The sequence below is a fragment of the Phyllostomus discolor genome, chromosome 4 (assembly GCF_004126475.2).
Source record: "Phyllostomus discolor isolate MPI-MPIP mPhyDis1 chromosome 4, mPhyDis1.pri.v3, whole genome shotgun sequence".
NCBI lineage: Eukaryota > Metazoa > Chordata > Mammalia > Chiroptera > Phyllostomidae > Phyllostomus > Phyllostomus discolor.
Genome location: NC_040906.2, coordinates 9,653,713 through 9,942,070, shown reverse-complemented (window position 1 = coordinate 9,942,070; position 288,358 = coordinate 9,653,713). Strand labels below are relative to the sequence as shown.

The window sequence follows — 288,358 nt, the reverse complement described above, 5'->3', positions numbered from 1 at the left end:
ATCAGCATAAAGCCTGGAGTGGAGCAGCCTACGCACTATGGAAACAAAGCTTCAAGATAAATCTTGCCTGCCACCGCTGTCCTTTCTTTTCAAATGGGGGGCTCCCCTGGCTTCCCATACAGAAATGGGGGGATTGCCCTGCTAAATATGGTGCAAAAGGTTAGTCCACTATCTTTGGAGGAAAGTTCAACTTAAAATGAGATTTGAAGGCCACATGAAGATTTCTCAGGCAAAAGTTTGAAGCCACAACATCATCAATTGTAGCCATGAGCCTTGATCATTTCCTTCTCTCCTGTTTCTTTTCCTACAAAAGAGAAGCAATCATTTATTAAATACAATTCTGCACAGATTACATGGTTGGAAAATTAAGTGGGCTCAATAAATGCTAATTGTGACATTATCTCCTGTGCTGAAAAAAAGTCACATGCAAACTTATGTGAGCAAGGAAAGAAAGGGTGTGCTGAGCATACATTGGGACCACCTGGATTGGTGGACAAGGCAGGTGTCATAGGAGCAGCTGAAGAATGAGGGAGGGTGGTGGGGATGGCATCCCTACTGTACACTAGAAGCAAGTCACAAAAGACTTTTATGGCACGGTAAGGAGTTTGCATTTATTCCAGTGGTACATGGGATCCATGGAGATTTTATCTATTTGTTTATTTTTAAAGCAGAACAATTGAATAGTCAGATTTGAAAACTTGGAAAAGTCATCCTGACAGCAGAGTAGAGAATAAATAGAACCTGGGCAGATGAAACAGGGAGAAAAATTGAAGTCCCCTGCACCAACTTAGGACAGAGAATCAGTTAATGGGGATCAGTTAATAAGGCAGTGGGAGAAAAAAGAGAAGAAAATGTGGAAATCTTGTATGATGGGTAAATTGATGGGGTTATGATCAGATGACAATGGGAATGGCAGTGAAACAAGAGAAACAGAGGCCCTTGGGAACCATGGTAGAGGGCTGGGTTGATGGTAAAGCCAAAACCTTCCTTTTATATGTTGTTATCAAAAGCTCTATTGAATGGAGGTCTGCAATTCCTTGGCCTGCAGCTCTCATGCAGACAGAATGGGGGGCGGGGTGGTGGGTAGAGAGTGCAGGAGTGAAATGGGTTAAGGATGTTCCATGTCCTATTTCTGCCCCCCACCCTGACTGCTCACTGATTTATTCCCCTGCTGCCTGGGGTCAGGATTGGGGGACGCTGAGCTGCAACAGTGAGGACACTCTGTCTTCGGGGGCTACTGACTACTGGGTAGTGATGGCCTATTTGTGACAGAGAGGAAATGATTCTTTAGTTGTCTCAGGAATGTGTCCGAGATTTCGAGGAGTCAGTGCCCTGCAAAAAGAAGAACTGTGCCTATGGTTTTCCTACTTACTTAATATTTCTGTCTTGAAATTTGGGAAAAAGATGATTGCCAAAGGGTTTATTTCAAGTGGATGAGTTACTTACATATTAGCTTAGGCTGGATTTTGAAGTTACTTTAGAGTTCAGGATAACTTATAAATACATTTTGAACATCTGTCATTTTGAGGACACCTAAATATTTTACTCATCTGAGAATCTTTGTTTATTGGTTTTCATAGTGAAATCTACACGTGATTATAATTATTTCTGACACTCTTTGCCCAGACTGAGCTATTCAATGCTACTTTAGTCTGCAGGAATTTAAAACTGTTTCCTGATTCTCAAATATAAAAACTCAGAAAGGAAACTCTGACAAAGGTCTAACTACCCAGTTAATTAACTAACTACAGAATTAACCTAAGAATAAAAATATGGGTAACTTTTTAGACTTTTTGAAAATTATGAGAGATGCTATAACCTCTGTATGTACAAACATACAAAAAAGTGTAGGCAACTTGAACAAATAAAGAGCATTTTATTCTTAAAAAAAACAACAAAAATAAGTTGCAAAACTAAACTGGAGAAAATAAAGGGAAGATAACAGCAAAATATTAAATAGTAACTTAAATTTGAATGGAAGAATATGGATGACAATTTTTCCCTCTTTTTACAATTTTGGTTCTCCTAATAACTGTTATTACTTCTAAAATGGAAATAGAATATAAAAATATATGAATTAAATCAATATATTTAAAGAAAAATAAGTATTTTAGTGATTAAATAACCTTGAGTATCATGTAATGTTAATCAATCATGATGAGAAAGGAGGGAGGAGAAGGAAGGGGAGATGTATAATGTTTACTGAGCTCTTCCCTGTGCTAAACATGGTGTCTGTGCTTTCATGGATTATCGCCCCACACAACGCTAAATATAAGAATTATTGTTGTCTCTAGACATAAGGCAGTTGAGACGTAGAGAAGTGAAAATTCTCTTCAAAGTTCACATGGAATTCAAATTTATCCATAAACAACTGCTTCTAGAACCCATGCAGTCTCTAGATCACAACTTCTTCATGGTGATGGCAAAGACATTGTATTGTATCCTCATCATCTTTCATGGCCATGGAGTCATCTCATCCAGGGTTTGTAGGCTGTCCTATGACAACTGAAGAAAGCATGATTCTTTTTCTTGTGAATTATTTTTTAGGTAATAGAGAGGCTAAATAAAAAAAATAAACCTCTAAAATACCCTTACTTATTTATTATTTTGCTTTCTAAAATGATATTCCATCCCTCCTTTGTCTTCAATAGGTGGTGTTATAGTCTACACTTCATTAAGTAAGGTGTGCTGGTATTGACTGATTCTGTATTGATTCCCACTTTTCCTAACATATCCTGTAGCCCTGAGTCACTACAAAAGATCATTTCTGCCCTAAGGATAATAAAAAAGCCAGCCATGGCTATGGTGTACTTGGGACTTTCCTGTGTTTATCAGTCACTCATCCATGATAGAAACTCACCTTTATTGCAGTGGGTCAGTCACCCTTTACTGGACATTTTTGTCTGTATGTTCTTTGGAAGCCCTATATGGATATTCTTGGTATAAGGAGGAACAACATGAATTTTGGCAGAAATTATCTGCCTCTGATTTCACTCAGTATGTTTTAGATAGAGCTTTATTCCAGACTCCAGAGAAAGACCATGAAACACAGGTCTAATTGTGAACCCCATGTACCCTTATCTATCATAATTGGTTCAGGGGGGTGGGTTCAGGAATACAGGATCAAAGTTAGCCAACTGAAATAATTGTCAGAGGTAATACATGACCTGCCTAAGGAGACATATTCTGCTTTGTAGCTTGTACTCAGGATAATGTGTCCCTGGAATTGAAAGGGGCCCAAAATATAGGCCCTGAGGATGAAGCCAGCACAACAGAAGACAGAGCCAAGTGATGGAGAAAAACCAAGTCTTGATTACATCATCAAGCCAGTCCTTGACATAGCCTTACCTCCAGAAAATTTCAGTCACTAAGTTTGCTATAGTCTTTCTTTAGTTCATGTTGGTGCTTTTAACACTTTCAACAGAAAGTACAGTGACAGCCCATGGGGCTAAGTTTATCCTATGATGGGTTTAAAGAATTAAAAGTTTGCTGTTGTCTATCAACACATTTAAAAAAATAATAAATATCATTTATTCAACAAAATCTTACAAACTCTTCCCATAGATAAAACAGATCAGCATGGAGCTGTCCTAGAGAACCCACCTTCCTTGTCCACCCGGGCACCTTCAGAGATGTTGATCTTTAACCCAAAACCTGTTGAAAACCCCTTCCCACGGCATCAAGTTTGAATGCGTTGAAGTCAGGGGCTAACAAATCCTGCCAGTTCAGTTTTTCTAACTATACTCCTTGCTCTCCTCTTGGCTAGTCATGCTGCTGTCTGTAATTACCCAGCATGTTCTTGCCCACCTGTCTGCTTTCTCCAAGTTATCACTCTTACCTGAAATCATGTTTCATACCCAAGTCCTTTTGTGCAAGATCTATTTATCCCTTAAAGTTGCATTAACTCCCATCTCCTTTATGGAAACTCCCAGGATTTACTTGTATCCCCGGAGTTTTCATCTTATAGTACATGTATTTACTGATCATGTTCTGCCTCTGATATCAATTATTGCTTCACAGGTATTGCTCTTAGACATGAAAAGTCTTTGTTTCTTCAGGGTAGGGATTCTGTTTTGTTTTATGCTTGTCTTCCCCATAAGGCCTGGGAAAATGCCTAAACTTCATAGGTCCTGGATCATAACTTGATTGGATAATTAGGGTTGTAATGTAAACAAGGAAAACAGCTAAAATTGTTCAAGTCTATTGAATATAATACTAAACATATTGATCATAATGTGATATATATTTAATTATTTAATAGCTTCCACAAAATATTCATTAATCATTTGGTCCAAATGATTTGCTATTTTCAAACCAAATATGTATGTGTGTGTGTATATATATATATATGTATATTTATGTATATATGTATATGTACATATATATAAAGTGCTCTACTGTCATAGTCAATGATGATTAAATAAATAAACACTTTGGGTATAAAACTTGGAAAACGTACACTGCTCTGGTGCAAAATACTTTGAATTTTATCTTAATGATATAGTGTCAATTCATTAATTATAAATGCACAGCCATTTGTTGGTACCAAGGAAACAAGATGTCAAGGGCAAACAAAGAACTCATTGGCGAAGCACTGTCTTGGACAGGAACTTCTATTTGCTAATGCCCTACGTAACTTTAATAACACTCAGCAGCTGGTGGTCTACAGTGGTTCAGGCAACGAGTGGATTGCCTTTTCTTTATTTACTTTGCAATGGAAGGATGCTTGCAATATTAAAAAGCACACACGTTCATGTCCACCACCATAACAAAAACCCTGCCCCAAGGATACCATATGGCAAGGGCTCTGCCCCTAAACCCAAACAAAGCCAACAGCAACAGATTCAGTGTTTGTCTTTTGGCTGGGAATTTGGGCTGACATCAATTATACTTTTGAGCTTGGACTGAGTTCAACATAAGCTTGTCAGTTGGCACTTTAGAAGAATGAATTAAACTAAGCCTGTGTTTCCTTATCACTGACTGTAGCAGCCAAACTGTTTTCTGCACGTCTTTGACGTTTTAATTGGTGAGACTGGGAGGGCTTTTCTCAAAGCTCATAGGTAAGCAAAATGCATATGATTTCCTGGGTATACGATTTGGATAATTCAAACATTTTTTCCAAGAGATCAATGTTACAGAATGGAAGATCAGATAATAAAAAATGTGTATTTCTATAAATGTCAGTTAATCATTTTAATTACAGATATTTTTTATTGCTGATTTGTTGTATTTTGTTTTGTATTAAGCCAGCTCTAAAAGTATTTTAAGAAACAGGTGGAGGAGTTATTTTGACAAGTTTAGGATAGGCACAGGCTTACAGACATTTTTTAATGAAATTAAATTTTAGAATTAAATTCGTTCTCAAATATATACTCATTTAGCTTTATAAGATGATTTTAGATAAATTTATAAATATTAAGCAACTTTTCCAGAAACATATATTTTTTAAAACTAATAATAAAAAGTAAGCAGCTACATTGGTTATTTTAATGGATCTTGAACAAGTAAGATTTCTTTCAAATATTTATTTCTTTACCACCCTAATTATACTTGTTTCTACTATTTATTCTCTTCCTTTAGCTAAGTATTCATCTATACCTGACATTCTTGTTGTGACAAATAGTGAGACTCTGTGCTGAAAAATATAGGTTCCTTCCTTAAATGGTGCAGTGAACACACATTTCAAAGTATTGAATTTTAATAAACACTACAAAATCACAGGGTCATCGGAACCCACTTTGTGAACTCAAACAACTTTACTTGACACTTCAATACATGCTCTTTCTAAACCTTAACTGAGGTTTCCAGAGTAAGTTTTTGTAGAAAACATTTATTTTCTATATTTATTTAAAATATCAGATTAGCAGAGTTGTAAGACTGAACATGTTTTAGATAAGAGGGAAAACGGTACTGGAAACTGTGAACACATCAGCTTCCAGGGAGAGCCTATAGAATTTCTTTCTATTTTTGCCACTGATAGTGAAAAACAGTTTTTAAAATTCATGAACAGGTTTTGTTTTCAAAATGCCACGTTTGTTCCTACAGGGGACAGGATGGTCGGCCAGGTGCTGATTTTGCTGGAGCTGCACCTCCGATGCAGGAACTACTAGCCCTACATGGCCATTTCAATGTAGATTTAATTTAATTTATCTAGGTGACAATGGAGTGTTGGAAAGTTGTCTGGCTCAACTGAGAAACTGAATTTTCAGCCAGACAGTGTAGGTGTAGACCATTTCCATCAGTGCAGAAAGTTCTGTTTGACTGTGTTGTTTTAGAGTTCGAGGTGGTATTGGAATGCGCTCACAACTCAAAACATCCTTACTGTTCACGTTTCTTAGTGATACCCTTCTGAGAAGAGTGTAAAATAATGTGCCCACATGACAAGTGAACTGTGAGGTAATAAATGGTTGAGTGAGTCACCACAAAGCCTCGCAGAAGTTCAAGGGGCAGGATAAATGTTCAGACACATGAGTACAAGACACATGAATGTCCTGTGTCAGGTGTATGGGAACACCATGTCATGCTGAATAGTTTCTGATTTATCCAAAGTGGCCGGCATTGCTATGCGTATGGTAGCTGCTTTCCACTGCTGGTCACAGACCAGCTTTCCCCACCAGAAAAAGCCTCTGGGTACCTATCATGACTCATGTTCCACCAGGTAGCCCTAGGCCACCTAGGAACGTAGATTAATATATTTTCTCAAACGTACTGGAAAACATGGGTGATTCTGACTTGGAAAAATGGTCTTAAGAAAACTGCACCTGAAATTTAACTTCTTTTCTGATTCTCTTTAGCCACTTCCCCTCACAACTGTGAATCAGGAATATAGCTCCTCCCTTAAACTCTACAGCTCACCATCCACCCCCCACTCAGTTCCACTCGGTTAGACATAACAAGGTGAAGGAGGGTAAAACACTTGGAATTGGTGTGTTGAGGCCTTTACTGTTTCAGGAGAGCCGATTGTCAACACACCCTCCCAAATCTTCATTTTGCGACACATTGGAAACCATGCACCCTGGCAGTATTCACACCGTGGGAATTGGAAAATGCTACAAGCCACAGTGGCTACACTTTGAGCTCTGTTTGTTAGGCACTACCAGTGTATCACTGACTTGGAAGAGGCAGAGAGGCCCTGTCTACAAGCAACAGCTTTCTCTACTCTGTCTACCAACGGTTAAGCATGCAGTGGTTTTGGCAGAAAGCCCGAGTGGAAAAAAAACCCCATAAAGACAACAGTTAGGAAATATTGATTCATCAAAATCACAGCTCGGTCTCTGTTAGCAAGTAGTTTGATCAATGGAAATACACAATTCCATTCCTTTTAATCCAGCAATTGAGGGGCTGAAAGTTTATGTGGACTTTCATGATCAAGATTGTAGCATAATACAGCAGATAAGGACACTCTATCAAATACAAATATTTATTTTGATCTATGCAGCCACTTTTTGTGTGTATACCACATGACCGGCATAAACCTGAAGTCGCTCATTTGTGTCTGCCAAGCATTAATGAAAACTTTGGGACAGACTTTACCACTGTACTTGCTGAAAACAGGTTTGTGAGTGCTAGAGGCAAAACTAAAATTGAGATATGCATACTTTTTCTGAAAGGTTAACGTAGAGATTTACTTCTTTAAATAGAATCCTGCAATTTCCTTAAAATATGTCTTTCTCTAATTTGGAAGAGTCAGACAGGAAAGAAATACTTCTTTTTGCAATAAATGAGAGGATGCAGAATATGTTTTCATAATTTCAGGCTTCCATCGTCTCAGCTTTTCTGACTTATACAGACCAGCGCGTCAGAAATGAGAAAAGAGAAAATTAGAACAAAGCTCAACTTCCATATTTCTCATTATTGTAAAACTTGCACCACTGGATGTTGATAATCAGGAGAACGACCATTGTATTAATGAATCAGGTCTCCTTTATGCTGAAGCACACAGAAGTGCATCTGGAAGAATCAGCAATCAGAGGGCCTTAGACATTCATTCCTACACGGCAGCTGATTGAGAAGGTGCAGGATGTGATGAGGGTTGATAAAGAGAAGAGCCGTGGAACTTGGTGGCCCTGATACTTCCCAGGGATATTTATAAGCCCCGAATCCACTAAAATAACTTGGAAATGCTGATCACTATTTAAGGAGAATGCATTACATGCTGGTATGTTACAGCCCACAGGCCCGTAATAACCATAAAACTCAAAATAATTCCCATAATGATGGGAAACTAAAAACAGACCTAACGTTTATGTGATAACATTGTTCTGATTTGAAAGAAATTGAATCCATTTAGTATTTTATATTAACATTTTATGTGTTTAAAATGTTCATATTTCCCCCTACTGTCTCAATGCAAAGTTTTACGTGTTCTTTTTTTGGATTCCGTGACAAATTTTCTAGTAAAAAATAATCACAGGAATAAATAAGAGCTGCTCTAGATGTAGCACTTTCCATACACAGGAAGTACAGGGACCAGGCAAATGTGCTTACAAAGCTGTTCCAGCCAACAGTTGGATAATAGCTTTCTGAATCCCACTGGATTCAACATTATCAGCAGCTTCTCCACATACTGGTTGAAATTTTTAAACTGGTCAAAACCTTTTCAAGTGTAAACATAAATTACAATGATCTATTTTGAGCCCCTGGCCTTGTTTGAAAATAGTGTATAAATGTACTTGAAACTCAAAGATATTAAAAGTAGAAATTAAAGGACAAGAGAAAAAAACTTCATAGAATTTATCCTATAGAATGTATTTGTAAAGATCTCTCTATTAAAACGTGTTTGAAGTAGCCAAACCTGGAAGTAAGCTGAATGCTTATCAATAAAGAAAGTTTGATTGGATTTTTAATGCCTCCATTTTATAAAATATCATTCAGTGATTGAAAAGAATGAGTTAGATTTAAGTTGCTGTTCTGGAAAGAAAACAATTCTGTGTCATTAAGTGAGAAAAGCAAGTCACTTATAAATACATATTGGATAATTTTATTTACCTAAAACAAATGGCCAAAAACATACATAAAGTAGGTCCTTCAACTATTTTCCTCTTAACTGGTACACCCAGTTCATCTGTGTCAACCATTCTCTCTATAAAACATGCTAAAGGTACACGAATCGCTCGCAGAAGATTGTTTCCTATGTGGTCATCTGACCATTCAACATTCACACACAAAGGGTTAATTGTATTTGTTACCAAACCTCTTTGTACCAAGTGTTGTTATAGCAATTTTCACATTTCATACAGTGTTATACAAAGTGTTTATAAATAAATGTGATAAAAAATTGTTGTTTCATGAGAATGACATTAAAAACTTTGGAAGGACCCCTTAAATGAAAGCCACTGAAAACATATACTGAGAATTTAGACACAGGCAAAACCACTGTGAGTCCAGGGGAAAATGTGTTAAAATATAGAAGAATTGTACACTAAATTGCTTAGTAAATGCCTTAAAAGGCTTGATGATTCGAAAGATGCGAAAGTGCCCTATAAAATCTTGTCAAAACAGTGAGCATCTAACGGTGAACCAGCCGAAGCAGGGTCCCCGCTATTAGAGAACTGACAAGGGAATTGATTCCTGCCAAGAGCCTCTGTGAGCTTTCCTTATGTAGCATTTCTGCTGCTCTCTGAGTTCCAGCATCCCAGACTTCCTTCTCCCGTGACTTGGTTCACCGCCCCTACTTCAGACAGATTAGGTCTCGGTGCAGCAAACTCGTGTGGGAAATACGTCCAGTTCTCCAGTTTCTATGACACCATCTCCGCTTCACCCATGCTAGCATCCTCAGCCCCTGTGACTGGAGATAATAAATGGCTTGAGACGTTGTATCCTATCTTTAGCCTCAGACAGAAAAATGAGCTCTGAACAGATGACCGATTCCCTTTCTCTAGGCAGTATGTTCTGCCTTCATGGCTGATGCTGAAGAAAGTCTTCAGTACAAAGTGAAATGGGCTGCGGCTGCCTCTCTGTCTCGCCTTCCGAGGACCCTCCCACTCGGATCCAGATTTGATCCCTGGACCCAGTCTTCAGATTAGACACTCACCCTTGCTGCTCTCCTGTCCTGGCCCAGGAAGTGGAAGAAAGAAAGTAGGTTCTGTATGTCTGACACGTCTGAACTGATTGTAGATGAACTCTCCTAACTGAAACAATGTGGGACGTGTGGGCTGGTGGGTTAGCCTCCACAGTCAGAGCTGCTCACTTCCCGCTGCACGGGGAAGAGAGGGAAGGAAAGAATCTGGGGATGCAGGGTGGGGCAAAAGTAGGTTTATAGGTGTGAGTACAGGAAACACAGGATTTATTTTGTATTATTATTTTTAAACATTGTATTATTTTCCATATGAAAACTGTAAACCTACTTTTGCCCCACCCTGTATACAGAGAATATCCATCTTCTTAGTGCCTTTCCCATAAAAAGCTGCTCCTTGCATAGGAAGGATTTAATCCACCAAACTGCCACACCCTTCTTCTGCTTCCGGGCCACCACCATCTTCCTGATGATCTCCCACCTCCAGCCCCTGGATCCCACTCCCTGGTCCGCAAAGCCCAAATCTCAAACTCCAGTCTCACAGGGATACGCTGTGGATCTTCAGCTTCCCTGTGTAATCACTACTATTTCTTTTTCTCCACTCTTTATTCTACTTCTAGAAGCTGTCAAATTAACTGAAGGAACTTCCTTGACCACTGCTTGACAGAACCTACTTCCTAGAAGCCCCTTTTCTGCTTGTTACTGCTTCTCACAACCTCACATTGGCTGTATCCCTTATCCTCACAGATTTAGCTCCTGCCATCTCCTTGGAAGACACTTTTCCCTAAGCCCTCCCACCCCTGCCAGCCAGCCTTGGATCACTGTTCTCTTCCACGAGTTACCAGCTTCTGCTCCAACAATAGCTGTGCCGAATTCCTGTGAGTGACTTGTGGAAATCAGTGTCGCTATCCTTAATCCACCATTATAATTATCATTAAAGCACAAAGGGCTTAATCCCTACACCCAAGAACCTCAACTGACTCTCAGGAAAAAGTATTCACAAAGCAAAGCTTTACATAATTAACTGATAATTTATGTTACATAAACAAACTCTATGTTTTGTAGTGATTCTGAGAAAAGGGAGATTGTGGAAGTTTTTTAAACTTTTTATTTTTTTATTGTTCAAGTACGGTTGTCTCCATTTTCAGCCCACCATGCATCCCTGCTCCACATTTCCCCACCTCCCACCCTTGAGCCTACCGCGTTTGGCTTTGTCCACATGTCCTTTACACATGATGCTTGATGGCCCTTCCCCTATTATCCTTCTGCCCCCTCCTTTCTGGTAACTGTCAGTTTGTTCTTTATTTCAATGTGTCTGATTGTATCTTGTTTGCTTATTTGTTCTGTTGATTAGGTTCCACTTACAGGTGAGATCACATGGTATTTCTCTTTTACCAGCTGGCTTATTTCACTTAGTATAATGCTCTCCAGTTCCATCCATGCTGTCACGAAGAGTAGGAGCTCCTTCTTTCTTTCCTGCTGTGTAATATTCCATTGTGTAAATGTACCATAGTTTTTTAACCCACTTATTTATTGATGGGCACTTAGGTTGCTTCCAGCACTTGGCTATTATAAATTGTGTTGCTATGAACATTGTGGTACATAAGTTCTTTTGAATTTATGTTTCAGGATCCTTAGGGTATAATCCCAACAGTGGTATTAAAAGTTTTAATTTGTCAGAGAAGAGTATATGGAGAAATTGAGATTGTTAAAGGACTCCCCCAATAAATGTTTCAATTTGCGAACATAGAGAGGCATCAGATGAATGGCCACCAGCAGCAAGGCTTTTGCACCCAGGACTGTCATGCACAGGGGAGATTATCAGAAACTGGGAAGAAGGGGGCTGTCAGCCAGGAGGAATCCAGCTGTTTCAGGAATCCAGGGGAAAGTCTATTAAGATGTTATTCTTTGAAAATGACAGGGTAAGTATAAAGAATTATGTGACTATGCAACAATTTTTTAAAAAATCAATAAGCCTTAGTGCCTGGATGATATAAGAAATGAGGAAAAATGATGATTCAAAATAACACCTAGCATTTACAGCTCTGGAAACTGAGAAAGTGGTCCCAGTCTGTGGCCAACAGTGGTTAGGATGGGAGGGTCTTCAGGGGATGAACAAGTGTGGAGACTCTGGTTGTGGACATGATGCTTTTAAGAAATCGAGGAAGTGTCTGGCATTTCGAGTCCTGCCACTTGAGTAAGAAGACTAGCTTGGAGATAAGGATGTGGTATTCATAACTGTGTTAGGTGAATCCGTGAGGAGGGGATCTGTCTCAACAAAGAAAATTCAGAGATTAGCAGAGGCTACTGAGTGTCAGAGAATACTTAGACTTAGAGTGGAGAGGAGAAAGAGGAGCTAGGAAAGAAATGAGAGACTTGCTGATTCCAGTAGCTACCACTAATGCACCAATATATTATCAATTGCCAGTCATTTTTGTGTATGGTGACAGATGCTAATTAGACTTATTGTGGTGTGCATTTTACAATATATATAAATATTGAATCATGTTGTACCCTGGGAACTTATGTTATATGCTAACTGTACCTTCATTTAAAAAAATTCCCTGCTGAGGTCAGACAAAGATTAGACCTAAGCGTGAAAGACTGGGCTATCATGACCCAGGGGCACTGGTTTCTAGCACGAAGGTCTACACTGGGGAACCCCTTGGAGGTCCTTGTTTTCTCTGTTGAATGCTTTTATAATCTGGGTTAATTTCAGAGCCTCAAATTGGTCTTGAAGTTGACCTCAACTTCAGAATTTCTTTACGCTAGGAATGGCACTAGAAGTTGAAAATGAACTTAAAGAACCAGTTTCACATTTTCATTCATATCTTGGGGATTGCATTAGAACCAAGCCAACCGCAGAAGAAACCCTGGGACAGGGAGCTGGGCAGGGGAAACGGAGGCTGTGATTCCGCTTACATGCAGCTCAGTCCTGCAGCTGTGAGACCCAGGCAGCCATATGTACCTGGCATTTCGCACCAGCATTTCTCCCTGCTCTAATTCCTCATTTCCTTCTCTCGAGCTATTATGCACTTTGAGGGTATTTTGATGTGTTTTTGCTTTATTTTAGTTTTCCATGTGCTGCTTTGACAACCTAATATTTTTTCACCATTTGGGAAAGGATGAAAGCAAGCAAATCACAAAATGTGTGCATTTTCTATGACTTAGGACTAATATAACCCATTTTAAAGTTCCTTTTATGTACTTATAATGGACTAACAAGAAAAAAGGAACTGTGGCAAAGTGACTCCTTGGAAACTCAGTGGCTCTCTCCAACCTCACACTTGAGGAACAGTACAGTCTGTTTAACAACTGTTTGGGGAAGAGAGAACCCGCCCTAGCCAGTGTGCAGACTAGAGCTGAAGCATGAGAAGAGGAACCCCTCCAAGGCAGACAACGATGGGAACACTGGAATGTTCTGTCTGCATGTTGGATAATTGAACGCAGCTGGGTAATTAAAAAGGTTGTGTCGCATTAAAGCGTGTGTGTTAGGTAACATCTGACTCAGACACTTAAAAGCTCAGCTTTAAAGCCACTTTTACAGTTTGTTGACTAAGGGAAATAAGTAACTGAATCTTGTAAACAGTTAACTACAATCAATCCAGAAAGGAGTTAGAAGGCTCACCGTAGTTATTTTCTGACAAGAAGCCCACAGATGCACTTAGAGAAACTTTTTTATAAGCATTATTGAGATATAATTCACATATAATTTATCCATTTAAAGGGTATAATTTGATGGCTCTTAGTATAGCATAGAGTGGTATCACCACAACCCGTCTTACCACATTTCCATCGCCCTAAAAGGAAATCCCATGCTCCCAGTCCTGATCCATCCTAATCTGGACCCTCTTTTCCCACGTGGGAATGCCACATACCCGGGTAACAAATATTTCTCTTATAAGTATGTCCAAATGATGCAACAGAGTTAACTGCTGAAAGACAAAACAGGTCTCAAGTATACAATATTGTTAACCGAAATGAAGTTGCCCATATCAAAAGAATACTATACTGTTCTTCTTGAGTATAGGGTGATATTTTTCACACCAAGACGAATGGTTTTCAGCATTCTCTCCCTAGAATGTTGACTTCTTTGGGCCGGAGTGAATCTGAGAAGCTGCATCGCAATTATGTCATAGGCAATCTCATCAGTACTGCAGTGCAAGCTCGGGGGTTGAAGAGTCAAGTTCACTTAAAACTTTTTAGCAGGGATGGATCCTCTTTATATTGTCATAGATTCATCCTGGAATTGATTACTGTCTTTTCCTCGAAGAGCCCTTGATGGTCGGGGCTTCTGCAGAAACTTCAGTGCCTTTGCGATGTCCCAGAGCTATCAGAGCCATGCCCTGCACGCACAGGGGGCTCAATAAACGTTATCAGCTGACTGACAGTGTGCACATCCCTGGGTGCCCAGACTGAGGTCTGCAAAGTGTTTTAGTTTGTAGCTGCCACGGTGATCAAAGAATAGCAGGAGGGAAGTTTGTTTCTTTGAGGTCAGCTTTCAGCTGCTGTAAATTAATCATGGACCACAGTAGGAAAAGGAAAGAAGAGAGTTATATGTAATGAAAAAGAGGGAATCTCTGTATTCCTCATGACTGTATTTTAGTCAAATGTTTTATGAACCAGGTGAAAGCACTGGACAGCGACAATGACCTGGACAACACTACCATCTGTTCGTGTGGATCGTCTGGGACTAGACTCCTAGTCATAATTAAGGGGGGCATTTAGATGGAACTTTTGTGGCCAACATTGGGAAATTAAATATCCTTTGTAGTGTGTAATCATTTTGTTCTCCACATTATTCTGGGTAAGTATAATTAAACCATTGTTAAGTATAAGAAACACACGAGGAGAAAGGAACTGATAATGTGGTTGGATAATGACATAAGGCAGATGAACAATGAAGCCTAGCAGATAAGAGGCAGTAATGTCACCTTCATTTTTTATTAGTATTTTGCATTGACTGAAAACTCACTTCACCCCTCATTCATATCCTCTCTGCGTTATAATGGTGATCAAAATTCTGATTGATAAAAGAGCCACGTGAACTTTTTTCCTTAGATTTCTTTAAAACTAATGGACCATTATACATTTCATTTCCAAACTGGTTTGACTGTTGAAATACTGTATATAAACCTGGGTGTGGAAAAGTTAACAGGAGTGACACATGGAAAATGTAATAAAAAGATAATCATTCAGATTTCTAATGTTTTGACTCCTTTTTTTTTAGATGTAAGTCTTTTCTATTAATTCTTGAGTATAGTTTTAATTAAACATGCTATATCACCCATTATCTATGATTACATTAATAGCAATGCCAATTTTAAAAATAGTTTAGAATGTTTGCTTAACAATCTGATGTCACTTTGAAATGCTCCTTTCATTTCTCAGGTATGTTACTCTTGATTTTATCAGCTCTAATATTCTTGAACGAGACTCCTGTCTCTCATCACTATAATCTTTACTGCACTTCAAAGCTTGAAATTTATAATTCAAAATAATAAGCTATTTCTAGAGGGTAGCAGTGTACAAGCTCCTTACTTAAATCTGTCCCATCCAATGGCTCTATAATAAATGGAATATTTCCAAATTACTTGAATGAGAAAAGCTATGATAGACTTGGCTGTAAAACTGATTAACTTTGATGGAAGGAACAAATAAATGCACCAATCTCAACACTAAGAAATAAAAACAAATAGGTAACTAGGGCAAAACTAAATAAACTACAAGTAATGAGATGTTTGCTTCCCAAATTAACCTAGTGCCTGAATTATGGAATTTCATGACTCTTTTATTTTTCTAATTTTCTCAACAATTATGACATTTTTAATTATCTGTTAATGCCTCCCTTGGCTGGTAGAATATGATAGGCTATACATTTCATGGAGGTAGAGAACATATTTATGCATATCTTATTTAAATATCCTTTGCTATATCTACATATCTTTTTAATATATTTTATTGATTATGCTGTTACATTTGTCACAATTTTCCCCTTTGCACCCCTCCACCTGATACCTCCATTCCTTCCAGCAATCCCTTCCTTAGTTCATGACCATGGGTCATGCATATAAGTTCTTTGGCTAGTCCATTTCTTTTTTAAAAAATATTTTATTTATTCATTTTTAGGGAGAGGGGAAGGGAAGCAGAAAGAGAGGGAGAAAAACAGCAATGTATGATTGCCTCTCCTACATCCCCTACTGGGGACTTGGCCTGCAATCCAGGCATGTGCCCTGACTGGGAATCAAACCAGTGACTCTTTGGTTCGTAGGCCTGCTCTCATCCATTGAGCTACACCAGCCAGGGCAGCTACACTATTTCTTAGACTGTTCTTAATATCCCCCTGTCTGTTTTGTACCTACTAAGTTGTGCTTCTTAATCCCTGCACCTTTTCCACCATTCTCCCCCTCCCCCTCCCAACAAATAACCCTCCAAATGATCTCCAAATCTATGATTCTGTTCCTGTTCTGCTTATTTGCTTAGTTTGTTATTTAGATTCAATTACTGATAGCTGTGAATTTATTGCCTTTTTAGTGTTCATCATTTTGATCTTCTTCATTTTCTTATATAATTCCCTTTGGCATTTCATATAATAATGGCTTAGTGATGATGAACTCCTTTAGTTTTACCTTATCTGGGAAGCACTTTATCTGCCCTTCCATCTAAATGATAGCTTTGCTGGATAGAGTAATCTAGGTTGTGGGTCCTTGCTTTTCATCACTTTGAATACTTCTTGCCAGTCCCTTCTAGCCTGCAAAGTTTCTTTTGAGAAATCAGCTGACAGCCTTATAAGAACTCCTTTGTAGGCAATGCTCTGCTTTTCTCTTGCAGCTTTTAAGATTCTCTCTTTATCTTTGGCTTTTTGCATTTTAATTATGATGCACCTTGATGTGGTCCCCTTTGGGTCCATCTTTTTTTGGGGGATTCTCTGTGCTTCCTGGACTTGTATGTCTATATCCTTCATGAAATTAGGGAAGTATTCTTTCATTTTTTTTTTCAAATAGGTCTTCAATTTCTTACTTTTCCTTTTCTCCTTCTGGCACCCCTATGATTCAGATGTTGGTATGTTAAAGATGTCCCAGCAGGTCCTTATACTATTCTTGTTTTTAAATTCCTTTTTCTTCCTGCTGTTCTGATTGAATGCTTTTTTCCCCCTTGTGCTCCAAATCATCGATTTGATTCTTGGCCTCATCCTCTCCACTGTTGGTTCCCTGAAGATTTTTCCTTATTTCACTTAGTGTAGCTTTCATTTCTTCCTGGGTCTTTTTTATGCTGTTGGAGTGCCCAGTGAGTTCCCAGAGCATCCTGGTAACCAGTGTTTTGAACTCTGCATCTGGTAGGTTGCTTATCTCCATTTCATTTAGTTTTTTTTCTGGAGTTCTGTTCCGTTCTTTCATTTGGGCCATATTTCTTTGTCTCCTCATTTTGGCTGCCTCCTTGCATTTGTTTCTGTGTGTTAGGTAGAGCTGCTTTGACTCCCTGTTTAAGTAGCATGGCCTATTATAGAAAAACACACCTGTAAGTTGTATGGGGCGGACCCTTAGGTATGTCAGAGTTAGATGACCCACTTCACAGCTCTGTGGCTGTGTGTCTGGGGGAGCTCAAAGAGGGGACAGTGCTGCTGCCTGGCCTCTATAGTTTTGCCTGGGAGGAAGCTGTCTCCCAGCACTCGCCCTGTTCCAGCCACTTCAATTTCTCCCCCTATGCTACTGGTGCCCTTCTGGCTGTTGTCCTGATGCTGAATCCCAGAGTGGGTGGGTCTGTGTAAGTCCTAATTTGGTTACAAGGCCCTTAGGGGGAGTCTCTGGAGAATCCCACAGTTTCTCTTGCTACTCCAAACCCCACTGGTTTTTACAGCTGGAATTATGGGGACTTATCTTCCTGGCACTGGAACCCTGGTATGGATGGTCTGTTCCAGGGCTGGGACCCCTCCCTCCCAATGTATTCCCCTCAGTGTTTATCCACCACAGGTGGACGTGGAACTGCCCAATCCACATCTCCATACCTCCCCACCACTCCACGCCTCTCAGCATATCTCTGCCTCCCTGTTCCTCCTACCCATCCGGGTGAATGTGGCTTCTCTAAATCCTTGGCTGTTGGACATCCATACAGCTTGATTTCCTGAAAATTCTGGGTGTTATTTGCCTTATAGTCTAGTTGTAATTTTTGCTGTAGCTGTGCAGAGAGGTGAGGAGTGTTTACCCACGCCTCCATCTTGACCAGAAGTCTGAATACACACCTGAGGCATCCGGCATAGTACTGGGCACACAAAAAGCATTGAAGAATATGGGTTGAATGAATATTTCAGTGGAACTGCTCTTGTATTCTGCTATGACATGTTTAATGTATGTAAAGGCAAGGTGATGTCCAACCAGAAGGTACTCTCTTTGGGGCAGGGCAACAGAATGAACTGGGTGTGTTCAGTGCCTAAATCGTTGTGAGTGCTCAATAAATATTGACAACAGAAGGGTTGCAAGCCTCAGGGGAACAGCGAACAGCTGCCAGTAAAATGGATAATGGTCATATATTTAATCAATTTGCATTACAAGTGGTTTAAGTGAATTTCCATTTCTTCATTGAGCAAACAAACCTCTGAATTTACTGTATGGATGGTGTCATGCTCAGCACGATTAGTTTAAAGCCTTATTAACTAACTTTTTCATGTTCTATTTAGCAGGAAAGCAGCCAAACATGTTTTTCTTACATATTAATTTAAAACATTTTATAGCTGTTTATAATTTCTATTTTATAATTCTATTTTTACATCATTTGCAATCAGATGACATAAAAAAGAATTGTTAGTCAGGTTTTAACCCTAATTCACTGCAAACTCATATGTCATCAGCACTAATATTATGTTAATTACATTTTCTAAATGATTTAGAAATATTTTTAATAGAAAATCTTAGTTATTTCTCAAATAACTACAAACACTGAATAAATATGTTAGATACATATACATATATAATTTGAGCCTTGGCTGGTGTGCCTCAGTGGACTGAGCACCAGACTGTGTGGCAAAGAGTCACTGGTTCCATTCCCAGTCAGGAAACAGGCCTGGGATGCAGGCCAGGTCCCCAGTAGGGGGTGCAAAAGAGGCAACCACACATTGATGTTTCCCTCTCTTTTTCCCTCCTTTCCCCTCTCTCTAAAAAAAAAAAAATATATATATATATATATATATATATATATATATATATAATATGACATGTTTTCAAAAGCAAGTCTTAAGAAATCCTTTTTTTCTTTTTTTATTATATTTTAATCATTGTTCAAATACAGTTTTCTCCTTTTTAATCCCAATCCATTCCCCCCTCCCACCCTCCCCACTTCCCTCCCATTACCACCCTCCCCTTAGTTTATGACCATGTGCCCTTTAAGTTTGTTCCTGTGAGCCCTTTTTAATTAATATGACATAACTAGAAAATAAGAGAACAATAGGTAATATCCTATAAATTTTAATGCTGTTTTCACCCATGCATTTTATGTGATCTTATTTTAAAGAAGAGTGAACTGTATTTTAATGACTATCAATTCCATCTCATGGATAGAGGAAAAAGTTAATAGTAAAACTCTACTATCCACCCATATTTTGTGGAATTTCTACTTGAATATCTATTTATCACAACTCAAGGAAATAGCTTCTATTGGAAAAGTTGGAAGGATCTAGATCCATGTTTCTCAGTATCATTGTTGATGTAAATTAATCATTTTAGTTCCCAACTTCAAATTCTGTGCTGCTCCCAACCTTACCCAGTTGCCTACAGGGTAAACATCAAACCATTTACAAGGCATTTAAGATCTTCTGTTTTTAAGCTTATATCGTCCACATTTCCACCCGCCCTGACCACCAGTACACTTCATTCCAACCACACTAGCCTGCTTGCCATTTCACAGCATAATAAAGGGCCTCTCTCTCAGTTATCTTTGCATGTACATGTGTCCCTTTGACAAACTTCCCATTCTCCATTGATCAAATTCTTTTTTAACAATTCAGTGAAAATGTCATTCCTTCTTTGAGTTTCTCCCACGTCACCCAGTTGGTTCCGTCCTCTGTGCTGCACGGCTCATTTGACATTTCTCATTTTGGCTGAAAATTAATTATGTTTCTGGGTCCCCAGCACAGTGTGGGCTTCCTAAAATCAGGGTTCATGTCTTAGAGATGTTCTAAGTGCTCCAGTACCAAGTACAATGCCCATTATTCCTTCAGTCCATGCTAGATATTATAATAGTTATTCTAATACCATCTAGTCATCCCTAAAAAGAAGAGACTCTGAGTGTTTCCCTCGACTAATACAGCATCACATTCCTGATAATGACCTCAGGAAACAAGCAAACAAAATTATTGTATTTAGCTACCCTACTGATTCTGATAGTCTGACTAAATTTCTTGGTCACTACCAAGAAATATAATAGCAAACATGTTGTATCCCATTTCCCCCCGATTTGTCCCATTCTCTGTTGCACCTTTTGTAGCAGAGAAAGCCACATCTGCTCTTTTGTATCAACAGTTGTTTTGAAGAGAGGCCTGGGTTTGATGCCATTATAGTGACACGTAAGGTTTGCTTGTAACATCATTACTAATTGTCTGAAAGAAATATGTTCATTAGACTTACTAATGATTCTACTTTGGGTGGTTTGGAGTTATAAGAGAGGGTGAAAAGATAACCTAAAACTAATCTAAAGAGGTTAGGAATGTGGCCAGGAAAAACAAACACAGCCTGATATTGGAAACAGGGAAATTGATATCTGTGTACCTGTGGGGAGAAATTAAGCCAAAACTCAGCTTCTCTGTGTGGATTGAAATGATCAGTTTCTAACTCTTAGAGGTGCTAGGTAAATGTCAAGACATTATTAATTTTTAACAAAAGTAATGCTTTTTTTCTGTCCATGTAGAATTTTTTTTTACAGGAGAATCTGAGAATACATAATATATACCAGGGCATATTTTTCTGAGATCAGTAAATGAGAAATGGTATTAACCTTGGTTTACAGACTGGAAAAACTTTTAGCTTAAAGAAGGACTGTTCAATTTGTTCAAGGTCCCCGGAAGAGCTATTGACTCCTGTTCTTAATAGATAATTACTAAGATTGTGTTTAAATATATCCACTAATTGCAACTACACATTTGCCTAGTTTACTTGCTCCATTTACTAAAACTACTCAGATAATAGGGATATCTTTTCTAAGGGATAGCCTAATCACTACAGCTTAACCTAACTCTTCCACCTTGTGGCTGGACATTGCTAAGCTGGCAATCTATTTCACGCAGACTCGGAGACAAAGGGATTGGAAGTGTCATGGCCTTGTTCGGAAACAGTGCTGGCCACTCTTTCTGCGGGAACAGCTCCCTGTCAGTTAATGTTATTTAACGCCCTTGGACTATCTGGAAATGCTAAGAAATATGGGCCTGAGTTACCTCACACACACACACACACACACACACTCACACCCCTTCCTGGTATATAACTGGCATCCCTGGTGAAGACTGTCTCTGAGCAGAGAATATGGGACATGCATCCCTGGGGGGCTGGGTCAAGCCAAATGACACCAGGAATAGCCCATGAATGAACTAAGCCAAAAGAAAGGAAGAGGCAGCCCTGGCTGGCATAGCTCAGTGGATTGAGCGTGGGCTGCGAACCAAAGTGTCACAGGTTCGATTCCCAGTCAGGGCACATGCCTGGGTTGCAGGCAATGACCCCCAGCAACCGTACATTGATGTTTCTCTCTCTCTCTCTCTCTCTTTCTCCCTCCCTTCCCTCTCTAAAAATAAATAAATAAAATCTTAAAAAAATAAAAAGAAAGAAAGGAAGAGGCCAGAGCTCAGCTATGAGCAGACCCTGGGACTGGAAAGTGGGAAGGACAGGATCCTTCCTCCAGAGGAGGGGGCAGAAGATGAATAGACTGTGGAGTTGTCAAAGCAGAGAGAGCAGAGAGGACTGAATGACGCAGAGAGAGCTGAGCCTTGCAGAAGCGCAGCCCCCAGGCCTTTGCGATGTGCCCGGGCAGCAGAGGCCTGGTGGAGACAACAGAACGCAGTTCTCTCTGCGACACTTTTCAGAGTTAGTGTAATTTCTACAAGGAAGGGATTCTGTGTGTTAAATATGATATGAAGAAAGGCATTCAATTAAATCATGGGCAATGATGTTCTATGTCCAGAATTTTAGAGCCATCATGGAGGTGCGCCCTTTGATTGCTCCTGATCTCACAAGACAAAACACCCCACCATTCTCTCATTATTTTTAGTACACTTTTCATAGAGCTTTATTTTCTTCTTAGTACTTACCAAAATCTGTCATTTATTTTTGCCTTTCCCAATTAAAATAGCATGTAATTCCTACAAAATAAGAGGACTTAGCCATTTGGTCCACTGCTGGGTGTAGGGCACAGCTATTTTCTGCTAAATGTGCTCTATCTATCTATCAATCAATCAATCAATTATATATTATATGATATATATATGATATAATGATATATAACATTTATTCACAAATTCCTTATATATTCTTTACATACATATAAAGAATTAGTGAATAAATATTATGTGTAATTATATTTTATACCTCAAAATAAGTGAAATATTGTGCTTTTCTTTCTTTCTCTTCTGAGTGTGTAGAATACTAGGGTGAAAAAACCTTGTGGCCCCTATAATCAACTCACCAAATGGTTCAGTCTTATTCTCTCTCTCTCACCCCCCCCGAGTGATAATATCCTTTTTTTACATGCACAAATGTTTCAGTAGCTGAGAGAAGTATTGTATTTCCGTAAGTTTTAATTATTTCACGTCAAGAAAACATGAGGGCAGCTCTACTGATGATGCCAAGGCTGTGGACTGTGAGGCAGAATGAAGGGAGATCCCAGGTGCCCGTTTAGCTGCCAGCCGTGTTAGAGAATGTTGAGAAACCCCCACAGCCTTTGCAGGGCGGGGCAGCAGGCAGAGCTTGGGAAGACCTCCTGGAGATGCCCGGATCCCTCCACACACTCCCCCCACCCGGGCCTGCTGGCTTTCTTCCTCCCTTCCCGTCACCAGCAAGGGAGCTGCCAACACATCCACAAGGGCCCACTTACCTGGGCAGGCTTACCTGGCATACCTGGGGCAGGAGAAATCGCTCCACTTGTTTATAGTATTTCTTGCCTTTTTCCCAGGAGTGTGGTTTTTTTTTTTAGAGAGACATGAAATTCCAAATTACTTTAAAATACAAATGGGGCAAAAGTAGGTTTACAATTGTGAGGACGTGAAACACAGTTTATTCTTGTACAATTATATATCAACTATTGCAGTATTTTCCATGTGAACAACTATAAACCTACTTTTGCTCAGCCATGTATTTATTGGTCATGAGCACCTTTGTCTTGTATTGGTTTTGGATCCCTCCGCAATGTGGGGTTAAATTAAGATGATTTAACCATTCATTCATTTAACATCTGTTGCTTTCTAAGTTTCAGGCTCTGTTCCAGACATTGGAGATACAGTCAGCTTATGTTGCTGGAATGAAACAGGTTTCAGGATGAAAGGAAAACCACTAAAATACGGGAGGCCTCCCTGAAGAAGTGATATGTAAAGTTAGATAGACAGTTAGTTCAAGACCTATGGGCAGGGCATTCCAAATGGATGAGCCAAGAGTAGAATGAGTACAAAGCCTAGAAAAAAACCAGTGTGGTTAGAACCCATTTGCTCCTGAGGAAGCAGTATGAGCTGCTGGGTACCGAGATTTCTAAGATATCTGTGACTTTATAGCATAGCTAGTAAATGATGATTGAGTTCCAATTTGTCCTGTTTTTGATACAGAGGTAGTTGATAATACGCCTAGCTAACACACTATTCAGAGCATTTAGCCTAAGAGATACACATGGTATCACAATGAATTACTTAAGGAGACTACTTAGTCCCTGTACTTTATGCTTTTAATATTACCCAAATCCTTTCAGATGCCTTTTTTAAAAATTAAGTCTTCTCCTTTACTTCCTGCTAACAATGTGATGATGTATGTATAATAGTTATTTATGGGAGTACTATTAACAAGTAATACAGTGTAGGTTCCAAGGCAATGAAAACTTTATTAATAAAATAAGAGATTTTATAATATCATCAAACCAAATTTCCTTTTTATATGTCTCACCAACCATTATAACAATACCCTTGAGTCCGTTAATTCTTTGAATCTCTGTGGGGACTCACACGCAGACACCGCCTTCTGTGGGGTAGAGATTCACAAGCAATATTTTTCCATTAGAAGAAAAGAGGGTCTGCATAATATAAGGATAATAACTTACGTGTGCATATGCTGCTTCCTTCCAAACACCGCAGAAGGGCAAGTCCTTCCATCTGCATGTGGTGGAAGCTGACAGCCCACAGGAAGCTGTGTTAAACAGCTAAGTGCTTCCAAATCCACGCATCCTGCTGTGCCCACCTCACGTCAGGAGTTGTCTTTACTTCCCCGACTCTGCTTAATGTGTCTTCACATTGTCGTGTGGGTGGTTTAAACTAAAAACACGAAGCTCAGGTAATTCTTCTATACGAGGTGGGTATGGTGGGTAGAACACAACACTGAATAGTGACGGTATGCTCTGGAAAAACCATGGTGGTTTTGCAAAGGAGGAATCAAGTTCAGGGTGATGACTCGTTCAAGGTCACTCAGCTATGGAATCCTAGAGTCAAGGCCGCAGTCAACTATTATTCACCCCCACAATACAGTCTCTCTGCTAAGTGTATTGCCATTTCGAGTCTACAGTGGGAAACAATTTGCAAATTATGTTATTGAAAAATTTAACATGAAAAAGTTACTCTTAAAAACTCCACTTTATAGACAGTTCTAGTCATGGCCCTCTGAGGGCTGGTTTGGGGGGAACTTGAATCTTCACCCTCTTTACAGAGTTCTCATCCCCCTTACTTAGCCTATTCTGCTTATTCCTTCCTCTGTCCAGCTTGGAAAGAAGCTGATGGTAGCAGCTTATGCATATCCATGTCGCTCTGGTCTTCCTCACATCGATATTTGTGCTTCACTCTTGTCTTTAAGGAAAACTAAAAGACTTTGCCTATTTCAGAGAAGTTCCAGATGACCTCGGAACTGGTAGAACATCTACTTGGCTGAGTTTGAGGCCCTTTTTCACTCTTAATATTATGCTATGCGGCAATTACAAAATGGCCCGGCGATGTAAAGTACAGCATAGAGGACATGGTCAATAATATTGTAATAACTACGTGTGCTGTCAGGTGGATACTAGATTTATTGGAGGGATCACGTGGTAAGGAATATAAATGTCTAATCACTGTGCTGCACACTTGAAGCTAATATAATATTGAATGTCAACTGTAATTGAAAAAATTGTTAAATCTTTAAGTATTCTGCCATACAGTAATTATAATAATATTTTAATTGATCTGTATACAATAAAATAACTTCATAATTATTCCATCATCAAAATACTCAGTGATATCATAACACCTGGCTTTTGAAAACACTAAAGCATAGATGAAGATAATTATTGGATATTTTTAAAAAATTTATTTTTAGAGAGGGGGTACAGGAAGGAGAAAGAGAAGGAGAGACACATCAAGGTGTGAGAAAAACATTGATGGGTTGTCTCTCACAAGTGTTCTGGGGACCGGACCTGCAAACCAGGCATGTGCCCTAACCAGAAATCAAGCTGCCAAACTTTCACCTTGTGGACGATGCTCAACCAACTGAGCCACACCAGCCAAGGCTGGAAATCATTATTTAAATTTAAAAAAAACCAGATCAATATGCTTTAAATCCAGAAGTATTCTTGGATCTTCATCCATTCATTCACATTAATTGCACAGACATTCACAGAGCACGCACCACGTCCAAAGTCCTGGGGGTTTAAAGAGACAGGCTTCTAGCACCAGCAGAGCTAACCATCCGGAGGAAGATCTCATTGTTCCAACAGTATTATGCAGTGTGTTAAGAACAGTATTATAAGTATTCACCAATAGTATATGTATATCCATATATTTTTTTTTTACATTTAGGGTCTCCAGACATTGTATTTTGTCTAGGGAATTGTCAGTAACATTGTTATCAGAGATTTTAGAACTTGGGTATTTTAGAAAGCCAGAATCACCATGTCTCCAATATCCAAGTAGATGTTATTAAAGATTTTATCAATGTTTAGGTAGACCTAAGATGATATTTTTTAAAAAGACTGTTTTGGTTCATTAGATGTGAGTGAGAAAGGGTTGGAGACAGAGAGAAAGACATTGAATCTATTATCCAGACAATATCAAGGACTAAAATTGGTCTAGCTTGAAGAACAAGCTCTTATAAGAAGATCTGTATTAGTAGATTTTTATTCCACCTTTCATTGGCAACCAATGAATTAAAGCTCACCACTTGTTTTGAATGTATGGCCATTCTGGTTATTGTTAGTTGGCTAAAATCACTCAGAAAAATCTGTTTGATTGTTCTGGGATTCACAGGTTTGCTGAGATAATTGCTGCACTGATAAATTGCTTTATAATAAGAATTTTAAGTTGAACCTAATAGTTTGATTATATGTCTTCTTACTAAAAGGTAATTGAAATATGACCTTGATGGTCGCAGAATTCATATATCCAAAGGATATCAAGGCCATTCAATTCATGCAATTTTACATACTTCTCTTTAAATTTGAAAAGGAACTTCAAAAACATGTCATCCAGCCTCTTCAATTTTCATATCAGAGCGCTGAACCCTAATGAATCAACATGAATTGCCACAGACACTGGTGACAAGTCCAGAAATATCACTCATTGTGCTTCAGCTCAATATTCTTTTTGCAACAAGCACTGCCCCACTTTTAGCTCTGCAAGGGTAATTTTGAATTATTTGCTTATGTTTTGAATTTCTGGATTCATTGTCTGAAGTAATGTGTGAAATAAAAGCCCCACCAAATCGTCCATAATAAAGCAGTACATGTATTTTGAGACGCCTTTCCGTTAAGCCAAGTTTCAAAGGGGTTTCAAGACTATCACATTCCAAGATATTTTTAGATGAGAAGAGAATAGAATCCTGGAAACACGGACTTTCTTGTTAAACAACTTGATACTGGTCTCCTAAGAAACCGATTTAGATTGTTGAGTTGATTCTCCAAGGACGAATTAAGACTGCTGGTTTTGCCTTTCCTATGACCTTTAGAATTATCTTTGCCTTCTATTCACCCCCCAATACTAGATGGACACTCAGTCTTCTATCTGGAAATTTTTGAAGAGGAAATAAAAATAAAAATGAGATTTCTAGACTCTGAATACAAATCTCAAAGGGAACATTCAATGTCACTCTTATTTCCTTCAAATTTCATTATAACATTTCATAAATATTTGATCTTGTTACCATCAGTATTTAGCTATTTATTGATGGGAAGTGGGATCAAAAAGAATTAGACATTGAGCTTTATAACATGGGGAGCATAACCTGATTGGTTAGTTAGGATCTGGGAGTCATCTCTTAGAGATGTAATCATCAAGAACGATAATGCCTTGTCTCCTTCTTTGTGGGAGAGCAGGAACCTAACTTTCATAAGCACTGATTGGCAAACACAGATAACCTTCAGTGCTCATATTGACCTTCACATTGGCCAGTGCCCTGCCCCTGCCTCAGATGTCCTCCAGCACGTTTTCACTACCTCATTCCAGGGCTTAACAACTGCCCCACCTTTTGTTTCAATAGGCTTGAGTTCAGTCACTCTCTCCCACTGCAACAGACTTGAATGAAGTTTTCCTTTGTCTGTTTAACTCCATCCAGTGCAATTTTCTCATATATACATTTTTTATTTTTTCACTTTAGCATTTAGGCACCTAATTACATTGGTAAGAATGTGCTGATGCCATTTTCATGGGATTGTTATCAAGTTATTAGGTCTCTACTATTATTGTTGTAGAATTTGGGACATTTTGAATTTTATATTGTGTTTTCTAATCCAGGTTTATAATATAGAAATTATATTTTCTTTTAAGTGGTTAAGAAATTTTACCTATAAATACGCCTACGCTCAGATTCTCAATCAAAACCAAAAATTGTGAATAAAGGTTTATACGGTAATTTAAAAAAATAAGCAATTTTCTTTAACAACACCCAAAAAATTGAGTTGATGGTTGCAGATCTCTTTGTCACAGGTGGGCACAGCTAACCAGGTTCTTAGTGATCGGGTAAAAGAATTGAACCGAACACCCAGAGTTCATAGAAGAGAACATGAGAGCAGGCCAGCTCCAAGCAGAGACTGACCTCACGGGCTGGAGGGACTCTATTCTTATAGGGCAGATCCTTCCTGGCTAGTTTTGGTGCGCTTTTACTGAGTATGTACAAGTAGTTGTCTTACTTTAAACCTATTGCGCATGTGGTCTCCCATGATCCTCCCCGACTGGCCACCAGGGAAGAGGGTCCCACAATGCTACTGAATTGACCCCCATTTCTCCTGGGGTCGCCCTGTACTAGGTTCACTTTTCCCTTTGCCAGAGAATTGTATCTCTCCATGTTAGAGAATGGTGAAAAAGAAAGGAGTTATTTATTCAAGTTATACAGACTAAAAGTAATGACTTAATGTCTTCATCAAAATCCCAAAGTCCCTTAAAACACCCACAAACACACACAGTCCTCCCTTCCCCCCTTTGCCCAGTCTGGGGAACCATATCTCAGGAAAAGAAATAGAAGTCCATGGCTCAGGCAGCCCCCGGTTTTTCCCAGTAATCCGTGCTGGGCTGGTAGGCCCTCCTTGGTTCTCAGCACCATCAGCTGTGTTGCCAGGATCTCCAGCTAAAGCCCCGTGGTGGTTCTCTGCTGAAGTTGCATGATGATTCTTTGCTAAAGCCGCATTGTGATTCTTCTCATGGCTGCGGGGTGGAGGGCGGGGTGATGCAGTCCCCCTGTGCGAAAAATGCATGGTCCTCTTTACATGGCTGCAGCCGCGTGCTTCTCTCTTCAATGGCTGCAGAGTCTGGGTTTAAATATCCTTCCAGCTTTACTGGGCTCCATCATGAGTCTGTGCAGGGGTGGTCCCATGTCGTGGAGCCAATCATCTCCAAGCCCTCATGCAGGCGCTGTAACTAGGGGGAGTTGCCTCCCAGTTGCATTTTGGGGGAAAGTTCCTTCCATCCCCCTGGCTTGGAGTGTGGCCACAGCTATTTAACATATCTATGAAACCAGTTAAAGGTTATAGATATGTTAAACGACCAGGCCAGAGGTTAGCTGCAAAGCTGTTGCTGTGCACAACAGCTCTCAATGGCCCTGCTCCATGTGTCCCTTCCCCCAACTCACACCTGTGGTGGAGTGTGAGGACATCCTATATATCTTTCTAATATTTCCTGGACACCTTGAGTTCTGGACCCCACTACAAGTCCTTCTTTCGGGGGCCTCCTGGCTGCACTCTCCTTCATCTTGATGTTGTTCTTACTACTTGATAATGAGTCAACTTTATAAATGAAAATATCACAATGCTAGTGTACTTTATATATAATGGTAATTATTATTTGCTGACTTTAAAATGCTGGTGACTTAAAAAGTTTCCTTTTATTTTTAGAAAAGTATTGTGTATATGTAATTTCTTGCAAATGTATTAAACTTGCCCTGTGTTTATTAAGTTTGATTCTGTGTATTCATTAGTTCTGTCCTCCCTAGCAAAGAACCAGAACTTATTTTTCCTAATGCATGACTTTTTGCATATCTGCTTTGTTTCTCCATTCCTTACTCTTAATTTATTTTCGTAGAGCATTCTAAAATTGTCAATATTTGAGTACATTTTTAAAAACATCAGATCTATGTGGCTTTTCCTGGGATGCAGCGATGACTCACAGAGATTTACAAGATGTGCTTTTAATCAATTGACACTAAGAATGCTATTTCCCCTTCATATTAAATCTCCCAACTCCAAGGGAAAGTTGATACTAGCCTTTTTCTTCAAATGTTACTATTATCTATAGAATTACTATGATAGCCTTATATATTTAATGGAAACTATATACTTTGTTTTTCAATATGTAGATTCAATGTGTAGCCTATGTTTCTTTATACTGAAAAATGCATGTGTAAACACCGTGCATTCTAAAATGTATTAATTCGACAACAGCTGTCTGGATTTTTAAACTTCATTAGATTGCACCTAAAGCTGAAATAAATGTTGTTAAAACCTATAGTGAAGCAACAGGAAATACTGCGCTTGTTTCGGCTAATGTTTGAAAGACTATATTTGCTAATAACCAATGCCCCAACTGGGAGAAATGTTGTTTCCCTTGATTTTCACGCATTTTTTCTACTTCAGTGTAACTGGTCTTTAACTTTAGGCTACTAGAGTAATTAGGGGCAATAAGAAAGTGAATATCTTCCTTAATGAGAGGGAGTACATTTGCAGGAAAACTTCATTATGCAGTCTATTTTCTGTGCCCCATTGAAGATAATATCCATGTTCTAGTACTCAAAGAATAGGCTTCCTTGTGGCACGAACACTTCCATTCTTGGGTTCAAATGCACTTGACCTTATTCTTAGTGGATCAAGAATGTTACTGAAATCCCAGGAAGGAGCACAGTTTGTACATATTGACTCTTTATTATTTGCTTAATTCATATGATTTGGTTTAGAAAAATATGTTTTGTACATCATTATCTTTTATGATGTTAACAAGTCAGGATTCTCCAGAGAAACAGAACCACTAGGATGTGTGTGAAAATGCACACACTCAGAGATTTATTGTTAAAGTGTTGGCTCATGTGACTATGGAGGCTGAGAAGTCCCCAGATCTGCAGGCAGCAAACTAGAGCATCAGAAGGACTGACATGTGTAGCTCCACTGTGAGTCCCAAGGCCTGAGAACCGGAGAGCTGATGGTGTGAGTTCGAGGTGGCTGGAGATCCAACAGCTGAGGCTTCAGTGGGAATCTGAAACCCGGAAAAGACCTTAGTTCCAGCTAGACTCTCAGGCAGAAGGAATTACTGAGTGTTTTTGTTCTAGTCCTGTTTTCAACGGACTGGGACTGAAGGAGGCCCACTGGTAGGAGGTAGGGAAGTTTGCTTTGCTCATTCTATTGATTCAAATGTTGATTTCACCTAAAAACACCCTGGCAGACACGCCCAGGGTAATGCTTGACCAAATGTCCGGGCACCCTGCAGCCCAATCGAGTGGATGTGTGACCTTACCCTCTGCTTGAATCTTACAGAGACAATTACCTCGGGAAACAGACAACAGTCAAGACAGTAAGATAACACCTTTTTGGAAGTTCCTGTGTGGGAGGGTACAGCCAGGGGACCCCCCAAAAGAAGGATTCAGAATGGGGTTCAGAACTCATGGTGTCCAGGAAATATTAGAAAGATATATAGGATGTCTTCACCCCCCCACCCCCCACAGGTGTGGGTTGGGGGAAGGGACACAAGGAGCAGGGCCATTGAGAGCTGTTTTGCACAGCAACAGCTTTGCAGCTAACCTCTGGTGTGGTCATTTACCACATCTATAACCTTTAACTGGTTGCATAGATATGTTAAATGGCTGTGGCCAGGGAGAAGGGAGTGACTTCCACCCAGGATGTAACTGGGAGGCAACTCCCCCTGGTTACAGCTCCTGCCTGAGAGCTTGGAGGTGGTTGGCTCCATGACATGGGGCCACACCTGCCCAGACCCACTAGGGCAGCCCAGAAAAGCCGGAAGGATATGGGAGTGCTGGCAAGTGTAGCCAACTGTGGGAGGAGTCGGAAATGGGGCTGCAGAGGAAGATTAGTGCAGGGATTTGAACCCAGACTCGGCAACCATGGCGAAGGAGAACCACACACCTTTGGCAGAGTGGGGACCCCACCCCCACCCCAGCAGCCATGAGAAGAATCATCACACGGCTTTAGCAGAGATCCCGGTGACACAGGTGATGGTGCTGGGAACCGAGGGAGGCCTACCAGCCCAGCACAGGTTACTGGGAAAAACCGGGGCCTGCCTGAGCCACGGACTTCTATTTCTTTTCCTGAGATACGGTTCCCCAGACTGGGCAAAGGGGGAAGGAAGGACTGTGTGTGTTTGTGGGTGTTTTAAGGGACTTTGGGATTTTGATGAAGACATTAAGTCATTACTCTTAAGTCTGTATAACTTGAATAAATAACTCCTTTCCTTTTCACCCATCTCTAACATGGAGAGCTATAATTCTCTGGCAAAGGGAAAGGTGAACCTAGTACAGAGGGACCCCAGAAGAAGGGGGGGTCAATTCAGTAACATTGTGGAATCCTCTTCCCTGGTGGCCAATCAGGGAAAATCATGGGAGACCACATGGGCAGTAGCTTTAAAGTAACACAACGACTTGCACATGCTCAGTAAAAGCCCGCCAAAACTAGCCAGGAAGGATCTGCCCTATAAGAATAGAGTCCCTCCAGCCCACGAGGTCAGTCTCTGCTTGGAGCTGCCCTGCTCCCTTGTTCTCTGCTATAAACTCTGGGTGTTCAGTTCAGTTCTTTGTCCCGATCACCAAGGACCTGGTTACCTGTGCCCACCTGTGACACCAGGGCCTGTAAATGGGAAGGAGGCTGGGAAAGCATGCGTAGGCCGGCTATGTTTTCTAACATCCCAGAAGTTTTCTGGTCTTTCACCTCTTTTTTTTTTTAACCTTTCACCCATCCCCCACCCCCGTTGTGTTGTTGTGGAAAATTATCTCAGTCCTTCAACATGTGTCCCACTTGGAAACAAAATATTATCCCAGGGATGTTATTACTTGTAATTATGTAATTTTCTGGAGATTTGTTTTTGCCCACTTTCCCATTTCAACAAAGCATCAATTAAACATTACTCTAACATTCCGCGCAGCCCACTCTGCACGGGAAATGGTAGCTCAAAAAACCCTACACTAGTCATCGAACACAACAGCGGTTTATGTTTAGTGTCTGCACACTACTGAGTGTGAGGAGAGGGAAAGGAAGATGCATCTCTTTTTTTTTTCCTCTCATCCTCACCTGAGGACATTTTTTTATTGCTTGTAGAGGAAGCAATGAAGGGACAGAGACTATGTGTGTGTGTGAGAGAGAGAGAGAGAGAGAGAGATTGATTGGTTGCCTTTCCTATGCGCCTCGACAGGGGATCAAACCTACAACCTGGGTATGTGCCGTGACTGGGAATTGAACCTGTGACCTGTTGGTCTAGGGGACTGTTTTGGTGAGGAGAGAGAGACTCAAGTCAAGGGACTCTCTCTCCTGCCTTGGTTCTTGTCCCGCCCACAAGACAGGAATTCAAGTGAGAGATAAACACATGCAGTGGAAATGAGATATAGCAAGTTTATTTATGAAACACACACAAGCACAAAGCTATAGGCAGGCACCTGGCCAGTCTACAAGCCCCATATATAGAGAAAAGAAAGTTGTTAGTAAGTTTGTTGTATACAATTGAACTGAGGCTACAAGTGAATACTTACCTAATCTAAGTACACAGACTACTGGGGTTCAGGGGTTACATACATTAGCTAGCTCCTAGAGGTACCCCTCCTCCCCCTTCTAAATCTTGGGAGCAATGTGCAACTACAAAGGCTCTCTTTCTCAGTTAGTAAAGGCTCTTTGTCCTAGTTAATGAAATTGTTAGAGAGGCCCCCTTTCCCAGCATAGGCACCCCCTCTTCCTATTGTGCAATTTCTGCTTGTGACATCCAGGACACCCAGAAATCTTAGATTGTTACAGAAGCCGCTTTCTCAGCACAGGTTCAAGGACTGTCCCCTCCTCTTGCCCTCTTTTGCTTGTAATGTATGGGACACCTGACCATCTTGTTAAACCGAGCTCAAGACTGCTGGGTTATTGGTGACACATGTCTTCCTTTTGCTTCTAGCCTCCTGTATTCAGTTCTTCATTAGATTGTCAGGTGAGGGCCCTGCCCTTATTTCTCCTCTGGCCTCTCATTCCTAGCTGCTACCTAACAGGATGATGCTCTAACCAGTGGAAGCACGTGGGTCAGGCTGAGAGATTCATTCTTAATTTGTGGTGAACTGTCTTCCAAACCCACAATGTTCATCTCCACCACTTTCAATACCCACGTGGAATATAGTTGATCCTCATAAAACTCTGTCTTCCCTTTTCCCAAACCCCTACACAGACCCCCCTCGCCCCCCCGCCCCAGACAAACTCAGTTCATATTCCTTTGTTTTCTCCCTCTGTCTTCGACATAGTTTATAGGAATGAGCATGTGACCCCCAGGGCTGGCCAAGGAGCTGCCTCCATGCTGGTGAAGTCCTTTGCTGACCGCTCAGGGCACACTCTAGCAAAAGGGGGCATGTACCATTGTGAGAGCCACTTGCTTCTGAGTGTTGCTGAAGGTCATTTAGAGGCCATGAGTGCAGTGGACCTGCCAGCTGGACCAGGGCCATCCGAGGTTCCTCACCCCTTTCCCTGGCCTTGGGATGTGTGTTTCACCCACCATTCCCGTCCTACGAGCTGTGTTCAAGGACGTGATCACTGAGACCATCTGGACTGGATACATGAACACAGTTAAGGCCTCTGCATAAAGTTTTAAGATTCTGGAGGCCAGATGCAGACATTTCATTTTGCAATCCACTAAGATAAGCCTTGTTTTCTTGGGTATCACACCCGCCTCCCATCTGCATGGTTTGGTCTGCCTCCTTCTGCAGTGGATCTCTGCTTGCCCTCCATGTGCAAGGCCAGTTTGCAAACACTTCTGCAGCCATCTATGGACGAGAGCAATGCACAGGAGTGAGCAGAACAAAAAGAATCACAGAGGAGCTGTACTGGAGCCCCGAGGCACACCTGGGGTCTACTCTGTCTTTAGGCTTCTGGTGATGAGATGGTCAAGGCCTGTGAACACCTGGATGTGTACCTTTCTGGCAAGTCAGCAAGGTAGCCTGACACAGTGCTGTGGATGCTGACAGGAGGCCTGAGACTCCTGAGTAAGTAACAAAGGATGGTTTGCTTCTTCGAGCAGCAGGGGCAGCCAGAGTATCAGCATGTGCACTGGCCCTCTGGGGCTGCCATTCTCTTAGGATGGTGTGAAGAGGGCCAGGTGATGCCTGCTCTCACAGAAGGTTTTATTATAGGAGAGAAACCCTGAACTTAGGGAACCTTAGCTGAGCAATCTTCACAAGAAGCAGTAAGCATGCTGGTTCTTTGCCCAAGAAGGAGACATTATTATTTTTAAAGATGTTATTTATTTACTTGTAGAGAGAGGGACACAGAGAGAGAAAGAGAGGGAGAGAAATATGGTTGTGCAAGAAAAACATTGATCAGCTGATGTTCACCCACCCCGACCTGGGGACCTGGCCCGCAACCACAATCCAGGCATGTGCCCTGACAGGGAATTGAGCCAGTGACCTCTAAGTTTGTGGGAGCCACACCAGTCAGGGTGAGACACTATTTTTTATACTTTTATTTCTAATATAAATAACCCTGCTGTTGATGTTGAAGGGAGACAATGTCTCTGTCTTCCAAAACTACCGACCATGCAAACATCCTTTAAAAGATAGACCAGAGGAGCCCTGGCTGGCATAACTCAGTGGATTGAGTGCAGGCTGGGAACCAAAGTGTCCCAGGTTCGATTCCCAGCCAGGGTACATTCCTGGCTTGCAGGCCATAACCCCCAGCAGCCGCACATTGATGTTTCTCTCCGTCTCTCTCTCTCTCTCTCTCTCTCTCCCCCTAAAATAAATGAAATTAAAAAAAAAAAGAAATCACATTTAAAAAAAAATAGACCAGAGGAAAGACAGGCCATGCTCACATCCTGCTCACAGGATGTGCAGAGACAGCCGAGAAGCATCAAGAATAATCTCCCAACAATATTTTCCTTGGGTTGATATTTTCTATTCCAGGCTAGTTACCAAAGTCACCTCTCCTGCTTCATATCAGCACACAAAGCAGTATCACGGAGTGCCTGCTCCAACACAACGGGGTGCTGTGTGTGTGAGACCCATGTGCCTGCCTCACTCTCTAAGAGTGGAAAGGAGGCCTTTTCTTGTCCTGATCTATCAATTTCGCATTGACCGCTGGCTGAAATTCGGCATTGTTCTTCTCAAATCCGATCTTGGGCTCCTGGGTGAGAAGAGGACGGAGAAGGAAACAGAAAGGGGGTTGATTTCTTCCACTCCTCCAGGGTGGCCCTGGGGTCTTTGGGGCTGAAGGGGTGGAGATGGGAATGAATACATCACAAGAGAGTAAAGTAGAAGCTGTTTTCAGTTCAGTTGCTAAAATGGGCATTTGCTGCCTGGAATGTCTATAATCAATAGAGGGTGTGTATATCCCTGGAGTTGCCTTTTCAAACCGGTTTTTCCTTGGAGTTGGAGCTATATTTTCCATAGGAAATTAACCAAAGTTTTAAACAGTCTAATTCCTTTGTAAATTTCTTTTGTAAATATTGTGATACTACATAGGTAGTCAAGGGATTTTAGCTAGGAATCAAGATCAAATTATTATCCTGGGAAAATATATTATGAAAACTGCAGCTATAGCATTCAAAATAGTTCTGTTTTTTTTCTTGGTTAAGAAAAAAAGGACCTTGTGGATTTCATTACAGATAATGGGTTATTTCCTTTTAGTGGGTAGAAAAATGTGAAGTATGATGAACACGTTAATTTTCCATGATGCTCACACACCATTTGAGGAAAAGAATGTTGGGGTTTGAAGAACAAAGAGCCAGGCCCATCTGTGTGATGATTTGCATGTCTCTGGGAAGGAGGAGAGCTTGCACTTGGTTGGCTAAAAAAATGAAAATGGGGAAAATAAAAGTAATATCCAAGCTACGATCTTTAAATTGACCCCAAAGTTGTCAGCTATTTCTAAGTCAAAGTTAAATGTGTGTGTCGGGGTGGGTCTTTCGGCTTACTTGTATCAACTCACTGCTACTTTTAGACTTTTTAAAGCAACTGACACTCCTTATGTCCTTGCAGTGAACCAAACAATGAAAGCCCTGCTTTCGTGGAACTTACATTCTGTAGATAAATATTCGACCATTCAAATCCAAACTGTCAATCAAAGTTATTCTTTTGATGTACTCATTTAAAAGGGCACCAAACTCTCAATTACCTGATGAGTAACTTCTAATCTTCTTTTCTGCACCCCAAAATTTAGCATCTCTTTCTCCACTTCCCAGATTCACACCAAGTTGCAAATAAAGAAATTTGATTTTTTTTTTTTAATCTTTGCCTTGGCAGCGAGGAAATTACTCTCTTGTTCATTAACCCAGTTGGACTGCTTCTTATCTAAATGGCCTGCCTCCAACGGCAAAGAGCAACATTCCACTCGGGGAGATCTGGAAACGCTGGAGAGCTGAGGTTGAGACTCTCCTAAGGGCTCTGCGGTGGGAGCAGGGAAGGACCAGCAAGCGGCAGGCTTAGGCAGGAGTGAGTCAAGACCACTCTCCATTTCTGGAGGTGTTCTCAGGTTCTCTGATGGCTTAGAGATATACCATAGATGTTATTGGGGAGCATTTCATGTTTTGTTATCTCTCCAGAGAGGCTGATGAGGCTGTGAGCTAGACTTAGGGTAAGTGGGTGGGCCTCCCCAGTCTCGGCCACCTAAGAATGCTATGCAGAAGCCTGTTTGAACACCCAAGGCCATCTTGCCTGTGAAGACGTAGAAATAACAATATCAGAGGTGATGAGAGAACCGCTACCAGGACATAATTAGCTAGAGACCATGCAGCATCACAGACCACAGCCATAACTCTGGTGGTGGACACAGATAAAGCAGAGCTCTAGGGAATCAAATATGAATGCTGTCCACCCAGAGATGCAGACAGGCATGCAAACAGATGGTCTGGTCCCTTCTTGACCTGCTGGCTGAGGGTCCCACTCAAGTTACATGAAATTATAAGATGCATCAGAGGAACAGGAAGAGAAAATCTTCGCCAGTAGAGTGCACATGCTGAAGTGGGAATTTTGTGCTTGTTCAAGACAGAGAAACATAACTGAAGTTGACCCTTAAAACGACTCAGTTGTAGAGTGTGTCCAAGTGGTCTAGAGTGAATTGTCGTTAGCCATGCATGAAGGGGGAGTGAGGTGGCATGTGAAGCTACATGGTTCTGCCAACAAACCGTTATTCTTCTCTCCCATGGGTCTGTGGGCCGCCTGGACAGGTTCAGTTTCAGAAAGCTACAAGTCAGCTGGGCTTGTCTGGGTTGGTTCTGCAGTGACTACCTGAGTATGCATTGCTCAAGTTTGTCCTGAGAGTGCCCGAAGATGAGCCAGACCACAGGCGCTCCTTTCAATTTCCACTCTCCGAAGTTCAGAGTAGGTCCCATGGTCAAACCCAGAGTCACTGATATAGGGAAAGACTCCACCTCAAAAGAAGTGTGAGGGACACATAATCGATAAACAATAATCTAATCTATAAGGGAAACCACCGAGAATCAAGAAAACCATACTTAAGTATTAAATACAAATATATTTCTCTGTGACTGGTGCATACCTGTTTCATGTCTTCCATCCTGATACTTACGAGGATTTATTATACCTTGCTTTACTGGGTAGTCTGGCGCTTCTCTATGTTCAGGTTTTTTTGGAGAGGGGGCTGGCTTGCTGTGTGGCGCATATTCGGTGGAGGATTGCTTTGCTGAGTGAGGAGGAATGGAGCTGTGCAAGGGGGCTGGGGAGAACGCTGATGAAAACACTGGTGGACCGTTAACTGTAGAACCGCTGATGAGTAGATTCATAAAGGAGTTTATTTTTTTTTTTAATTTTAAAAGTAAGTCAGTACCACAAATCTTTGCCATGGTGTGTGACCGTTTTAGAATTGTACTGATTTATAAATAATGTCAGAAGTGATTTGAAAATTTACTGTATTTTCTCATGCTCTCTCCAAAACAGTAACCAACACTTTAACAATTGTATTATTCATTCGATGGTGTCATTCCTTTTCCTTTTTCCTTTAAAAGATGTCGGTGTGCTCCTCATCAGATGCATTCAACTGATGAAGACATTCGGGTTAGACCTGGTTGCTAACTGCACTTCCCCGCCCCGGGCAGGTCAGAGTTCTTTCGTACACACTTTTAGTAATGTTTCAGTAGGCCAGCTGTCCGAAACCTCTGAGGACGGGGTCATTGGCACACAGCGTTCCCGACTACATCCACCTTGGCTGGGTCAGGTCCCAGAGGTTGTCAGCACGCAGCATGAGAAGGGTTAGTCTGTGTCTCGTCTCCACCTGGGCTAGCAGCCAAGGCAGGCATCCGTGATGCTTGCAATGTAGCTTCAAAAGTGAGTTTCTTGGGATGTGAACATTAACATCTTTGGGTATCATGTCACAAATCAAAGCACAACATGTTTTAGAAATAATTTGTTAAACTTTTTTTTTTAAATAGGTAAGACCGTAGACCTCAGCTTATCTCTATCTGGATGCCCATCCTGCTGTTCCATTCACGTGATGGTGTGACCCTGTACCGTGGAGCCCTCTGTGTCTGAAACTGGGGCAGCTCACGGCGGCTCTGCAGAGCTGTTTGGGATTTCAGCAGATGCACATACATTCCACACAGGTCTTGGCACATTATAAATGCTCGATCTATTATAACCGTTGCTGGTAGATGAACATTTCCCCCATTAATTTGCTAAATAAATCTCTCTCCAAACTCTGATCCATTAGCATTGCAATTTTAAGATCAGGCACGTGGGGGCTTTTGATGGGCGAGGCTCATGAAAATGTATCATGAAGCATTTTTATGGCACGTTTGAATTGTAACAGAGCCAACTCTACCCTTGAGTAGAGACAACCTTGCTTTCCCCTTGAAGGTAGTTTTTGGCACGCGTGTTCATTTAAGTTCCGCCCAGTCTACAGGGCTCTGCTCCTTTCATAGAAGACGGGACGGAAGTCACGTGGGCTTTTGTTCGGTGCGCTGAATCAGAGCTGCTCAGGCTGCAAGCTCATTGTCGCACCTAAAGTTTCTGGCAGCTACTCGCATCCCTGGTCTATAAGGCAAGGATGTGGGCCACGTGAGTAAAAATATAGTTCTTACTTCTACCCGTCATTTCTCCCCAAGTTCCCAGAAAGGAAGACTAGGAAGCATATATGCATTGTCTTTTTAAAAAATCTGTATTATATTTTTTATATTACCTTTTAGTCTCCTTATACCCTATTTCCCTCAGTACTCGCCACACTGCTGTCAATATCCATGAGTCCTTTTTCACTTTTGCTTAAACCCTGCACCCCCTAACCGACCCCCCACCCCTACTAGCTGTCATCTGCGCTGCATCTGTGAGCATGGATGGACCCGGAGAACATTACGCTAAGTGAGATAAGCCAGTCAGAGAAAGACAAGTAGCATATGATTTCACTCATATGTGGAATCTAATAATCAAACTGAACTAACAAGGAACATGGGGACAGACACATTGCCTTTTAAAGAAAACTGGATTGATCGGAAATGGTTTAAAGAAAGTTTATTGGCCCTGGCTGGTGTAGCTCAGTGGATTGAGCGTGGGCTGTGAACCAAAGTGTCACAGGTTTGATTCCCAGTCAGGATACATGCCTGGGTTGCAGGCCATGATCCCCAGCAATCGCTGGAGACAAACATTGATGTTTCTCTCCCTCTCTCTCTCTCCCTCTCTCTCTCTCTCTTCCCTCTCTAAAAACAAATAAATAAAATCTTTTAAAAAAAAGAAAGTTTATCACTATAGGCAAGCGAGAATCTGAGGCTCCCTCTTGCCTACAGGAGCAGGTCTCAAGAGAGCTGTATATCTAAGGAAATAAACACTGGATTAGCCAAAAGCCTTTTTGTTTGTTCTTTCAATCAGCAGGCATTCTCAAAGCTTTTGTAATACTTATTTCATTTTGAAACTTTGAGAGGGGATCACAGGATCCCTTCACTAAGATGCATATTTTCAGCATCAAATGTCAGTCTTTGGGATATAGGAAATTACTGGGTGTATTCCCAGAAAATGCTGATAATCTGACCCCTCCTTCCCTCCTCGAATACATATCTGGATAATGTCCTGTTCCTCTTGCTTCCTTCATTCCCTGTGCCTGCCTTTCCCCAGATGGACTAACACCTTTCTCCGTTTTGTTCTTTTGTGTCCCTCACTGCTTCTGCTGGAGATGGAATTTTAGGAACCTTAACGTGATGGGACTTTGATGCCTTTTATTACCTAATGTCTCCTCAAGGTTTAGATCCTCTGCAAAGTTCTTCTGGTCATCCCATGTGGTTTTGTTTCTCCCTCGTGTACCCTAACATAATTCTGTGACAGTGTTGTCGATGGAAATCAGGCTCTTCTACGGGATCGTGAAGAAAGCACGCCAAGGACCCACGCACAGGGCACGGTGGTGTGGCTGGGTGGTTTCTTCAGGTGGAAACAGAAGCTGAGCTTGGGCTCCCATGCCCACCTCCCCTGCCTCAGCATGGAAAACCAGAGCCACAAATAGAATTCATGTCCAGAGATCTTCTGCCACATTTCAGCTCAGTTCTCGGCTAGTTTAGCTCGTGTTCCTGGCTGTCGTCTGTTGCTGTGCTGGAGCCCAAGCGTGGAGACCACACAGCCATTGGCCACACAGCTTCTCAGGCCACAGGGCTGTGAAGAGAGCATGGGGCGAGTGTAAGAGAGTGAGAGAGAGACCGAGAGCTTCTTTGTTCCTCTGCTTGGGTTTGGGGTGGACCGGGTGTTTCTCAGAATAACGAATGAACTTCCCAAGCTTTCATGGGCTTTTCGTAGAGTCTGCTTCCTAGTCAGACTGACAGATCTCTGTGGTTGCACATCTCTGCCTGTGCCATCTTGACTTCCACTGCCCACATGCCTGCTCCCCCTCCCCCCACCCCGAAGATCTGGTACCAGGGGGGGAAGGGAGGAGTGTCAGTCCCCTGGGTGGAGCAGTGCTGTAATCCCCTGAAGGATGTGAAGCTGTGGCTTCCTAGGGAAGCAAACAGGCTGTGCTCCCCAGTTTATTCAACTCAATGTCTAGTTCCTTTTGCTCCTGTTTCTTATTAATCATTGGCTAACGACCTACAGTAACAAAAGCGCCTGCAGTCACTTTGTTGTTTTGTTTTGACCCGTTCAGGTTTTTGAGCTCTGCCTCACTCTGGATTTCCCGCCCTGAGATCAGCAGTGAACACAATGCTAGTGTATATTAAGGGCAAAATCAAGGAATGAAGTTAACAAAATGATGTACGTTATAAATATTTTTTCCTTGGTTTATTCACTAGAAATTGCAGTTTTATGACAGAGACTCAAGATCCTTGATTCGAATCTCTGTTTTCCCCTCTGCCATCCAAAACTTTATACAAGTCACTAAACCAAAAAGTTGGTTTTTCTCATTTTTAAAACCCCATTCATTGAAGTCTGTATGTTCATACAATTTTTGTATGAATAACATGAGAAAAGACTTGGAAATGGGATAGGGCTCTGGGTCCCCAACAGGGCACCAAGGTGCCCCTGAGGACTGGCACAAATTCACAGGAGAAATTCATGTTTGAGTTTTCAAGGGAAAACAGTTATTTTTGGCTTCACAGCTTCCTCATCCCTTTAGACGGTGCCGTGTCTTTGTGAAGCCGGGCGTCGGTGGCGTCTTTCGCTGAAGGCAGGTCTCCTGCGACATCATCCTGGGACGAGGAGGAAGGTGGCGGTGCCCAAAATGGTGTTACATTTTAAGAAATGGTGTGGTGCTCAATGTTTGCACAGGACCTTTTGGAAAATAATCGTGGATAGTTTAGAGTGAAATAAAAATATTCTGTTCAATGTATGTGCATCATTTTTTTTTTCAAATAGCTACTAAGTGTTCCAATATAAATAGTTACTTGGATGTTTGGGCTTCACTATTAAAAGATGGAAATGACAGGTATTGGTTCTGACCAATAAGTGACATGACCAGAGGAAGACACTGAAGAATTCCGTGAACTCAGAAAGCGTGTGGGCCTCTGACCTAGCACAGTGCTTGTTGCGAATATTAGTGTTTTGTGGGGACACTAGATTGAAATCTTAGTTTGTGTTTGGTCATTTCTGTGTATTTTCCTTTTATTTAATGCCCAAGAGTAGATCCCAGTACCTGGTGTGTGTTGTGACTCCAGGGAAACCACAGGGCAGAGCATCAGGCTTTTGTGTCGGGGACTTCCCTGCATGGCTCTGAAGGCCCAAGCTTAGTATGCCAGTTTCGTCACGGAGAGGTGTGTGCTCTGAGGGTACCAGCCAGGGGGAGGAGTACCCCAGTCCTAGAACAGAGTTGGAAACCTACAGGTCTCTTCAATAGGGATGGCTACACCATCTTCTTACACAGCTCCAGGGAGGTTGGTACATGAGAAATCTTTCTGAACCAATTAAAGCCCAATTAGTGTTCGTCAGGTTAAGGGAAACGCAAGGACCATTGGCCCGGGAGAGTGGACTGAGTGACTGAACCACCCTTTCAAGGCTTGTTCTCTGCATACATGAATATCATTGTCATTTCTGACACAGACCTCTGCAGATCTTTAATAAGTACAACGTACTGAACACATCTTTCATTCCAGGGACTTGGGTCTGATGTGCACTCTCTCACATAATGCTAACAAGACTGTGAGTGTCGGCACCACTATTGTGCACATTTCAAAAGCAGAGAAAGGGGAGCTCAGAGAGGGTGTGCAACTCGCCCCAGGTCACACAGCTAGCAAGTCCCAAGCTGGTGCTTGTGATAAACACTGGTAGGGAAGCTTCTCATGCCAAGCGGCAGTTTAAATTTAAACTTAAACGTTCCAAGTGGCGCCTAATTTAAACAAGTTTAAATTTAAAACACACACAAAATTGCCCATTGACAAAATGTAGATATAGTACGTTTGTTCCAGCTGGACCCAGTTGTTCCAATGCTGCAGTTGGTACTCTGAGTCCTGTATTTTGTGGCTCTGCTTTCCTCTGTGCTGGCTTCACCCCGAGAAACGTGTATCTGCAGGAGGCGAGGCAGCCATCGAGGAGCAGACTGGCCGGCGGACTAAGACAGCCCTGCAGAAAGAGAGCTCCTCTCTCTCAGAAGTTGCAGAAGAAGTCCAAGAATGAGTCTCATTGCCCTGGCTTTGTCACAGGCTAAGTCCTGAGCCAACCTCAGGGGAATGGACTATCCTAATTGGCTAGTTCTGTAGGACCTCCCTGTCCTCTGCAGCAAGTGGGATTTGGCCCCGCCTGAACCACATGGATTGAGAGGGAGGGAGGAAAAGTTTCTCAGAAGATCAACGTTCATTGATTGCAAAAAGAGAGAAAAGCTGCAGGCCAACCATGACATTTACCAAATAAAAAGTATCTGCATTTTATTTTTTAATTAGAGAAGACCTTGAGCTAGTATACCTATTTTAGAGGTTAGGCCCATCTGTTTACATTTCCATAATCACCAGAATCTCGCACAAGCTGCTCTGTGGATTTCCCCTTGTTGTGGACACCCGAGGACCCGTGTGCTTTTCCCCTCTCTCACAATGAAGAAAGGTGCTCGATTGTCCAACAGTACACCCTTTCCTGGTGTCCAGGCTCAGCACAGGGAAGCAAAATCCCTCTCTTCGGCTCCAATTCCATGCAATCACCCAGATGGAGGAGAAGCCGTCCTGAGGCAACAGGTGGGTGCTTACCTGCTTGTGGCCCGGGTGCCGTCCTGGCGGGGCTGCTTCGAAACACACGTAGCAACTCCTCTGCGTGGTAACGCGCTCCACCAGGATTCAGTTGCCACGCAACTGCATGGTATTTCTCCATAATACTGCCTTTCCTATGATTACAGAGCGAGGAGCTTTTATAGTCATAATAATACCTTACACTCGTGCCAGGCCTTTTACATAAGAGGATCCCAAAAGGGTGAATAGAAGAGCTCTTTATGTAAGTCCTTTCACCGAGCACTAAAAATATCCGCGCTTCCAATTTAGCTGCGTGGCAGCCGTCCTCTCCCAGTTAAAACATACAATAGCTATTTTGGCAGGAGGCGATACAGAGGATTACGCATCAGATTTGAAAAACGGAAGATATTTAGGTGGACACAATAGAGATGTCTCTGCAGAGCACACGCTGGGTGACGCGTCAGGATGCTCATGTGCTGACAGTTACATTTCGGGCTGCCTCTCATTTAGTTACCTGATAGGCGTCTGAGCGTGTCTGCCTTTTGAATGGAACGAGGGGAGCAATGGAAAGTGCACGGGGTCAGGGTCTACCGAGTCCCTGCTGCTCCCGGGTCTCAAACGGGTGCTTCGTGCGAGCGGAGCAGTTTCCCTGGAGTGTCTGTCGTGTACCCTTTGCCGGTAAAAATTACTCTGTGTCTCTAATGTCCCCCTTTTCACCCAGTGAGTGATTGATTACTCACCTGGGAGGACACAGTACATTTTTTTTAAATCCCTTAATAAGAGGCTTTTAGAAAATCGGGTGCTTGTATGAAAGAAACCCCAATAATTTCCCTGAAAGCAAGCAAGTCGTTGGGTTCCCTGACAACCATTCCTATTCATCTTTTACTTACTTATGTTTTATTAAAAAATAAAGCTACCATAACACAGTGGATGAACCCCAAACTAAACCAGCTTGGCCTTAATTTTAATTAGCTTGCTAATTTTTTTTTAACTCGAAAGTAAAAGCCTTCTTTGCTGTAGCAAAGCAATTTTTTTTGATGTTTTAAAAAAATCCCCTCTCCTTTCTGGGGCAATCACCTGCTTTTGGTCAATCGCAGTGTCTGCTCCAGTTACACGGACCCAACAGTGCTGGGGTGTTCTGCCTCATCTTCCTCGCCGCGCTGGTTCCACGCGAGCTCCCCTCTAATGGCCACGCCCCTCTTCTTCCTTTAGTCGCTTTTTACAACATGTCTGTGGACACAGAGCTGCCCCGGCTAAGACATGGTCTCCAGTCTTCCCTGCGGCTAGTTTGACTGCGAGTCTACATCCCCAGCTGTGCGATGTGAGTACATGTGACTTATGTGTCATCCTTCTGGTCGAGACCTGAAAGGGAGCAGGTCTGTTCTCTCCCCCGGCCCCCCCGCCCACCCCTTCTGCCCTCAAACCTTAACAATGAGTAATTCCTCTCAGGGACGGGCACTGTGAACTATGGGTGGTGGGAACTGTTGGCAGTCATGTTTCCTGCTCTGTGGATAAAGCTAGTCTAGAGAGGAAGAAACCCAAGCCACCATGCGGTAGAAAGGGAGGGAAGGAGAGAGAGAGAGAGAGATGAGCCGCGTTGCCTCCAAGTTTCCTTTCTATGATGTTATCAGTCTGGCTGTCTGGGTAAATGCACAAGCCTCGGCCAATATATTCAGAGGACAATAAACACAAATTTTGCTTTTGTTGTTAGAGGCTTATCTATAATGAGAAAAAATATTAAGGTAAGTTGATGCTTCAAACTTTGAAAATTGTGTAACCCCCTGGTAAAGTCAGAGCTTCAGTGAAGAAATGAATTGAATCTCAGAAACTACTGTTTCATTTGGGAGCGTTATTGGAGAAGGGATGCTTCTCAGTGCTCACAGGTCCCTCCTGCCGACACAGAATCGGGGACCTGTCCACAGGGGTCCCCTATGCCCTTCACCACCCTCTGACTGACACCCGAGTCGCCTTCCATCAGCAGAGAGGTTCATCAGCGGCTAGCAACGAGACTGAGAGGGAAGGGGCCCGAGAACACACTGCAGTTCCCTGGAACGTGAATGATGACCAGGTATTTAACATGTGATTCTCAAGGGGCTTTTCTTGGCCAAGAAGTTTTCTGAGTACTTGGGATATAAGACTAAAAGGGAAATCAATTCCCCTACTCTCTTAGAATTTCACTACAACAGTAGAGACAAGCAATAAATAAATGAATAAGTGAGTATATAAGTATATTAAGATAATAACATATAACAAAATGTATAAAACAATAAAATCGGCTAATAGCAATTACTGTTTTGCATTTGCAAATAATAGTGTATTTAATTATCACCGCTCTATGAAGTATGTCCTATTGTATTTTTTTCTGATGAGAAAGTTGAACCACAGGGAAGTTTAAATAATTGTGTGAGATTACAAACCCAGGTGACGTGGCTCCAAAGCCCAGTGGGTACCATGATGATAACTGAGTGCAGACACTCGGGAGACAGGTAGGAGGGCGTGCCTAGGATGGCCATGCAGACGTGCAGGGAGAGAGCTTTTCAAACAGAGGGCAGCATGAGCATAAACTGGAGACAGCTGCTTCTCTCTCGAGTGTGGTGTCTAGGAGTCAGGGCGAGAGCAGTAGGCAGTTGGCCGAGGGTGTACACTGGACTCAAGGTGAGGAAAATAAAAAGGGGTGCCTGAAATTTCCCGGAAACCATTTCACAATTGTTTCCCAAGGTGTGGCTAATACTTCTCAGATCTCAATGTATATTTCATTGGTGACTTCACCTTTGTACAAAGCCCAATTTATTCCCCGATTACATTAGAAATGGTCTGCTTCATTCTTCTGTTACAGAGCACAAGGCGGGGCAAAGGCAATATACTATTACTGAAAGGAACCCCCCCAGGTTCGTTATGTCCGCTTCCTTATAGGAGAGCAATCTCTCAATGCCAGAGATTTGTGAAAAGGAAGAAAAGTGTTTATTTAATGCTGTACAGACTTAAAGTAGTGACCTAATGTCTTCATCAAAATCCCAAAGTCCCTTAAAACACCCACAAACACACACAGTCCTTCCTTCCCCCCTTTGCCCAGTCTGGGGTACCGTATCACAGGAAAAGAAATAGAAGTCCGTGGCTCAGGCAGCCCCCAGTTCTTCCCAGTAATTTGTCTTGCCTGGTAGGCTGCCCTCAGTTCCCAGCACCATCAGCTGTGTCGCTGGGATCCCTGCTAAAGCTGGGTGGTGGTTCTCCCTTCTAAAGCTGTGGGGGTCCCCACTGTAGCAAAGCCACATGGCTCTCTTACATGTCCACAGCCACATGGTTCTCCTTTCTGTTGCCACAGATGAATGATCCTCTCTGCACAATGGCTGCGGGAATTGCTACTCTGGCAAAGCCACGTGGTTCTCTCCCCAATGGCTGCCATGTCTGGGTTTAAATCCCTGCGCCAATCTTCCTCTACAGCCCCATTTCCGACTCCTCCCACAATTGGCTACACTTGCCAGCACTCTGATATCCTTCCAGCTTTACTGGGTGGCCATTATGAGTCTGGGCAGGCGTGGCCCCATATCATGGAGCCAATCATCTCCAAGCTTTCACACAGGTGCTATAACTCAAGGGAGTTGCCCCCCAGTTATATCTTGGGGGGAAGTCACTTCCATCCCCGTGACTCAGAGCCTGGCCACAGCTATTTAACATATCTATGAAACCAGTTAAAGGTTATAGATATGGTAAATGACCACTCCAGAAGTTAACTGCAAAGCTGTTGCTGTGCAAAACAGCTCTCAACAGCCCTGCTCCTGTGTCCCTTCCCCCAAACCACACCTGTGGGGTGGGGGGGGGCGTGAGGACATCCTAATATTTCCTGAACACCTTGTGTTCTGGGCCCCATTTCAAATCCCTATTTGCCCCCCCCCCCCCCCCCCCCCCTTGGCTACACCCTGTTACACTTCCAAACTTCCTGGGAAAAGAGCAAAAAAAAAATCGTGAACAAAAATAAAATGTAATAAACTAGAAAGCTGTCTAACTAATTCTGGACAGCTGCCCCCCTCCCCCCACAAAAAACTGTGTTCTTTGGCAAGCTGTTTAATGACCTATCTTCAATCTTCTGATCTGTTCAACGAAGGGGTTATCTTGGATTATTTTTAAGGTCCTGTTTCTGTCTTTAAATTTGACCTCAGAGTAAATGGCCAGCTACCCAGAGAGAGAAGGACAGCCCAGTTAAGTTGAAACTGCATCAGTGAGCACCTAAAATTTAGTTGAGAGTCAACCTAGAGTTAGAAGATCAGATGTTTAGGAAAGATAATCTTGGATTTACTGCTTTAATTATTATGTCCCGATGCAGTGTTGGTACCTCAGGCCTTACTTGAATGATACATTTCTTATAACCTCCTTCATCTTCCTTAACATTTCCTTAAATAACTGTGTCTGGGTTAACTGAACGAGGTAAGGACACGGGCTTGGAGAAGCAGCCTCACGTAGGCCGCTGCTTGCTTCTTCCACTGTCCTCTCTAATTACTGGTAGGTAAACACTTACCAACACTGTCTGAGCTTCAGTGAGACTGTAGTATCTCCGTTCAGGCAAGACGGGTCACAGCACCTTGTGTGGCAGAGACGGGCAGACTGGGCCAGAGCTGGCTCAGGATCATTGCAAGCAGGAGCTGAAAACCGACCTGCCTCGGTCCTGGAAGATGCCGCCTCCCAAACACCGTTTTACACATTCTCATCAGACAACTCGTCTTTCCACCTGCAACCCCTTCTCTCCGTGTAACTTGTCCCCAAATCCTATCTGGCCATGACACTACTCACTCCGACTTTTGAATTTTTATCTCCTTGCCGCAGATACTGCCGGCTTAGTAAGGCACTGGCGACATTTCCATTTCGCACATCCTCCTGCCCCAGACTTCTCGGACTTCTCATTTGGAGCATGAATGGAAACCCACAACCTTCTTTGCCCTGGGAGGGTGGGGGCGTTATGAAGGTAGAATTTTACATTTTCCCCTATGTTACCATTAACATTATTATAAATATGCTTATTTGAGAAACCTAAACAGCACCTACACCCATTTTTTTAAGTAAGAAAAAAAGACCACCACCCAGGTGTAAACACCATTATGCTATATTTTCTGTACTAGAAATTTCCCTCTGCATGTAATAGTCATGAAAACTTAGACACATTGCTTAAACTCTACCCGAATATTCTTATTTGTAAATTTGTAAAATGAGGAGAATTAGAGTACCTGTCTCATAAGATCTGTGTGGTGATAGAATGGTTAATTTAAGTAAAGCACATAATAAACACTTTGTGTTTGCTATTATGAATATGATGTTTATGCGTGCATATTTTTATATACATGCATACAACACACTGCATTATGTTATTTCCTGGGTAAGACAGTTATTCAGTATATCTTAGTTCAACACCTCCTATATGTCAGCCCCTGCTCTGTTATATCAGTGTGCTGGGATGCGGAGAGGAGCAAGCCAATGAAGATACCTGGTCTCATGAAGCAGGTGTCCTGAGAAGAATAATCTGATACAAAGAAAACAGTAGTAAAACTATATCTGATGTACACGTGTGTGTCTCTGCGTGTGTGTGCGTGTGAAGATAATATCAAATGGTGATAAGTATTTGCAGAAAAAGAAATCCGGTTGATGTGACATCGAGTGACTGGCTGGTTTTCTCTTTAAGCTTGGGGAATGAGGAAGAAAATGAGCAGGATGAGGCAGTGGCTGGGCCTGGGGTCTGGGGCATTCCAACATTTAGACCTTAAGCAGAAGAGAGAGCCAACCTAGGGGCCAGGGAAGAAGAAGTCACTGAAATAAGAGGAAAACAGAAGAATACAGCATCATGGTAGGTAAGATGGAACAGGCTTCAAGTGGCATGATAAAGGATGAGAAATAGCCATTGGATTTCAAAACAGACACAGAGGGCTTCTGGGCAAAGTATTGGTTACCTTTCCAAGTACTGCTTACGATTACTGTGATTACTACATCTATGAAGAGCAGCTAGCATTTACTGGTGACACGAAATGTTAGAGACTTTTTATATAACCTTTTACACAGATTAACTAATTCAATATTCATACGCATGATGACTTTGAGCTAATATTATTGTCATTTTCAGATCAATAAACTGAGGCAGAAAGCTCACCCATTGTCGCTCAGTCAGGACACAGGGTGGAGCAGCACCCCAGCCTCACTGTCCCTCTCCAGAGCCAGGGCCTTGCCCTTCTCACCATACCCTCCTTCACGTAAGTGAGTGTAGACCTAGATCCTAATTTGAATACTTTCATGATTGTTTATTTTTCAGTCTTTTATTGTTGAATATGTAAAGAGTTTTCAGATTCCTGCTCTTATAAACGATGAATGGCCCCAAACATATACTTGTGCACCATGATCAAATCTTTAAAGTAGAATTATTATTTCAAAGATTGCGTTCATTAGAACAATTAAACACTTAGCAGATTTTGCTTCATTTTGGTTGCATGCATTTATGTAACTATCTGTCTCTCTGCATGTTTACCAGCATGGGAAATTATGAAAACTAAGACCCATTTGTGATTTAATTTGCATTTTATTATTAAACATCTCTTTCTGTATTGATGTGCCATTTCAGATTTTTGTTTTGTGAATGCCTTATTCCTATTCTTTGTCCTTGTTTAGTATTGCATTGTTTATTTCTTGCTTATTTGCAAGTTTTTCTTTATTTTTTACTAATACGGGAGAAATGTGTAACTGCTTAGTGCTCATATTGTTGCAAATAATTTTCCAATTTTGCACCTAAATGATAACTTGAGTCTCTTCCCATTGAAACATTTTGCATTTTTATGTATTCAGTTCTCTTGGTTGTCATTTGTTTTCAACTTTGATGTCATCTTCAGATGGGTCATCTCCCCACTCAAGTTCATATCCAAGTTTCTTTCAGTAAATCAGTGTTTTTAATGTGCATGTTTCAAGGGGAGATCTCGAGCTCCCTTGTCCAATATGGTAGCCCCTATCTGCATGGAGGCTTTAAATTGAAATTAATTAAAACAAAGTAAAATTTAAACTCATTCCCTCAGTTGTACTAACCACAGGGCAAGTGCTCAATGGCTGTGTGCAGTGGTGGAGGTCATTTCCAGTGGTACGGCTGTAGACCATTTCCATCACCACAGGCATTTCGATTAGACAGTGCTTCCCAGGCATCAGTACGGACACTGATCTACTCGACAGAAGTTCAAGTTCAGCCCCTGACTTAGATGGTCTGGGGAGAGACCTGAGCTCCATCTCTATAACAAGCCCCAGGTGATGCTGACACTGCAGATTTTTGGATCAGCCTTAGAAGGGCAAGTATCTAGATTTCTTATTATGCAAAAGATTATAAAAATTCCTTATATGCGCATGCATACATTTCTCTGTTTATTTAATTGTATAACTTCCTGATATGCAGTGGCATATTTATCATGTGCTAAGTACCCATGCGTGCTTTTCCTGGACTCTCTGACCTCCGCTATTGATTCACAGTCAGCTCTGTTGTGAATTGCAATAAAATCAATGTCCTTGTGCAGAATGTTTTAATATTTAGTGTAGAAAATATCTACATTAGCCATAGTTCTTCAAATTTCACCAAACATCACATATTGTTTCAAGTAAAATTGCATTCACTTTGAAATGAATATAGTAAGAAATAATTATTTACAAAATTGGTTCTTACTAGTCAAGAGGAAGGAAGGTCTCTATTCCCCACATCTTCTGTGTATCTCTTACAGATTGAATGTTTTGCCACCCTCCACCCCAAATTTGTATGTTGCAACTCTAACCTCCAATGTGTTGGAGGTATTTGGGGGTGGAGCCTTTGGGAAGTAATTCAGTTTAGATGAGGCCTTCAGGGCAGCACCCTATGATGGGTATAGAGTCCTTATAAGAAAAGGAACTCTCACTCCCTCTGCCCTGTGAGAAAATAGCAAGAAGGTGGATGACTTCAAACCAGAGGAAGGGCCCTCAGCTGAAAGTGAATCTACCAGCAACTTGAACTTGGGCTTCCCATCTTCTGGAACTGTGAGAAAGAATTGTGTATTGGGTAAAGCCCCAGACTGTGGATTTTGTTCCAGCGGCCTGTGGTGACAAAGGTAGTCTGTCAGGAAAACAATGATTCCCTCTAAATAAAATCCTCATGTTTTAATATTTAACTGGCTTTTCTATAGTTCTGTCTCATTATTTCCAGTCAATCTTAGAGTGATAATTATCCTCTATTTCAGGTAGAAAATTATGAAGTCCCTTTGGAAATAGTTTCCCTCCCCAAATATTTGAGTTTTAATGTGGCTATGTCTATTTTTTTAATTTTTATTTTTTTAGTTTATTTTTCAAAAAGAGAATTTCATGTTCCATACATGGGTACTTTGGAAAGTTCTACTTGTGCAGGCCATGCCATAGGCTCAGATCTGGAGGAGGGCATTTATCCACCAAATCCCTGCCCTCCGCCAGGGGCAGCCAGCCTGCTGGGGCCCTCGGAATGGACAGAAAGGGTCCTGCCCTTTCAGGAACCTCAGGCTAGCACACTTGGGGAAAGTACAAGGTCTTATTTGGCAAGAATATGAAAAAAACCCACATGACTTTGTATTTTATTTATGGGGTATTGCATAACACAGAAAAAAAACATCAAGTTTGATTACAGTAAGTCTGCACTGTGGTGCATAGGACTGCTGGGGCAAGATAAACCTTCTTTTTGAGACTTGAGTAGAATTTATCCATTCGAAGACGAGATGGTTGGTTGGGGTGGGCAGGTTTGATTTGCAAGACCATAGAGACTGTTTTTAAAGAATTTTTAAAACAGCCCCTGTAGGTCTGGCTCAGTGCATTGAGCACAGGACTGGGAACCAAAGGGTCACCAGTTTGATTCCCAGTCGGGTCACGTGTCTGGGTTGCCCTGGTCCCCAGTAGAGGGCACTCAAGAGGCAACTACACATTGATGTTTCTCTCCCTCTCTTTCTCCCTCCATTCCCCCTCTCTAAAAACAAATAAATAAAATCTTAAAAAGTTGTTTTTGAGTATGGTAATAAATACATGTATTATCATGCATGTAAAATCTTCTGAAACCTTTACCAGAAAACATCAGCTGATAAAATAAAGGGGGAATCCCTGCGTCAATTCATATGTTTCTTGTCATGGGAATATTCCGTTTATTACCAGTTTGTTTCCTTGACAGTATAAATGCAGTTTTTATGTACATTGCTAGACAATACATTTTTTCCCCAGTTACTCGGTGTTGTGGATCCTGGAGCACTGTATCGTTATCTGGTGCTCTATGATGCCCAAATTGTGTGTGCGACTTCTGCTGACTTTGCTGTTGTTGTATGGGCAAAGATCATGAGGAACATATGGTTCTCCGTCTACCAAGACTTTCATGTGATGCTGTTACCAGAATGCTCAGACGTCCTGATTGGATGGGAAGGAGATTAGCTTTTTCCCTGGTGGAATAATTTCATTATAACAGAGGTGTCATCATCTCCTTAAGCTAAATGCGGAAAGAATAATAGGAAGATTGCAGATCACGGAAAGAAATAGAAGACAGTATACTGAATTATGACATGACTTACAGAGCACATCGTGATATATTTAAATGAACCCCTTAAATTTAGGTGACTAGATTGATCAGTTTGAATTCTCACTTTTCTCATTTGCATCACTTTTATACGGAAAGCACTCCCCACCATCTGGCTGATTTATAGACGAAACAGCACGTTCAGGGCTCTGACTCCCCTTGTCTGTCTGAGTTTGTGGAAGTGACACATTTAACCCCAATATCATCCCTCTGTTAGTCAGTACAGTATAACAGAAAGAGTCAACTCTCTCCTTACTTAAGGACTTCAAAAAAAAATAAGTCATGAAGCGTTTCAGTGACTGGTTTTCTACTGCCATAAGAAACATCTATATATTTTAGGAACATAAATACATCCACACATGACTACAATTGGAGCTTTGTTGGTCTCTCTATGCTTTTATTCTTAATGTAAGAATTTTCAACTTATTTTTGTCCAATGCATTTTTCTCTGAATATTATTGAAATAAGGAGAAATGAATTTTAAATTTGGTTCTATGATTAGTTAAAAGCATAGATCCCTTTCTGTTTCACTCAGTGAGACCTAAAAATGTAGTTCTAGGGACCTTCTTGACACTAACCCTCAAAGGAGTTATAAATACTTGCACACTAATGCATCTCTGGAGAAGAAATGACCTGGAGAATGGGTATTGTGGCCTGGAATGAGGAGAGAGTGGGTTTGAGAAAATGGGCTTGAAATCATGGTTCCCAAGCCTTATTGTGTAAAAAAGAAAAAAGCACTCTAATCATCAATTATCCAAAACCTGAAAATGTTAAACTTAAAGGACTGAATATTGTTATAAATATACTCTCCCTACTGTTTGGGGATAAAAAACCTATTTTGGGGTTTTTGTAGTAACACAGCAGTTTCACTGTATAGTTAGTGACCATAAGTCAATCTCTTCTCGCTTTAGTATTTGTAATTATTGTGATGCATGAAATCAAGGTGACTGAGAAACTCTGTGTTGGCCAAAGGTGACAGTGCACAGCCAACCGAATGACCTTGGCTTCTAATTCCAGTGAGCCAATGAGTGTGTGTCCTAGAGCAAATCAATATACTTATCTTGGTGTCAATGTTCTTATATGTAGAAATGGGCTTTACATTAGTGTCTATTCAAGTGCTCTGCAGTTCAAAAATATGCCCCCCTCAAGTCGGATAGAATTATCAGTCATGATAAAGTATTTCTACATCTCAAATGGTCTGTCATGGAATTTCTTTGTAAAGAATCTTCCCTGCTTTCAGTCATGTGCTCAAACACAACTTCTATGAGAACACTTCACTACCAAAAATAATGATACATTATTCAACCTCTTGTTCACAGTGTGGAGGCCTCTATGAGTTTCTAAGTGGCACTTGAGGCACTTTGCTTTTCTACAATGTGCTAAGTTTTCAGAATCATTATGAGATAGAGGAGAGAGAGAAGAGGCAAGGGGGAGAAGAAAGGAAGGGAGGGAGGGAGAGAAGGAGGGAAGGAAGGAAGAGGAAGGGAGGGAAGGAGAGAGGTAGAGAGAGAGAGGTAGCTTTTGGTCTTTCCCAATTACACTTCCCTTTCTTCTCATCTATCTAATCTTCCTGAGTGCATTACTTAGATGTCCTGTTTCTACCTAAAGTAGATGCACAAGGATCAGGAATTAAGTGACACATGTGACTCACTTTAGGAATGCACTTTAGGACATGTGGAAACTGAAAGTATTACAGTAATGTCAGTTATTGATTTTATTTTCCCCAGATAATGACAACTTCAGAAAACAACATTTGCAAAATCATAGTACAGCATTTAAGAATCAAGAAAGTAAACTTAAGTTTATGGGGGTTTTTAACTGTTCTGTTGGTGCATAAAAAATTACTTTACATTTAGAACATATTTTTTTTCTGAGAAATAAGTTATGAATTTAGGTGTTTAGGGTAACCCTTGGGAAAATCAGCTTGCAAATGAAGGTAATTTACAATAAGAATTATTGGGGGAAATGTGACAGAAAAATATCTACAGGTCACTATTGAATAATGAACTTAATTTTTAAAAAATTGATAACTTAGTCTATATTAAGCAGACACTTACTGCTTATTGTTATTTTACCATAGTACCAACTTATACACTAAAATATCTACAATATATTTTATAATATATTTTACTTTGGGCAAAAGCAGGTTAGGACTTGACATATGTGTGTGTCAACATACACGCTTATTTTGCATATATACACATATATGGGTTGCATTTCATAACATGATATATATGTATATATGTGTATACCCACACACACACATATTCAGTAGGATATTAAGGACAAAATGAGGAGAGTCCTCAGGAGACGTAGGAGATAGGATGTGACTTTAAATAATTTCCACGATGAGTTTATAGGAGTTAATGACCCATGTGTCATAGTTAAATCACATCTCATTTTTGCTTTTAAAAAAAAATCACACTTTCCAAGTGAGACCTTTATTCGCCATACGTGTGCGCTGTGCATGCTCTTCCTAAGTGGGCTAGTTTTGTTCTCATGCCATGGGAGCAGGTGGCATGAAGCTGTTTTGATGAGGTTAAAAGGCTCCTCCCCTCTCTCCCCAAGCAGCAGCCTGAAGTACGTCAGCAGTAATTGTGTGCCTGGCTCGGCTGCACAGGGAGGGTGGAGGCAAAATTGATATCAAATAAGGGTATCAAACTGAGGTCTGGATGTTCCATTTAAGTTGTTACCCATTTTTATTAGACATGCCAGGGGTTAGAAGCTTATAAACATCCTGCGTAGTAAAAAAAATATCTATTTTTGATCGATTTATACTTTTCTTCTCCATAAAGACTGAATTAGTGTTGCAGTGGATATAAATGAAGGGGTTTCTTTATCCTCTTTTCATGTTATTATTTACTCATCAGACTTCGGCTCAGATAGATAAAAGGGAGAGGTTCTGCTGCCTTGATGTGAGGCCTTTAATGAGGAGGGGAGGCCCCGGGGAGCCGAAACCCGAAGTAGAAAGATGCTGCTTGCAGGTTTCTTGTCCTTTCTTCAGTCGCTTCTTCCTTTTCCAATGGGCCTAGTGAGCAGGAACTATCCAAGGTGCTAGAATGCTGGCAGCTTTGCCGTTCAATGCAGACGGATTGCAGAAACAGAAGAAAGATTACTGCTTATTTCAGAAGGTAGGTTCTTTGTTTCAGAATCCCTGATTAATCAGCAGCAGCATCAACAGACTAAGGCAGCTGGAGAGGAGAGAGGGAGAAGCAGAAAGGGAGGGAGTCAGAGCAGGGAGGGAGGGAGGGGAGAGAGAGAGAATGAGAAGAGAGAGAGAGAGAGAGCTGGTTGTCACGGGGGAGGGACCATGCCACAAGCTAGGCTGCTCCAAACCTTCTGTATGTAAGTGGCAATGTGAAAGAGCATCTTTTTGGCTGAGAGGAGACATTTAGAGAGAATGTGGCTGATTTTTTGTTTTCATTTATTTTTGTCTTCACAGCATATAATCAAACGAGGCACCTTAGCCCGCCTGGGTGATCGCTTTGAGTCCTGTAATCATCTGTATAGCAAAGTGGGTAAAATCACTGAATTTCTTCCCAGCTGGACCTGGAAGGAGAGGGGCTGCGTGTTCATCCCCACCCATTAGCGATGCCCTCTTTTCTCTGAATGTCGACTCAAGGAAGCAAACACCTGTCTTCTGCCACCGTATCCTCCTAGAAAACTTTAAAGGCCATTTTATCTGATAGGAAGAACATCAAGAATGCTCTGATCTCTAGTGATGAAGATTCTGGGAGTGGACACTTTTCCCATGCAGATACAATGCACTTTAATTGAAGAAAAACTGAGCTAACTACAGGTCTCTTTCTTATGGTGCTGGATTACTCCTACAGAGCTGCCCTGGGATCCACCGTGAGAGAGGGCTCTGCCAGACACAAGTCACCTCCTGATTATTGCACTTTGCTCTCCCTGGGGACTTAAATTTTGGTACGTATCTCATTTTTCAGATTCTCTAAGCATGCTAATTGAATCCAGCACTAAAGACACCAAGCAATCTGCTTATGAAATGGAATGGGCTTTAGCTGGGGATACTTGATGCTGAAGTTTGCATGCCTTATTACGTGGAGCAGAAATAAAGCCACAGTGAAGGCATCTAGAGCTTTAATGAGCCTCAGGCTATGCTGTAGAGTCTTGCCCACTTAGTTCCAGTACTGCAGAAATGGTTAAACTGCATTTTCATCGGTAAAATAAGCCATGTTGAATTATTAAAATCATGATAAATATTTCCCAGTGTATTAATTGGCATTCACATTGTGCATGCTAGCTATTTATCAGCTATTCTATACCATAAATATTTTACATTCTCAGGAAAAAAGATACTGTCCCCCCCCCCACAAATTAGACAAACTATTAGACATACACTAAAGCTGAAATTGCTTTTTTCCTAACTCATAAGTCATAAACATCTTTAAGAAACACATATTTTAATACCAATTAATATCAGGAAGATTTCATTCGTCTCAGCACAATAGATATTTTCTATAGAACTTTAGGTGGACTTGTTTTACTTGGGACACACACTTATTTTGTTGGGGTGTCCTTATGGTAATTTTTCCAACTGCCAGCAATATTTTAAATATAAGAAATGTAGCCATTCCCTACCTGGAAGAAATATTACTTGAAATAACACTATCCATTTTCATTAGAAAATCCTACAATTTTCTAATTAAAATGTTTTGGCATCACATAACTGGACCTTTTCTAAATATAGTCCAAAAATAAGGATATCCAAATGAGGAGTGTCTGTGATGTAGTTTTGGTCACTTTAACATGTAAGAATTTATAATCAAGTGTGTGGAATAATAACTGTAAAACGAGAGTGAAAATTAACTCCTCTCCTCATTCTTCACATTTTAAACAGTGCCCACCTTGTTGTCCGTATTGGCAAGTGGCTTAGCAAATTGGTATGAGAAGATGTGAGCTACACATGCCGAAATTATTTTTATGTGGAAAGTGCAACATATGTTTGCCAACTCAGCAAAGAAGGGAACTCTGAGAAGGAAATCGACACTTTAGAAAATTAATGAAAACAGACATGAGGAAAATATTACAACTTCCCAGGGAACTCTAGAGAAGCTCAAGGACTCAGAGCACCTGCAAAGTTTAGAGGGAGAAGTGCAGGAATCTTATACCCAGAAGACTGGCTATTGTTTGAAACAACAAATGAGTCATAGACTCCCGATTCAATTAGATGGTGTGCATTGTAGGTCCGGTCGGCAATTTATTATACTGACTGCATTTACTCTGCAAATACTGCCTTGCAAGCATCTGAAAACACTTGGCCAAAGGCTCAGAAAAGTATCTCGGCCATTGACATTTTGCATGAATCCCTAATATTAGTGGAAATGTGCAGTCTCTTTAGGTCATGGGCAAATAGCACCATGACAACCTGGAAATTGGGGACAAATTTCTGATTTATCATGCTACAACATTAACATGATCTAAGCCCATTTTACCCATTTTGGGGAAGGGAGAGGGTAGAGAAAAACTCACTGCAAAGTAATATGCTTTCTGAGAAAAAAGCAATCAGTGTCTTTGTAGTCACTTCCACAGGCTCTCTTGGTTTTAATGCTAACATTTCACATTTTGGGCAGAACAGCTGCATTTTGATGACAGTGAGAATGAGAAAATGAGCATGACAGTTTGTGGGGTTGAGGGTAGGGTTTCAAGCATAGTCAAAGTGAAATTACAGGACTCAATTTTGACAGATTATGAGATTTTTATCAGAAAAGCAATTTTGACATAGTTTACATGGGTTATAGATTATAACCAGGCAATCTAGTCTGTTGATTTGGTCCTATGTGAAGTAAGCAAATTTTAGAAATTAATTTGCATGCATATTTTACATATGTATATGAATCTTGATTATTTAAATACTTATATTTTTCACAATGTGTTTTTAAATTGGTCTGAGTACATGCAAAAAATGTAAAGGATCTTTATCTCCTGATGGACAAAAAATATAGTCAACAATTGCCTTGGAAAACTTTTATTTGAATGAATTTGCACTATTGGGCAAAATACAGTTCTTTATCTCAAAGAAGATGCAGTGACTAGAATGGAGGTAGATCAAATTTTAATAACTTAAATTGTAATAACTTCCTCAAAACATGGAGACAGGTGTGGTTTGAAAACTTCAGAAATAGCTAAGAGGTGGAGACCAGAAAACCTTACCTTGTGCAAATAAAATACAATACATAAACGTGAAGTAAAGGTGCATGTCCAGGTTTTCCACCAGCACATTTGTTCATTGTCTATTTTTTGATTTTCCCAGATAATGCAAATAACATTATAATAACAGCACAAAATAAACTTGAGCTGCCTCATTAACTTCCAGGATTAACTGTACGCTAAAATTTAAGAAGCTTTTTAAGGGACTGGGGAGGAGTTCTCTCTCTAACAAGTGGTTTTGTGCTTCTACCACTTAGTGGATATTGAAAATAATTGGATTCATGGAGATTTCCTAACTTATCGTCTTAGATGACCAAAGTTTTAGATGGAGAACAGCTCCATTTCCGAAATTCCAAGTAAACATTTGAAGAATAAAGAAAAGAGCCAGCACCCGTGAGGGCCAGTGGACTAATTCACAGACAGTATAGGTGCATGAGGAACCTGCTTTTGGTAAACGGTGGGGAGTGGCCCGTAGGAAGGCTCTGCCTGAGAAGTGAGAGCACAGAGTGCTGACAGAGCCTGTCCTTACGGAGCCTCAGTGGTTGATGTCACAATGCATGGACTACATTGAAGAAGGAATTTGTTCTGAATTTTGGAAGGAAAAAGAGAAGTACGTTAAAATGCATCTTAGTATTTACCTAACTTCTTTTTTGTTGCCTCTTCAACAATGCCTACACTTAATAAAAAATCTTCTATATTGTAGGGAAGCCAATCTTGATATCAGTTAGTGCCACATTGAATATGCTCCGGTAAAGTGAGGCTACACAAAATTGATTCCTTGATTTACAAAGGAAATAACCCATGTAAAGGTATGATCTTTAAGTTTTTACAAGCACTTATTTCTCAAAAATGTGCCCCAATTTTGGGGGGGTGGGGCTTTAACACTAAAAATCATGCAGTATCTCAGCTTCTCGAGTTCCTTGGGTACAAGTAGTGGCTACAGAAACAAGAATAAAATAAGCGAATTTTTTTGTGTGTTTCCATGGGTTCCACTTGGATATCCTTATGCATATTTTAGGTTCCACATATACATGTTCTAGATAGTTTGATTTCAGTGGAAACATTTTAAAGAGATGGCATGCTACTTTCAGCTCTAGGCTCAGCCTTGGAAGGTATAGTGATGCTTTTCAACAAAAGAAAATTAATAATGGTCAGTTTAATAAAAAGTTAAATGTTTAGGTTTTTAATATAACCCTAATCCCACCAGTAGGAATTGATGTATGTTAGCTGAGTAGAGTAAAATTTCAAATTTTGGCAAGTGTCACTGTTTTGTTTAGGAGTGTTATTGAGGAAGGGTGTGGTCAATAGGGATATAATAAAAAAGTGAAAAAGATAAAATAAAATAGAGGTATAGTTTGTATTAGAATGACGGTGATTCTCAATACAGTGACCCAGGAATTCAAGAAAAGCAAATTCTTACAAATGCAGAATATAGCAATTAAAAAAAAAGAGTCAAACAATTTGTATGGGAATTTTGATCTTGGTCATTTTAGGTGCTTTCCCTGGAGAGTCCCTGACACAAACTGTAAATATTGACCAGAACCTCCAAGCAAAAGGACACAGTCACGGAGGCCTTGCACTAGTTGCATCAGTGCTGTGCATTCCAGGGAAACCCTATCTGCCCTGTGGGTACCAGCTTTCAACCAGCGCTCTAGGTGGGACTAAAATGTCTAATTTGTTGTGAGCAAAATTGGCTGCAGAGAGCAACTAGTTCAAATAAAAGGGCTAAAGGTACAAATGCAAGATATTTCCCTCCATCTCACCCACTCTGCTGTCACAAATATCCCATGAAATAATTTGAGGTCTAGTATGGTGGATTGATTGATTGATTGATTGATCAGTATCTAAAGATGCTACCTGAAACAAGGAGCCCATTTGCTCCCGAACCATGGTCTTTTAAAATGCAACTTCAGGAATTAGGTGCCCAAGTCAAGTCTTCATAAAATGCTTTGTTTATAGGATTTTTTCATTCAAAGGCCAGAAATGAACTTGATTTAATATCCAACATTCAAAATGCAGCCAAGTTTTTAGTGGTAAAAAAAGCCACTTTATTTAGTATCTATCTTTGCCATAAATATAACCGTTTGAAAGATAAACAGATTTATGATCCTACTTGGCTGTGGGTTCTCACTGCAGGAAAATGGTAGCAACTGTAGCGAGGCAGACACTTAACATACGGTTCGCTTTTCGTTAGTGAGGCCAAGAATGTCCTCATTCAGAGTTCAGGGGCCTGAGAGACGCCTTTGGATTGGGAAGGATGGAGTCGGAACGTTTTGAGAGACGGGATGGAATCTGTGGGACATACGCCCCCAAACCCTTCTCTTCTGGTTGTGGACATGGGGCAGCACAGATGAGTGGCCATGCGCCTGGCTAGTGCAAATCAGTTAACTCCTTCACGGGCCTTCATTTGCATATCTGTAACGAAGAACGTTGAACTGCACTAAACGTTCTACTGACTTACGTTTCAAGGTGAAAATGTGTTTTTTGAGAAGTTATAACTAAGCATCACAATGTTGGTTAAGAATTGTGAAAACTACCCGATAATTATGGTCCTGTTCACTGACCACTTCATGCCTTTTCTAACAACAGAAAAAGCAAGTCCTGTTCCAACCGCCATTTGGAACATGGGGAAACTAAAGCTGAAAGAGGCGAATTCACGTGCACAGAGTCGGAGGTCTAGGGGTGGTGTGGGTGGGGTTTGCAGGCCATGCCGCTCGACTCTCCAGCTCTGCCCTTCACGGGACGGCCTCACTGCCCACCCCACCCTGGCGTTACCACGAGGTTTTCCATGTAGACAAGGAAGCAGAGACGGGTGACGCTTAAACATTAGTATGGTCCAAATCTATTTTTAATTTTAGTTTTTGAAGACTAGATATAATCGTTGAAAAGGTTTTTTCTGTTCATTCTCTAAAATGGGGACCATAAACCTTGACGAGCTAGTAAATGCCAGCACTGTCACCTGAACCAGAGCTCCTGTCATACTGGATTGAAGTTGTTGACTCCTTGTGCTCTCACGCTGCAGTGTGACGGCCTAGAGGGAGTCACTTCTGCCTTTGTCAGTGCCTGGTGTGTACGAGGTGCTCAAGACGTACTTGAATACATGAATGATTGTAGAATCAAATACTCCAATAGAACTAGATGACATAAGTGTGTTCACAAACTCTGATTCACTTTTCACTACTCTGAAGTTTTACTAGATTTTATGGTTGATTTTCACCTCCCAAATTTTCATCTCCATTAACAAAATCTAACAATACAACTGTTCATAGTATAAATATTTTATGATGCCATTATGTAGGTTTTTTTTTTTCAGAATAAACATACTTTAAACTCCAGCCAATGTGAAAGACTACTTAAGAAGATAATTAATTTTCAGAGGCACACAATTAACCTTGTCAGAGTTAGGAATATATAAACTGTATAAAGAATCGCTAGTGCCATTTGGATGGTGAGGAAAATGTAAGGGAAGAAATAAAAACCTATGAGTAATGCCTTACACAATGGAAAATATACAATTTCGCTGGAGGGCAGAGTGGGAGTGATAATCTTTCACCCTGGAGCATCACCTCTAGATTCCTTGTAATACTGACTGGGCTTGCTTAACTGTGGTGGAATTAATTGCCATAAAGTTATGCGGATCTTTTTTTATCCAGGCTTGCTTAGTGCTGAAGTCCTTGGTGGAAGTGAATTTTCAATAATGGCAATGCTTTCGCTGCCGGAGAATCATGTTCTTGCATTTTTTTTTCCCCAAAATTGCAATCATTTGTAGCAGTAATTTTCTATTCCTCTGTATGTCCACCACTTAAGCATCTAATCTGATGGACCAATATTAAAATACAATTCAATTAGGTTAGATAGTTAAAATTAAAGACCATTTCATTTGCCAGCCCGCTGTGGCTGAGAGTCAAATCAAACATAATACAACTTAACATAACAAAAAAAAATCATGAGTCAACAAATAGCTCTTCTATCCTCTAGATTCAACAATTTCACCCAAGTTGGGGGATATATCCTTAAATTCAGTGTGAGTTTCAAATAACATATGGATTGACTGGCAGCTAAAATGCTAATAAACTGTGGTAAGAAGTGAAGTTTCCATAGCTACAATCCAGGTTATGGAACACGATTATACTTGTAAAAAAATCAGAATAAAAATGATTTGCAATGGCAGAAATGAAAGTCTAGGACTTCAACAGTAAATAGTTGGGCTGATATTTTAAAAATATTTTGGAGCCTTTTGAAGAAAGCAAAAGAGATACAAAGGTAATATGTATATATATATATATTTAAAGATTTTATTTATTAATTTTTAGAGAGGGAAGGGAAGGAGAAAGAGAGAGAGAGAGAGAGAAACATCAATGTGCAGTTGCTGGGGGTCATGGCCTACAACCCATGCATGTGCCCTGACTGGGAATCGAACCTGCGACACTTTGGTTCGCAGCCTGTGCTCAATCCACTGAGCTACCCCAGCCAGGACCAAAGGTAATATATATTTTTAAATGGCCAACTTGTCCCCTTGTTGAGTGTGCTTTACATTTTTCAATCTGACTCAATTATGCCAATTTCCTATAATACGGTGAACATGCAGGTGAAGACAGTAAGACTTATTAAGCTAGAGAGGTAAAATACTTACCTCATGTGTAATTAATTAAACTTCAGTTCTATTTTTGATTGACGGAAGCACATTCCTTATTCCCTGGTTGTACTGATTTCTGTGATTCGCTGGCTCCATAATGCTTTTCATAGCATGCTGGCCATCCAACCACTCACTCATCTACACCCATAAATACATTTGAAACTGTTATTGCTACCAATCTTCCTCCTATACTTTTACTAGAATATTCGCTAACATTATTATATGCTTACTATTGTTGAACTCTGTGCTAAATCCTTTACAGTCATTACCTCTCTTGGTCTTCACAGTAGCAAGCGGTGGGAGAAAGTATGCCCGTCATTTAGTAAGTGAGCGTATTATGTGTTGGTTCAAAGTCCTGTGTTGTTGTTGTTGTTTAGATCTGATTTTGGTTTTCAGGAATCCTTTCTGTGGCTGAGGTTTTGAAACCTTCATGTAGCAATGATGATCACAGTTGTCCCTGCTTGAATTACGAGACGAGTAAGGATTAATGTGGTCCTGGTGATCTATGGTATTTGAGTTAAAGTGGCCAGGCCATTGGAGAGGGCCATTTTGAAAAATAAGGGAGGGTCCAAAGGGATTACTGCCAAAACAAATGGTATTAAAAATGTGTATTTGCTTGATGACCACTGTATTTTGCATGGAGAGTTCAGATTCATACACTGAATTTAACATTGAAAGAAAACACATATGATGTGAATGTTTCTTCCAAGTAATTATTATATCATTTTATTTAAAATTGAACAGAAAAGTTTGTATGGTAATTAGAAATACATGAGGCTGGGATCCTATATGTCTTGTTGGCATTAAGAATACATTTGTGAGGAGCCAAATCAGGACTCTGCACAAACCAAATGCTTTTCTTCATGTACTACACAATCTGATGTCATCTTTTCATGTGAAATCTTCGCCTTTTTTTCCCCTCATAGTTGGTTACTTTGAGGAACTGTTTGCTACTCAGGCAACATTCATTTAATATTTATTTCAAATATTCTGCTCGTTTATAATTTCCGAATTGATTCTGCCATAGTCATTGGAGTTTGGGGCTCACAAGACATTAGGAAGAATCAACGGAACCCTTTCACCTCCGTTTGTTCTCGTCCTGCAGGAAGTGTTCCTTCTCACATGAGATCCTCCAAGATGATGAACTCGAATCCGGAGGAAGACCCTTTGGACACGTTTCTCCAGTATATCGAGGACATGGGAATGAAGGCCTACGACGGCCTGGTTATCCAGAACGCCTCGGACATCGCTCGCGAGAACGACCGCTTAAGGAATGAAACAAACCTGGCCTACTTGAAGGAGAAGAACGAAAAACGCCGAAGGCAAGAAGAAGCAATAAAACGGTAAATATAAATCAAAGTGTTTTGAGTTTTGCACTCCTCAGAGAATCTGTGAGTGGTGCCAAGGCAGTGATGCTGTCGCCTGGTGTAGACTCAGTGAGACGGAGTGAAAATGGCACCTCGGCTGTCACAGAAACACACCCACCCTGTTGACTAGATCCTCACCTCAGTTACCAAAAATTATTAACTCGAGTGTTGTGCTGTGGAGGTGCCGATGGGATGGAGAAAGACTCCAGTGTCCTCTAAATAAACATCCATAATGAGCAGTCTCTTGATAAAAGCCCAGAGGAACCCACAAACACTTTAAGAGCTAATGCTTGATGAAAACTCCCACCTTTCGTGGTCTTTGTTTATGGTTCTGACATGATGACAGGCTTCATCCTCTCCCTAGGTTGCAAAGAGACTCCTCATTAATTAGAATTGTGTGAAGACAAGTGAGGCTCCGTGTGTGCATTCTGTACAGAGTTGTATGACCATGACAGCTCTTGTCTGGTACCAAGTGCCCCAGGTTTGCTCGAGTGATGTGACTTGTGCTGCAAAACCCGCTGGCAGCAAGGCAGGGCACCCCCCATTGCAGCTTCCAAACTGAAGCTAAGTCTCCTAGGGCCCTGAGATCAAAAAGAAAGCAGACATCTTTTCACTTTTCGAAAGAATATTTCTGTGTTCCCAGTGTGTGTGTTTGGGTGTTTAAGGGGTGTGGGTGGAGACAAGTGTTTGATGGAGTCATATTTCTTCAATGGAGTTACTAAGTGCAAAGGTACAGAATTTAGAGAATTAATACAACTCTATTATCTGGATAATTGAATAATAACAGTTAAGCCATTTTGATAATTAGGTGGTGGATTTTTCATCCAAATCAGGCATTAATACTTTTGTTTACTCTCTGTGAATATGATGATGTTGAGGGAAAATATTATTTTAAGACGAACTATTCATGGTTATAGAGAAGCTAGGTAAGGATGCACTACTTTGATCATTTCATTACAAATAAAATCACATAGAAGTACACTTCTAGGCGAAGTGTACCGCCAGAGATGTGAGCCATGTAGCTTACCTGTTGCAAGAGAATTCTAAGCAGAAACAACAGCAAGTTCCATAAAGAAGCATCATGTAGTGGCCAAGCCAAGGACTGGAAGGATGTAAGTGCAGACTGGGCGTGGGCCACCATGCGATGTAGAGACTTATAAACTCTTATGTCTTATTCAGAGGGAGAAAAACATTCATAGGAGATTTTTGACCAATGGTGTGGCATGCCCTAACTGAATATTTTACATGAGTGGCTGTATTCTTTGTATTAAATAGATAGGTGGGTAGTAACTGGATGCAAGAAGTTCAAAGGGAAAGATTTTAGTATAATCTGGGTGAGAAATGATGGTGATTTGGACTAGGATGGTAGCAGTCAAGGTGGCATAAAATAATCAAATTATGGGCATCAGGATTTTCTAATTGATGAGATACAGAAGCTGAGGAAAAGAAAAGAATTAAAGATGGTTCTCAAGATTTTTTTTTGATGTTGCTACATTGTGTTTTTTTTCCTAAACAACTAGAAGAATGGTGTTTCCACTTAAGGAAATGATCTAAACTAGAAGAGGAGTAAGTTTAGGTTAAATGGTGTCATAGGGACACGGCTTTGACAAACCAATTCTGTAAGCCTTTCAAGACATCCAAGTGGAGAATTCTGGAATCCTGTTGCATCCAGGATTCGTGGTGGAGATCAAAGGCGGTCTCAATCTGTAGCATCTCAGTGTGTAGATTTCACAGTCAGTAGCCTTGCTGAGAATACGCAGGGCCAAAACTCAGATACAGATGGCGAGAACAATCAGGACCTTCCTTGGGGCCACCTGATTGGTTACTTGAAAGGAGCAGTAGAAGAATCCAGCAAGAACAGCCAGGGAGAGAGTCAAAGAACTACAAAAAGGGTGACACTTCTGAGTAAAGTGACAGAAGTGAACAAAGTAGAGAGAGTGTGTGTGATTTAACACACAGATTACTATGTCAAAGCCTGGGAATTGACCGACACCTTTTAGCACATTGGTGTTGTCCACAAGACTGCTTTCTGTGGATGGTTGAGGAAGAGACCCCACTGGGATGGAGTTCAGGAAGGAGTGGGAAAGAGGCATTGCAACACAATATAGAGAACTACTTTGAAGATTGAGGTTAAAAACTATTTGAAGAATATAAAGGGTGGTTAAAGGGGGAGGGGTTTTTGGTAAAGGTTTGTTTTTCCATTGTTTTTCCTTTAAGAAGAGAGAAAAGCAGCTTATTTAAAATACTAATGTGGAGATAGAAAGGGAAACGTGAAGGACTTAGAAGGAGGGAAATCTACCGTGGTCACACCTTTGCGCGGGGGCGAAAGGGTGGGACCTGAAGTGTCTCAGATGGGCGTGCAGACGGGAGTGCAGCCGCTCCGCCATCTGGGAGGAGGAAAGCCACAGCGCACGGAGGACTGGATGCTGAGTAAATGAGTGAGTGCGCCTGCATAACAGGCCCCAGGCCTGGGTCCTCACACACCAAACACCGTTTCGTAATGGTGCTCCTCGTTGTTGCAAGCGCTAGGGATTGAAAGGTGCAGTCTGTGTCTTTTCTATCGACAATTCTTCCCACGGTTTCCTACACCCTTCCCCCCAAATATTTTTCTGGAACCCTAATGTAAAATGCAAATACCTTTGGAAGGGAAAAAAAAATACTAGTCCTAAATTGTTGACACTTCTTAAATGTCTTCCACTTTCCAAAGCAGGGCCCTGAGCAGCAGGAGGACACCACGGCCTCCGGAGTGGTTGGGGGAGGGGCTGGAAGGAGGAAAAATGGGAGGAGCCAAAGGGCTGGTGATTGGACAGGAGGCGGGGACTGACTTGCCTGGCTTAGTGCCGGCGACTGGCTGCGCCACAGATGTCAGGGTACCCCATGGGGTATCCATTGAGAGGTCCAAATTCGATCTCATTCCGTTCGTATGGCGATCAGTATCCTGGGGTTCTGACAGTTAAAATGTAATAATTTTCTATATTATAGAAATCCTCATGGTATATATTTAGAGTTGCTTAAACATTCATAATAGGCGCGGGCTGTGAACCAAAGTGTCGCAGGTTCAATTCCCAGTCAGGGTACATGCCTGGGTTGCAGGCAATGACCCCCAGCAACCGCACATTGATGTTTCTCTCTCTCTCTTTCTCCCTCCCTTCCCTCTCTAAAAATAAATAAATAAAATCTTTAAAAAAACATTCATAATAGGAAACGTATTTTTAATATTTTTTTAAAACTCCATAGCACTACCCTGGTCCCATAGGCATTTGGGGGTGGGGGGTGGGGGCCTCAGGGATGGCCACAGGAGCAGAATACCATTGTCTAAATTCCACATATATTTTAATACTTTTAACACACAATTTATGTCCAAGTGGGAGGGAAAACTCCATGTGATGTTAATGAATACAGCCTAATCAATTAAAATTCTCTCTCATGTCCACAGAATGTCTTCTTTAGTACACAGTATGATTTAATGTATAGGATGCAAATGCTCCAAATCGAAGGATGGGCATGTTTGACCTTGAAAAGGCATGGATGCTAATTCTCTGTGAAATATGCCAGTTGCAATTTCAGAAATGTGCAGACTGGCAAGGATTGCTTAAAAAATGGAAATAGGATTTCATATGATTGACCTTCTGGATCACATATGTGCTGAAATGCCTTTTGTGCTGAAGCCGAGAAGCTTAAAACACTGAGCTCTTAGAGAGAAAAAAATCCTCATCACTTGCTCAGTGTTCTAAGTCACTTAGGCTTTCTGAACCCAGTTCCTTATTTTTCAACCTAACTTGAGCCACATGTCACCACGAACTTTCTTATTCCTTCCCTTCCATTTCTCAGATAGGATTTTACCAAAAAGTCTTGTGGTGGAAAACTCTAAATAAATAAGAAGATGCTATTTGTGCTTTTTTCTTAACTGCTCCAAATAATATTTGGTGAGAAAGAGAAAGACCTAAGACAGAGAAAAGCTAATGGAGAATAAAAACTTACTTCAGTAGCTCATCATTTCTGCTATTTTAAATCCTAATGGCTTTGTGCAGGCACTGTTAAATGACATTTACTTTTTGTTAAGAAGCCTAGAAGAAAACAAACGCACAAAACCTACAGCTTCAAATAAATGCACTCCCCTGAGATGCGTCACAAAACCCTGGCTTGTCACACCTGTGTAGGTGAAAAGGGACATTTAAGGAAGAGGGACGATGGGTATATTGACTGAAATGTTGACTCAGCACAGGCACCAGCCATTAGGAAGGAGACACCCGGACAATGAGCGCAGAGTCTGGCCACAAACAACCTGTAATAAGGCAGTACCTGTGTGTTCCTGTGAGCATGAGGCTTGATCAGGAGCCTCACCATCTATAGGTAGCATCTTGTACAGAATACCAAGTGAGGTCATTTGTGGAGGGGGATGGGCAATCAAAAGATCATCTGGTATGCCAACGGCATGCTTAAGTTTGAGGCTTCCTTTCAAGTGAAGGTTTTCTTTCTGGATTCTGGAACTAGTCCCCACACTATCTCATTTTGCCATTCACCACAGTATTTTAAAAACTACAGCGTGGCTGTCAGAGGGAAAGAGGGGTGGAGGGAGGTTGAGAAGCGTAAAGGGGTTCAAATGTACGGTGACAAAAAAGACGACTTTGGATGGTAAACAAAGAATGCAATCAACAGATGATATATTGTAGAGTTCTACAGTTGAAGTATATATAATTTTATTAACCAATATTACCCCAATAAATTGAATAAAACTTTACAAATATGGGAAATAGTCCTAAATAAAAGCAACCCGAAAATTTGTTCCTAGTACATGTGTTTCTGAGTATGTTTTTTATTATAGGGAAGGGCTGCATTTTTTTTTCTAATGAAACAAATGTTACATTAGTGAAATTCTCCCAAACATTGCAAATCTGGAAGACAGCGCTTGACTTTAGCAAAGTGGTTCTGACACAAAGGACTACTTAGGCTGATTAGGAATGTCTCTATTCCCTTCGGATGCCCTCAAGGGATCTATATGAGGTTATATTTCCTCTTTAAAAATGACAGTCAGAAATGAAATTAGATTACTTACAGCTCCTTAAATATACATGCAATTGTATATTAGCATGGATACTTTGAAGCTCTCTCTATTTGAAGGTTTCAGTATTTCCTTTATTCAAAGAGAAACAAAGGATGCCTAGAGTCCATTCATTAGACCAACTTCATTAGAGAGAAAGAAGTAAAACTAAAAATAAACATTTACTCTTCCTTTATTAAAACATGGCTACCTAAAACATAAAAGGTTCTGATGCCAAAGTTTTGAATTGGTTGACATTTTAAATGATTACCCAAAGACATAATGCCACAGACACCTCTTATCAGAGACATGTGAACAGGAACCTGAATCCTCTTTAGATAGTGATGGCTTCTGGAATCATACTCATGATTTGTGGCAGAGCCTCCATAGAAAGAAAGAACATTTATTCGAGTGCATTTCACTGAATGATGTATGCCTTTCAGTGAATGATGTATCCATTCAGCACAGCATGAATAGCTCCTTAAGTCACAAATAGATAATATTATTGGGTTCATTTTAACTGGAAGCACGTAGAAAAATGAAATACCCTATTTGTATATTAAAAGAAATGGTGAAACACCATTCTCAGGTTAAGTGAGGACAGTTATCGGTAAACGAACCAGCTTTCAGAAACAGAACGGTGCCACTGTTTGGAAATACCCTACAGCTAGCGTTAGAACATTTAGAAATACCAGTTAGCTCTAGCTCCTATGCTCAGAGCATAGGAAACAAACCCCCAAAGCCCTCAGCCATGCATCCGTGTAGAATTAAACTCAAACCTGCGGCATGTCAGGGTCTTACTGGAATGGATCAGCTGATCTGATCTGATGTGAATTTCTGACCTAATTTTGCTGTAGGACTCAGCGCTCAGGCAGAGAAAACAAAGCTAATGTGTTGATAAGGGGCGAGATTACACAGCAGACAGTATCTTAATAACCCTCTCTAATTTCAGCTTCCTCTTGTGTTTGTGATTAATTCCAATCACTTCTCTATTAGTCATTTCGGAGGACCACAAGCTGCTTTGCTTGTTTTTATGCTAAAAGTGTTCATCTGAATTGTCTTTTCTCACAACTCAACGAGATAACCAGATAGTGGTTGCAATACCAAATGCATGGGGAGACTTTTATTCATGGAGCCATATGATTAGGGGAGAAATTTCAATACCTCATCTTGCCCATCCCTTGCTGACTGCACTTTATTAAGTCAGAAGCCAAATCTACAAGGCTGATCCTAAATGAATCGATTTATTAAGAGTGTTCTAATTTTTTTCCAGTGCTGGTGGGGAAAGTTAATATTAATGAGCACATATCTAAGGACCACACTTACGCTCATAAATATTAACTTTCTCCACTTCGCTTAAGGACACGACATTTGTCCATTTTGGCTGTTGTACCATTTCACTTTGTAAGTCAAAAATGAAGCATGTCCTCTGGCCCACGGTGTTCAGTGAGGGTCACCCCAATCCTAAGGTAGTTCATACAAACTTTAGCATTCGGCTGTTTGCAATTTGCATACCATTTGCATTTGTAATAGGGATGATTTTGGGTTTTTCATTCAGTCACCTGCCAGGACCGATTAGAGGCCACCTACAGAGGGACCTTGAATGACTCATGTTAAGTCAAGGCTCCTTCTTCCTTTCATGTAGCTTTCTGAGAGCTGTTTCTACTCTCGGTTGTTTCCATTGTTTCAACTTTAATTACATCCCCGACCTAGCATTGACTTTTCATTTAAGGAGCTCAGTGTCTGTTCTGTAGCTGAAACAGACAGATGTTGGCAAGAGGAGGGGCTTTTTAGAACGTGACCCCATTCGGGCTGTCCATCAACATGAGAATTAAAAGCTCTGTTTACACTGAGGAAATTGCAGTGAAGAGTGGACCTTCCGAACATGCAAACCTACGAGAACGTGAATGATTGACAAGAAGCCCACTGGAAAATGTAAGGTAATGTTTCCTTTAGAAGTAGTGTTAAATATTTAGAGATGATTGTAAGTTCATTGAGCAAAAGTTTTCAATCCAGGGCTGTTTCTTAAACCTTTCAGGCTATCAGAGGGACATTCTCAATTTTTAACTAATTAAGGCCTTTGTAAATTGTTCAAAAACCAAGGCGAGGGAAAGGAATTGTTATGGAGCAAGGCTGTGAGTCAGGGGATTTTTTTTTAACTACTAAAAATGCAGTATGGCTTAGAGAACATGTCTAATGTAACAAATGAAGCTACTGGAGTGGGGACTGAGCATGCCAATGAACTAGCTCCAAGGTTTCCGTCCAACTCGGAGGCAGCCTGAAGAAAACATCTTCATTATACATGTATGGGTCACCTTGAAATTAATTTTCATTCATGAACTGATAAAAGGAAAATCAAGCCCCCTCCCCAAATGAATCTCTGCTCAAAACACATGCCTCTAGTTAAAAGTTATTCTCAATAACATTCATATTTGGAATGCACGATGGAATATTCATGTTCATGCTAGAATTTGAATATAACCAGCCTGCCAGGAAGCAAAGGAAAAAAAAACCTATTTTTTGAAAAGCGCTTTCAATAACATGTACGAGGAAGACGCTTTAAAAAATAAAAAGACCAGCATTTAAAATCCATTACTTTAATTAGTAAATTGCATTTTAGTCTTTGATTTGGGGCTAAGTGTACCACTCAGCATACCCTGATGTTTGAATAAGAAATGAAGTGGTTCAGCCATGAAGATGAACATTACCAAGGAGACTTCTTAATTTTCTATCAGGCTGAGGTTTATGCGTGTTGCAAAGCTGTGTCGCTTCTGTACGAAGTTGTTCATTAAGCATTCATTGACCATCTATTATACATCAGACGTTGCTGTAGGTGGTCGGGATAAAGCAGTGAACACAGGAGTAAGTAGTGTTTGCTTGCTTTCAGAGGATTTACAATGTGGTGAGGATGGGGCAAGGGAGATAGACAATAAATAAAGAAGTAAAATGTAAAGGAAATTAAAAATATGATGAGTTCTATGAAGAAAGCCGGACTAAGGAATGGGAGTCTGGGGTGTGGGAAGAATGCCATTTCATACAGGTGGGTGAAGCATAGGCTCAGGAAGGGTGTGACATTGGAGTGAAGTAAATGATGGAAGGACCTGGCATATCTCCAGGGGACAGAGTTCCAGGAAGAAGGGACACCCAGGGAGGAGCTCCTGGGTGGGAGCACCCCGGGCAAGTTGGAGAAACTGCAGGGAGGTCAGGTGGCTGGAGATGGAAAAGGGGAGGGAGTGGACTGGAAGATCAGGTCAGAAGTAATGGGGTCAGACCTTGTCAGGTCATGGAGGTCATGGACTTTCAGTCAACTGAGATGAGATGAGAAGTCACTGTACTGTTTGGAGAGAAAGAATGCCACAATGTGACTTCTGTAAGTGAAAGGAGGGTCGCTCTGGCCACTATGTGCAGCAGCTAGGGCAGAGGCAAATAGCTGTCGTGAGGTGGTAGAAGCAGTCGTGCAGAGGGGCGATGCTGGCGTGGATCACAGCAGCCGCTCTGCATGGGGAGGTGTGCGGGGCCATTGGAGCCACGTTGGGAAGGTACAGCTGACCGAATTTGGTGATGGACTGGTGTGAGGTGTGAGAGCAAGGTAAAAATCATGGTGTTCTCGGTAGCGGAGGGGAAAGACAGCAGGAGGAGGCCTTTGCTGAGAAAGGTTTTGCACATCTCAAGTCTGAGGTGTCCACTAGACTTCCAGTGTTCTGCGATTTGCAAGAATGTCATGCTTTGCATTTGATAATTTGTAGGTATGAGATTGAATAATTTTATAGACATGTGAAACACTTTTATAAGACCCTAAAAGTTACACACACACACACACATTTAAGATTGAAAGAAAGATTTCTTTCTCTTATATGAATGTTTATACAGAAGAGGGCAAGGTGTAGGTGTAGGCTAACCACAGCAAGCAGACCATCGCCTGGAGGTCTCTCCTGTGTGCCGAGCTGGTGGAGTGGGTGATGTTGAGTGTGAGAGCTACAGGACCCACACTCGCAGGCACTCACCAGTCGAGGCCCGAAATAACGGTCTTAGTCCTGATAATCCAGGAAGCAAGATAAAAGCCAGACATAGGCCTGCAGAACACCTGCCATTTTGAAAAATACTCCAACAATGGGTAGATTCCGTTATTAGCATTGGTGATGTTCGCTTTCGGCCTTTTTGCAGGGATGGAGACATCATTTTCTCATCGATGCGTGTTAGATACCTTTTCTGTTCTTGGGTATTCCAAAACCCCGGTAGATTATGACCGAACTATGAAACGGAAACCAGGAATAACAGTGTGTGTACGTGTGTGCGGGTACAGGGGTGTGTGACCGAGGAGAGGGAGAATCCTAGTGTCTGGACAAAACGTCACATCTGTTTCTCTCACTTCCTAGCTTCAGTGAGACACGTAAAATGTCTCTTCATTCTTCACATTAAGTTTGCTAGTTTGTCCATTAGAAATAATACTCATTTTGTTGCATTAAGGAAAAAAATTATGTACCACAGATGGGGCAACTAGTGGAATAGCCAACACATTGTTGCTGTTTAGAATTGATAGCCACTGTTATTATTTTTACTATTATTGCTTTTATTGTCATTGTTATTATTTTCTTCATCACACAGAGCGATTACATTCATAACAACATAGAGTGCTATGTCCAAAAAGTCTCTACCTTTATTCAGGGTAGAAACCACCACAGGGAAAGAAATGGGATTATTTGCTTGGAACATTTGCAAATGACGTGTGTAGCCGGCCCCCAAGTGTGTATTTCTTACTTTATCATCTTGTTTAATTTTTCTCCATGTACACATATTTTTGTTCTTTCTGCTAAAAGAGTTGAAATTACATGAGTGCTGAGAGAATTTTGGCACATGAATAGATTTTTTTAACATGCAATAATTGGTCGTTTTTGCCTTAATTATTGAACTGGCTTCCAAGAGCAGAGAAACTATCTCCTGTGCATGGTAGGTTTTGAAACATTTGTCAGATGAGATTGCATCAACTGGCTCTGTGCACTGATACTGGGTTTCCCAAGGGAGAAGGAAATCAGCTGGCCTAGATGTGGTATTTCAAATGCAATTCACTAATGAATTTCCGGATATTTTCAGGGAACTACCCTGAAAGTTTTCCCTGTTGACCTATGAGCTGCTAAGTTTTTACTCTTTCCATGGAAATGCCTACCTTCTGTGAATGTGCTATAACATGTAAGCTAAAACTAAACAGAGAAGGAAATAATGAATCGCGGAGATAAAAGTGACTACCACATATCTGTAAGAGCTAATGATCTGTAATGACTTTTAAAAGAAAGACGCTGTGTGGTTTGACTTTTCTCCTGGAGAGCAGTAGGTTTCCAACGCTGCAGTGTAAATGCTACTTAAGTGTGTTTTCAACACTGCAATGTAAATGCTGCTTCAGTTTCAGCTTTGTTATCCTGGGGGGGGGGGGCTGGGCCCACAGAGGCTCCAACTGCCCTTTGCACATGAGCGAGTTCTTCTTCCTTACTCACGACTTCATCTGGTAGTTGTAACTGACCTATCCAGCTCCAGAATCACATGGAGACATTTGAGCCTTTCAGAATTTTCCCACAGTGATCCTTAACCGCCTAGGATGCTTGATGTTAGATCGTCACATAAAGTTTAAAAATTGTTTGAATGCCTTTCATAATATACCATTGCGGTAGTGCTTGTTCGGAGATAAATGACAGAATGGGACTGGGAATCACTTGTCAAGCTACTGGGAAGTTACTGTATAGATCATTTTAAAGAAACCATCTCTGCAGAAGCTAATATTTTATTTCAGTTGGGAGAGGGATGATATTTTGTGATTTACCGTAAAATGAAGAGTGATGGAGAAATTAAAAACAAGATGATGAGGAAATAGCTTTACAGGAAAAGGTGATGGGAAAAGGAGGTGACTGCCTTCCATCCCCTCTCCTCTCACCAGCTATGAAATTAAAGAGTTGGCATGTTTGATCAGGGTAAGACTGGAATCTGAAATAATTTGCCCTTATGTTACTTTTAAAGAGCTTTATAAAAAAACTCATTATAATTAGTGTCCCTTATTCTCTTCTGCCTACTGGCCTCTGGCTAATGAAACAAAGGGGGAAAAGGTGGGTAGCTTGTGACTTTTCTCTGGAGTTTTACTGATCCCAGCTTGAAAACCCCCAAACCTCAGCAACTCCCAATTCCCAGCAGATCAATACAAATAATATACCTCATTTAGAAAAAAATCCCATGTGCTTTTGAATCCCTGTTAAGGCATAGTCATTCATTTCTAGAAATTAGTTCTTTCAAATATCAAATTTATTCTTAGGTTTTTCTTTTTCATACAATTTTATGTTTACCTTTTTTTAAAAAAGATTTTATTTATTCATTTTTAGAGAGAGGGGAATGGAAGGAGAAAGAGGGAGAGAAACATCAATGTGTGGTTGCCTCTCACATGCCCCTTGCCGGGGACCTGGCCTGCAGCCCAGGCACGTACCCTGACTAGGAATTGAACTGGCGACACTTTAGTTCACAATTGTATGCTCAATCCACTGAGCTGTACCAGCCAGGGCAACTTTTACTTCTTAATAATTTAGGATTTTAATTTCTTTTCTTACTTCCTGTTTTTTATGATGCTCTTCAATTCCAATCTGATATGTGGGTATGTATTATGTGTGTATGCGCTCAGTTTGTGCGCAATTATCTAAAAAGCCCAGGTATTTAGAATAAAAATAGAGGAGAGAAACACATTTCCAAAACATGGTACGTGGTTCAACAGATTAAATGGGATAAAGAGAGGTGGGGGAGGGGAACAGAAAAGGACTGCCCACTAAAAGCCTTTTTAGCAAATCATACTGAATCTCATTAATAAAGAATTCGTCCACTAAAGCTGCATCATCAATCTGCCATGTGCATTAGCGATGTCTAGTCTAATTCCAGTAGATAGATTGTTCCCTGAGTGTTGGTTGGCTGCCGCTCAAGTCACAATACCAATAACACATGCCATGCTGCATTTCCCTAACTCACGACGAGTGTTTGTGCACAGGGTTAGACTGGACTAAACAGGTGAAGGGGGGGAATGATGTCTGTCTGAATGAAAACCGCCCCCAAAACAAAAAGGTAGATCATTGGAGAGATAAGCAATAGACAAGGACACTGGGAACCAATCGACCAAAAATAAAGTGGCAGGGAGTAATCCAACTAAGCTCACTGCCTAAAGCCTCAGCTAAAAATATACCTGGAAAAGGTAGTCCGCGCAGCTCGCCAAGTCAGACGAGAGCATTACTGGAGGGTGGAGGTCCCCATCCTGGGAAAACAGCCGCAGGCCAAGGAAGATGAAAGGGAGCAGGAAACAGAGTAACTCCATGTTTCCCTGGATGTTTTAATTAACAGCGTTTTCGTTTGGTTTCTACCCATGAACGATGCTGCTCAGTGATGGATAACATGACTAAATTCTTCCCCGTGGTGAGCTGTGAGAAACATTCATTGTTGTAAACAGATCCTTTCTAGAGTCGCCATAAAATGTGTCCTGGTAGAACTCTTGGGTTTGAGTGGACATCAAGTGATTTTTCTAAAGAAGCCCATCAGTTTCACAGATGACCTTCAAACAAAAGCACCTGCTTTTGAACCTGTAGTAAAAGGGAAAGTGTTCGAACACTTATTTCAAGGTTAGGTCTCCAAGGAGACACTGCACGTCAGAGAGCATTTTGAAATGAGGTGGAGACGCTAAGCCTGTGTTGTTCTATGACTGTGTTAAAGCGGAGGGATGGGAGATTAGGATGGCATTGGGTTTTAGGAAGGAATGCTGCTTGGGGATTTATCATTAATACAGTGACCCTGTCTGCCCAAGCCTTTCCATTTCAGTGTGACTTGGGATTCTAAAAAGAAGTCAGCTTAAAGGTGTCAACACAATCCCCAGGGTAAGTTGCCTTCAGCTATAACCTCTATCTTTAATTTAGTACAATTGGCAATCTTGGTGTGAGGCAGACTGTGATTTAGTTAACGTGAAAAGAGAATGACCTCTTGTCACCCGGAGTTGAATGAGAGCTCAGCTCAGGCTGGATGACATGTATGAACTATGGTAGGAACAATAACCTGGGAACAACATGAAATGGCCTGGGTGAACTCGTGGGCGAACGGACAGATCCTTTATCTTGTGGCCTGATGTGCTCCTGGCGCACGTTTATTTGTCAAAGATGTGCTTTACTAACTTTATGCATGTAATGTTACCCTGGTCAAACAGATGAAACCCAGTTTTAATGGACAGGCTCAGAACAATCAACCTGACGGAATAAAACTGTCTCCCTGTGCACACGAGGAGCTCTTGTTAGTTCCTGATGAGCACGCAACGTACTCTGGCAAACAAGGAGCCGTGTGTATGGAAACCCTCACTGCTTTCAATTTGATGAGCAGTCGGGTGAGTTACCAAAATCCTCGCCCTTTGGCTGCATGAGCTGTGGGGATATCACCAGTGATGGAAATGAGTGTTCATTCCCTACGGTTGTGCCGGGTGAACATTGGGAAACACGTTTCTAAGATTCAGGATGAAACGCAATGTCACGCATTTCAGGTCAGGCCTGATATGTGTCCAAGTCAACATTTTGTTTACTTTTTGTTTACACTTATGTCTGAACTTCGGAGCAAAGGGGAGTTCCCCTCACTTCTTTAAAAATTGTTAAGAAGGATTGGAAAAAAATGAACATAGAAAAAATGTTATTTTGTAATAAAAATGATAGTGGGACAATAAATTAAAGTTTCCATTAAATTATTTTTTTCAGGTATAAGTACTTTATTTTAATCAAACATCCCTCTTGCACACTTTCTGTAAATGCTCTCCAGCCTCAGTTTGTATTATTCATAGCCTGATTATTATCTATGAATAAAGCGTACAGCTGCTTAAATAATACATCCCACCTTAAATGTACTGTGGGAAAAGTCTTCCATCATACAGGGCTTATAAATTAACACAGAATTTTTAAAAACTTTTTAATAACGTCTTTTGAGATCTAGGGCTTCATAGTTATGCTTTGCCGTTATTTTGTTGGAGTCATAGAATAAATATAAAATAAGGCCCCCAAAGAGGACATTATAGTTTGAAGGAATTCCAAAGCCCTTGGGCTTGACTTCCATATTTTAGACAGGTAAATATAAGTAATGACATTGATTACCAACGCACTCACGGAATTTCTATGGCAGCTATTTCGATGTGGTGAGGACACACAGTCTTCCTAAAACCCAAGCATTAAATGGACATAAATTAGGCAGAAGGTAGGGAGAGAAGTGGAGAGGGAGAGCAGAGATCAAAAACATTCTAGCCAGGTCACTAAAATACCACCCTTTGTTCCTTTGTTACCCAGTCTGCAAATTTACGTTAGTCCGCAAATGCTCGTTAGGAGTACTCCTGAAAGCACCATTGCTGCTTTACAGAGCGGGCCAAAGGAGGCAGGCGCCTGGCACACGCGAGTCTTCTCCCACTGTGGAGTCAATGAGGACGAGCTCTGATGCTGCGAGCGGATAAGGGCGCACGGGCACGCGTACAAAAGGTGCAGCCGGCTGCCCTTTTTCTGTGTGAATGTGTGTGAGAGAGAGAGAGAGTGAGAGAGAGAGAGAGTGTGTGTGTGTGTGTGTGTTTGACCCATCGATAGATCGCACACAGAGCCTTTCTCACCAGGAATTTACCCAACACGGAAGGGCACTTTGGTTATTAAATTGAGGTCTCATGTTAGAGGCCATTAAGCAAATTATTTAGTGCATTCTGCTTTAGAAGGCAAGGGCACAAGTACAGTATTTTATAACCGGTTAATTTCGTGCTGCAATTAAATTCTTGACACACACTTGGAATGGGGAACTTAATGTTAAGGGGGAGATTAAAGAGGCCGTTCCATTGTTGAGTTTCCATTTGAGAATGGACTTTTGAACAGAAGTCTACCTAATTTAAGAATTTATATCTTCTGCCCTGCAGCGGGATGGAAATTACCAGTTGTGTAAAGAATAATCCAAGCAGAAATAAATGTTTGGGCTTTTATGCTTGTTTTATGTTTAGATTTTGAGGAACAAGTAAGAGTTGTACTATAATAGGTTTTAGCAGACATTTTAATGACGATAATTTTGTAGCAAATCTTTTTTAATAATGAAATCGGGCTAGTTATATACAGGTTATATATAAATGTTTAATTTTTAGTGTGATGACTGGTTGAGGAGAAAATGGAATAATTAGTATGTGCATATGTGTGTGTGTGAGAGAGACGGAGAGGAATATTGAAGTATAAACTCAAGTTTAAATTCATGAAGGTGGTTAACATTCAGATAAAGAAAAAAATAAAAGATAGAAGTAGGTTATTAGGAATAAATTTTTATGAACTGAAATCAAAAGAGAACAGTAATGTTCTTTGGAAAATTAGTTTCTTGGATACTTATCTCTTGTTTCTTATTTTATTTTTTTCCCACATTTTCATTTTGGACCTGTGGGAGAATATAGCAAGTCTGATCTACAGCATCAGGCTTCCTTCCAGGACCTATTTGGTCCTTAACTCCTTCTGGCTGTGCAACCGTGAACAAATTATTCAGACTCTCTGGACTGTGGTTTTCTCCGTGATGAAGTGGTGGTGATAAGAATAGCACCTATAGCTCATGATGGATGTTAAAAGAAATTGATGAGGGCCTAACACAGAACTCATAGTGAGTGCTGAGTGAGCATTAACTTATATGCACTGAAATATGCCCACCAGGAGGGCAGGAGCTTTGCTTTGCTCACTGCTGTATCCTAAACACCTAGAATAATAAGTATATTTGCTTAGTGTATTGAATCACTGACTGATATCATGAGACCTTATTTATGAATTAATAGGAAGTTAGTAATATAGTGTGGTTATAATGTGGGATGCTAATTTAAGCCCCACCCTGTGAAAATATCTCCTTTGATATAACCAATGTCATACATTTCAAATGTGTAAAAATATTCCATTGGCTTGCATATTGCTTCCCTCCTTAGAGGGCAAAAGAAGAGATAACAATTAGTATTAGTCAGTTTTGCCTTACTGCGAATGATTTATTAAACCGTTCCTATTCATAGGTTGGAGAGCAGTATTTTTTAGGGGACACATCAGCGGCAAAGAGACTGTGAATTGAAAAGAGTGGGGAAGGGCTGGTAACAAACCCCCATTTTGTAATTTTTCTTAGATTTAGATTAAAGTGTAATCTCTGCCAATAGGAAGTGAATTCTCGGAAGTCATATAGCAAATTGTTGCTGAATTTAGAAAAAGAAGCAAGACTAGTTTCCTGGTTTAACTGACCTAAATTATCTCATTTCATTTAGATTTTTGTTGGACATAGTTAACAGTTGGGCAATAAAATAGGGAATCTTTGCATAGTTAACAGTTGGGCAATAAAATAGGGAAAAGAAATGGAAAGTTGAAAAACCTACTCAAGATCCTCGGGGGAAAAATCGCCTCCACAAAACTCCAAATAGATGGGTGAATGTTAAGGAACATCCAGGTAGGCTAAGTTTTCAGTGTTACCCAATAATCACCATTTCTTATTTAATATTTGTGGAACTGTTGACAAACAGGTCTGTTACTTTTGTACCATACTAGGTGAGCTACAAATAATGACACTGCATCAAACTGTGCATTTTAATAAAATTTATTTATCTTCAAATTATCTCAGTTTCCTTACTTATGAAAATCTCCCACATAGGTGCACTTTGCTAGATGGTGGGGAAGGGTACGTGGAATGTTAATATTGCTAAGTGAACCCCTGCTCTCCAGCCAGAGAACACATGTGGTTTCTCCATAAGTTCAGCATCTACTCATCCTTGTGTACTTCCCACCCTTTGTGACCTTGCGTTTTGGATAAGTCTCTATGGTTCCTTCAAGAACCAGCTCAGACAGTATCTGTCTGAAACCTTCTCTGGACTTCACAGACATTATTGATTGTTCTATCTTACTCTCATAGTATTCTTTATAATTCCGCTCTAACATTGAGTGCATCTTCTGTAATTATCTCCCTATGTAAAATTAAAACTGAACCAAATGCTGGCCATACTCTGGCAGAGAATCTGATTCAAAAGAATGAGAGTTTAACATCTTGAATGTTTTGTAAAGTGATTTAGATCCTTACTGGACTCTCTTCAAGGATAGCCAAGGGGTCATTTCATCTCATTAGAAAACCCAACACAGTGACTCTCCCGTTTATAAACTTGTAATAGTCCTGCACCAGGCAACTCAGGCTCTCTTGGATGGGGGAAGTTGAGGGGAGGCAAGAGAGGTTCGTTTTTCCTTTTTCTGTTTTTGCACAATTCTTGATCTCTGCACAAGAGAGCAGCTCCCTGGGCTGGCCTAGTAACATAACATTCTTCTTCCTTGGGCAGTGAAGAAGAGAACAAAATTCATAATCACTATAGTTTAAAATATTCATTTTTGTCCTAATCATAGCTGACTATTGCTCCCTCTTTCCTGTTGAATTGAGTTCCTTCACAGTATAGGAATGAAGCTGCAGATTGGAATGATGAAATTGGAGTTTGGAACATTATTTCACAACTCTGCTTTTAAAGAGCCATCTCTTTCTACCTGAACTTACCTATTCAAGTACACTTCAGTCCATGGGTCAGCCAACATTTGCAAGTAGTGATTATTTCAGGCTCTGCAGACCCTGACGTCTCTGTGGCAACTACCTGACCCTGTTGTCACAGTGTGAAAGCATGCTGGACAGTACCTGAACCGATGAGTGTGACAATGTTCCAATGAACTTCATTTCCAGAAGCAGGGGGAGGGCCAGGTTTGGCCTACCAGGCCACAGTTGTCCACACCCCATTAGTCTGTCTATTGGTTTTGTTGACCTAACTGTCACCATCCAGGCCACTTCTTCTAAAGGGAATTTTACTGGTAACCTGCCCTCCCTAACCTTGTAATTTGAGAAAGCATCATGAAGTTGAGCATTAGAACTGTACTTACTGTTGAGTTCTCCAGCTGGATTATTGATTCAGACGTAAAATAAAACTTCAAAGAACTTTGGGGAAATTTTTGAAACCCTAGGATAGTTAGCTTTCGAGAATACACACGATGTAAGAAGAAAGATGTAAGTAATCACACCGAGATCACAGAGCAGCTATCATTGATTGACGGCTTATCCCACACCGGATACATCTTTCACATGCTACGTCTGTTTGATCCAGATGACATTTCCATGAGGAAGATTGTATCCTTGGCTCCATTTCACAGATGGAGAACCGGAGTCTTAAAGACGTTGAGGAGTTTGCCAAGATCTCCTAGCGAGTGGCAGAGCTGTGCCAGAGCTCAGGTGTATCTGACTCCAAAGAACGATCCTGAAAGAGAGGAGAATAAGGAGAGAGAAACGAGGCCTTACTTTGGGGGTGGGGTTTGGGGATGAGAAATGCCCATCAGTTGATTCTACTTGCATGAAGAAGTTCTGGCCGGTCACTTGAGCAGGTCTGGCAGGATTTTAAATGAATAATCCAAATGCTAAGCTTCCCTTCCAGAGCGATACTGCAGAGACCCATAGGACCTTCTGAGCACCTGGAAAGTGACCTACAGGTTGCAAACCCATGATCTAGTTCTCAGGGCAGCTTTCATATTAAATCCATACTGATGTATGCAAATTTTCATAGCATTTCAACCCACCTGGGATTTCTTGCAATGTTTGTGACAATTTCAAGAACAACAACAATGATCTTTTTCTTTAAAATAAAAAAAATTCAGGTAACTAAAAACATGTTTGTAAGATAAACCTCAAGGTGGTGAATGACAAAACAATGGCATTATGGTTAACATTTTTAAATTGTAGGCTCATAATCCTTTGACTATTCTAACATAAATTCTATGTTTGAGAAAAACAAAACAATAAATGGATGTAGCACATTTGCTTAAAGACCCTAACATAAGTGCTGAATGTTCAACCAAAACCCACAAAGCTTCTTCCTCCAGTGATTTTCTTACGGTGTTCATTTGAATTCTGGTGAGTCTATGCTAGAGCAGCGTATATGGAGGAAGAAAACCCCTCAGTTGCACACTATGTACTTGCCATGGCAACCCCAGCATCACATGGTGCACATGCTAGTCTGGAGGCAAAGAGCTTCACGGGCTCGTAAGCACACACACACCCGCCGCCCAGCCATGTGACTTTGCCCACAGTCAGCAGCCTTTGCCAAGGGAATGTGTCAGCGTCAACTGATAAACTCCGCATTACTCTGACTCCTGCGAGTCTCCGCTTCCTTTTGATCTCCTCGCTCGCCTTTTCTTGCTCTTTCTCTCCCTTCCACCTTTCCATTTTCTAAAGAGTTGAAGATTTATCATCTTAGAGGGGCTCCAAATAACCTTTTCTATTGAAATCTCCATGACCATCAAAAAAATGTTTTGCAATATTCAGTATCTTATTAACTTCCCTTTCAGTGTCTTAGAATGTGAGTAGCAAACAGCCTTTCCAAAGGCTGACAAAGGATCATAAATGTCTATAGCATAAATGATTGATTAGCACAAATTATTTAGTAGTTTCTCTTTTTCATTTTAATTATTTGCTTAACCCTTATTTTAATAGGATCAAAGTTATCCAATAAGTGAAAAGTGGTTAGTTTATCCATTTGACTAAAACAAAACAAAACAAAACAAAATAAAACAAAAGATAAATGCAGGCACAAATAGGAAAACAAAGCAAACAAAAGAAAACAAAACAAAATTTTAGACCATGTTATGCATATCAATTCTATCTCTTAAAAACCGTGGTGAAAAATACAATGGCGCCATGTTTTTCACAAGTTATTTCAAATCCTAGAGCGGCGTTCAGTCCCCTTGGATTAAACACATTGCCGTTGAATATTTTCCATATGCTACTGGTCATAAAGAATTAAACCACATCAGCAAACGGTAGTCTCTCGACTCTGCCCCTCTAATTTAGCCTCAAGATTTTACAAACAGGCAACTCCCGAGATCCTTTGTACAGTAATTAATGAATCTCGTGATTTGTGGGAAAGCTTCTGAATTTGAAGGGATTCCATTTTCAATTTCCAATGCCCGTCAATCAGACTCCAATGCTGTTTCCCGAGTAATCACGTTTATGTGCAAATGTTTTTAATTAACAGCCATTGGATAATTGCCTACCTCTAAACTCTCTCTCTCTGTCTCTCTCCCATCCCTTCCCCCATTAAGTGAGCTTGTTTGCTTGCAACCATTTTGGAAATGATCCAGAACAAAATATCATTAGCATGTTCCAGGAACTCATTTGCAAATGCATTTATGCATTAAGAAGCCCACATATAAGGGAAGCAGGACCATGAGGCATCAATATCTACTGTTTAAAACAGGAAGGCTGAGTTGCTGAGTGTAGGAAGGGTTGACCAAAAGTTCCCATAGTGAGCAGAGCCTGATGTTTATAAAAAATAGAGTCAAATGTGAGACAACAATAAACAGTGTTTCTAAGATATATATTGTAAATGTGTATGTGAAGGCACAGAACTTATACCAATGATAATTTTAAAGGTCTCCACTGCAGAAGCTGATCATTGACCTTGCATACACATTTGTATGCGATGTACCTATAACGCGTACGCTCAGATTTGGTTATTAGAAAAAAGTTAACACAGCCATCTGGGTACCTGTGTTAAAATAGCTCCACCTCTCTGTCTGTGTCTTTATCTATATATCTTCTCTGCGAGATCATTTCTTTTCAGAGCTGAAGCCAGCTCTGATTCAGCCCCGCATCTTATAGAATCCTACTTTAGGATACCAGTTCAACTTTTGCTACCAGGACAAAATAACCTTGATGTAAGCCAGATGATAGACTCTTTCCCTTGCTGACCTCCTCTGTGATGGTCCAAGCAGAAATGGTCCAGGGCTCATAGGGCATCTCCCCCATGGTTTGGATCCAGACGCCTTGGTGGCTTCATGTTTTTTCTCATCTATCTCCTCCATGAATATTCCCTCTTGTGACCTAAGACCCACCTCTGCTCTGGCTCCTCCAGCCATATCTGTATGTTAGCACCAGAGAAGGAGAACAGGAGCCAGGTTCCTGCATTTCAAGGCATGATCCTAAAGTGCATATTTTGTTTCTACTCATAACTCGTGAGCAGTGACCTAGTCATGTGACCACACAGAGCTGCAAGGGACATTGGAAACTGGAGATCTGAGCTGGGCAGGAAAGTGGATTTTGACTGAGCATCTTGCTGTCTCGGCTACTGCCGTTTCCCAGAAAAGGCACTGTATACACAGTGCGTAGGCTCCAAAACACTGAAATGCAAAACGTAATTTACTGAATCTCTAATAACATACCTGTGATCTATATAATTTGACCAAATTCATTCATTTCCTAAAAAGCTACTTCTTTTTGAAAACATTATTTATATTGTATTTCTTCTCATTGCCAAAATCTTAGAATATGCAAACTTGCTGAAAAATTATAGTGCATCATAAATTAAGAAATATATAGCTGAATAATTTTTAAGAGCCAATTTTAACCTATTTTAAAAAATTCACAACAAATATTATATTAAATGACATTATATGCATACCTTTTCATTTATTCCTTCATTTTATTCCTTTCACTTTATACCTTCATTTCACAAAGTCAAGTAATGAAGTCCCATACTGAGTGATTTAATAGTCTTCAAATGTTTTTTTTCAAGTGGTCCTGAATAAATGATTTTAAAAATTGTTGTAATCAAGCAGTTTAAGTGATAAAATGTCAGCTGTTTCATTAAGCTGTATTTGGCTAAGATCAGTGTTTATGGGATGTAGAACTGAATAGGAATAGAATGAATGAATGGGAATAACATGTATCCTCATAATTATCAAACATGGGCCAATGTATTTTAATAAAAAAATGACTGGCATCCGACTGCCTACGAGTTTCTCCTGCTGAGTGATAAAGGGTGGGTCTGTATGACTACGGCAGGAAGCGCTCTTCGTGTTACCTTTAGAACAGTTGGGAAGAACAGGCAAGGGCTTCCTTCTGTGATGTGAAGGGTGCTGCATAAAGACAACTGTGTACCTAGAGAGGACGGACGCAGCTTGAGTGGCCTTGGGGCCAGCTGCCACCCGCCCTCTGCTACAACAGCTTCCGAAGGGCCTGAAATCTGCTTTGGAATTTCTATCAGCCAGCAGCCATGGTAGCACCAGTCTTTCAGGGCAAAAATGACTGAAACAAACCTATTTCTTTCCAGAATCCTGGCAGAACTTTGAGCATTTGGGAGCAAGGAGGGGCTGTTCTTTGAGTCAGAAAGTGTGATACTTAAGCAAATAATAGGAGAAATTTGAGAAAAAAATGCTTTAGGTTGCCATGATGGGGGAAGCAAGTTCCTTTATTTTGAAAAGGTTCATGAATTCAACTGATACTGATTGATTGTCTTTTCTGTGCCTGCATTAGAAACAGGCATCACAATATATGTCATGAACTTGGAGGTGCTCTAGTGAGCCAGCTGGTATTTTCTGATAATAAATTCTCTCTGCAAACTTTCTGCTCTGAGTACACCATGTTATTTTATAAGAGAGAACTCCAAGGACAGTGACATAGTTATAGATAATACAAGGTTATGTATTATAATTTAATATATCTGATGTGTTCCTTTAAATAAATCAGAACACTTTTATGTGTGTGTGTGACACATATATATATAGGAAACTGACACTGGTGTGCTTAAAAAGCAACTTGAGACCCTTCAGATATGATCAGACTTGCTTATCTGTGCCAGACATCAACGCTGCATCGATTCCTTCGTTGGGCAGAACACTATTGTTCTCCCGAGCTATTGTACAGCTGACTGCAGGGCTCCCGGAGACAAGCCTGAAAAGTGTCCTGGGATGTGAAAAGGTTAGTTTAGCTCATGATACTGCTCTTTGCGCATCTTGTCCCCATAGCTGGCGACTTCTTTACTAGCCTTTTGTATATATGCTATTTTTTCTTTGTTTTGTTCTTCCTGCTGACATTTCTCCTCTGAATTTACAGCCCAGAGAGCTGTTATGCACCATCAAAGACCTTCAGTAATCAAATGAGCATTGAAGGAAACTAAGCAAAGGCATAGCTGAATAAATGTATCTTTGTATTGTATTCAATCCCTATAGCCATAAAGGATGAGGTCAGAACGGGAAGGTAACCTATGTGAAGAGATGAAAAACCTGAGTTGACTGAGATTCAACTATACTTGCATTATAAATACAAATGAGGGTGAATTCAAATAGAGAACTCCTGAAAGTCAAATACTATGTTACATATTAGTTAAAGTCTTCAAAAACAGTAGTCAATATGGAGGTTAATAGCCTTAGTATTTTTTTTAATTTGACTTGACTGTTCAAATACTCCAATCTCCTTATGCCCATAGATATAACCCGCCTCCTGATTTAGTTTGCTTTCAGCAGCGTAAGTTGTATATCATTACTACTAATAAAAATACTTATGAATTTTCGGCACGTTGATATTCCTTCTAGTAATTAATTTCCTTGTTATGTATACACTTCAGTAACTTAAAGGGATGATTGGTATTATAGCAGCTACCCTTCTTGGTTTTGTTTCTGTGATACTTAAGCACATGCATACCAACACAGGCATGTACAGATACGCATTTGGTGATGAAACATATATTTGTTATAAGACCATATGCCCTAGTGATAAAGAGCCTGGAACTTAGAAGCAGATCTGGATTTGACGTTTGGTCCCATGACTCACTCTACTGGACCATCAGCAGGCATATTGTAGAAGAGAGATAACCACACTACCTCCCTCAGAGAATGGTTACAAGAACTCAGTCAGGGGATGCATGTAATGTGCCAGATATTAAGAACTAAGAGATGTAAGATATAATGATTTATTGACCACCAGCTAGGTCCCAGCCACGGTGCCTTGAAATTGCATTGGGAGCTTCTTTCTCGCCTCCTTGCCTCCAGCTCCCGCACCCCATGTTTAGTCAATCTGACACGCTACGGCCAAATCAGTTGGTCAGAGCAGGTCTCTCCCTGCACATTTTCTGTGCCTTCATAGCCTGCAAAATAAAGAACAAACAACTCGTAGTCCAACATTCAAGACATACCAGTTTGTCAGAGCCGCCATGACAGAGTACAGCAAGCTGAGGACAGCTTCAATGACAGAAATTTCTTTTCTCACAGCTCTGGAGTCTGGAATTCTGAGACCAGGGCATGAGAAGGGTTGGTCCTCTGTGAGGGCCGTGAGGAAGAGCCTGAGGCTTGCTGGCCATCTTTGTCGTTTCGGAACTTGTCCAGGACTTGCAGTCCTCTGTGTTCACGTGGTGCCCTCCTTGTGTGCGTCTGGGTCCCAATTCCCCCTGTTTGTAAGGACTCCAGTCGTACCAGATGAGGGCCCACCCTACTGCAGCGTGAACTCGTCTTGACTAATTGCATCTGCAATGACTTTATTTCCAAGCCAGGCCCTGTTCTAGGGCACTGGGAGTTAAAACTACAACACATGACTTTTCATTTTTTGCTGGTGTTGGAGGGAGACACAATTTAACTCGTAGCACAAAATATGTCATCACCTGGCCCAAACCCACCTTTCTAAGTTAGTCTTGATTGTTTCCCTCAAAAAACCACTTTAAAAAAAGATTCCTGACCTTTACACATGCCACTCTCGCCTGCCTGCCTGCCTTTTAGAAGTGTAGAAACTTCTTTTCCCAGTTTGCAGTTCTCAGATCGAATTCTGCCCTCTTTGTATACATCCTTTCCGCCATTGCCACTGTCTTCCCCCATCTTACTCCTGCTGAAAGGCCTCTCCTTCTCCCACCTGCTGCCATATCACAGCCTTACTCCTCCAACAGGGGTCTGGCGGTGGGGCTGAGACAGCGGAGACCCACGGGGCAGCAGATGGCTCGGGTAACCATAGAAACCCCCCCAAAGAATTAGGGTGGGCTCCTCAAAGGAAAATGAGAGCTGAACTATGAAGTAGAAAATATAATTCAGCAAGCTATATTGCACCCCAGAGATATAAATTAGAATACTCTTGTCTTTTGGGGTCCAGCTTCTCAAAGCAAGCACCTGTGACTTCTGAAAAGGTGTAGGCTAGGGCTGAAGCCTGGGCACTTCCCATGTCCTCCAACAAAGCCACCTGGAATGGCTTAATGACAATGAAAAAACATTTGTCTATGGAGGACTCCGCATGTGACAGATGTAAAGGAAATTTTCTTCTCCTTCATGTTCTAATCATCTGAAGCTAGAGCTGGTATGACACATCAGTATGACTATATTTTGAGACAGGTTTATGCGCTAACTAGCAGCCGGGTCATCTCTGTCTACTAGTGAAACCATTCTACCTGCCTCCAGCACCTGGTAATGCCTGCTTCTCTGCTCTGAGAGTATGCTGCACTTAGGTCACACTTGTTTTTGGTCATCTCACTAAACAGATACAAGTGATACTGCATGGGGTTTTTTTGGACTTCCCTCAGAAAAGAAGGGACATTTTCCACCGTGCTAAATGAGCTCAAATCAACATATTTGCAAGTCTAAATAGGGTCATGAGGTCTTTTTTCACTGGACTTGGTGCTTCATACACATCCTCAGATTTAATCACCTCTCAGATGGAGCTTAGGAGTTTAAGTAAGGTAGCTAATACCCATGAGCTGATATGTTTCAGAAATCACATTAAACCTAGACCTGCTGTATCCCCAAAATATGCTTTTAACCATTGCATCATCTCAGCACTCTTTTTATAATAATTTATGGATGAAGATATTAATTCAAATAGTCACAGATGAAATGATGGTATTGATCTCTCTCTCTCTCTCTCTCTCTGCACTGGTATGGACCATACATATGGTTGAAATACAGCAGTTTAGAACATGATTTCTCTTTGCTATTTTCATGTGTACCTGTTTAGATCATGAGTATGTTCTTGATAAGAAATCTATCTTGTATCTTAGTTTATGTCTCCTGAACCCTTTACTCTGCCCAGCCCAGTACAGAATACTTACTAGATATATTAAAATTCTATTAGTTGGTTCCAAATATTTAACCTTCCTGGGTATAAGTGAGTTTTATCAGGTACAAGTGAGTTCGCATGAAGTTAAGTAACACATTAAGTAGCACCATGGATAAATGTAGGTATGTCTACAGTGCTATTGCAGTGGTTTTAAGAGCCTGCCGTAGTAGAATAAAAGATTCTGGCCAGAGCCTCAGCTTTATCAAAGATACATGCATGCTCCCCGTCCTTCACAGTGTGCTGCCTCTGCTATGGCTTTATAGCTGCAGGTTCAGCCGCCGAGCTGTGGAAGGGGAATTCAAAGACCTTTTTCAGCAAGTATGGCAAAATCATTGACAAATGCCCAATGCTCTCATATCGGCCTTTGCCCTGACTTAATTTCTAGAGATAAACATATCAAAATGTTCCAATAGATAATAACTCCTGTCTCACAGAACTCCTTTCCCCATTTCTAAATAAAGGAATTAAGCATTAAGGGCGGTGGTTCTCTTTAAAATAATGCCGTGACAAGTCCCAAGATGAAACAGGAAGACAATCTAAATATTTGTTCATCTATGTACTCATTCAGTTACTACACATTTCACACTGACCATTTCTTTGTGGCACTAGGATTTATAATGCAAAGATGTACACACCTTGAAAGGACGTAGGTAGAGTACCCAAACCAGAATTCAAACGTCAAGTAAGTCTTCCTGGGGAAAGCAGCAGGTCAGTGCAGACCAATGCAATGAATACAAGTTATCCAGGAAAACACCATCCCAGGACAAAAGGACAAAGATGCTCAGAGACCCCAAGTACAGTGGGTTCACGAAACTTAAAGAGGTTCCGTCGTGCGGCTGAGCAAAAAGGTACTGGCTGGGTGAGTTGTGCCAGAGAAGGAAGCAGGGGCCAGACAATATGTGTGTTTGTGTGTGAATCCGAGTGAGTCGATAAGACATGTTTGAGGGGTGGGGGGTGACAGTTGAAGGTCCGAGGGTCGTAGAGAAAGCCTGGCATTGCTGATGTGCTGACGAGGTGAGAGAGCCAGGTGAGGAAACCAGGGGAAGGCCAGCATCACCGGGCCTGCGTTCAGGTTGGAGACCGTGAGTGTACAAAAGACCCCATGGGTAGCGGGTTTTCTAGTAATTCCAAGAATCTTGGACTAGGCTGTTTAAAGAAGGCAAATCTACCCTCCTATAAATGTATGCTTTACATGCCTCAAATTTACATGAGTTAAGTTTTTAGAGGTTATATTTAAAGGATGTACTTGAGGGAAAAGTTGAGGACATAGGAAAGAGTATATTTAAAGAGATGGATCACGGAATCCAAGCCGAATAAAGAATAGCATTAAGCCAAAAATGGCCTCAGAAGTAACGAGAAAAGCAGAAAGTCCAAAGTTTGGGGTTTTAGTGAGGTTAAAGTAGAAGGCAGTAGAACGTGAGTAGGAGAAAGAGTGGTGAGAGCTGGAAGGGTAGAAAGTTATCACAGGATAATATCTAGACTCACCACTTCAGTGGTGAGAAGTTCCAGGTTACTGCAGATTTCAGACTGTAACCACAGAGGTGAGTCACTGAAGTTAAGCAGAATTTAAAGTCGTTGCAAATGAGGACGGCAAGAAAAGAAATAACAATGAGTCAATGTTTATCGAACAGAGGACACCAAGAATGATGGCAAGATGTGGGGTGGATGGGGTCACAGTGACCCACGTGCCCCGTCATCCATGAGGAATTGTGAAAAAGAAGCGAACAAGAAAATGCTAAGAACATGAAGAGGTCGCCCATGTTTTTTACATGAGACTGGCAGGCTAAATTCCTGGTGGCAGCTTTGTGCACGCAGGAGGATGATAATGCCACATCGGGGTCATGAGTCCCATTGGGAGAGTACTTGAAGGGGTTCCATTGGACACTAAGTTCATGAGAGAATGACACCATGTAAATCTTAGCGGATAATTTCAAGCGATGCTGCAAAATACAGTTTTGACCACGCGATGGAGAGGGAAGCATGCGGACACAGGAGTAGAATGGTGTGGGTTCCCATCTCAGCAGAGAGCCAACCAAGCCAAACCAAGGAAAACAAACAAAGAACAGCTTCCTACGAAAAGAGCTGTGGTTCTTGTCAGCTAAGGAGCCATAAGAAACACTTAGGAAAGACTTCTGAATGCTCAGAGATTTTTTATTATTGGAACATGCTTTACAGAGTACAGGGTAGAATGATGTAAGGGCCGGGAATGGTGCAAAGTTAAAATGAGGTCAAGGAAAGTGTGGGAAAATTGAGGTGCCCGATGCAAGGCACGGGGGTGGCGGGGAAAGACTGAACATTCGGGGGAACAGAAGATGGTAGAGGATTACTGAGGGCAGCATTACATCTGGGACAGAGTGTGAGGTAACTGAGCCGTGAGACCTGCTGGTTTAAGGTTGTACAATCTCCGATTTGCCAAAAGATTTAGCCCTCCTGACGGATGAAGGCAAGTTTGTCCAGAATTTTAAGAATCTCGATCAGCTTGAGGGAACTGTATTTGAGATGAACGGGAGATCCTTGATATACAAAACAGTGGGATTCCCACATTCCATTGTTTTATGCACCAGTCTGCAGGGATTTGGTTAACCTGATGCCATCCCTGAGGGACAGACCCACTCCTTGTGCACACACAGATCAGGGGGTGGACATAAGGTGCCAAATGAGGGCCCTGTCTGGTGTTCAGACGGACAGAGATTCCTGTGCACATCAGTATGTGCTGCTGGAACAGAACCAATGCCGGGGCTGGTGCAAAATGATGGTTCTGATGCATAAATGATTGCATGGCAAGAAAAAGAAAAGGAAATGTATATTCATGTTAAAAATAGAACCACAGTTTACAAGAAACTTCCTGTAAACTGATAAGAAGGCTCTGTTCATCCCTAGACCAACTGTATTTTCTTAGAATCATACACAAACATTCCACACAAGGTTTTGAGGTTTCTTTTGAGGCACAGCAGTATCGTCATGGTTCCACAGAATTTCAACTCCCTCCCCTTTGGACTGGTGAAGTGCCTTTATGAGTTGCTTGCTCAGGCTTAAAGACAATAATCACTGGCCCAGTGAATTAACAAACTTTTGCAGAGTCACATTCTCTGTCTTGTGTGACCCGCCAGCCCTCAAGAACTTGGACACATTCTTTTGCATGGTCTCACGTCAAGTCGAGCAGGTACCTGCCGGGTGGAGTCAAGTTATTTCAGCAGGTAGCTCCATATTGAATGAGTTAAACACTTAGTGGTAATCATCTGTTTAGGTCACACTTTTTGATAATCTCTTTTGGACTTCTGTTAAAAGACTGAAACTGTATATATTCAAATGGCAGCCGACCACCAGAACCACTGTGCAAGCCATCGATTCCTTGAGAGATTCGTTTCCTCTCTTCATTATGGCATTGACACTTCCTATGGAAACTCATCGTGTGTGGTCCACTGTGTTCTATACCCACATAGCCAGAATCAATATGAGTTCAATTATGGGTACGAGCAACTACGCTCATCCTGAGCTCACTGCTTCCTTCTCTTAGCCCACACGCCCTCTGGGTGCCACACCATCTGTGGTATTTTAGAGTGATATGAGCAAACAGGAACTTAAAGTTGTGATCTAGACTGAAGTGCTTCTACGAGGTAAAAAAAACCTTTCTACAAAGATTTGCATAGAAATCTTTATACATCTGAATTATGTGATTTATTTGTTTAAGACTCACATACACAGAGATGATGTGGTAATATAAAATGTAGGTATCAAAATTTAGAGAATAATATATGTTAATGTAAAGTAAACTTCTTAAGGATGCAGTTCTTCATTGGGATCATAAAGGATCGCTATAATTTGTATTGTGGTAAGGAAGGCAAAGTGGATTTCTGAGTTTAATCCAGCCGTCATTGGTCTGATGTTACTGGAAAAGTGTCGCCTCCCCACCTTTGTTTGATGACTTCTGATGTCATGGTAAAATGGCATGGAACTACAGAGATGCAGATATTTCTCCGACCTAGATAAGTAATGCTCATAATATATGTGATGACGTGTTAAAAACTGATACCACTTATTTATGTTATTCATCAGCTTCTTCCACAAAGTTGCAGAAAGAAATACTGAGAATGTGGGAGAATTTTCTCCTCTGTCTTTACTAACATAAAACACATGGGATGGAAAAAGGCATTTCCCCTTCTGTGTTTTTGAGCTAGCTATGAAGTATGTGGCAGTGAACTTTAATTATGTTCGCATGACTTAATCCATAGAAGTCCATCTTGCCAAAAATATTGCGGAGCAGGGGTGTCCGGCCCCCTGGGCCACAAACTAGTAACAGTCTGAGGCCTGTTAGGAGCTGGGCTGCTCAGCAGGAGGTGAACGGCGCCCTTGAGCAAAGCTTCATCTGTATTTACAGCCCTTTTCGCATTACCACTTGCGCTCCGCCTCCTGTCAGATGCGAGGGGGGCATGAGATTCCCAGGGGAGCACGGACCCCACGTAACCTGCATGTGTGAGGGACCCAGGTTGTGCTGCTCCTCAAGAGACTGTGATGCCTGGTGGTCCGAGGTGGAGCTGAGGCCGGGATGCTAGCACTGGGAAGGGGCTGCAAATACAGGTCGTCACTGGCAGCGAGGTTTGACTGCACAGAGACTGTGATAAATCGGTTGCTTCCAGACTCATATCAATACCGTCTCAGTCAGCGGAAAGCGACAGTTAAGCGGGTGGCAGGCCGTAAAGTCATCCCCCCACCTCTGGTCCATGGAGAAACTGTCTTCCACAAAACCAGTTTCTGGGGCCAAAAAGGGTTGGGGACCAGTGTTATAGAAGTATGTAACTGACATTTTCTGGAGCAAAACATTAAACACATGTTTGAGCTACTCATAATATCTGAAGATGCTTCTACAGCTCTAACTATAAATGTTGACTTGAGTTCCATGCCAGTTTTGCCAAAACATTACCTTCACCCAGTTGCTAAAATGTATCAAAAATATGGTTCTTTCGGTATTTTAAAACATATCAAAAATTGTGTCAATTGAGTATGAAAGTTGCTCTCATTCACTAATATTTTTGATGCTTAATTTGAGCTTGAATTTTCTCTGAGTACGCAGATCTTGGAACTATAGAGTAACAAAGGTTTCAGGGCACCGTCTGGAAAAGACAGCGCTTCTCTCTTACTCCACTTTGGACGCTGGGTGTGTATATGTTTATACAGTTTACCATGTCATTTGGGATTTCCATGAACTGAATTCCACTGTGAATGAACAACATGTGATTTATGTGACCTGCGATACCTTTCAAAATGGCACTTAAAAGATACATATAGATGACTTAGAATCTGGACAGTTTAAATTTATATTGGTCTAAAATAAAAATGAATTGGAGTAAGAGTACCCTATAAAATATTGGAAAGTGGATGTTAGGGATAAAGAGTTTTAATGAAAGAGGTATATAGACATATAAATGCAAGTCAAATACTTTTTTTAGTAGTTTTCCACAAAAGAATATTCAGTCTTACTTTGGGCTATGTAACCTTTCTTTGTCTAAATATCCCAATCTATAAAATTAGTACCAAATTTATGGCATTATTGTGATAATTAAGTAATTAAATCACTTGGATGGTTTATGGGACTTAGGAAACATCCAAAGAGTATTATTAACTTCTATCATTCGTTCATTCCTCCCTTCATTCCTTGTATTAATTACCTTCTGCCGACTCTGGGATAGAGAAACAAATAATTCTCTCCAGTGTGAGTAACTAATTTCACTGGGTAAAGGGAGATGTAAAGAAACCATTACATTGCCGATTAAATTTAAAATGAGGAAATGTGAAGCAGAAGAAGGGAAGGGCCAGAAGGAGAAAGCCTAATACCATGGTACCTACATATGTTAACTGTATTTAGTGGTTAGAAATTCACTGGAAGATGTCCAGTTATGTAATATTGATTCATTAAAAACAGCACATACTTCCAGGCAGTTGAAATTTCCCTGTTAAAGGGTAGAGCAGTCTGTACACAGCAGCGGGGGGATTAGCAGGGCCACGAGGATTCCGGCTGCAGCTGTTACATTTGGCTGGTAAGGAGACAATGAGCCCGCATGGAGTGAGCCCGCATGGGGTGAGCCCGGATGGAGTGGGAAAGTGTCTTGCTACACAGCCAACCAGGGCAGGATCAGCAGGGTGTCTGCTCCCCACCGGGACTGCTCTGACCCCGCGAGGCCCTGTGAGAGACGGTGCGAACAGCCTCCTCCACTGTGAAGCCAACACTAAGCTACAGCCAAGCATGTTTGCAGACTAACGGGGAATCCTGCAGCTATCGCCGGAAGTGGGGTGAGGAGGGTGCAAGACTGACTGACGCCGGCAGCTCCTCACCAGACTGTGTACCCCACTGGCTGCGGCAGGAATTGCAGGCTGTTGTGCGGAGCAGCCGGTGAGACTGGGGCCCAGCCCGGCCCGCATGCTCTGCACATAGAGGCAAGCTAGGTTGTCAGGGTGCCTGTTAACCTGGCCGCTTTCATCCCTAGATTCCACCCCATTGTTCTTTGAATTCCATAACAGATCATTTAACCTCCCTCTTGTTTTGTTAAACACATTTTTTACTACTTATAAGATTGTTTACACATTAAACTTGTTCATCTTAAAATAATGTATTTGATACCCCCATCAACTAAGTGCCAACTCTATTACATAGACCTAGAGAAGTTCGATATTTAAGACAACCTAAATTGTCTGCGGGTAATGTCACGTGAGTTGCAAACCCTAAACCTGCTGCAGAATGCTAGCCCTGAAAACCAACTGCACATAGGAAAATACAAATAAGAATCATGCTGCATACATTCCCAATGGAGGTTGGAACCTCAACTCCACTGTCACATCTTTAATGTAGAATGGGCGAAAGAATCAGACAAAATGACTAGATAGAAGAGGCTGAGAGATCAAATACAATAAATCTATAGAGCACTAATCTAGGAGGCACTTGGAAATGGCCAGGGAATGGGAAAATCGATGTTATCTACATTCTACTGCATCAGTTTTGCTGAATTCAATATAAGCCACTTGAACTTGTAGCTCCCTGACCAACAAATTATAAAAGAAGTTTCCGAGCACAGGGAGAGCAGGTCCAAACAGCTGTTCAAACAAATGTAACTTCTGTGACTGTTCTTGGCTGTTCTTGGGCCTGATCTGTAGTTTAAAAGGAACTCAGGTAGGGATTCCATTTAAAGGAGAATTTAGGAAAATGGAACCTGTGATGGAAAAGCAAATGAAGCTGGGAAGCGGTCCCAGTTTGTGGTCACCTGAGATTGTCCTTTTCAGCTTTGCTGGCAAAATCCGAGTGCACAGCCAGGGCGGGTTGGGGAGAAATCCAGCTCTATGAAAGCAGAGTAAAGAAAGCATTTTGGTAGGGGGGAAAAATTTTGGCCAAGTGGAGGAGTTGGAATCTTTTCAGCCAATTAATACACCACCTCCTGGTTTTGGAGACACGAGCTGTAGGCCAGAGACAGTCATCAATAAGTGTGGAAGGTCAGGAGCAAGAGCACGGCTGTGACTGTGGAGGCTCACACTGCAAGAGTCCGGAGGAATCGCAGGAAACAGGGAGGTTTATTCAAATCAACACATTCAGGGGAAAGGGGGTGGTGAAGGATGCTACATGGTTTAAGTAGACCCCTCTCTTTTAATGAAATTCCTGCATGACTATGGTCATTCTTTACTTATGGATTTTGAAAGAAGCAAGTGAATAAATTAGTTCTTTTTTTAAGCAACAATATATTTTTTAAAGATTTTATTTATTTATTTTTAGAGAGGGAAGGGAGAGAGAGAGAGAGAGAGAGAGAGAGAAACATCAATGTGCGGTTGCTGGGGGTCATGGCCTGCAACCCAGGCATGTACCCTGACTGGGAATTGAACCTGCAACATTTTGGTTTGCAGCCCACGCTCAATCCACTGAGCTACGCCAGCCAGGGTAATAAATTAGTTCTTAGAGAAACCTCTTGTCCTTCTGTTATGGGATGCTTCCGAAGTGTTGATTTCTGGAACTCAAATAATCTACGTGTTTACATGTCTGTGGATTCACATAGATGCAGCCAGCCCTGACTAGGCCGAGCCCTGCTGCTTCTCCTCTCCTCCCAGAAAGCTCCCAATGAAGCTACACCTTCCAAACTTTCAAATCATTATCACTGTTTAGAAGCACTGAATGGTGACAAGCCATTGTCTTTGTCATGCTCCAGAATCAAATTGAGCCAGCAGGGATTCAATGAGCAAATTCTAAGTTGAACCGGTTGTTAATTTTCAAATTGGTTTGCAAACTGTGAGCTCCGTTTCTGTTCATTGCCCCCCTGGCTGGTGTAACACTCAGGTCTGAGTCAGTTCTGGTGAGTGGGAAGGACACGTGTGCTTCTGATAGAGCCTTTCTGTACAGCCTGCATGGCGAACTCCTTGGGGGCTCACAAATGTCTGTTCATGACAATACCTCATGGTAGCTTGTAGTATCCACTGGAACACACTAAAAACATATACACATATGTTCATATATGCACACGTATGTACATGTACATTATAGTTTAAAATGGTTTTAGTGTAAATAGATGTTTAAACTAAATGTAAACTCATTTACATAAGTAAACATATTTGCACAAAACCATCCACACTTCTTGAAGTGGTCAGCCAACAGTAGAGAAAATGTGCCAGTGGGATCTTATTCTTGCTAACTAACCCTTCTTATTGCAGAGGGTACCTGCCGTCCAACAAATGGCGTCACTGTTAAAAAGTTTCTCAAATGTCACTTTTCCAAATCCTCTACCCCTGTTTGTACTCCTTAACCAGTCAAGAGTACCTTCTGAGAGCATCAAAGAAACGCTTTTTTGTCCAATAAAGATCAACCCAGATACATTTTTTTGGTCCACTGCTAATGGATCTAAACCAGCATTGCCTTATCTAGTTGTTGTAATATAATTTTAAGTGCTTTTTGCCATTTTGTTTCCTTTTTTCCTCTTCATTTTTTTAGTATCATGTTTTCCCCATTACTGTCGAGTCCCCATACCCCTCCCCCCACAATCACCACACTGTTGTCCATGTTCATGAGTCCTTTGTCCCCTTCTTGCTCAGTCCTTCCACCGCCTAACCTCCCCCGCCCCACTCCTTAGCTATCATCCTGCTCTCGATGAGTCTGTCTCTGTTTTACTTATTAGTTCAACTTGTTCATCAGATTCCACATATGACTGAAGTCTTATGGTACTTGTCTTCCTCTGACTGGCTTACTTCACTTAGCACAATGTTCTCTAGGTTCATTCATACTGTCACAAAGGGTAAAGTGTCCTTTTTTATGGCCGAGTAGTATTCCATCGTGTAAATGTCCCACAGTTGTTTTAGCCACTTATCTACTGATGGGCACTCGGGCCACTTCCATGTCTTGGTGATCGTAAATAACACTTTAGTAAACATAGGGGTGCTTATGATCTTTCCAGTTGTGTTTTGGGTTCTTTTGGATAATTTCTCAGAAAAAAATAGTTTTCAATTACTGTTGACATACTATTGTCAGTGGACATTCGGCTCCTCCATGGGAGAGTGAGGAAAGCTTTCTAAGGACCCGTGCACGGGAGACTGCGGTGTGGGAAAATTTACTCAATTGGAAATGGGAGCCGCTGCCCCGGTTTCCGGTGCCCCATCTCTAGTCATCCTGCCATGGGAAAGTCCAACGGTGTCTTCAGCAAGGCCATCAGAAAGGCCAGTGTTCGGACCTTCTGCTTCATATTAAAACTTAGTCCTTTGGGGGCCCCCACAGTCTGCTGTGGGCCCTGTTGGCCGCTAGCCCCACATGGTCACGTGCTCCCGAGTGAGAGAGACTGTGTGAGTGCCCAGGACTAGTGTGTTACCTGGTGCGGGGTGCGGAGAGCGCTCCTTTGTTCCGCTGGGGTTATTATATTAGCTTGGGTTTGAGGTGGGTCAGGTGCCTGTTTCAAAGCAACCAATCAACTTCCCGAGTTTCCATGGGCTTTTGAACGGATCCACCCCTTAGTTAGAGTGACAGGCCTCTGCGCTCCAGTACCTCTCCCTGAACCCCCAGCAGTCCGGTATCAGAGGGGGGAGGGGGAGTGTTAATCTCCGTAGCAGAGCAATGCTCTGATCCCTCGGGGTGTGAAGCCGTAGCTTCCTGGTGAAGGAAACAGGCTTATGATCCCCAGTTTATTAAGCTCAGTGTCTAGTTCTCTTTTCTTCCCTTAATTAATATCTAGCTGAATACCTGTGGTAACAATACAACATTATATTAGTTTCAGGTATACAACATAGTGATTTGATATTTATATATCTTGGGGTGTCAAACTTATTTTCACTGGGGGCCACATTAGCCCCTCAGTTGCCTTAAAGGGCTGAATGTAATGTTAGGACTGTATAAATGTAACTACTCCTTAACTAGGGGCAAGGAGCTCGGCACTACCACCGGATAGAAAGAAGGTGCCGGGCCGGATAAAACAAGGTGGAGGGCCGGATTCAGCGCGTAGGCCTTGTGATTGCATACAAAGTGATCACCTTGTTAAGTCCACTACTCACCTGACACCATACATAAATCTTACTATATTATAAGTCCCTACGCCGTACTATAATAGGGACTATTATAAAGTCCCTATGCCGTACTTTACGTTCTTGTAACTATTTTTATAACTAGCAATTTGTACCCTTTCACTTTTCTCACCCATTCTCCCAAACATTCTCCTATCTGGCAACCACCAATTTGTTTTAGAATCTATGAGTTTGTTTTGGTTTTGTTTGTTCACTTGTTTTGTGTTTTAGATTGCACATATAAGTGAAATGCTATGGTATTTATCTTTCTCTGTCTGAATTATCTCCATTAGCATAACACCCTGTAGGTCCATCAGTGTTGTTGCAAATGGCAACATTTCTTTCATTTTTTATGGCTGAGTAATATTTCATTGTATATAAAAAAGAAAATTATAGGTCAGCATTCCTGATAAGCATAGGTGAATATATTTTTACTTATAAAGGCAAGAGTCAGTCAAATAAATACATATTTGCTGAGCATCTGCTATGTGACAGAGACTCTATTGGCCACAGAATAATGAAATAGGTGTAGGTGAGGTGGTGAGGTGAAATAAATAAAATGGGTGAATGAGGTGAGGTGTAGGTGTTAAAGTTTGCACTACTCACTCACTAATAGTCATTTTTCCTTAAATCTAGTTTCCATGGCTATATAAGAGAAGCAATAGTCCTGACCTCATGAGTTTGTTGTGAGGGTCACATGAAACAAGGTGTATTCTGTAAACTCTGAAATGCTATGAGAATATGGAGAAATCTCACAGTGCAGAGATGAGGCATGGTGCAAACAAAGGAAAGTTTTATTATGTGTTTGAGTTCATGAGAGCTGTTTCTTGATACAGTGAAATCTATGCAGCCATGAAAAATATTATAAAATAATTAAATGTGTGTAAATAGCACAACTGCAAAATAAACCTAGACTATTTTTATAAAATGCATTTTTATTTCAAAATACCCTTTTCTACCTTGTACCCAAGGAAATAACATAGGCCTCAATACATAGCACCTAAGCCACATCCCAAAATTTTCTATGTGCCATAAGTAGTTCTGAAAATCTGACAATTAATATTTATTAGGTAATAATTTTACAAGAGGTGACCTGCAGAATCAGAGAAAGATAATACATGGCCTTGCCCTTCACCTCCTTAAGAACTTATATTGCACTTGGGAAAAGATGGCAGATACTAGAATTAACAAAGAAATCAACACTGTCGATGTGCCGTGCTACATGACCTCCCGCAGGGCAGGTCTGGTAGCGGTAGAGCGGGAGCAGCCCTGGAGACGGGAGTGGGTGGGGAAGGCTTCACGCTGGAAATACGACTTCGGTAGGAAACTCTCAGCTGGGAGAGCAGACCCAGTGCAGTATTTCTAAAGTTGGTGAGTGTAAGAATGAAACGCAGGTACAAGCTTTGTTTCTGAGGGCCTGGTCTGATTTTCAGCGGTCATGGAAAACCCAACTCATAGTGTCTAGTGGGATATTTTAGTTTAATACAATGAAATGTACACCAATATCACTGGCATTATCTCAAAGGATGGCATGGGAAGGGGCAAAGAAGATAGTGGTTAAGGTCATACTTCCTGGAGCTATACTTCTCAGGTTCAAATCCCCATCCTGCCCTTTGATAAGTGTGTATCCTTTGCCATGCTTTACAAATGATGTGCCTCAGTTTTCTCAATTGCAAAACAGGAATATGAGTGTTGCAATTAAACAATGCATTTACACATGTATAATGCCCCAAACAGTGCCTAATATCACGTGGTCAGTGACCCACAAGTGCCAGTCTTGTCATTGCTAGGACCCAGTCTCCTGGATCTCTTTCATCTTCCCCCACCTCTCCAGGATCCACAGGGTGCCTGACACCTCCCAGCCGAGGACGAGTAAAAAGAGTATATCCTCCTTCATGTCATGGATCTTAATAGGTCATCCCAAAACCAGTCACTATGGCTGGAACCCCGCCTCCCATATTCTGATCAAGTCTAAATGCTCCGTGTTAATGAAAATACCACATAGAAGAGGAGAGGAGAGGTGTCCAAAAAGCAAAATGGGGCACCATGGCTACATACAGGAGAACTTAATATCTCCTTGTTTTAATAATTATGTACACAGAAACACAAAATGTGCCTGTTTTTATACAGAGAATTATTTCATTGCAGGTAAATGCAACCAAAGAGGTTTTGTGTTATACTTAGATGATTTAGACTTGGCGAAATTCCATCATTATCTGCAAATGTAATTTACAGGCTGGAAATTATTACTCATCTAGGTGTAATAGATGATGTACACTTCACGGAAACCATTACAAAGACAGTAATTTAAAGTAACAGGTGGACCACTTTAGAACAGATAAAAACTGCTGGCTAATTCTAGCTTGAATTGAATTGCTCAGCCCACATTTCTCATTTTATGCAGGTACAAATTTCTGTGACATTTAATAAATGTAAGAGAAAAATAATGGGCCAAATAATCTTTTTTTTAGCTTCAGCGATATATGATGTATTAATAAGAATGGAAAGTTCACTCATTTGTACATTCATTCAACCAACATTTCTTGAATTCCTCCTAAACCACATGTTTTTGACTGGGTTGCATTACAATAACTTAAATTTCTCAATAACTGCAGTAGGTAGGTAAACTCTCACGTTCTCCTCTCTTTGTCCATATCTGTAGATCTCTTTCTTGATAGACACACATACATTAATTTATTGGGAAATATTAAATGGCTTACCCATGTCAAATATGTTGAAAGCAATAAGATGTAAAGCACCATTCTTAAAAGGTGGGGTCATCCGATTCCTCTTAGCACTACTTACCAGAAATCATTGATTAGGTGAAGTGAATGGTGAGGGTGCACTTCTATCCTGCTTTATTCAAAGTGTCCTGTGACTCTGTAATCTGATTGGTTTCGATTCCCGTTGTGCCACTGTCACTCACTACTTGCACAACTTGGCTTATGTTCTTTAACTTCTTCAAGCCTCTGTGTAACATGTAGAAACCGGTCCCATCATCTTACGGAGGTGTCCTGAGTAAAGGGTTAAGGTTCTGAGTGTATCAGCCTGCACAGCGGCAGCACACTCTCAGGAAGGGCTCCACAAGTGTCACCTGTCATTGTTAATCCTGCAAACGAGCCTGAAAATCCCTTTGCGGTGCTCATGTCAAGTGGCCATTCCACCTAAAGCTAACCACCCAAGTCAGAAAATAATTTATTCACACCCAAGGCCACCCATTTCATCTTTGGGCAGCTGTCTTAGGTGTTTGAAAAATTATTCCTTATGAGGAATAAAACCATCCTTCTTATAATTTCTTCACATTGGTCTCAGGTGTAACCCTGGGGATTTCATTGTAGTATTTCTCATTTCTCTTTCATCTGACAGCCTCTCAGATATGTAAAGACAACTTTAAAGTTTCCTAATGAATTTGATTTGTTCTAAGATATGCAGCCAAAGACTGCCTGGGGTATTATGTTGATCGGTCTTTGGTTATAGTTTAGTTCATTTTTAAAATTTACATATTTTATTGTTTATGCTATTACAGTTGCCCCACATTTTCCCTCTTTGTCCCCCTCTACCCAGCCTGCCCCCCACTCCCACCATTGGTCCTCACCCCCTTGTCCATGTCTGTGGCTCATGCATATGAATTCTTTGACTAATCCCTTCACTTGCTTTCAACCAGTCCCTACTTCCCCCTCCCTTCTTATAGCTGTCAGTCTGTTCTATGTTTCTGGGCCTCTGGTTATAATTTATTTTTGTCTTATTTTTAAGACAATGCAATGGACAATAAAATCTACTAATAGACACACACAGAGTTCAGGGATTTTTAATAGGTTTTATTTATTTTAGAGAGAAGAGAGGTAGAAAGAGAGGGAGAGAAACATCAGTGTGTGAAAGAAACATAGATTGGTTGCCTCTCCCACATGCCCTAGCTGGGTCCAGGCCTGCAACCCAGGCCTGTGCCCTGACTGGGAATCGAACCGACAACATTTGGCTTTGTGGAATGATGTTCAACCAACTGAGCCACGCTGGCCAGGGCACACACAGAGTTCAGTTTCAGCCTTGGTGTTATGGCACCATCTACTCTTTAGCTTTGGCTTTATCCTTGGTCTTTGGAAGATGAGTAACCAAAATGCCTATTTCAATGTAATTCACAGAATTCCTAAATTTGTGTAAGCAACTATTTTGAGGTTAAGATACTTTCAAATCCCGTCAACATACACATCTCAGTAATAAAACAGAGCGGGTCACTCAGCTTTGCAGTGCAACTACCTTTGAATACTCACTTTCAAATATAGGTGAGTGTTCTAGGTATAACTCACAGTGTTTTTTCTTTATAAGTTACAGAGTTTATCAATGATGTGAAGTATGACTGTTCATGTATTATTGTACAAATAAAACCATAATGATGAAAGCTTTTAATTTTATGTACAAAACATTAATGAAAGACTTTTAAATGGTTACATAAACAGGGAAACATGCTGACAGCTAATATAAATGTTTATATTAAGAGACTGCTGTATCAGTGTCTCATACCTCAATCTGCTCACAAATCAGCCAGGGATCTTATAAAAATTCAGATTCTGATTCAGCGGGGTTGGCCTTAAGATTCTGTTTTTCTTTATTTTTCCTAGCAAGCTTCTTGGTGATTTCTATCTTGAAGAATATCAATCCTTGCTTGAAACAATTAACAATTATAAAGACATGCATAACAGAAAAACAGAACAAGTTATCATAATTCTAAGAGAATTATCTTTACATTAACATTACATGATATTATGTCCGATAAAATAGCTTTTAATTACTTTTTTAAAATGCCAGGGATGTAAAATGGTTAAAACCACATAGGACACTTCCCAGAAAAAGTGCCAATCTATTAATATTTTACATAAAGACATTAGTGGTTTTGATTTGCAATAGAAGACTTTTAAAATTTGACTAATAGATTTTTTTGCAACCATTCCCAACAAGAATTATCTCTGATACAGTGACAGATTTATTTTTGTGTCCCAGGGGTTCTGTTTGGTTGGTGATAGTGGCTTGAGCTTTAATTTGGTGGGCAGAACAATGACTCCCCAAGGACATCCGCATCCTCACGCCTGGAGCCTGTGGATATGTTACATTGTGTTATGTAAGAAAGTGGAATTGAGGTTACAGAGGAAATAAGGTTGCTACGAGCTCACGACAAAATAAGGAGTCCATTCCACATGATATGAGTGGGCACGATGTAATTGCCAGGGCCCTCCCATGGAGGAGAGAGAGGCAGGAGAGTCAGAGGGATGGGGGTGAGGAAGGGTCCGCCTGTCCCTTGCAGGCTTTGCACACTGAGGACCGGTCCCTAGCCCAGAGAGTCCCAGCAACCCCTAGAAGGTGGAAAACGTGAGAAAACAGATTCTTCCCTAGAGCCTCTAAAAAGGCCTGCAGACACTTTCATTTTAACCAGGGAGGCCCATTTCGTACTTCTTCACTCTGGAAGTGTCAGGAAATAAATGTGGATTGTTACAGCCACTTCCATCCACGGTCATCTGTTACAGCAGCGACGGGAGGCTTACCAGCTTGTGTTTGGCTGGGTGATTATTTTAGCACTGGGCCGTGCAGTGCCCGTCCCAAACATGGACTCATCTCCATGCCCACATTTATATTCTCAGCTACACGTGATCGGTGCAGGACACCATTTCGTGCCTGAGAAACAATGACTTGCATATCCCCTTCAATATAGAGTCCAACGAAACTTTCCTCATAGTTCACCACGTGATTTTATCAGCAATGGGCCAGATAGAAAACAGCCAATGGCCAGTGTTCGTGACGTGAGCGTAAACATGGTATATCATCCTAGGCATCTCATTATTTTCCTCTTTTAAGTGGCTATGTCATGAAGAAGATAAAATATTACTGTAGATTTTAAAGGAAACATTGGTAGGTATTGGGGTCTTCTCACACACCTCTTCCTTTCCCTAGGAATATATTTGCACACTTTTCCAGTTTTACAAGTACGTAGTGGAAACATTTGAGAAGCTTGTTGCTCGTGAAGGACTACAGAGCATGCCATCACAAAATACGCTTCTTTGACACGCTGAGTATTTTAAGTGTAGGGCACGCAAAAAACATCAGGTACGAGAAGGGCACTCCGACCTTCCTTTTTCTTTCTAAAATCAACAGACGCAAATTCCATGGGCAGGGCCCCCTTCTGTACTGGGAGGAAAAGTGACATTTGTAACATCAAGGATAAGAAATTGAGACTGAAAGGGGTTTATACAAACAGGGCTTGTGAATAATTTTCATCTCCTTTCTGTCACTTTCCTACACCTCTGTTTTTTCAACCTTATGTGAAAGCAAGCAGGTTTTCTTATTTCTTTAGGTCTTCATTTCCTTACGCGGGCTCCCATGTCACGTAAAACTTACATTAAATAACTCTGCCTGCTTTTTCCCTAGGAATCTGTCTCTGTCAGTTAAATTTTCAGAAGCAGTCAGGAGCCCTAAGAAGATCAAAAGACACTTTTCCACTCCTCTACAGTTTGGTTAGAGGCTCACTAAACTTATTTAAAATTATCAACAGATTCTTCAAATTTCAGTGTTGATGAAGTGATACATAGACTTATTATTAGAAAATAGTTTTAAGCCCTGGCTGGTGTAGCTCAGTGGATTGAGCACGGGCTGCAAACCAAAGTGTCTCAGGTTCAATTCCCAGTCAGGGTACATGCCTGAGTTGCAGGCCATGGCCCCCAGCAACTGCACATTGATGTTTCTCTCTCTCTCTTTCTCCCTCCCTTCCCTCTCTAAAAATAAATAAATAAAACCTTTTAAAAAAGAGAGAATAAATTTTAAAGAGTCTTGCAATAGGTCCACTCTCTTAATCAGGAATTCCAGAGTGTCCTTGTGTGTGAGGATCAGTGTATCCCTTTACCAGGCAGGCGGGCCTCCTGGAGACCAAGTGTACAAAAAGCAGCCACAGTATTTACTTTGCTGGTGGAGTTCTCAGAGGAAAGGCATTTGCCACACATTACATTTGCATAAAAATCTACCCTTTTGTTAGCAAAGCACTTGGCCTTCTCCTTTCAAAACAAACGAACTCGAAGTCAATCAGATAGGACCCGTGGATTTGTGTTGGCCTTGCCCAGACTTCCTTCAGGAGAGCACATCTCCTGATGAAACACTTGTCACTGGCAGTTTCTCGTATCGGCTCCGATCCAGAGCCCAAGATCTGATATGTATCTGATTTCCATCCCGACACCTACTTTTAGACTGAGAACCTGAGTCTGGCTTGGAGTTCTGCTCTGCCATTGCCTTCCTTTCTCTCTCTCTTCCTTTACTGACATGGTGTTATGTGGCAGGCCCTGGTCCGGGGCTGTTCCAGAACGAATGCAGTGTGCACCCTTGGCTCTTCCTGTTCTTCCAATCACTGCCACGTGCCTTATGTCGGTCTCTACTCATTTCCAAAATTAACGCAAGGCAGTCTCTCATTACACAGAGTTAGTGCCAGTTCTTCACATCCTTTTAAGCAGGCTCCCTGATTTATTGCTAGATGACATACTAATATTTATTCGTACAGAAAAGTGTGCTTTTCTATATTATACTAATATACTACTCGTTCTTCTTCAATAACATACCCCTTTATGGATAAAATAAAGAGGTTAACTTGGAACTAATTCTATTTTCATTCCTATTGCGGTTATCTTTGAGTATGAAATGAAGGAATAAAAACTCTAACCTAATATACTTCAGCTTCTATACTACAGAAGCTGCTGGTGTATATGCTATAAGAATAGGAAAAATGAAAAGTAATGTAATTAAACTTAAAACAAGTTTAAGAGCAACATTTTAACCCTTGGGTCTGAAAACAGGATAGACTCATCAACTTCCACCAGGCAGATTGTATTTAGCTATTCATAATTATGATTGAACAGATGACTCAATTATCCCTTATGCCATTTTATTGTCCCCAAGAGTATCTTGTGAATACACAGAGATGAATGTGATTCATTATTATGTTAATCAAGACCAAAGGTCATGGGGCAGGCAGGTAGGAAAAAGACTGTGCCTAATGAAACGTTTGCTTTTCTGTGGTAGACGTCACGGAAGAAGTGTTCATGCCTAAACGAGTGCACAGTGGCAGCACCCGTGCTCATATGTGAGGTTTTGCTAGAGAGAAAGTGTTTGATCAGGTAGAAATAACGTGGAACTACTTATAAAATGTTTTTCGGGCAACTCATTTGTTGGGTTTTCATTCTCTCTCCTTTTTCTTTAGTTACTTGATTTGGTGTAAAACTGACTAGTTTTCATTGCTACTTAAGAAAAAATAAGCAGTATGCAGAATACCAAGGGGGGTCCGCCTACGGGATTGTTTTTTGAAAATGTACCTCGATGAAGGCATTCTCTTCAGCTGTGTTTAAGATTTCAACATTCAAGTTGGGGCCTCTAGATAAAATCTGACTGTAATTTCTTTTTTCAAAAGATTTATTTATTTATTTTTAGAGAGGGAAGGGAGGGAGAAAGAGAGAGAGAGAGAGAGAGAGAGATCAATGTGCAGTTGCTGGGGGCCGTGGCCTGCAACCCAGGCATGTACCCTGACTGGGAATTGAACCTGCGACACTTTGGTTCTCAGCCTGCGCTCAATCCACTGAGCTACGTACGCCAGCCAGGGCTGATTGTAATTTCTGATCAAATGCAATGTTAGCATAATTTTAATTCTTTCATTTAGAAAAGAAGTTCGTTTTAGTGTTTTTCTTTCAATAGAATATAACAGAGACTAAGATTTGTCTTAGATTTGAACAAAGTAACGCTGTTTTGTGCTGGAGAAACAGAATTCTGACCTTTGATTCTTACTAAACAAGAAAATTCTTCTAGATTTTCTGTTACCCCAGAGCAGGAGCCTCTGCTTCATTTCACACCTTATCACACATCTCTGCCACCGCTCTGGTGAGCGGCTGCTCACTTAAATGCTGTGACTTGTCATGGCCTGCCTTCAGTAACTGTAGCTCAAATTTGCAAATATTCGGTTGTTTTGAAACATAAATGTTTAATTTCTTCTTACGGTTAGTCAGGAAGTTATAAGCTAGTTCTACTTATTTTTTGTTAATTTCTCTGCAGACCCATAAGGAAATGGTGAATAGCAGTTCCTTTCTTAGATATAGATCACACGCTTTATTTGAATTCCATTTAAAATTTTTTCATCGGTCATCTCTATGGCCAGTTTCATAACCTTACATTTACTCTCTGTACAGTTTCTCTTTATCCTTTCAGAGGCAGAAAGACCCATGGTCACTCACACTTTCAGAAAGTGAGTTGACAAGTGGAGAGTGAGAAGTACTCATAGCTGCTTTCTGAGCTATTGCAGCCTACCCACTACACAAGAAAGATTCACTATACAGCCGAACAATTTAGCTTGTTGATATAAATGACTTTACATTCTGTATATTTTAATATTTCTTTAATTTTCTATTGTGCTACTTTTATTTGTTATCTTCCCCACAAAAATTTGCATACAACATAGTGTCGATATTACGGTCTGGGTTACGGTAGGGATGGAGTGTCTTGTTCCTCTTCGAATTCCCCAATGACTCATGGGTATGCACCCCGCCACCAGATGCTCACATAGTGCTCTTTTAAAAAGCTATATCGGATATCTCTTTAGCTAAAAGGAGTGTCTCTTTCTACCAATGGATGACCTATGTCTGCTGGCTAAGATAAACTTTTATTCAACTATTTTAATATATTGAAATTTGAATTAAATAACTCAACACATATGCATTTGAAAGTAAAAAGCACATGCTCTAATTAGTTAGTGGATTAGGGGTAAATCCAAGTTTGTACTCTGGTGCCCTGGAAATTCACTCGGAGGTAGGTGATTACAATTAGAGGGTATTAGCAGTGCAGGTGGGTGAAAAGATCCGGGATGGCGTTATTTCTCAGTCAAACCTCTTTGGTGGTGGAGTGAATGCTAACCAACTGATGAATTAGCCAATCAATTGACAGTACTTTTGTAGAGGTATCATTTGTCACCCACTATATTAGCTGTTAATAGATTCTTAAAAGATACCAATTTCCCTTACAAATAAGACAACAATGTCTTATCCATCAATTTAGTATGTTTTAGATGCTAGCAGCTACTTGCATCTGCCGATGCTAATTTCTACTAGTGTTGTTAGTGGTGAGTTATTTTCATTGGTGACTTACTTTGACCAAAAACTATCAAAAACCTCACCTAAGATATGGTAAGAATGGGTCAGTAGAGAAAAATTGGTTCCTCCAATAAACCGTGGCAGGAAGAAGCCTGAGTGAATTTGAAAAATAAATTAGTCTCTGTCTGTGCTTTCAGAGATGGAAGTCCTTTCAGTTTCCACCTTTCACCTTTTATCACTGGTCTTCAGGTGTTTTTGTCCTGCTTTTTGTTTCTAGCTTCTACCATATTTTTATTTAGGAGAATCTCACAGGATAGGAGAGTAATCTAAGGATCCTTCTGTCTACCAATAATTCTTCTAAAATTCCTTTATTCTACATGGATTAAAGATGGGAGAAAGTTCATTGATAAAAGCAAACAAGTCATCCAATTATCTGTTGATAACTAATAATAAATAGATATTTTAGGGATAATTCACAAGTTTCTGAATTACTGGTGATAATAATAATTATTATAGACTTTATAAAAATTTTAAGCTTAAGCATGTTGCTGTAACATTTAGAAAAGACAATAATTTATGTATCTTTGTTGTATTATTCATTTGAGTCAAAACATGTATCTTCTTTGTCACAGATTACAGTATAATTAGGCGTGGGTGTCTCGACATCAGCACTGATCAGTTATAATGTAAATATCCAAAATGCTTGATCCTAATTAGGAAGTGATTCCTCCCCTTGATTTCTGTATGTATGTCATGTGAAAATGAACTTGAACATATAAATGTGTATTGTGTGAGTGTATATATATATATATATGCACATATATATACTGTACATTTGCATAGGTTTATTTACTACATAGGTTTAGTTCATTATATTTGCCATTCTACATATATGAGTATTTCTCTAGAGATTTCTAAATAAATGTACATGGCAGTGATCATTATCAAGCTTGAAAAAGGAAGTCTGAAGTTCCAAGTCATAAACACTACTAAAATTTGGATTCAAAGAATAAAATGAAAAATGCATTTCTTTTCTTTGTTTAATAACCATTCTTTTGCCACGCGGTCTCTTCCTGTCCTTTGTCTGCATTGTTGCCCCGATCATTCCATCAAGACCTGATTTCACCTTTCTTTTGTAGCTGGATACATTTTCACCTGTTCTCCTGACCAAATGGACCTGCCCAGACTAGAAAACCGCAGTGCCCATTCTCCCCTCCCAGTGCATGGCTTTATAACTCTGATGACGTTATATATGGCTCAGAGGAGGAACACGTCTGCTATTCATCTTCTTGATCTCATTAGATCACATATTTCCAGGCCAGCACCGCAGAAATGTGATTCCCCTACACCGCACTGAAATCCCTGACTTTGTAAACGTGGCTGACCTGAATCGGAATGTGAGACAATAGAAGTATATTGAGCCACGCTGAGTTGTAGTAAGACCAGAATATTGTTTAGTACCGCTTTCCACCGTAGCTGGATAGCGGTGCATTAAAAAAATGACCTATTTCATGTTCTAGTGGCGTGTGACTATACATCAAGAGCATTTAAAAATGTTGGTTTAAAATTTTAATCCAGGACATTTTAGTGATGTATACATGTGTAAGTGATTGTGATTGACCGATTCCTGTTCACTAGTGATCCACAGCAGAAGATGCAAACTCAAATAAGAATAACCTACCGGGACCAGATGTTAACTCAGATCATGAAGCAGACCAGGTAGGACATGAGTAGGGCAAGACTGGTCATGTAGAGAGGATGGCTTTGTTCTGTCTGTCAGCTTTCTCTCGACCCCAGCTGTATACAGTACATGTTAGCACTGTGAATTCCAATTAAGCATTGCTAAGGGCAGTCTTGAACCTGTACCTCACCAACCCTGAGCTTGAATTTAGCTGCCATCACAAGGCCAGAACCTTAGACAGCCCTGCTGTCAATGCCAGGGTGGGGGATGAAGACAGGCCTGGTTCCTCCTCAGGCTCTGCAATCATTTCACAATAGATAATGGAGTGGTAAGCTAATTTGCAGAAATAATTTTGCCAAACTGAATACATCATCAATCAATCGATCGTGCTTCTTTTTATGTATTTGTAACTTTGACATACCTTTGCTGAGCATGTTACTTGTGAATAATTTGGTCTATTATTCAGAATTCTTCTTACTTTGGAAATGGTGTTCTTTAGCTTTGTTTGTAATAGTAAACATGTCGGGGCAGGAGAACTTGCCTCCAGTGTATTCTAAAGTGTATGCCAGCACGTAATTAGACCAATGTTTCATTGCGCAGTTTGGACAAATTGTGCCATTTGGACAAATTGTTTTCAATCACGTAATTTGGAGTTGTTTCTTCCACATACCACTTTGTCTTTTCCTTTACACCTGTGTAGGAGATACCTCTGCTGGTCTCTCACAGGAGACTCAGAAAGCAGTCAGATGGAGAGTGCTAGGCAGCAGCAGGTCAGCACAGCGTTTTATCTGGCTCCAGATTATAAGCCATGTGCACTGCAGGGATTCTGGAGGACCGTTCTTACGTGGAGAGGCAGCTAGATACGCCGTTCTGATGACTTTCCAAGCTAAAGAAGCTTGAGCCCTCAGAAAAGCTCTCCTAACACAGCTGGTGTGCAGCAAAGGTCAGGCAGCGACTCTAAGTGCTGGTTCAGAGGGGAGGGCTGGGGACGCGGAGGAGGGAGCAAAGGGACTTCTCAGGTGTTATGGATTTGACCTGAATCTCAGAGCCCTTTCATGGAAAACTTGTCTTCCCAGCGGTTGGGGGGTGTGCTCAGCCAGGGACAACCAACTTCCAGAAACTAGTAGAGGCAGGGGCGCAAAATACAAACTCTAGACAAACCTGACAGCCCCTTGACCTCCAGAGCTTCCCTGAGGTCAAGGTTGCCTTCAGGACTGCATCGTAGCTGGTCCTCTCCCTCCGGCCGGTTCTGCAGCTCTCACCCCTTCCACTTCTCTTCTGCCAGTGCTGGCCTGGAGGGAGGAGGTGCAGGGAAACAGGTAGATATTTCCTGCATTGGAAAGAACACACAACAAAACAGAAAACAACTTGAGGGGCCAGGAAAATCGCATGAGTGATGGACACATTCCAATTCTAATCCAGTAGGGAAGGGGGCCATCTGCAGTCAACCGTGGGAGCACAAGCTCCCAGAAGGGGCACACCCAGGCTCTCATCCAGACCATAAACCATGGGATCCATTGCTGCCAGGTCTTCCATACAAAGGAGAAGCCAAAATTTCATTAGTATGAAGTGCTCTAATTCTTTTAAGTATGCAGGCTATGAGAAAGTGATCGGTTGTAGTCCTCTAGCATTCTTCCATCCTGCAGATGGTTTGGGGGTATGGTGGTAGCCTGGGCAGGGAGGCACCCATGTGTCCTGATTCTGCGAAGGGGAAGAGGTGAGCACGTACCGGAATTCATTCAGCCTGACTTGCACCGCACACTTCCTTCCCTCTTTGCTGCTTGCTGTCAGAAGTGCTCCCAGCTCATTTTGGGATGCTATTTGTACAGTAAACTCAGCATGAGATGAGCTATTTAAAGACTTTTGATCCAGTTTCTGGCAAAATTTATGAGTTTTCGTTTCTATCTCACCGTTGGATAGGGTATAAATTTAGGAATCCAATATGTAGAAGCAACGACATATACCATTTTAAGTACATAAAGATCTGTTCCAAGAGGAATAACAAATTTCCTCAGATCCCCAGAAAATCAAGAGCTAAAGGAGGAGAGGTTAAAGAGTGGACTGACCTTCTGGGCCTTATTTTCTTCAGCAGTGGGAGAAAAGGGGTCCCCTGTGCTTGAACTCCACAATAGCTGTTAGAGAGTAGATTTCTACATCATGTGTGTGAACCTGGTTCTCATGCACCTAGGCCCATGTGTGCAATGCCAACCTCTGGGCCTTACATGTGTGCTGGGATTACACCTCTGGGTCAGACTCATGAAGGCACTTATATATTATTGGCTGTTTCCTAGACTGATATGCATTCTAAAACTACACTCTGGGTCTTTGAGGGCTTTGTTGAAAGCATGTCTGATGTTCCGTGGACCAATTTCAGCAGACAAAAATCTGCACTCTTTCCTGAACGACAATCACTGTGCGTACTCTTCTTACACTCAACCACTTCCGCCCACTGTGGGTTTTGTGTGTGTGTGTGTGTGTGTGTGTGTGTGTGTGACATAAATGCTCAGTTCCCCAACTATTCGGTTACTTCTTCAGCACAAAATAACTGTGCTCTCCAGAAGAAATCAGCAGGCTCATTAAGGCTCACCTACAATTGAAAGCACCATGTTGTTTGCTCATTTGCATTGCAAATAAGAAACTGGTGGCCTTCACCAGCCACTTTAATAGCATGAGTGCCTGTGACACGGTGGTGCGTGGAGGAGCCTGCCCTACTTGTGTGCTATCATCACACAACGTTGCACTGAACAAAATCATACATACACCGTGTTTTTGGAATATACCGTTCACCCAAAACATTTCTCCTCCGAGCATTTGCAGAAGATTTATGGCCTCTTGGCAAACCCTGTTTTCCCTCTCCCCATCTGTGACTTACGGGAATTTGTTCAGTTTCTTTTTGTTTGCTTATTATCTGTGGGTGGCCTGGATGCCTGTTAAATTTGCAGATATTTTATCTTCAGGGTGATAAGTGAGCATCTGGGCTTCCTTTGGGAATAAATGGACTACATAGGTAAAGACATTAATAGAAAGATGAAAATCATTTTAATTCTCTCATTGCAAGTGTTCTTTGCCATATTTAAGACCCCAGGTGGGAGCCTTGCTCGGCTCCCTGTTGTGAAACTGATTAGGAGTTATGCAAAGTTAACAGTTGGGGCTGCAGGAGTTGCTCTTATGATTTTGCAATGTAAAATGTTATTTAGCAGTAAAGTGGGTTTATAAACAGATATCTGTCATTTCTCTAATAAAACATACATATGGAGAGAGACACATATGACCAAAGTATCAAAACTTGAAGTCTGAAAGATATGTCCACATGATGTGTTAACTATTTCTGATCAGCTAGATACCTGGAATCTTTTATAACATTCAGACAATTTGTGGTTGGTGTAAACAAAACATTATTCACCAATCTATTTGGCTTTGCTTTAATCTCAGTAGCCTTTTTCCTGCCTGAAATAGCTTTCACTTTTTTTAAAATGCCTCTGAACAGACTATTGATGGCTCACTGCCTTTCAATCAGATTTTTTTTTCAAAACCAATTAATTAGCAAAGCATTTATCAGATTATCATCATGTGGGAATTCCATGCTGGACTCTGTGGCTCTGGGACACAACTCAGGGATGAAATAGTATTCTTCACACTCTTTCAAAGGAACGATTAATTTAAAGGAAGCAAAATAACAATGCCATTGCACACAAAAATAACTGAATTGTACGGTGTAAATTCATGTACTTGTTGAATACAGTGATTCGCTCAACAAATACTGAGGTCTTACTACATACCGGCTGCTACGCCAGGTCCTGAAATGCAGGAATGAACAAAGCAACCATAGTAGTTAGTGCCTCAGTGAATCATTCACTTCCTGAAGGTTTGCAAAAGTATGAGCTGAAGAAATGAGAAGAGCCTTCTTCATGAAGTAGGGGTATATGTTGAGCATTGAGAGATGAGTATGTTGTTATGGGTTGAATTGTGTCCCCTCAAAAGATACATTGAAGGCCTGACTCCTTGGCACCTGTGAATGTGGCCTCACTGGAACGGGGCTGGTGCAGAGATAATCAAGTTAAGATAAGGTCGTGCTGAATAAGGTTGGTTCAAATCCAGTATGACTAATGTTCCGGTAAGAAGAGGAGAAAAGACACAGAAAGACACAGAAGAAAGATAGCTATGTGGTGACACAGGCAAAGATCGGAGTGATGTGTCTACAAGCCAAGGACTGCTGAGGACCTCCAGACACACCAGAAGCTAAGAGAAAGGCATGGAACATACTCAGGTGTACACCCTCAGAGAGAACCTGGCCAATCCTTGATTTCAGACTTCTGGCTCCCAGAATTGAGAGAGGCTACATTTCTGTTATTTAAGTTCCCTCGTTTGCGATGTTTTGTTATGGCAGCCCTGGGACAGTAATACAGGAAACAAGCCCTGGGACAGTAATACAGGAAACACAGATCGGACAGTGAGAAACGAAGGGTGAACAATGACACGGAAACAGCAGGTGGGAAAAGAAAATAAGTTCATTCAAACCCCAGGTTCAATTCAAGTGGGCAGTCTATTCTCAAAATTATTGGCATTCAGATTAAGGAAGTGACTGAATAAGTCATGGAGTAATGTAGATCTAAACAATAGAAAATCATTGAGAGAAAAAAATGGAGGTGATAAAGAAACAATCTAGCAGCAATATACAAGCCGATTGACTTCTGTAGTCCAGTCATTCTAGCAAACTCCCGGACGGCACCCTCCAGCCTGTGACAGGGGGAGACTAAGCCACTGAGGACATGAAGATTTTTAAAAAGACAAATGAGGAGGCTCCTCCTAGTTGCAATAATGAATAATTCTATGCAACCCATACATTTAACACATTTTGTTGTACATTTGAATTTTAGCTTTGATATTCAGCTTTAACTTTGTCACCTGGACAGGAGGTACTGCACAAATGATTTCGGTTGGCCAGAATAAGGGGGGAAATCACTAACTAACAGCTAGTAGGCTATTCCGAAGATTTCACAGTGAAATAGAGTGCAGCTTGCTCCTCTATCAGGCAAGTGGTATGTGATTGCATCGCACATTTTCCCTTTAGAACTCAGTTTTAAAAATTAGCATGCTTTCCTAATGTTACCTGTGACCCACTTTTTCCGTGGTTAAAGGAATAGACCTGGTAACAGCCTTGCCCTGAACTATTACTATAGAAAATGTTTGCAGTTCCCTGTTTTCTCCACATCTGCTCCTTGCTATATAACACGCAGGCATATGCATATCCATCCCCCCGATTACCAGATGTGAAAGTACAATCCCATGAGGGTTCACTCTGACCTCTTCATTGGCACAATTTGAAACGCCAGCTTTCAGGAGAGAAGCGCAATCTGGCAGGCGTGGGACAGGCTCTTCCGAGCCTCTGCTGGGTCTTGCTAAAACGGATGATGCTCTGGGTGAGGAGAGGTTCGCTCAGTGTTTCTGGCGGGTACAAAACAATTGAATAGAAACATCTCCTGGGTGGCGGGTGCCTGCCGAGAAGTTCTCCTTTCCCACGGAGCACAGGGCGGTGCGTGTCTGTCCCGCTTACACTCTAAAGTATTACGAACCAACTCTTCCCGACTAGAACTTAAATAGAAAACAAAAGCAAAAACTCTAGCACGTGTGATAGCATTGGCCTGTCAGAACTGTACAAAATAGTTTCTATTATGTAAGACTTTACATATATATTTATATATGTATGCGCACACATGCATATATATCATCTAGCACACAGCTTACACGAAACATGATTTCGTTTTAGATGACAAGAAAGATGCTGAATCTTATTATTATGTATCCGTATATTTGAAAATTTGCCCACAATATATGTTGAAGCAATGCTGAGGATCAGCCATTAATTTACTCTAAAGGGATGTAAACAAATCTCCATTTGTGGAAATTCAACAGATTCCAGCCAGTCTGTAGAAAACGCCTGCCAGAAAGCACGCCCGTAGTTTTGAACGTGCTGTAACGTGGACGTCCTGGAACCACGTAGCTGCTGGCCTAAACACCAGGCCCCGCGCACTCTCCTTGCCCTGACATGCGTGCGCGTCCACGTGCGCGAATGAATGGGAGGCAGAGCAGTGGGGATGAATTGTGAAGTTCTGGCTGCTTAGAAAACCTATTTCTGTGATCTTGATTTGATTGTATGTTTTCCATGACCATATCCCCCTCATCCTCCTCTGCCCACCCTGCAGTCGCCACGCTGCGGTCCGAGACCATGAGTGCTTTCTCCGTCTTCCTCGATCCCTCCACCTCCTGGCAAACACCTCCCACGGCTAATTCCCTGCAGTTTTTTCACCCTCTAGGGACAACAAAGTATGAGGCATAGCTGTATGTAAATACATTTTTAAATGATTTATCTTACTCTAATTTGGAGCGGGTCTCTGAACTATACAGTCACACATTAGTAGAGCTATGTCTGTCAACCACTCCATCAAAATACCTGCACGGCTGCAGCTGATTTTAGCGAACACATGTAGCCAGTTTTTCTGAGGTTCCAGCATTTGGGTGGAGGGGTTACATAGGCATTAATTATCTTGTTTAATCATCGAGCGGGCCCTGTGAAACATGTTGTCTCACTTGACGAGAGAAAACCAGGTGGGACGCTAGCGGTCAGGCCCAGCAAACAGCGAGGCCGGGAACGCACCAGGCCATGTTAACCTTCAAAGCCAGACTCAGCTAGCCCCCTGCGACCGGGAAAAGGCTTCAGGAAACCCGCTGAAATGCAGCTGGCACCCAGGCATCACTCAGTTGCTAATTTTATCATACAGAACTTCACCGAGAGGTCCAAAACAGTGATAAGGAAATGCCATTTAACAAGTGTTTATTCTTCTCTTTGCTGGGTATGTATGATCGGATTCAATCTACCTACCTCCCCTGGAGATCCATACTAATTTCATCCTCATTTTATGAGTGGATTAAGGAGGTGAACGGACTTGCCCAAAGTCACGTGTCTAGCAGAGCCAGGATTTAAACTCAGAGAAACTGACTCAGGAGTCATAGTGCCTCCCAGGAAGAAGGAACCTCCTCAGAACCAGCCAAACTCGATGCCATGCCTCTGAGATTCTTACAGTCTGCTCAGCTGGCTGTTCAGGCTCTCACTTTGTTGCTCTTTAATTTCATTTGGAGAAAATCATCACATCGTTGGTTGTGCATTTTCAACGGACAGCAAATAAGGAGTAGATGATGAGAGGGGTGTCAGGGAGAGGGCAGCAGTGGAGTAATCTGGTGTGGGGGTCCAGCTGACTGCAGCAGTCGGAGGCAGATTGTGAGGGATAGGCATGCATTGCAATCGGAGAGCATTGGTACATAGGAAAGAGGCTTTTAAAATTCAAGAGTCCCTTCTGGAATACAAACTCATTTTATACTGAAAGGAAAAGAAGCATAGCGAGGTTAGGTGATTTTCCAGTACATATGTGGGGTCAGAGCCTGGGTGATGGAATGACTTACGATTTGGTGGTGCTAGAGAGCTCCATGCAGAATCAGAGGAAATTGTGAGTGAAGTCTAGAGGAACTGAAGAAAACCCAAAGGGTAGGTTACCTTGGTTTCAGTAGATGTCTGAAAACATTTTTACTCAGAAGATATGCCTTTGCCCAGTGATGTGCTGCTGGTGAATACTTGACAGGCTCTTTAGAAAAACAAAATGTATGTGACTGTATATTTTACAGACTTTTAAGTTTAACCTGCATTATTACTATTTTCTCCCTTGCTTTCCTAAATCTAGTCAATCGAAACAATAAACCGAGTCCCAATTTGTAGCATTTGCAGATTTCCATGGTGTACACACTCCCGACGTGACTGGTTTCTAGTTGCCAACCACAGGCCACTCAACTCAGAGTTGAAAAGAGACATATAAACATCATGATAAAGCATTGCACTACCCTCAGAGGGAAGATATAACAGGCCTAAGTAACTTCAAATTATAAATAGTAGTAACATAATTGGGAAGTAATGGGTTTTTACTATCTTACTTTCATTCCTAATATGATTTGTGTACTTATATAATGTAATGTTTAAAATGGTTCTATTTAACGACTGTCCCAGAAAGTTCCTATAGTCTTAAAGATTGGGTTTTGCTGTCATGTATGAACCGGCTTCGGTCATCACTGCCTGCGTTTCCGGAGGAAAGTGGCCGTGAGAAACGTACCCAGGGCGTTATGTAGCGTATGTCATGCGCATCACAGTCGGCCTGTGTGAGCCGTGGGTATCGTGCGGGCGCCTGTAGAAGCATACCTTTGAAACAGTGCTTACCCAACTTTAATGTGCATATAAATCACTTGAAGATCTCCCTCGTCTGTATTTCTGAGATGTTGCTGGTGCTTCTGGTCCGTGAACCATACTTTGAATAGCAAAGCCCAAGACTAATTTCCTTAAAATATATATACAAGACAAGTTTGCTAGAACCAAACTCAATAATGATTACAACTTTAGCCTGGAGGTGGGAAATATTTATTTCTAATCATTTCATTGTTTATATTGGCTTTATTCTTTGCAACCTAACCTTAAGTTTTTTTTTTTCAGGAGTAATCTGGGTATAAAAATAGATTATCATAAATTTTCAGGAAAGCAGTGGTTCTGAAAGCTAGGTTTAGGACGAGGAGACTAGAAGCTAGAGTAATTCATGAAAAGACAACCAAGGACCATATGGGACGGTAGAGGGAAAAAAGTATATTTTAAACCTTAATACAGAAAGTAGTTTTTAAACAATGTTATAGGAAATCTCAAAATATCTATTTTGCCACATATTAGCACAGAAACAGTATCTGCAAATTGCAGATGGAGGGAAGATGACTTTTTATGGACAGTTCACAGAAAAAGTGTTTCAACAGGGAAACTAAAGAGGAAAGGATGTTAACTTGTTGAATTTAAGATTCTGTTAGAGAATCCAGTCAGCATGAAGAAATTTGAGATGTGGCATTGGGGTGCCAATAGGTTTTACCCTTATGATAGCAGATGTGAGGGAACAGTCAGGGGGAGAAGTGTCTCCCACAGGTAATTTGGGCTACAGTCTATGAGTGGGAGCCAAAGCGGAAAACACAGAGAAGAAGGAAGAACTAACGAGAGAGACACGGAGGGAGGAGCAAGGCTTTCCAGCGGGAGAGCTTCTCTCGACCCTCTGGCCAGCGGAGGAATTCAGTTAAATAAAGCCACTGTCATCAAATCCATCCATTTGACTTTAGAATAATTTGCAGGGGAATTTCTAATTCTTGAAAAATCAGGTCATTTATTCTTAATTTAAAATACAAGTCGTCCTAAATTAATACTCTGCTTCGGAGCATTGGTGTATGCCAACTTGATCTACTTATGCAGTGAATCTGAGAGAATACTTAATGAAAAACTCCAGACAATGTGAACCACCCTTAACGATCCACGGTGATAGTTAAAAGGCACCGTTCCCAATGCATAGCTAACGTCCCTCAATAAAACAGCCTGGCATGCCCAAGTTCCCACTTTCCATGGATTCCGGTCACCCAGCCCAGCTAATCATCTCTAACAGCTTTTTTGGATCTGTTACAATGCATTAGGAAAACGCTTAGAATTCCAAAGAGCCATTCTTTTCTTTTTTAAAAAAAAACCCACCAGCAATGAGCAATGCTTACTTGCTTATGCAGTCACCTTATGTGTCTTGTAGTATGACTGGCATTTCCTTAAAGGTAAACTTTAAAAGATTCAAAAGGCAAATTTAGCTGGGTTGTTAGCATATGAAAGGCATCTTAAATTTTCAGAATATGTTATGGACTTTCATTAAATTTTCCCCAATGTGATTTCCTTGCCTCAGTCCTGTTTGCTACAAATATCTTCTTAATGCAAACATTATTCCACCTCCAGGCTTCTCTCTGCAATTTCCAGCCAATCCCAGAGGTCAATCTGTATTAAGAAATTCTAGTTCTTTAACTGTCTACTGAACTTCACCAGCCATGCAACCTTGGTAAAAGTTAAAGCAATCAAAATATGTATTACTTTCTCAGGAATCCATGTTGCTATAAAGATGTAAATTCCTACCTTAGACAATAATCTCTGAGAGCTGGAGATATTTTGAAATTTTAGAAAATTATTTTCTGAAAGATATGTTCTTGTTAAAACTATTTTTTTTATTTTTTGTTCAAAACTATTTTTTAATTCAACAGACATTATTGAATGTCTACTGTGTAACAACAATTATGGTAGTTTTTGTGAAGTGTGAGTGCAGAGAAATTCTAGAAATAAAGAATATGTGGTCTCTTCCTCTAAGATGCATAAAACATTTACATGTTTTACAAACAAAACATGTAATATTTTGGGAATACAAAACAAAAATGGGCTGTTAAAAATTGAGGACATAGTGAGAAATGGAGAGGATAGAAAATGGCTGTCAACTAGATGAGTTTAAGGGAATATTTCTTAGATAAAAGGGCATTTGAATTACACCATAAAGAAATGCATATTTTAGCCCTGGCTGGCATAGCTCAGTGGATTGAGCTCAGGCTTCGAACCAAAGCATCGCAGGTTCAATTCCCAGTCAGGGCACATGCCTGGGTTGCAGGCCACGGCCTCCAGCAACTGCACATTGATGTTTCTCTCTCTCTTTCTTTCCCTCTCCCTCCCCTCTCTAAAAATAAATAAATAAAATCTTACAAAAAAAGAAATGCATATTTCCAGTAGGTTAGGTACACATCAATCAAGGTAAACTTGCAAAAAAGGAAATAGTGCAAAGGAATATTGAGTACAAGAATGCAGGCCTTGTGGAAGGGGAAGTAGTTTGTGTGATGGCTGCGTGGGATGTGCTGTGAGGCTATGCATGGCAAGGATGGCAGAGAAAACTTTAAGGATCTTCTTGAATGCAAAACTAAAAAGAATGGCAAAATAGACCCACTGAAGATATTTAAACAAGAGAATTGCATACATAATGATGTGTCTGAGGTGACTTAAAGCTTGTTGGATGCAATTAGAACAATGAAAAGACAATATGGTTTTCTTACTCCTATAATGTATTGATTTCTTAATTATAAAAAGTTTTAAAAAGAGTTGCTATAATTTAGCTCAATAACATGGTCCAGGTATGAAGTTTCAGATTCAACTATTTTAAATTTAGAACAAATAACGCTCTTGCTTACTTACAACTTCTTTGGTGTAAGGACTTTGAATTCAACAGGAGTCTCCCACACAGTAATTTATCTTTTTTTTTCCATTTCTGCCTTCAGTTGGCATCTCTTTGAAATTTAAATTAAGATAAGAATCATTTTAAATTCATGTACAATGAAATCAAAGGACGAAATCAGGGGAAAATTGGATGATGGCTATTGATCTCTAGTTTTTCTTTCTTTAAGAATATTTTTACTTAAGAATATTTGTGAATTAAAAGTATTGCCTTATATAATTAATCTTCTCTCAAGAAGCAATTAGATTTTCTATGTACCTCTTGTTACTTTGTTTTTACCTATCATCCAGCTGTCTTCACTAAATTGGCAGTTATTACTTTTCTCCATTTTATTGTCAATTCATCTGATGACCACTATTCATTAGCAAATGCTTTAAATGACATTCAATGTTAACCCATGTGAAATTAATACATTTTGCTGTATTTATGTTTTTGTTCTAAACTTCAATGCTAATTTTTGAACACCAAGTTTTGTGATGTCCTAAAAAGGAATCGAATTGTTTCAGAATTAAGAACATGGAGAACAAGGTTTGGAGCTAGTTTCTAATTTATTTCTTTTCAACCTCATCTGACAGATTTAAATTAACAGCGTTTACTCGTGAGCCACCTCCCTTCAGCAACGATATAAAACAATATTTCTCGAAATTTAAAAAATCACTAAATACTCTATAAAATAAAATATAAAAACAGGTAAAGTATGTGATGTGGTTCAGGGTGGGTCTTTGGGAGGCAAGGAGCCACTCTTAAGCATTCGTTTATTATTTCCTCAATAAATATTTTGGATTCTGGGCTTGGCTGAACGTTGTGCTAAGTGCCGGAGATGAGAACGAGGCAATCACAGAGCCCCCGCAGCCTGTAATTTGGTTGTCAGAGGGAGACATCAAAACAGTAACAACAAATACACAGGCACACAAACACACGATGACAGCTCTAGTAACTGACAAAAAGCAATGATTCACAGAAGCATGAGGCAGGGTAATGAGAACAAAATTAAAGAGAGCAACAGTATACACACAAATTTCTCGCCCTGACACAGAAAGCATAGTCATAATTCCTATGCCATTGCATTCTGTCCCTTTGAAAGGTCATTCTGGAAGTGACCTACCAAGTGGATCATAAGATCTTTTAAGTGTCACTGGGTATGATTTGACAAAGATCCATTAGAGACTTTGTCTTTATGAAAACATATTTCTATCTGCTTTTACATATAAGAATTTGGGGCAGTTTGCTGGATGCCCTTAAACAATTTGTATGGATGGCACAGCGGCTGGTCTGAGGAAGAAGAGGTTGACATACAGAAGAAGGCTGTCAGCTAGCTCAGTACACAGTCGTCCATTCTGACCGTTGGCTGGCTCTTCCGGTGTTCTTCCCCATCCTGCCCTTTGCTCCTGTGATGAGGTATCATAGCAACTATAGACTATTTAAAATCTTTTTTGCTGCTTCATTTTGTCTGCAATAGTTTACAGGAATAGTAATGGACAAAGGCAGTCCCTAGTGATGGATAAGTGAGTCATTTCAAAAAAAAAGAAGCTATGGAGAATGCACCCATATGCCCCTTCTGCATTCCCTTTTTTTAAAAAAAAACTTTATTGAAAAGTGCTTTGTAAAAAATATAACTTTATTAAGAAATAATTTACACATCGTAAGTATCTATTTTACGAGTGCAATATGATGATTTAAGTAAATGTAAGGAGTTGAGCAACCATCAGCAAATTTAAACACAAATTTTTTAGAATACTTCCAATGCTTGGAAAGTATCTTCCTCCTGTTTGCTGCCAATCTCTACTTGCCTTTTCTGTTTCAAGTAAATGGAATCCGATTCTATGTAGTCTCGCATCTGACAAGTAGCAAAATGATTCTGAGGTTCATCCACGTTGGAACATGCATCAGTAGTCCTTGTCTGTTTCATTGGTGTTCTTTTCTCATTCACTCATTCCCTCTTTACTCAGCGGCAGCAGAAAACCAAATGTTCCGAATCCGGAGTGTTATTTTATCTTCTTTGGGCTTCATTCACTGCCACCCGGCCTGTTCTCCCCGTTGCCAGGTCCCTCCTCCCCTCCAGGGATCATCACTTCTTTAAAACTCAAGTTCCCTCTGCCAGGTCTGTAAGCCAAATCCCTAAGGTGGCTCTTTTCCCCAGCCAGCCCTACCCAGAGAGCAAAAAGACTTAGGTAAACAAATGTGCAGTCTTGCTGCAAATGGGAAGAACAATAGGGCAAGACAAATGGATGAAATGGTGTGGAGAGGCAGGAAGAAGCCGGTGGACTCATTATTTCAGGGATTCGATGCACTGTTCAGGACTTCTTCCGACAGCTGGTAAATATTGCATCTTTTTGTTGAGAAGAGACTAGCTTATGTTTTCCTAACAAAGGCGCTGCTGCGGTGCACCTGCGTGAGCTTGCCACATTGGTAATTCACAAGCAGGTGACGGCTAATGGGGAAATCTGTTATTTATTTTTAATTGTTTAAAAAGTAAGCGAACCCATTATCCAAAATTCCGGCCCTGCTTTGAGCAGAGACTTTAGAAACCATTGGTTTTCTGCTTAGTTCCAGAGCTGTTTATGAAACTGGTAAGCACTGGGGAGGCATATTGGTTAAAATACCTCCTTTGTAACTGTTTGTAACTTGGACTCGCAGAAAGAATATGAAGTGGACATAAACCACAGACATATACACACACTATTTAAAATAGTAAGAGTATAGTGAAGGACAGAATTGTCTCTAAATAAATGTTTAACTTAGTGCTCAAAATATTTGTTAATTTTAAGTTTACATGGAGAATTAAAACCATTTTCTTTATATTTGAGTCCTTAAATGGCTTATATGGAAATAATATAATAATATAATTGCTAAATGATGAAAAATGTTACCGTCATTTCTCTATTTCAGGCACAGGAAAATAACTGTCATAATCAGCGTGCTTCAAATTGTTTCAAATGCTATCAAGAAGTAAACTCTTTTGCTTAAGGAATCAGATAAACTATAAATACATATAGGAAATTTGGCTTCCAGTTTTAAATGAATGCAATTTTTAAAATGAAAGGACTCACACCTGCCAAGGTGTGTTTTGGGGTTGCAGCTGGGAGGAAAGCTTGAGGGTCCCGGGAATGCCCAGCGTAAGAGGCAGGGAGGTTTCCCCCATGCCCACAGTGAGCGTTCCCAGAGTATTTCCAGAGGCCAGCTTCTCATCACCGTGCTTTCCGAGTGCAGGTAGTGCACGTTGCTGTGGGAGGCCCCAGGGGCCCACATTTTCAAAGAAGCTCCGCCACAGTTTATAAAAAACAAACAGCAACTCTATGTCTTTGTCCACATTGTTCTTTTATCTTAGCTCTGAAAGAAGCACACGTTCTGTAGAATCATAGAAAGGATGCCGTTCCAGCAGGTATTTTTCTAGTTTGTACACTCCAGCTGAGCAACGCTCTGGGCCAGCAGCAGAGCCATTCCCCAGGGCCTGGCCACTCGCTTCTGTGCCGTCAGACTAGCTGCCCAACAATAAGCATCCTTACATCCATTTGCATCTAATGTCATTTAGCATTTTATAAAATCTCATTTCTTTCTCTCCACAACTCTATGAAGTAGGTGAAGCCAGCCTTTTGTATTACCAATGAGGGCCGAAGATCAGAAATGAAAAGATTTCCTAAAAACTACTTAGCTCAATTTGCCCAAAGGCTAAAGGGTCTTATGCCTAGAATCCAGGTGTTCTGATACAACACCCTTTATCCTTTCTACTCAACCATGAGGCTCCTGCTTACTATTGACTAGCTTAAGGTTGAATTTCCTTTTTTTAAAGATTTTATTTATTTATTTTTTTAGAGAGGGAAGGGAAGGAGAAAAAGAGAGAGCGAGAAACATTGATGTGCGGTTGCTGGGGGCCGTGGCCTGCAACCCAGGCATGCACCCTCACTGGGAATCGAACCTGCGACACTTTGGTTCACAACCCGTGCTCAATCCACTGAGCTACGCCAGCCAGGGCTAAGGTTGAATTTCCTTATTGTAGGAGGACGAGGTAGAGTTATCGCTAAGGTTAATTCCTGCTCTAAACTCTATCTGTGAATCTTACCACTTGAACGTGAGCTTTGGAATCCCACTTGGTGAACAGTTCTCAGTGTGAGGTCCCCAATCAGCCACATCAGCGTCAGCTGGAAACTGTCTAGAAATGGAGGATTGTGCCAAACAGACCAAATCAGAAGCCCGAAAGGTAGGCCCCATTAGTGTGTGTTCTAATAGGCCCTTCTGGTGGTTCTGAGGCCCTCCAAAGGTTCCGATCACCAGCGGTCCTACTCAGACATGCACTGACGTGCTTACAGCCGTGGGTCATTGACGCTCCGTCTGGGTCAGTAATGTCTCTCCTACATTAGGTTTGTGTTTGCACTGACCTGGGGGCTTTATCTGGAAGGGTTACTGGAGAGGGGAGCTGGGTGAGATGTTTCTAAGATAAACTCACTCTCTTTAGCCTCTCGATTTGCATTTTCCAGAGGACTGTTTAAAAAGAGACACAATATTAGAAAGAAGTGGTGTGTCCGTTTATGTGATATTTGTTTGGTTGGGAAAAGTACATAGAGTTGCATTCAAACCTTGCTCCCAGTCATTGAATTCCACAATGCTGCACTCCGGGCAACACTGGAAACCAGGTGGGTATTTTGCAAACTGCTGAAATGGGAAAATGGTGAGCCTACGTGGAGAGTGAGAAGTCATCTGGCAAAGTTTCAGAAGCCTCTAGACCAGGGTTTTCCAGCAATGCCACCAGTGCCATTCCGGACTGGGTGCCTCACTGCGGAGGCAGCTGTCCTATGTACTATAGGATGTTAGCAGCATCTGTGGCGTCTACTCACTAGACGCCAGAAGCCATTCAGGTGGAGTAGTGGCAGGCAGCAATGTCTGCAGACATCGGTAAATGCCCCTGGGGAGCAAAACTGCCCCCACTTTGAGAACTAGAGCCCGAGGCTAACTTTGAGCAACGTGCATAGCGCTCTGGTTAGAATAACCATCATCTCCTGAGCCTTCCTTCTCCTGGCTGTTATTTCGGGATGAAGGTCAACAGAGGAGACTCAGAATCTTGACAATCTTCCTTGCTGTGAGTGGAAAACAAATCAGAAGCGAGAGGTAGACGGTACAGGCAAGGAGGCGTTCACGGCTCTTAGGCTCCCGGCACCAGCAGACTTGGGACAGAAGAGCCAAGGGTGGGAGCTATAGAAGGAGATGAGCTGAGAAGAAAACTGCCAGCTATTAGCGTTTCTGTAGGAGGTAAATGTTCCAAGCTTTGGTGCTACAGAGAATTCTCGGAAGGCCTGCGCGAGCAGCACCATGTGTAAGCCCTAGGAGTGAGCGGGCGTAGGCACTGAACCTTGCCTGCTGCTGAGCAGGGCTGATGGTATTAGGTAGACATGATTTCTGCTTCCAAATGCCACCGATTTCCTCCACAGAGACATTTGCTGCTTCTCATAAATAACCTTTGGAAAAAAAAAAAAAAACCTCTGGGTTTATTTCGGGGCACTCTCCATATAAATTCATTGTCAGTATAAATAGTTGTGGCTGTTGTTAAATACAGAAGAAGAAACTCCATCAAGGCCCACATTGGATGACCCTATGCAAGGCCCTTGGAGCGCCCTCCAGCGGGCTGGAGAGCTCGCTACTCCCGCCCTCCTTCCCCTCTCCTCCTCTCTTCAGGGTTCCATCCCTCTGGGCCCTTCCCTTTGGGAAAATGACCCGATTTCAGCCATTCCCTCCTCTTCCACACACATCTGAGTTCCAGCTCTCATCCGGAGAGACATACATTTAAAAATTTTAGATAGGAAGAGCCTTACCAGTTCATGGAATGTTCGCCAACAGTGTGGGAGACAAATAACATGAGAGTCAGAAATATATGACCAGCTCTTCTGAAAGCACACATAGACAAAAATCACCTGTTACCATCCGGCAACGAAGGCCAGCCTCTCGCTTGTATCTATCTCCTCTGGTTTCTGTCTTCTTGGATACTCTGGGGACTGAGCGGCCATTGTCTGGCTCAACTTCCTTCAGGAAGAATTTTGGCATCTTCTCGGCCACAGCAAGCTTTGTCTCGGCCCTGGCCGCACACGTGCACTTGGGCCGGAAGTGGTGGGCGGGGACAGCACGCACACATGGGCTCGCTCAGAGGCGCTGGCCACTGGGTCCACGATGGTCCTCACGGCTCACCTTGATCTCCGCCTTATTCTACTGCCTCTTCTCTATTTTTTCATAGATGGCTTTCACCTTGACAGGATACACATTCTGCATTAGCTTTACTAGACCAGCTTAACCTACACCACGAAGTCACCTACAATATTTCTGGGGGTGCTGTCTATGAGCAGGCATTGACAGATACGCTAGCGATCATTGTCTGTTACTTCCCATCGCCATCCCGTGCACACACTGCCCCTGCGCCAGCTCACAACTGGGGCAACTGCACAGGCGGTATCTCTCATACATCTTTCACCGTCATTTTCCGTGTTTTGTGGCACACCTGCTGGGGGCACTGGCGTCCCGACAGTTCCAGGGTACCTGGGATAAGGGGAAAGGCAAAAGTCTCATGAGGAACAAAAAGGAAATTTGGACTCAGCATTCACAAGACTCTTTGTTCTCTTAAGAACTTCCTTCTGACCCATATCGATGGATCATCGTAGGATTTCAATCACAATGTATGTATTCCATTGCATAACGGTGCTGCTGCTTAGAAGCAAAAATGTCAGAGAAAAATCTTCATTGTCCTCCCGCGGAGCTTGAAGGAGAACAGATACGCCTGGCAGTGTCAGCCTGATGAAGTTGTAAGTGCCAGGAAAAGAATGATGATCCTTGGCCTTGAAAAATATGATAAACAGATTTTGTTTGCTTAGCGGAAGCAACATTGGGCTGCTCATTTTGTAAGCCAATCATGTGGACTTGAAGGAATTTCTGTTTCGCCTCTTTGATAGGACTTTTATTTTCCAAACTACTGAGAAGGCCATTTGATCTTCTCCCTTTGATCTTCTCATAAGGGACCCTCTTTCAGACCAGATTTTAGCCAGTTTCCAGGAAGGTCTGCATAGCCCTGGGAGACATTTGTCACGAAATGAATTTCGCTCTGATGGTGGCTGAGGGTGAGTTTGTCAGTAGTATTGAAACAGGGACTTCCCTTACAACCAGCCCACTGAAAACCACTGAGTAAATGGGGAAGTGGGCCACCAGGTAAGGAAACGAATCCCTTCCGGCAAAGCTTTGCTAAGAATCCAGGGGGAAGAGTATCCCTACTTCATCTACAAAACTCTTTGATGACTGGTGACGTCACCTCCCCATTGAAATAGAAGGTCTCAGTCATCCAACTGCTCACTTACTCCAATGTCCACATCGTGGTTACTTTTGCAGTTGTTTTCCTCAGAGATTAGAGGTTCCCTTTTTTTCTTTCAAACATGAGTTGCCCCATTCACCAAAAGCTGGTGATTAATGATAAAACAAGACATTCGTTTCCCTTCCTTATTAAAAGTAGAATAAATAATGTCTTGCCCTCTTCAGAGATAAAACAAGTAGCAGTGCTTGCCACACCTGAAATCCCCAGCTCTTTTGGGGGGTCATGGAAGCAATATGGGGCCATCCATCCAGGATCTGCATGTGTAAGTAAGTGGGGTTCTGTCATGTCCAGAGCATTGGGGTTGAACTCACACGCAGTATAAGGCTTCCCAACCCTGGCTGCCTATTGTGAGACCATGGGGAGCTTCTCAAACACTGGTGCCTGGGCCCTTGACCCAGACTAAATAATAGATCTCTCTGGGAAGGGATCCAGCACCAGCATTTTTTAAAGCTCCCCAGGTGGATCTAATGTGCAGCAGGGTTGAAAACCACTAACTGCAAGTCCATTCCCAAAAGGGCGCTCACAGCTTTCTGAGATTCCCAGCAAAACACTTGGGGAACATTGCAAACTGTGAAAGCTTCTTGGGTAGTCGCAGAGCACATTTGCATCACGTTCATCCTTGTGACTTGAAGCTGAGAAACCTGCTGAACTGTCCTTAATGCGGCTGCTTTTAATAACTTGACCATGAAACTTTTTAAATTCACGTTCCATCCACTAGAGTAGCTTCTATTTGTCGGAGTACTTGAGGAAACACTGAACTAAATGCTCTGGGGACTCAGAGTAGCTTCTAGCTCTGAGATTCAATTTCCATTTTATTTTGTTCTGTTCTATACCGTTCAACATGGAATGTTGTCCCAAAGGTATTCCCTTGATTACTTACAACATAAAGACGCTCAGCAACACGCGAGACCCATAATCATTATCTTCTGCAGAGAAATTTTCAAGTCATTTCCAAGAACAATGCTTTGGAGTAGTGATCTAGGACACTTGCTGCTAAATGAAGGGGGAGTTCTGAGGAAGGAGGGAAGGCTCCCTGACTTTCTTTGTAAATTAAGTTTTACAAGTAGTACCTCCTGTTCTCCAGCGAAGTCTCTGGGGCTACGGAGACGTCAAGGAGACTGAGAAAGGCATGTTGCTTCAGCGGGTTCAATAATCCCAGACCAGGTTTAGCAATCCGGAGGCTAAAGGGGAGGTTTATTCAGGGCTGACTCTAAGAGGACTGCGTGGGTCCTGGTAAAACAGAGATAACTGATTATGTGAAATAAAATTTCCCTATACTTTTGTCTTTTCTTAAATGTGGACTTGCTGACTATTTCCCTGAAGTTTGCTATTAGCCAAGACAATCACAATTATGTCTAGATATGTGTGCAGAGTTGCATGACAAGTTTCTTTGGAGTTACGTTGATTTTTAGACGTGTCCACCTGGAGCACCGCACTCTTGCCTGCTTCTATGGAATGACTTGTTTGGTTTGTTATGCCAGTACTTCTTGAAGGTGTTCTTGTTCTGTGTAATGGATTAGATTCTGGGGACAGAATAAGGATCAAGATGGACCAGTCTCAGAGTCTTCTGAATGTGATCTAGTCCATCCAGTATCCCTTGCTAATGGTGCTCAAAGAGTTCTTAACATGGGACTTAAAGAAACAAAACAAAACAAAACAAAAAAGTTTAAATAAAATTGCCGCATTATAGAAGGTGTATCACATATAGTTCATCACTTGTAGCATGACTATGTAAGCAATAACATTCTATGAAATACAATGTAAGAACTAAATTCTGATCAGCTTGCTCTTGAAAGAGTGAGTGAATTCCTCAGCCAGACTGTGCTTAAAAGAAATGCCCCATTGATGGTTAAAACCACATCTCCTCCTTTAGGCATCTCAGACCTATCATCCTTTATTACACACAAACCATATTTTGTGTTGAAGGCTATCACCCCACCTGTTCAAATGTTTTCTTTCATTATTTACTCTAAATCAGAGAATTTAAATGTCTGTGAATTTGCAGTCTTCCAACAACTTCTTAAAATGCAGACTTGACTATAGAATCTTCATCACATGTATTTCTATAGTTTTATTATGATTATTTGTCTTTGGAAAGAACTTAGTAAGTTTCCTCTTCCTTAATATGTGTGCAAAGCCATCTACTAAAAATAACTTCTCTCTAGTGGGTTGACCTGGGGGTGGGGGTCTTTACTCCATCTGAAGTTAGTAGCATTTCAAGTGATAAGACATGCTTACAAGCATGGGTATTGGTAGGAGACATTTTCAGATTGGGTATGATCTCAGAAACGCTCATCTTCTCCAGAAAAGTCATTGATTCTATGACACTTCCTTAAAGCAAGAAAACCTTTTCCAGCCTGTGAGAGCTCATGATTTAACCATTTACTTACTTTATTTTTGTTAGTTTCTTTCATTTATATTTGCTGCACATTCTCAGGTGGTAAGATTGGAAGCCTACATTCTCTCTGGTTGTGAAACAGGAGATGATGAACAGAAATAGTGCAGGAGGTGGTGGTATGGACCAACAGATGTGGGTTGAGTCCAGGGTCCATGTGGATTGAGTCCAGGGTCAAGGGCAAAGATGTGTCCATGAGAGGCAAAGGCCAGGAGAAGGTTTATGTGCTCCCTCACATATTGGAGACTCTGTGGCCCATGAGGCTGGTGCATGATAGGAAGAGTAAAGGCCTTATATGTCCACAGGTCACAGGGCCTTCCCTTTTGCCTGTTGATTGACAGAAGCATCTCTGTCAAGGACATCGGAAGCAACACTGTTTTAACCAAGCCATCTTCTCAAGCATTATATTTATATTCTAAGACTCTATGCTTAGGATTTTTTTCTTTAAAAAGCAATCCTGTATTCCATGAGTCATAAGATTGTGCACAGGCTCTAAGGGGATAAGCAGACCTGGTTCAAAACCAACTTAGTCTCAACCTGTGAGATGAAACCATGGACAAGCTACCTAGGGTTCTAACATCCATCTTTCCTTCTGCAAACAGGGGCAATACTAACCCTGAATTACAGGGCTGTTGAGAGGTGATTCACATATAGGATAGTACCTTAAACATAGTTGATTAAAGGCATATCCTCATTTTATTGCTCTTTGCTTTATTGTGCTTTGCAGATATTGCAATTTTGTTTTTACAAATTGAAGGTTTGTGGCATTGTCTATCAGTGCCATTTTCCAACAGCATTTGAGTACTTTGTGTCTCTTTGTTACATTTCAATAGCGTCATATTTCAATTTCTTGTTGATACTAGATTTTTTATTGTGATCTGTGGTCAGTGAGCAGCCATCAGCATTGAGGCAAGACCCTTCAGCAGCAAGAAAAATGTGACTCACTGAAAAGGCAGATGGTGTTTAGCATTTTTTAGCAATAAATTGTTTTTTAATTAAGATATGTACGTTTTTTGACATAATGTGAGTTCACACTTGATAGACTACAGGGCAGTGTAAACATAACTTTTATGTGCCCTGGGAAACCAAAAACTGGTTTGACTCACTTAAGTTTGATATCTGTTTTCTTGTGGTGATCTGGAACTGAACCTGCAATACCCCCAAGGTATGCATAGTTGTATTATCACTGTCATTATTATTATGACTAATTTAATCCATACATTGTGCCAACTCATTAAAGGTAGTATCTGAGGTCATCAATCCTCAGTTTAAATGTAAGCACGGTGCAAACTGGCAGATTGCTGTAGAGGTGAAACATTTGGAATTGACTCTACCAGTCAATTTACCTATCAGGTTGCATTTCTTCATTCATAAAATAGGTATAATCAGACTATACTGCATATTAAAATGAACACTGTGACAAATGTATTACTGGAGGAATAAGTGTATTTTGCATGAATGAAAAAGACTGATAATTTAGATGTTACTTCCATGATGGATTCTGATAGTTTGTTTGGTGCATAGTAGAGTCTGCTGAAGTAATAACACTTTTAAAGCAACTTTTATATTTTTAAAATGGTATGTTTAAAATGAATTCTCCAAACACTTACTGGTAAAGAGTGACGTCATCACACCGCGTCTCCAGATGAAGGTCGGGCTGGTGCAGGCCACGCACTGGGGGCTGCAGCATGAAATCTGCTTCTAGCCATGTTTATCTAACACGTACTAGGTGGCCAACGTAAAAACAATGGGAGATTTCGCACAAACGTGTAGATTGTTATACTTTCCCAAAACAACTGGTAGAGTTGCTCTGCTTTGCCTGACGACAGATTGACAAGGACATTGTTCTCGCTATCTCCATGGTTACCACCCAAGTCCCAGTCACTGGGCTCTCATCTGCAGTAGCGCAATAGCCTTCTCATTGATCCTTACCCCTGTGTTTTCAGCTCCCAGCTCCCATCATTAACTGGAAACTTAGCTCATACCAAGCACTCTTTTTGTTCAAAACAGCAGACGGAAAGTTTAACGATCACTTTTATATGAAAAAAAAAGAAAAGCCCCGATTTGTGGCATGTGCTGATTCCCCCATGTAAACATTTCCACTGTGGCCAATTTCAAGCTACCCAGGTGAAGTCACTGGGGAGGTGGGAAGACGTGTGCGTGAGGCTCTGCCACGCCGTCGGCCCCGGCTCCAGCACGTAAACTAGAAGACTCTCACGCGGCTTCTCCAGCCACTCCAAGTCCTGGCAGAGACCAGGGCCTATGCCCATATTTCTCTTTAATCTCATTTTCAACTCTACTCTCTTCCTGGTAGATTCATTCTTTTATTACTCAGTTACTTAATTTGTATAATATGGATGTGTTTGTAGCAACACATCACATGAAATGTATGACAGCATTCAGCACCCCGCAGAAGGAAAATATTTCGTTACTGCAAGTGGTGGGAACGCTGGCAGTTCCCCAGCGCGAGGGCACGTGACACGCACATCACCGAGTTTCACTGAGCTAGACAAATTACTCAATGGCTGTGTCTCACCACAAAGCTGAATGTGAACCGAAGTTTCTGTCACCTGACTTACTATGTCCATACGGGGAAATGGGAAGTATTTGCCCGAATCTGAGGATGACTTTAAAAGGCGAGAATGAATCAGCTGCCATGATGCATTTAGTCACATCAAACCCTGCCCCTGGCGTGGGTTCAGTCACTGATGCTTTCCTCTGAGGTGACCAGCGCTGCTGGCTTCACCTTCTTGTTCCCAATGAGCATTCGTCTCTGCTGCTTAGCCTGCTCGTGGCTTTTGAAAGAAGATACGAGATACCGACATACTGAACTCCATTCCTTTCAGAAAACTGGATCCTACAGAGGGTGAAAGAGGTTGGGAAGAAATGAGGTGCAAATAAGTGTCCCGCATGTATTTGTCAAGGTATGATTTGTTCTGTTGTGTATTTCACTGAACTTGGTGTGACTGTCCAGGGGAATGTTATTTATGGCTCCTGTCAGGGGTGTTTTGGGGACTGGGGTGGAGTGGGGAAGAAGAGGTGGGCCGGGTTGGCATCCGCTCATAGAGCTTGTGTATGTAATGCAGTCGCATTCTGACCCTCATCCTTCTGAGAGGGTCTTGTCTGCCTGGATTCCACAAATATGTGCAATGTAAAACAAGAGAAAATCATGGAACTCGCTTATGTTCATGTTTCTTCTACTAGTATTAGTAAAAACCAATAATGCCAGCCAAAAACAATGCATTAACTTTATCTAAACTCTTTAAATTTAGCCAAAATAATTCAAAATACTTTATTTGCTGATTATGCAGAATGAATTAATAGTACTCATGTAACTCCTCCACTGCATACACTTTACACATGTGCTTATTTTGATATTTTGTAAAGAAATATTAATAGGTCAGTTTTGTTGTTGTTAGAACAATCTTCTAAATGTTTGGGACTCTACAAGGGCCTCTGGTAGTTAGAAACAAATAAGAAACAACATTCCCTTCCTTGTTCAGAAACTTTAACTTTATCTGGGAACAAAAAAATGAAGATCATGAAATAAATCAGAAAAAAATATTTTCTATTTGCATGTCTGTGGGTTTAGGAAGTAGACAAGTTTAGAGAAATCAACCATCAGTGAGAATAGACTGATTTCTCTTGGAGGGTGAATTGATACTGGAGTTCAAAGTGTAGGAACAATTTGAAGAAATAAAGACCATAACTTCTGCAGAAAAATGAATTATTCATTTATCCCCTCATCTGAAAGGATCCTCCCCATTTTTCTCTTTCATATCAGCATATTTCCTTCATTTTAACAGTCTAAAATGTGTCTCCACTTCTCAACTCTAAGTTTTGGGAAGATCAATACCTTGTTCTCTGTTGAATGACTGGACTTAGTACCTTATCTAGCACAGATGGGTCTTTAATAATTACAGATTTAGTTAAGTTGATTGGATAGGTATTAATTAATCAGTATCTGTGTTTTTGATGGAGGTCAGCAGGGGAGCATGGATATGCGTGAATTTAGTGGCAGGAAATACAATTAAATATGTGTGGTGTTGTCACATTGTAAAATATTTTAAAATCAAATGCTATTGTGGGCATTTTCACGAGGGAGTGCTCAGTAAGTGGATCCTTAGTAGACCCACCTAGTAACGCTATGGCAGAAAGACGAGAGGAGAAGGCTTCAGGCCAAATCTGGTTTGTTGCTTCAGGTCACCTGTGCATGTGATGATGACAGCCTCTCCTGCTATTACCCTGAACTTCCTGATCATGACCTTGCATCTGACACTGCCATGCTCACACATGAACACTGTCTATAAGGACAGAGTGTTGAAGTGGTATTTGAAGGAAGTGATAACAAATATTGATCATAAAACTTAAGCTGCGTGCAGAAAGACAAGATTTACACTAACAGAGGTAGAACACAGAGAAGACTGCAATACCAATGGACAAGATGTTCCAAACAAGTGTCAGAGGAGATTTAATGTTAGTAATCAATGATATAAACGCTTAAGATAAAGATTATGGAGAGGGTACGGCTATTGGTAATCAAAAGGTTCAAGTTCTGACCTTGAGAGTGGTGGCTGAGATAGGTAAAAAAAAAAGATCTCTTAGCAGAGACTTCAAGAAAGAGAGTCATCAGGAAATGTGTATATATTTAACACTGTATCATATGTAGTATTCCTAAATTAACCTAAAACATATACCTTTGCATGTCCCATTTTTTAAGCTCCATGAGTTGTAATTCAGATCTCTTTAGGTGACTCCAATCTGGATTCAAATCCTGTATTTTTCAAGGCTTGCCAACTCTGTAAGGAAAAATCGAAACACATCCCCACAAATGACCGCTATAAATGGGAAGAAACCCAATTTTTGCCAAAGAATCATTGAGTCAATTGTCCTCCTTAAGTTGAACCATTCTTCAGCAAGTAAGAAACTGCCTTTTCAGTGAGGCAGCCATGAAGGCACACTTCCCCAGTCCCCTTACATGTGCGATAATAGAATGGTTTCTTTTCATAGGGTAGACTTTGGATTGAAATGTGGTCTCCATTAAACTGTGTACCCTGAGGGGTGTGTATCTTTCACTATTGTACTGCATATGCTCACTGGGCTGTCACGAGCAACAAATAACAGATGATAAATATTATAATGAGGCCAATGAAGATCCTGCATTCATTATAATAGCAGAATTGTTGCCTTTTATTTTAAGAGGCACTGTGTGCGTTAAAAGTGTTGCTAATCTGTTGCGATAATAGTGTCTAATTTGTTATGAATAAAGATGCGTAAGAGAGGGTGAGGTTTGATCAAAGGCAAATTTTAACAACGGACTCTGAAACCCCTAAGGGCTCCCCCATGAAGCCATAAAACAAATAATCCAAGTGCTTGCATTGACACAGAGCATTAGATTCAATTATTTTGTCTGAAGGAAACCAATCAGGGAAAGTGAGTTGTTCCAGGAAAGTCATTCTAGAAAATCAGGGAGCCAGGCTTCTGGCCTCTGCGTAGGCAGTCAATGGCGTCTATAATTCAATCTATCATGTTATTACATTTGGGTGCATTAAGCTGATGTGCAACCTGTTGCGCGTAAAGACGGCACATTGGCCATCCCATTTAGAGTAACTAATGCATCTGTGAACGAGCATTTGGTTCTTAAGTAGTATCTCTAGCGATTCACATTTACATGTCACTCGGATCATATGGATGAGGGAGGGAAGGCTGGCTTTGAGAATCGCGGGCTGTTTCTTTGTATTGTTCCTTTAAAAATAGATTTTTAACATGCCAAGGAGCATGACCAGTTCTCAGCTATACCAGTTTGCCAAGGTAGTGTGTTCAATAGAAAAATGTATGAATAGTTTTGTTTTGTTCCTTAAAAAAATGCTTCATGGATCCAACCTTGCTTTACACTCTTAATTTAACCCACAAATATCCTTAGGGACCATTGGATTACGTATTACTGCTCCGTTTGATACTTAAATGAATCTGTTTGGAAATGAATTCTCTAGTGGTCACATGATGATTTAGGAAGAGAGAGCTAGACACCGAATCTCCTAAGTAGGGTGGATAAAAAGCGTGGCTGCAGAGTGTGTGTGTGTGGGGGGGGGGCGGTAAGATTTATAGTGTCTTTTTATGGGGATGCACAGACCATGGATTTTTTCCACTTTGCAGGTGCTTCCTGGAAAAAGTAGTGGCTTGACTATTTAATTGTGGATCTTGAACTCAGTTCTCTCTAGACATTGGGGATTTCTGGATGACATAGGTACTTATTCTCTATATTTGACTTGATTTCTTCACTTCCTTCCAAACCAAACTTCTATTTCAGAACAAATTTCATCTGTCAGATTTATCTTAGTGAAGCAAAACTTTCCAAACAGCTATAACCCTTTAATGTAATACATTCCTGGAAATAATATGTTAGAATAATTAACTATATATTCCTTTTAATGAATGTCTAAACTTAATTTAAATTCCTAAACACTTATATGTTACTTTTCATGCTCAAAGAAATACACCAGATGCATTGGAAATAAGGAAATGTACAAAATGTAACACCTATCCCTCAACAACTCTAAATCTTATGTTTGCACATAATAGTTATAATATGAGGCAGAAAGAAAAATTTATACAAAAGAAATTCAAGCTAGAGAAGAGAGGCTGTATTGATGAAAGATTCAGGGAGGAAGTGGCATTCAAATTAGGCCCTGCTGAGCTTGGAATTTTTTTTTTTGGTATGGAGGCCTATTTTGAAGAGGAAGTCCGTCTCAGTGGGACAGAATTATGAGTGGTTAACATGACAAGACGGGAAACGAGGCTGGTCACATCATGCAAAGCCTCAGTTGTCTTACAGAGGAAGTGGACTCTATTTTGAGGTCATCCTGAAGATTCTAAAGAAGGAAAATGAAGTCATCCTATTTCCTTTTTTAGAACCTTTTTTTTTCAGGTTTATAATTAGTGCAAGGGAAAATTGAAATAGAGAATCTAAGCAAGGTATCACTTAGTAGCCAAGACCAAAAAGTTAATAGAAGCTTTGTGTATGGTTTGGAAGATAGAAGACCGGTGTGAGGTCCAGGGAGAACAGGGAGGATTGGCTGACTTGTTGAATATGTGCCCATAGAAGGAATATACGTGCCAAAATGACCTGGAAGCACTGGTCTCGATGGAGGAGACAGTGATGATGCTACTGAAGACAGAGTTTCATTAGCAGGAGCAGGGAGATGATGCTGGGTTTGTTTGGAAACATCCTGACCTTGAGTGTCAAAGGAATATCCATTTGGAAATATGCAGCATTTTGTTGGGAGGGCAAATATATGTCTCAGAATGCAGAAACAGTTGAATATTGGATTGAGAAATTATGTAACTAATATATAGCCGTGAAGTCTTAAAATCTGGTATTTGTCTAGGACGAGTACAGAGAAAGGAGAATAATGGAAACAGCACCCTGGTCTACACTGCAGCATGGAGGGCAAGACGATAACTCAGGGAAGATGCCAAGTAGGAACCATCAGAAAGATGAGGGATGGAAGAGGGTGATGTCAGGGAAGATGAGGGAAATGGGACATCTCAGAAAGAAGCTGTGGTCTAGATGAGAGAAAACAGCTCTAAAGAGACCAAGAAGAACCCAGAGAGAGAAGTAAGCAAACATCTCACATTATGGAATCAGCAAGGAAAAGTGACTTAAAAAAGAAAACATTCCAGTCGACTCTTTGGTGGCAGAAATCCGAACACAGCAGATAACAGAGAGGGTGTGATTTGCGGATTTGTCACAAGGAGACAAGCCTTTTGAGAATCTGATCCCTTGTGTAAAGGTGAATCTCAAGCAGCTAACAATGTTTTGACCACGAAAGAGGTACTCAGCAAGTATTTGTGAATTAGAGATGAATGAGTGATTTAATAAATGAATGAGAGAGAAGGAAGAAAGGAAAGAGGGAAGAATAAAAGGGAAGAAGGAAGACAGGGAGAGCGGAAGGAAGGGAGACAGAAAGAATGAGAGAGATGGGGCAGGAACTCACAACTGTGTGAGAGAAAGTGTTTCTAAAGAAAAGGGAGCTTGCCCTGGCTGGCATAGCTCAGTGGATTGAGCTCGGGCTGTGAACCAAAGCATCACAGATTCGATTTCCAGTTGGGGCACATGCCTGGGTTGTGCGGGCCACGTGAGAGGCAACCGTACATTAATGTTTAAATTAAAAAAAAAAAGAAAAGGGAGCTTGAAATGTTTTGCAGTGTTTCTGATTGCTGTTAAGAATAAGCCAATAGATGAGCAAGAGGAATAATAAATGTGTCCAAAAATCCTGGTGGGAAGACTGAGTCAGAAGACCTTTGAAAGATTGTGTAGATAAAGGTGTGTAAAAATTCAAAGCTGGAGAGGAGAAAAAAGACGAAAGGACCTCTCCTTGGAGGGCAACAGTATTCTCAGAGAAAAAGACCATAAGGTGCTCTGCTGAAGAACTTAGATTTACCACGACAGGGGTCTTAAAGCTTCAAAACAGGTATTATGGGGCTTGCACTACTTGCAAATGTGGCATTATGTTAACTTTTAAGAAGGGTAACCTTAAGTTGCTTCCAGATAACTTGAAAACATTATTTAGAAAGCCACTGAATAATTTATGTTTTAATATAGAAGATGAAACTGCCCAGTATTTTAATCAACTGACAGCTCATTTTTACAGTGATTCCATAAAAGGCTAGAGTTTTCTGACCTTTCTTCAGTGTATTTTTTCACTCACCCTCATGACTCTTTAAACTGCAACATAATGCTGGGACCTGACTCATAGAGGAGATCAATTCATAGGTGGCCATTGTTATGCCCTAAAGGAGGTGGTCTAACATGGGGAAGCACAGAATCTTCCAGCAGCCCAGCAGACTGGCCCTGGGTTCAGCCTCGAGAAAACCTTGCTGACCATGGGAGTCTTCCTCACAGGAAGCACATCTGAATTAAGTCCTAGAAGACATTTGAGCTGAAAGAATGATTTAGCTCCAGCAGAGAGAGCAGCATGACGACTGGCTGAGGTCATGATTTATCCTTTCTGTGTCCTTGAGACTCGCCGCCATTCACGGCACAGGGTCAGTTTGGAACTCTGTCTTAGATCTGGAACATGGCTAAGGGGGAGCGTGCTGTACTAGAGCAATCTCAACGTCAGGAGGAAACGTGCTGCAGGTGAGACAGGGCAGAGAACTCCAACCTCCGACCACTTCCAGTGTCACATAAAAGTTTGCATTTTTGGTCTGAAGAGCTGGAGAAGCTACCAAAGTGTCTGCACTTAGAGAGTGACAGGAGCAAATCTGTGTTTACAAGGGTAAATCTGGCAGCATTGCAGGAAAAGATCGGCTAAGAGGCAATTGCATTAGTTTAGTGAAGACATGATAAACACCCCAACCAAAGCAGGCCAGGGGAGACGGAGAGGACGGGATTAAGCTGATCCCTGCATTCAGATGACTAACTCTTACCACGGGGAATTCAGAAAATGGCAGCTGAAGGAAAGGGGGAAACAGATCACAGTGTTTTTAAATGTCACAACCATTCATCTGGTCCTTAAGAAACATGGGAGTTGTTTCTGAACTATTTCCAATCATATATTTCTTCATTTATTGGATGAATATGTACTTATTGCGTGCTCGCTTGAGCCAAACGTCGTTCCAGCCATTCTAAAACCAAGGCAAACGAGCTCCCATTGAGTTCTGTGCAGATGTCTCTGCAGTTTCTCGGCTTTTCTAGATCTCAACCGTCAGCACACAAATGCTCTTCTCCCTTCTCTCCTTTATCTGATTAAGGCTTACTCATGTTCTGCATCAGATGGAAAAGCCACTTCCTCCCGAGGGACTTCCCAGACCTCCAGTCTGGTTAGGGCCTCATTGCACCTGCCCGAAACTTCCTTTGGGTGAGCATCTGACCACATGGTGCTGAGGTCATGCTGGTTGAGTAGCCTGTGATCCTGAGGACAAGGACCGCTCTGCTTTGGTCACTGACGGGCAAAGGGTAGGCACTCAGATATTGGTGAATAAATAGTAAAAGAATTAAATGACTCGGTACAGAGAGTTGTTTCTTCCCCCATGAACATTATACCTTTTAAGAAGGAAACCAGTCATTATACTTTAAATTGGAGTTAAGGTAGCCCCTTCTGTTGAGGAAGTTCAAGGCCGCTATATGTTAATGTTCTGAATTTCTAGTTCTTTTAGGTTGAGAAAAGGAACCACATATGGTTAACCAAACTCATTTCTAAAGCCTTGGCATGTTCTCAAAACATATTCAAAGCTTATGTCAGTTTTAAAGACACAAATAAAATATACTTTCCAGAACCTCCCCTTCTTTGGTTGAATTTTTGGAAAACATCTCCCACGGTGTTAACTTCTGTAAACTATATTCTAAGTTGGATCTGAATATTATGATTTGATTTGAATTTTTCATGTATCCTCTCTTCCTGAAGCCATGACACTTCAAGGGGTAGAGGAGTCTTATCTTATTTATGTATAGAAATAAGAACGCTTTAATTTTAGATTCCCAAGTGCCATATATAATAACATATGTTAATCTTAAAAACACTTGTCATGCTTCAAGTAAAAATAAGTCTCTGAAAGTCGTTCCATAAAATTTGTTCCGAGCTTAATAGCATTATCTTCCTGTCCTGCCTCTTTAGAATCTTAGCAGTGAATAAAAGCGCTTTCGATAAAGGTTAAAGGAATACCTCTCCACTCCTCAATCTAATATCCTCATTTTATTGTTATGACTAAGCATCAAATTGATGGACAGCAACATGCACCTCAAGCTCTGGGTGAGAAGTAAATACTTTGTGATAAGCAATGGCATATTTGTTTTTCAAGCAGAACTCCCCAGCTGTGATTACCGTGAGCCCTAATGTTCTTGAAAATCTTGAATTGTCATGAGATTTTGACAGTAATAACCATAGAATATATGCAATCAGTTTGCCTAGTTCTACATCATACCCAATGGTTATGACAGAAAAAAGGAATTATTTATTTTTGTTCCTTTCCCTTCACCTTTCAGAAGATCTCCCCCCCCCCACCACCCCCCTACCAGCTTGGACTTGGAAGCATATTACCTGATTATTATGGTCAAAGCCACCTTACAGAAATAAGCAACATTCATTTATATTGTTGGAGTATTAGGGTAGAAACATTAAAATGCCTCTTTTATTGCCGGAAACAGAAAGATGAAAATTGATAGAGTTTCCTGGCAAATCAGCAAGGTAGGGGTAGGTGAATTAATATGTAAATAGCTTTTACTTTTCCTGGCCACTTTGCCAGGTGCTTTTGAATTTTTTTTTAACTTATTTTAATTTCTTATAAGCACCCTGAGACGTATGCCCCCCATTATAAAAGTAATTGAGACTCAGAAATGATGGGCCTTTTACCTAAAACTAGATAGCTAGTGAATGGTTGATTAGAAATCTCAGATTATTTCTGAGATACCCCATTTTGGGCAGAGTTGAAATATCCTAGCAAGAAAAACAATAACATTTTTGATGCTTAAGAGTATCGATTTTAAGTATGACATGTGGAACTAATGGAATCTGGGTTTCCTATCTTTGGGACAGTGACTTTATGGTATCGTTTTATTTTCTTTACTTTTTCAATAATAGTTTATCCCAGCAGTTTATAAAAAGGTATATAAAGCTGACATTTTTAGCACTTGACCTCCAGATATCAGAAACATCAACAAACTGCCAGACGCAGGAAATTCATGTCTGAAAAGAAATCTCGGAGTCTTAAGATATTAGGAGCACAAAAGTAGGAAATAGATATCACCGAGGATACAAAGTGGTGAAAACAAATGTTTGGGCCTAAGGCAAACACATCCACATATCATGGCTTTGAATGAGCAATTGGGGCTCAGGGAAGCTATTAAGGGTAATGGTGAGTGAACAATTTGGAAGAAAATAGGAACACAGCTTAATTTTACTGGAGCCGAGTTTCCACATCAAAGTATACTGCATGATTAAAATTATATATATGGGGCAAGCATACAAAGCAGTTAGTTGTTTTAATTTATGGTGTTAAACAGGAAACATATTTTCGAGCGATAATTAGTCTGATGCATTCACTTCCTGCTCTGCACCATTCCTAGTCCTTACCTGGCCTCGAGTGCACGTTCTGACATAAACTAGCCAAAATGTTTGCTTAGTAACTGCTGCATTATATTGGTTTCTTCAAGACTTTTCCCAAAGCAAGTGTCAGAAAATCTAACTACATTTGGCTTCAACAAAATAGGATTTAGAAGTTGACATAACTGAAGGGTCCTGGATTGTCCTAGCTGCAGCCATAAGGACATCCAGGTCTTCTACAATGCCACCGACCTGGTCTCTGTAGTGTCCCTTCTTGGTGGCAAGAAGAATGAGGTGGATCATGGTGTGCACTGTGGTCGGACCAACCTGAGGCATTCGCCAGTCCCTGCGGTGGTCATGGTGGCCAGAGGGATCTAGTGGTTGACTGGCTGGGTCCGAGTAACAGATCCGACTGAGAGGAAGAAGGTTGGTCTCCACATAGGAATTTCCATTACCAAGAACAGGGAGAATGAATTTTTAAGAAGCACAAATGACGAATGTGCACGAAATTCTGTAGCTGAGCCTTCTATCTGGCTATCTCCAAAGTGAACTTCTCCTTTTCTTTTTTTTTTTCCATTTATTTTCCCCTCATAAAACAAATATGTCTGAGCATGTAGAATGTGCTAGTGACTGCTTTGGTGAGCACGAAGACAGGAGACCTGCCCTCCGGAAGGTCAAGGTGAATGGACGAACAGTCACTTGCACTCACAAAGGCCCCATGGGGCTGGGATGAGTGTGAATGTGATGAATTACACGATGAGTTCCATCTGCCCAAAACTGTTGCGGATATAACCGATTATGACCCTCCTGCAAGTCTGACTTTGGGTTGAGGCATATTGCCTGTCAACACAGGAAAAGGTGTAATACATTAATCTCTTGGCTCTTACTCTGCACCACTTTCCAAGAGCATAGATTGCTTTAGCTGGAAATGACACCTGGAAGTGGCTGGTGTTGAAGGAGAAAGGGGGCAGGTTCTAGAGAAGGTGGCCTGGAGGGGACACCCCGGGCAGAGCAGGGTCACTGGCATTTGGTCTTTTGTGTCCAAGGAGAAGGAAAGAAGGAGGCAACATCAAATATGAACTCTTAAAGTCATAATTTTAATGATAAACTCTAAATAGTGATTTCCTTTCATTCATTTAGAGCAAAATACCTAACATGAAAGATTTGAATGGCTAGTGGATGGGAGCCATCCACTTGCCCATGGGGGGATTTCATTATCTCCTTTACAGCTAAAGCCTCCATTTTCCTTTCAGATTCCCCCCAATTTACTTTATAGTCAAATGGGCCCCTTCACTGATACCAGATAAATACTTTTGCTTGAAAAATTCAACATAAAAAATTCCAGGTGGCTCAGAAGTTTGCACAAGGAGAAATAGACTGAATTATGCATTAGTTTCACAGATGGATTTTTGAACTCAGCTTCACAGAGTTGTCCCAGAAAAAGAAATATTCAAGCCACCAACTCCCAGGTAGCCCTTTAGTGAGTATTCCGACTCCCTAGCCGTGCTGGAAGGAAGGAGGTATACGTGGCCTGGGATGCTATTTTTCTCCAGCGGCTCTCAAGGAAGACTCTCCTGTGAAACAGTGGCATGTTTGCTTCTGAAGTACACCCAGAAGGCACAGCCCTGTCACTTTCAGAGGTGACATCTCACCTTGGCAGCCCACCCTGCTCAGAGGTCGTGTTTTTGATCTCTGAAAGGAAATGGTTCTGAGGAAGAGACACACGGCATTAATGCGGATAGATTTTCAAGATGACGGCCAGACAAATAACAACTCCTGTCGAATGGCAGCGTCAAAGCGGCTTTGAAATCCTGGTTGTGTGGCTTTCCTTGTCAGCCCCGATCAAAAGGCGCTTTGAGAAACTGAAGCACATGTTGAAGAAAGTTGAGAGCATGGAAAGTATAGTTGCCTAGATAATCTTGATAGTTTGAGTTAAATGTAGGATTTTGTTTTGACTCCGTGTGCATTTTTGAGGTCACAGGGTACCACCTACCACAAGTGAGAAACATGGCCTTACAATGCAAATGACAATTCCCTAAATGAGATTTGGGAGGCCTGGATTTAAAAGCAGGAATCTGAAAGCTAAAAGTACTGACTACATATTATATATCGGGCTCTGTGTTCAGTGCTTCATGTACAGTTACCCCAGGTAAACTGGGTGACAAGTTCATGAGGCCACTTCTACCTAGTAGGTAGAAGGCTAAGAAGACTACCTAATGCTGTGCAGCTGCTTAATGAGGAAACTGAGGGTGCAGCCCAGAGCTCAGTGATTCCAGCCACAGTTACCCAGGTCTGTCCATTAGGCAATAAGTTGTTTGGGTGAGAAGTTTACCAATATGTTATCAGTTACCTCTGGGTAAACAACCTCCCTCAACTTAAGCAATTCATTATTTGTGTGTGTGTGTGTTTTATAAGGGAAAAACGAACCAACACGATTAGATCTTGCAACATTGCCTACACAGTGTGAGGAAAAAAGTATACTTGTTTAAATTCAGGATTATGAAACTTATTTTTATTTTTATAACATGAGATGTGTCAGGCTTAATCTATCTTGAGTGTGAGAGCCTTCTTGCAAAAAGACTGCTTTCCGCAGCCCCCATAAAACTTCCTTTCCAGCCAAGCGTCCCTCCAGGGGAGCTGGTTGCTCCCTCACCAGCCACCCTTTCCATGCCCAGCCTGAAGCCAGAGAAGGTCCTGTTTTCTCAGGCATTTCTTATTTCTGTGGTCTTAGGTTGGCTTTTAAGCTTTCACTTCCCTCTTCTTCTTTGGTTTCTGAATGTCGTAAGCCGTATGGTCGTTCCCACGTATGTCAGGTCACGCCCTCTAGCAAGCAGACTCCAAGCCGGATGGGGTTAAAATGGTAAGGGACTGATGGAGGAGGATGTCTGGGAGAGGGAGGCAGCAGGAACGGGCAGGACAAGCCCCGGGCCAGGATGCAGGCTTGACAGCTGGGAAAGGAGAAGGAGATGGGGAAATGATTGGATAGGAAGAGCCTTCCACCAGACTGTGGCATAGCGACAGGCACGTCGCAGCCAGCCTCGCAGTGGAACTCAGATGCAGGGATTGCCCCATAAAGGACTCCCACACCGGCCAGAAGCCACCAGGTCCCATACCACAACACGCTCAGCCATTGGCTAGAAGCTTTCCAGGAACAGAGCGCCTCAACTAAAGTGTTGCCCCGGATTTGAGGACCGTAGCTGGTGGCTGCCAGAGGACTTCTGTTCTTAGAGGAGTTTCTCTCCCGACAGAGATCTGAGCCACCTACCCGTGCCTGGTGGGTCACCACAATTTGTCTCAAGTTCAGCAGATGCTTCTCTCTTGTAGGGCTGGGGACATTATTTTTTATATATAGTTTTCAAGAGACTCTCCCTGAGGGGAACTTTATAAAAGGATGGTTAGTGCGATGACCTTCAGCTCTCATCGTTGCCATTCCTATGGGGGCTGTGGCTGATACTCACTTTCACCCTCGGCTAACAGCTCTCCTGGTTTCAGCGGCTTATTGCGTGGTGAGACGAATCCCTCTTCCATGAGAGGCTGGAACCCCTAGCCACCGAAACTTTCCCAGGCCAGAGTTACTGCACGTGATGTTGCAAAATCACAATTGGGCAAGAGAGTATCAAGAGGGGCCTCCCACATGTTTCTCTCTCCCCCATCATGTGACAGCAGCCCTGCCCCCCCGCCCCCGCTGATGGGGGCCCACGATCTCTTCCGCAGTGGAGACTCATTCTGTCGCCCGCTGACCGCTCCGTGGAGGAAGTTCAAATCGCTCAGGAGGCAGCTAGGGCTTGTTGTTCCATGGGCCCCTTGCTGTGTCTCCTAGAAAGAGAAGGAGGGTCAGAGGTCCATGTGCAAACAAGGATCTTGGACCCTGTAAAGCTCAGAATGATGGTGGCAAGAAGTACAAAATCCCCCCAGTGCCTCATTGGTTGTCAGCTAACTTCACTCCTCATGGCAAGTTCTCTCTTGGAGGGACATCTCAGCAGCATACACCACAACTGCTGTACCGGTGCTTGGTCCCCTCCCTGTAAGAAGATTCTGCACCCCACACATTCTCCTGTAACCTTCAGTGCTTTGCTGTTGGAGGAGAACCCTTCCCCACCCCATTCACATCAAGATTGGGCGTAAGACTGGTGTTAGCCAATGAAATACGAGTGAAAAATTAGATGCCTCATCTGAGCAGAAGCTTTCTCCCTCTGTCCACCCGGGGACATATCCCATGGGAGCTAGACCCTAGAATAAAGACATCGGGAGTGTAGTTACAGCTGATACATGGCAACTCAACTGTTACAAACAAGGAATGAACCATTGCTGTTGTGAATCAGTAAGAATTGGCAATTGTTTGTTACTACAGCGCAACCTAACAAAATCTAATACACTCTACCTTTCATTTATTTATGTTTGTTTTTCTTCTTACCTATGATATGTCACCAGGTCTCTGACAAGGCTCCTGGGTCCCACTTTTGGGTAATTGTGTCTCCTGGCTGTTTCTAACTTATACCTAACACATGTCCGCTCATCAGCAGATCTTACTATTGTTCTTCATGTTGCTGGGGGGTGGGTATGTGGATTAGCTACAGAAGAAACATCTGGATATAGTTTTTAAAAATACAAACCCATTGGCTACACCTATACAGATTCTGATTCAACTGATAGGATTCAACAGTTGTGCTTAGAATAGGTCCAGGAATCTGCATATTATTTTAAAACCCCTATGAGTTTCTATAGGAAATTCAGGAATTAATTGTATGGTATGTTCCACAATCTTCAATTTGCTTTCAACTAATTGGCTTCACTGGCCTCTTGAACCTAATGTACCATAACCTTTATTGCTTGCACCCTTATCTGTGACATGGACAATGGCCTTTGTATCCAACTTATCTTACCCACCTTTCTTCAGCCTGCATTCCCAGCCCAGTCCAATTAACCCTGCACATGAGAGCGGCTATTGTTCGATGCATACACTGAACTACCCTTTGCAAGAAGTGTTAGTGTCTCTGTCTGTGTGTGTACATGTATGTGTATGAACTAAAACACAGAGAGTCAATGAAAGTGTTTTATGCTGGGAAAAAAAGGTAGTTTTGAAATTGAATTATCTATTTGGGGAAAGGTACAGGCCCTATTTAGGTCAGAAGTAACAGAGAAATTGCTGATGCAATTATTCCTCGTAACTGTCTCCCAAACGCCTGTGTGCATCAGTAACATGCGTTAATGCCCACATGTGTCTGTCTTACAGGGACTAAGATAAGTGTCTCAAAAAATCCCTAAAGTACCTAGCACCTTTTGCTCAGTGATATAGCAACGAAAATAAGGAAAGGGCATGAGGAAGTGAAATGATGGAAGTCAAAGTTATAGGAAATCAAGTATCTCACCCTCTGTGAGAAAGATCAAGGCCACAATCATCACAAAGCAAAGGCAGACCCTCCCATTGCCCCATGCCCACCCCCAACCTCACCACCGCTCTTCTGTATGAGATTCCCAATGAGTTTTGGCAAACCATTGCATTTGAGCAAGCTTCTAGTTATTTTCTGATAGATGTTCTTGAAAGCACAGAAAGTAAGAGGCATGAAAACACCGCGCCAACGTAGGATGCATATCACCATGTGTGACAACCTCTACTGTGCGGTCCTTGGATTGAGTTTGCACTTCGTGGCGGCCACCGTGCTAATTAGTGCACCGAGCTCCCAGCCACGTCCACTCTGTTTACAAAGGTGGAGTGCCTAGAATCCGAATGTCAACTCAAGACATTCTGAAAAAAAAAAAGAAATAAAAATAAAAACTATTTTTGACTGAGTGGCAAGTTGTTACCAGAATTGTATGCCCGAAACAGAGTCTCATGTTCTTGCTGAACCCTTGCTGGCTGAGCCCACCATGTTCATCTCACTGTCAGAAGTCCTCAGGTGAGGAGGGGAAAACCTCATGCTGTTTTGCCAGAATGATAGGTTTATGACAAGTGCAGCAATGATGTGAAAGACAGGTAAAGAGAAATGCAAGGCCTTACTTAGCATTTCTTGAGTTTTAAAGGCAGAGTCGACTAAAATTAAGATTTAAAAAAAACTAAATAAACTTCTAGGAAGGTAGACTCAACAGGATTCCAAAATTCATACACTTAAAGATACTTTTTAGCATTCATATGCTTGTCTAAAAACTCAGCCAAATGTTTCTAATAATGTTTTTTGTTTCCTCTAATGACAAATGAAAATGTGAGGAAAATGCTAGAAAAATCTCTTAAAAATTCATATTAATATTCATGTACTTTTTCTTTATAAAAGAGTCTCCATTACTTATTGTCATAGAGAAGGTCCCAAGAGCCAAATGATTCAACCTGAGAGTTTTTTGTTTTTACGTTTTTGTTCAAACTTTTCTATATAAAACTTAAGAACCTTACATTTGGAAACTTTGTGTATTCTGATTATTTATTAGGTGTACAGAACTACCCTAGGATCAGATGCTATTTTAACTACGCCTCTTTACTAGATGATGTTATTTTTATCCTGTGATGCCAGCTTATAGTAGAACTAAGGCTGCAGTATAACTGAGGTTCTTGGAGAACCAGAGGATGTTGACAAGTCCGTCAGTGACGTAAACAAGTATCCTCCCTCCCTCCCTCCCTCCCTCCCTTCCTTCCTTCCTTCCTTCCTTCCTTCCTTCCTTCCTTCCTTCCTTCCTTCCCTCCCTCCCTCCCTCCCTCCCTCTTTCCTCCCTCTTTCCTTCCTTTCCTCCTTCCTTCTTTCCTTCCTTTCCTCCTTCCCTTCCTTTCCTCCTTCCTTCCTTCCTCTCCCTTCCCCTCTCCCTTCCTCTTTCTCCTTTCTCTCTCCTCCTTGTGCCTGGTAACAGAAACCCCCAGCTTTGTTGTTTGTTTCATCTTTCCCACTATATCAACCAAGTAAAAGTGGGGGTGACTCTGATGAAATGAAGAAGAGTCTCAGGGCTGTCCACTTGACCTCAACCATGTGCCAAAAGACAGTCTACAACTCCTTGTCATGAATTCTTGTTTACTTATTCAGCCACCGACACAATTTACCTCAAAGGAAAGACAAACAATCCAGGATGAAATGTGCTTTGCGCTTTTTTCTTTGGAGTACAATTTCAAGAGTATCTGGATACCAGGGTACCAGGAAGTGTGTTAGGATTTCAGATCGCAGTAAAGTTACGTTTGCTGTGCTGTCATGTTTAGTGCGAGGTGTGGCCTCTTTTGTTGCTAATGGGCATGTCTGGGCATCGGTGTGGAGCTAAAATTTGAACTAGCACCTCTGATCAAAGTGGCTGCGCCCCTGACCTTGCATGCCCTGGCTCGGTTTCTCTCCATGGATTGCGCTCTGCTTTCTCTTACAGCATAGATGGAGAAGGAGGGCGAGGCCACGAAGCAAGTTACGTGGGCAAACATTTCCGCATGGGATTCATGACGATGCCTGCACCTCAGGACCGACTTCCCCATCCTTGCTCCAGTGGCTTTTCCGTGAGGTCACAGTCCCTGCACTCGGTGGGGGGCACAGATGATGATCGCAGCTGTGGCATCCGGAAACAACCACCCCCCAAGCCCAAGCGGGACCCCAGTACCAAGCTGAGCACGTCGTCGGAGACGGTCAACAGCACAGCTGCCAGCAAGGGTGGCAAAGCCCCCGAGCGCACGGAAGGTAAACCGCCCCAGGCCCCCTTCCCCTAGAAGAGGGTTTCAGGCCCCACGTTACTCATGAGCATCTGCTGTCCTCCCTGGGTCCCAGAGGCCTCCATGTTTCTGAGGTCTCACAAATGCAGGATTTAAGGCGAAGGGAAGCTAACCTTTGAGTGCTGTCAAAAGACACAGAGAAAAATGTATTGGATTTCTCTGAATGGGAAGGTAATATGGGTTTCTCACCCCCTGAAAGCTTCAAATTATTAGGAAATTATTTTGCCTAGAAATGTATGTTATCTTGCTTTTCATAGGTATTGTTTATATAACTAAAGAAGAAGTATTACATGATCATTTGGGGAAACATAATGCAGGGAAATATAAAGAAGAAAAAATTGTATTCATTCCTTAAAATAATCAGTTTTACATTTTGGTATACTTCCTTCGTGTGTGTGAATGTGTGTGTGTGTGTGTGTGTGTGTGAAGGAAGTACATATATATATATTTCAGTGTCTATTTTCCCTCAGCTGTGAAATATATATATATCAAATATATCTCGGTTTCCTGGCTGGTGTCTATGACTATAAATTAGGTCAGGCTAATCCCGGATCTCATCAGCTCTTTAGTCCTTACGTGGATCAGTAAGTCTCAGCTTTCCGGAGTTTTTCCTGAGACTCCTGTGGCAGGAGAGTAGTCTCGAACCTGGTTTGATTAGAAGCCCATTAAGATTTCTGTGAGCCCTGGCTGGCGTAGCTCAGTGGATTGAGCTCAGGCTTCAAACCAAGCATCGCAGGTTCGATTCCCAGTCAGGGCACATGGCTGGGTTGCAGGCCACGGCCCCCAGCAACCACACATTGATGTATCTCTCCCTCTCTCTCCCTCTCTCTCTCTCTCTCTCTCTCTCTCTCTCTCCCTCCCTTCCCTCTCTAAAAATAAATAAATGAAATCTTTTAAAAAAAGATTTTTGTGTATAAGCTGTGGAAAACACATTACGGTTCCCAGTGCTGCCAGTGGCCAGCATGAGGGCATGGCTGTACCAGGTCCCCTGGCCTTTCTCCCACCCTGTTTGCCCCTGACACTCTCCACAGCAGCCCCCAGCACAGCGGGCATCACAGCAGTTCGCATTCGAGTGGAAGCCAGATAGGTGGTCCTTTCCTCAGCGGGGCAGGTTTCTTTGTCACCTGGGCTCCCCGGACCCCATGGAATCTTCAGTCTTTTCCTGGTCTGATCTTTCCACAGAGGCTCAAACCTAGTCTGTAGGACGGGCTGGCCATGAGGTATGTCTTGTATTTTCCATTACCCTCATCTCTCATTTTTCCCACATTAGTGCCCAAGTGCCTATTTACCCAAAGAATAGGAACTTCAGTAAATACTGAAAAATATAAATAAATGCTTGGAGATGAAGCTATCCAGACATTCTATATGGAAAAGTGTCCACTTAGGTTCAGTTTTTCCTATTACCCATTTATGCAAAAATGGAACATGAGTGTATACATATGTGTGTGTGTGAGAGAGAGAGAATACAAATGTAAATGACATGTATGTGTACACAAATTTACAAAGTTGAAATCATTGTGCATAGAATTGTGTGCTATGTATTATCACTTAATTTCTTATGACTATTCCCCATGGCATTCAATTTGTTTAAAAAACACCATTTTTAAGGAGGGAAGCGTACATCACAGTACTTTCATCGTTACCTCCTTGATGGATACTTGCATTGGTCCCAGTCTGGTTTGCTGTGATGAACAGCACAATAGAGGTGGTGTGTGTTATATCTGTGTCTATTCATGTAACTATTTTTTTCTGCTGCCTTAGCATATTTGACTCTCTTTTTTTCTCATGATTCAAGGTCATCAGTATGTCCTTCAACCTGTAACACATATATGCTTTTAGAAACAATTTAGCTATTTGGTTTACTTGTTAGTACACTAAGGGGCTCGAGAGATCTGCCTTTTGAGCATTTTCAATATTGTTCTCAGATTTCCTCTGATACTGACACATGGTGCCTTTCATTTCTTTTTGTTTTCTGCGATCTTGTTTCCAGAGGTTCCCTCTCTCCTGCTTTTGTACCAGGAAACTATATAATCAATTACATCAGATTGTTAGCAGAAGAACTTTACTGATTTAGAAGAGCAGTGTCTGAAGGAAGAAGGTCTGAACTAGTTTAGAGTGATCCGAGAATAGAAGAGAATAAAGAACCAGCCAAGGGGGAGGGGAGAGATGGAAGAGACAAGGAAAGCAGTCAGTAAGGAGGGGCTTATCAATCAAGTACTATAATGCTTCTAGAAACAGTCCTGGAAGCAGTGTCAAATACATACTTCAGAGTAGCCCCCCTTGGGGCATGGGGACCTGGGGTGTTCCCAGTGAACACCAGCTGAAAGCCATGATGATTTCCCCCTGAAGGAAACGTTTGGGTGGCAATTCAACGTTCTTAAAAACAGAACCGATGGCCATTCATTTGAGATGCTTTAGGTAGCTAATTCCTGAAATACAAAAGCTCCTAATTCTTTCAGATCCCTTCAGCATCTAAAGATCTAGGGTTCTCAGTAGCTCGTTATCAAACAGCAGAGGTTCTGGTTTCTTTATTTCTTCTAAGGATACAATTATAGCAGCAGCAAAGACTTAAGGTAGACTTGGAAGACTGCTCGATGGATGGGGGGCGAAGTTTATTAAAACTAGGTCCAGCTTCAACACCAAGAGGAGCTCCGAAGGTGCGTTAAGGAGCTTTCAGCTGTCATGTGTCTTTGAGGAGGGTCCGTGGACCAGAGGGACTGTTAGGACCTGGTGCAGAAACGGTCAACTTCTGTAGAAGAATGATTCTCCATGCAAATGTTGCCTTCTCAAAACACTTAATGAAAAGGCAATTGTAAAACTGGATACATTCAAATCTCTCCTTTCACGTTACGACTTCTGTAACAACAGGACTCAGTTCAGAGACGGGGAATAAGCCTCCCATCCCAATGAATGCATTCATTCGTGTGTGTGTGTACTCAAAGCCAAACCTGTACAAATATGTAGATCTTCCTTTTACAAATTCTCAGTTCTTTATAATTGTGAGTGAACTGGAGTTTATTATGGAGCATATGTTTTCTTCACAATTTTTCTTCTTATCAAAATTACAACAAAAACGAAAACTGACTTTTATTAAGTCTTAGTCTTTCTTTTTATATTAAATGTCAGCAAAATCAAAATATTGATTCAGTGGCATTAGAACGATTTCCATGGTAACCAGCTTCTCTTTAAGTAAGGGATTATGACTTCCCTGTGGATAAAAGTTAAAAAGAAATGGACTTGTAGCAAAACAGTTTCCCAGAGTAGAAAAAAAAAATGGTGTAATGATGAACACAAACAGAATAAAATCACACACCAAGAAACATAAAATTTAGTTTTTAAAAATTATCTTGCCTCATTAAAAATATATATTTACTATGCTATTTTAGAAATGTCTACAATAATATCTTTTAAACATATACAGTACAGAAGACAAACTGGCAATAATTGCCTTCTTTATTGCTTCTGTGTAGTCACTGCTTAGCTGAGGAAATATTAGATAAAGTAAAGGAAGATAAATACGAAGGATGAGGGTCCCTTCAATCTCTGTCTCACGTGCAATCCAGACAAAGCAGAACCTCGAAACCTCACAACCACCATTCCCATTGCTCAAGAACACACACGCCCATTCTTCAAGAGCATCATTAGTAGAGACAGCACAGCCTATGGCATAGGCAAAGGACACTATACTTAGAATTGACACGTGAATATTGACTTCGGACAAATGACCCAGTGAGAGAGTTCCTTTACCTTTACCATGGGTATAAAGAAGTGAACACGGACTGCACCCTGCCTCCTCACAGCTTTATGCCAGCCCCGTGAGCTAAGGTCTGCAAGGGTGCGTGGGTGACAGAAATTGTTATACAAATATAAGTGAATGCTATTTTAAATGTGGAATTATCACCTGGGCTAATAGGTACTATAGCCCTGGATACATACCATGGTACTTTGCTTTGGTGAAGCACATATATTAAAAACAAATAGGAGAGGAAAAGAAAAGCCACACATATACACACTTTATGTGCTAGAGGCTTAAACATTTTACATAATCACCCAAATATGCAAGGAAGTCTCTTCCAGGTTAACTAATCTTTTCACAATATGATGACATTAATTTAATATTTAGTATAATGAGGAAAGCAAACTTTTATTGCACTTCAAGTACCTGTACACTTTAGAATTTTTAAAAAAGAAATACGTTTAGTTAAGTTTTTCTTATGCTTTTATTACAAGTCTATACTATTAGTGGGCAAACCACCAAATATTTTAACTTTCATTTGTTATGAACGCTTCCTTCAAGTCATTCCCAGTCCTTAACTTACAGTTTTATTTCATGATTGTCTCTTGGCAAGTCACGAGGAGATGTTCTTGAATTGGGATAGTGTACCTGGTTTCTGATTTTTGGCTTCTAGAAATGTTTAGCTGAGTCATGTGTGTGCATCCAAGTTGGAACTCCCGCAGGAATATTTGGAATCATGATTGCCCTTAGAAACGTGAATTGTGTGGTTGAGCCAGAACCAAGGGAGGAAGGCCAAGGTCACTATAGGGTAGCAGCTTTAAAAACAGAAACACATTTCTCCTTCAAGGTGACAAGAAAAGGTAAATCACAGCCTCTAGGAATGTTGTTTCTCAGGCCTCAATTTTTTTCAGCCGATACGTGCAGCACCTGCCTTGCAGGCCTGGGGCTCCCGTGGCGAAAGGAACAGAATCGGTCCTTTCCCTCGTCTCCCTATCAGTTTTGTTCCCAACTCTCCATCTCAGGCTGTGTTTCCCTCTACACATCACGAAGCAAGCCCTGACTCAAAGAAATTATTTCTAGAAACCAGAAAGTCTGGCATGACAACCAGGAGAGCTTCCTCCCTGTAATTAGTTGTTTAGCTCTGGAAGAAACAGTTTAGCCAGCTTAATAATGTGACTTTTCCTGCAAGGATATGTGTTGCGCTTTTGCTGTTCAGTGTTGACGTTGGAAAGATGCCTGACTCTGATTTTCTGCTAATGTAAAGCTTCTGAAGCGACCTGTGGCTGTTGGAGGAGAGAGTGCGTGAACAGGTTGAGTGTGCTTACGGCCTCGGGCCCTCCCAGGTTTCCCGGGTTGTAATCCCTGGGATGTAGTTTGGGAACCTACATTAGCACCAGGCAGAGCCAGCCCCAAATCGACATCCCTTCCTCAGTGACTGACCCAGATCTCTGATGCTTTATCAAGTGATCTTAATTGTTTCTTTTATAACTCAGCATGACGTGTTAAGAAAACATGGCGGTGGAGGCAAACGGACTTTGGTTTCTGGTCGGCACTGCCAGCACGCATACATCTCTCTCAGCCTCAGTTTCCTCTCTGCAAAGTGGGAATGGGAATGCTGATCTTATGTGGTAACCACCTACCCACATGGGTAGTAGCATTCAGGATGCTATCCAAGATTCTCCACTCCTTGGGATGCCCACCCCTTATATATTCCCAAGAAATGCCATCTATCCCTTGAGGATGCAGGGAACCATGCGGCAAGGAATGTGGGTGGCCTTTAAAGATTGAGAATAACCCACCTAAAAGCCAGTAAGAACACAGGGGCCTCAGTCCTGTAACTGTAAGGAACTGACATCTGCCAACAATAGTAACGACCTTAGAAGTGGATTCTCCCCACAGGACTCACTGTGGATGCCGCCTTGACCTCAGCCTGTGATACCCTGCACAGGAACCCAGCCTTCTGGGTTCTGGCTGTGTGCCTAGACTTCCGATCTATAGACCTGTGACCCAGTGAGGGGTATTCATGTTTAAGCTGCTGTGTCTGTGAAAACTTGTTATGTAGCAGTGGGAAAGTGATCCATCTTATCGAGTGGTCAGGCGGAATATGTGCGGTGAAATACATGAGCAAAACATGTAGCTTAGAATAGATTCTCAGGAACGTTGCTGTGCTTCTGCTCTGAGCGCCAGGCTGTAGCCTCAGACAGTGGAGGGTGGTTAGGACAGTCCCCGTGGCTTTCCAGACTTTCCTGCTGAGACCTCCAAAGCCAATGGGATGATGGACGCTCAGAAAATGCTGGCAAATTACGCCTTTTGAGTCTCTGCTCAGCTCTTTCTGAATTTGTTTGGATCTTTTCCTGAGAAGGTCCTTTCTTTCTCACCAACAGTTTTTTGTCTCTCAAAGGGCCCAGAACTGGCTTTTCAAGTAGCGTTTGAATGGCTCACGTCAATCCCTGCAGCAGGTCTGCTTTGGGCCCTTTTCCAAATCCCAAGTGGCACTCGTACATCCTGAGGTGTGCCCAAGAAGTGCTCAACGCCCCTCGTGGCGCTGCAGTAATAAAACACCAAGGAAGTGAAAAGCAGGCTCTCCAGATCTTCATCATTTTGGCATTTGGTGGAGAGATGGAGGCGATTATCAGCGAAGGCCCACATTCCTGGATTTCTCTTTCCAGGCTGACAGTCAGAAGCTGCGAGGCTTCCTAGTGTCACAGCCATCTGTCAAACCAGGCACTGCTCAGATGGAGATGGAGTTGTACATCTCCAGTGTGTGATCTTTTTCTCAGCCTACCCTGAGGCCCATGAATGAAACAGTTTGTACATCAAATCACTATGCCACACATCTCTCAGGCCTTCCCACGATGGCTGATTCTAGTTGAAAACCACCCCGCCTCGTTAATGGTTTCACCCATCACGTTTCTCTTAAGCAGCTAGATTTGACTTCATTTATCTCAGTGTCTCAGCATCATAATTGGATCTGGGTCCATGTTGTTGGCTCCAATGGATTATGTAATAATAAACCAATGAACTCGAATTTCTTGAGTGTTTGTTGTGATCAGGGCATTGATTTGGAGGGTGTTTGACTGCTATGCCAAAAATTGACACACATAAGCCCCTTAAAATACCACATCTTCATTGTCTCACAGTTTCTCAGGGTCAAGAGTCTTCCAGGGTTGCCCAAGACTGGAATCCAGGTGCCACTGGAGCTGGATCAGGGTTCTTGCCATGCTCATCGAGCTGTTGGCAGAATTCTTGTCCCTGGGGCTGTGGAACGCATGATAGCTTCCTGCTTTAAGGATAGAAAGAGAGAGACTCTCTCCCTTGGATTCTGTCCCTCCAGGGAAGGCCTGGATCTTTAAATAGCTGGACCAGCTTGCCTTGTGATGAACTCAGAGTCAACAAACTGGGAAACTTGATTATAACTGGAAACTCCCTTCACCTCTCTTTCCATATCCTGTAACTTAATCACAGGAAAAAAAAATGCCATCACATTTGCAGTCTCATTTGCACTCAAGGACAGAGAATTATAAAAGTCCCAGAGGGCAGGACTCTCATGGGCCGGCCTAAAAATCTGCCGACTCAGATACAAAGAAGATGCATATGCTGTTTTCTTAGAAACTATCCAACTGTGTGGTTGGATGCTTCAGAAATCAGCTTGTGGGAAGTGAATTAGCAGGGCAAGAAGGAGACTATAATTCAGTAGAATAATATAAATATCACAGGACAGTCTCAATGATCAGTAGATGGATAGGGCCACCGACAACTCCCCTCCCCACTTCTCTCTTTGACTGTTCTTTTTCCCGTCTGAAGGGAGTGAGCCCTGCTGCAAAATGCCTGCATTATTCCATTGAGTTAAAACCGGGAAAAAAAATTTTTTTTTGGCTTCAGCCTCTTTTGGGAGACATGAGAAAATACGTTCCTTAGCTTAGCAGCCCCCACACCCAAGAACTTCTAGAAAACCCAAGTAAAATATTGACAAAAATGGTGCAGATATTAACAATTATAGTGTATATAAATAAGTGTCTCTTTGATCCTCCCTGCCAGTCTTCCTAGTGTGTGAGTCTCTTGTGGACCTAGTGGGCTAGATTGACCCAGCACTGTCACTGTCCCCTAAAACACCAGGTGGGTGTGGCCTAGACAATGCCCAGTGGCCTTAATATGATACTCCCTGGTGCTTTAGCCTGTGGATTTCTCCAGAACCCCAGGATTGTAGGGATTGGTGATTATAATTTATACTAAACACCTCCACTTGCCTGTTAAGTAGCATTTTAATGGCAAATGAAGATGAGACTGCATGTTCTCAAGTTACGCAGCTTGTGAATTGCAGCACTGCATCCATTTCCAATTATGGATGAATGGGCCTCAGAAAGCATGCATCCTTGAATGACGCGGGGGTCACTAATGCAGCCCTCATTGCAACTTTTCCATACTCTCTGTTTTTGGCTGGCCTCACGCTTAGATAGAGATTTATCCATGCAATTATACTACAGCACTATGGAGTCATGTAGTAAATCATTAAATCACTGAGATTTTGTAAGGAACATGGAGGACATGAGTTGATAGCCTGTCTTTCTTACAGGTCTTCTTTCTCACTTACTTCTCTACAAAGCCTTTCCTCTTTCCTTTGACTTCAGTCTGGCCCTTAAATGTGCTATTTGACGAACGAGTCTTCCAGGGTACTAATTGATACAAAGAGTTAATGCACTTTCAGGCATCTTTAATGTAAAAAGAAGTTCAGGCATTTGGAGACTTGAGAGGAAAAGCAGTGATTCATAATCCTCAGAGAGCCAGGGCTTTGGACACTGTCTACCCATCGCCTTGGTCCCAGCTTTGTTGCCAACACAGCAACCGCTCTGGATGGTTTAAAACATGAGATTGTTGTCTGCTCTTCTTAGGTGTGCAAAATGCTGTATTTCCTCCATTGTTTTGCATCTCCACATCTTAGTGTGCACAGAAATTAGTTATGCATGGTGGCAAATACACTTGACACCATGTAAATTTTAGTTTATCCTCATTTTATAAATTAAAGAATGTTCAGCTTCTGCCTTTTAGATCAGGTTCAACAACCCAAGTTTCTCAATTGAGACATAATAAAGAGCTGGGATTTCTCTCCCTTAAGTGCCTTGTGGAAGTTGGTGTTCATCTTGCTTACTCTTCTCCATGCCCGAGTTTCTCTGAGCCATTCCTGTGGCAGTCTTGCAGGCCAGGCATATTCGCCCAGATTAATTCTGTTTTGCCAACCTACAGAAATCCAGCTTCTGAGAAGATTTACACTCTCCCTTCCAGAAGACTGTGTAAAGCCACTACTTAAGGCAGGATGGCTGCATGTGTACATAAATCTTGCCTTTCATTGACCTCCACGTCACATTCACTGATTGCAGACAAACTGCTTTTATCGTGTGGCCCTATGTCTGTTACTCAGAGTTTTCATGAGATGTGTTGCTTTCTGTGATCTTTTTCTTAAGTGGGAAGACAGTGATTTAAGGCAAGCTCTTCTTAAATTATTTTTGCTACTAAGATGTATTAAACTAAGTTGATTATGTGGAGAAGAACATGGGAACACATCACCCTTTGGAAATCTCTGCTTTCTGACAACTTCATCTAATGAGAACAGCTGAAAATGAAGAAGAATCAAAAAGAGCTTAGGGGAGCCCAAATCCTTCTTGTACTGAGTCTCAGTGAATTTTACAGAATGTCAATTTCAGGATTTTTTTTCTTTTAACTTGCTTGAAAACATCATCTAGGGCGCTGGGGAAAAGTGTTCACAGTAGTTTCCCATCAGAGGTGCTGCACTGTAAGGCCATCCTGGGTTGGGGGTGGGGGTCGGAGGGGTTGCTGCAGTCCGCTGATGACCTTGGGGTGTTTTAGGAGCCAAGTGCCAAAGAAGCTCCATTCTCCGCAGGAGCTGGACATGAGGAAGGCCCCTGCTCGCAGGAACTTGGCTTTTGAGCCACTGGAGCCAGGAAGGAAAACCCTTCTCCACCTCTTCAGTATCCTCTGCTGACAAAGCGTGACATTGTGCCAGCTGTCCCAGGAGAAGATATTTAAAGGGCCTAATCCTTTGTTATGAGCAGGACGAGAGGATACATTCAGAAGTGAGACATAGTCTATGGATAATGTGCACAGACAGTAAGGAGGTGAAGGTGTGGCTTAGGTGGATAGCTTGATGGAGAGTGTTCCACGTAGAGAAAATAGTTGCTTCGAAGTCCCGAAAGCAGGAGGTATATAGCAAGGAGATCAGGGTAGGGGAAGCACTGTGGGTAAAAAGGACAAGAGCAGGAAGTGAGGTCAGAGAGGGTAAGAGCCTGGAGGATCTTCCTTGGAGTCCTAGGGCTTTGCATCCTAGGAAGCCATGGAGAGGAGCATGAAAGAAGGGAGAACAGCACCATGTATTAGAGAGAATCACTGTGGTGAGGACAGACTTGGGGGTCAGATGCAGAGTCAGGGAGACCATTTGGGGGCGAGGGCAGTGACGCAAATGAGAGGTGGTGAGTGCTTGCACCAGGCTACTCAGTGAGAAATGGGAAAGGGCTACCTTTTCAGTTGGAGCAGGTACTCATATTCACACTTTTATTCCTTTCTTACTCGAGATACAGCTATAGATACATAGGTAGAGACAGAGACATATATAGATGTAGATATATTTAGCATATACACATCCTATCTGGGAGAACTTATCCGTGAGGAAAAGATCCTAAATGAGTTTATAGGTTCAAACTCATTAAATGTGTGCTGTTGATTACATTTACATTTTTTATTATAATCTGGGAGGTTATAAGCCAAGATTGAGTTTCAGTAAAGGAGCTATCGATCCGTAAATGATAAATATAGCAGCCACAGCTATTCCAGCAAGTAAATAAATGCAAAAGGTTCTATTGAACTGTCATGTTTCCAAAACCTCGAGTCTAGTAAAGGACATATTTAACACTAAGGCTGCCTTCCAGAGCACCCCGAACACCCGGCTTGCCCTGGAGACCTGGACCTGCCCAGACCTGATCTCCGTCTCAGCCCAGGCTCCGCCCATCCCCTGGGGCTCGGTGTCCCTCCAACTCTCCAAACACATCATCCCCCCTCGCCCCTTGCCCATGGCTCACAGCCTTGCCTGTGTTGAAATGCTGCTCTTGGAAAATTTCTCACATTCTTCTTGTTCCTGCCCCAAACCTCCTTGAGTGAAGATGTATCTAATTTCTCTTGATTGTTTTTTCCAGAATTAAGTATTTTTTTCCCTATGAGCTCTCTTCTAGAACGGATTGCCACACTTGGTGTTGCTGTTTTACTGTCTTTCTTTCTTTCTTTCTTTCTTTCTTTCTTTCTTTCTTTCTTTCCTTCCTTCCTTCCTTCCTTCCTTCCTTCCTTCCTTCCTTCCTTCCTTCCTTCCTTCTTTTGGTAAGACTTCTTCTTTAAGCTGTGTGTTCTTAAAGGTCTTACTCTTCTTTACATCCTTACTACTTACTAATTTCCCGAAGGATGCTATGTTTAATAAATATTGACTGTAAGTTGACCTTTATTTGTTTGCAGGTAAAGTTGCAGAGATTAATATTACATTTACTCATCAGAGATACATTATCTGATAGTCGTTAGAAAGATTAGGAAGGAACTGAGACCATTCTTACAGACTGTTTTTCACCATTACATACCAACTTAAGTCTGTTACCAGTAGTTATTTATTCTACTGGAGTGTTTATTGAATTGGAGAGAAACTCTTTGCAATACTCAAGACTACCTGTGGCATTTCCAAGCCCAACAGGTACAATAAAAGACACACTTCATGAACACTTCTTAATACTTTTTCAAATGAAGCACAATTATTTTCCTTTGAATATCTCTTGCAAATCCAAAGACTGCCACACTAGATAGGTGAAACTATCTGTGATTCTTAACCTTTTCCTAGAATTTACTCGGTGAAATAGGATGTGTGGAAGACGCATATAGTTTTTAAATACTTGGTTGTCACCAAACATAAGTGCTTAACACAAAAATGTCTGTGTACGAAGCAGTGTACCTCGCTACTCAATCACATAATGCTCGCGCGTCTCTGAAGAGTAGGGAGTTTCCTGGGAATGCCAAGTTCCCTGCAATTCTAAAATTGTGCTGAAGAGGAGCAAAACAAGAATGCGGAGAGAGAGAAATAAACTGGGTTTTATAACCATGCTCCGTGGGAACGCTGAGGGGAAAATAACGTGAAGATGTCTGGTGAGAAAGGGAAATGTCCAAACCCACGGCCCAACAAGATTTCCCCATGAGCAAGTGCCTTTGAGAACATTTACGTAAAACCCGAGCACTCTTCTTCCTGAAGGACAATTGTGAGTTGGCTTGTTTGGTTAGCTTCAAGTAATGCGGCAGATGAAATTCTGAACGTTTCTTGCAATTAAAGCAAAATTTCTCAGAACATTGCCATTAGAAACAATTTTTTTTCCATTTCTTCAAATGTTCCTTAACCTTTATCTGTTCTTTCATGGGCATGTTTTATCTGGTCTCTACTAAAACATGTTTCCAGCTGTATTGTACTTAACCATTCATATGTCTATTTTTTAATTATAAGCACTGAACTCATGTAGGACAAGACTCATGTTAATCCAATGCATGTTTGGTGCTAGGAAGTAATCAAGTAAATGTTTATTTAAGGAACAACGTAGAGAATCAAGCACAGATCCTATGATTCTAGATTGAGCACGTGACTATCTGGTGGAGTCATGTGGTGGGAAAGATTGGAAAAGGACTGAGTTTCAGATTGCTGTGCTGGAGGTGTTTGGCCAATGTTTAAAAAGACATAAAAGGTAAACAATGGTATACAGTCCTCTGGAGAATGAGTTGGTGCTATAGATTTGGTGGTCAGTAGGGTAAATGTGATATTTAGCCACTGAATTAGATATTTAGAATTGCCTTTGGAGAGGAAGCAGAAGACCAGAGGCCTGTAAATAACCCTCTAGCTGACCCTGACAAAACATGCACTTACTGCAGAAAGAGGAACTCGGCTTCAGTCAAGTGTAAGTGAAGATAGGGAACAGAAAAAGGAGCTAGTGAGTTAGGAAGCAAACATGAGATACTTCTAAATCCAAGAGAAAAAGATGTAGTGATGAATGATGGGAAGTCACGGAGAGTCTAACTAGGTTGAGGGCAGAAATGTGTCTATTTGATCTGGCGACATAGAGGTCACTGGTGATCAGGACGATAATTTGGGGACTGGTGGAAGCAGAAGCCGAATTGAGGAGGGACTGAAGAAAAAATGGACTATAAGCAAAGCGAGAAATGGCAAATGTAATGTATTGTGAAATTTGGCCAAAAAGGAAACAGCATTGGCGGTAACTGGGAGGAGGTGAGGGACCAGAGTAAGGTGTATATGTACATACTTGTGTGGGCTGTGAGAGGAACAAGAGTATCATAGTACTGTGGTGAGAACAATCTAGAAGAGAAGGACAGATGGCTGATAACGAGACAGGAGATGACCGAAGGAGGAAAGTCCCTGACGAACTGACAAAGGAAGAGATTTAAAGTTCATCTTGGCCTTGGATGGGATTAGGGCTTTTTTCCTCTGGGCTCATGGAAGAGTAAATCAAGAAATGGGTATGAAATCTGGTTTCTATCCTAATTTGGCCATGAGCATAAGAAGAAACTTGTCTCTAGTCCTGTCCCGGTTATCTGTGGCCATGGAACAAACCACCTGATAACCTGGTGGGGTGAATAATGACTCGTTATTTCTCAGTGTTGTGCAGTTTGATGGGACTCAGGTGGGTAGTTCTGCTCCATGTAGTGTAGCTGAAGTCCCTCATGCTACTGTGTTCAGCTGGGAGCTTGCCTGGAAGATGGCCTTTCAACCTTCAGGGTCTGTGTTCATGTGAGTTCTCATGATTCAGTAGTCTCTCTCTGCACCATGGCAGCTGGCTTCCAAGACCATGCATTTCCTAAGAAGACACACCTTACATTCAAGTATCCATTAATCATATGCTTGTATCATCCTTGCTAATATCCCTATTGGCCAAGCAAGTCACATTATAAAGATCAGAGCCAATGTGAGAGAGGTTGTACAAAGTCTTACATGCCAGGAGGTCAAGTTCATGGGGTCAGGGTGCGGGGCACTAAAGTAACTATCATAGGTTGCTTTTATTTTCTTAAACAAAGCAATGTTATCTCTTTAAAGTTGGTTGGAACAGAAATACGAGAAGTAAGGCTGTCATTATGGGAATTGGAAAGACAATAGTATTTTGTGGCAGTGTTGAGTACCTGTGCGAGCTGTAGAGTTGTATTCGTGAACGTAATAGAAAATAACAAAAATCTCCTATTAGTATGATTTTGTGTGGTTTTCTTTAGCAGTTCTTCAATGCATGCAAGAGGCAAACAGATTGGAAAGATCATTTCCAAATGTCTAACTCTGGGAGGAAGTAGGTAGGCAGCAAAAAAGTGACACTGTATGTAATATTTGTCCTTTTGTCTTTTATAGACTTTCTTGCTCTTCTCCTCTAAGAATTAATCGGTCCATCACAATAATTGCAAGACAAAATATGTTAAACCCTTGGAGGTTAAAAAAACAAAGGTATAAGCCCTGGCTGGTGTAGCTCAGTGGACTGAGCATGGGCTGCGAACCAAAGTGTCGCAGGTTCAACTCCCAGTCAGGCCACACACCTGGGTTGCAGGCCACAGCCCCCAGCAACCACACATTGATGTTTCTCTCTCTCTCTTTCTCTCTCTCTTCCCTCTCTAAAAATAAATAAATAAAGTAAAATAAAATAAAATAAAGAAATATTTGCTTAAAAAGGTATTAGACATTGTCCTTGGCATCCACGAATTTATTTTCGTGGCTGAGAAATGTATAAAGTAGCTGGAACCCTACCTTCTATTCCATAGGCACTTGTTGCTTCTCTTCTTTTCATTCACTTCCCACACAAGTTCCCCCCATTTTCCCCTTTCAGTGAAAAATTCTCCAAAATTCCTTCATACTTTCAAACTTTCATTGTATTAGTGTCCAGAAACAAATTTAGAAATTGCATTTGCTCTTTAAGCCCAGAGAATGTCATGTGAGGAACAGAGCCAACAGATCCAGATGCACTGAAAAGGCCAACAGGACACAGACATATGTAACCCAGAAGTAGCAACTGCCAGGGCCCATCACTGTCCTTTGTGAGCAAAGGGAGGAGGACGTTAGACCCCGGAAGCTTGGAGGAAGGATGCTCAAGTGGAAGGTGACTTTATATGTCTTGATCTTTTGCCCTTGAAATACGTTATTCCGTCAGCTTCAAAAGAGGAATGGACAAGTCCTCTCCACTTTTCATTCTCATAAACATAACCATTGTTTTCAAGAGTCCAGAGTCAGAAAAATGTACATGTCTTCCATTTTGGGCTTTGTAGTAAGGTGAAAAGTGGATCAAATTTTATGGAGGATTAAAAAAAATTCCAAACAATGAAAAAAGCAGACATTTAATTACCCTGTCATAATCTTGTCCCTTAGCCTCCATTGCTAATCCTTTCTTTGTACCAAATTTTTCATTTTCCAGTGGCAATAAAAACACTAAGCTAAGTAAGACATACTCTGAAGTAGTCCAAGCCTTTTTTTTCTCTTTGTGGCTTTAATATAAACTATTTGTAGTACAGAAAAAATTTTCAGTACAAAATCACCTATAAAACTGTCACCAAAAATATTTATCTTGATAACAGCTAATGTGCATATCATGGGAAGTTTGAACAGCATTTGTGAAGCAATAACAGCTTTCTAAATGCAATGCTATAGCAGCTTCCAGAAACTGTGAGCATTTTCCAGTTTTCCTTCACTTTCCTTTTTTATCTTTATTTATTTTCTATACAAGATATGTTCATGCTTTTGGAGTGGTTTTTAGAGGATAATATGTAGACTGAAATAATCCTGCTTTATTCCAGAAGGGTGCATGTTTGGACCAGGCATTTGGAAGGAGGTGTGAGAAGCCAAAATAGATACAGGCCAGGGTGGGAGGGGAAAACCAGCCCTTGTTCCTTCTGTTTTAAAAATACGTGTTGTGCACCTGAGTTGGACTTTTACTGTATTGCCGTTTCCTTCCCTTCTTTGGAATTCTATGCAGAACAAAGTAAGGTCAAGTTTGAGCTAATCCACACACAACCCCCTTTTGTTTCATTTCTTATGCCTGAAATTTTTTTACTGTTGCCATCACAACCCAAATTCTTTGTTGTTAAAGTCTTTTAGTCAGGTCTCAGGTTCATACTAACATACATGATCTTTAAAGGTCATTAAAACTCCCAGACTGAAGGCCCATCCATCTCATTATCAATGGTGCGTGGTGTAACTAACAGGTCTGGTATGTGTGCCCATGGTGGCCACCACTGGCTTCCCCAATAGGAAACTGTCCCCCATTCTGTCCACAGGGGACCCCTGTCACACAAACCAGTCTAGGCCTGATGAATTCCTTCTTCTTCCTTTGCCTAATAATCGTCTATCAGTCAGAATCATTTAGAGATGGGAGGGGGACAATTGGACCCTAGCATTTCTAGAATCACCAAGGGAGCTGGCGAGGAACACGGATGGAAGAGATCAGGTGTGTGTCTTCTTCTCTCCCACCATTCCCATTCCTCTTAGCCAGGGGTCCTCTAAATATTATGTAGGTCTCTCCCCTACCACACAAACACGCATGCACATGTACACATGTGCACACACATGCACATCCTGACAGTACACCCCAGCAGTCCTTATCCTGCTCTTTGTTTCTATCAACAGCATTACCTCCTAACGGAGCATGTCATTTGCTAATTTAATGTGATTATTTGTTGTCTGACTCCTACCAGTATATGAACTCTCTGAAAACAGGGATCTTTTCACCCATCTTTTTCTCAGCAGCTGGAACACTGAAAGATTTCTTGTTTACTCATTAAAATACATTAAAAATGTTACTATATTGGAAAGCTAGCTTTCAAAAAAGTGAACATTCTCCTTTGAGGAACATTATCGTCAGTGAACATAAACTTTTTCTGAGTCTGAAATAATCCTATGAATACATTATAATAATTAGAGTACATATAATTTTACTGCATGCAAATACATCATACAGACTAATAACAGCTACAGCAAACTACATTTTGGTGGTTTAATGAAACAGAAGTTTTGTTCCTGCTCACGTAACTGTCCAAAGGTGGGTGTTTATGGTGTGGAGTGGCCTTCCGCCTTGTGATAATTCAGACACTTCCTCACTTCATGGTGGCTCTTCTGTTGGTGGGGCTGCTCAGTCACCACTGTCTCGCTGGCCGAATGGGAAAGAGACAGTTTCTTAATCATCTGGGTCTTGAGGAGACAGACGTGACTTCCATTGAGTCCATTTCTTTGATCAGAACTGCCACATGGCTCCACCTGGGTGCAATACAATACTGTCTCTGGTTGAACAGCCACTTCTTAAAAACAGCTCTACGCTATAGCAGGGGGAGAATGCATTCTGATGAGTTGTTTACTGTATCTGTCACATGTGATGACCAAGTTCAGCTGTGACATGCATTCCCATGGGCGGGCTGTAGTAATGAGGCAGGCTTTCCCCTTGAGCATGACTGAAAGAGGCCAACTCAAACCATGCATATCCAAATTCTCTTCTGAGATATACAAGAGATGAGGTCGACACTCATTTCATTGGCCAGTACGAGTCATGTGGCTAAGCTCAACAAAGTGAGGAAGGCCATTCCCTCCTCACATAGGCGCGGTGTGATGGGGGAGTGCATATCTTACAATTGACAGCCCTCACGGGCTTATGTTGAACAGAGTCAAACATAGAGCTGAGTTCAATATGGTATTTCACATGGTTTCACCTGAGAATAGAGGAGCCACTGACGTGTGGGATGCGCGATATTCAGAGTTCACAGGTAAAGAGATGTTATTTTCAAATACTAGTCTCCAGAGCCATCTTTTTATTTTCCTTTCTTTAGTGTGTTCCCACTTACTAGACAAAGCTGTTGGTCCCCCCTTAATATTCAACAGTCCCAACTTCCCTCTGTCCAACATGGCCTTTTTGCTCCTCTGTTTCTAGGCTAGTTCCTGTGCTCTTCTCACACCACAGTTGTTCTCCTGTCTGGATTTTGGTTAGTGTTACCGTCTGCCTGGGGGATGTCACCTGGAATCCTTGCTCCTCTCCATCTCTCTAATTAATACCCCCCACTTGAGGTGTATGAGCTTTCACTATTTCTTGGAAGATTTCTTTGCGTTCTGGGCATTGGCTACCTTCTTTCTCCTCTGCTCTATCCACTCATCCCTCCTTTCAACACTATTTAATCATCGCCTAGTATATGTCAAACAACTCTTCCACAAAAGGAGGGTGTACCATGAAAGAAGATAAAGAAACTCTCCACTTTTGTGGAAGTTATATGTGAGTGGAAAACGCAGATACATGAGCCACAATGTAAATATGATTTCGGAGAGTGCTAATACTGTGGACAAATGGAAACCTGGACAATATGCCCATGTGAGGGGAATGAGCAGGAAATGCACGGTCAGAGATGGCCCCCTCAGTATTTGCGCTGAGAACAAAATGATGAAAACAAAGCAGCCCGTGCACCTGTAATCAAATATACGTTTCTAACCAGAGTCCCTGTAACAAAAGGACTTGTAAAGCTTTTCTTTTTCCTTTTCCTGGATCCATTTATCATATTTAAGTTGTTGGAAGAATACAAAAAGGGCCAAGTAAAATAGGCTAGGCTGATTGCCAGGGTCTATAATTTGTTCAGTTATTTTAAGATTAGGTGGAATTATATTGTTTGAAGGGCTCTTATTTTTTTTTAACAAAGACCCAATTGAGCAAATATGAAGGAATAATGTTGCCTAATGCATTATGGTGTTAACTTGAAAGATCCAGAGAAAATTGACCAAGAGCTTTGGAAATATGACTTTCTTATCTATAGTTTACATCTGTGCCTCTGTATTGCTTTAGGAACTGGCTGGTTTGAGCCCCTGGTGGTGCTCTCCGAGGGGGTGATCCAAGGAGGGAGGACTAACTTCGTCACACCAACAGTCAAGCTGTTTTGAAGTACGAGGAAGAACCATTGATGTAGATAAATCAATAAGATGTGGATTTGAGATTTCCACCCTTGGTTTCATACTAGCTTCCAGTTGCTGCTGTGACGAGGTCCCGCAGACTCAGTGGTTGAAACCACGCAAAGGTGTTATCTGCCAATTTGTTCTCATCTCACACCAGGCTCCCGGGGCTGAAACCAAGGTGCCAGCAGGGCAGTTCTCCTTTCGGGATGCTCTGGGCGAGAATCCCTTTCCTTGGTTTCTCCAGCTCCTAAAAGTCACATGATGTTTTCAGTTTATGCCCACCCCCCTGCAGGCTCCCAAACTAGCAGTACCTGGTTGAGTCCTCAGGCCACATCCCTCTGCCCCTGATTCTGTGGTCACATCTCTCCTTCTCACTACAGCCCGAGGACAGGTCCTCTGTTTTAAAGATTCATAAGGTAAGATGGGACGCATCTGGGTAGTCCAGGCTGATTTTTCCATCTCAGAGTCCCTAGACTCAATCTCATTTACAAAGTTCCCTTTGCCACGGAGGGTCCTTTAAGTCACAGGTTGCAGGTTAGGACTTGAGCATCTTTGGTTCTGCCCGTGCTCTCCCTCCCACAGTTTCTCTTTAAATTGATGACTGTGACTTCCAAGAATGGGGGAAGTGTCACCCGCCACACAGAGTCACTTCTGGGAATGGCTAAGGAGAACCAGAGTGTTTCTCAGTACTGTGTCACCAATCAGCTTCTGACCAAGGACTTGCTACATCTGGGGACTGAGCATTCTTCATGATGTGTTCCTGGATTACTCAGCCTATTTCGTTTTTATAATGGGATTTGAGTCACCTCTTGAAGTTGCTCTATGACAACCTGTAGAAAAAAAAAAGTTTATTATAGTGGGAGGTTGGAGGCTGTATTTTTTTTTCTTCTTATTGTTGATATTCTAGCATCGTCCCCTTCTGTCCTTTTGATGGATTACAAATTGTTCCTGGAAGGAAACTGGTGATCATTCTAATTTCAGTGGCTCAGCTCTGGGGACTGACCTGGGCCTCGTCTTTGATATTGTGCTTCTCTCATCATAATCCTGACTTCGGAAACATGAGTGTCAGTAGAGAGAAGGCTTGCCAGCTCCGGCCCTCATTTATCATGGAGAGCATGCTTTTAAGGAAGGTCTTAAATGAAGGCATTGTACAAATGCCAAAAAAGAAAGAAAAAAAAAGTGCTATGTCTGGGGATTAGTGAAAGCTTCCCATTGTCTGACCTCAATTAGAAAAAGCAGAAATATGGCTAAGGATTGCTTTTGAGGTGCCTGAAGTGGCTTATTGGATGCTGCCATGAACTCCTACATGGAAGCTCTTTGCCATCAGTGATCTAGTAACCTCATTCCTCTGCTTTCTATCCAAAGCTCCTCATAAATTCGCATAGGGCCCTCTCTCCGCATTCACGGTTGGGTCTAACTCTGTACTTAACTGGGAGTAGGGGAGAGTAATTATGTGCAACATAAATGGAAGAAACTATAACATCTCCAAAAAGATACATAAGCATAACATTAAAATGTCTGACTTGGAATGAAGTACCATTTTTCATCATTTCCTCCATAAGGAATCTTTTTAGATGTACTTTTCCTGATCACCCCCCTATGACATTTTAATATCGCTGATAGACTGTATAGCTATTGATTTCTACAGATCTACATCTCTGTGTAGATATCTAAAGATATCTGGGTTTCATTCACAAAAAGAGTAAGCTACTTTGCCTCTGCTCCAAGAACAAATGTTCACCCCCTAGAGGAAGATACTGCCCTATTGTGAATGCATGTTGTGAATCAAAGGAATACATTTTATTTCATCCTCTTACCATTTTCATAATATTAAAAGTCCATACTTTAAAAATGAAAACTGATTACGACATGAAAATCCTAATATATACATATGCAAAAACAATGATAGGGAGCAGTTATACTACCCTAAGTCATGGGAACGTAAATATGTAATATACAATATGCACAAAAATACAAGGTTGGGCGACAGTAGGTCTACTGTTGTTGATATGGAAAAGAATACAATAATTAATGAATAATAAGATAAGAATGAACTGTGTTTCACATACTCAAAACCATGTAATTCTGTAGGCGTGACTATCCCTCCGTGTAAATAGGTATGTTATTACACCATTATCTTTATGTTTGCAGAGTACTTTATCGTATAGTTATAATGTCTCATAATTTACGTACACATGCTTTGGCGGATATTGATGTTGTTTCTGACTTATTTGGAGAGAAGCAGCACTGTGATACAGATGCTTGCTCGTATCTTTTCACACGTGACTGACTCTCTCCTCCTCTCCTCAGGACGCGTGCCTAGAAGTGCGGTCTTCCAGGCAAAGGAGGAGCCTCTTGCGGGGCATTTGGGACATGATGCTGAATTGCCACCAAAGCAGCACGATTCCTTTTGAAGAGCCACACTCGTAGCGAAATCTGAATGAGATCTGAGTAATTGAGTGGTATCTGTCCTACCAACAAAATATTGCATTTGCATCCAGATGATCGGGCATATTTTTAGAGGGTGTAATTGTTCAATTGGAACAGAAACTCTCTGGTGCAAGCGGGAGCTGGAGAGAGAATTGTGATGTGTTCAGAATTTTCTGCGTGTGACTTGGCTCAGCAGAACGGCAGGGGTGTTCGCGCAAGGGCCGGAAAGATGATTATCATCCAAGCTGTTTTTGTTTGAGCCATTTGAATTCTCATTCTTTTTATTATTTTAAGACTGACCGTATATTTCATCCCAGCTCCTATGAATGGATTTGTTCTAGAAGTCTGTGATGACAGAGACATGGGCAACGAAAGAAATACTTTCCAAAAATTGTTGTTTGATGGCTTCTCGACATAAAACCACAAAATATGTATTTATTGAGCAAGTACTAAATGGCAGGCACTGGGACAGGCCTAGGGCATGTATAACAGTGGCTAAAAACGAATCCCTTCTCTTGTGAAGTGTGCGCTCCAGTGTGAGCAGGCAGGTAGCAAGCCAGGTAGACATAAATATATAATAGGACGGCCGTTAGCGATGAGTGCTCTGGAGATACGAGAGTGAGTGGTTGAGGGGCGGGGCCGGGGGAGAAGCAGAGGAATGACTCTTTTCGATGAAGCGGCAAAGGGACCCTCTGAGCAGAATGGAAATAAAGTGCTGAAGCAAGTCATGCAGCAACCTGGGGGCAGAACATTCTAGACACAAGGAAGAGTGAGTACAAAGGCCCTGAGATGGGAACACGTTTGGCGATGAGGACGGGGGAGGGGGAGGCCCGTGTGGCTGGAGCAGAGTGAGCGAGGGGGACCAGGGTAGGAAAAGCCGTTGGAAAGACGGACAGGGGTTAGTTAACGCACGGCGCTGGGGGACACGTAGGACTGTACACTGCCTCCCATTCCGAATCACTGCAGCTAACCGTGAAGCTCATGTCCTACAGCTCCTAGTGTGTCCCTGAACCCTGGCAAGACACTAGGTGTATAAGGGGATGGAGACAGGCAGGGTCTCATGGAACAAGCGTTCCCGGGAGAACACAGAGAACACAGACAAGCACAGGGGCAAAGACGGTTGACTGTGCTTGTCTCATCACAGGGGAGGTAGTGGCCATGAGCTTGGGCACAGTGACAGTTCTTTCACCTAGATGGCTGCAATACAGGAACCAGGGTTTTGCGATAAAACGTATTTTTCTTTTAGTAGCCCGCACATGTCACTCTATTGTTACGTGCATTACATAATTTGAAATTAAATGGCAAGTCACCTGCTCACCCCAATGGGTTGGGTCTTGCAATGAGGGGCCACAGTTTTGCATCAGCTTCATTCAGTGAAGCCCTGTGTCAGGACCAGGCTTTCACCAGATTCGTGGCAGTGAACTGACGATGCCAAAGACATCCTTGAACTGAGGTCTGGCTTCCTGTCTTGGAAGAGCTCTGGACCTAACAAACAGGACCTTAGTTCAAGAATTAGAGTGTGATGAAAAGCTCGCTAGAAATCTGGAAGGCGGGGTGGGGGGAGGAGTTGGGGCAGCGATGTGGGTTACTGGTGCCGCTTCCTACTTGTTTTGTCAGTTGTGAGTCTCACTTGCTGGTAAATAGTTGGAAATTATATGTGTTTTGTTTCCCCTTTCAATGGTAAATTCTCTGGGGGAAGGAACAGTCGCTGCTTGCTTTGTGTGGGTGTCTAGCACATGATCCATGAATGAGGAAAACAATTCTTCCCGTTGGAATCTGTGCGCAGAAACGCAGAGAAAACAATCACGAATTCTGGGTCGCGTGGCTTCCTGCTCAGTCTAAGGGTATTCACCATATGCATCCAAAGTCTCAATTACTTCTGTGACTCAGGAATCTGGGGTTTTGTTTCAGGCAGCTTGCTGGTGTAAACCATTGGGAAGCTCTTATTTTTGGGTCTAAGCGCTGTGTACTTTCTCAGGTAATTATCTGATGTTTTTAGGACATGGGTTGGGTTGTCAAGTGTCCTCATCTCCAAGGTAACGTGGACATTCCCGTTGGCAGAGAACAGTTGGCCTGCCCTGTCTGGGTCATTCTGCTATTTGAAAAGCATTGCAGGGGCAAATGGACTTGAGAACATTCTGAGGTGAGGACGTGCAAGAGGCAGCCCCGTCCCCAGTTACGTGGGGTGCTTGTGCCGCATAGTTGGTTGCCTGCAGAGGAACTCGGGGCACCACCCCAGACCTCACTCCTGTTAAGATTAACGTCCTGCCCTGTGGCCTCCCTCCTTGTACGTTTCCAGCACCAAGATCCTTTGCGGTTACTTTCTCTGCCCAAACCGCCAGCTTGGGTTGGGCGAACGGGGACTACATCTTAATCTCCTATTTTAGTTGGGACAAGCTCTTCCTCCTTCTCACACTACAGTGAGTTTTTTTTCTCTACACAGATCACAGATAAGATGTCTGATGATAAGACAGGCTCAACCATTTACTCCTTTATTGCAAAATATTTCTGAGATGAAATGAATCCAAGGTGTTCCGAATGGATGAGCAATATGGAAGTTTACCTCTCTTTATTTGTAACTGCAAAATTCTCAGCGTATCCTAAAATAAGCACCGTGCTGGCATCGAGGCTTCAGAAGTGAGGAGGACAAACGTGATTTGCCAGTCTGGGCGGGGGAGACGAGGGCATTAAACCGTCCGTCATATACATGAACAGGCCCCTGGAAAAGGTGGCGCCCACATGGGGAGGGTTCCCGGGGAGAACAGTTTTAGACTGAGTTTCCAGGAAAGGCATCCCTGAGTGAGAAAACTGAACCGAGGCCTGAGTTCAGTAGGAGGGCCAAGGGGAGTGAGGGGGCTGGGAAAGGCGTCCCCGGTGTGGGGACCACTTAGCAGGAGAGTCTGAGGGGGACAATCACTTTGTTGGTCTGAATCAATGAAAGAGACCAAGCTGCAATGAAAGAGGGGCTTCTGGAACCAGGGGGTTATCAAAGGGATGAGCACTGTAAGATGTGGCTGAAGAAAAGAGATCTGAGTGACATGCCAGAAGACCATATTTTTTCTAATCATTATGAGGAGGCATTGCCAGGTTTTGAGCAGAGGTGGAGGAGTGAGTGTGTGATCTGGTCAGAGCTAACTGATTATAGTAATTACAACTTCACGTGTAAAGGGTCTGATCAAGCATACTAACCATTTTTATTATCGCAAAGCTGGGCATTTCTGGGTGTGTAGGAAATAGACATATAAATGTATCTACATACATATATTACATGTTTATGTTTGTATATGCATATGCATGGGCATGTACATACACCTTCATCTGTGTATGCATACACCCATAGAAGTAAAAATTTAAATCTGAAAATATACTTTGCGATTTGGTTGAGCGCATTTGCTTAATCCCATAATGGTTACTCAAAACGCCTACAAGTTGAAGTTTAACTCTTAGGCTAAGATTCCCAGCTGATGTTGAGGTGGATGTTTAAGGTACAAATAGGAAAATGCTCACAGGGAATCATCTGGGAAAATACAAACTGGGTAACCTCTGTTTTTTATGTTTTGGTTCAGAATGTATGTCATCCTAGTGACCTTTATTATTGATAAGCCAAATCATAACCTCTGCAGTTGTTGCAACTGTTTCAACTCGCTCGTGAATTCACCCAAAGAAAGGAAGGCTCTAGGGCGGTTTGGTGGGGCCCACTGTTCGGAGCCCCAACTTCTGCCTGTCTGGGGCCCCCTCTTCTGAAATGACTGTGGATTAACCAGAACTGACGAACGAAATGAGAAAGAAAGAGTGAAGCTGATTGAGCCTTAGGTTTAAAAGTCAGGCTGTGCGCTCCTGTTGTCCAGTGCTGTTTTGTTGGTGTTGTGTCTTCAAAGAACTCAGAGCCAACACAGACCAGAGTCTATTCCTCACGGTCAGGGAGGTTCTGGCCTGTGTCAAACCCCCCTGGCTAGGATGAGACCATTTTCCTCATCTGAATTCAGAGAGAGATAAATGGCGCCTCCATAGCCTTCTAGAGAAGAATGATAGGGTCGTTGGGGTTAAGTACGAATTTTGCGCAAACAAAAGGAAATCCTTTCCCTTTCCAAGCACACTCTGTAGAAGCGGGAGGTACATTACACAGGCATAATGGGCCCGCTAGGATACCCAGGCACGGAAGCATAAAGAGACATTATAAATCTATACGTTCATGACATGCATATGGCATAAAACTTTAGGACATCTTTGAGATGAGCCACCTCATGTTCTAGAAATATCCTCTCTTTTTTTTTAAGAAACTAGTCACACTTTTCCTAAATTTGAGAAGCACAGAAACTACCCCCAAATGTCATTTAAGGGGTATATCTGCAGTTCAGAAAAAAGAGAGTTCCAATAAAAGGTGTTAATCTGTTGAGTTTCCCGTCTTGCCACATATAAGCTGTGACCTACGTCCTCCATTTTCTCTTTTGTTTTGATCTTAATTGCATTTTTAAATTAAACTTCACCCACGGAAAATCATCTTTTTTTCGGCTTGAGCTGATAACACCAACGTTGAAATGGCAATATTCAGAACATTTCAAAGCCCATATAATTTTAAAGAAAAGATTGCATCTTTTAAAATAAATTATATTATGTAGATAGACATAGGATATAAACTTAACACGGAAGGAAATTGAAATATTGATCTGCTAGTTCAGTGGACATAAAATCTATATATATTTAGGCAATCACTCACTTCACAATTTCCGAGAACTGGTAGGGTCTCTGGCATTGGCACCATTAATTTTTATAGCTCAGTGCTAAAGAAATGCGAAGTGTGTGTGTGAAAGCATGTACTCTCATTGCCTATCTTCCAACGTAGACAGATTTTTTATGAATGTTGATAATAATTGATAATGATATTCGTTTTACTTTTTAAGCCCTTCCCATGGCCCGTGAAGTACTCCGATACTTCAAGTATAGTGTCCTTTAAATCTTCATAATATCCTGTATGCATAAGCATTATTATACCCATTAAACAGTGGAGAGCAAGGAGGCTTAAGGAGGCTAGAGTTCACCTCCCATGGTTACACAACTCATAAATTGGCATTAAAATTTAGGCTGACCTGACTCGTGGAAGTGTAGTGGTATGCTTTCTTTTTTGAAATAGTTAAAACGCCCTTATTATATATTTGCAAAACAAGTATGTATCATCATCTATAGAGACAGATTACCCTTTGATAGTATGGTCACTAGAATCAGATCAGCTGGGTTCAAAGCCTGTGTCTACCACATGGACAAATACTTCAATTTCTCTATAGTGTAACTGCAGTGCCTATGAAATGGGATCTATAGTAGTATTGACTCATAAGGATATTGTGGGGACTAAATTAAATAATTTCCCGAAAGCACATTGCTTGATACCAAAACAGCACTTAATATGTGGTACGTATTATTATTGCTGTTACTATTTTTACTACTGTGACTATTATTGTTATTATCACTGGACTTCCATTAGAGACGATAGATGTTAGCCCATACCCACACAACTCCAGCGAAGTAGAATGAAACGTTTTCCGGCTCTGCAATCCCACGCTGCTTCCTCTGTGTGCTCAAATACTTGAGAAGATCACAAACATTTCTATCTTTGCATCTCCGTCAGGACAGACTTACAGAAGATAATCCCCGTTAGACTGGCTCTAAGGCACTGCGGGGACTCGCTTCTACGGACCGGGGCGCCCTGGGGACAGGGGAAATGTTCCAATCATTAATCGGATTTTTATCCCCACTTGCTTTCCCTTAACATAATATCCTCCTGGGTCGAATCAGCAATCACGGAGCTTCTGTTGGGTGCTCGGCATCGCGCATTCCCCATGGCTGCTCTCTGTCACCACATTTCTTTTTCTCCCTCAAGACTCAGAAAATTCGCTTATTTGGTAACTTCTTTCTCTGCAGGCAGTAATGCTGTGAGCAACAGCTACTGTGAACTTGTAAAGCTGATGGCTTCAAATTATTTGTGCAAAGGGATAAAGAGTTCTAACCAGTGGGTTAGCAACGCAGATATCTCTGGGCTTTAACTGCGCATGTGGCTTCTCCAGATTGGACTTCCCGAGTATCGTTTGATTGCCCACTGGGTGGAGGCAGCTGGTGCGCAGAGATAAGACCAAGAAGCGTTCTAGGTTTGGGGAACCTGTAGTCCTGTAGACATAGCTTCATTGAAGTTCTGTTCCTAAATAAAGCTTAAATAAGATTAAGCACCCCTAAAGACTCTCAGGAGATAAACTTGTATTGAAAATAGAGAGAAAGAAGAAAATCTGAAGGAATATATGAGAAAGCATTGAAAAATTTAAATCATTATGCATTTGGTAGTTTATGGTTCAGTAAACAATTATATAGAGAGTAGTTACCAAAAAATGCCCATTGAGAACAGTTCTTTCTATTAAGTTTGTTTGGGCTTCAGAAAGATGGCTCAATTCTGTCTTAAAGTCGCTGGTAAAGAGAGAAGCTGATAACCAAGGACAAGCTAGGAAATGAGGAAAGTCACAAGAAAGAAATAGATGAGGCGCAAATGAAAAAAAATCTAAGAGGGAAGGGTCTAAGTAGTGATCCTTTAATTGGGCCTTTCAAGGTGTGAAGATGTGTGTTTGGGTCAGGTGTTGGAAGAGCAGAGGAAAATGTGGACGCAAAGTCTGAACACACACACACACACACACACACCTGAGAAGTATGGGAAACAGTGGTAGTCTGGTAGCCAGAAGAAAGGGAGTATGAAGAATGCCAAGGGGAAAAAGGGGGGAAATTATGCTTGGTTGTAATCGGACATCTGGCACACTGTTATAATACAGACATCGTTACTACTACGGAGACATCCCAGTATGGTGATGGTGTCTCTTTCATACACACCAAGGATGAGGGGATAAAGGAGTTTTAAGGTACTTTTGTTTCTTATTTCTTACATTGTGACATTTTTGTATCAACCAAGGAAGTTTTTATCTGGGGGGGAGAAGTAATTGTTATAATCCCAGAAGTCATGGCTAGTATAATGCTGACAAAGTCATTAGACCTTCAGTGTCCTAACTTGCAGGATCTACCTTGTGAATTCTGCCGGCCCTGTGTTCCTTCATGTTCCCCTTGCACCTTCGTGTAAGGGAGCTAAAAGAGGAGCATTTGATTACTAAGTTCATTTTTCTGGGCTTTTTTTTTTTGGCAGGTAAACTGTTTAGCCTCAATTTCTACTCACATGTAATGTTCAGTTCAACATTCTTCCCTTGACCACTCTTTCATCCTCACCTTCATTTCTTTCGTTACTATCCTGCAAGTGCCCATCATTTCCCTGCCTCTGCATTCAAATAATGTTGAAGGAAATGGAAGATTAGGGGGGCTCATGACTCATGACGATCACTGGAGAACATGTGAAATACTCCATGCTGACTCAGAGAATGCCGAGGTCTACCAATTCACTGGATACTAAACAGATATTGAATAAGAACCTGTGAATTTCTAGGCACTTTACACAGATAATATAGCAAAGATCAAAACAAACAGGGAACCATTGCTCTCAAGTCGAGAAAATACATAGAAAATAACCCAGGCACCTGGAAAGTTACCTAAAGCAACTGAGAAACAAACAATACCCAGTGTGATAAGGGTAGACGGGGTGATCATGAAAGGCTTCTTCAAACAAGTGACTTTTTGCTAACCTGTGAGCACCACAAAGAAGCCAGCCATGCATCATTCACAGATGTCAAACAAAGAACAGAGCTGCAGAGTGGTAACAAAAACAAATTTGATTTATGATGATTGCAATAGAGGAAAAAGCATCTCAGTGTAGAAATGACTCAAGTTCAAATACAACATGAGCAAGTGGGGATTTCTAGCCAAGCCACAGGCTAGGGGTCAGTTGATAGAAAATTACTAGGGAGAAACACCAGGGGTGTGGGGGTTCTGGCTGCATTCTTGTTGACGGAGGCCTGGGTGAACAGACACCCCCAGTGGGAGGGCAGAGCATGAAGACCCTGATCAGATATCAAAGGTGATCAGCTCTCGGGGAAGGCTTCTAATGAAACTGACTCGGCAGGGTTACTGTTAAGACTGGATTTTACAAGAAAGGGCACTTCTGGGCCTCCAGGAAAGTTCAAATCCCTGACTAAAGCTTATCAAACAAATATTTTTTTTGTCAGTCATGACAAGGACCTAATATTTTAACACCTTGACCAGCTGGGTTCATCCCTGCACAATAGTTCCTCCACTTGGTAGGTACATCACCTCCAGGTCGTTTCCCTGCTCGTTCGAGACTGATGTAATATATGTGATTGGAGAGGCTGCATCAGTGTGGTCAACGAAGTGCCCACAGCACGGCCACGTGTCCTTCCTTTGCAGTGTCTAACGAGCATCCCGTGACCAGAGAAGGAGGGGAGGATCTGGAATCAGACACTGCCCTGACTCCAAAACAGCGAGTTAGACACAGTGATAAACACTGTGGACAGGGGGCTGTGTCTGCTTGGGACTTCCGGCCACTCTCCTGGACAGAACCCTGTGTGATGTCCAGAACTGGCGAAATTGCCCTGGCACAGGACCCACCTTCCACCTGTAAGCCCAGAAACTGCATCTCATCAGACATCTGGAGTAACTAAGGTGTCACCATAGCCAGCTCAAAAGAGATGGGCATAGGTCTCAGACTGTGTGGGCTGCTACAACAGAATACCATACGCTGGGGAACTGAATAACAGTAGGAATTTCTTACAGTTCTGGAAGCTGAGAGCGGCACAAGATTGGGGTGCCAGCACAGCTGGACTCCGAGGAGAGTTCACTTCCAGGTTCCAAATTGTTGGCATCTCCCTGTGCCCTCACATGATGGAAGGCCCAGGGAGTTCTTGGGGTCTCTCTTTCATAAGAGCATTGATTCCCTTCATGAGGGCCACGCCCCCAATGCCCAAATCTTCCAGTCACACTGGCTGCTAGGACTTCAACACGTGAGTTTGGGGGATGCGAACATTCAGATCATAGCAGCATAGAAAAACCGAATTCCACGTTGCTTGTGTCTGATGGAAATCGGCATAGAGAAGATATGCATACTATTTTGGGAAATCGTCAAAAGGTTTCTGGGTGAATCTGAAGTTAGAAAATGAAGACCTCCTAAGAGTCATACAAGTAGAGTCTCCAGGGTTTACTAGCATGCTGGGTCCATCCCACAACAGGGATGTAACAGAGGACCATACCCCCTGGCTCTCCTGGGGGTGGGGACCATGTTTCCCTCTGAGTTTCCCGGTTTATGTTCCTTGAAGCCGGATACTCCCCTCGGGTTTTTCTTCCTTTGCTTTTGTTGATACCTTTGCCCTGATTTCAATACAGCCTTTTTGACCAGCAAATATATACTCTGCTTTTCTATCTCTTCTCTGAATCACCCTGTGGTGACTTTCTAATGCTCAGAAGGCAAGCTAACTTCCTTCATTTCTCGATTCTGGAAGGATGTCCTTTGTTTCCTCGGGCGGCACACTGGGGTTCTACAAAAACAACAGTAGCATTTTCTGTGAGATCCACCAAAACAGGAAATTAATTTTGGCATTTTTTAAGTTCTCTCTAGCTGTGTAATAAACCAACCCAAAGTGCTGTGGTTTAAAACAGCAACAATTTATTACTTCTCATTATTCTGTGAGTTGACTCCGTGTACACGGGTTGTCCTTCTACTCTGTGTGACATTGGCTGGGCTCTCCTACTTGGCTGTGTTCGGCGGGCCGGTGGGGTTAGCTGGGAGGCCCGAGAAGTCTTCAGTCACGCCTGGTTTGTCTCCCTCCCCCACATGGCCCCTTCACATGACCAGGCTGAGCTTCTTCCTAGCCTGTTGGTCTAAGAGGTCTTGCGTGGCAATTGGCTTTCAAGATAGAGGAAGCGAAAACCGTCAGTTCTCTGAAGTACAAGACTTGGTATCCCTGATGCTACATTCTATTGGTCACAGCCAGCCCTGATTTAGGAGAGAAAGATAAACTCTACCTATTAATCAGTAGAATACATACAAGGAGGGAAAGACTCCTTGAGGGCAGCTGCCTTTGAAGAATCTGCCACAATTTTCTTCCTAAGCCCAATATTTTCAATAGGCAAAATACTGTCACCCTGTCGTGTACATGTTTCTTTGCATTACAATATCAGCTAAAACTGAAGGATTTCATGATTTCAATCATGCCCAGGTGCCATGAGGCTTCTTGGGTGCAATTCCTCATACTCAGCGGTATTTGAACTAAAAGTACAGTTTATCTGCTCTGCAACGCCTGACATAGGCTAGTGGGTCTGGAACAGAAAAATTGCAATGTACAGTTCCTTTCAAAAAAAAGTAGTGGCTTCCCTGGCTGGGCGGCTCACTTGGTTTGAGCATTGTCCCATACACCAAAAGGTTGTGGGTTCAATCCCCGGTCAGGGCACGTACAGGAGGCAATCGGTTGATGTTTCTCTCTGACATTGATGTCTGTCTGTCTGTCTGTCTCTCATTAATAAATGTATCCTTGGGTGAAGGTTTTTTCTTTTTAAAAGTAGGGGCTGGAGGTGAGAAAAGTACATAGAAGTCACCGGCTCATTCGCACACTCGTACGCAGTTCTCCCTGTTCCAAGGGCAGAGAATAGTTACAGATGAGGAAGGGTTTCTGCTCCCTGGTTTGGGTTCTCTGTGGCTCTTGGCTTCGCTTCAGGAGCTCCTAGGTCTGCTCTCAAGTCATCCTTTCTTGTCTATAAGAAATGGCCTGGCCCTGGCTGGCATAGCTCAGTGGATTGAGCGCAGGCTGTGAACCAGGCATCGCAGGTTCGATTCCCAGTCAGGGCACATGCCTGGGTTGCAGGCCATGACCCCCAGCAACCGCACACTGATGTTTCTCTCTCTCTCTCTCTCTTTCTCCTTCCCTTCCCTCTCTAAAAATAAATAAATAAAATCTTAAAAAAAAAAAAGGAATGGCCTGGATCGGAGCTGTCATGCTGAATAGTTTTGTCAGCTCTTTTCCACCCCTGAAACATTTGGGGCCCAAAGGTTTTGTACATTTACATTTGACCTGTCTCTGCCTGTTTTAGTCAAAGTGGGCAAAACTCCTTTATAATTTTTGTGGTTTCCCTGTGAATTAAATTATACTCTGTTTTCATTACACAAAAGACAGAAACGCAAATTGATTTGAGTCAGGCCTGTCTCCCAGGGTTATGATCCGGGGGTTGTGGAACATTTATTAGATTCTTCAAAGCCAGAGTTCTCAACAAGGTCTCTGACAGCCAATCCCTTAGTTTGATTATTACTGTGTGATTACATGCGACTGGCAAAGCTCTGGGTGTGACCCTTGCCCTGTAACCGTTTTTTAGTTTGAAAACATTCAGCTACTCAGAGAAGGTATCACGGCAAGTCCTTTGTTGGAAATATTTCCTTTCAGTTTTGCTTGAGAACTGAAGAGTTGGTTCCTCCCTTGACCTCCCCCTCCCCTCAACTTCTCCTGCAATCCTTTGTCATACCTGACTAAAACAAGTCAATGGATATGTTCACATCCTTGCAGAACTCTGCTGAGTCAGGTCCGCAGTTTCATTAGGTACGTTTTGCAATATGTTCATCACACAGCAAATAGTCTGGCCATTTTTTTTGCCAAGTATGACATAGCTCTCTTGTTTTCAGCCTCCAATCATAGTGATTTCCTCACTCATCTTCAACCTCCCAACAGTCTCCTCACCATCCTCAGGCCTCTGCCACCACCCCGTTCCAAAGCCAATGCCCAAGTTTAAGGTTTTTGTGACAGTAGCACAGGCCTGCCACCACCAGGTTCAGGTGCATACACACGCATCACAAGCTCCCTCAAATTTAGAGACAAAAGCAGGGACCTTATTTGTTCCTATTTTTGTGGGTTAGGAATTTGGTAGGGTGCAGGGGGGAATGACGTGTCACTGGTCAAAAGCATCTGCGCTGCCACCTAAGATGACTCAAACAGCTGGGGAGTTGCGATGTCAGCTTAACTGGGGTCAGATGGCCGTGGTTTCATTTTTATTATTGATTGCGGGGAGCTGGTTTCTTTCCCATACTTAGCTGGGGCTTCCTCACAGCACGGTGATCTCAGAGTAGTCGGACTTTCACATGCAAGTCACATGTAAACACGGTGCCTGGCTTCCTTTGGGAGAAGCAGAAAGCTGTAGAAGGAGAAGTAGACGCTGCCTCTTGAGGGACATATGGACCAGTTTGCACAGATAGGCGGGGGGAGAATGGAGGGATCCCTGGCTGAAGACCATCAACTGCAGAGTTTCTGCTTTAGGATTGGTCAAACCTCCCTCATCATAACCTGTAATAAGAGACGTTTGACACCTAGGAAATATTATATGCCTATAACTAAATATTATTTCAAGAAGCAACATTTTAACCCTATCACACTCAGATTTTTCTAATCTACTCTAATTATTTTTTCAAAATGTTGGTTATAAAACTTCAATTTGCCCTGGCTGGTGTAGCTCAGTGGATTGAGCGCAGGCTGTGAACCAAAGTGTCACAGGTTCGATTTCTAGTCAGGGAACATGCCTGGGTTGCAGGCCATGGCCCCCAGCAACCGCACATTGATGTTTCTCTCTCTTTCTCTCTTTCTCCCTCCCTTCCCTCTCTAAAAATAAATAAGATCCAAAAAAATAAAATCATTTAAAAAACCTTCAATTTTATTTTATAACTAATGAGATGAGTAATTTAAAAAAACCAACAGTGGTTCTGATTAAGGTCCCTCACTATCTATATGACAAAAGGGGGCATCAATAAAAGTGTACTCCAAATAATGTGACCCAAGTTATGTGGCTTGGCTGAGGCAGAGAGGAGATAATCATGTCTCCCCGATTAAGCCAAGATTTGTTCAGTCCCATTCGACCTCAAAGCCACCCTGGCGACCCCATTCCCTGTCTTGGCTTGTTTCCATCTGAGCTTTGAAGTGCGCTTTCTGTTTCTATTGTCACCAGATCCAGGAGACCATCACTGTTCCTACAACTGAAAATCCAAGTGCCGTGCTTCCTTCCTTGGTCTTCCTGTAACAGACCGGGGACACTTGCAGCGCCCATCCCTTTACAAACACCTTCTTAAAAAAAAAAAGAAAGAAAGAAAGAGAAAAAGGAATTGTTCGCAGATGGTATTGTGGGGCTTGTGACTGTGAAAATAAAAATATCCCTCCTACCCTTAGAATCGTGAGTTGTGAAAAGAGAGTTATTGTAAGCACAATACCGCTGAAGGTGAGAAATGTGTCTGTCACCTTCTGGAATCAGCCGGTGCCAGTATCACACAGCGTGGACCTCACTTCCCTTCACCGGACTCCCGTTTCCTGGGTTGGATCCCCCCTTTACATACACCTTGCTAACTGGGGCTAAGTTAAAAGTTGCGGTTCCATCCATATAGCATAGGCCCAAAGGACCTAAAATAACACTTGATGCCATACACAATACAATGAGATCAAAACAATGCAAGCAGAGCTTTTTCCTTTGTTTGAAAAGGTATAACAGGTTGGGGGGGGGGGTTGGGGACTGGGCATAAAAGGTGAAGGGATTAAACAAAACAAAACTGAAAAGATGCCTACACAGACAACAGTATGGTGATTATCAGAGGGAAAAGGAGGTAGAAAAGGGCAAATGGGGGGGTGAACAGAAGGAGACTTGGGGTGGTGAAGACATGATATAATATACACATGGTGTCCTACAGAATAGTACCCCTGAAACCTATGTAACTTTATTCACCAGCATCAAGCCCATACATTCAATAAAAACAAAAAACACACACAATAAATAAATTGTGAGATTTTAAAAAAAAATTAAAAAGTAGCTGGTTAGGAATTTACATTTCTTCCTTAGTAATATATGGAGTTTGGACTGGTTAATCTCTGAAAGCCCTTGGAATTCTGGGATTCTGTGACCAGAGATTGTCTAGGAAAGGAAATACTGACCTGTGTTGTATCTCTTTCAACACGTCTTTGGTCGAGAACACCCACAGATGCAATAGCCTGAATTTGAATTACACTTTTTTAAAAAGATTTTATTTATTTATTTTTAGAGAGGGAAGGGAGGGAGATAGAGAGAGAGAGAGAGAGAGAGAAACATCAATGTGCGGTTGCTGGGGGCCATGGCCTGCAACCCAGGCATGTGCCCTGACTGGGAATCTAACCTGCAACACTTTGGTTCGAAGCCCGTGTTCAATCCACGGAGCTACGCCAGCCAGGGCCTATACTTTTTTTTTTTAAAAAAAATAAGGAAAAACTTATCTCAGAAAGCTAGGTTGACAAGGGAGATAGTGGATCTCCAAAATCAGCTGTGAAAGGCAGGTCCTCTGGGCCTGACAGAGAGCCCTGCCCAACCTTTGTTCACGGAGACCTCATTTCAGAAATGCCACTTTCCGCTTAGTCGATGCTCCTGTCATATACTATTTTAAGCATTGAAATTTGTGTTCTGCCGCTGAACAGGAATTATTGCTTCTATCTCTGGACCTATTAGAAATCATTTGAGGTTCATTTAATAGCAATAAAAATCACCTTTATATTATGGTTGACTGTTAAAACTTACAATGTAATTTCTGTTGTCTTTCATTAGTAGTATTTCAGGGCCCATGTATATATAACAAGACTACTTTTAAGTACCTTCTAAAGGAATGGCTTTTTAAACGTGAATTTTTCTTCAAATCTTAATTCCCTAGAGTGAGGGCAAAGTACAATTAATTATGTGGCAATGCTGTTTAAAATTTCAGAGTTTGCCTTACATGGGTACAACTTAAAAGAAAAAACATATGACAGTGGAAACAAATTTTATTTGTTTCCCTAAATTATTTACTCAGTACTTGGACTAGGGTAAAAGCAGATTACAAATGGTAGGTGGGTGGCCACCTTCTTGCTATGCCCTCGCACGGTGGAGAGAATGAGAGAGCAAGCACACCTTCTGCTGTCTCTTATTAGAAGGGCCCTAATCCCATCCTTTATGAGAGCTCAACCCCTAGGACCTCATCTAAACCTGATTATCTCCCAAAGACCCCAGCTCCAAGTACCATATCATTGGGAGTGAGGACTTCAACTTGAACTTGGGCAAGCATGATTCAGTCCATGGCAACTGTCAGTTTTGATTATCTCAGAGTCACCATAAGAGATATGTGTTATGTTTTATTCCTCTTCATCAGACAGTATCTGCACTTAGTTTGGGGCTGAAGTTATTCCCACAGTACAAATGGATTCTCTCAATTTCTTCTGAGTGTTGCACCTTAATTCTAACTGTATTGTGTCCTAGAACAGAACGTTCTCTTTCTTCAATCATTTTACAAAAAGCAAAAGTCTTTATTCCATTTTTTTTCTGTTCTGTTTGGCAAACAAAATGAGTGTAATTTGCTGACATTTGGAATGCAACCCAAGCATTGGTCTTGCTCATCCCAAAGGCCGCCTTCCCATCCGTGTGGGAAGGAGGATACTGGCTCCGGGGTTGTCCACGCGGCTGCAGTTTTACTGAGTAGCGTGTCACTCTGGCGCTACCACTGACCCCCGCTCTTCCTGAGAATCCGGGCTCTGGCCTCCCCGCCGTGCACTGCTGTTGTTACCTAGGCTCAGGCGCAGCAGATGCTTGAATTCTGCCTGTCCTGTTTCTCTCCATGCAAGTACCCATGTCTGCTTTGGGATGTCTGCCTTTAGCGAAGGGTCAGAGAAAGCAAAAGTGAGTAGTTTAGGAGGGAGACAAATGAAAATCTTAATTCACAGTGTGACCGTTTCCATACGGTGGAGTTATCTATCACAGGGACACACGCTAATTCCTGCTTCCTATTAGCCCTCCGTTCGCAGAGCACCTCGCTATCCAGACTCCTTCCCTCTGTGGACATCCCCCAGTGGTGCACCACTCAGTCCCGAGGACCCAAGAGTCAGAGGCGAACACTTTTCCAGGGCATAAGTCACTCAGTTTAGCATGATGCCCTGAGGTGGAGGATCAGGAAACAAGCTTCAGAATAGTCTGGGGGGGGCATCTGTTCTCCTTGGTCCTGCGTCTTTCCAAGTGCCTCCAGAGCTAAGCCAACCTTGTTCAAGGATGTACAATTGCACTTTCTGGGGGCTCAGGCTTTTGTATAGAACCTGGTGACATTTACATTGTGAAAATTAATATATACAATAGATTTCAAAAACAAAAGATAAAACTAGTAGAAGATATAGAGAAGAGCTGTATTGGTCACTTTGGGTCCCTCCTAAAGAATTCTTTGGGGATTTTTCACCCCAGTATGTCCTTAGACATTTTGCTTTCGGAACTAAAAGCACCCACTGCTGTATCCCCTAGAAAATGGCATCTAGTTTATTCTGAGTTAAAGGAAAAGTGTAGATCCCAGGTGGCAAACACAAGGCCCACAGGCCCAGTCCCGCCCTCCACCTTGTTTTATCTGGCCCAGCACCTTGTTTCTACCCGGCGGCAGTGCCGAGCTCTCGCTAACTGTTCAGGAGTAGTTACATTTATTCAGCCCTAAAGTTACATTCAGCCCTTTGAAGGCACCCACAAGGCTGATGTGGCCCCTGGTGAAAAAGAGTTTGGCACTCCTGGCTAGATACTTTATCTTCAGTTCAAAAAGCTGTTTGATATAGTGAGTAGAATTAACGTCATGGCACAACAGAATGGAATATTTGAAAGCAGGTATGACCTAGAAAAGTGAGAGGCATGGCCACTTTCAGAATCCTTGATGGGCCCCCTTTCTCTGAAGGCATGATTGATGTGTAAAGCAGCTGCCCAGCTAATCTTTGCTTCTCCTATAGTGAGTCCCTGTGTCTTGAGCATGCTAGTTGGTAAAAACAAAGGCGATTTCAGGTGTTTCCCGATTTGTGCCTTGACACCCTCCTCCCTTAAGGCTGCAAATTGCAGAGGAGCCTATTATTTTCTCATAGTTTTACACCTAGAAGCTATATTGTCAACTTTCATTATATGCTACCGTTTACCACCAGCCACTACATTCTGCCACGTTGCATAATAATGATAATCACTGTAATCATATATCAACACAATGAGATAATGAGATAATAACAAGACTTCAGTACCTTCCCTGTGTGCTAAACAATTAATTTCAGTCACAGACATGTTGCTAGCCTGTTCCACCCCACTGTAGGTGTCAGAAGCTGGTGTTCTATCACAAGGACTAGGGCAGTGGCGGCAGGGGAAGGGGGTGGGGCGGGCTTCCAGCAGGCTGTGCAGCGCAGTGGGCCACCTATCTGTGAGTTTCCAGAAATTATTCCTGAAGCTTACATGTCACCCTGTGGATTATTCCCTGGCAAAAGTCTCGATGGGGTTCTTGTGTGTCAGGACAACACATCCAATGAATGCATTCCAAGAGAGCATTGGGATATCATAAGAAATCTTATGAACGACAACAAATGCACCCTAATCAACAGCACCTGAGGACTTGGAGATTAACTTTCTAGACGCCTGAGATTTTCACCTCAATTTCCCCCGAAGTTGCAGTCCCATCTCTGTAGAAGTTACTTATCTGAACCAGAGCAGAGATTAAGTCTGGCAGGCTGAGACGGTTTTATCTGAAATGGAAGCAAGATGTGACTGTGGACAGTAGCCACGTCATTCACAGGACTCAGAACCCATGGTGTTTTTTGACCATTTGTGCTAACAGAAACTCTAGACTTTTTTCCCCTGAGCTTGTCTGTTAAATCATGGAGATTAATCTTTATGAAATTTGTGATTTTTAAAATCCAACACGTTGCCTCTGAAGGTTTCTGTTTAAAAATTCTGAGACAAAAGGACGAATAGTCCTGATTTTAATGCATGTACCAGTGCTGGATTATTAACATTAGTGTGAGATAAATATTACTATTGTTGTCGTCAGGTTTTTCTAAGTATGAGAAATAATTGACTTTCATTGAGTTTTAGTGTAAACCTCCAGCCAGGAATAAAGCAGACTATCCCTCTCATCAAAAGTGTACAATAGCCCCTGGCTGGAGTAGTTCAGTGGATTGAGCGCGGGCTGCGAACCAAGGTGTTGCAGGTTCAATTCCCAGTCAGGCCACATAGCTGGGTTGCAGGCCACGGCCCCCAGCAACCGCACATTGATGTTTCTCTCTCTCTCTTTCTCCCTCCCTTCCCTCTCTAAAAATAAATAAATAAAATCTTTGTTTTAGAAAAGTGTACGATAGTAAATCCAAGGGCAAATCATTTTTGAAAACGTCACCATGGCCTTCATCGACTTTACTTTCGTTTCCTCTTTCTTTTTAGTTGCAGCCAAACCAAGACCCAACAGTGACGAATATTCCAAGAAGATCCCTCCTCCCAAACCGAAACGGAACCCGAACACTCAGCTCAGCACGTCTTTCGACGAAACGTACATGAAGAAGCACGCGCCCCGGAGGACCTCGCTCACGCGCGACCCCTCCCTCTCCCAGGTCAGCAGTCCCGCGGGGGACCCCGAGGAGGAGGAGCCCGTGTACATCGAGATGGTGGGCAACATCCTCCGAGACTTCCGGAGGGAGGACGACGACCAGAGCGAGGCCGTCTACGAGGAAATGAAATACCCCATCTTTGACGACTTGGGCCAAGACTCCAGATGCGACCTTGACCATCACAGTTGTTCTTCGCAGTGTGCTACTCCCACGGTGCCTGACTTGGACTTCGCCAAGTCCTCAGTGCCATGCACCCCGAAGGGTTTGCTCTGTGACATCCCCCCGCCCTTCCCGAACCTGCTCTCGCACCGGCCCCCGCTGCTGGTGTTCCCGCCTGCCCCCGTGCAGTGCTCCCCCAATTCCGACGAGTCCCCGCTCACCCCGTTGGAGGTCACCAAGCTCCCCGTGCTGGAGAACGTGTCCTACCTGAAACAGGCCGGGGCGTCTCCCTCCTCGCTGCCCCCACACACCTCAAGCCACCCTAAACTGGACAAGGACCAGAGCGGGGCCCTGGGGCCCGGGGCCACGGCGTCCGTGCTCTCCTCGTCCCCTCCCCCGCCGTCCACTCTGTACCGAACGCAGTCCCCGCACGGCTACCCGAAGAGCCACTCGGCCTCCCCGTCCCCTGTTAGCATGGGGAGGTCCCTCACCCCGCTCAGCCTCAAAAGGCCTCCCCCCTACGACGCCGTGCATTCTGGCAGCCTCTCCAGGAGCTCCCCGTCGGTGCCTCATGCGACCACCAGGCCCGTGTCGCAGGATGGGAGCAAGATGGTCAACGCCTCGGTCAACACCTACGGGGCGGCTCCCAGCGGCGGCTCGCGGTCCAGGACGCCCACGAGTCCGTTGGAAGAACTAACCAGCCTCTTCACCTCGGGACGCAGCCTGCTGAGGAAGTCATCCAGCGGCCGCAGGTCGAAGGAACCCTCAGAAAGTAAGTGTGCAGGTGTCGCCAGCCCCGCGGGGGCCTGTGGGGCTTCAAATCGCACGCAGCTCTTAGGCACTCGTAACGCACTGTAGGCAGTGCCCGACCGGCAGTCCACTTAGTGGAAATCTCAAAAGATGTTAGTTTTCTTCTGCTGTGCTCAAGAGTGTCATCTGAAACCAAAAGGGAAAATCGGCACCCTATAACCTAGCCATTTTAAATGAAGAATGATTTTTTTAAAAATAAAATGGAAAGTCCAAGTTCTTAAAGTGGCACTGGGAAGTCTAACTAAGAAAACAGACACTAGAAATTTTAAGTTAACTATCTTGATTTGGAGGGAGAAATTATACATTCAGACACGGAATTGATCAATGTTAAATTTATCTTGTATTAAAAACCCACTTGAGCTACTCTTAGAAAACTTTTGCTGGAAAGATAGCAATTCGGATGGAATTTGGTCTTTTTTTTTTAACATAATGAACGACTTTCTGCATACTTGATGTTGTTACATTCTGACCTTCACTCTAAACTAGAAGAGGCTCATTGTTTCTCCTCTACAGCTGTGGTGATGCGCATCTTACTCCTGTGGTTCTCTTCCTGGGTCCATCCGCATATACACGAGGGGGAAATCACTATGTGACAGATAGTTAGTGAGCATTTATATCTAGTACTGAATTTCAAAGACCAGGAAATGTTTGTACCTGAATGTCTAATCCTTTTGTGAGCTCCAAATCACTCCAGAAATACAGAGTAAAGTCGAAACAGACCTAGTTTTCTCATTGTCCATTTCATTAAATCACACTGCTTTCCCTTCTTCAAAAATGCCTCAGGCACCCGGGCTGATAATTTACCGTTTATATCTCAGATGATCCCAACACAGGATTTTCTTACTTATCTATTCAGACAGTCACATAAAGACTTTCCCTAAAGGAAAAGAAATCCTTAATAATTTTGATGATGAAGATGATGACACTCCTTAGATTATTAATATTCATTGGTAGTTATAAACCACTTATCTTGTCTATTTTTCTTACCCAGAGAGATTTATGAAAGCATTAACTGCATCAATAATCCCCCTTCAAAGAAAAAAAAAACACATTTCATTTACCTGACTAAAAGTCAACAATATGTAATATGTTAGACATGTCTGGAGTTAAATATACCCATCCATGCATACATCCAGTTATTTTAAAAATTGGATTAAAAAATAAGAACAGCGATTCTTAGCTGGGGCAGCGTTGCCCCCAGGGACGTGTGGCAATGTCTGGAGACAGGTTTGGCTGTCAGGACAGAGAATGCTGCTGAAACCTTGTGAGTAGAGGCCAAGGATGCCGCTTAAAAGCCCGCAGTGCACAGGACAAGGCACCACCCACCCGCAGGGATCAGCTGGCCCACAAAATCACCAGTCGCTGATGTCAAGTTTGGCAAAAGCTGATCTATATTTATTAAAGGGTGAAGTTTTGTTTTTACAGGTGATAAATTCAGTTTAAACACAGATCCGGTAAGATTTGGGGGGATAAGGGAGGGAAAAAAAGTTTAAAGAAAAAAAATTTACTCTCAAATACGTCATGGCGAAAGCCATAGATATGTTGTCCTAGACTTGGTAAGATGATCGGAGTTTTTCCTCACCTACCCATTTCTTTGGATGATCCTTCCCAGCGCCAGCTGGCAGCTCTATCAATTAGCCAGAAAAAGTATCTGCAGAAGAAATGATTAACTAATGAAGTTATTTCAAGAAAAATCCATCTGTTAGAATCAGCCTATGTGCTGTATGTCACAGACTTCTCCATTTGACTCCAAAATGAGCTTCATGTGCTTCTGAAACAAAGCTTGTACGTGGGAAAGGGATCCAGGCTCTTTATAGCTTTTAGGGATCCGAGGACTGAATTTCTTCCCGTGTACCAACTCTCCAGAGAAAGGGCATGCCCTGAGTTATTTTAACTTCAGTGTTTTATTTTACGTAAATGGTAAGGAGGGAAAATGCTGATAGCACAGATAAATAACCTAATGCTTTTTACTGTTGACTCTGGGAGAAAACAGACACTATCAGATGCTAACAAAATCATAGGGGCTCTCAGAATCTTTCTGTGCTCCAAAAAGTCGACCCAGAATTGATGATGATTGAGAGTTAATCTATAATTACTGTGGCAGAATGCTCAGTGATACAACTCTCCCCTTCACTCTTGCCAGACAAGATTTGTAGACACCTGCTGATACCGTAGGGACAGAGTAAGTGATGTGAAGTAGTATAACATTCATGGCTCCTGAGTGTCAAGTGGTATTTTTTTTTTATATTTCAGGAATAAAAGTAAGACTGGTATTTCTATTCTCCATACCCCTCTGGCTTTACTGGAAGAGTCGATTTTGCTAATTTTCTGGTATTCCATTTAAAGCACATTTACTCCTATTTTAATTTTTAAAAATCTATGTCAGATAAAATATATGCCTCAACTCTTATTTCTAATAAGCTGTAAAAGACACAATTTAATAATTTCATATGTTAAGAGTTTACAATTCTTGATGGGGATGAAGCAACAGGAAGAGATAAAATGAGATAATAGGGGTAGACTCTGAATCAATTTTGTCTGCCTTTACAATTTTCTAAATATGGTCTTTACATTAACTGTTCTGGGAAGCATTGTTTCCTACTCGATGGGACATTGTTGTTCTGCTTAACTATATATGAGGATACTTGATAGTCTCTAATGATAATAATTGTGGTTTGAATTGGTTATTAATATTTTTTAAATCTGTGCAGAGAGATGGGGGATATGAGGCATAGCAGAAGTGATTAACTTGTCATTTGTCGCTGTACAGTTCTGTGTGTACATGAGAAGTAGGTGAGGTACCAACATGTTTTGCAGTGATTTGGGGACTCGACTGCTCGTTTTCTACCTGGAATTTTTATCTTTCTTTTACTGGTTTTATCTTATACACCCTTTGATTAGAATCTGTAGAACACTAGGTCTTGAATGAGGCCAGAGAAGGAGCAAACGGAAGAAGTGGTACGGACCCACTCCCCAGGCATAGTCATGGGGAAGAAGCAAACAGGGTGAGCCGGAGCCGGCAAAGAGCTTCCTTGTTCTCAACAGTATTCCACATCCATGGAGATGCAGAGTTTTCTGCTGTTAAGTTTCATTTGCAGCCTTCTAAAAACACTCCCATGGAAGACTTTTAGATGTTATATTTTTACAGTTATTGATATAAATGGGTTTTATAGGTGTGATGAAATATGGCTGGGAATCAGATGTAACCTTTTCCTCTCCTTTCACTTTGTTAAAACACCCAAGTGTTACAGGTTCAATTCCCAGTCAGGGTACATGCCTGGGTTGCAGGCCATGACCCCCAGCAACTGCACATTGATGTTTCTCTCTCTCTCTCTATCTCCCTCCCTTTCCTCTCTAAAAAAAAATAATAATAATAAATAAATAACAAAAAGTAAAAAAACACAGAAACAACATCCCCCCAAAATATGCAAACCAACAAAACAAAACATCTACCCCTATACTCCCCACTGCCATCCCCACACACTTCTCCCTTTTAAGTCACTTGAGGCCCAACGATGCCTAAAATGTTAGGCATTGCCGGCAAAACAACTGATCCAACTTGCTTTCACTAACTGAAATATTGAAAGAATTTAAATTTAAGAGGAATGATTTTGGAAGGAATTTTTGAAATGTACTTATTTATTATCCCACTTTTAGGGAAAAAAGAAGGGTATACTAACATAATATAGCCATCTTCATGATTCAGCATTGTTGTGATCCTCGATGTGTGCCTACTATGTGCTAGTGCACATAAAGTGTTTAGCACGGTGATCTGAACAGGAAGGCCTCACACAGAGGTGACTGTCACTGCCCCTGGTCATTTGTAATTGTGACACGGTATTGATAGCTTGATTATTATGTTACTCTGATGCCCTCAGGGGCTATTAGAGGTTATCAAGCTGACCAGCCCTCTACTGCTATATCATTTAAATTCACTTAAATTCTTACATCTGTTTCTTGTGGTTTTCCTGCCTCCTCCCTTGGTTTTCGGTCTCTTGATTGATGCGTGTGGCCTGTCCTCCCCTCCCTGTTTCTCTTAGTCTCCTTTCAGGCTTTTCCTCATTGCCTCATCACACCATGGATCAGGTGTGGGCCGAGAAACCAGATCCCCAAACTGGTCTGGAGAGACTGTCGTCTAATTTAAGTGTTTGACCTTCAGTGTGGGGACTTTGTGACCTTTAGTTTGAAAGGCCACTTTCACCCCTTTACTAAGTCTTAAATGGGATCCTCGGGTTCATATCTGAGATGGTCAAAAACATCAGCTTTCTAAAAACTGAGCTGTCCTGGAAGCCGTGGAGTGACTGTCATTTTATTTTAGGGGAACCCACAGCTACTCTTTAGCTTATTAAAAATATTCTTTTTCAGTAAAATTCAGCAAACAAAATAAGTAAGGAATATATCTTCATTCCTTTTCATTCCTGTGAAAGGAGGGGCTGACAAAGAGTGGGTGGGAAAAAATTAGGTACAGCTTTCCCTCAATATCAAAATCTGAGGATGCACAAGTCCCTTCTATGGTAATGGTGTAGCATCTACATATAATCTATGGATACTCTCCCATTATTTTAAATCATCTCTAGATCGCTTGTAATACCTAATACAGCATTGGGCAAAAGTGGGTGTACAGTCGTTCATAAGGAAAATAATATAATAATTAATGCATTATAATACAAGAATAAACTCTATTTTGCGTACTCACAACTGTAAACTACTTTTGCCCACCCTGTACAATGTAAATGCAATATAAATGGTTGTCATACCATATTGTTTAGGGAATAATGACAAGAAAAAGGCTGTACATTTTCAGCACAGACACAATCATCATAGACCTAACTATGTAGAAAACATCAGCATCATGTTTTTCTGAATGTTTTTGAATACGTGGATGGGGAACCCATGGACACAGAGGGCCAACTGTGTAGAGAAACCAAAGGGAAGGGGAAGAATAGAGTCCACAACTCTAGATCTCTCATTTACTGTGGAGCCTGGGTGAGCCCCAGCCTCCGACTGCTGACCAGCCAGCGTGCTGACTTTGGGCAGAACTTCTGTGGGCCTGGTACCTTGGAGCTGCCTGGCCAGGGGTGGGGGTTGGATCCCCAACATCTGAAGCACTGGGATTCTTTTTTTTAAAGATTTATTTATTTATTTTTAGAGAGGGAAGGGAGGGAGAAAGAGAGAGAGAAACATCAATGTGCACTTGCTGGGGGCCATGGGCTGCAACCCAGGCATGTGCCCTGGCTGGGAATAGAACCTGCGACACTTTGGTTGGCAGCCTGCGCTCAATCCACTGAGCTATGCCAGCCAGGGCAGCACTGGGATTCTTTAAAGGCATTTGGGGCTTGAGCTACACCCAGAATCCCTTACGATATCCCAGGGGATATCATGAGGAAGATTCCAGAAGACCCGACAAGACCAAGGCCTGTAGATCCCGTTACACATCACCTTTGTCAGGTTCCTCTCCCTGGGTTTGCTGGGCGCCTCCCTGTCCAGGGTCCACACTGTGGTCCAGACTGGTTTCTGCCTTAGCAAGGCTCCGTCCAGTACTCAGAAGGGGAATAAAGCCAAGTCCTGGGGAAGGATGACGCTCCCAGGCATGGACCACGGGGATGGGCTCAGGCTCCAGAGGAAGCGCTCAGGTTATCCCAAGCCTGGCAGACAAAGGACACTGAAAGCTTAGTGATCCACACACTCCCTGCATCACGTTCACTTGCATGTTGTCAAAAATACAGACTCCTGAGCCTTATCACAGACCATTCTGTGAGAACTCCTGGGGATTAGGCCTGGGTCGTTGACGACTTAGTAACAACCCTAGTAATAGTTATGCTTCTTATCACCAATAACCCAGGGACTGTGCCATTTACCTGTAGGCAAGAGAAATCTATAACTTTGTTTTTATCGAACACAGTCAAAAATAGAATTTATGTAAGAACGAGAGAGGGGAGAAAGTAACCTACAGACAGACTGAAACGATGAATGTCTTCCTCCCCTTAAGCAAGCTACGGATTGGGTGGCAGCTTGCAGAGAAGACGGTTGGGGCATCTGAATGGATCAACGGGAAAAACAGTTTTACTTCCTGTAGGTTCTCCCAGAGCATATGGTGGACAATCTGTGAGTAATGTCCATTCTTGTTCTTCCTTAGGACCTCTGTCATAGGCATGCCAGTCCTGTGCCGTGTGCTATCTCACTATCCCTCAGCAGTTAAGTCTGAGAACTACTGGTAAGGGCCATTTCAGGCAGGGGCTGATGCTACCAGTCAGACAGGCAGGGGCGCCTGGGAGCCAGGGTGGCAACAGTTCTTACCGCACAGATCTGCTGAGATGGGGCCAGGCCGTTTAAGGGGGGAGACTGGCCAGCACAGAACGGGGTCCCCCGATGGGGCCATGACTCAGGACAAGGGTGTGCTATCTAGAGAGGACAACCCATCCCATGGCCTAATCAGTGATGGAGAGTGGACAGGACACTGTGACTCAGAGGCCAGGCAAGAGAATGGGAGTCTTCACTGAGGGACACTGAAGACAGGGAGGGGAGGTGCCATGCGAGTAATGAGGAGGTCTGGCTGGCCGGACTGGGCCAGTGGTCTTGGGAGCTAGACCTGACCACACTAATGGGGGAATGAAGGGACGAGGGAGGTTCTTGGAAAATGATATCATTTGTACCAGGAATGATATGAAGACCAACTAAGCCCAGGGTGGGATGCATCAAAGAAGCAAGCGTTGAGAACCTGGGGAGGGAGTGTGGTATCCAGCCTTTTCCTTGCAAATGCTTCTGTAATTATAGTAGCACACACTTACTTTACCGCTGTTTACTTTGTATCAGACACTGTCCTGAGCATCTTCCATCCATCCAGTCCTCGTAGCTCCACTCCAAGGTGCGTGACGTTAACATGGTCATTTTAAAAATGGACGAAACGGAGGCACAACTTACCCAGAGTCACATAGGTTGTAAATCTGGGACTTGAACCCAGTTTGTTTAGCTCCAGAGTTTCTGGTCTTAGTGATACTTTATCTATAATTGGCCTATTACCATTAACAGGTAGTAGTTATCATCGGAACTCTAATGACTCATCAGCTTACCATTCCCAGGACTATCTGTTAATAAGAGAAAGCTGAATTTGTCCCTAAATGGCATGGACCACTTACTGATTGTCAACAGTTTAGGAAAGGGGTGGACAGCCTTTCAACATCCTCCCAGATTCACTCTGGAATATCCTAGTCACTGCTCTGGGCTCTTCTGTAAGCCCAGGACTCTGAGCTGCTCCTGATGGCATGTGGTCTGCCCGCTGGGCCTTGGGCTCACCCAAATGACCCGGCAAAGAAACTGAGTGCTCACCTCTGTGAGCCTAACTCTCACCTCTGTGGCTCTGGGCCTAACTTAAGGACACATGTGTGCATTTCTGTGTTCTCTGAGACTTCAGTAGTGACCTACCAACTAGACGACCCTACCTCAGGGGTGTAGCGCTTGTATCTTTAGCTGCTGACCTCTTGTTCATAACTATGCAGTAGCTTCATGGCTTGTGGCTACCCCAGGGGGGGAAGCAGTCCACAGATTAAAAGCCCCTAGCCAATGGCAATGGGCTCTAGCATCACTCACTTAGAAACAGTTTTAGTAAAACAAACAAAAACTCCAAAAAAGCCCTGTGCAAAATGCTTTTGAGCATCACCTCTTTTGTCTTAGATTTGTGTTCATGGGTCAGAGACAGAATCAGGCACTTATCTGTAAAACTAAAAATAAACAAAGTGATGGCCAGAGGGAAGGGAAGCGGGGGCTGGGTGGTGGTGGGCTAATCTGGGGAAAGTAGGGACGTCTGTAATAGTGTGGACGAGAAAAATAAAGTTAAAAAATAAACACCGGTCTGCAAATACCCTGCAAATACCCTGACCTATATAACTGTTATTACTTTTAAAGCTAAATACATTTTCTTTCAGGATGATGAGGCTCACTAGAATATAAGTCAAATCCCTTGAAGTTTGAAAATGCCCGTGACTTCTTAGTTAATTGGGACCATGACATTGCCGGTTACCCTCGTTTAGCTCCTCCTAGGACTGAAACATGGAACCACTGAAGAAGACATAATTTCATAAATAATTGCTCACCTTGCTGGGACGAGCCCGCAGCTGTCTCTGATGGATGCGGGCAGACATGTTTATCCCCGGTGTGTGTATTCTCCGGCTGCTGAGCCTGTGAGTGCAATTGCTTGTCGGCAATTTAATCAGCGGTTCTCTCCATTAAGAAAGAAGCCGCTCTACTTTTTGATTTCTAAAATGCAAACGCATTTTCAATTCAGAAGTAAAGCTACCTCTGTCTATTTTTTTAAAATAGAGATTCACTCAGTTGTATTTAATTTTACACACGTGAAATGTACTAAGACAGATTTCTTTCCCTCCTGTTGAATGCCTGAAACAGAAGATACAGTTTTCTGATTCGTGTCCAATATTGTGTGTATTCCACACTTTGACATCTATAAGCACTAAAATATTAGGTACACAAAGGGGCTCCTATCGGACATGTATACTCCCCTGTGGGTGTCCCACATTCCAAGTGAATATGATCTAGAAGGCTAGGACGGGGGCTGGTTGTCACAAGAGGTGGTGGCTTCCATCTTGGCTCAACCACTGAAGAGCGTTGAGACTTTGGATTAGTCAATTCATCTCTGCAGGCCGCAGTGTTTCACTTTTCAAATGAAAATATTGGATGTTAAAAGTATGAGTCTCTTCCAGCCATGTTGGATGCCTCTGTGGGTTACTGGATGATCTGTAGATCCCCAAATAAATGCCCCCCTTCCTGCTGGTGTTCTCTTTTTTTGAAAGGACTTCCCCAGTAACCCCAGAAAACAAAATCTAAATCTTACATCCCTGCTAAGAGCCTATGTGCTGTTTTGTAGAATTTTTTTTTAATGCTATTGTCTGTAAGGAATCTCTCCTTCAAGTTCTGAGAGCACTTTATAATGGCATATGCCTTACAAAGTTTTTTTTTCTGTGTTATTTACCATTAAGACAAATGGCCAGGGAAGACAAAGACTATCCCTTTTTATTAGCTTTTTATTTCATGTAACACCTGGCCTAATGCAAGGTTTCTTAAAGTTGATACCTGATAAGCATTTATGGAACTTGTTGAATTCATAGGCGAGTAGACTTGAGGAAACAAAAGCCACGTGAGAAATGTTTGACCATTAAATGAAAAAAAATCAAATAAAAGAAAAGAAATTAGATCCATGTCTTAGAAAATTCCACACTGAAATCAATCTAGTTATTCAACCAAAAAGGCACTATGCTAAACACTAAATTCATTGCTTGTGCTCTTAAGTGTCCTATTTAAAAAAAAACGCCCATCCCATTGTAGGCAGATTTATTAGGAGATAGATATAAAGAATATAGCCGTAAAACATTTAAATGTAGATCATTTCGTAGATGTTAAATTGTCATCAGTTTCTGTGTAAGCAACTGAGCTATGAAAATCGATAATTTCTCAAAGATGGAAGATAGCAATATGGATTTTTAAAAAGAAAATAATAGAAAGCAACATTTTAAAGAAGAAATTCCCCCCTGATTGACATCGTTCACTACTGAACTCAATTAGCAAAAAGAGTGAAGAACCCATTCAACTAAGTCATTTGCCTTCTTGGCGGAAAGGCATTGCGTGAATGCAGGGAGCCGTTATCATGTGACTGGTGGTCTTACATGCATGTGCTTCTGGGTACAAATGGGTTTCAGTTATAAAACATTGGAAAAGAGTTCTTTTTTTCACTCTCAAAAATTTTATTTTTCAGAACTAAGTAAATGGGTGGCAATTCCAAATGTAATGAGTGTCTAGAGTGGCGCATGGTGTTTCTCAGCTGAGGGAAGCTCATTATTGTTGTGAGCTGATGGGAGCCCGTTACATTAAATGTTTCATTCCTGGTCGACTAACCAGTCAGCTGGAGAACCTGGGCCGTTGCTACTCCCAGATGAAAGGAGTGGGAAGATTAAGGAGAATCCGAGAGGGGAGGAGGGAATGAGAGTAACGTGAATTTTAGAACAGACATCCTTTCTAGCCGCATGTGCCAGAGCTGAGAACTTCCAGGAAATATTTTAAGTCCGGAAGTCTGTAATATTATCTGACCATTGATGCTGCAGAGTAAACTTCCTCCTACATTTTCTTCTGGTAAACTTTCAGTTGCATTCAATAAAATAGCACTTTTCTATTTTTTTTTTCTTTTTGGCATTGGTTCTTTTGTTATAGATTTAAATGATAAAATTAAGTCAAGAAAGAAAAAAACAGAAAATAATACGTAGAAAGAGTCAGCAGGTGGAGAATAGGGGCATTCACATACTGTTGAACCCTACCTCCAGCCATAATGCTATGGGTGGTCATTTTAATGTCGTTTTGTTCCTGTGGCTCACATAGGAGACCCAGGGTTCCCAAGAAATAGAAGGCTGGGAAGGGGCTGGGATGTTGGCAGCTTCCGACAAGGTGATCAGAGAGGAAGGAAAGCATGGCTCTCTGTAAGTTACCACGTTCCGAATATCACAGTTGCCTCTATATTTACAGTCCAGTTTCACTCTTTCATCGACTGGTTATCAGCCCCACACCAATGATTAATAACAAGAGATAGAAGTCAAAGTGATGAGCTGTTTGTCAATTTGGCCAAAGAGAAATTTCAAGCCTGAGAAATGAAAGCAGATTGCCTCACAGTGGTCCTCCTTTGGATAATGGATGATCTCCCTCGAAGCCCGCAGAATGCACGTTGGTTTCTAAACCAAATTATGTAAATTATCATTTAAGGTAAACTATCATAACGTTGTCCATTGATGTCTCAGCAAAAAACAGCTTGGTTCTCCTATTGGCTCCTCATGGCTCAGTGGTTCCTCATGGCTACATTCTCCTCATGGCTACATCCAGCCACGATTCTCCATTTTCCTCTCATGGCCAAACCACCGATGTGAATATTCTGGACTTGCTGCCTCCATTTCTTGTCCCTCATTTTATCCTTAATGTCCTCCAACCCAGTGTCCTCTTCTGCTCACTCTGGAATCATTCAGGGCTTCCTAACTGGTCTTTGGCCCTGTTCTCTTCTCACTCTTCATTGTCTTACATCTCACAGAATGGCTGTGTTTGTTGGCCACTCTATCTGAAGACATTTCTCCTGGTTGCATGCAGTATGACACCCTCATGAGCAATCGTTCATGGGCTCCACCCTGATTCCATCTGAGGAGCTCTGCTCCTTCATCGACGTACATAGGCAAAGCTCTTCTAACACCATCACTGGCATGGGACTGTGAATAGTGCGTGAATGTCTGCCTCCCCAGCCAAACTGTCAGCACTCAATGCCGAGTCTTGACGTGCAGCCACGAGCACGTTTTCTGGCACACAGCCCACTTCACATGTGTTCCCGAACTAAAGTGGATACGTGGGTATCTAACCTCCACAACTAAATGGCAACTTTATATTTATCAAATGCCTATTGCCTCTATGACTGTTTTTGCATAATTAATTTATATTTGTGGACTTAATTGATTTCACCAAAGTTAGCATGCTATTAGTGGCAAAGTCTAACAGGACGCTCATGATTTCCAAATATTGAAAATAATCTGAGTGTTGTCCAGGATACCGAGATCTCCCCCAATGGAGGTGCTTCAAAACTGAACACTGCAGGAATTTCAGTGGAGAGCCCAGGTTCAGGTGATTTTTATGTAAAATCATCAGAAGGGAAATCAGTCCTGTTCCTGATTGGGGAAACCAGGCAGCACTCAGCTAGAAAAGGGAAGGAAGTGTCCATAATCTAATCTCAGTATGTTATAAAAGAATTTTAGTAGGGTCCATGGAAAATACCATGGCGTAGATGTTCACTTGATGGCTCTGGAAGCAATGTTAAGATATTACATTATAGAAAGAAACTGTCAGCTAGATTATACATGGTGTTGGGTACGACCCTTCCACTGTTTAATTTCCAGAAGATAATAAGGATGCTAAAAATGTATTGCCATCTCTCTATCTTTGTTTTAAATTTTTTTTTTGTTTGACGATCTTAAAAAACAATCTCTTTGTCCTGGCTGGCGTAGCTCAGTGGATTGAGCGCAGGCTGGGAACCAAAGTGTCCCAGGTTCAATTCCCAGCCAGGGTACATGCCTGGGTTGCAGGCCACGGCCCCCAGCAACTGAACATTGATGTCTCTCTCCCTCTCTCTCTCTCTCTCTCTCTCTGTCTCTCTCTCTCATCTCCCTCCCTTCCCTCTCTAAAAATAAATTAATAAAATCTTAAAAAAATTAAGATGCTCAATAAATGTTAAGGTAAAAATAAAGTTAAAAAAAACAATCTCTTTGTAATGGAAGGTGGATTGGGGAGTCCCTGGAGGTCTGTGAAAGGAAAAAACCGTGGGGGTCAAATGTCCTTGGGTCCGAAGACACATTTGCCTCCGAAGAGCTATGCTTTTAGGGCAAGACAAACTCTCCAAGTCTCAGTTGTTTTATTTTCCTACTTACCTCACAGGGCTGTTGTCAAAAACTAGAGAATATAGTATAGAGGGAGGGACCTTGTAAAATGTAAATTCTAAGGGGCGCTGACTTCTAGATGTTTGTGGAGAGAATAAATATTTTATTAAAAATGAAGTGAGGTCAAAAGGAATTAAATTTGTAGAGATTCCACGTTGTCTGCACGGCTCTCTTCAGTTAGGCTTGGATAAACGATCTGACATCTTAAGTGGCTCATCCGAGAGCTGCGGTGAGGAGCACTGAAGCATCGGTGAGAGTGCGAGCCGCCCTCCGTTCCCGCGGGACACGGGCTGTTTGAAGGTTGCCGGGTGACGTCCCAGCGCTGGAGGAGGAGGGACATCACACCTGGTGAAGCACGGTCGCCCTTTCCATACGGAAAACAGCTCTGAGATCAGAGGGGCCTTCTTCATTGTACAGAAGGGTGGGCAACAACATTACCATGTGATCGTGAAAGATGATTTATCAGCATAAGAGGAACTTCAGCATGACCAGGTTGACACGTTTTCAAATGAATATTTTTATTACAAATACTTTTTCTTTTAAATAAGAGCTTGCTCCCAAGAAGGTATGAACCAATGAATAAGGTTGAAACCAACAAGACCCAAAGTACCTACTATGAGAAAATAGTATGTCCAGGGAGGGTGGTTAAAAGGCCGATGTGTGAAGGATTGCTTCTAAGCAGATTCAAATAGAATCTCTTTTCCTCCTAAAGCGGTTAGTCATCATGAGAAAAAAATTAAAGTCAGCACTTGAAAAAGACAATGTGGAAAACAACAACAAACACTGCAATGTTATATAAAAACAAGTGTGCAACTAGAGACACAGAAAGAATGCTGACCTCCTATCGAATGATTAACTCGTACGAGAGGTAAGGCATGAAATGACCATCCGTGGTATTTCTCACCAGGGAAAGGTTACGGACTCAGAAATAGCTGTCGAAATGCTTATTGTCAACTTTCTCATGTTGTATTAACTTCCATGACTTTCCTAGGCAAGTCTGTACCCAGATGCTAATTAAGCAGAGGCTTGCTTTGCACGTCAATGTTTAATATTCACCCCTCATGGCTCGGTGGAACCTGCAGCACGAGGCTTCCCAGGTAAAAGCAGCCCTGACCTACTTCCCTGTGAAATCAGTGGGAGTCTCACAAAGACCCGCAAGATGCTGTCATGTGAGGCCAGCTCCTAATCCGTGTTGGTGCAAAACGTGGGTTTCCCTGTGCTTCAGCATTCTTTCTTTCTTTATGAATTTTAAAAGTTCTTCTAAGGACAGAGAAGTGTGTGGAGGCTACACAGCCCGAGGAGGAAAGCCATCCCTGAGTGCTGTGTCCCTGGGGGACTTGTGAGCCCACGTGGCAGCTCCATTTTTAGTGGCGTCCAACGAACAGCAGCCCCTGGGTGTGGAGATGAGGGAGGAAAAGAAAGGTCTAAAAGGCACCTACTTGCATTCAGATATAATCTACAAAGAAGCAAAATGGAATCCATCAGAATAGGGTTTTCAGACACCTGTGTTCCAAGGCTGTTGAAAGTAAAAACATAGAGGATATGGCAAATCTTTAGGAAGGCCTGTATGTCAGAGAGCTGAATGGTAGGGCATGAGACAGGAACATTAACAGGACCAGCTGGACAGGCGGCCATCAGGGCAGCTGATGGGTCTCCATCTGGGGAGGGGTTCCTTTTAAAGAGCAAGTAAGTTCCCTGTGAGTGGTAATATGCAGCCACATAAAGGGGTCCAGGTGAGACCGGAAGGAAACAGAGGGTCAACCTTATGCTAAATCCTAGAATACTAGGCGACAGTGGGGTGAGCCTGTAAAACTACTGGAGGGAATACTGTTCAGTGCATGCATCTTTTACTTCCTTGGTCAAGTTTATTCCCAATTATTTTATTCTTGTTGATGCTATAATACATACATATTTCAACTATGTGTTGCATAATTCAGTCTTTTATTCATTCAGTGAACATTGATAAAATCCCTACTGTGTGCCAAGTACTATTCCAGGTGCCAGGATGTTTATTTTGAAATGTCAGTCAAGCTTTCAAATGAAGATGAGAGATACATTTATTAATAGAGAGAGCACCTTCGGAGGCAAGATTTGGCAGTCAAAACTGTTATTACAAAGATATAAATAGTAAAGAAGACGGGCAGGTCGAGAGGTGAGTGTCTGAGGAAGATACTCTGTTCCTCTTCCTCTTTGCCTCTGTACGGTGTCATTCTGGCCCTCCTGGCCCAGGTCACAACATCGTCATAGGTTCTGAAGCTCGCAAAACCTGGGCATCCAGGACTGGGTTTGGACACCCTTAGGAGATGACTGTTTTTTGTTTGAGGTATAATTACAGCTTCATCTAAACCATCTTGTATTACAGTAGCACTCTCTCCTCATCCTCCTTCCATTTTTTTCTTTTTTCATGGCTTCCTTCCTATCTTTAACCCATGAGCCTAATGCAAAACAGTGGATATTATAATGCTCTGTGGCCTTGTTCATCATGCAGATTGATTGATTTTGCCACAAAGAAGTCTGCTACCAGATAACTTATGAAAGAAGATACCGTGGTAATAAAAAGTGTCCCTGATGTCAGAAATAAGAAATAACATTTAATCCAGGCCCTGGTTCTGTTTTTCATTTAACTTACAAAAAAGAAAAAAAATGAAAAATGAGCACCTTTATTCTTGAGCCACATTGTGATTACATTACTCACACATGCATGTGTGTGTATATGAAAGACAAGGATGAAAAAAGAATGACAGGAGTTGAAACAAGGGGACAGGTGGCATGCACCTAACATAAAAGGAAGCTGAAAAAAGTTACAATGGTAGAAAGGGAAGGAGGGAGGGAAGGAGAAGTCAATGATATTGCCACGCAAAATTTCCAAGAGAAGAACTCTTGTATGTTCCCTTCCTTGGCTCCAAAGAAAACAGTGGAGAATAACATCATTAACTCCCACTCTTTGTTCTTATCTTGTGATTCACATCGTAGGAGCTCCACAAATATCTGCTAGACCTCAGGAATAGTCCTGTTTAACTCCTTCCCATTCACAAACTGGAATCCAAAGAACTTCAATTACTTGAGCAAAAGTACAATGTTGTGTAGAAGAACAATCAGAAATGAGTTCTAGCTCTTCAGAGTTCCTTCTGACTATGGATATCATCATTTAAATATATTTCTATTGGTTTTGCCTGTATCTTTACTTGATCTTTTGGCCTAACTATTTCAGCCCTGGCTGGTGTGGCTCAGAATATTGATCATTGGCCTAAGGACTGAAAGGTCTATTGTTTGATTCCTGGTGGGGCACAGGCCTGGGTTACAGGCTAGGTCCCTGTTTGGGGGTGTGCGAGAGGCAACCGACCGATGTTTCTCTCCCTCTCTTTCTCCCTCTACTCCCCTCTCTCTAAAAACAAGTAAATAAATAATCTCTTTTTAAAATAAAGAAAATGCCATCTGGGGGGCAAAAGTCAAACCTTGCTCATTGGAGACTTTTCCTGTGCAAATGTCTTTTTTTTTTCTTTCAAATTTACATGACTATTTTCCTCAAGAATCCTATAAAAATTTCAGAGTGGCCAACAATAATTCCCAGACACCATTTATTTCTCTAACCATATTTATCTAGAGAATCTGTGAATGAAAATCATCAGGAAATGTAGTACAGTATATATTCAGTTCTGTAGCCATCAGTAAATTTCCCCTAAAAGGTTTAATATCCCTGCCTTGCTTTTCTTGTAAAACCCTAATAGGTGTGACTTCTTTAACCTCCCCCCAGTACAGCTATTAATAACTGTGATTACAACAACCTGAGTTTTTGCATTTACTCTGATAGAAATGAAATACCCTTATTACCCTTTGTGATGAAGAAATTATTCTTCTTAGCATTTAGTGTTTGCTTCAGAAACATTTATGGATATATTTTCAGAATTGCATCTTTCAGGAAAAATGGAAATGATACTTTTCTTCCCATGCATTAATATTTTTAGTGCCTGAATGCCTCTGTTTCCTTCACAGAAGATTAAAGCATTTTTTCCATCTGCCTGTTAAAGTGATTTGAGTCTTAATTAAAGTTGATTGCACCTGTGCATATATTCAACTACCCACACGCCTCCCACCTACCAGTGGAAAAGCTTGTCTTTCCTTGACAAATTAGAAGAGGCAACTATGACCTTTTTTTTTTTTTTTAAAAAAGCCTCATAGTCATAGAAAATAGACAATACTGAGAAGTGTGAGTTTGGGGTTATCTTAGATGAATGACATCTTATCTTCTAATGATTATTTAAAAGTTGGTTATCTTCTTTAAACTGCTGGTTTCCTTATTATGGATAAGGCAGCCTAGGTGAAGAAGCCAAATGAAAAAACCAAAATTCAACAAATTCTCACCAACCCACTCACGGGTCGCCTGTGTGTGTGTGTGTGTTCCTAGCTTTGGCAGTTGGATCCTTCCTTATTTATGAAGATGGGGGATAATCATCACAGAAATGACTAAATGAGTGATGGAGGTCATCTTAAAATTTGGTGTGGTCAAATATTTTTCCTCTCTAACAATACATTTTTTTCAAGGAATCCAATAAATGAAAAATAGATTAGCTGTTGTTTTTCTTCTACCCATTTTCCTTTCTGTTGAGTAAGAAAAGATAATTAAACTGCTTTCAGCTAAAATAGAAAAAAAAATGGAAACAAAGGACCCAGCCAGTCTACAAAAAGAATAATGAAAAGTATTTTAAATGTTGTTAAAAATGTTTGATTATGTTTACAACAGTGGATCTGAACCTTGACTTTATTTTTTAAACTCACAAGAGATTTTTAATTTTTTAAAAGATTTTGTCTATTCATATCTAGAGAAGGGAAGGGAAGGAGAAAGAAACATCAATGTGTGGTTGCCTCTCACGTGTCCCCCACTGGGGACCTGGCCTACAAGCCAGGCACAGGCCCTGACTGAGAACCGAACCTGTGACCTTTTGATTCGCAGGCCGGTGCTCAATCCACTGAGCCACACCAGCCAGGGCAAAACCTTTGTGAGCTTTTAAAAATCACCAGTGTCAAGGCCCAACCTTCCATAATCTAATTTAATTGTGGCCCAGGCATGGGTACTATTGAAAGGCTCCTCAATTTCTGTAATAAGCATTTAGCATTGGGAAACTCTGGTATAGAATATACTCTGGTATTTGTCTGTAAACTCTGAAACTTGAGGATCCTTGAGCCCAGATGTTTCATTTAAAGATAAGCAAATGAAGGCTCAGAAGGGGAAAATGATTTGCTCAAGGCCTCATAGCTAATTAGGGGCTAAGTCTGAACTGGCACCCAGGGCCCCACTACCCCTAAGACAGCTCTGTTTACACCGTGCAATGCCGTGGCTGGGACTTCCCAGATCGCAGCGTTCAGAGGTATGGACCCTCGGCACTCGGCTGCTAAATTGCTGGTATGAATCCATGCACTGCATTATTAGCTCAGTTCATATCCTCCAACAGCACCGAAGCCATTTCTACACCAACGTGGCGACACGCCACGCAACGGCAACTTCAATTTTGATCCCAAATGCCTCATAGTAATTTCCTATGCACATTAACTCAGTCTTGAGGATATGTAACAATCTCCTGCATTACAAAGTCTTCTCAGTTTATAAAGCGTCTGGTAACAGGGTATTGCTTTGATCTTTCTAGTCATTCTCCTCCTCTCCTGTTGTCCAAAGGGTTGTTTTGACATCACCACTTTAAAAAATAGATGAAAACAGAAACGCTGGAGAGGCACGGATAGAATTCCACATTTTTTTTCCTGTAGAAGAAAAAGTTCATTTTAATTTCTTGCATCTGATAGATAATTAGTTACTTTCTCCCACTGGCCTTAGTAACCAGTGATTCGACTCATAGTCAGATCTTCTTGAATAGCTCACAAAAAGGCAACTCAAATTATAGTCATGTTTTGTTTTGTTTTTTTAATTCTCTTTGCACCATTGTTACTTCTCCTTGATCTTGGAGTTTTTCTTCAGAGAGTTTTTCTTCAGTGATTGTTCATGCCATTGGTTGCACCTGAGGATATTTTGTATGAAAACCACCCCCCTCTTCTGTCCCACGGTATCAGTACTTAGTTTGAAAATCGTAAAGTAAACCGAGGTTGTAGTTTTAGGGATATCAGGCTTCTGCGTTTGGACATTTGGACCAAATATCATTTCCATGATGTATTTAGATGCAGATGAATCCTATTTCACTTTAAACTGAGGAAATAAAGTAAGCAATTTTAAGATTTGGCCTCTCTCTATACACACACACACATATCATGGTGTGTATATATAGAAAGAGAGTATGTGTGTGTGTGTGTGTGTGTGTGTGTGTGTGTGTATGCTTTCTGATCCAGAAGGCATCTTAGAGATGTTGTGGTATGAATCCCTTATTAGAGAGAAGAGTACAAAGAAACACAGAAAGTAAGAAAACAGACCCATTGTCACCCAGATGATGGCATAACCATCCCAGGGTCAAGTTCCCCCAACAATTAAGTCCAGAGATCTTTGTGTGATGCAGGTATTCAGCATGACTGTGATAGAGCCGTAGGGAGGAGGGCTGTAAAAACCACACGCTTGAGTCCCTGTGGCCCCCTTTAAGAAGATTTTTTTAGATTGTTGGCTTTATGTGACTTTGCTGCCTTGTGTCCTACTTAAGAATGACTTCGTTATCAGGTCTTCTGTAACTGTTGACATATAATTTTGGAGTCTGTCCAAAGATACAGATATTTTAAAACATCTGAAGTCAAAATGTGTGCCTGGCCCAGGTTATAAAGGCTTATCATCTTAAACTCTGTGTGTCAAGTACTTGAGAATTCTGTTTGTTTTTCTCAGAGGTTTTCCGCAGCAGTTTCTCTGTCGAGTATGTGGACAATTTGGTGTAAAGGGAATGAGAGAAGCTTCAGTCCTCCAGGTCCTAAACGGGAAAGAAAAAATGAAAGGCAGCCATTGGCGTTATGGGGACCGAGGAGAGCTGTGGGCGTACACATTTAACGTGGTAAATTATAGGGATACGTTTGCATTCTTATGCATGATTTTAAAGTAAAAACATGGTTGAACAAGGACACTTCCCATAATTATGTTCTGTTTTAAATACGCAAAGAATTGACTCTGGATTCAGGGTAGTTGTTTAATTAATTCTGTGTGTCACCTTGTCTAGTATTCCTGTAAATCTTGACATCAGATTGAGAGCAGACAACGAAGTTAGTTTAAAAAATGATTACCTCGTTATTGAAATGACGATAGATTTTAAATTCCGAAAAGTGATCTTCATTTGGTAAAAACAGTCATGAGTTCACCTGCTTTGGATGCAAAGTCTAACCATTGGTGATAAAAAGATTCACCACAAAATATTTTGTACTTCCGCGCCTTTGCATGAATGTCCGCACACCCCGCTGAAAAAGATGTGTAAGAAGTCTGTGTGTCAGCTAGCACCGTGATGTGGGGATGGTGGGGTGTGGAATCCTGTGGGCTTCAAGAGGGTGCTAAGAATGAGCCTCTGACCTGGTGCGACTCCTCGCCAGGAGCCCCTCCTGGTCCTTTTTGGACACTTCACCCGGGAGAGTCTTCCTTTGATACTGACGGCAGCTTTTAAAGTATTCTTATTACAACTACAGTTAAGAGAGAAGCCTTCCTTGCTGAACTCCTATGCTATATTTGGCAACCTAACTAATCTCTCTGTTCTTTATGTTCATATGCCAACAAAAATATTGTCTAAGTTAGAAAATTAAGGATTTTAAATTTAGACTGTGTTTTGTGGGAGAACAAAACGAGAGACAATATCTGTCAAAAATCTGTGTTAGGAGAGTCCAACTGCTGTAGCAAAAAACTCCAAAACCTCAGTAGCTCAGTACAACGTGACTTACCTCTATTTTATGTCATAGGTCATGACCTATGTTACAGTCATGTGACAAACAACTAGGGGGTTCAGTGGAAGAAGGGCAATTCACCTGCAGTTACTACGATGTTTCCATCTAGTGACTCCTCCAGCATCTAGGACCTCAAAAAAAAAAAAATTCCAGCCAGCAGGAGGGGGATGCCGAAAGATAAGAATTTTGTGGGAAATCCTACGAGCAGACCTGGAGGTGGTGTGCACCCCTCCCACCCACGTTCTCACAGCCAGACCCCAGCCAGGAAGCTCGGTTTAACAAGATGCGCAGAGAGAACGGTCAGATTTGCTCAGCCTCTGGCCAGCCTCTGCCCACGGCCCACTTTGCTTCTGTATCCCAAGAACAAACGGAAATATAAATCACCTTCTCTGAGCAAAGTGTCTCTTTGCTCTGAAATACTAGGATTTCTTAAAGACAGTGTTATGAAAATGGTCAACACTGGAGCTACACCCCTGATGGCTTTGGTAAAGGTGTTTTAGGTAGAGGTAATTTGGCCTGTCTCTGCAGTCCTCTCATGCATTGATTTAAAAGGGGGGGAATGGTTAAATCACCCGAACATTTAATTGAGAATTTGTAAAGACCAACCATGGTCTTGGAAATTCCAGTTGTGGTTTCATGACTGTGAATAAGTGTTATTTCTTGCAACCACAAAAAAGTACTGGTGAACATAAATAGTAAGTTCCGGTGACTTATGGCAAGAGACACATGCTGTGTGTGACCAGGAAACTGTCCTTTTATCAGGTCTCTGCTGTTTGCCATTTCTGTGGCCTAGAGCACGTTATGTGAAAGATCTGAGCTGCTTCTACACCTATAGAATTTTTAGGATTCTTTGCATATTTTATCCTACTTCAATGCACCTCATCTATTTTATTACCTTATTAAGTGATGTGTCTCCTCTGATTTATTAAAACCAGGGTTTCACCTTATGTGCTGTCTGGACACAAACCTGGACTTTCTTTCCCATTTTATTTAAAGCCATGAAATCTCCAAACACCTGAGCTGTTGTTCTTTATATTTAGAGATGGCACCCTCTGGATGTTGGAATTGACATAATGGACCCAGATGACAGTGCACACGAGAGAGAAGTAATAACAAAAAACAAACAAAAATGTTGCCCCCCTTCCCTGATACCCTTTTATTGGGGAGACACGGAGCCTCTGCCCTAGTTTCCCTGGAGACTCAGGAGACGGAATAAGAGACATGCAGGAGGAGCCCCCAGTGCTCGCCTGGACTCATAGGGCAACCGAGTCAGGTTGTCTGGCTCGGACCAGCTCCAGACACCAGGTTATAAAAGACACCACGACATCCCATTAGTGTCCAGGCCAGGTGACCAGGAGAGTCAGAGGTCTGGGTCTGTATTCTGAAGAAGAGTGACTCAGGAGAGACAGACTCCCTCCCTCTGGAGTCTAAAAGGTGTTTCCTTAAGAACAGAAAGTCTGGCTTTGGATTGCTCCAGAAACAGGACTCCCAACCACCAACAAATGGTGGTTCCCGGAGGGAGGCCGACCTGAGCTCTGTAGAAGAGCTTTCTAGCAATTAAAGATGTTCACAGTTGAGCCAAGCTTTCCCAGTAGGCGGGAGCCCTTCCTTCCCTGGCACTGTCATCACAAAGGCCGGACTCCATCTCTGCAGAGGCACACACTAGCACCTTGCTTTTTGTGTGCGAGCGTGATTTCCGAGGTCCCTTGCAGCTCTAAAACATGATGGCTGAATCTCATACCCATCTGACAGAGCAATTGAGTTCAGTGCCTCCTTTAGCACTTCCAATATATTGTCTTTTCTGCCTAAATAATCCTCCGTGATCACCTTTCATTATTTTCATTGTTCGGCGATTGGAATGGGACGGAGAGACTTTTATCCTGCTGATTATGCCAATAAGAGGGGATAGTTCTGGAGAATGTGTCGTGTGCACAGGAAGCTCAGACACTCACCAGCAACATGAGCCTTGGCATCTGTGTTGCCAGGCACAATTAGAGTCCATATGTTGTAACCAAGCCATTCCTATGTGACGGTGTGAAAATTCAAGAATAACAACAGTCGCAAAACCCAGATATAAAAGGCTTTTATCTAAATTATCTGAATCAGCTAGATGTTCATAGAAATAATAAAATGATAGGACAAATTAATCTTTTTAAATATTGCACAAAACAAAAAGAAAAGAAAGCAGGATCTAATATTCCCCTATGAAACTAGTGGCACTGGTCATATTTCCAAATAACACTTATTTTCCCAGGAAAATATCTTGTTTTCAGCTCTATCATTAGCAAGTCAAATAGTAACATGTATGAGTTAACAAAGAAAATGATGTCCATTATAGTAACTAATCCGTGCTTGTCAGTGAGGATCATTGGTTCAAGCAATGGCCCGGGTGCTGGGGGCTGGAGAGACAGAAAGAGAGTCTTCAAGTCGGAGTCTAAAATGTGTTTAGATCTGGGACTGATAATGAGCTAACTTTCCTGGATGAAGCATTCATGAGTACGTTCACCCTGCCTGTTCCCACTGTAGATTCTATCAGACATGGAGTCGCTAGTTTTAAGAAGCTTACAGCCTGATGGCAGGACCAGACTTATAAATCACCAATTACATGACTTTTCCAGCCAGAAGAAGAAAAAGAGTTTAAAGAAAGGATAACGCTGTCAGCTTTAACACGTTGAAGTTCCCCAGAGAGGCGAATGTGAAGACCCGTTGGTGCTGTATTGTGTTCTTTGTCTCTAGAGCTTGGGAGGGGTTTTCGGGCCGTGGAGACATGTGAGACCCCTCACGACCATTTCGTTATTGAGAGAGTGCACACTGATGAGGAAGAGTGGATCAGAGATGGTAGGGAAGCTCCGTGTGAGGTGTGGGTCAGACTGGATGATGAAAGCTGTCAGATGCGGTGGCCCAGGGTCTGGGACAGGAAAGGGGAGAGAGAGGAACGAGAAGTCGGGGAGACAGATGCAGACACAGAGACTGGCGGCATAAAGAGGCGGAAAATGGGAAGACTTTGAGAATGAACTTCAGAGTTAGCAGCGTGATGTGTGATACACTGGAATCCCAGAGAGAATATTTTGGTCGTGAAAAGATTGCTCTCAGGCTCTTATTCTTATTTAGCGTTATTTAAGGAAAACACTGGAAGAAGTTTAAGAAAATAATATGCACAACACACAAGCTTAACAACCAATGTAATGCAATAATCCCTGCATTTTTCACAGCAAGATTGCAATCCAAGCTCCGATTTCAATGTGAGAATCAGATGTTAGATGAACAGTCAACGTTCAGTCCCTGACTGGTGAACAGAGGAAGGACACATTCTTCGCATTTGGCCCTCTGCTGTATGTAGGGGCTGGACCTGTGAAGAGAACTTAGATTTCACGTGAAACTCAACCACAGTACCTAGGATCTGGTACAGGAACATTTATGGTACTAAAATGATTTTTTGGACAGATTTTAAGAAAACATTGATACAGGTGGACATGGATAAATATATCTTTTTCCCCTGAATAGATGTCTTGGAGCTTTCCATACATTTTACTGTATTATTTCTTAGACTGATTATCCACTTTCCATTTGTTTATTTTTCAACAGTTAATATTGAAGATTTTCGTATTTATTTTAATTAGAAAATGCATAATGTAGGAAGCCACACATGGATCTTTGGGAAACCAGATTTATTTTCAGATACAATGCTCCGTGAATTCATTGATGATTTTCTTACCGATTTTTCAGTTCTGCCTTCTATTTAGGAGGCAGATGTTAAGGTGTAAGTCTGAGTAGCACGATTTCTTCCGTCCTTTTGTTCCAGTTTTCCTAAATATAGCTGCCAAAATTCACCAACGACCAACCTCTGGGGCTTGAAAACAAAGAAGGAAGAAAAGGAGAGAAAAAGGCTCCTTTTTGTTTCCATAGTTGCATTGGGCTTTTGTTTAGTTTAGGTTGGAGACGTAAGTTCACTTCCCTGGTATATGTATGGGAGTAATTTGAAGTAGAAAAAAAAACCCCAAAACGATGTTGATGGAGGTATATTGACATACATCCTTGGCCTTTCTACTTCAAATGTTGTCCTAATCTGCAAGAACCATCTTGGACCCAACGTTAACTTCCAGCATTTGCCATAGTTTGGTTACTGCCCATTCCAGAGACAGAAGACTCTGTGTGTAGGAAAAAAGTGGTAAATGTTTAACGGTGATCATGCAAACAAAGACAGAAGTCAGCAAACATGTCAGCACCCTTACGGTTTGTTTAAAACCTGGCAGAGAAGGTGAGATGAGACGATGGGTCACTGGGCTTTGAGGCTGTGACATTTGGAAGCCAGAGTACATTTTCTTTTCCTTGGAACTGTGAATAAATAGCTGGGAAATCATCTAAGATGTTCTTTTCTGATCCTTGTTTTCTTCACTTGACTTAGGGCACCAAAAAGCAAGTGTTGGTTAAATTGTTTCACTGTCGCTGTAATGCCAGAATGCACTACTTTTAAAATATTTTGACTTGTACTTGATTTCAGTGGTACTGGGACTTAGGCTTATCTACGGGCCCATTTAAAGACCAGGACTCTTTGTGAGGTGGTTCTGAGATTACCCTCCTGGTTTGAGTTCGAGCTCCTGGCATGATACTCAGGACACGCGTTTACGTAGCTGCATAGCATCTTGGACCTGAAAGGGACTACAGCACTGTGTAAGTAAACCAAGACCAAACACGTGAGGGTAGCCAAAGGCTACTTATTCAAGGCGGTCAGCCACGAGCACTTACACTTGGTAGAGACTCAAAGGCAGGGAGAAGAGTGGGAGGGCTTTCCAGCGGGAAAGCGGGAAAGCTTCAGATACGCCCCGAGTGCAGGCTGTCGGCCTGAGGAAGCCGTAGGCAGGCTAACTAAAAGCAAGCTTCCTCTGTGATTAACTTTGGGCATATATGTGACTTTCTCCGGTTGGCCCTATGCAGGAGGTTGGGCCAAAAGTCCTGGCTGCTTTGGGCTAGTTGCCACACCTGTGTGGCTTCCTGGCTTGGCTGCAGGGGATAGAGGTCTGACTTCCTCGAGCATGATGTAGAGATGGTAGGTGGCTTCCTGGGCTGGTTACTGTAGCTAATGGCTTTGGGTTCTATTCTTATATGTGGCTGGCAGCTTCCCACATGTATGCCCAGTTCCTCAGTGACCATCTAGTCCCACTGTACTAAGGCTAAATTGAAGTCCTACAGGACAAATGGCTATAATTTACTTAAGTTACTATTACTTTTTAGTTTTCAAAATATCTTAAAATGTAGAATATCATTAGATCTTTCTAATCAAAATGGGGAAGTTAGGCGGAACTGGTATTATCTTTGTTTTGTGGTGAAGAAAAACGAGACTCGGAGAGAAGAAACCAAATATTTAGTGACATGGTTCATTAGCCTGCAAACACGGCCAAGGCAGCAGCAAAGCTGGGCTCTTGGATTCCTTACCCAGGGCTGCTTGTGATTTTACAGCCTGTGCTGGCTCTGACCCCAGACTCAGGTAATGGGGAGATAGAGTGTGACATTTCCATCATCCGGCTGAAAGTTGATGGGTATTTTGAACCCACACACAGAGAAAACAATACAGATTCTCCTAATCATTTCCCTGAATTTTTCCACTACAGATTTTCTCAGAGACTCCTTATTTGAATTAAACTTTCAATCTGGTGGATTTTACAACTTGTTACTATTAAATAATCAGACTTTTGAAAATATAACTAGCTTTGTGTCACTTTCAGTACACTTATACTATTCATTTGATTCTCTCGTTCCACTAAGAATGCTGTGTTTCCTGCACACATCAGAAAGATGCCGGAGGAATTGAGAAAACTACTAAATTAATTAATCAATTAAATACCGGTGGAGCAATATACTAGGGGTGCTGGAGACACCAAATGAAAATAAAGCAAAAAAATAAAACTCAGACCCTGCCTTTAAAGAACATGGTATTTCTTGATAAGAGCAACAGAAAGTTGATATCAGACAATGTCAGGGCAGAGGTGACCATATGCCCCAGCACAGGGTGGGGTGTGGGTGGGGAAGGCTTCAGAGAACAGTTCAGTTGAGTAACCAGGGCTGTGGAGAGTTAGCCGAACAAAGACAGGACATAAGGGTATTCAAAGCAGGAGAGGCAGGAGATAGTAACTACAGAAAAGAACATTGTTTTTGTTAGAGGTGGAATGGATTGGAAAAAGTTACAACAAACTTAGTGGTATTTTTTAATACACCATTCTGGGGGAAGTGACAAAGGTAGAGAGGAAAGGAAGAGTAGATGGTGGAGAATCTTTTGAAACTTCTGGAAGGACTTCAGTCAGGGGTACATGTTGAGTATATCTGCATTTTTTGTTTTTGTGTGTCTGTGCACATTGTAGAATGGCTATTTCCTGACAGAACACCGTTGTCATGGTAGCAAGGGGATAGCACCCTTAAAACCATCTTTATTACATGCATTGTTAAGCACTGCCGTACGTGCATTGCAGAATGGCTAGCCCATCCATTCCCGGAAATGACACTTGAGCGTATTTTTATTTTAAACATGTTGGCAGTATTGGGAGCTTATACTTTGGAAACTCAAGGAGACTAGTTGCAATACTTCAAGATTTGAGCTTGAACCATAGCAATTGAGGTAGACATAATACAAAGTATGACAGAAAAGAAAGCAAGATATTTAGAAATAAAATCTGCAGAATCTGCTGACTGATGGATTTGTGGAGTGGCAGTTAAAGAAAGAAAGAGGGAGCTTTTAGCTGGATCGTTGGCTGGACAGGAAGAACCATTAGTTTGGTAAAAATGGTGTCAGTTCGGTATCTGAAATGTTGAATTTGTTTTCCACGGGGACCCATGCAGCAGGAAGTCAGATATTTTTTTTTCTTTAGTCTAAAGCTGCAGAGAATGGTCCAGGCTTGTGATAAAAAAATTTAGAAATCTCTAACAATCAGACAATTGCTAGTTGAATCCTAGAACATCACAGAAAGCTGGAGTGGGAGGAACAGTGACCAAGCTCATACCACGGGGACAACCGTCACGTAAGGGATGTGTGTGGGAAGAGAATGTATGGATGGCACAGAAGTGGTTGGTGTGAGACACAGAACACAACACAGGAAGGTGGGCCATCAGAGGAGCTAAGTAAATTGAAGATGTAAATAAGAGAGTATCAAGGAGTTGTCAAATGGCTTAACAATGTCTTCTAAATGCGCCTCCTTGAAGGACAAGGGGATAACAGCAAGCGCAGCTTGAGCAGAGCGGCTGGAGTGCGTTATGTCACAGTGGGGAGTGGAGTGAAAAAAGCCGAGGCAGTAAAGACAGGGAGTGCAAAGTGCACTTCAAGAAGTTCCCTTGAAAATAAGCACAGGGCAAGGTTACTAAAGGAGCCTCAAGGTTCCCTGACCTTCTCCTTTTCCCAGGAGAAAGTTCCTTCCCAGGGAGATGGACCTGTACTCCTCAGAAGTAAAAGGCCCTGTATCTCTCCATCTATTATATTTAAATGTTGTAATCTCTAATACACATCTAATTTTCTAAAAAATATATTGACAGTGTTTTAGAAAATCGTTCTTCAGCTTTTCAAAGGAACCCTGGAAGGGTTTGACTTCTGTTTGACCAAGTGTAATCCTGATTCATCCACAGAATCCACAGAAGAGCTGAAAGTGCGGAGCCACAGCACAGAGCCGTTACCAAAGCCAGACAGCAAGGACAAAGGACACCACGGGGCGTCTTCCCGAGAGCCTGTCAAAGCTCAGGAATGGGATGGGACACCAGGGCCGCCCGTGGTCACCAGCAGACTGGGAAGATGCTCTGTGAGCCCCACCTTGTTAGCAGGAAACCACAGCTCAGGTGAGAGAGATCATGGTCTCCCGGATGGTATTTTTTGTGTCTCTAGGAACTGCCTTTATGCAGTTACCACTTGGAGAACCATAGCCGCAGATACCACTTTCTGCTCACAGCAACAGCGCGCAAGAGCCCCTCATGGTGGAAGGGAAGGGCATATGGGACCGCTCCAGGGGGCGTTATTCACACGGACAATGGAGGAGCCGATGGTGCTCCTTGGAGCCGCGTGGTGCGGCAGCCTTGACAACTCGTAATGTCTTGCACTAAATTTTACCTAAAACATCTGGAGTCTGCATCTGCAGCAGTTTTCAGTTAGAGAGTTTAAACGATTTAAAGTTTATGCCTCTTTTGCTTCCAAAACATTAACAGAGAGTAAAACTGAGGATAAAAGTATAACAAAGATGACCTGAAGGCAGTCGAGGGAGTTGATGTCATGAGGCATCTGAAGGGGTGAGCTGAGGAATTCCAGCTGGGAACTGGGCATGGGACTTACGATTCCAAATCTAAGTCAGAAGACTTAGAACATTATAATCTACCACACCTTTAGATTTCACAAGTCGTAATTAAAATCTGCAATGCACTTTGCATTGTTAAAAGAGAAATGTTACTAAACCTCAATGTTTCAAAAGCTTTGAACGGATTCATCTACATGATGAACTTACGGAGAACTGTCCATGGAAATAAAGATAAATCATCAAGCAGCCTCCTGTAGTTTTCAGGTTTCTGTGCCTTAAGAGTCTTAGGGCTCCAAAGAAAAGGCCAGTCCTTCAATGTTATTTTCAACTCTGATACTCATCTAGGAAAGCCATTTACATTAACTTAGCCTGTGGTCTCCCTGCCAGTCACGCACAAGGTAAAACTGAAATGGGATGAACAATCCCTGTAATTGGGAAGGGACATTTCCAGAACAGTCCTCAGGCAAACAGCAGAGCAATAGCTGCCCCCGAATTAAAATGCAGTTTACAGCTTTGGTGATGCAGGCACCTCAGGTGTCGTGTGGATAACCACCTTCACCACATGAGTGCACACCTCACAGGGGAAGGAAGGTTATGTGAATTTAGCAAAAGTTTAAAAAATGTCTTTGATAGTAAAGTATAAATAGCTATCTATAGGTATATGAAAGATATTTGTAGATTTTCTTAAAAAGAAAAAGAAAGATAAACAGATAGTATCGTGTAGGGGAAAAAAATGCCACTCCCAAAAAAAGGTCTGCACCTCTATTCAATTGGGAATTATGATTAGTGTTACGTTTATTATTGGTATTTTTAAAATTTTCTGAATTTGTACCAGTTCTAACCAAAAAACATGTGCACTACCTGCTGTTGTGACCAAAGATCTACTTTCTGAAAACCAAAGCGTCACCTGGGTGTTCATTACGTAACCACCACTGTTCGAGGATCTGAACGGAGTACACGTGGGTGCTCAAAGTCAAGCGTGAGAAAGACAGATGGATCATTGCAATATAACGTACCATATTATATACAAATTACATGCAAACCAGAAGAGACATTAATTGGGGGGGAGGTATATTTTGGGCAGAAAGAATCAGGGGCTTTTGCTAGATTAAATGATCATTGCTTAAGGCTGTGACCTTTGAACTAGCGCTTGAAACATCAAGAGCTGCTTCCTTCCTTCTGGGGGAAAACCTGAAGTGCTATAGGTGGGACGTGCTGTGTTTGGTGTGAAGAGTGGGAAGTGTTGAGTGAAGAGACTTCCAAGTAGGCTGGGCCCAGGTAGTAAGAATCCCAAAGGACCTTGTATATTAGTACCAACTAGCAGTGGCTTATGTAATAATGATGTTTTACCTAAAGCCATAGCACGCGCTCTGGAGGTAGGGAGCTCCAGGTGTTCTGTCACTATTCAGTGAGTCATTGACCACCTGGGAACTTTCTGTCCTTCTCATTCTCTAGTCCTGCTATTCTTGATTGTTTTTTCATAATAACAAGTGGCTGTGACAGCTCTGGGCATAATGCCCCTGCAGACTGTCCCTTTCATTCAGTTGGGCAGAACTTGGAAACATGTTCTCTGGACCGGTCACTGTGTGAAAGGCAGTGGTAATTCCACGGGCTTATAAAGGCCCTCCTTTCCCCTAAGTCAAGGGACCTTGGCCTTGCACCTAGAACTGACATCAGCAGTCTGTTTGCAGGGAAAACCTGGGTGGGGGTGATGTTGCATGAGCAATGGACAGTATCTGCCACATCATGGTTTCGTTTTGAACATTCTGTGGTGCATATTTTGTAGTTCCATGAAATTTTTTGAACACAGGTATAATGTGATTCAGTGTTCATGATTCAAGGCCCAGTGGTGACCCCACAGCTCCAAGCACAGTGAAGTTGGAGGGGTGGGGCATGTGCTGAGACAGAGATGGCCAATGAGATGTGGAGCAGGGTTTAGGTGGGCGGGCTGGGACTTAGGCTGTGACTGTGTTAAGTGGGAAGTGCTCTGGGGTTCTAATTGAGAAGATAGCTGACAGCTGGAATTCCAGGTCCTCAGATAAAGAGATTTAGTGGAATTAGAGATTGAGGCTGGAGACCTCTGGAATGGTTAAAACCGTAAGACTAGATCTAGGGTGTCAAACTCATTTTCACCGGGGGCCACATCAGCCTCACGGTTGCTTTCAAAGGGCTGAATGTAATTTCAACTCCTTAACAGTTAAGGAGTTACATTGATACAGTCCTAAAATTATTTCAGCTCTTTGAAGGCAACCTCGAGGCTGATGTGGCCCCCAATGAAAGTGAGTTTGGCACCCCTGAACTAGATGATTCTAAACAGGAAACAGAGGAGAAGGAAGCTGAGATTAGACCTTGGGGAACCCAAACATTTCCAAGTGTGGGCAAGGGACAAAGAACCTATGAAATAAATGGAGACAAAACCATGAGATGGTCCACAGTTCACTTTTCCTGAAGACTTAGTAAGTTGCATAACAATGGGTAAAACGTCTGTGACACTGACGTGAATGTTCCAAGAAATTCAGAGTGTAAACAAAATTGCTAACCAACTTGGACATTCTTCCACTGCCAACTCCTGAAGTGTCTCTTTGGCTTTCTGGCGTTGAAATCTGCTCTCCAAAGCCAGCTGTTTGTCGAGCAGTAAACTGTCTGCTGACCGCAAGGAACGCCGGAAACACCTGTAGTCCCTCCCATTCTCCGCCTTAGACCGGGGAGGTGGTAAACAAAGGTGTCAGAAGGAAAGATGATTGTCACGTGTTTTTATAAAGACATTTTTGCACCCACGTTAAAAGCAATGTGAACGGTAGGGCAAGTGTGCAGTCACTTCCAGTGTCAGTCAGTGCAAGTCAGTGTTTCACGCGTGAAAGCGGAACTGTTGATGTGCCCACTCAAAAGGACATTACAATGACCTGAACTTTTAGGGTATCGCACCGCATTACATCTATTGAGTATGTCCTCACACCAGATTTGAAGGCCAAAAAAAAAAGAGAAAATGAAAAATGCTTAAGTTGGCAGTTGTTTCTCTGCAAAGAAAGAACCTAATATGTACCCATGCTATTCTAAAAATGCCATAGTTCGCTAGCAAAATGTATGAAAAAGAATATCCGAGGTTCGCTTGCCGTTGGTGTTTTAACCAATGAGGGTCTTTGTCCAGAACAGACAAATAACTACAGAAGGAAATAACTACAAGGGAATGAAAGAGTCGATATTTATTCTTTTTCCTTCTGCTCTTCACATTTCCTATCCATTCTTGTCTCCTTGCCACCGGGCCGCTGACTAGTGAGCTCCTAACAGAATACGCTAGAGCTGCAAATAGCGGCCCTCCTCCCAGAACAACAGAGGGACTCAACCCCACACCTGATGGTGGAGGGCAAGGAGATTCTACCTGTGAACCCCACACCCACCCCCATCAACTGTCCCTGATGTGCTCACATTCTCTCTCTCTCTGTCTCTCTCTCTGTCTCTGTCTCTCTCTCTCTCTCTCACACACAGACACACACACACAGACACACACACACACACACACACACACACTTTACCAAAAGTGGTTTAGCCACTTGAGAAAGTTGTTCTTAATAGCTCTTTTGAGGAATGGAGCAATTGCTGAAGTAAAACAAATGAATGTGTCAGATCTCAATTCTAATTAACATTGCCGCTGGTTGCCGCGGTCCTTTATTAGAATCACAGTTGTTTAGTAAACCGGGGATTCCCTGGAGGGTGACTCTCGAAGGCAGTGGAGGACTGGGACCCAAATGTGCCTGTAAAGAATGGGGGAGAGTGGAAATTACATAAGTGAGTATGGTAGCGACAAAAATTCAGAATTCAGTCACTGAATCAGTCAACAGATTAGTTTCCAAGCAGCGTGTACCCAACTCTGTAAAGGTTTTGGGGGGACAAACACTCACTCACTCACTCACACCCCCCCCCCCACAAACATAGCACCCGTAGGCTATATCAACCCTGGTCTCCGTCCCTCAAAGACCTTACCATACTTCCTTATGAAACAAAACCCTTGAATAAAAATTAGTTAGATTATCATTAAATGCATTATTTTTATTATTAAGCACTGGGCTATCTCTATCCTTTTACTATAGATTTAATATCATGCAAATAAAATTAGTGCGGTCCTAAAAAAACATGGAGGACTTAATGGGAGACATGGAGTTTTAAACCAAGATTACAGCAGGTCTTTTAAAAACTCATTAATATTATTATTATTATTAATTGGGTAGACATATGTAGAGAGAACTTTCCGTACAGGATGAAGAAGGGGAACAAAAGCGGAGTAGACTTTGTCCTGCCCCCCCGGGCAGACTGAAGAAGCACTCTGGGAAGTAAACGCAGAAGACCTTGAACTCATCCTGTGTGGGATGGTCTCAAAAGGACCTCAGCTCCTCAGTGCACAGCTTGTGTGTGTCTGCCATTCTGGGCAGGTCCACTGTGGGATGGTGACTGAGGCACCTGCAGGACAGGCTGGAATACCAGCAAGTGCATTAGGAGACGTGCCTCTCTTTTTTATTTAACAATTTAAAAAAATATTTTATTTATTTATTTTTAGAGAGGGAAGGGAGGGAGAAAGAGAGAGAGAGAAACATCATTGTGCGGTTGCTGGGGGTCATGGACTGCAACCCGGGCATGTGCCCTGACTGGGAATCAAACCTGCGACACTTTGGTTTGCAGCCCATGCTCAATTCACTGAGCTACGCCAGCCAGGGCTAGAGACATGCCTCTTTCAAACCAGGCATGGGGTGCTCGCCCATTCCATACACAGGAATGTCCTTTGTTCTCACAAAGAAAATGATCGTGCCCATTTTTCTGGAAACGTGAAGCCCTGTTGGTCTAAGTGATATGTTTTCACATTTGTTAGAATCCTAGGTGTGGAGAAATACTTCTCCACCGCCAGGAAAATCCACTGCAAACTGACAGACATCAGCACGGAGGGATGGAAGTACAGGTGACCTGGAAAGCCAAGGACATCTCTAGGGGACAGCAGCTACTCCGTGCCAGCTGATGCCCGCCCACCACGAGAAATGCTTAGAATTCCCAGATTTAATTTCTATGATGTGAAATCTCTCAATTTTTAAATATAGCTCATTTTTTTAAAAAAACATTGAATTGAATAATTTGCTTCCTCTGGCCATATAAGACATAAAGGCTGTCAGCGTACACTCTCTGGTTTGTAAAATCAAGTGATGACCAGGGGAGGCATGGATTTGACCCTGAAGCATAGAGAAGTTGGCTTATAGCAGAAGCGGCAGGTGCCAGTAAACATCTTGTCCGTCCTGCTTCCGTTTTCCAGAAACTGCAGCTCCTTGAGAAGGCTGTGCTAAGGGTAGGAGTGGGCATTAGAGAGAAGCACATAGCCTTTGATAGTTGAGAGAGAAGGGGGGGCCGTCTTAACCCTGAAAGAGGAACAGAGGTCTGGCATTCCATGACGTATAGCAAAGACCTTCCTGGCAGACACATTTGCAGACGCCAGCACTGTGGCCTGGCCTCTGATTGGGAGGGAGGACAGGTGGAGCAGGATTTGCGTGGGTCTTCTCTGGGTTCACTGAATTTTATGCTTTACGGTTCCAACCTCCAAAATACGGAATCCTGAGGGGCCCTGAGTACTTTGAGGGGCCCTGTGCTTCCCAGTGTGGATGAACACTTCTGTATTCTGGTCTCGGAAGTTCTGGGCTTTGCCATGGCCCCTTTTAGAAAAGTGTTTCCCCCACCCTTCATGAGGCAGCCCTTCACATCCAAGAGGAGTCCCGTGCTCACAAGGTCAGAGAGGCGAACAACAGATGTGCATCTTACATGTGCCATTTCTTGCACATCACCTTTGTAAGTTTTATACTAATGATAAATGCAAACATCAAGTGTAATGTAGTAGTTGACTACAGAGGGTTTGGGTATCCAACAGCTATGTATTTAAACCTGAATTCTGATGTTTTTTTTTATTAGTGATGGCATTGGGAATATCCCTTAGTCTCTCTGACCTTCATCTCTAGAAGATGGATGATGGTGGCACTAACTCATAAAAAAGTGAGAATTATATGAGATAACATATTGGCACCCTTAGCACGCTGTGTGGGACACAGCATTAGGTCAACACTAGTCATCACCATGATTCCAGATACATCTGCAGAGACCTTTGCAGCAGAGCTGAGAGAATCACGGGTCTGGGGGAATACAGAAAAGTTTGCTCTAAGTAGTGGCCTTTGAGCTGGGTCTTTTTTTTTTAAGATTTTATTTACTTATTTTTAGAGAGGGAAGGGAGAGAGAGAGAGAGAAACATCAATGTGCGGTTGCTGGGGGTTATGGCCTGCAACCCAGGCATGTACCCTCGCTGGGAATCGAACCTGGGACACTTTGGTTCCCAGCCCGCACTCAATCCACTGAGCTACGCCAGCCAGGGCTGAGCTGGGTCTTAAACTGAGCAGAATCGAGACAGAAAATGTAACAAGAGCAATGCAGCAAAAATATGGTATGCTTTCCTGGGGATGGTAACAGCTCTGCTTCAACATGGAACTTAGCACACCCACACCCATGAAACTATGGCTCTTAAGACATTTGCAGCTCTAGTTCATAGTCTGATCATGTCTTTGAAGATCGGGAAATCAGAGATGTCAGGGTGTCAGCAGAGGCCTAAGAGGGGGATACCTGAGAAGAAGACCTAGCCGAATGGGAACCACTTCACAGAAACCACCGAAAACCAGAATTCAGGAGTGGGAACTGCAATGGAGTCCAAGAGTGTAGACTTTGACAACTGAATTTTTATCAGATGATTTATAAACATGACACATTCTTCCTAAAACTTCTGAAATTCGTATTGTACTTTACTTGGCGACGCTGGGATGACTGGCCAAGTTTGCTGATGAACCTCCTGGCAGCCACAGCTCGGAAGGTCCAAGTCGGTCCTTCAGATCCAAGAGGAGTCCCGTGGGCACAGAGTCTGAGGAGTGAACAGCAGGAGAGCAGCGGGGAACTGGGCAGCGGGGCTGGGGATTGTGGAGCAGCGTTCATGACGATAATCCCGGCAAGCCATAGTGAAGCTATGTAGCTTTTTTAGCGCAAGTCAGCCATGCCTTACAATAATGTTAATACATCAATACTTTGATGGGCATGATCTGAAATGACATAACCCCACTGTACCCCAGTTCCTCTATCTTAACAGAAAAGATAAAGGAAATCTCACTGCGAAGGTCATTGCAAGGATTAAATTTAAAAGTGTGTGGAAACACGAAGTACAAAACTGGTTTATAGCAAAGTGTATTCTGTTCCCATTTAATTGTACTGGAAAGGCCTCTCTGATTTTTTTCCAACAGCAAGACTTGAATGATTCCTTCAGAAGCTCAGTGCACTGTAAAAATGATACAAAGTTTTCTCAGCTACACAGAGGATTAGTAAAACTGCCTCGAGTCTGCATTTATGAAATTTGAAGAAAGAATAAGGTGCTGATGCTAAGACTTGGTTGCTGCATTATACACAGTTGCCAAAAAGAAATCTTGATCTTTCACAATGTTTATGCCCTGCTCAGAATCTAAAATCATGCTGGCAAGGATAATAGGAAAATACTGATATATGCGAATGCACATATTTTCTTTAATAAATACCGCAATTCATTCATTCATCTGCTCATTCAGTCATTCATTCCCTTTTTTTGTTTCTTTTTCTAACCAATCTGTCTTCGGAACCACCTGTTCTATGCAGGGGCCAGGTGTGGGGGTGCAGGGAGGCAGGGTAAAATGTGGTGGAGTAGCCTCTGCATTCCCAGAGCTCACGGTCCAGCAGTGGGGACAGAAAATGAAACAACAGATTCTCGTAAATGTTATGATGGAAAAATGTTCGGCGCAGTCACATGATATACTGTCTGGCGAAAAGGGAGGGACTTCGACAGGCTTCCTGGAGAAAGTGCTATTAAATTTGATACGAGCGTGACGAACATGAGACAGGCAGCTAGGCGGGGGAAGAGTGTAGGGCTCTCCCCTATGGCTCCCTCATCGATGTAGGGATGAGAAAGATTTCCTTCTAGAACCCGATGAGTATTAAATGCCTCAATATGGCTACATAATCCCTAAATATCTTTCTGCTCTTTCTTCCATTTTCTCCCACGGCCTGCCTTCTTTGGAGGCTGTGGTTGCAGTGAGGTGCCAGTCACTCCCCTCTCCCTGCATTCACACCCTTGGCAACGTGCTTCCGTAACTGCTTATCAGGATGTGAGGCCTGTTTCCTACCCCTTGAACCTGGGCTGGCCTTGCATCTTGCATCAGCCAACAGAGTGAGACAGAATGAACGGGTGTCAGTTCTGAGCCTCAAGAGATTGGGCGTGCTTCCCCTTGGTCTTCTCCCACCCTTCTGCCACCATCTGAACGAGCCTCAGGTAGCCTGTTGGAACACAGTCAGGAGTCCCCGATCTCCATCTCGCCCACGCCCAGACGTGTGAGAAGGCACAGTGGGAATCACCAGAGACGCTGACCTGACCCACAGCTGACCACAGGTGCACGGGCGAGCCCAGCCAAGACCAGCAGAACGACCAGCTGACCCATGAGCACAACGAAATGAGTGTCATTTCAAGTCACTGAGTTTGGGTGCAGTGTAAAATAATTCACTGATGCAGAGACCATGGCCTTTTAGAGTTTGCTGGGTTTTCCTCAAGTGGAAATGCTTTATTATTATTATCACATGAGTAGAGCATGCTCACAGCAAAACAAAAAGGGAAAGTAAAAGTGAAAATCCATTCTTTCATCGTGATTCACGTTTGCACTTTCCGAAGCACCGTTTGCAGCTGCCCGTGCTACAGCCCCTCGGGCCTGTGTGTCAGTAGGGACGGAGCTCTCGGTTCCACTGGCTTCCATTGTGCAACAGGAACGAGAAACCAGCCTGGCAGACTTCAGGCTCCCCCTGCAATTTGGGCTGCCCTGTGGGAGACAGACTGATGTCCTGCTGGACTCCACATTAGCCTGAGGCGGCCGTGGGCTCGGCAGCCTTGGTCTGGAGTCCGTCATTCAGCACAGCCGGCTCAGGCCCCAGTGGACAGTTGTCCGCATCTGCCTGACTTCCCAGGCCTAACTGGGTGCCTGGTTGTTTCCTCAGGGAACCTCGGCCACATCCCGTTGCTAGGTGCTACTCACTAGTTTCACACTCCGGAGTTTGACTCCCCCTTCCTGAGTTCTAGGAGTAAACACAGGACAGGATTCTCATTTGGAGACTCTCTGGGGAGTACCATGAGTCATACTCCCAGCAGCCCCGCTTTCCTTTCTCTGTGGAAAGTCGTGACTTCTGCCTGCTAGACTTGGTCTACGCCAGAGGAACGGGTTGATTTGCACTTCTCCTGGTACGGGTGGGAGGGCCTTGAGAAGCAACTGGAGAAGGAGGACGGGGAATGAGTTAACCATTTTAAATAACCAGAGTGTGTCTTTTTAACAGCTGGTCACAAAATAATAGAAGGCAATGACTCTCACATCCCAAAGCAAAGAGCTAGACCACAAAAGCAGAACTTGCAAAGGAAGTGATCAAAATGCATTTTGCAGTCCTTAACCGAATTCTCGTCTCTAGCTTCAGAAAGTGGTTAGAGGCTCAGGGGCTTGAGCCCAGATATCAGAGAGACCTTGAGAGTTTGGAACTGATTTGTGGGGAAAAAAAGAGAATCACACTGTTTTCTGATCACATCTAAGGTCCACTGTGTTTAACGTAACAGTTAAATATACAAGTTTAAGCAAAACAGAACCTAATATAATTCCAAAAGCTGTTCTAAGATTATGGCAAAATACACTTAATCTGAATTGTGGCATTCAAGTTTTTCACCTCTGTGGAGCATCTCTTATTTAAAATAATTTCTTTTTGTTAAAGGTTTTATTTATTTATTTTTTAGAGAGGGAAGGGAGGGAGAAAGAGAGAGAGAGAGAAACATCAATGACCGGTTGCTGGGGGCCATGGCCTGCAACCCAGGCATGTACCCTGACTGGGAATCGAACCTGCGATGCTTTGGTTCGCAGCCCGCGCTCAATCCACTGAGCTACGCCAGCCAGGGCTTAAAATAATTTCTTATATCTGTATACCATGTGTTCACTTTTAAAATACATTTATAAAACATATTTATAAAATACATGTGTCTTCACAAAAAACTGTATACCTGTGGGTTGGTGTTATGATCTGATTATTTAAGTGGCTAAAATGAAGCCACTGAGGAATCCAGCAAATTGCCCAGACTCCCTAGTAAGTAGTGGACTCATCAAGAAATGAATGGAGTACAGCTCTCTTCCCATACTCTAACTAGGTTGGGCTTCCCTATTTCCACCTCTGGGCTCATAAATTTACCCATTGATTCATCCATTCATGTATTCACCTATTTTTTAAATATAAAGTTATCATGCATTGACTCTGTGCCAGAGGGGGAGATTGCTATTAATCACAAAAGTCAAAAATATAATTTTAATTGATCACAAAAGCCCCCTGAGAAAATGACACCTCACTCTCTACTGGGCATGTTATAGGACAGCTTGATGACACAGGAACTTAGATTTAGGTAAATTAGTGAAATAACAGTGAAGGGAGTGGACCCAGGAGGGGCAGTGACCTGTGTGTGACACCAGGGTGCCTGGGAGAGTGGCTGACAGGAGGTTGGAGGGTCAGGGACTGTGGCCGAGGCGGGGCGGGGGGGTGGGGAGCAGGAGGGGAGGGGGCCAAGAGCCTGACAAGGGACAGGCTGAGCTGGCCACACCGGTGATGCTGGGCTTGCCTAAAGATGACAGGAAGCCACTTACAGATTTTGAACTCGTGGATTTTAAATTCAGGGATCAGATTTACCAAGTCAGTTAATGTATTACCATCCTAAACCCCAGGAAACGGAATTAGGAGGATAATACGCTGCCCCAAATAACCGGCCTCAGAAACCCAAAGGAGAGATGCTTCCTCCACTCTCCACCCTGAAATGTCTCTGCTCCTGTCACTGAGAGATGGTTACCGCTGAGTGTCTGATGGATCAAAGAATGAATTCTCAAGCACCTGAGCAACCATGTGACATGTGTGGGGTTTTCTCCCCTTAAAACATAGCAACACTGAACATGCTGGTTGTTCTTTGGTCCAGTTGGTTGCTTCTTCAGCAAACCCGTAAGGACACTCGGCAGAACAGCTCACTATGCGGGGATGACAGGTGACCTCCGCCCACACAGCCCGACCTGCCTGTGATGCACTTGATCCCGCCTCCAGAATGCACGTTTGCCTCTGATTCCCTAAGACAGGGCTGGCCTCGGTTGTCCAGTAGTTTGTAGGCTTTTCTCTAAACCATTATGTTCTTATTTCCAGTTATTTTTTCTAGCAAGGTGGTTGTTTGAAATGATCAGAAATGTCCAGAGTCAAGGAAGTGGGTGACAGAACTAATGTGTGTGTGTGTGTGTTGTATATGAAACTACTTATAGGTTTTAAGTTAAGATCTTATGGGATCAGACTTGCAAAGTTAGCTAACTTAAATTTGATTTCTAGTAAACATAGGCATAGTCCATAACATTGTGTGTTATACAGATACCCTGAAACCTACCAGGAAAAAATACAGCTTGACAGTAACTAATTTCATTCATAGTAGAGAAATTCCAAATTTCCAACTATTCTCTGATTCTACTGGGGAAAAATTGTTAACCAGGCATAAAATTTAGATCACACAAGAGTTGTCTCCACCTTCCTTTGACTCTCAACAAATCAGTCATACCCTGGCTGGTGTGGCTTAGTGGATTGAGCACCGGCTGGAGAACCAAAGGGTTGCTGGTTCAATTCCTAGTCAGGGCACATGCCTGGGTTGTGGGCCAGGTCCCCAGTAGGGGGTGCACGAGAGGCAACAGCACATTGATGTTTCTTACCCTTTCTTTCTCCCTTTCTCCCCATCTCTAAAAATAAATAAATAAAATCCTTAAAAAATAAAATGGTTCTTTAAAAAAAAAATCAACAAACCAGTCAGGTTTGAAAATGTGATGACAATACACTGGCATGAGTTTTGACGGTCCCACAAGCTTCTCCTGTCTTTCACTGCAGGAAAGGCCCTCTGCCCTCTGCCCTCTCGCCCTGACATGGCTCCCAGTTGGCAGTGGCTGGCTTTCTTTGGAAAGGCCTTGTGGGTAAACTGCATTAACTGTGTTCACAAAGAATGCCCTTTCTCTTTCAATGAAAAGCTATTGAAGACATTACAAAAACAATTCTAAAAATTCTTAACTTATGCTGGGCTTTTTACAGAGACTAGTTCCAGAAGCTTTGCAACCTCACCAGAATATTTGCACTGCCATCTACTGTCTGCAACAGGCACTGTAATTTCCCTCAATTTTTTTTTTCTTTTCTTATGTTAAATTCAGTTGAAGACAGGTACAGGTATTTTGGCCATTTTATTAGAAACTTGGGAAAGACAAAGAAATGAGGGGAAGTTCTTTATATTAATAATAAACGTACAAATATTTTATCTTTGGCAATGACTTTATAGTCTTTAAACTATGGCTTAAAATGCGTTCAATAAACACTTGAAGTCCTTCTCAGGAATCAGTTAGCAGGTTGCTCAGGGGAAACACAGAAAGGAATGAGACAGACGGGATTCTGTCCCCGCAGAACACACAGTTCAGTAAAGGAGGGAAGGGGAGGAAGGGAGAACAGACGCATGCGCCAGGCAGAGGGCAGTGTCTCGATGGAAACCCTGGAGTAAGAGAGAAGGCATGGGGCTCTAGGAGAGTGTAATGCTGTGAGGCAGGGGCGAGACTCCTGATGAGGCTGGCTTTGGCAGTTGAGCCATGGGGACCCTTGACCTTGAAATAAAGCAGTTTAGGTCTCAGCAGTGACCCTGGTAAACTAGCTCATGACCCATCAGGAGTATTTCTGAGGTCATTTCAACTGTTCCAGCAGGTTTTGTTTATGACTATTAAAGAATCCATGAATGAACGTTGGTGCTTTCTTCTTATTATAAATGTTGAAAAGGTGCCTTGAGAACTTGGATGGCTCCCCTCCGGTCTCAGCTTTGCTTGGGCATTGCCACAGAGGTTTTTCTAGGGGGAAATGTCCTAATTGGAGGTTCCCCAATTCCTTGGAGTTTTCAACATGGTACTTTCCTGTTTTGACTTTTTGGAATACTCCACTGACAAATGCACTGTGTAAAACATTACCTTTTTCGGAGAACTCTTGGGAGCTCAAGAGTTTATAAATCAACAGTCCTCAAACCCTTCAGTCCTGGGACTTCTTATGTTCTTAAAAATCACTGAGAACCCCCAAAAGCTTTCCTTTGTGTAGGTTAAAAATGATAATATTTATTATATTGAAAATTATATTGAAAAGTAATATTTTTCATTAAAAATCATTTATATTAACATAAATAACATCTTTTATAAAAAATAACTATAATTTCCAAAACTATGCGAAATGGTGAGCAGATTGACACTGTTTTACATTTTTGTACATCGAACGTCTGCTTCAGTGGGATGTAAGTTCTCGTACCCACTCTGGATTCAGTCTGTGGTGATCTGTTGCTTTACTTAAAATGTATGGAGGGAATCTGGCCTCACACATATAGGTGGTTGAAAAGGAAGGAAACTTTTAATCACCTTGTCATACACTTGTAGATATTCTTCTTTGATACCCCTTCTAAAAGTCAATGAATGGCAGTTCCAGAAAAGTTCGTTACATATCGATGAGCCCATCATGCCCTGTTATATCAAAGCCCATCAGTCTGTGTTGAACTTTAAATGGATCTTTTACTACCATATGATTTATAGCATAGTGCTTTGAGAAAATAGTGGTTCACTAAGTCACGCAAATCTTCCACATGGCAACCCACTTGTTTTATAAAAACCACTACAGTGCCTTCATTGACATCACCACTGATCCTGTAAGAAAAGCCCTTTAAGTATTAGGTTGCTGTCACGCTTACAATGGTGGGTGCAAGCTTCTCATAACTTTAATTCTTGCTTGAAAGCTCAATCAAATGTATCATTGTCAACAAGTACTGTCGATTGTCCTGTTTAAAGCAATAGGCCCACTTCATTTATTTATTTATTTGTTTGCTTATGCATTTCAGAAAATGATGGTTCTCCATTAAAGCTAGAGTTTGAAGTCCCTTCCCCAACTCCCTGTCACAACGGTTGTGCACTCATTGCTTCTGCAGGCACGGGGGGCTGCTGCTTCCCACAGGGGCTCGGGGCATGTCTGTGGGTTGAAAGTTTGAATGGATGGCTGACCTGCCCAGTGAGGGACGCAGGCCTAGCCCTTTCCAGGACCACCGGGCTGTAACAGCCTCCCCCGTCTGTGTGGTCTCTCCACCGGAGGTCGCATCCACACGGCAGTGAGCATTGTAGGCCCACTGACCGCTGGAGAAAACACTCGGGTTCCTAATTTGTAAATTGGGAGCATTTACAGCTAACTCTGTAGTTTCAAAGAGTGTCTTGGGAACAGAGATATGAAGTATAGTTCAAACGGAAGCTGGAATATACCGGGAACTCCAAACTAACACTTAACATAAAAGATTGCAATAAAAGCAGAACTTTGGTTTTTCTTTTTGCACCTTCTTTTTCTCTTCTTTATCAAATAACTTCAAGTACATCTGAAAGTCAACATTCTCTGCATACTCTGAATTCTATGTTTCTTTGAATAAAGTGATTTCTTTCCATCCCCAAATTCTCATCTTCGAAGTGTCTTTGTCAATGGCCTGGGCAGCTCACCTGGGCTCCTTAAATAGAGGAAGAGTTACTACAGTGCTTCTCATTTTGAAAATACCATTATTGCGAAAGAATGCAAAAGTCTTAGAAGCTGGTTATAAAATTTAAAACAAATTAAGAGAAGGGAGAGAGAAGTTACATTGCAAACCTAGCGAAAGTAGTCAGCTCAAGCACAGTAGTACAGACTTCAAACTAAGAAAGGCAGTGAGAGAGAGAGCAGAGGAAGAAAGAAAAAAAGGGAGGGAGGAAAGTCGTCTTGACTAAAATTTGGAGAGGGTTTAAAAGACATTTTCGGAGTTCGGAGCCCTGTGGACCAAAGCTGAACGTAAAGCACCACACATGGTCCCGTCACTTGCGTTTTCCCCGAATGGGGTGCCGTGGCTCCAGTAATCACTCCCAAACGAACCCAGATTGGGGCAGTGGAATGTGCACGGGAACAAGGCCTTGGCCGCCTGTGATCTGTCTGTCCGTCATTCCCAGCAGCTCAGGGTCCGAGAAGGCCCCTGTTGTAGAGCGCACGCTCAGGGCACGGGTTCATCACCACCAGCGCCCAGCCGGCAGCGGGACTGTCCGCTGCGCTGCACGGGAAGAGCGCTCGCTCAGATAAGGTGGGAGTCATCGCTGCCGACGTTGCGCCACTAACAGTTGGTCTTTCTCTGCCCCTTGTCCACAGAGCCGAAAGTAAGCTGCAAGCTGGGCCGGTCTGCGTCCACATCAGGTGTGCCCCCTCCGTCCGTTAGTCCTCTCAGGCAAGCCAGTGACCTGCAACAGAGCCAGGTACCATCATCGTTAGCCAATCGTGATTGACTTCCTGTGATGCAACATGCCAAACGCTTCCACCTCTGTCTGTCCTGTGTGGCCGTAGACGACGTTTGCATTGCCTTTCGTTCCCTGTGTGTAGGGGGCGCCGGGGGGGGAGTCTGTGGCGGTCTGTGTTCTCATCCAAAAGGGCGGGTCCCCCTCCCCTGCGCTTGGGTGGGACTCTCTCTGCTGTTACCAAACCGTCTGTGTCTCTGGTTTCCATTCTCCTGTAACGTAAATGTAGTAAACCTGTACTATATGTATTGGCGTAGTGGTTATTTTTTTTTAAAAAATTCTTTCTCTCTTCCATGTTTTGTGTACTTTTTATACTGTCTCTGAAAATTTATCAACATTTGATAAATTTACCCACTTTGTTTTATGTAGAGTTCCTTTTCAATGTTTTGTCTATGACGCACAGATGTTGTCAATGAATTTGTACATATCTTTTAGCTCTGACCCTATTATACTGTAACATTTGTGGCCATTTAACTTTTATTTTTATTTAGCTTGGAGCATGATTGTAAGACACTGTGAATATTGATGTCCTTATAAATATTCATATACCAACTGATTTGGATTGAACGTGGCAAAGAGTTTTTCTCTCAGGCCATAAGGACAAATTGGCGTACAAGATAATCTAGAGATTTACCAAACACTGTAGCTTAATAAGGCAATCTTTAAATAAATGGCATTTTCCTCTTTTACCAATAATACCAGAAATGTTCTCAGAAAGGGGATGTCTAAGTATCCGTGCATGGTCAATGAGATCTCTATTATCACCTGAAGAAACGAGACGAAAAATAAAGGCATAAGCGAAAATACCATCTAATCCTTCATAGTACAGTATGTTGCTCTGATGTTCATTTGGATACATGGTTGTATACGGGGAATTTATTATGGGGAAAATTACTACAGGTTACTGTCTATAACCCTAACCCCATAGAAATTCAATAGCTTGGCTTAATTTTTTGACCCGTGGTTGTCATTGGTGTGAAATAGGGTATTATCATCCTGGAGTGGAATCTCTCTGCTTCTCAGCTTTAATCTTTGCATTTGTAAAACCCTTGTGAAATAGTAAATTATGAAAGTAGGGATGAAACCTCCGTGAGAAACACAAAACCAAATATTAAGAATGGAGAGGCTTCTGCCCTGGCCAGGTGGCCTGGTTGGTGGGAACATCCCATACACTGATAGGTCGAGGGTCTGATCCCCATTCAGGGCACATACCCAATCAGGGCACACAAGGGAGGCAACTGATCAATGTTTCTCTCTCCCTCTCTTTCCCCTTCTTTCCTCTGTCTCTAAAACCAATAAAAGTATATTCTTGGGTGAGGATTTAAAAAAAGAACAGAGAAACTTCAACTATATGTTCTCTTTCTCATTCCCGAGCTACTGTTATTACAGATGTGACTAGTTTTGCTAAGATTATGCATGCTATATTCCAACCCTCAGTCCAGGAGATCCAGAACACACCCATTACAAGATCTCATCTGATCGGTTGTATGTACATTTCCGCATGCTTCCATCCATTTAAGGCTTGGTGATGGGAGAAACTGTGCCAGGAAGATGATGAGGGGGCGGGATATGTGTTTTAGGGAGTTGTGTACCATCCAGCTGAATGTGATGAAGAGGCCCCTTTTCCACCATTCCTTGTTCAAGTGTTGGGCAAACATTTCTGTTGTTGTTGAGACTCTGCAATATTCCAGCTCCTCCTCTCAGGCCTGAAGGGGGAGAGCGGTCTGCACTGGGTTGGCACCTTGACACAGCTGGTTCGATCGTATGCTCAGGGTTGCATCATATGATGGAAATGGGGGGATGAAAGCAGGAATGGAACACACAGCCGATCAGCAAAAGCTGAATTCACTGCATTGACACACAGCTCCCCACCACACAAGCTGTGCAGTAGATTTTAAAATGAGTCCCATTGCTTTCATTCTGTGTGGAAGTTAACCTGACAAGTATTTACAAGTAGGAAAAAAGCCCAATTGGAGGACGTGGAAAATGCCACTGAATTTGCAATGTAATGTCAGCAACACAGGGGAGAGGGGTTTATCTGCACTACCTTCAAACTGCAAAATAAAATGTTATGTTCACAAAGATTACGTTGCAAAGAAATTATAGTTCTCTGTCATAAGAATGATATTTACCAAAGAGATTGGATCTGGCCCTCCCTGTGGAATGTGGAATAAATTCATGTTACACATGGGAGTGTCAGTGGTTATATCCATGTATTGTCATTTATGATGGCAGAACTGTATTAAAATAATGCGGGTGCCAAACCAATCAACCAACCAACCAACCAGAAGCATTGCCTTCTGTAATGCTTTTACCTACCTGAATAGGCCTGACTGGTTGGTTTATGAAGTTGTGACGCTTCAGTACATTGTGGAGCCCTCTATAGTGAGTGCCATACTTAGAAAAAGAAATGAGAGTTTGTTATTACCTTGAAGTAGCAGCCAAATGCAGTAATGTGCATACGGAAAAGTAGGCATCATTTGATTTGTACTTTCATGCCAGAAACCCAGATGAATTTTCACAAGTGACTACAGGAGGGGCTGAGGAAATTCTGGCATATTATTTAGGCTTTACGTGCTTGTGACCTCGTGCGTGTTTCAAGTGGTGGAATAGTCGGGTCCCACTGAAAGGCCAGTGGGCTCAGGGCCAGTCTCTCAGTAACTCCAATGCTGAGTAGAAGGAAATCAAGCAAGCCATCCCTTTGCCCTCGTTGCAACCCACCCCCCCCGCATCCAAAAATCTTACCATTCATTCCCTAGGAGTAGGAAGCAGAGTGTAATAAACAAGAGGATGTTGACCTCTAAGAAGTCTTCAACCAGTTGATGGATAGGAGTGGGGGTGGGGGCAATCGGACCGTGAGGGTGTGCTCCACCTGACCTTGCCGTCCTCTCCAAACCTGCACATGGCCCTGTCCTCAGCATCCGAGCTGTCAGCTTAGCCCGCCAGGGCTGCAGGTAAAAGTGTGAGGCAGCTTAAGTATAGACTCCAGCCTCCTTTAACACGTGGAAGGGGTACAGAGTTCTTTACAGCTCTTAGGTGAAGTCTGCAGGGTGAAAACCAAGTGCCATTTGTCATCCTCTCTGTGCCAGGGCCTGCTGAGAGCTCCCCCACCTCATTGGAGGGGTGCCCCGTGGCCCTGTCCTACCCCGTGGGTGCAGCCAGCATCCCACAGCACAGCTGAGGGCGTCAAAGGGACATCATGTACCTTGTCCATGCTTTGTACCTCTCAAATGCCAACACCCACAGTCTTCACTACTCTGCTGGGTACACACCGGAGATGCAGAGGACATGAGACTTCTAGCAGAACCCTGGCCCCACCAGCCGCTAGCTGTGTGGCCCTGAATACATTCCTCAGCTTTTCAAAGTCTGCTTTCCCGTCTGTCAAAGGAGGGCAGTGTTATCTGCCTTGCCTCGTTGTTGTTGAGGGTCAAAGACATATGTACATAAAGCCCTGGACAGACAATCCTGGCCAGAAAAGTAATAATTCTTTCTCCTTTCCCTGCTTGCTTTCCCCTTCTCCAAAAATTCAACCTTCCTGCTTGCTGCAAAATCCTAAGCGGGAGAGTCCTTCTATTGAGTGGGATTCCAAAGCGGGGTGGGAGGTTCTGTCCATGTGCTATCACTGACCTTGTACGGAATGGCCAGCTTGTGGTGATAATAAAGACAGATTTTTAGTCTGTTTCATTAGTGACTTTAAATTCTCTAGACAGTGCCTCTTCCTATTGCCATCGATTGAGACAGAATGGTTTCTCCCACCCGTCCTTGATATGCTTGATGTGATTTCTTCATTATTTCTGCTCCCACTAAAAAATTAGACGCTCAGGTATTTACTGTATATCAGGGAGTCTGTCTGGCATGACTTCTCACCTCGGGGATCCCACCTGTGGCTTCGAAGCGAAGTGAGTGGAAATCAACTAAGGGTCTCTTTCCAGACACGCCTCCTGCTCTGGAATGCCACTCACCCTCCTGTTTGAGTTCAAGTGTGAGTGAGCAGGGTGAGCCTGTCGAGGCTGCACGGGAAGCTGTTAGCTGCCAGGGCCGGGAGGAAGGATGCAGAAGCACGGGATAAGTGTGTCAACGAGGTCAGCATTTACTCAGAACGTCCCCAGACCAACCACTGTTTTCAATGCCTTGTTTTCTGACGTGCACGTGGTGTAATTTACCCGGATGCGTGTGCAGTGTAATTTTAAGTCCTCTTACACTGATTTAAACGTTTTGTTTTTCATTTTTACTTTTCCTTTGAATGAAGAAAGCCTCGAGGATCATGCCCTGTAGATTGTTATGTAAACATGAGGACTGAAGTTGAACAGCCTCTGGTCTATGGCTGTCCGCCGGCACTACTTTGTATTTCTCAAGCAAAGTCAGCCGATGGAATATATGTGTTAAACAATCTTTCGAGCCCTCATTCATTCCTCGGCAAATGCCAAGGGTGGGCTAGTTTACTGCGTGAAGGGAAGCCGAAGACTCCAGCTTCACCAACAGTGGATCATTCCACATGGTTTCAGGCAGAGCCTTCACGTTTCCAATGCTACGTCAGTGTTTAGCAGCAGTTAGAAAACAGAGACTCTGGGAGGCTGTTGGAAAAGTCCAGCCGCTAGAGGTATCCCACAGGTCAGTGCAGGAGAACGTGAAGCTGTAGCCCCAAGCCTAGAGGTCAGGTCGCCAGTTTACCGCTGTGGGTCGTGCGCAAGTGGTACACAGACAGCTGTCGAAGGTTGGTCATTGCAGCTGAGACTTTAATGAGATGATCGCGTTCAGCTGCCAGTGATTGGCAGCAGTCCTCGTCCTAGAAACCTTCTGCACCTGAGGCTGTTAACTACTGAAACGACGTTAGCCTGTGGGGGTCAGCCTCGCTCGGGGAAAGTAGAACTTTAGGTGGACACATACCGCCACCTAGTGTCTGAAGTGCGCTTTGCCATTTGTACGTGGGTTTTCAAAACACCTGAATCTAATAAAAGTGCTTTGAGACGGAAAAGATACACTGCTTGGGATAATAGACAGAAAGCTTACAGAAACCCATGAAAAGTGGTATTGATGATACTTGTTTTCTTTTGTTTTCATTACTTTATTCCTGCGGTTTTGGGTTGTCTAACTTTTGAGCATGCCTTTCTGTACTTCTGGGAGGGGGGAAATAACAAATCACACCCCGTGATCTGAGAGTTTTGCATGTTTATGTTAAATAAGTAACATTTCTATGTGACAGGCAGCTATTTCCATTGGGACTTATGGCATCTTCTGTGCCCTGGGGTCCCCTGAGTCCAACCTGCGCCTCCAGGAAGGGCGAGCAGTATCCCGATTTTCAGACTGAACAGGAAACTAGCAGAAAGTCTGACTGGCTGATGGAAAAGTTCCTTCCATGCTTCTGTTTGCTGTTAACACGTGTGCAACACATCGCTTACGAGTCTTTCCTGGAGTGAGCTGTCTTCCCAACCAGAGGGCAAATTTAACCCCAACTTAAGTTGCACGTGGATTGGGGAGCAAAGCTTACACACAATTGGTTTTGGCTCCGAGTCATGTTGCACTCAATTCAGAATAAAAAAATGCATCCTCATCCTGAGTGCCCGACCCAGTAAGAACCGGGGGGGGGGGGGTCTCTAGTCTTAGTCTGTCCACCCAGCTCACCTGCCGGACAAACCATGGTCTTCCCTCCGTGCCACAGATAAACGTTACCCTTGGGGTGGAGGTGGATTCATTGAGTGCTTGTTCACGGGGCAAGAGCAGGTGTACAGCTGCTCGTATGGAAGGTAATGCAATAACCCATACGTAAAAGTACAAGAATGAACTGTGTTTCACATACTCACGTCTACTTTTCCCACACCTCGTACGTGCTCGTGGCACAGTGTTTGTAACGTCATGTTATCAACATTGTTGTCGCAGCCTACACAGGGCGTAGGTGATACCTCCCCCGGAGCATTGATGTGAAGATGGACATCAGAGAGTTTTCACCTGTCTAACAGCCAATAGGTGGCTCTGTGGACATGAGCTGTACACCCAGGTGGCTCTGTCTACTAAAACATCGTTTTATTTTCTGCCAGAAATAGCTGCCTCTCCAAATGTGCTTTCACGATAAAGTTCACCTTCCTTCACTTTCATTCATCCGTTTATTTTATCATCCTTTGATTTTTCCAGGTCTGGCATTGTTGACTGTTTTAGATTAAAAGCTACACAGCACAGGGTCAGGCTCACCTAAGGCTTCAGCTGAGCGAAGGTGCCACCTAAGATCAGAGCCCCTGAGGGTGACGTGGGGCTGGGGCTGTACCCCCCAGGGGGGAAGGCCGATGCCACTCAGTGGTTGTGTCGTTCTCCATGGCTCCTGGACTAGCGTTGTGAGAAGTCAGCCGTGCATGTGTGCACGTGTGCACGTGTCTGTGTGTGTGCCTGTGAGAGAGCACAAACATTTCAGTGCATCCAACTTCCTGTTGTCGGTAGATATCAGGCGCTTTCATGGGATCGCAGGAAAGCATTTCCGGGACCCACACACGAGAGACTGTGGTGTGGAAAGATGCTTTATTGGTGTGGAAGGCTACGCCTGTGCCTTCCCTCTGTCCCCCAAGGGGAAGAGCCCAGCTGTGTCTGCAGCAAGGCCAGAACAAAAGCCTGCATCTAGAGTTTTTGCTTCCCATCAGTGCTCCGTGTTTTGGAAGCCCGTGCCGTCAGCTGTGGGGCCTAGCAGCTGCTGCACTCACATGGCCGCGTGCTCCCGGGGGAGAGAGCATGTGACAAATGGGCTGAGTGTGCTACCAGGTGGTGAAAGAGAGAGAGAACACGCACATACACAGTGAGGCGGGGAGAGAGAGAGACAGAGAGAGAGAGAGTCAGTTTCTTCAAAATGACCAGCTTCCCAAGTTTCCGTGGGTGTTTGATGGGTCCATTTCCCCACCAATCCTTCGTCCCCGGGGTAGACCAACGGGCCTCCTTGGTCAAGCATCTCCTGCTGTGCGTCCCGGCACTCTGGTGCCTGAGCAGGAAAGGGCGGAGAGTCAGTCACCTCACTGGAGAAACACTGCAACCCCCCCGGGGTGTGGGGCAGACAGGCCCATGCCCCCCGGCGGATGAAATTCAATGCCTGCTTCCCTTTGCTTCCCTTTTGGTGCATCACCAGTTAACTACCTCCAGAAGCATTTCCTTGCTCTGGAAAGAAAATGCATCCCTCACACACAAGCACGTGCTAACACCGGCTTTTAGAGTAACTGGTACAGAGTTAACCGACGACACACAGAAGGCAGGTAGTGTAGTCACCAAGATTTATCCGGCCCCTTGGGTGTCCACAGCAAACCTGTGAACAGACCCTCTGCAGGGGGACAGAATACCGTGGTGTCGCTCCAAAGCCTTTGTTTTCTAAAGTAGATGCTGCATTAGAAAGAGTTAACAATCCCTGGTTGCCAGCTGTGTTGGCAGGGGTGGTGTTTGGAATGCTGCATCTAATGACTTACTTCCCAGGAAATAAGGACGTTACTTGAAGGACCAAAAGGTGTCAAGAGTGATGTTACCTAGCCGGGTCAACTTTGGATACCCAACGGGGGAGAGGCTCTTTCTGCAGAAGCCAAAACAGCCAAAGCCACCTATTACTCAGGACGCAACCTAGAGAGGCCCCCCAGCTGTGCTGCTACCAGCCTGGTGTAGCCCTGGACGACGAACAAGGACCCGTGGGGAAGACGTGCATTGGAAGCGTTTAGCTCCATGGTCCCGTTCCCCAGGCCTCACGGAGTTTCCAACTGACTTCCACGTCCGTAGGAAACAGAATAATGAACGTGAGAGCACACCTTAAATAGAATGTTGAAACGTCGACCCATAGTAGTTGATTCATTTAACCCACAGACTCTTTTTTAAAAACATTTTTTTTGAGCCATGAGGGGTGAGCCACAGCGTCTCACCCCTCTGAGAGTCCCGGTAGCTTGGGGGACACCGGGCAAACGGAGGACAGGGGACCGGGAGAGCGGGCAGCGGCGGCCACGCCCACACCGCGGTGGTGCGGCTTCTCTCGGATCCAAAGGTAACTTGCAGGAAGGCCGCACCCACCACCTCTCACCCTGCCCCTGAAGAACGCAGGTTCATCGGCTCCACCTGCACCCCAGACTCCCGCCCTCCCTCCCCACGAGAGGGGATCCGTGTGGACGTCTCCAGGCCAAGCTCCGTAAATCCGCCCACGGCCTACAGGGTGGAAGAGGAGCGGCTTCACGTGGACGGACGTCCAGGCCTGTGTGATCTGGTCCTGGCCTTTCAGTCAAGTCCCGCTTCTGTCCACGACCCCTCACGTGCATCCTCGTCACCTCTACGGCCCTTTCCCATGTTTAAAGGCCTCCGTGATGCTGCCGAGATTTGCCTTCTCCCACACGTCTTGTTGGCACTCCCTCCCCGGCCCTGGGGTCCTGGGGTCCTGGGAATTATTAGTGACCCATCAAGGCTGGGATCGACCCTCCCAAGCATCGCTCCTTTCTGCCTATCTTTACTGTATGTTGTACTCATGCACATAATAGCAAATAATCTTATTTTTTTTTATTGAAGGAGGACATTGCCCTCTGTTCTGTTATCCAGAACAGAAAAGCAGTGGGGGAGAGGTCGTGTTAGATAAACTCTTTTACTGTCAGAGCTTTTAACTTGCAGATGTTCATTGAAAACTGCGAAGGGGAGGCTCTGACCTGTCGTGCTTCTGTTGATGGGAGAGACACCCAAACTGTAGAGGGTTTCTGTTGAGTTATTTGAGCCAAACTGATGACACATGCCGGGAAGCAAAATCTCAAGAAACTGAGAAAATGCTCCCGAAAGTGGCAGTTTTTCCCTTTATTTTATACACTAGAATCAAAGAGTAAGACATAAGGGGGTTACTCGAAATCCACTGCAGACAGGTCGGGGAAGTGGGGAACAGCCAAGCAAGGAGACCTCAGAGACTGGATGACAAGGGCAATGAACAGACGTGTGTTTCTTTTGCGTCGGTGGCTATAGAATAGTGAACAGTCACCAATTCAGATGTCGAGAGGAACGAGGAAGGGTTCTGGGGTCTGTGCTCTGCTGCAGCGATGGTGCCCTGAAGGGTCTCGGGGGGGCAGGGAAGAAATGACCATGACATCCCAAAGGCATGTTATCGTAGATGCAAAAAGGCAACAGACTCGGTTAAGGTAGATTGACCTTCGTTAAGGAAGGTGCTGGCCTAGGACAGGACGACCCCGCCCCCCATGAGCCTCTTCTCGTCGGGAAGTTTTCATTTCAGACCCTCCCGTGTGTGGTCCCTTGGGTCTCGGAGTTTGTGGGGCCCCGCCATGCGGCCTCCCCCTGAGCTCGTCAGGCTCAGCGCGGGGCTCTTTGCTCACCCCTTCTTCTCACGTGCGTTTGGAGACCCAACCCCTTCTCCACTCTGCCGATGAGCGTTTGTTTTGACACCCAAGGTGCAAACCCTAAGTGTTTGCATTAGATGGCAGGCTCATTGAGGGCTGGGATGTATACTTTTTTTTTTAAGATTTTATTTATTATTATTTTTAGGAAGGAAGGGAGGGAGATAGAGAGAGAGAGAAACATCAATGTGCAGTTGCTGGGGGTCATGGCCTGCAACCCAGGCATGTGCCCTGACTGGGAATTGAACCTGCAACACTTTGGTTTGCAGCCCATGCTCAATCCACTGAGCTACACCAGCCAGGGCTTGGGATGTATACTTTTATCTAGGAAATTTCTAGCTGTCTCAGTGCATATGGATGGAATGAATAGTTTCATTAAAGCTAAAGGTGGAAAGAGATAAGCATCCCATGGTAAAGCTGCTGTCACAATTTGCAGACGCATTTGGGCTCCTGCCAGGAGGCGCTGTGTACCTGGTCGCCAGGTGTGCCCATGTCAACTAGTTAACTAACTAGTTTTACGGGCTGGGGGTGGGGGGGATGGGAGACCAGCGTCAGAGCAGAAAACCGGCACCAGGTGCCCCTGCAAAGGTCACACGGTGACTGCAGGTCACACGGAGGGGGACTCTCTGTTAAGTTCATTCCCCAGAAATGATTTTTTAAAGGAGGAGAAACGGTGTATCACGGGGACCCCTTCAGACATGTAAGCTGTAACGATGCAGGTGTGCCTTTAGGGCAGAGCGTGGATGAGGATGGGAGCAAGTGAAAACCTTTACAGTCCCTAACCGGCGGGATTGTGAAGCCCTTTCCCACTCATTGTTCAACAGACGACGTTGTCTTTCCAAATCATGTAAAACGTGAACGACACCAGCGGGCTGACAAGGGCCACAGGCCACAGCGAGGACTCATCGGTTTGGGGGGGTTCATGGGTGTGGGGTGTCCCCGCACTGCCAAGCCCTTCTCCCGCTGGGGTGTCTGATGATCGAACTGGGTTCTGACGCTGCACCCGGAGGTCGCACCAGGGCCCAGCGGTTCAGGGCTTGGCCCCCAAGACTGCCCTCCGGGTCAGATGCCAACCGAAAGTCCGGGTCATCAGCCGTGCCCTGCCTGACCACACGGCTGTGATCAGCGGTTGCCATGGCTCCCTCCTTGGGTTCAATGGATTTGCCAGCGCAGCTCACAGAACGCAGAGAGAAACGTTTTACTGCCTACAACACAGGCTTATTGTAAAAGAAGGTCCTAACTGAAGAGCAGCCGGATGGAAGAGATGCAGGGGGCGGGGCATGGGGAAGGGACAGGAGCTCCCGCGCTCCCTGAGAGCTCCATTCTCCCTAGAGAGCCACTCAGTCACCAGGATGGATGCGCTGGAAACCCAGTCCTTCTGGGTTGGAGGCGTCCTTATATAGGCCTGATTGATTAGGTCTGCGGCCTGGTGACTGAACTCATTCTCCCTGAGACCAGGGTGGGTTAGACAGAAAGCTCCACCTCTTGAATCACGGGGTTGGCTCCACTGGTACTTAACAAGTCACCTCATTAACATAACAAAAGACTTTATAGCTCTCCTTCCAGAAATTTCCTGGGGTTTTTAGGAGCTCTGGGCAAAAAAAACAGAGGAGCAAACCAAGTCTATACTTCTTGTTATAAATCACAATAACACAGCCTATATATAGGTACATGCTACTTCATTTAGATTTTATCATTACACAATTTTGCATAAGGTTATTGAACCTGAAATCTCCATTTATCTTTTTTTCCTTTTCTCTCGCTTTTTTTCCCCTATCATTTCGCCCCGGATTTGCTGAGCAGGTTCCCTACACACCGGAGAACTTGCCCCTTCGCTGATGCAGCACACAGAATTCGGGCGCTACGCCCACAGGGTTTCTGAAACTCCTGCAGTCGAATTAAAATGCAAAGCAAAAGTGAACGTTAAAAAAAAAAAGGTGTGAACACTCCCAGTGACAAAGAGCTATTTGCTACTCCAGTGTATTGTATTAAAAGAAAGCCTACCTCCGTGCGAGTCTGTCTTCTCAAAATAATGAGTCCCAGAATGGAACTCGTTCTACAACAGCGGAATGAATGACCTGAGTGTGGAGATTTGCCAAAGCTGCCAGCAGAGGGCAGCACCACATCTTCCCCGCCGCCTGTACAAGTGGGGACAGTTAGTAGAGGTTCCAGCCGGGGTGCGGTCGACGCACACCCTGGGCGCGGAGTAAAACACAGCGTGCCTTTTCTTTCCTCCTCTCCCTGCCCATCACCTCCCCCCTGCCTCCCGGATGCCCGCAGGGGCTTTGGGTGTGGTGGCTGGAGCCGAGGAAACAAGGTTCATGGGAGAACAAGGCGAGGTGCAAACTTTTGAATAGTGATTTGAGAACCTTATATGCCGCCGTCCTGCAAACAGCCATCTGGGGTCTGGGCAAAAAGGTAGTGTGAATAAAATGAATTCTTGGCCATTTTACCTTAGCCATTTTACCTTCTTTTTCCAAAGCCTCCATGCTCTAAAATCACCTACCTTACCCCAAATTATCCAGCCTTGGTGTCCCATGCCCCCTGTAAATCCACCGACTCTTATACCACTAACCAAATATCAACAACTATTGTGTAACTGTCATGACTCCTAACGAAGAGGTGTCACTGACTATCATCGAAACTGTGTAGTAATTAGCACTTCAGAATTTGCAAGTTGCTTTCTTACATTCACTCATCAAACTCCCCTTGTCCACCAGCTAATCACCGGGGGTTCTGATACATGCTCAGTGTGTGATGCAACCTCCTTGAGTTCCAAGGAACTTTAGCCTAGTGAAGGCCACACCCATACACACACCCTTGCAGTTAGTGAGTTAGAGGCGAGGGCACAGAAGACAGGGAGATGAGCTCAGTGAGTGTCCATGTCTACCTTTGAAGGGGGTCAGGCATGATGTTACAGGTGAGGAAGTGACAATTGACCAATATGTTAATAAAAGAGAGTGAAAGTCTATCCCAGAGGTAGGAAGGATTCAAAGGAGTGAGGAGTCTGGATCCATACAATTTAGACAGAAATACAAACAGTTTAGCACTGCAGTTGCTGTAACAAATGTTGAGTTGGGGAAAACTGGATAAAAAGCAAATAGTAAATTTCATGGAGAATTAGGTACTGTAAACATGAGGATTGTTATGACTCCCACTTTACAAATAGGGAAAGTGGCTCGTCTCATATATCAGGCAGATATTTTCTAAGGAGCTATTTCTGTGTCAGTCGAACACCAATTACCTGAGACCATCTCGGCCTCAGCTGAAGGGGGGGATTACTGTAGATGCACTCACCTTCCCGGCCAGTCAGCGTGACAGAAAAGGAAGCAACCCAAAGGAATCCTCACCTGATGGGAATGTCCAAAACCTTTCATTTGTTTGTTTTACATTGTTTTTTATTTTGGGAAAAAATTAATGATAAAAAAAATCAGCAAGCTAGCATACCAGAATGCTTTTCACGCACGTGCACATACACACACACACACACACGCACGCACGCACACACACACCCCAGCATACGCACACACACCCCAGCATGCACACAGGCAAATACATTTTAATCCTGACACTTGATCTCTAACCGTGAAGATGTGTCTCCTAAGACTGAGGATATTGTTCTAAATGATCGCACCCAAAAAGCAAGCAAATTAGAATGATTCACAGCTACAGGCTCATTGAAAGCCCATTTTTTAAAGATTTTATTTATTTATTTTTATAGAGGGAATGGAGGGAGAAAGAGAGAGAGAAACATCAATGTGCGGTTGCTGGGGGCTGTGGCCTGCAACCCAGGCATGTGCCCTGACTGGGAATCAAACCTGCAACACTTTGGTTCGAAGTCTGCGCTCAATCCACTGAGCTATGCCAGCCAGGGTGAAAGCCCGTTTTTAAATCCCCACAAATGCCTGGTGCTGCATCTCTTCCCGACCTGGGGTCCTGTCGTCCGAGCTGACACCTCACCTTTAGTTTGCAGTGTTTGTTTTAATCTCTCGTCATCGTGAATATGGCTCAGCCTCGTTGATTTTTTTTAAGATACTGAAATTTTCAGAGGCCAGTTTCTCTTTTTTCAGGTGAACCCTTCATTTTGATGTATCCTGATGGTCCCTTTGTGGCTAGATTGGAACGGAACATTTTGAGCAAGAAAACTAAGTGTGGAGGTCTTCTCAGGTGGCACATGGTGCTTTATCGCTTGGTAAAAGCCATTTCTGCCCTCAAAATACTCTGTGGGCCGAGAGGGAGGGCTAATGGAGGCTAAGGCTGCCCCCCCAGCAGGGTCCATGCAGTTCAGTAAAGTTAGTGTGCCTCCTGGATTTTTTCAAAAAGAAAAAGAAAAAAGAAAAGAAATCCCCAATTTTATTTCATCAATTTTTAAACAGATTTGACTTAACCTTTTCCCTTGTGATCAGTCACAATAACCTTGCAAATCATAATCATTACTATATGCCTGATGAGAAAACGGAAAGACAAAGGTCACGTGAAGCCTCAAGTTCACGCAGTTAGAAATGGTGGATCCGGGACTCTGGATGTCCTGTTCTTTCTTCTACACATCAGGTGGATCCTCTACTGCGAAAGCTTATACCGTTCCTCACCACTAGAGGGAGGAAGAGGACTAGAAATCTTTTGACAAGTTACTAAATGAATGCTGGGCCATGCTTACTCCTGGGAAAAAAAAAAAAAAGCTATTTGGGTGTGCCCCTCTTTTTTGTTTGCTAATTTTAGATGAAAATAAACATAGACTATGCCAGAACATGGTTAGGTAAGGAAATGCAGTTGGGGTTTTTTTTGTTTACAATATGCATTATTTACCTGAAATCACAAACCATAGTACACGCCCTTAGGGTAAAGGTGCTTTTCACGCATCTCCTTTCTTTTTTAGAGAAGAGACCAAAAGTCACAACGGAATGTGAATTTGATCTTCCTTTGAATGCGCCGATTTATCGTTAAAACTCCCAAATAAGTCTCTCCATTTCACATATTTAACTACAAATAACACACCAGTGTGGCTAATTCCTCCTTTAAAGCTCACTCCAATGGAAACATATGGGCCAGAGATCATTATTGCCCAAAGGAACAATATTAATACAATAGTGTGATTGCTATTTCTACTATTTAATGAAAATACTATATTTAGTGGGAAGATAAAGTATAATAAAGAAACACAGTCCTCTCATACCAACCCTATGAGAACTGGTACCCAAGAGCTACTGGGTAGATTTCAGTTTGTTTGTTTTTTTCTTTTTTTTAAGATTTTATTTATTTATTTTTAGAGAGGGAAGGGCAGGAGATATATATATAGAGAGAGAAACATCAATGTGCGGTTGCTGGGGGTTATGGACTGCAACCCAGGTATGTACCCTGGCTGGGAATTGAAGCTGCAACACTTTGGTTCACAGCCCGCGCTCAATCCACTGAGCTACGCCAGCCAGGGCTTCAGTTTGTTTTATACTTTAAAAAAATTTGTTGGGAAAGTGCTACAGCAAATAACGTTTTAAAAAATCAAAACCATTAATAGGTAAAGTGTTAGATGAGGAAAATATAAAGTAACTTTCCTTTCAGTATTACAAAAGGAATAATTATGCTAGATTTTAAAGCGAAAAATAAACATTGAAATCTTCGTTCTTTTCTGCAGTCTGAGGTCGTGCAGAAGTTTAATGAATAGATACTGTGATTCAAAACTCTCTCTTGTTCAGACTGGTTTGAACACCACCTGGGAGACGGGTGGGGCGGGTGCGAAAGTGTCCGAGGTCACGGGGTGGCAGGAATTCACGGGGGAAAGCTGCAACACGCTTCAGGCGGAGATGTTTGCTTGGCACACCCCGGCGCATTAAAGCACAGCGTCTGCTCTGCCCAGTGGGCCGCGTATCTGCGAGTGTGACGTCAAAATGAATCCCTCTGACCGGATCCATGTCCTGCCATCTTGCTATGGTTCCTTCTCCCACTCTGTTGCCTTAAGGATCTGCACAGATGCCGAGGAATCAAAGAGTGAGACCATCCGGTTCTCAGCTCAGCCAAAGACGCAGGTGTAGCTGGAGAGACGGGTGCGTGCAGGTGTGGGGTTTTCATTACACTTGAGAGCGAAATCCTGGCATGTGGCACCGGGAGATGCCACGATATCTTCGCTTCGGAGACTTTTCAGACCACAGCAGGTTCCCAAACTGGGGAGGTGACCCCAGTGTAGCTCTGCCTGAAGGCAAGGGCAAGGACGTGCGTGAGTCTGTAGGCTTGTATGGATACAATAGGAATTTTTTAACGACCCTTCTCAAATAATGGTCTTGATTGCGGTGCACTCCCTCCTATTACCACAAAGCGGCGCTATTGACTTACTTTATCCCTTCCTTGGAAAATGCTTTCGGTATTTTCCCTCAAGTCTTACTATATAGGCTTTAGGCAATTATTTTGGGAACACCAAATCATAATTCAAAAAATGCTGTGCACATTTCAGAATGACAGTGATCTGGGTTAAAATCAATTTCCCTAAAATTTCTTTTCACTTGTTATAGCCATTTTTTTTAAAGAAAAATAAACACGATCCTTGGATTATTACTATCCATCGATAGCAACTGCACTTTTTCCCAGGCAGTGTTAGGAGATCTGTGCATCAATGACTCTCTTGACGTGTGCTCGTGGAACCGTGTTGACCACAGCATTCTGGTACTTCTGAGCCATCAGCCAGAAAGTTCAGGCTCCTTCGAGAAACGACGCACGGTGACACAGGGACAGTTTGGGACACCCGCAGTAGGTAGGGCCTCGTCCCATTCGCCTTGGGCAGAGAGGGTGAACGTGCAAAAGGAATCTTCAGCCAGCTCTGCACTCGCTACCTACAGTTCTCTGTTGACCTTGACCTTGGACATAATGACCAAGCAGGTGCCCTGCTTCCGAGCTGAGCTGAGCTGACCTTGGGCTCACATGCGGGCTGTGTGGTGAGCGGAGGACGTCAGCCGAAGCCACGAAGCTGCAGGTCTCAGTGCACCTGAGCTGGGCCCAGTAGGAGTTTCAGCCACGAGCTCTCTGCTCTGAGAGACGCTGGGTCCAGAGAGGCTGCAAAGGTCAAGGGAGCACTTCCAGGTTTCCTACCGAGACTTTCGCGCGAGTGTAGCCTGAAGAGTTTAAGGTGCTGGAAACACGTTAGATTGTGGCGTGTGGGTTTGGAGGGTTAGCGAGCATTCTGACATGCCTTTGTTTAAGAGGGCTGTGCTTTCTGGTGTTTGCAAGTGAAATGCTTTGAGAAATTAAGATAAAAAGTAGTCTGAGCTCTTGCTAGTCCCTCCCAGGAGAGTTCATTATTCCTTTATCTAGAAGCTTGGGTGGGGAGTGGGGAAGTTAGCTCCTTCGGAACCACGGACGAGGAATGGTCACGCCTGTCCCGTGGGGCTGTAACTGCTGAGCATGCGCAGGGCCCGGAGTCTCCATTCAGCTGTGATTACCGCGGGGGCGAGGGGTGAGCCCAGCCCATGAGCAGGGGCGGGATGGAGAGCTACCTTCGGTCCAGATGCACTGGCCTCGGTCCAGGACCCGTGACCTGTCGTTGCTGTGTTGACTTCTCCCCCTTCTCCGAGACCAGGAAGCCCTCCGTGTCTGCCGTTAGTCGATGGGACGGTGGGAGGAGTCACACCCCAAAGCTCACCCCCTTGCAGGTCCTCCCGGGAGCAGCGCGTTGAGAGAGAACCAGAGGTTACATCTGGTCCCAGTGGGAGGGTCTCGAGATTCGCTAATGTTTGCCAAGGGCACGGGGTCACGCGGGTTCAGAGAGCTTGAATGTGAGGTGTAATCTAGAGGTTATATTTCTAATTGCATATTGATTTTAGAATGGATTGTGTTTGAGCCAAGGGAGGGACAAAACTCTAGTCTTAGGTGCTAAAAGGGGAGAAGGATGGGATTCCTAATTTCCATAGAAAAATAAATGATTATCTATTACTGGCTTCTCAAAACCCTTGACAAGATAGAATTGTCCACAGCCCTCGTAGATCACATTGCTGACTCTCATTGCTCGTTGCTTACTCATGATGAAATGGCTCCAATTGCTCCTCTCAAAACTTAGAATAAGCTCATGGCTCCTATCTTCAGAGGTCAAGTTCTTTGGGACCGCTTTCTAAAATTTCGTGGGAAAGAGGCAACCTTCCCTTCCATTTGTGAGACTCAGTTAAAGTGAGTGAGAATACAAAGAAAGACCATTTAGTTCTTCCCAGAATATTTTGACCTGCACGATACGGCGTGAGACCTGAGCGTGGGGGGCCCAGAGGAGTCCGGGCAGGAACCCAGGGATTTGTGAAGTACGTTGCCCACCGCTGTGGTGAGATTGGGGGTGAACCGGCAGATGTGCGGAATCTCTGGGTTCAGTCCTGGCCCAATGGTCCTCTTGCTGAGGTCCACGGACACATTATTTAACCTCACCAGTTGTGGTGCCTTATCTGAGAAATGGTCGTAATTAAGATGAGCTGTAATTATAGGCCTGGAGAGTATCAGATAATGGCAATTTATGATGAAATGGATTTGACAACCGCATTGGTTTTGTTATCATTTTTCGGTTCTCCAAGGACAATGAGTAAATGATTTTTATTTCTCTTCCAGCTAAGGGAAAGATATTAAATGTATTGTATGAGAAACTTGGCAAGTATGTTTCAGGGAAAAATGCAGCTTAGCAAGTGTGGACATAATTACAAATTGCTTTTGGAGGCATGTTCTCATTTTTAAGGAATGCTTTAAAAAAGCAAGGACTTTATTGCAGGAAAAAAGGTGGGAAAGAAAATATGAAAAACACTGTTTACTTTGAAATCTGTTCTTAGAAAAAATAAAACTAGTAAGTGAGATGTTTTGCACTAATTACAAGATATAATATAGAAAGTGCCTTGGTGGTTTGGTTTCTTTTTTTGCAATTTTGTCTACAAGATTCATTAGAACATTTGATAATTACATTGAATTACAGGAATTCTCGTTACCATATAATGTGACTTAAAACACTATTTAATTACTACAAACCACTGATAATACATTTTCATGTTTGGAGTGGAGTTTCTAGTGGTTTTAATTTCTTTTTCAAGGCTATTTTGTTATTGACTTTTTTCTTTCTTCTAATTTGAGAGAATCCTTTGGTGTGGAGAAAGACGGCAGGTCCTAGAATCATCGGCCTTGGCTTTGAACTTCCCGTTCTTCACCAGCCAGCCTGGACCTCCGTCTCCTCACCCACCATACAGACACATTCGCAGCTGCTTTTAGTAAATGTGGACGGAGACACGGGATGCGATGATCTGTAAGGCAGTCAGCACGGGATTTAAAATACTGAGTCGGTCAGCTGACCTGCCGTTCTCACCCTTGTTGTGTCAGACGCTCCAGTGCCCCCTGAGTGCTTGGTCTCCTCCGCGCCCACTGACAATGTTAATGGGAACCTCCAAAAGCTGTTTCCATGAAGTTTGACAAAACAGGTCTCTCTTCCTTATTGACCAAAGGTATTTTGGGCCGAGAGCAAAGTGTTGTTCAAGTTCAGGACAGTGAAAGCTCTCTAGTTCTCTCAAGGCCGTGCCTTGTAGAGTACGAGAGTATGGAGGTGATTCTGCTTTAAAGACAACAATAAAAAAAAAACTCACTAATTTATTTTTTTAAGATTTGATTGATTTATTTTTAGACAGTGGGGAGGGCGGGAGAAAAAGAGAGGGAGAGAAACATCAACATGTGGTTGCCTCTTGCATGCCCCTCCCAGGGGACCTGGCCCGCAACCCAGGCCTGTGCCCCGAGTGGGAATCGAACCAGCAACATTGTGGTCTGCAGGTCGGCACTCAGTCCACTGAGCCACACCAGCCAGGGTGATCCTGGGGCGTTATCACGCCAGGGAGGAGGGTTTGCAGTTTATTCTTAGAGTCTGCCTTGATGTCACCACCAACCGTGCCCTTGCTCCCTGCATTCCTCTTCCCGCAGTAGTTTGCTTTCTTCTGGAGTTCCAGTGCTCAGTGTTCACAAGAGCCTCATTTTTTTTTAATTCAAGGAATTTTATGGTCAACATAAATCTTTAAATCACAGAGGTACTGTCTTTTATTTACATAACTTTACAATAAGTATACGATACATTTCATTGCCCCCACATAATCATACTTTCGGAGAGACTGGGATTTTAACTTTATAAAGTGAAAAGCGGAGGCAGTTCATGACTTCCCCGCTGCCCCTCCCCCCAGGGAGTCCCGTTCCCTGGGAACTGCGAACGGGCTGTTTTGAGTGAGTTTTGTAGTCCTGGACCCACACATTCGCTTAAAAATGACGCAGAGAGGCCCTCCCTCTGTATGGCGTTTCCACAATGAGATGTGGGTTCTTCCAGAGAGGTCTTTTTAAGGACAGGGTGTGAGTTATGGGGAAACAGCACCCCACGCCATGCAAACGGAATGGGAGCCTTTGGCGTCTCCGTGGAGCCGAACATCGAAGGGGGGAACCGCTTCTCCCTCACCTGCTAGAGGAGCCCGTGGCCCCTTGTGTTTTGCTGCTGGGTGGGGTGGGGGGTATCTTCATGAGTAGCGAGTGGGGGCAGGGGCAGGAGGGAAGAAGGGGGGATCGAAGACATCAAGGCAGCAAGGAAAGGGGCTACGTGTTGACCCCTGGACTTGGGTCCTGACAGGCTGACTTGGGTTGTTCAGAGCGTTCATTTGTTCCTGCCTTTCCACCCGGACCCCATGAAGAATTTGAATAAATTTTGGCCGGAAAAAAAAAAGCCCAACTTCTTTTGAGGGAATTCAGTTCTCATAGGAGTCCCGTTGACTGATGATCAGCCTGACGGGGATTATTGTGATTCCTGGGGGGCGAGCGCTGGGTTGGAATGAGGATGAAAGGCAAACGCAGCCCGACTCGGGGTCCCGGAATGGAGGGACCTGTGTGTCGATGGTGCAGTTACTGGGAGGCCGCGGCCTGGGAGGCGCTGGAAGTGCGTACTTCCTCACGCCGACAGAACCCACAGTACAGAGCGTATATTTTTCTATTCTATGGAAAGTTGCATTGCCGGGGAAATGAAAAATGGCGAGTGGCACTTTGCCCCAGTGACGAAGGACAATGCAGGCCGGGTTGAACTGGAAAGAGACGCCTACTCACAGCAGCCCAGGACACTAGCTCCAGACAGCTGTGGGGTTCTCTCCTTTTTCAAGAAAACCCAAAATCTAGGTGCTCTTGCCCCTCTTACTTCCTCCTCCGTTTCTCTCTCTGTCTCTCTGTCTCTCTGTCTCTCTTTCTCTCTCTCTCTCTCTCTCTCTCTCTCTCTCAACGGATACTTCAGTGATTCACTTCGCATTGGCTCACAATGTTAAATATCATGCACTTCGTACAAAATACATCCACGAGCCTGGAGCAGCCCTGCATCTCGCGGTCAGTGCCTTCCGGTCATGTCCAGCACGAGGTCCAACCAGGGCAATGACTCGCCCGCACCTGGCAGACAGCAGAGTCGGCTTCAGAGCTGCACTGCTGTGACTGCCAGCGAACTTCTCGCTCTGTGACCAAGTTGTGTTCCTAGAGGGGCCATGCATTCTGGTGGAGGAAGAAAATGTGTTTGACGCACTTGCTCAGCTCTACTCGAGGTTATAAGAGCTCAAGAAGATCGGTAGCTGTTCCAGAGATTCATATTAAAGTTTGTTTCTTGAGGATTAGAATGTTCCGCTTGCCTGTCCACTGCCTTCTCATTTGGCAGATAAAACGAGCATGGACTGTGTCTCTCCCTAATTTTCCTGTGGTCCAGTTCCTATGCACTATTAAAAACCAACATTTTGGTAATAAAATTAAACCTGAAATGAAATTAATGCTCATGTAAGTGATTAACAGAATCTACTTGGTGGAAAACATCAATGCATGGGCCGTAATTGAATTTTATCGCGTAATACTGTTTGCTCCTTCAGGGAATGTCTCTTTAAGACATTCCACTTACAAACTCCTTGCTCATTTAAAAACATAAATTAATTCTGAAACCTGCTCAGAGGTTTTTTATCTTTCTTTATTACAAACAATTAGCTTAATCAATTAACAGCTGAAATGGTATCTGTAGTCATTAGGTTTAATTGCTGAGAAATATGTCGTGTCTTCTTTATTGGGAAAAATGTATTGCCATTTTTTTATTGCCTTTTTATTTTCCAAGGGCAAACACTTCATAACAATAAATTAGTAAAAGCCAAAGCAAGAATATATACTTAGATACATGTGTACTTACATGCAATTATTTTTAGGATTGTACAGGGTCCCGACTATGGACATAGACCTAGTATTTTTAATATTTGGACAGCTTTACTCTGAAAAGCCTCATGCTGCATTTTGATATATGCATGTCATATGCCACCTCATATGTCCTTTGTGCTTCTATTAGATGTCCTTCACAACTTTATACAAATTTTAAAGCGGCAATATTTTAAGGTAATTTCAGATACTTGAGGCTTGGCAATATTTTAAGGCAATTTCAGATACTTGAGGCTTATATCACAAACCAACTATTTCTCATCCCATATTAGCACTGCATTTTTCTCTATCTTTACACAGAAGAATTCTCTCTGTGCTCCGAATGTATGTATAAAGATGCAAACAGCATGTCACTCACTCCCGGACAGATGATGTATTGCTGGGTGGAGAGGTTCGATCCTAGTGTCGCCCCAGAGAACAGGAGCTAAATCACATGCAGTTGCCAATGTGCATTTGTCGATACAAAGTTAGCATGCTATGTTGGCAGTTTCCTTTTGCATTCAGTCGTCATCTTGTTGTATGCAGATGTGATGCCTTTTAAATGTTGAAAACTTTCATTTTTCCAGATGAATTTTGTTCTTCTCCAAAATTCTGGTACCACCAGGAATTTGTGAAATGACGGTTTCACGAAACTGACATCTTCTTTGGTGGCAGTGGGAAATCCACGCGGGGCGTTCTCCCCTCCTACAGCCTTTCTCTCGGGCTTTGCCTCCTAGAGCAACTCATTAAATCAGCTAACACGTCTGTGCGACCCAGTCAAGAGACACTAGAACCTCACCAAGAGACACTAGAACCTCACCAAGAGACGCTAGAACCTCACCATGCTCGTGAATATGTTTGGAGAAGCACAAATACGTGTGGGCATTACTGTACGGTCTGCTGCTGTGAAACTGAGGTATCCTTACATTGACATCTCATTAAACCAAGGTTAAAAATCTCTTCTGAAGACTGTCTGGCAGCCTACCATGTGCACGCACTCATGCACACGTCAACACGTATACACACACATAATGCCCAGGAATTTGCATTTTAGCGAATGCCCAAGGGAGGCTGAGTGCATATTAGTAACCAGCAAGCGTCAGTTTGCCGAGTAGCCTAAGTCAAAAGGGTAAGGATTCTGAGCCCCTAGGATTCGAAGGATTTGAATCCTGGAGGCACCCAGGGATGCAAAGACCCCCAGCTCTGAGGGAGATGTTTTCAGTTGTGGAACACCCAGATTGTGGCTCGCGTGGACTGAGCACTGAGGTTGAGGGTAGGTGCCGCCTGGGTTCAAAACTCCCAGGAAATATACCTTCTTAAACCTTGTACAATTTAGGATTGTTGGAGTCAGTGAAGCCAAAGAGAAATCAAAGCATTCATTAAACGAAAAAAAAAATCAAAAGCTCATTTCCTGAAAATGCTCAGAGGGCGTTACACTTCTCGTCTTCCACTTGTTTGTTTTGTCCTTCATTTCACAAACATCTGTTACCTCTTTCCACGGTGCTGAAGGCTAAGGAAGTGAGGAGGAACAACAGGGCCCCATCTTCAAAAAACTCACCATCTACGGGGCGTAGAGGATTGACAGTTTTTGTGTCTACTTTGTAGTTAGAGCTAAACGATTATCGTCCTCTCTGAACACAAGGTGTGAGTTGTTTTCATTTTACAGACAAAGAAACAAGGTGTCCGGAGGGTTAAGTGACTCGTCCCAGATCTCCCAGCTGATAAGTGGCCAACCCTGTTTGTGTGTTATCCATTGTGTCCCCCTCTGCTGTCTCCTAGGAAAGAAGATACAGCATGCTCATCACACAAATAGGCTTGTTGTTCCACAAGGGGGGACGCACAGTGTGTTGGAGGAGTGTAGGATCAGCTACAGTTGTCACTGTGTAGCACAGAAGTTAAAACCAGCCTCTGCCCTTGGAAGTGACTTGTGCCCCAGGGCTTGATTGAAGGACACCGCTATCAGCCTGACGACTGAGGTGTTTTCCTTCTTTTTGCAGACAGCACAAGCGAGCAGGCTGTGTGAACGTGGAACTCTCTTGTGTCTCTTGTGTTTCTTGTCTCTTGTATCCATGCCATGCTAAGACTTACCACCTTATTCTTAAACCTATTTTTGAGTGGGTTTTACATAACTGATCATGCAGGCAAGCACGGATGTATAAAAAAAATCACATCCATGGCTTAAAATAGCATCACATCACATTGTTCATTGCATGTCCAGTAGTAGATCAGCGGCGGTATACTGAGGGGCGTGTGTCTTCAGGTGCGGGATAGAGGGGAGCTGATGTGTACTCACCACATGGCATTCACGCGCAGCTCTGTAGCCCAGACGCGGCACTCACGTTGTCAATGTGTCCGTCTCCGAAAGTTACATTGAAACGCGGGAAATAAGCTGCAGCTCCCGCACATGCCTCAGGTGTAAAGTTATCTAAGGATTCTTCCATAAAGCATAGGCTCTGAGTCAACATTGCTGGTAAATGAGCAAGGATTACAAGAGATTAAGTTAAAAAAAAAAAAAACAAAAACGCCTGGTCAATAGATCAGACTTAAAGATGAAAAAAATAAAAATAAAAAATAACAACAACTCCAAAAACTATGGTAAAAGCAAGAGCTACACCAAAGGCGCTATTATTTCAAACAATATCATAAACATCTAAAAGCTTGGGGCGTTTCATCTGTAATCTTTAATTCTCCTAATCCCTCGGGCAGGAAAAAGGGTGAACAGCTTGTCCGATGTCACAGAAGTGAACTTGACAGCCAGGATCAAATGGGCAGACACTTAGGTTATCTGTTCAGACTGCCTGATTCTGACCTTTAGAGGAAAGGGGGAAAAAATCTTTCCGTTCAATCATCTTCCTGGCCTTGAATTTATACTTTCAAAAGCTCAATAAATGGTGTTGATAATAATTATAAAGTCACCAGGATTGTTTGACTGGACTTTTTAAATGCTTTCCATACACAACAATGTGATATTGGGTCACCTCTATGTAGTTCCAAAATATCAAATATTATAAAACCGCTAACATGTAGCAAACCTCACTCGTTGAAACCAAAAGACTTTTTTTCTATGTAATGATAAAAAATATGGATTTGATTGATCACTTGTTATTTGACAACTAACTAATAAAACGATTTTATCTGTGACTCTGCTGACCAGCTAATTATAACTCTTGCAGCTCCGTGTTATATCAATTTCAAAAGGGGTTTTGAGGGCCTGGCTTGCTGCCTCTGCTATGTCAAGCTGACCTCTTGTTTCTAAAATACAGTTAGAAAAGAAAAGAAAAATAATTCACAAAAAGCATGTCACAAAACAATAGAGACCTCAATGTCATTTAACTCTCCACGACAGCTCATTGCTTCCATCTAAAGAATGAAAGGTAGTTACATATTCTTTGGAAAGAATTGAGTCTTCTCAAGTGATTTTTAAAAATATGCATTTTTTGACTCAAAACAGTGTTAAATTTACAAAAATATTTCAAAACACTTACAGAAGGACCCTGTGTAACCCACACCTAGTTTTCACAATTGTTAACATGTTACATTAACCACGATACGTTTGTCACACCTGGTGCATCAATATTGATACATTATTATTAAAGCCGGTGGTGCTTTATTTGGCTTTCCTTGTTGTTGTTGTTTTTTTAAGAAATTGAGGCTTTTTAAATTATTTTTATTTATTTATTTTTAGAGAGGGAAGGGAGGGAGAAAGAGAGAGAGAGAGAAACATCCATGTGTGGTTGCTGGGGTCGTGGCCTGCAACCCAGGTATGTGCCCTGACTGGGAATCGAACCTGCGATGCTTTGGTTCGCAGGCCGCACTCAATCCACTGAGCTATGCTAGCTGGGGCAGCTTTCCTTCATTTTTAATCTGTCTTTCTCAGGAGGCCACATCAATTGGTTTTAGTCATCATGTCTCCTTTCCTCCCTAGACTGTGACAGTTTCCTCCACTTTGCGTATTGTGCAGGGCCTCCCTAGTTTTGAGGATTTCGGGACTGATGCTTTGCAAAATGTTTTTTCATTTGCATCTGTTCAGTGTTTTTCTCATCGTTAGATGGGAGGTTTGGTTTAGCGAAGGACGTCCTCAGAGGTAAGCGGCCTTTCTCGTCACATCGTAACGTAATAAGGGCGCACGCTGTCAGCGTCACTTGTCACTGTTCATCACCTGGTGTGGGGCGAGTAGTGCCGCCCAGGTGTCTCTACCGGAAAGGTCCCCTGCTCCCCTTTCCCTGCTCTTCCCTCTGGTGAGAAGTCAGTGTGCAGAGCCTGTTCTTAAGGGGCATAGGCCTATTTTTCACGTCCTTGAAGAGGAGCTCCACTTGGCTTTATGGACTTATTAGCCAAGAATATTGCCTCTGCTGAATCACGTTAATATGAAAATCTTGTCCAAGACACGTGTGGCCATACCACTTGAACAATTGTTCACAGTTTGCGCTCATTGTATGCGAACTTGCCTGTGTATGTTTCCTTCTATTCCTTCACGGTGTGTGTAATGAACACGTGTGGATTAAAGATGGGGAACAAGCCCACTTGATCAAATAGCTAAACTAGAAGAGTTCATTTACAGGGCTTGGTTTGGACTTAGTCGTAAATCTAAACCCAGAGTTCTTTTAACTCCCGGGATGAAGTAGGATGGGGTTTTACAGCTAAATTTAAATCGGATATGAAGAATTCGATAATAAAAAAAAAGATTAAGGAAAGTATGAAAACTTTCATGGGTGGCCTTCCCAATACATTTCATAAAATTGCTAAACATGCTATTTATTTTGTCAAAACTAACGAATTCAAGAATAACATTTTATTAGCAGAATGAAATAAAACTTTTAGACACGTTTTAGAGGAGAGGGATTTGGCCATATACATGGCCTTAGCAGGAACATTGGGGTTCAGCGTAGAAGAATTGGAAAGAACGTGCCCCCCCCCCCCAGAAAGTCACATTTCAAAACACGTGCTATTTGAAAGTGAGTATGGGAGCAGGTTTATTTATCTTCCCTCAAATTAGCCACAGCATTCACGCATTCACCTCATTCTAACGTAGTGATAACAATGGTTGTAGGTGTTCTAAACAAGAAAAATTGTCTGGTAGCAGATTGAACACGAGAGAATTCTATATCACACTGGTCATATTTGTAGAAAGATTTAAAATAAAAAAATTACTTGCGAGGCTATTCTCTAACAACTTGGACTGGGAGTGCCGTACACTGCCTAGCTCTCTTCCACGTTTGGGCTGTGCTTTCTCGTGGGGTTTGTGTTGATACCTGGCTACCAAAAGAACATAGTTAACATGACAGAGTCGGTGTGAAAAAAAAATGGGTTGCTTTTTATCTACTAATACTTTAAACCATCAAGTCAATCATATGGACATGTAAGTATGCTAAAATAAAAATGCAACTAACAGGAAAAACCATACTTTATAACTTTATTTTTAAGCTTCTATCTTTAGGTTTCTAAATAACGGATTATTCTTAACAAATGGACATCCTTATCTATGGCATTGATTTCTAATGGACAGAAACCACGCACTGATCACAGATGGTGTGATACAGTTTTGCATGTGTAAAATGTAGCCACAGCGATGAGATGTATTGGTGATGCTGCTGACAGAGTTAATCCAGGAAAATTATTTTGCAGTGAGGTATAATGATTCACAACCTAAAATATTCATAGAAATTAACTAATACATGATTTAATGTTTGTGTGGGCCAGTAAATGCTATGCAAATATTGAAATAACGTTGTAAATATCTGGCGAGTTTTCTAAGGGGCAATACGTACTGTTAATAGTGGTGACTTCTATTCGTGAATAAAATCTCTATCGAGAGCTTAACGACTGTTCGGCATGGAAGAGATTGGGGGCGTACCCTCTGAGAACTGGGTGTGATCAATTCCATTTATAACAATTTATAGCCACAATAAATTTTGCTTGTATTTCCACCAAATTAGAGCGACTGTATCATTATTGCATAGATGATTCATTTACAAAATATTACAAATCTTTTTAAACATTTCCAAGCTGCTCTGGCAGTCTTCTATGGGGACAAAAACCTGTTGATTATAATAAGTCGACAAACACCTAGACTTGCATTTAAAGGGAACACTCATGGTCAAGGTTCTGAGCTCAGGCCCAGCAGACACCAAAAGGCATAAGACACAGCTCATCCTTTCAAACCATTTTATATCCAGTTAGGTACATCGAAGAACTTTAAGAGTATCAGTTTTGGAACTCCACGGTCTTTTATTTTGTTTTATTTGATAAGCACTTTTGATCGACTCATAAAGTCATAAATATATTTGAATTTTTGAGTAGCATCTGGAAACGGTGGTACAGATAATAGCTATTATGATGATTTCTAAGTAATATTCAGGAGATGGAGCATGCTGTAGTAGAAAGAATATTCATTTTCCAAACACATCTGAGTTTGGTGCGCCTACGTCACAGCTAATGAGCTGTGACCCTGATCTGGTGCCTTACGTTTTCTGCGAGTCAGTTTTCTCGCCTGTGGTAGGCGGGCGAATCCTAACTTTCAGTGTATCTGGCAGGGTTTACTGTAACGTCTATACAGCTCCTTGCAAACGCTTGGCGGAAAGCAGGTGCGGAAAACTCCTAGGTACTTGTCAGTATCAGAATAATAATGCTCAGGCAATTCCTTAACCCTTTTTGAAAATGACTTCATGTTCATTATCCAATTTAATCCGCACAGCAACTTCTGAAACTGAGATGTTCTCAGTTCTGTCCTTCCGACAGAGGGGCCATTAGGGGAAATTTGAAACCTCTGGGAGCAGATCCTCATCTTTGAGCTCTAGGTCCCGCCCTCCTGGAGAGGGTCAGGAACTGTGGGGATCTGATACAGCCTCTTTCACACCGAGACCTTTGTGCGTGGCTTTGGCAAAGATAGGACTTCTTGAAGCCTTAATGTCCCCATCTGCACGTGAGGGCAGTGTCCTAATGTATTTTGCCTAATTTATTTTCCTAATTTATTACGATCCTTTTCGGTTGTGTGTGCATTGAGGGTCAGTGTAGTGCAGCTATCAGAGGCATGGATGTTGCAGATGAACTCCTGGGTTCAGATCCTAACTCTGCCATTCGCTGGCTCTGTAACCTTAGCCAAGTCACCAGACCTCTCTCTCTCTCACTTTGCTCATCATTGTGGGTTAATAATACTTTCTTCGGAGCGTCATCATTGTGAGGAATAAACGAATTCAGCTGTGCAAAGTGTGTAGCATGGGATGTGGTATAGAATGAACATTAGATAAGCATTTGCTCTGATTATTATGCTAAAGTTGTAACGTCAGACTCAGGGACCCTACGTGAGCTATTTTACTCTTTCTAGTCATCAAGTAGATGTGCTTAAACGATTCAATAGAAACTTGCCCATGACTCAGTTACATCACTGTCCTTGTGTGACAGGCCCAACCACTAGCTCTGTTCTAAAGATCAGGTATTGGCGGACATGGCCACATGCACCCGGAAGCAGTGTCCATCTGTCCAAAACTATGTGTAGCCCTGACTGGAGGGGTGCAGTGGGTTGGGCATTATCTCTCAAAGCAAAAGGTCGCCGGGTCAGGACACGCGCCTGGATGGCGGGCCAGGCAGACAATTGATGTGTCTCTCACACATTGCTGTTTCTCTCCTCCTCTTTCTTCCTTCATTTCCCTCTCTCCAAAAATAAGTAAACAAAATCGTTATAAAACAAAAATATATGTATGTGCATCAATATATAGTCAGCACTGAATCTTTTCCTGGTCCCCATTTGACCTGATGAGTCTGCCTCTCTGAAGCTGTAGAGCTGGAGGGTTTGTGTCCGTGTGACTCCAGGAACCAGTGACCCCAGTTTAGACATTTGTAGAGGCGCCGGGGTGGGGGGGTATAACAAAAACTTCTTTGCACGGGAATTACTTAAGCATTTAAATTCCGAGCATTAGATGCACACTGAAAGTCGTGTTGGTAAAAAGGACTAAAAGTCTTAATTCTATATGCAATTTATAAGCCAGAAAAAAGGAGAATGGTGACATACGTAACAGTGTCAACAATAAAAATCAAGTGAAAAAAAGAAAAAAAGCCCAAGTTTTAAGAATGAAAATGTTCATTAAAATCTTTAAAACATATCACATTCATATTAAATGTCACTAAAAAAGTAATTCCAATAGTTTAATGTAGACATATTGAAATCTATGAATGTAATAGGTAAATATTTGGCAAATGGCTTCAAAGGGTAAAAAAAAGTTTTATTTCCAGATGTGGACTTCGACAACATCATACAAAAATACTCATGCCTAAACTATTGTTTAATAATATTCCAGTGTTTACTAATTATGTAGACATTGTATTTATAGTTTCCATACTTTAACTTTGCTTTGTAAGAATTTCAAACAGCTGAGATTTTTCGAAACAACTACTAGCACAGTGCAAAAAAAAAAAAAACAACAACCCCAAACCTGCTTTCATTCCGTTCTTTTCTTCTGTATTCACTCTTTCTTTTTTGCTAGGTGGCATGCATGCAGTGGTTTCAAGGAGACCATACAATGCTTGAGATGATTGAGAAAAAGCGTTGCTTGTGCAAAGAGATAAAGGCTAGACAGAAAACGGAAAAGGGCCTTTGCAAACAGGAGAGCATGCCTATCCTCCCCAGCTGGAAGAAGAGCGCAGGTGCAAAGAAGTACAGCCCGCCGCCCTATTCCAAACAGCAAACGGTGTTCTGGGACACCGCCATCTGACTGTGCACAGGACGGTGGGAGTGCCACGCGACTTACTGCGAAAAGAGAGGTCGGCCCACACGTGTGCTGAGGAACTGTCACGTGTCTTCTTTGTTGGAATGGGATGCCAGCACTTCCCTGGGAAACCCACGGGGAGCTGTGCCTACTCATGGCAAGTTCAAGATCACATGTCTATTTCCTTGCAATTCAGGCACACTTATTTATCACGGATTATTTTGAATCCAGAAGAGATTAAGATGTACATATTTTACTAGTTTATGGGTGACACCTGAAATAATACACATTATACGTATATAAAGGACAGAAATATCAAGAGTTTTACTATATGATATAATTTCGGTATTAACTGGTTTGTTATCTCTTTTATATATGTAATCCCTTGATGCCTTTTATTATTAATTTTTGCAGTTAGAATATTTTTTCTGCCCACCTTTGTCTTCTGTATGACGGCTCACAGCTATAAATCATGTCAGTCACATACTATCTGATCTGGTGCTAGTCCAGTACGAGTTGAATCTCATATTCATTAAGAACACCTGTTGCTTTGTAAGTTTTTAAGAGTGTGACAGGAAATGAATGCAAGCGTGATGCTAACTTTGGGTGTCCGCATTCCATCAGCACCGACATTTTTGCTACTTTGGCTTTATAAGAATTTCTCTTTCATACCGTCCTGACACTAAGCAAATGGTTAGGCAGACTCCAGAGGAAGGTTATTAGGATACACGTGGACGGACACCCCTGCAGAAACTTTTCCTTCGGACTTGACCTTAGGGACACGCATCCTTGCATCGTTGATCTGATTGGAGGAGACCAGGGTTCACTGTGACAAGGGAAGGAGCGAGGAGTCAAAAGCTAGGTAGCCCGATGACCTGCAGGAAGCTGGGACCTGTGGCATCACAGCCACTGCAGGCACGATTTCTAAGGAACTTCCCATGCGTACGTCTGCTTCCCCCAGAGAATGAGACACATTCAACCAGATGCGTTTACATCTTTCAGCACTCTAAATGCCAACCTTCCCCCAAATTGAGGTATACTAATGCAATGGGATTTTTTTTGTTAATTTTTTCAAACGAGTTTATTACCGCATTTTTTGGGGTTGTAATCTCCTGTGCACGATTCACACCCATTCCCACTGATTACGACGCCAGGACCAAAGACGCATGACCACGGATTGATTTCGTTTTGTTTCACGGAAGAAACAGGAAGTGCAGGGGATCAGGGACAGGGTGGATTCCGTTGTGTGTGGTGGTGAAATCTACATTAAACAAAGCATATATATCTTTTAAGAATAGCTTGTTAGTTGAATATAAATATTGCCACAAATGAATAAAAAGGAAACTATCACATATATTTTGTATATTTAAATTACTATTTATGCTTCCTAAAATCGACAGTATGTGGTTCTTCTTTAACAATCAATCGAGTATTATATTTCTGAGAGGAAAGGTCTGTGTTTGAAGTTATTGTCATAGTGGTTTTCCTTGTAAGGGTTTTGACAGCAATAGTACAGTGTTGCTCAATAAAAACCAAATATAACAGGAGTTAGGGGATTTTTGTAACCTATATTGCTAAGAACCTAGTAATGCTTTATCGATAATAGTTTCTTTTAAGCCTTTGAAATCTTGTAAGATAATTTTTTAATATTTTATAATTAATGTATATTTTGATGTCCAACGAGAATTCTGAAAAAAAAAATAAGGAAACAGGTAAGTGAGAACATGTGTGTCTGCTGTGTGCGCATGCGCGTGACTGAGGACTCAGGGGACAACTGTATACATAAAATAAATGCTTTCTAGGGTTTCAGGCTTTGCTTGTGCAACTGAGGTGGTAAAAAAAAAAAAAAACGCAGAATCACAACTACAGGAAATCACAGAGGGATCTTAAGGAGCTTAAACTGATCCTGTTGCCACGTTTCACCAGTTCTGAACCCCAACAATCCATGAGACGCGGCTCCGGGTGATAACAGTGTGTTAAGATCAAATCAGAATTAAAATAAAATGTGTTCCTGACCCAAGTTGTTACACTGATTTAAGTTGTTAGGACCCCGTACACTCAGGCCAGTCAATCAGATGTAAGAGACACCGGTTCTCAGCATCTTTGTGGTAGTCTGGGTTGAGGTGCATGGCCAGGCTCCGTGGGGTGACGACTGGGGAATCCCCTTGAAATTTACATTTCGGCAACACGTGCAAGTGTGGTTTTCAGACGCTGATCTTTTCCATATCTCTCCGAGTTGAGCCGAAGACATTTTTTTTTAATGCTGGCCACTTGTCAAGAAGGAAACGGAGGCACTGACGTGACTTGGGCTAGATTCGGCCATCCCCATTGGTTCCGCCAAACTCAGGCTGGTGCCAGGTTTCAGGTACTTCTTTTTAAAAGTCAGTGATTTTCTAGAAAGACAACCTGTTTGAAATTCTGATCTCAGTCAACAGTTGCCATTTAATTTCTCCAGATCTTGCTTTCCGTGGCAAGTCATGGAAAGATCTGGAAAAGATCTGGAAAAGTGGCTTCGCTGATGTTGACTCAAGAACCGTTATTCTGTGCAGACACACCTGTCGGCTGTGGCTTCGCCTGTGTGGTAACAGCCATTCCACAACAACTTGCCTCTTAGTACAGCGTTTCTTTCTGAGGGTGGGGGGGAGATGGGTAAGAAAAAGGAAAAAAGCTTACTGTCTAGTGCCAGTCAATCAGGACACTTCAATCTGTGAATGGGGTCGGACAATTTCTCTTTTCTTAAAACCCATCTACAGCCAGAACATGATTGAATGACAGGCTCGTATTTTTTCAGCAGTGCCAAAGAACAAATCTTCTCGTGGCATGGTTATCAGGTTGAAAGCGGTCATACCTGTGAAAAATGGCCCTTTCGTAGCGCAAAGGTGAGAGAGACAGAATTTTATTGGCTGTCAGCAAGATGCTTCTCCATGTGAGAAACTTCTCCGCAGGAAGGAGGCAAATCAACCCCGCCTGTCTGCCCGATCCCAGCGGCCGGCCTCACGTCCTATGTGGAAACAGGGCCGCCCGCTTCCCCACACTTAGGCTGTTGCAGCGGGTCTGCAGTGAAAAGTGATTGAGCTGTGTCCGTGAAGGTGTAGGTCCACCCGCACACACTCGCTGGGAGAGTGAAACCAAACAAAACATCAGGAGGTCACATTTTGTCGTTTAACAGAATATGCACTTTCAAACACACGGCAATTGTGTGGCCACAACTAGACAGAATACTAGTTCACTTTTGATGCCTGGACTTCAGAGACACCGAGGTTCCCAACAGTCTTCTTGGAATGCTCCAGGAGAGGAGAGAAACATTTGTCTTATTACACCGTGGCTTTAGCCTCACCCTCACACCCCTTTGGGTTAATTCTCTCAAGTGAGATTAAGGATCAAGTCAGAAAACACTGACCAAACCGATCGGATATTGTTTAACTAACTGAGACAACCACACAATGCATGTAGGATGCAGTTTTCATGGTACTTACATGTTAAGGTGAGTCACTGGACTAAAACAGAACAGCGCCTGTAAACTGATTATGGCTACCTGTGAAGTTAAGAAAAGAGGCATATGAAGTGAGAGATAATTCACCTTTGCAAATGAATAGAAGTAGAAGAGAGTAGCAGTTCAGAGCTCATTATGTCCCAGATTTAAATGCAAGCGAAAGGAAACTGGTACTGAATAGCACTTAAGATAACTCCCTACATCTTCCCTATATGGAAAAATTGATAGCTAACTGTAGAATGTAGACAATTTGCTATTGGTGCATCATTCATTTGACAGCTCACGAGTGAGCAGCTTATGTATCAGTTATTTAAAAAACATTTTGAAGCACTTGGCATTAAACATTCAAAAAGATGTGGTCCTGCCTTTAAAAAGCTTAATTATGCAATCATTAATATTTTCAAAACAAAGCCAATTATTTTCAAGAAGATACACAATATCACATGTGTTTTGACATCTCCTTTGTGTTTATGGTATTCTCTTTTTTTTAAGATCAAATGTACAGTCAAAATAAAACGCTAAAACATGTAATCAGTGTCTGTGTACAAAGTATATTTATGTGTAAGTCTTTCCATGTGCACACGGGATGCGTACTGCTGTCCATCCGTGAATCAGTAAGAGGATGACGTGTTTTCCTATGTTGGACTTGAGCACTACCGCTTGGGGTTTGGATTAATTTAAAACCTTTGGATACTAGGGTCAAGTACATCGTAGCAAAATATGTGTGTACTCTGGAAAACGATGTCTGTATGTTTCCATTTAAACATATAGTTTGACATTTAGGGGGAAACATCTTTACAGAGATAACGTTGGGTTTCTCTCTACCACACACATAGACGAAGATCTTTTTGAGTGTTCAACTGTTTCCAAATGGGGCTGGGCTTGCCCGCCCTAAAAACATCTACACTTACACGTGTACGCACCCACATACAGTACACATACTGTATATAATATATAGGAAAATGTTTAGTATGCACTCCTTCCGTTCGGGACTCCTTCAGTTGACGTCTGTAGTGTAGCAATCTGTGTCAAGCGCGCTGTGCGTACACAGATCGAAGCACAGTAAAGTCACAGGTCGTGTTACCTTGCACTAAACATGTGTTTACGTATTTAGCAGCTGTACGTTTACTTCATTGCTCTTTTCCAGAAGTGGAAGCAAATAGCTATCGAGAACATTATATAAAATAATATGTTTTTAGTGGGTAATGGCACTACGTTTTTAAAAGACAGGGTTTTTAAAAGAAACCACTTAACATCCATTCCAGCATAACATGTTTACTGTATCAAAAAATATCTGAATGTCATACTGCATTTTTCAGAACACATTAAAAATGTCAGGTATGTGCCTGGAAAATTGTGCTAATAAGCATTAGGTAACAGGTTTCTCTACCCACATGTTGTTAGCCATTTCTATATACATACTAATATAAACTCGGATGTTTTCATTTCTCTTAATTTTTGTATTGATTTTTCTAGGTAACATGTAACTAGAAGTGTACTTTGATACTACTGAAGTAATCAGGTGTTGTTTGACAACAAATTGTTTTCTTTAGTGCATCGACAATATTTTACAATACTTTTGTGGTTATTTATTTGTGCTCCTGTGTAATTATAATAAAAGCAATCATTTAAATTAGTTGACTTTGTGGTCACTGGTGTTTATTCATCAAGAAACAAGAGTAGGAAGAACTTTCTCAAAGAAAAGTGCACGCGTTTTTAACTCCTCACGTTGTTCAGGGGATCGTGTGTCTTGTGGGAGATTGGGGGGGGGGGGGAGCAGGGCCAGGTCCGTAGTGTGGTTATGTGACCCACAAGTGTCCTCAGTCACTGTGTGGATTCTGCCTCCAGTAGGTGATCCACGAAATAAGAGGGGAATTGACATCGCTCATTCTTCAGGACACACCTCATTCCAATGAAATGACTCAGTGTGTGTCTCGAGTGTGCTGGAGGCATTCGAGAAACATTTCCATGAATCCTAGACCTACGTATGCAGACATGATCTTTGTTGGAAGGGTACTTAGCATGCTGATTTATGCAGCTTTTTTCCTAGACTTTAAATGGGGAGCAAGTCAGTATGTGAACCATTACCGGGTTATCAATAACTATGATGTTACTGAGCACCTGAAATAGAACATGTAAGGTTCTGGAGTTCAGCAAGCTTCTAAAACAGAGGACCTGTGGCCAGTATGAGGATTGTGTCAGATTTTCCCCCAGAACGACCTGATGTACACCCCTCAAGCACCCACTTCTCCTGCAACACACACACACACACACACACACACACACACACACACACACTGTATTGTGCTTGAGTCGCCATCACAACGCCCTCTGCCTTGTAATAGTTACTTCTTGGGAGTTCGTTTTCTAACACAATATGGTCAGCTCCAGAAAGAAGAATTGGGTTTGCTTGTTGTAAATCTTTTGTCCCCCAGAGTGACTGGCCCACTGCTCTGCTACATGAATGTACTGATGATCATTGAGTTTATTTATATATACTTATTCAACAAGTATTCATCGAAGTCCTCTGTGTACCAGTGTTCTAGACTGTAAGAGGGCAAAGCCTGTGCGCTTGTAAAGCTGAAGTTCTCGTTGATTTATGTATTCCTTCAAGGTTGTGTCTCCTACTTCCTCTCTTTGATTCCACAAGACAAAAATTGTATGAGATGTTGTGACATTTTGTGATTTATGGCCCAAGATTACTGTAAATACACACATATTTACATGGTTATCTACTTATATCTGTCCATTTACACATTTATTGAAAGTCCACTTTGCTAAAAAGTAAATTAAAGCACTTCATATTAATGCATAAAGTATGGAAAGATAACATCTGTTAGAAATGTGTGAGAACTCTAAGAAAAAGGGAACAAAAGATTAGGGTCTGAGATAAAATCAGCCTAAGTGATCTTAGTTCACAAAATGCAAACCATGTCACGCTATGTAATTGTTAACTCATTGTATAAGGGAAACATATTTATACATTTTACGTTGACTGGTAGTAGAGCGAGCGATAAAAACTACCTGCAAACAATGTGTTAACTGTAACTTTTTTAATTCATCGTAATAACAATACCTCCCATAATGATAGTAATGACTGCCGGGATCTACTGCTCACTCTGTGCCCGATACTGTGCCATTTTAAATGTATTTAACTTGTTTCCTCCCTCAGCCCTATGATCATCTTTATTTTCTGGATAAAGTAGCTGAAGTTGACAGGGCTCTCCCAGACTTACACAGAGAGCAGTTATAGTCCCTGGACACTCATGTCAGATTTGTCTGACTCTAAAACAAAACCAATGCAACACCACCTCTCGTCTCAAGCAACATTCGTCAGTTTGCTACTCCTCACACACGGAGATTCAAAGATACTTTGAACCCCATGCAAACACTCTACACCAGCAGTGCGAGCGGAACCAGCACATCTAACTTAGATTGACTTCCTTAGCACCGGTGAGGCAGGTCTTTCCCCACAACACAACAAACTTCAAAGTTACAACTCAGTGTAGGGGACGTAGGTTTTCAGAAATTGTGTCATTATTGATCATGTCTTATCAATCGTCTCACCGATCGCAGAGACACTGGCACAGGCACTCTGCTCGACACTGTCTTCTTCAGGGACATTTCCTCCCAAGGGCCCTCGAAGGTGTTATTGAGGACACATAGAAGAGACCAACACTTGTTTTCACTGTGGCAGTTAAGAATGTTTGCATATTCTAAATAGGAAGCCAGGTTATTAAAAGACTTGATTAGAGTCACTGGAATAAGTGTTTCGTGGCTGCTTCTTATATGTCCGTCATTCTTTCCAGCGATGGGGATGTGGTCATGAGTGAAACTCGACATTGACCCTGCTCCCCTTAGAGCTTAACGTAACAGGCGTGATTACTCACGTCGCGGTTGGAGGTGGTGGCACCGATGGAACCCCCGACTCAGACCTCAAGGACCACGAGGTGTGATGTTCAGGTGACACTCAAACAGGGCAAACGTCGTAGGCACCTGACTGGCCGACAGAAGCCTGCTCTGAGGACGGGAGAGTGCAAACCGGCTCCGCCCCAGGAGGCTTTGCAGCCCACGCTCCCCTCCTCCCCTTGGGATCTGACGCCCAGGTGTCAGGGATTGGACATGAAGACACGCTGATCTCCTGGAACATGAACAACTCTGAAGAGAATGGCAGGGACCGCGGAGAACGCTCTGTATCAACATGGTCTGCTGGTCTGCTTTCACCGGGAAAAAACTCGCAGAGCCCTGGAAGGATCTGCTTGGATCCGTATCCCTCTGATGTCGTCTAATCTGCCTCCAGTTCAGGTTTGTTCGGCATCTCAACAGAATAACAGATGTGGCAAGGTGGTAAACTTTGGGGCCAAATTAATGTCCATAAGTCTTTGCCCTCTATCCTGTGTAGGGAGGAACTAAGGCCAGACTGTTAATTAGGTCAGGTGCTATGCCGGGGCAGGACTCTGGGAGCGATCCTGACTTTGGGGGTTGTGTACAGAGTTCTACCACATACACCTATCTTGTCCATTTAGGCCACACAACCCTGGAGGGTTTTTTTTTTAATTTAACATTTTTATGCTTATTCCATAAACACGGAAACATATCTTTTCAGGGTGGTAGAATAATCTGTTCAGGACCACTCGTGTACTTAGTGGCAGAGCAAGGACTGAAATTTAAATCTGGCTTTAAAACAAACTCACTTTCCACCACCTGGCTTCCCCCACAGTGAATAATAATTTAAGTAAATGTTGACCGGCGTTGAACATTACTGTAAAATCATAAGAATGCAAATTTTCACGGAGTGAGCCCTTGCAAACGGGAACTGTATTAGTCAGGGTTCTCTGGAGTGTGTGTGTGTGTGTGTGTGTGTGTGTGTGCGTGTGTGTGGTGTGTGTTCCCATCAATTTGACACATAAAATGGACCATCATAGGAGCCTCACGGTACAAAAAACTTGCCTCTGGAACTCGCAGTTTTTCTAGATATTAACTTTCCAAAAACTAGATTGTGTAACCATATAATAAACCACCATTCTTATCTTCTCAAAATGTATAATATGTATTTTTCAGGAGCTATATTTTTACGTTATTGCAAAACCCTTTGTGCTGAATTTCATTGATGTTGCAGTGATTAACCTGATCCTTTTTTAAAAATAATTTGCATTATTTTTTTAAAGATTTATTTATTTATTTATTTTTAGAGAGGGAAGGGAGGGAGATAGAGAGAGAGAAACATCAATGTGCGGTTGCTGGGGGTCACGGCCCGCAACCCAGGCATGTGCCCTGACTGGGAATCGAACCTGCGACACTTTGGTTCGCAGCCGGCGCTCAATCCACTGAGCTACGCCAGCCAGGGCTCCTGATCCTTAAATAAACTGTGAAAAACTTCCAGAAGCTTCTTTTGAAATTCCTCTGGGTGGCATTAAGCATTAAGGATATTAATTGATTCCTTAAATTTTCATTTAAATCAGGCTATTTTTACCCATAGGCTATCAAGTTATCAAATGTGTATTTATCACGAAGAGATCTGCCCTCTTACTTTTAAAACTCTATTTTCATTTTTAGAAAATAAATTATTGATTTTTCTTTGTTAGCTTCTGTATTACAAGGCACATTAAGAAACTTCTCGTTGCCTAGTTAACTTTTCAGCCTGTATTACAGAAAAACTGGGAAAGCCTCTCAGAATACAATTTTAAGTAAATTGGCTGTGGTATGTCACGTCCAGAAAACAGCTTTGTTCAATGACTACTGCTTATGAAAATTGCCACAAATTTTTATGGTTGCACTTCATTAAAAACCATCAAGGTGATAATTTATATCACCTTAATATTTTCAAGTGGAATTATATTGATTAAACCTGATTAATAGCCAATGGACTCAGGAAGCTTGAAGCAAACACTTATCAGACTCATCAATCAAAGCATTAAAAGATTACAGGGTTTTACCAAATTACCTGGGCAGCACTCTTCCTGTATTTTGATCTTAATGATTCCAGGTCATAAGACTTTCTTCTGCTTTAAAATTCCTCAGGATTCCCTAAGGATGTACGACCAAAGGGCTATTGTACGGCCGTGTGTAGCAACAATACAATATGTCCTTCATATTTTTAAGCATAAAACCGAGTCACTTTAAAGATTCACCTTTCTCTTCAAAAATTTGCATAGTACCTGCCAATGAGTACTTTCTTATTTTGAGAAGACTCTTTAAACTTTAATGAAAACTGTCGGTACATCAATTTAAAGATGACCACAGCTCCTATGTAACCCATGTAAATGTCCTTCCAAGGAGAAAAGAGAGTAAACTGAGAAGGAAAAAGAGTCTGATATTTGCAGACCGCTGACGACTGACCTCTTCTCTGAAGGGCCTTGGAGAACCGCCTGCTCACAGGAGTTAGCAGCTTTTGGGAATGCAGCTTCCCAGGAGACAGAAATGCTGGCACCTCAGTCCAGTAGCCCTCTTTTCCTTAGTCCCTCCCTACGGGGCCGAGCTGGAAGTCCTGGCCTGAACACAGCAGGGAGTCCAGTGCCCAGAATTCGCCGGAGACCAGAAGTTACAACTACTAGATTTGGGTGTTTGTAACCGGCTTCCTGTCTAAACATCCTGAGCTGAGGTTGAAATGCGAAACAATTTTATTTCTGGAATTAAACCAGGAAGATTTATTATCAGTTTGGGTCATGTTCAGTTTTGAAAATATTGTTATTGGCTAGTTCTACTTTGAGAAATGTGTAGGTTTAGTGTCTGGTAAAACTCATGCGTCAGTAAAGGGAGGTCCGAGTCGTTATTTTCCAGCTGGAGACTCAACTGAGACTCAGAAGTCCCTGGAGTGCGGCGTCAAGAGTCACCGAGAAGTCACTCAACAAATGGGTTTTCCAGAGAGGTTTGGTCGAAAGGATATTCTGCACACCGGGTAGGATTAGAAGAGAAAAAGACAAGGTTAATAAAAGAAGCTGATTATTGCCCTGGCTGGCATAGCTCAGTGGATTGAGTGCGGGCTGCGAACCAAAGTGTCACAGGTTCGATTCCCAGTCAGGGCACATGCCTGGGTTGCGGGCCATGACCCCCAGCAAAACCGCACATTGATGTTTCTTTCTCTCTCTTTCTCCTTCCCTTCCCTCTCTAAAAATAAATAAATAAAATCTTTAAAAAAAAGAAGCTGATTATTGAAGTCCTGGTCCAAATGATAGACTGGGAAAACGTGTGGCAAGTGGGTCTTCCTGGCTATAGAGAAGAGGGTGCTCTATAGCAGGGTTGGGGAGAAAGGTGAAAGCTCAGGAAAAGAACGCAGGCAGCACATCACTGATGGTGGTCTGATAAAGGTACTCACACCCTCCACTCTTCCCTAAAGCAAAATTCCTGAGTGCCCTGGGGTTGGGGTGGGTGCGGGTGGGTGTAAGAGGAGGTGGAGCATAGGCACTGAGCTTGAAATAGCTTTCCCACGGAGCTTGGGGAGCTGAAAAAGAGAAGACATTTTTATAGCACTTCTATCTAAAACCCGAGTGTCTAGCTTCACAGAGTCCCTCATGCGTGATCCAGGAATAGAAGCGTGTGATGGGGGTGTGAAGACACTCAAGACAGCCATCAGCACCGCCCAGTTTCCGGACCAGAGTGCAGCAGGAGTGCCAAGTGTCGCGGGTGTGCATGAGGGGGACTGCTGAGGACACATGCAGAGGAGGGCCAGATAGGGCCACGTCATCTCAGCTGACGGGCAGGCGAGCACCAAGAACCAGCTCCCCCTAACTTCCCTCCCACACGCTTTGAACACCCAGGAGCCTCCGGATTATTAGCATTCCATTAGAAAGGGAGGGAGAGGGGAAACCCTAATTGCCCCCAAACGTCCCAAAGTAACTGCTACTTCTCTGCCATGAGAGGTTTGGAATTCAAAGGATAGTGTCAAGCTGCATAGTTTGAAGAGAGGGGTCAAGGGTGCAGGAAGGAAGGAGAGGAAAAAAGGAAAAGAGAAAGAGGAACAGAAAGGGAAAGGAAAGGAACAGAATAGACAAGGAAAACAGGAAACTGCAAATGAGAAAACTAAAATGGACAAAAAAGTCACAGTCTCCATAGTCGCTAGTTGAATTGCAGTATGATTTCGTGCCATAGAATCAAGTCAACGTAACCTTGATACTAGAAACAGCCTCTCAGCTTTCACAGTGGTCCCAACGCGAAATTTCTGAGATGAAAACGTAATTCTAACGCAGTGTTTGAGCAAAAACAAAACAAAAAACAAAAAAACCCCTACTGGCACCATCTTAATAAGATCACCATATGGAGGCCGGAATCTCTGCAGTCAGCCTGTGGATAATGTTGATAAAGTTAATTACTTGGAAAAGAAAAAATTCCCTGGCAAAGTGGGAGAAGAAAGAGAGAGGGAACTGGAGGAATATGCGTAAGTGACCTGTAAGGGTAGTGACTGTTTCATCTTCAAAGTAGGGAAGGGCCTGCTGATACCATAAAAACCCTATGGAATAAGAAATAGGACTTTATGTATCTTTCTAATGTCTCTTTTTAAAAAAAGATTTTATTTATTTATTTTTAGAGAGGGAAGGGAGGGAGAAAGAGAAAGAGAGAGAAACATCAATGTGCGGTTGCTGGGGGCTGTGGTCTGCAACCCAGGCATGTGCCCTGACTGGGAATCGAACCTGCAATGGTTTGGTTCACAGCCCGCACTCAATCCACTGAGCTACGCCAGCCAGGGATTCTTTCCAATGTCTTAAAGGGCAACATAGAAACTCACTAACAGCGATGACACAACTATCCAACACGGGGACTAGGGGTGGAGGACGTGGGTCAAAGTGTATGTAAGCTAAGTCCTCCTGTCACAGTGGCAAGGCACTGATGCTGTTTTTATTTAAAAATGTTAATAAGCATGTTAACAGTAAATTCTAAAAACAATCCAAATTAAAAGACATCTGTAGAGCACGGGATTAAGAAAAAGAAAGCATTTCAGAACTTCACTATTGTTTTTCTGTACGGTTTGGCGTTACTGTGAGCAAGAATTACTCCAGTGAATATTCAAGGGTTGTAACAATAATGCCTTTTGGTGTAGTGGTTCAATCCATGGATGTTAGCGTCCCTGGATTTTAAATCTGGCACTCAGTATTTAGAGTCTCAGAAGCTTAGGACGTATTCTTTAACCTCTCTTGTCTTAGTTTCTTCACCTGTAAAATGGAGGAGAAATTGTAACTTCCTTTTTTTTATCATTGCAAGGATGTAAGCTGTGGGTGTAATCTCCGAAAACCGATCTGTGCACTGTGGAAGTGCTCTATGAGTATTGGGTTTTACCGCCCGGCGCTTTGCCTGGGCAGACATGTATTTACTTATAGAATGGTGACTCGAATCCACAGAGAGGTTATATTTAGGCTGTTCATCTGCATGCTGATGGAGACAGAAAATCTCTTCTGAATGGGCTACTTCCTCTTCACCCATAAAAATCTTCAGCGCTCCCCAGTTGCCTGGGGAGACAGTTTCCATTTCTTGACAAAGCGACTGATCTATGTTGTCCCCCTTTTAGCACTTCCTGAGCAAGCCTGCTAAGCTGTGGTTCTTAACCAAAATAATCTATCGAGATCATTATTCCTCTCTGTAGGAACTTAGCTTCATCCAGTATCGATAGTAGAATTTCAACACATGTTCAGCAAATACATGAATGAATAAAAAATGAAACGAATGAATGAGATTATATAACTGTAATAACCCTGTTGTTTGTTTGATTCCAGAAATAGTATTTATTCCACTCCTAAAGATCTCAAAAAATACATTATACAATCTTTTTCTGTGCCATATAAATCCAATATGATAAGAAAATAAAACCCATTTTTTTCTGACTCTTTGGGGCTCTGATTAGAACAGAGTATTACCAAGAGTTGATTCTATATACATATTTGTTGAGTGAGTTAATACATGAATGGCTAAACAGATGAATGAATTAATATGCGTTCATTCTAAGCCAGTGAACTCCTATTAAACACAGTTAGTTGAATTGAACTGCTGTTAAAATTTGAGTTTTTTCATTGTAGAATTAAAACCTTTAATCCATAGTGTAAATGTCTAGGTATTCCTAAAATAGGTGATATGTAAATGCAATACGAGAGCCAAAACTCGGCTATTCAATGTTTTATCTATTCATCGTGTAGAGCCGTTTTCTCTACTAAAATGCTTTCACTGCCAAACATTAGTTTCCTTTCAGCCTTTATTTGTTCTTGCTGTGGTCATGATGCAGAGGATCCCAGCTAGCCAGCAGCTGTAAAGGGCCTCTGTCACATCAGCAGTGAGTGTGGATGCTGTGAAGGCAGGACTTTGGGAAGCAGGGTGGACAGTGGTCCGGGCAGCTGGAGGCAGGTGTGTGATTAACGTGGGGTGGTGAGTGGTCCTGGCTGGGATCCCACCAGGAGGAGGACTGACTAGGAGAGAAACTCAGTGGGAAGACCTCCCACTGTGTATGGGGCAGATGAGGAAAGCCTTCCGTCAATTGTTTGGGTTGCAATCACTGCAGCTTGCACATATTTTTCCTACAAGGGCCAACCGGGAGAGCTGAGCCAGAACTTGCTGGGTACGGATCTGCTTTCATTGTCCTTGTGGGTTTTTAAAAATTCATTCTCTCCCTTCCAATATGATAACCATTTTGGTTGTGATTCACCAACACCTGGAGACACACATCTGTTGCTTTCTGTTTGAGGCTGAGGATGTGGGGAACCTCTGAGTGGAGGTGGCATGATGAGAAACAGCTTGGTCTTCAGGTAAGCAAGTGAGGTCATCTTATTTCAATGATAGGATTTATGCTTCCAAATTAGTTATAAGAAGATGCTATAAAAATCTAATTGCCGATGGGAAACTGTGACCAGCCTTATTCTTATTCCTTATCTCACTTCTGGGACTTGGACAGCAGAGGCTCGAGGTATGATTTCTAAGTCAAATGAACAACAATGCTGAAAAGGAGCAGGTAAATTACTTAGTCGGTGGCAGAAGCAATGACTGAATGAGTCGGATCCTGAGGTCAAGAGAGAACTTCAAACGTATTTCTCATTTCCAGGTGGAGATGACAATAGTGGGTAGGTGCCTGGGTGAGCCTATGGGTTTATGTGTATGTTCCAGTAGGCCTGTGAGTTGGTTTGGAGCTTAGTAATGGTGTCGCTGGTTCTCCACGATAAAAACAACCTAAGATTTCCATACGTCTCTCTGGGATGTTTTCGTGTAGGGATGACCATGACTTTAGCTCTGACAACCAAGTTGTCTATACTTCATACTCTTTGCAGTAATCATATTTAAAAACATGTATCTTATATGATTTCCTATTTCTTTCCTCCTGAGAGAACTTTCAGCTTCATGAGGAACGGGCTGCCTCTGTTCTGTCCACTGGCATCTACCAGCCCGTTGCACGGCGCCCGCCAGGATTGGTGCTTAGTTAATGGGCGTTCGGCCGAAGAGCCAGGAGAGGGCTAGGAGGGCTAAGTAAGTCATTAGAGGACAGAACAGGTTTTGTAACTGGTGACTGCGGAGTAAAAAGATTTTGTCTAAATGTAAGTAAAAACCACCTAAAGTTTTCCAAAAATGGAGCGAGATTCTCTGGGACTTCTTGAGCTGCCTTTCATCTAGTGGGAACTGTGCTCGGCTCGAGGGCACAGGGGGCAGCGCTCAGTGCGTAGGAGGCATTTCAGACAGAACTTCCCTCAGTCAATCGGGCTTGTTCCAGCCACCCAGGCTCCTCCCAGTTCTCCAGGGCATGTGCATTTCCCACTGCATCCTTTCTAACGCCACTCCGTGTAGTTCTTCACACAGGACACTCCCTCTCTCTAGAATACTTACCTCCTCTTTGCTGAGACTTTCATCACCATTCTCTAAATATTAGTGTTAAAACCCCTGAATACCCACTTCGTGCTAGTGACCTCACTCCCCTGCTAACCCATTCCCTTTGGTAATTGTCTCACTGCATTTAGTTTATGTAGGCATGTCTTCTTTTCCAAGGAGCACAGTGCCCCGAAGTCAGAGATTATTTCTCACATCTCATTGAATCTCTGCATCTAGAGTAGACCTGCTGCTCATCAGTGGACCAATAAACGCTGGTAGGATCAAGGGGTAAATAAATTTTGGCCCAAGCTTTAAAAAGTGTATGGCTAGAGCCCTGGCTGGCATAGCTCAGTGCATTGAGCACGGGCTGCGAACCAAAGTGTCGCAGGTTTGATTCCCAGCCAGGGTACATGCCTGGGTTGCAGGCTATAACCCCCAGCAACTGCACATTGATGTTTCTCTCTTTCTCTCTCTCTATCTCCCTCCCTTCCCTCTCTAAAAATAAATAAATAAAATCTTTTAAAAAAAAGTGTATGACTACTTGTGATGGTTAATTTTCTATGTCAACCTAACTGGATCACGGGGAGTCCAGATATTTGCTTAAATGTTATCCTGAGTGTTTCTGTGATGGTATTTTGGATGAACTTAATATGTAAATTGGTAGACTAAGTAAAGCAGATTACCCTTTTTAGAGGGTGGGCCTTTTCCAATCAGTTGAAGTCCTGAGTAGAACAAAAGGACCGATGCTCCCTCAAGGAGGAGAGAATTCCTCCTGTCTCACTGCCTTTGAGTTGGGACATCCGTTTTTTTCTAGCTTCAGATTTAAACAGAAACATTGGCTTTCCTGGGTCTCCTTCCAGTTTACCAAGTGCAGATCTTGAAACTCGTTCGGTTCCATAATCATGTGAGCCCATTTGTTAGGACTCTCTGTTTATGTATACATATATCCTACTGGTTCTGTTTGTTTGGAAGATGCTGACTACTGTGTCTATCACTTATTTGTCAAAACAAAATAACATGGCATCTCTTTTCTCCCTTGGGACCACATCCGGTATGTGGTCCTTCCCTTCTGCTCTAAGTAACACTCGATATATCACTGTGTTTGTTATCTTAAATGCTCTTGTCTGGAATATTCTTCTGCATTATTCTCTGACTCTCCATATTAGAATTCACACTGCACAGGAGTAGAAACTTTCTGGCTTTCTAAGTCTCCTGATATTTTCTTTTCTGGTATAGTCTGTAGTGATCTAGGTGACTGAGTTTTAAGATAAACACCTTTGATTTACCAGCATTACTTGCTTTTTCCATTTGGTACCTGTATCACATGAAAATAGTTATTCATGAAAGTTGTATGTTCCTTTATGTTCACTGCAGCATTATTTACAACAGCCAAAACATGGAAACAACTGAAGTGTCTATTGATAGATAATGGGATAAAGAAGATGTACCTGTATATAATGGAATACTACGCAACCATAGAGGAGGTTTTAAATTAAAAACAGACAACTGTAGAGAAAGAACAATGTCTTTTGTTTCTGGAACTTTGATATCTGTGAAAAAATACAATATTTAATAATATTTCTTCACATCATTTAACTTATTTCCCTGTCAATTATTTTTTGTTGATTCAAACTTATTGCTTTGTATGACCTTTGGAGATTTGTGAAGTTATCACTAGATTTTCAGTAGTTGATCATTACTAAAAGATTTTGTGAGGCATTAATTGTTTTGTTTTAGCTTGAATACAGCTTTGCATATTAATGTCCATTGACAGACAAAAAAGAAAGAAAATGTCATATGTTGAATTAAAATATTAGGAATATTAAGGCACAGCTTCTTAGGAATAAAAGTCCAGTAAAACTCCAGTTATTCAGAATCCAGTTTTTGCCCATATAGCAGGAATACCCTAATAACTATAGATAACATTAATGATTATGATGATGCTTGAAAATAAAAATTTAAAAAAAAAAGATAGCTTTTAAAAATGAAGCCATAGTTAAAGTTGCTAATTACACTTCATGGGCTGTGGCTTAGACAATTAGCCAGCCAGAGTCAAGACTATTAATGCAGTAGATTTTCTGTTTGGACCTTAACATTGGCAGAAGGAGAGATGTTTCAAAAATATTAGTAGGATCATGTCCCTCTATGGGATAAAACTCATTGATGACTTCTTGCCTTTGGCATAAAATCCAATTTCCTTTTTTAACGCATAAATTCCGGAAGTCCCTACGTGCCCTCGCCATTGCCCACCTGTTCCTGATCTCTAAGATTCAGTCTTAGTGACGCTATTTTTGCCAAGTTCACTTCTTCTTCAGTCCTTTAGTACTTGCTGTTCGCTCTTCAGCTGCTTTTTAGCAAATGTCCTTTGTTGTTGTCTTTCTGATCAGAGATCAGAAGTCACCTTCATGGTTTTTCTGAGAATCTCATCTGATACGCGGTCCTTCCCTTCTGCTCCAAGTAACACTCGCTATATCACTGTGTTTATTGTCTTGAATGCTCTTGTCAGAAGTATTCTTCCGCGTTATTCTCTGACTCTCCATATTAGAATTCACACCACATGGGAGCAGGAACCTTGTCTGTCTTGGTTATGGCTATATCCTCAGTGCCTGGGAAATGATCTGACATGTAGTAACAGGGCGAGTCGTGTGGACAAATGCATTGTACATAAATCATAATGTTGGCAAGGCTTTCCAGAAGAATCCTCAAAGCTGGCATTTGAAAATCAATGCAGAGTGGCTGAGCAGCTTATTTTTTCTTTTACCCTAAAGCACCACTGAATTTCACTCAGGGAATTCTCGCGTTGACCTCTCCTCCAGTGTTTTAAATTTCTTTATTTATAACTATGCAGATTAAGCAAGGGTGAATTATACAGACATTTTGTTCTAATCATGGATTCATGACTCATCCAGAAAAATCTTCATCTCACAATAGAGTTGTTGATCATTTTTCATAGGGTTAGATTAAATCACTTTAATATAATAGATGATACTTATGAAAGATGCACAATAAACATCATTCAATATATTTGATATTTAAATATTTCAGTGGATATTTTATAATTGGGCATGGGCTCATGATATAAATTAGGAAAAGCATTTTCAGTGTCAAGACTATGTTTTAAGAAAGTTCAAAGATGCATTTCTTCTTCTATAAAGAGACAGATAAAAATCACTAGCACTAGAGACTAGAAGTTTAATTTTTCACATAAATAATTGGGTTGTGCTGAGATTTGCATATTGTCAGAACAAAGATATTATCTGCAAATGCATGGGAACAAATGCTTCCTTGAAGTCAGCCGGATACACATTTTATAATGTCACTTACATTTGACTCGTAGTACCCTGAAAGACTTAAATCATATCCCAGAAACTAGCCCAAGGTAAATGTGGCAAAAATCCAGTTTCGGGTGTGCTTTTGGAAGG

The 288,358-nt window shown here is 42.3% G+C and overlaps 1 protein-coding gene across 2 annotated transcripts; it reads left to right on the top strand.

Moving 5' to 3' along the window:
* Positions 1-57,292: 57,292 nt before the first annotated feature.
* NYAP2 (neuronal tyrosine-phosphorylated phosphoinositide-3-kinase adaptor 2) lies at positions 57,293-274,800 on the top strand. 2 transcript variants are annotated; one of them, XM_028511047.2, is made up of 7 exons: positions 57,293-57,918; positions 65,904-66,141; positions 154,652-154,953; positions 194,294-195,388; positions 223,344-223,550; positions 239,330-239,433; positions 269,450-274,800. In XM_028511047.2, the coding sequence occupies exons 2-7, from the start codon at positions 65,921-65,923 to the stop codon at positions 269,675-269,677; spliced, it is 2,157 nt and encodes a 718-aa protein (XP_028366848.2). In that variant the 5' UTR covers positions 57,293-57,918; positions 65,904-65,920; the 3' UTR covers positions 269,678-274,800. The 2 variants fall into 2 exon arrangements, with proteins under 2 accessions (XP_028366848.2, XP_035878677.1); XM_036022784.1 differs by lacking the exons at positions 57,293-57,918; positions 65,904-66,141 and adding an exon at positions 136,780-138,199.
* Positions 274,801-288,358: the final 13,558 nt, after the last annotated feature.

Coding starts and splice junctions, on each gene's coding strand:
- NYAP2 (XM_028511047.2), top strand. CDS start 65,921: ATGAGATCCTCCAAGATGATGAACTCGAATCCGGAGGAAGACCCTTTG. Junction 223,551..239,329: donor AGCAGGAAACCACAGCTCAG/GTGAGAGAGATC, acceptor CCTTGTCCACAG/AGCCGAAAGTAAGCTGCAAG. Junction 239,434..269,449: donor GTGACCTGCAACAGAGCCAG/GTACCATCATCG, acceptor CTTTTTTGCTAG/GTGGCATGCATGCAGTGGTT.